Here is a 288358-nt window from a genome sequence, read left to right as displayed (position 1 = left end):
CGGTTCAGCGCTGCAATGATTGCAGCCCGACACACTGGGCGAATGGCTCAGAGAGAGACGTTTGAGTCACAGACAGGAAAACAGGCGGTGGGGAATGCAAATGGGTGGGGGCTCCTTTGAACACTTTCAACAGGTGGCCCTTAACACCATGAAACCTATTGTGTTTGCGGCCAGCAATTTGAACACGTAATACAGGAAGGGACTCAGATTGCACCTATGTCTCAGGCAACAGTTTTAGACATTTAGGCTGAAATAAAACTCCACCCACATAAAACCCAAGAGGGTGGAATGAAGAGGGACTGGGGAAATTAAAACCCATCCCGTGAGATGGCCCAGGCTGCACAGCTGCTGCACAGGCTATTCACTCAGAGCTGCTCATTCAGACCATGGATGGAAAAACCCAGTCACCACCTCTCTGCACCAGCTGGGGCCACTGCAAAGTCCTAAAAACAGGCTATGTGTGTCAGGACTCAGGGCTGGGAATTCAGCTCTACAGCTGCACTGGGAAGTCAATCCCAGTCAAATGTCGGGAGGCAAACCCAGGGCCGGGAACCAGCAAGGACTGAGACTGCAGAGGCCAGTGCTATTGAATCGTGTCCATTGGCTATTTCTTTTACTGCTCAGAGCAAGGCAGGGTGGGCTGGTGGGAACTGAGACCTGCCCTGGGTTTGTTAGGGCTGCAGGTCTTTTGCTGCTTCTGTTGGGACCAGAGGCTGCATCAGGGTAGAGTATAATGCTTATGCTGTAGGTCTTGTCTACCACCATTGCAAGGCTTTGTACCAGCCTTTAAGCAGGAATACAGGCACCTAAAGCAGCCTGTTCCTCCATGCACCTTGCAAATGGGGCCTGACTGATAAGGAGCTTCCTATGGAGCACCTCCTCCAAGAGGTAAGCTCTCTCCCAAAGACTTTGATCTGCTCACCGTTCTCCACTATTCCCATTCCTGAGTGTTTGGTGATGAACATACAAGATTTAGAAATGTTTGCATTCTTTTCCTAGAGGTCTCTTTGCATTGAAACATTGCAGTGTCATCCACAGCAACGAAATGCACACTGTGACAAAAATAATAATATAACGCAAGACTGATAGCATTGTAAACGAACAGTTACTATATAAAAGTTATACCCATGTCTGATCTTTTCACACATATGGTGATTTATTCAGAGAACAAATATTTTAGCATTTGGAAAGAGCCCCAGCTTTGAATAACATCTCAAATCCAACTAAAGAGAAAAGAATGTCAAATAGGCCATATAAATCCCATTGAACTAATGTTTTCATAATCTATATTGAAAAAAATCTGAGAATAGAAGGTTTTTTTTTTTTAAAGTGGCTGAGGGTTAGTTATTGAGCTCGTTTGGAGAAATGAAATTTTCACAGGTCTAGAAATGACAAAATATAATTGATATCCATGAAGATTAAATGAGATTTGGAGCCAAGTATTGTTCATATTTAAAAGTTAAATAATAATTTGGCCTCCACATCATTAACAATAAGTTTCATCTCTATCTGATTTTATTGTTGGCTACATAGGTCATTCTCTATTGAATGAAATGGGGAAGATACTCATTGGAAACTGGGGGAATAGAACAGAAGGAGATGTGCAGATGAATGAGAGAGATTGTGTTGTTTTGGATATGTTTGTGAGCATAATTTCTCCCTGAAATCCTCATGGAAGTGATTTTGGGCAAGAACTCAATCAGGGGTGCCATGGTCCACCTAAGCTGCAGAACCCCCTCTACTTGTTTGCATTCAGTACTTCATCTGTGCTTTTGAAAATACATTTGTGTTCGTTGTGTACTCAATTTTGAGCATTGTTGTTCCTCATTTTTCCCTTTGATTGAACTCCTTGGAAATCTTCTTCATGAAAACCGAGCAAAAGCCCCCACCAGGTGCCTCAAGGAGTAGCTCTGTTCCTGCCAAATGATGAGGGCCTCCATGCAGTATCTGCTTCTAACACATAGTTTCCTGCCTCTCACACTTCCATATCTAGAGATGGAGCTTTATTTAGCCACAGGGGTTCTTAGATAGAGAAAAGTCTTTGATGGAAAGTTTTTCCTACTGATTGTCCATTCTTTCTCATGCTGCAGACTTAGGCACATGCTGGACTGAGGTCAGATGCTGGAATTGCTGCTTAACAAAACATCCTGTTCAAAATACTTGCTGGACTGGGTATTATTTAAACCACTATGTGAACATACATATATGCATACGCAGAGTAATTGGGCAGTTCTTCGGAGGTGCTGGACACCCAAGACCCTTGGTCTCATGTAACCTTCCCTCCCCTCCAGTTTCCAGGGGATCAGTGGGTGGTGATGGTAACATTTGATGCTTTGACTGTGATTTCTTTCCATATGTACTCAGGATTCTTGCTGAGGGACTCAGGAAAAAATATGCAAAAGATCTTTAATTCTACTCTTAAAGGGAAAAAGGATGACAGAAATTACTACTAGTCAACTAAATGAGGGAGCTCCTCAACCATGCTAATTGTGTTCATTTAAAGCTCTTTTGGTGAAATTCTGACCAGGAGTCAGTGAGAATTGCCAGTGAAATCAGTACAACCAGGATTTAACCTCTAATGTCATCCTCATTTCCCAAACTCATAGGTTGTGTGTCGTATCTCCCAGGTCTGTGAGGATGTCTCAGAGATCCAAGGCTTTGAGCAGCATATAAATCCTAGCGAGGGTCTGTATCTCTTTTCTGTCCTGCAACAATGTAAAAATCTCTAAGCAAAAGAAATTATTGATTATAGCTGATTACTAGAGACAAAGGGAAATGTCCTTAGTATTCTTAAAATAAGTAGGACATGAGTCAAACTACTTATTTTTCTGTAAGATCATATATTCATATTCAGTTAAATAGATATATTTTAAGAAATGGTATCCTGGTTACAAAACCCTATCTCCCAAAAGGTAGAAGATCTCAAACTTTCTCCCACCTTTTCTATTTCTTCCTTGAATGCAATCCCAAATGGGAAGGAGGGCACTCAGCTTACTAGTTCTCATAACTGGTTGATATTTTTGCCAAACACACACAACTTTAAACAGTGGGGCTTTCATTCTTCATTAGTCCTGCTGTGAATGTTTTAATATTCCTCTCACCAGATGTACTGTAGGCAGCAGGATAATGCTTCTGGTTTTAAGGCACACAGGCAGGCAGGTGTATTGGGGATTCAGGCTGAGAGGTAACTACTCTCCTTACAGTCTGGAGTTCAAAGTGGGCTGAGATGCTCTGGGTACCTGAGAACTCCACAGAGAGCAGCCACTTCATCACCTATAGGAGATCGCTGCCCTTCTGGACTCCTATCTGGAGCCCTCACACTGCCAGGCATCCCAAATGGTACCAAGTGCCCTGATTAACTCAGTCGAGCCCATAGCATGCCTGTAGCACTCTTCATATAAACACTGAGGTGTAGGTGTCTTAATCGTGAGGTCTCAGATAAAAAGGCAACTAAAGACATCCAGGTCTCTATGTGGTTGCAGACACCATGTTCCTCCCCCGGCCCACACTCACACTCATGGTCCATGACCTGGGTTTCCTGTTATTTTAATTCCTCCCTTGTTTTCTGGGCAGTTAGTGAGCACAGTCCTCAGGTGGTGTGAATTGGATTAGCTCCAATATTTTAAGCCATCATTTAATTTGCAAATGAATATTTAATTGACTACTGAATGATCAGAGGGACATGGGAAGCTTCATATGGATGGTACATAGGGCTAATTCCATGAAGACAGAGGCTAGGATGGCACACTGGGACCCGCCTGACCTCTGAGCTGAGCTATCGGGCTATTTGCGAGTATTCATGTATTTATATTTATGTTTACTTGCATTTTAGAACCTTGTTATTGGTAAGGGAAGTTGAAGAAACTTTGCATTTTACTAGCTTGGATGAAATCTGCTCTGAAAACTACAAAAATACTGAGCTACCCATACCCATGTCGAAACTGGGCTGGGTAGTTGTGAATCATCATGTTCCCATTTCCACGTGGGAGCAAATCTTCTGGTCTGGGAGGCGAAGTCGTATTATACACAGATCATTGCAAAGTAATAGAGATTTTAACATCACTCCCTATCAGGATGCGTGCTCACTACTTATCAGAAAACAGCAGGTATTTGCTATTTGACAGGTCAGAAAAATGTGTGACAATCCACAAGGAAAATAATTTCCCTTGATTACGTCTTTTCTGACTGCTGAGTCTGAGATTATTCTGTTTATCTATATCCAGGTACAGATTTGAAGAATTCTATATTTCCCTATACATTTTTTTCTGTCATGTGATCTATATTGATACTGCATAGGGTTGCTCTAGCTCATTCATTTGTTAGATGACCTGTCATGAATAGGTAATACTTTTATACTTCTAAGCAGCAAAACATTTTGACCTTCTGTACATCTTCAGCGACATACATGCATATGTGACTGAGGTCATGGGGATGTGAAGGGCATTGGGTGAGCACACACATCAGAGCAATCTCACCTGCTCCAGAGGAGAAGACCTCCTGGAGTCTTCCTGCCCTGGGAGGAGGAGACAGGCCAAGCCAAAGCAGACAGGACTGATAACAGGAGGGAAACAAACCAGGCAAAGAAACAACACAAGGAAGAAGGGATTTTGTTTCCTAGTGTTTACTTTCTGACTGGTACTAAACCTATTTTGACTTCCTGTCAAGATGCCTCCTGATCTGCAGCTAGATCTTTTTTGGGGGGGAAAGATGCTGACATTTCCACTGGGTGATCACATTCATTTGAAGTGGAAGTAGGCAGGACACTGGCGTCGTTGTTTTACCAGGCAGTGCATGTGGGTGGGGGCGGGGGGAATTATGTTCCAGTCTACTTGCCATCTGCCAAGCACAGCTTTCTGCAATGCAGCTCCACACAGGGATGTTTATTCCACAGGATACAATACATATAATATCTTCTGGTGTATGTGTGCCATCGTTTCAGATTCTTTTTAACACGTTTAGTCCCTAGTCCCATAAGCACTTCAGCCTGTGCATAGGTCTACTCATATAAATTGCATTACTACAGAAGAAAGTGGTTTTTTCCAACTCTAAATATATATTTGTTTGGAGGATCAGGGTTTCTCAAACTATTACTTTTATCAAAAATTAAAATCTAGAGAGATTGTGATAGATAAATGACTAGCTGATTTTTTTTGTTCAGGGGTTTAGATTTGTATATTTTAATGGTTATTTATTATTCCAAGATTCTATTCAAAGTTATTAACACTTAAAAACATAATGAGAGAGACCCAGCTGCAAGATATTTAAACTATTTCTCTGCTAATAGCTGAAGGATGAGTGCAAGCATTATATATACTTCTCAGCACTCTGAGAGACAGCATTCCTGTTGTTATCTCATTTTCTGTTGCTGGAGAAGCTCCTTTGCGGAGCGTTGCTCACTCATTAGCACGGCTCCACAGGCAACACCAGTCGCTGTTCGAGGTTACGTGGCAGTGCCCTCGGATCCGCGTGTTGCTCTGCTGACACCAGTCTCCCTCCGTGTGCAGCCCAGCCAGTGCTGTATCATAGCACGGCTTATTTCACAGGACGTGCGGCTTACTGCACCTAGCCCTGACCATCGGCGTCAGAGGCGTTCTTGTAATGCGAATGGCCTGGCGTGCCTATGCACGCTGCTGGGGACATGGTGGCGGTTGCCTCTTGCTACATGTTGCTACCCAATTACAGCTGACAAGGGTGCTGTGGGAAAGCCAGGGATCACAATCTCTTCTCTGTGTAATGAAGCTCAGATTTTACTCTGGGATTTGCTGTATATCACTTGAGTAGCCATGTCAAATTGTGCATATTATAGGAAGCAGTCACTGGCATGTAGAAAGGCCCATCAAAACATGTTTATGAAACTATCAACATCATATTGTTTTTTTTGAAACTTCCAAAGGAGGATTTTAATTTTTTAATGAAAGATGGGAAAAAGTCTTTTTTATCAGTCATCCTGATAGCCCTTTCCCCTGAGACCATCCTGGTGAAGGCACACTTGCCATCTACTGTGTAGCCCATCCCAGCGTCTTCCAGTGCATCCAACAAGCTTGATAACCACATGTGTGCTTCTGCTGAAGTTACCAGCAATGGTATACCTAACAATGAAGACACAAGTTATCACTGATGGATTTATTTATTTAAATAGCTCACACTTCCATTATGGACATTTTCCATGGACTTAGATATCACAACAGTGCCAATGCTACATTCACAGTTTGAAGTCCTGAGAGATTTTTCTCCTCGAAGGTGTCCCAGATTTGGATTTGCAAAGTAGATAATAGTCTTTTCACCTGCCTCAGGTTTGCAGGTTGTTGTTTTTAACTTGAGAGGATACATCCCTAAAAACAAGATTGCTTCCCAAGGAAGTGAAATAGCTTGTTTCTATATTCAGTCTTGCAGGAGATTTTGGTCATCTATGCACTTCCTAGCAAATTATTCTGATCAGCAGGAAGAGTTGTCCAGAGAATTTACCCCTTGTTAGGAGCTATTGGGCAGGAAAATGACCTTTCTTTCCTGCAATCTATAAATTACCTTTTAATGTCATTTGCAATAACCATTAAAGAACAGAAGCAGTTACAGGAGAGGTATATAGGAAGGAAGGTAACTCAGAAGACGAGCCATCAGTAGACACCGGCCACAGTGCATTCTAAATCCTCTTTGTGTCAGCGGGAAATGAAATCTTTCTGCATAGGAAATAAAAGGAAAGGTAAGTTATGATTAAGAAAATAAAAATCTGTTTAATTAGCTTTACTCATCTTTAGTGATCACCGGAAATGGGAAGGTGGTGAGAGCAGGAGAGATGAAAACTGCTAATTCTTCAAATGGAAGTGAGGAGTTGTGATAAAACCCAACTTTGTGGTAAGCATTTAAAGGGCCCTTTAATTAGCTTTTCTGGAAAGTTCACTGATGATATGCTGGAATAATGATCCCATATGTTCGAAAATGTCTAGTCATTAGCCAGCATGGTGGCTGAACATACTAATGCATTTGCCTTTTAGACATTTCAAGAGCGGCTGGTGCTGCTGCTGCCGATGCTGGCGAGGTCAGCCCTTTGTTTCACTAAATCACATGGCAGCTTTCGGGACTGAATCATTTTCTTAGTCACACTGTGAACATCAGTTCCCAGCAAAGAGAGGAGCATGATCGTGTTTGGAGTGGAAAGGGCAGGGGGTTCAAGAGGGATGGGGTTTGTTCTATTCTTTTTTGTTTTCTGTCCTGGCCCTGGTCCACCAAAACGTGCAAGGATCTGGAGCAAATTAGCAGAACAAGTGTGAGACTGGCAGCCAACTGTCAATAAATTATTGATAGGATGAAAAACATTTTTATTAACACTCAGTCACTAAAGGACCTTAGATTTTCAGACAGCTGCTCAGGTGTATTCTAAAATAAATGTCCTCACCCCATCTTTTTGTAATGGTGATAAACCAGTATCCTGTCTAACAGAGATGGAGACTGGGATCCTGAGACTATGACTTGCTGAGGATAAGAAATCTTCTGCCTGACACATCAGCTGTGAAGTTACTGACTTCACTCACTAAGTCCATGTGCTAGACGACTTGAATAATCTTCTCTAAAGTTTTTGGTGCAAATTTACCTGGTCCAGCTCAAGTCAAAGCAAAGACTTCTCATTGACTTCATTAGGATTCTATTAAGCTCAAGTTAAAAATAAGAAGCAAGGGTAGAGCTAAGCTAAGAAAAATTAACAGCAGAGGCATTTCTGCAGACAGTATTACAGAGAGGTAGGTTTGAAGGCAGAGAAACAGAGCAAGGCTGTTCCAGTTGGTGTGACTGCAAAAAAGACCTTGTGTCAGTAGCGATGAGACCACATGAAAATACGGAGAATAAGTGAGTTTTGGACCAATAGAAGACGTGGAGGGAGGAATAGCACAAGTAATTCCCACATTTTCAAAACGACCAAGAGATCTTCAACAGACCTGATTTTCATGAGGCAAGAAAAAAAATTGAAAAGAAGATATATTAAAAAGACTCTCAAGTTTAATATCCCAGAAATAAGCATCTCAAATCAGATGTAAGCTATGTCCACTGGGGTGGTTTTTTTTCCTTCTTACAATTTCTTACAATTTCCCTTTTAAAGTCAGAGGAAAATACAGAATCAATAAACATACATTGATGTCTTTTTATTGGTGTCTGTTACAGTATTTAATGCCATTACAGGAAAAAAAGAAAGGTGTTTCTTAGGACAAAGTCTAACACATTCGTCTTTTTAATCATATTTCCAAGTTAAGGCACAGAGATTAGCTATTCTCTTTGTCACATGGCTCCCTGGAACAAAGAGTCCGGGCTCTAAGGGACGTTTGCCTCCACTTATGGTAGAAGAACCCACATAAAGTTCATTTTTTATGACTTCCATAGTCATATGTGGATTGTGACAGTGTGGGAGCTGGAGTTAATTTTAACTGAATTGTGGCCTAGAAAATATAGTTTCTTAATAAGCCTGAAGTATACATCAGATCAGAATTTCCATTTTCAAAATTTGGAATGAGTTACTCATCTGTGAAGCTGACAACAGCTTCCATGTTTAAGTGCTAAACAGCTTTTATTGAGCCAACTTTTAGAAGGTGCTAATATCTAGATCCACATGTCTTCTATGTTTGCAATGGCGGATACTCAAAAAGAAGCATAATTTGGCTCAAAATGAGTTGATATAACAAAAAAGTTCACATTCTTCCTATGTCACTGCTGCCTGAAACAGATAGAGAGGCAATTTATTCAGAATAAATTATTGCCAGCCTTAGCTAAAATAACTTGCTCTGTGAAGCTTCTTCATGTACGTAACCAAAGGGAGCTGTCTGGTTACATCTGTTTTTGCACATCTTTCAGATATGTCACATACAAAATCCAGCATTTGGGAATACTGTGTCATCAGTGACACTCTCTAGGGAACTCTGGGTTCATAAACCAATGAACAGATTACATCCATCTATATATGTAGTTTTTTCATCTATGACAGATGCAGTATTGATAATATTCTTCATTGTAATATTTAATGACAATCTTCATTTAATAATTGATGGCAGTATAATTTAATGCAAAAAGTTCCTTATACATGGGAGGTTGGAAAATGTTCTTCATTTTGCTTAACTCTTTAAGGACATCTTGAAGGAAGACACAAGTGAAATGGCTTGTGAAAACATGAAGAATATGGATTAGTTAGCTGAAGTGTAATGTGGCATTTGGACATGCCAGTTAGGGGCAGATGCAGGAAATCCAGTGTATCTGGATTGAAGTTCCTTTGCCTTTAGGTCATTTATCAGTCCACCAGTTTTCTGAGGCATAAATGCACTAATCTTCTTCACTCTCCCACATCTCAGAAGCATGTCCTCTTCTTAAATATCTCTCCAAGACTGTTGTTGCTCCTCTGGTGCCTCCTGGCTAAGCAACCCCACTGCAAGACCTCCAGTAATGACCTATGTTGTCTTGCCTTACCTGCTCTGCTCCTCCTCTCACGGCTGTGGAGGATGATGTGCGCAGGTTTACTTGTGCAGGAAGAGGAGAAGATATGTGAGATTGGGGATCTCCAGGCTCCTCATAAGCTTTACGTCATTGTCTTTTTTCCTTTTATTTTTCTTGGAGGTGGCTTGTGTAGAAAATTGTCTGAGCTATGCTGAAGGGCCAGGGATAGAAAGAGCTATGTTTTTCCACTTTTCACCTAGCCAGCTGCGGCTTTGCTCAGATTTCTGTCTAGTTTTGCAACAACACAAGCTGGGTTTCCCTTTCTATTGCCCATGTCCTTGTGCAGTGCTCACACTAATGTCAACCCAGCAGACTGCCAGCATGGGGCACCTTGCAGAGCGCAGGCTGTAAGGATGTGCGGGTGTTTTGAGAAATAAGTTTGTGTGTCTTCTTTCTTTCTGATAGTCTATCACATACGTCTGACAGAGGTAGAAGAATTTGTATCAGTCATCAAGTCTTTTCTCTTTTGGAAACATCAGGCTTTTCAGACGTGGCCTTCTGCTGAGCCCACATGTGTTAGAGTCGGGGAATGCAACCGAGGCATTCCTAGTGCATGCTGATGTAAATACCTGGTGAATGGGGTCTGCAGATTTTCAAGGCTTATTTGCAAGACAGACCACAGCGGAGTAGTTTCCAGCAGGCAAGGTGTAGACTTTCAAAGTCTTAGGTTGCAGAGTCCAAAAATGACACCTTGTGTTTCTGTACTGTGCTTTGCTAAATGAAAGATGATCTCAGATTCATCCTCAGCAGATGTATGCTGAGCCAGTGCTGGCTTTTGTAAGGAGACTGTTACTCAATTAATTTTCTATGTTTCATCAGAAAAGAACTGTGGGAAACATCACATGAAAGTAATACAGCATATAAAAGATATTAAAAAGGTGAAAAATATACCTGTGGGAATTGTCTCATAATTTTATTATCCAAACCTCAAGAATTTGCCAAACTGGGCTGGAAATCTCAGAGGACTGGCTAGCTCACAAAATATCCGCTGCTTTGCTAAGGAGAAAATAGGGCAAATGCACATTTTAATTCCAAGTACTTTGTTGCTTCTGTTTCTAGTCTGTAACTGAGCAAAGGAAGTGCAGAGATATATAAAAATGAAACCGAAGAAGAAAAGGATCTGCTTTTCTGACCATCTTGGCACTTGGCCAGGTATTTCAGGTATTTCAGGTGATGTAAATTGGTAAAGCTGTGTGGCAAGCTAAGGAGCCACTTCAGTTTACACCACATGAGAATCTGGAATGTAACATTTGACAGGATTTTGGAATTTAGATTTTTCAGGAGAGACAATGTAAGGCTTTTATTTAAGTACTCAGGTGCAAATATAACCTGAGTTCTTCTTAGTTGTCTCAAAATATCTAGCTCTTTACAAGCACGCTCAGAGAATTAACACACAAACTAGTCGGAGGCCCTTCTGTATCAACATTATAGCATCACTTTTGCATAGTCACGCCTATCATAGTTGTTCAATGACTGCCCCCATAGCCCCCTTTTTAAGCTAAATTCAGCTATAACTGACTAATTAAGCAACTTTGAGATGTATTTCAGAACCTATTGACTAAAAAGTTATATTCTTTCAAAGCTGAAAGTATTGCCTTAGGGGAATTAAGTCAACCCTTTAAATTTTTTAGTAGCATAGCTTTCTGCTCAATAGATTTTGAAATACATCTCTAACTCACTTAATTAGTTATAGTGCATTTTAGCCCTAGAAAGTGGTTAGTTTTCTCCAGGTATGGACACTAACTAGTAAGGCTTGCTGCAGATATGCCACCTGCACACCAGGCTGAGTATGCCAGTGCTGCCGCATGTGCGGTGAGGCAGATGACAGTGGGGTGCAAGAAGCTGGCTGTTACTAATGGGGACAGGGTGTAAGAGACTGAGCTTCTGGTTGAGGCACATTGTGCAAGGGTTTACATATGTGCTAGGTGTCTAAGGACCCCTCCCTAGCTCTCTTGGATATCTTGACTAGCTCACCGTCAGCAATGACGGAAGCCAAGGGAGCGCTGATGAGATCCCATTGCTGCAGTGGATGTCTAAGGTAATTTTAGGCTTTGTGGGCTATTCTACTTGAGAATTGTGCAGGACCTCTGCAGGTCCTGTATCGTCTCTGACAGCCCTGTACAGATGTCTCAAATACTCTAGGACAGCTCAAATAGCCAGACACCTACGTTTAGGCAACTTAATTGTTTGTCTGGCATGCCTGTACACACCTAAATTTAGTTTTTTTTTTTTTTTAATCTGGAGCTGAATATTACGTGGCAAGCCTGCACTGTGGTGTGCCTAAGCATGCTGAGCTCCTTGAGCCATCCTAGGCTCAGGAAAGTGCTCTGCCTGTGCCTGGTCTGCATGGCGGGGCAGCAGAGAGTGTTCTACTGCTTCTGGGCTTATAAATCTTCCTTCCTTCCAAGCAGAAGCAAAAGTGCTCTGCTAGACTCCCGGTCGCTTCTCTCTGTGTTCACTGGCCTGAACCCGCAGTGGTGTTCTCCTTCATCTTCACGGAGGAGAGCATTTGGACTAGTATTAATGAGCTGTGCGCTTAAATACCTATAGATGCTACTTGAAACTTACTGTTTTTACACTAGAAAGGTGAATTCATATAATTCAGCAGCATCCTGTGCCACAAAAAATACTTAGAACAAATGTCGATAGATATCACATTGCCTTTCAAAATCATATATCATTCTCTCTGCTTTTATCAGCACACATAATTCATTAATACATTAGCCAGTTCTCTCGCTGAAGACTATTATTAGTCAATAACATGCTCATTTTCTAGTATCGTAAATACAAACTTAACCTGTCTACTAGATTTATAGGTACTATTTTTTTCTGAGTCTTGTCTACTGTCTTTTTTTCTTCAGAGCTGTTTTTAATTTTCTAAAACCATGCAGAGACATATTTTGAGAAAGACTTCGACTAACACCTGTTTGACCTGCAGGTTGGAAATCTTTTCTACTAGTTCTACGCCAGACTGAAACTGTACAAAAATACACATGGACTCGGATGATTACTTCTGAGTATTGACTGTAAGTTTTTTTGGGCAGAATTTTAAATTCACCTTCTGAACCTAGGGCTAAAGCAGGGACATAATTGATCTGCGAACTTGCCAGAAATTGTTGTCTTTTCTGTCACTGTTTCTGTTCTTTATTTTCCCCCAAAGTTCTTTATTACCTTTCTGAGTGCTTTTGAAGCAAATCTGTGTTTGAGATTGTCCAGGTACTGTGCATCTACTGTAATACAAGGAATAAATCAAGTAAAATAAAAATTATTCTAAACTTCCCTTCAAATTCAAGCAAAGCCTGCTTTAAATAATTCCAGATAATTTCAATGCTCAGCAGTTTTTGAACTCTTTAGGATATGTGCAAAGTCATAGTGAGAGAGGAAGGCCACTCCACCCTCCCCCATTAATAAGGAAAATGACCTTGAAGAAAGATAAATTTCACAAAGTTATTATTTCCGTTACCCCAAACTAAACAAATACCAGTCTAATAGGTATACCTGGAACAAAGCCAACATTAACAAAAACTATATAATACTATATGAACCTTAGTCAGTACTGAAGGCCATAATTGGTCATGAGGATGAAGTCAGAAAAAAACCCCATTCCTTCTTTTATGAAGACTTGATAGAGGAGTAGATAGGAAGTTATTGATGAGTAAGACAGTGACTGTTCAAGAGCCAGTGACACTGACTGGTGTGTCTATGCTAGGACATATTTAAATATGAGCGTGCCTGGAGTATCCAAAGGCATAGGCAGCCTCTGATTGCCATGAGCGCTAACATGGACGTACATGTGCTACAGCATCATTCTCAACAAATCTGACCCCTGAGCAGAGCTGCCTGAATTGTACTTGCCAGGACTGGTTTTGTTTGATGAACTTATTTTTTTCTGCTTACAGCTTATCCACAAATGGCTTTGAGATCTGTTTAGATTTGTTAATATTTTTGTGGGCATAAATAAACTATTAATGAAATAAATAGCTGCTATGCTGAGCTGATGGTATATATTTGTGGCACAGGAATAGTCTCTGAACTCTGGTGATACTGTCCCTGCTCCATAACTGGGCAGTCTGCAGTTTATATGCAGTGATCTGTATTGTATTTTTCTGTACTTCTTGTGAAATCAGACCACTTATGAGAGGATACTAGTCATCAAAGAAACAGAGACAATAAAGATAGGGTTGGGTGTTCCCTATAGCTCTAGGAAGAAGTACTATTTATGGGTGGAAACCTTTACTATTTTAAAGTATCTGTAACGTGCATACGCCTAGTAGGTCTTTGTTGTCTTCAACCAGAGGCTGGCAGTCACAGAGTATTATGAGGACTGAATGAACTATTCCAAGATAAAACATAGTTTACATTGACCTTTTGTTATTTTTTTTCCCCAGAAAGCCTGTTTTCATCAAGAAAGGAGTCTTCTTTTGGTTTTGTTTTCAGAAAACAAGGATTGATAATATTTCATTTTACCAATTTTTTTCCCCCTTTTCTTTCAGGTTTGCTTAGGAAAATATATTTGTATACATTTTTAATTCCTTTCATAATTTTCCTTGGACAAACAACAACACCCTTTTCTTACTTATGCTAATAAGTGGAACTCAGTTGTAATGAGGAAAAGCAATATTTGTGTTGCAGCAGAGCAAAATTCTAACCTTTTAAAATGATCTGGAAGGTCCAATAAAATCAAATGGACTTCCTTTTATTAATGAATACTTTCAAATGAGCAGATCAGTTATCATGTGCAAATAGTTCTATTGGGCTGTTTTGACTTCTTTGATTTCTTCTGCCTGGTCTATGCAGTACATATTTCTTTATCTTCTGGTTGCTGAAATAATGTTCCAGAACATGAGCTGGATTTTGTAAACAAGACTGGGAGGGTTTTTCAATTTTATCAAACAGTGTTCTGGGCACAAAAATGTGTTCAGACTGGCTGGATCTTGCCTTACTTCCTTGGAAGCAGTACAGCGGGAAACCGGGGTATCATTGCAGTCTTTCCCCTCTACCTCTTTCTTTCCAGGAACGGTAGCGAGTGGAATTGCAACTATCCCACCACACACAAACCACTTGCCCTGAGTCAAGACATACGTACCCGGTATCTGGCTTCAACATAACACGAAGGTATCTCTTGCCATTGTTTTAGCTTGTTGAGATAGCGGTGGGTTTTTTTTGCGTTGGTTGTAATAACTAAACAATTGTGGCAAAATACAAATGTGGGAAACCTTTAGCTCAGTTGGTTAGAGCATGGTGCTAATAACACCAAGTTCACAGGTTCAATCCCTGCTCACTGCAGGGGGGGTTGGGCTCGATGATCTCTCAAGGTCCCTTCCAACCCAAAGCATTCTATGATTCTATGATTCTATGATTCTATGTCAGCTTGTTGTGGGATCTCCAGTTCTTCCCAGTTCACCAAATTCTCCTGCACCCTGCCCTTTTTACGCTCATCAAGCAGCCCACCCACTTATCCAGCACTCCAGGGAGGAGTGGCACCAGGTTGTTGACAGCCTCCAGCAAATGGAAAATCACAGCCCTGCGTCTGCGGCACTGGCCGTGCCCTGCTAAGGGGGTGGCCGCAGCCAGCCGGTGCGGGGGCATGGCTCTGGCAGGGCAGCCCGGGGGGGAGCTGCCTCTGCCACAGGTGGCCCTGGGGAGGTTGGCCACCATGCGCTACCCCTCATGGTGGCAGGGGAGCCACCAGTGCTGGAGCGGGGCTGCCCCCAGCCCTGAGACTCTGCCAGGGCACCAGCCGCTCCTCTGGTCTCTGGGCTGTTTCCCCATCACATCTCCAGGTCTAGATCATGAACAGCATGAGTGTTCAACTACTTATGCTCTTAATGACGTCGTTTTTAACCTACCGCAAGTCCTATATAAACAAACCTAATTACCTTTTTTCACCTTGTTTTACCTAAAGGTCTTTTACCTTTATACATCTGAATGATGTGTCAAATTTTCCTTTTGCTTTTCTTTTCCAGACAAAGGGAAAAGTGTGTACAAATTTTACAAGTTAGTACTACATAACTAAAGTAGACATAATTGGGAGCTGGGAACCTCTTTGGACTAATTATAGGACACACTGTTTCGCTTCCATCTAACTTGTTTAAATCCAGCCCGGATCAGTGGTAACAAAGAGCTGGGGATGGTGCCCAGCCAGTGTTATGGAGTGTAAAATTAGGGGGCTGTTCCTTGTCCCTATTCCTCCTAATGGACGGATGTTCATACAAACACCCTCACCATCCTCACTGGCACCCGCTGGCACCCTCAGCCAAGGCACTGCCAGCCATGAGGGATGGCGACTCCCCTGATCTCCCCTTCCCCTCCCAGGCTGATCTCTCCCCTGTAGCCCTGTGGCTGAGTTCCAGGTTAGGAGAAGCGTTTCCTGTGTAGGCTGCAGCCCCAGAAGTGACTTTGCAAAGGATCAAAATGCACTGCACTGGGATGTTAAATGCACTGAATAAAGTCCCCAGTCAGCACGATGCCTAAGGGTATGCCTGCTTTTAAATAAAGTTGTCCAGCAGACATCAAATTAAGCTTGCTCTTTAGTACTGTGCTGCTTTCAGGGTGGAAGGAGCAGTTTTAAGTAGTAGACATCTCAGTTATGTGGGGAAGGAGATCTTTTTTTTGTTCTTGTGGGTTTTATTTCCCTTTTGTAAAAGAAATAAGTAAATATCTTGTTTGTTTGGAAAGGTAATACTCTGGTTAGGTAATCTGTTGTTTTGAAGGATCTTGCTTTTATTAGGGAAAACACTATCTGTATCTATCCAGCTTAGCTATTTGCAGGACACTTATCTCTGCAGTGTCTGAGAGCCAAGCATGATCATTAAGACTTGTGTGGAATGCTAACATCTTTAAATACTAAATGAGAACTGCATTACGGGATAAGTTCAATTTCATGTCATAGTGGGAAAACTGGAGCCTTGCTGAAGATGAGCTGGGTATTGAATCTAAGCTGTATTAAGTTTGTGTGCGGGGATTTTTTTTTTCCCCTTTTAACTTTCTGTTTATTAGAGACTTTAGACCTTGATAGGTTATAAAGCTTGAGGAGGGGGGAAAATGATATAATAAAACCAAGCAGCATCAATAGAGTGGAGAGCAAGAACCACCTGCCACTCCATGAGCTGCAGCCGATGAAGGGCACAAAAAGAAATGATTGACGCTGCCATACAAACACACGCCCTGACTAGACACAGCAATATAGCTCAATAGCAAAGTTATAGCCTGTGACGAGATGAAAGAATACAGGCTTTAAAAGTAAAACACTTTGTGAACATAAACTCCCCATATATTGCAGCGAGTCCCTGAGGAGCAACAGTGTGCTCCGTGCCCCTCCTTTGCTCCTGCTCGCTACAGATCCCACTCTGCAGGCAGCAGGCAGGTTCAAACAAGGTCAGAGTGTCTGGCTTCTTGGCAGGAGCTGTCCTTTCTACAAACTTAATAAATGGAGTCCAGGTGCAGAAGATATTCTTTGCAAGTATGTCCTCCATCGCGCCTGTAATGTTTTCCATTGCCTGGGCTGTAGCTCCCAGGTTGTATTAGTCCCCTGCTGATCAGAAAGTGGTCTGACAATGACCAGTTGCCAAGAGAAGGAACTTAATCAAATTAGAATGCATAAAAATTAACACATTTTCGAAAAAGATACTGAGAATTCAGAACTGCCTGCAGCTGCCTAGAGCAGAGGTCTTGAACACCCTGCCCATAGGCTGGAGTTTTAATTCTTTGTGGGCCATATGGCACACGAAGCTTGAAAACATGCTTACTTTAGAAATAAAATGGTGCTCACCCACCTGGCTACAAAGCCAACCTTTAAAAGCAAGATAAACATAACAGATAAAGAGTTGGCTTCCTTATGTGAAATGAGAGCTCTGGAAAAAATAAATTCCTTCCTACTTTTTCCTCCTTTGCACTACACTGCACTGGGGTGTTCACTCGGAAGCCTAATAATGATACAAATCTCTGTCAAAATGACCAGTTTTTGTCCAAAAAACTAGGAAACAAGAAAGAAATACAAGACTGGAAGAGACCTCCTAAATCAACAAATACTGTTCTCTGCTGTCACTGATAATAACCTTACTCTAATATGACCGGTCAAGCCTAGCTTGATAATGAGTTGAGAAAGAAATGAAGCTGCCAAAGGAAAAAGTGGGACTTGTTGATGGGAAGAAAATTCAGAAGCAAGAAAGTTAGGGCTGGAAGGAAGAAACAAACAAGGAAAAGTGAAAGGGGAAGGAAAAAAGTAAAAAAATAGAGAAACAGTGGGGGAAAGTAAGAGGGTACCAGAAAAATGGGAACAAATGGCCAAAGTACTTAAGAGGCATGCTTTCTTGCTGGTGGTAATCAGTATGACTTAAATGACTGTTGATGACAGCTATGAGCCTTGTTACTGCATATGAGACATATGCCAGTTCTGATTGTAGTATAACTTCCTCCATAATATCACTGCTATTGTATAACAGATATCACTGTTATTACATACTTAAGGTAGCGCAGGGACATAAATTTCTGCTTCAGAGTTAAATTAACGTCCCTATTAGTATAAGTATTTGTAGTCATGTTACACACGAGTTTTCATTTGATGGTGTTTGCTTCCTGGAAACACGTGAGTTTTACTTGTGGAATTACAGAGAAGTGGTGTTTTATCCTGAGTTTTACTGAAAGCAATTTTCAACTGTACATTCAGAAACACAAATAGTGTGTTTGCACAATTATTCACATGCAGGTTATGTCTAGTTGTGGACCATGAGTCTGTAAGTGGCATTATTTCTCTTCCTGACTGGATGTATCATGCAGCTAGTCAACATGGGTCAAATTCTGAATTGTAACATGCTGCATTACTTTGTCTCTGTGTTGCCCAGTCAAAGACACAAAAACCCACCATGGGATTTAGATGGCTAGCCCACTCTATATTCAGTTGAGAGGTTTGCAAGATACAATTTAATTTGATTTTCATACCGTTTGCAGCTTAAAATCAAACTTTATTATTGGCTCACTCAAATGGCAAATATATGGAAAGGTGTGAGCAACTTTGGATGAGATAAATTGACCTAACAAATTAGTCATGCAGCTGTGTTTTGAAAACAGTTTTTGCTGGAATGTTTGCTTTCAACGTGCCAAGCGACACTTCAGCTTTCTATGGTTTTGGGGCAATTTTGAGCAGAGCCTGGCAAGAATACCTAACTCACTGATATCTTTGTCATATGCAGAGTGGCTGGTAGGCTGGCCCCAGCAAGCTGACTTCCCTTTGCAAATTGCTCAGGACTTGAAACTGTCTCCTGTCACTGCCCCTCATTTCACTTTAACCTTAACTGATGCCCAGAAGGACCTAACTGCAGGGCACTGGAAACAAATGTACCAGAAATCCATCCTTCCACAGTTTTACCACCAGGCATTAGACATATCAGAGATCATTCTATTTAATTTATGAGGTGTGAGAATCAAATAACCTATATAAAAATTTATGTTGTGTCTCAAGATGTCCAATCGAGATTGAAATATGTCTGGTTAACTTCCAAATAAATTGACTCCTCCAGAGTTTTCTCTGAATTTTTCTCCCAGGCTAGAGTATGATTGAGTTTTATAGGTTTAACATTGTGAACTAGCACCTTAGAGAGAGTAGAGTTGAGACATTTGCCCATACCATAGGCCTATGCTATTGTTTCAGTACCAGTGAGGGGGACTCACTTTAGAGAGCGTTTATGACTCTGCTTTGTGTGTAATTACTGATTAAAATGATACCATAGCAATATTTAAAAAGAATCAAGCCTGGTCTACAGAGGGATAGACCAGTGTTGTGGGAAGCATTTGTGGACAAACCTAAGCTTTTCAGCCAGCAGAAATTCAGCTGCCATCTTCAGGTTAACTGGGATGGGAGGAGACGTAATTATACTTTTGAGTTACATTCTCCTAAAGATGTGAACATGGGATGCCAACACTTGTGAATCATCCATCCATCCAGAGACCCCCCTCCTCAAAAACATAAGCAAAACACCCATGAAGACAAAGGGGCTGGCACCGAGCACCCTCCTCCAGTGTGCCCCTTGCAGGGAATCCTGCAAGCTGCTGGGCCACACACCAAGGAAATGGTGAGATCTGTGGGTCTTTCCTTGTGGCCGGGGTTGGTGTGTCAGTGTATTGGGTGTGGCTGAGATGAATTTTCCCTGTAGCAGCCCTCATAGTGCTGTGCTTTGGATTGGTAGCAAGAAAGGTGTTGATAACACACCAGTGTTTTGGCTACGGCTGAGCAGTGCTTGCACAGCATCAAGGTTGTCTCTCCAACATGGCCTCCTCACCCAGTAAGCTGAGGGTGGACAAGGTCTTGGGAGGGTACATAGACAGGACAGCTGACCCAAACTGACCAAAGGGATATGCCATACTATATGACATCTGCTCAGCAATAAAACCTAAGAGAAAGGAGGAGGAGGGGGGGCATTCGTTATTATGATGTTTGTCTCCTGGAGCAACTGGTACATGTACTGAAGCCCTACTTCCCGGGAAGTGGCTGGACATTGCCTGCTGATGGGAAGTAGAGACTAAATCTTTTGTTTTCCTTTGCTTCCGTGTGTGGCCTTTGCTTTTGCTTTGCTTTATTAAACTGCCTTTATCTTAACCCATGAGGCTTTTTTCCATCTTCTTTTCTTCCCCCCTGTCCTGCTGAGGAGGGGAGTGATAGAGCAGCTTGGTGGGCACCTGACATCCAGCCAAGGTCAACCCAGCACAGTCAGGCTGTACCGAGCTTTCATTCCTCTCGCCTGCAGCGCTAGTGGCAGAGCTGAACACAAGACAACTTTGTCCAGCTTGTGGAGGCATGTGCACGTAGTGGAAACCAACAGCCCTTCTGGACATCGGTGTATGTTCTTGATCTGGTGCCTCTTTTTTTGTTACTGATATATCACCATGCCTTGAAATGTATATGGTAGCTCTGTTTATGGGTGGAAAGCTGGGTTTTTGCCTTGATGTGCATTTAATGTAGTTGAGATAAGGACAATATGGATGAGAGTAGATCCAACACAAACAATGCTTTGGTAGCAATGAGGAGAGCAGTTGTGTTCATAAGAGGACAGCTTCAGCAAATAGTTGGTTGTGTGTACCCTGATTGGGAGGTTAGAGGCCATGAGGAGATTAAGCAGAAGTCTGTTGCAAATTCTTCAGTATTGCTGAGCCTAAAGCTGGCATTTTTAATGCTCTTCATCCTTCCCTAGCAACCACTTGGGGTAATGTTAATCACACCTTACTAGTTGGCAAAGGAATTTATGCAGACTGCACCATCTTCTCAATTGCTTTTTCTTCTGGAAATGGCAAAAGCAAGATTGGAGAATTGGCAGAAGAAATGTGGTCTCACGACCCATTAGTTTTTACCCTGAAATCCTTCCTTTACTCTTGGGTAAATTTGCGGCAGAAGTTGTGTTTTACACTGCTGGGAAGGGGAGCAGGGGAGAAGCTTTGCCTTACCTTTTACGTTGCGTACCATTTCAGGCTTTGGCTTGATGGTTTTAATGAATTTTGTAGGGTGTACAAAACAGCAAAACAAGAACATCTAGATTTCAGGTTTTTTTGTGAAATTTTACAACTGGCACAATGATTACACTTCCTCAGGGCTGCTAAATCCTGTGGGTGCTCTTGAAAATTATAACAGGTTTCATTGACTGTGTGTAGTAAAGTTGACCTATGATTTCACCTTTTTTTTCCTTTAGTTTGTTTTAATTCCTGCACCTCCACTTTGCTCCTTTCATCAGGTCTTGTTCAACTTTGTCCTGCCCTTGATTTTTTGCTGGAATAATGTAGCTCCCACCAGCTCGGTCTTCATTAGAAAGGAAAAAAAAATTACCTAACATGTCTTATCTAACGGCCCTGTTTTTTTCCAGTAAAGGTGAGAAAGGTGGGGTTTTTTTCAGGCCTGCCAATTCTTGTCCTTTCTTCTGAGATTGCTCGCCAGCATGGAGATGGCTTTGTGTTGCGAATTCCTCTTTCATAGCTCTGCTCAGAACTGGGTTACGACCACCTTGTACCTAGGTTGCTGCACAGCTATCCATTCAGAAAGATTTCCAGTGACAACCAGCAATGTTTTTTGCTTTGAAGTGTTGATAACAGCTATTGTTGGGTTCTTTCTGTCCCGGGTGAGTTTACATAAATGATTGTGTATGTGTGTGAGATAGCAAAGAGGGAAGAAAACAGATGGAAGAGAAGTATAATAGTACTGGGGAGTGGATGAGTCCACAGCACATGGGTAAGGGAAATGCTGGGAGAAATAATTAGTGCTGTAATCTGATTTGCTAATAATCCATTTATAAAACAGTTATGATATATACTTGTAGGAATGTGACTGATCATAACGACAAATGATATTACTTCCTCCCCTCCCACTCTGTATTAAGGAACCTTAATTACTTGATGGCTCAAGACTTTGTGGGTGACTCATGCTACAAAGAGTCAGATGCTCACAGCACATAATGGAGCTCTTGAAAAGCTTTCATAACGACAGCGGGCTCGTGCTACCTCCCTCCCATACATCCCTCTTTGCCAAAGAGTTATTAGGTAATTTAAAATAATTAAAAAGGAAATAATTAAAAGATTTTACACACACAGAAATAGCACTTGCAGCTAATTATGTAAGTCTATCACTTCTAACACTGGAACACTATTACCATTATCAGAGAATTGCGTTTGAATTGTGACGGATAATCCTCTAGTCCCATGTTACACTCTTGCAAGTAGGAGCTGGTTGTCTAGGTTTTTACAGGAGGAAAGAGGTGTATGGAGCCCATGCTCTAGCCACAGCTCTGCCATAAGAGGTTTCTGGTCAGTTTTGTTCCCCAAAGATTTTCAACTAATTAAAACATAGCAGGGAATGAAAACTCCTTCATCTAATCTGAATGTGTTTGCACAGGATGTTTTGCTAAATACGCAGGAGTTCCTGCCTGTTTGCAGCTCCTTGTAGGCTTGGGATGTTAGACTTAACTTCCTGACAGGGGGACTGTAGGCATGGGTCATGTTAAATGAAGTAAATAGACAAAAATATCCTATGGTCTTGCTATCAGTAGCATGGACACTGCCTCCATAAATATGGTGAAGAGGGTATGAGGTAATAATTTATTTCATTGATCAGCAACACAGAGCTACCTTTCATGTGGATAATGGCAGCTGTTTAACAGTGCAAAAATTATTACATTGTAGTTTTATGGCAAGAAGCTAATATCTTACCCAAACAAAGCCCTTGACACTTTAGGCATTCAGAATCTAATTATTCAGAGTGAAATTTGACCAAAAAAAGTGAGGTAAACATCCTTCCACCTTTGAAAAATACCTGTATTGCATTGCTGCTGCTAATCAGAATGCTCCTAACACTGGACAGTCAATAATAGCTTAATGCTAATCCAAAGTGTATGGCCGAACTGTGAAATAGCAGCAGAAAGTAACAGTGGTCACTGGATTTTTGGATCTATCTATTTATTTATTTATTTAAACTGGAAAGCTGTTGAAAATATTGTCCTACTATTTGTTCCATCTTAAGTGAAGAAGATACCAAATAGGCATTGACCACCAGAGGATACTTCTGATTCAAACAAATGCATCTTTCCATGTATTTTTTTCCTGTCTGAGACAGTGTCCCCAAAACTATGAGTGAAACACAGTGCTCAGGAGAAGAACTTTTAGGCTGTGACTTTCAAGAATGGTTTTCTTATTTTGGCTGTCTTCAGCTCTGATTGCCCCCCATAACACCCTTTTGGAGGCAGTCAGCCCAGCTGAATTTCAGTGGGAGCTGCAGGCACATGGTACCTCTGAAAATATCCAGTGCTCAGAACAAAACGTTGTTTGAAATGGTGGGATTAGTTCACAGATTAGCAAACCACCTTCATGTCGAGGGGCAGAGGCAAGATGGGGCTGCACAGCTATTTGTGTGCCCTAGCCAGGCACGAAGCCTCAGGGGGAGCGAAAGCCAGCTGTGCCCCTGCACCTGGCAAGGGTAGCAGCGGGGGACAGAAAAGCACTTGGTCACAAGGCAGCAGCAGACGTGTCCTTCCATGTTTCCAGCTAGACTGAGTAGCTGCTCCAGGGCTGCAACTAATATTCACATGGTTGCTGCCAGGCAGCTAAGTAATGGTTCAGGATATTCCGGATTTGAGAGAGGGCTGAGGAGGTCCAGTGGCAGTGGCCTGTAAATTTCTTAGGACGCAGTAAAGGCGCTTTACATCCTAAGAGAGACATTCACCTAAGCAGCTAATGGGCATGTGGGAGAGAAATCCAGCAACTGTGATCTACATGCATTCATTTTGATTTGTTTTTGACCTCTCCTCCTCAGTTTCCAGTGGTAGGTACTGGAGTCAAAGGTGGCTTTTTATGTCTGCAAAGTCCTAGTTCTGACAGGTGTGTGGGAGTGCCTGGCTGGGGCTGCAGAGCTGGGAAGGCTGGGTAACGCCAGTTTTGGTGCCTTTTTCCTCCTACCTGTCCATTCTTCGTCCACAGCGTGTCATATATAAAACCGCTGTGCTGTGGGCCAGATACTGTCTGAGAGACCGGTGCACCGCAGAGGCTTAACAGGAGGTTGTGTGGAAGAAGGAGACTGGAAGGGCTGAGAAATTTGGTGTCCCTCTGAAACAGATGATACCAGCCTTTGGAGTACTGGGTGGGGATGGGGTTTCTCTGAACGCTGCCACAAACTGACTAGATCACAAAAACCATCAGTTTCTGTCTGTGCTTCCCAGGCTGTGGCCAATGGGCCACTAGTGGTCCAGGAAGCCACAGCCAGTGCTCTGTGGAGGCACATTAAACAGGGTCTTTCACATCACAATTATACAGCTTTTTATTGAAAACTGGGAAGTGAAAGTTTCAGTTTTTCATCTGGGAAAAATACTGAGCATTTACTCAAAACTTAACTGGGGAATTAATTCCTTCTTGTCCATACATAAGTTTCCCAACACAGAAAATTGCCCATGTGCCAAGCAGGGACGGAGACCTGCAGTATGCTCCACTTGGCGAAGGGCGGACCGAGCTTGGTTCGGGTCCCAGCTCTCCTTTGCCAAGGTCACTTCCCCATGGGTATTTGCCAGAGTCTTCCTGACTCCCTATAGAGGTGTTGGGGTTTCCCTAAAGGGCTGCTCAAAGTAGAAAGCTCATTTAGCCACTCCAAACTGGGCTCTGGAGAAGTTTGTATCTCTCTGTCCCTTGACTGTAGATGAAGCACAGGGAAAGGAAACCAGCTTTTGTGAGTGCCTGAATCATTTGCATCTTTGGTTGTAATATGGGGTAACAGCATTTACCTGACATATGAAATGCTTTGTGACTTATGGATAGATTGTGCTTTCTAAAAGCTAAGCATTATTATGATCATGCAGTACTTTAGGAGTGGTGTAAAGAGAGGCTGTATTAAATACTGTCATTAATGATCTAAAAGAAAAAAGTGTGAAGAGCATGATTACAAAATTCAGAGGATATTGAATTAGGAGGACTAGAGAGAAAATGAGATAATAAAAAGAGACCTAAAGAGATTATAAAGGTAGGCAGCGGTTTTTATAGAAACGGAGATTCATCCCGGAAAACTGCAGGATAATAAATCTGCGGGAAAATAATCTGAAACACATATCTCCAAGAGGAAGAAGAAACCTGGGAAGCAGTAATTCTGAAAGAAGTAAGATGATAATGGATAGCCAACCAAGCCTGAATTTGCAATATCATAAAGCTGCAAAATGTCCAATGTAATTTTAAGTTGCAAATGCCAAACTATCATGTCACAAGACCGATAATCTTTTCTGCAAACTGTTTATTACGACTGAATGCAGAACAGCTCAAGCAGTTTTCGACTCTGAGCAGTGAGTTTTGATCTATTTAATCACTGCACAGGGTCCTTACTACAACCAAAATCCATTTTATGTGTTTCAAGATATTTGAGTAAAACTGGTGAGATGCTATTTTGTTCATGCCACTCTGCATGTCACACAGACCCACCATGGTCTTCAGTTGCCATCCACTCAGTTGTGTGAAGCAATGTTGATAGCAACCATCACACACTTTCTGTTTTGCTTTTCCTCTTGAGGGAATGGTTTGTGTGTGTGGATGGAGGCTGAAGGGGAAGATGCTTGCATGACGTTTTACTGAAATGTGCAAAGAGCTGTAACCGGCAAAGGGTAGGTTGAAAATCTGCCCTTCACTTGTAATGGGCAGTGGGGAACAAGTGGTGTGATTCATGGAGGTTTAAATTAAAAAGTTTCAGTCTGCAACTGAGATGGGCTCAGAGCACGCAGGCAGGCTATTACTACAGCTCGTCTGAGGGGTGAAAACTCATAAATTTGCAGTAGCTGATGACTTTTGCATTGCCTTCATCATACCCTCAGTTCCTCGGCCGTGGACCAGCAGTTCTCTGTGCTATTTCCATTGAGCCAAGGCAGAGGAGAAGACAGCAAAACTTGTTCATGTAAAGTAATGTGTTCCTTTACATATCCTGGGCTGGGACTACTGGGCATTTTGCAGATGAATAATGACATAATGAACCTGCTGCAATAGGCAGTGAGAAGTCAGCAGAGTAAGCAGAGGACAATTTTGATATGTTCCTAGTAATGAATATTGCTGAAGAGGAACTCAGTGGATCAGCTGAGGAACTGTGTTGCTGCATTTGGTTCCCATTGTATTTTTTTTAACCACTGAAGTTTTCAGACCCAGGTAGATTATATTTACAATCTTCCTATTAAATCATCATAAACTTTTAATGCTGGGAATATGACCTGTTCACAAAACCAAATGTAAATAGCAAAGGTTTGGAGTGGTTATTGAAATTGCTGTCACTGTGAATCATACTGTCTTACCCAAGAAATAAGCTGCTGGATTTAATAAGGCAGAAGTTGTGAAAATGAATATCTCCTCCAAATAAAGCAAAACTAACATTTTACCATCTTCTGACAGTTGAAATTTATGGTGGCAGCTAAGATATGAATGAAAGTTAAATAGTCCTATTAATTTGATTACTTGTTTCCAGAGCCATCAGACATGTGGAAAGTAATATCATGTGGAAGTGGTGTAAGATTTACACTCGCCTGAGAGAAATCACTGCTCCGTCTATCAGATTTGATAGGTGTCAGAGGGCCTTTTGAAAATGAATAATAAGAGAGCTGAATAATAAGAAAGACGCTTAGCTGTTTAAAACTTTTAAACATTTGGATGAATTTTTAAACTAATTAAAACAAAAGTTTAAGTGCAAGTTTTGACATATATCTGGAATATGGTAGAACTGCTCAGCTGAATGTATGAATTATCTCACACTCACTGGCATTTGTGAGGGGGATTTTTAAGGTACAAAAGATTTTAGGGCTGTTCAAATCAGAGGAAATTTGGTTTGAGTTTGTGCCTGTATCCTGTTATGCTTTCACAGGACAAGAAAACTCAACTACGTCAGGACCCTGCTGTCCAAGCCTTCATACAGACTCAAGCCATTTTGCGTATGCAACAACCCTCATAAATGATGTCCCTTCAATTTATTTTATGGTAAAATTTGCTAAGTAATTAAATTTAATAAAGTTCTTTTGGCCAGTGCAGTGCAATGCGCCCCAACTGCTGTAGTGATGGCCACAAAACCATGCTGATGAAGGGCCCATTTCTTGCCTCACTAATGCAGATGGCAGAACTCCTCGTTGACTTCAGTGGGACTGGTGCTAGTTCGTAAAGGAGGCTTAAAAAAAAATGACTGTCCTGGACTGGTGAGTGGGCATTTGTTGCTTTTCATCTTTGTGCCTTCTTCTTTTAAACTAAAGAAGAATAGACTTAGACTAGACATTAGAAAGAAGTTTTTTACAATGAGGGTGGTGAAGCACTGGAACAGGTTGCCCAGAGAGGCAGTGGAGGCCCCATCCCTGGAAACATTGAAGGTCAGGTTGGATGGGGCTCTGAGCACCCTGATCTGGTTAAAGCTGTCCCTGCTCACTGCAGGGGGGTTGGGCTGGATGACCTCTAAAGGTCCCTTCCAACCCAAAGCATTCTATGATTCTATGATTCTATGATTCTATGATTCTATGATTCTATGATTCTATGATTCTGCTGGGGGGAATCCTTTTGCCAACCAGCCCAGGGAAGTCACGTCTTGCAATGAAGAGCTCCAGGGCACTGTGGTGCGAGAGCTGCCTGGGAAGCAGAGCGATGTAAACCAAAGCCCCGTTCAGAGCCCGCGCTTCCCATGAAACAGCAGCAGTTGCTGTTCAGCCTGGCACAGAACAGGGCTGGATTAATCTCTTATTCTTCTTTTGAAAGGCTCTGTATTAAAAGACTAAGGTTTAAGATTTTACATCCATTTAACACCTGGCTAAGAATTGGGGGTATGTGTTCAGATATTAATGTGACTAAAAAGATATATGCTCGGGTTAAGGTTATTTCAAAAAAAGAAGCTCTGTCATCAATAATTTTTGGTCAGGAGCTCTGCCCGTCATCAGGAGATAAATCAGCTTGCAGCAGCTGTGACAGCTCTTTAAGTCTGAGGCCCGAACAGCTTAATTGGGGAAATGATCAATTCTAAGATGCATAGTCAAGATGACATCCTCGGTGCAGTAAATTCTTTCAGGAATGAACATGAATAAAATGAATATATTTATGGAACAGTGATGTAATTCAGAATCTTGGCTGTTAGGGAGCCTATGCATCTTCATTCCTTCTCTGCCCTGTAGCAATTTTCCAAGGCTCCAACATCAGATAACTGTGAATGGTCTGAAAACTGCCCTAGGTGAATGCGGATTTTATAAGAATGAAGAGTCTTTCCAAATACTATGAATGAATAAAAAGTCCGTATTTCCCAGTGAGTATTATGAGTCAACTGTACTTATTTTTTCTACATATAGGGTAAACATAAGTGCTCATAAACTCCTACCTGTGAGTTGCTGGAAAATATTGCGACTTTACAGTGACAATTATGTACACTGTCCCCACCTGTGGTAATATAGATCCTATAAGCAGACACAGGCATTTCTGTACTTCACGTGCATGAGCAGCATTTGCAAATCCCATGGCTTAGTCTTTGCACTTTTCTTGAATTAATGATTTACTCAGCTGAGGTCACTTCGAAAAAGAAATACTGATTCACCTTTTGGGAAAAACATACTTGCTGCAAGGCTCTACCAGCCAGCTCTCCCTCCCTGCTTGTCTTCCCACCAAGGAGAGCATCCTGCGGTATGTATTGCTGCCGCCTGTGAGTACCTCGCACGGCAAGGTAAATTCACGGGGCCGGTCATGTTGAGGCAGAACTGAGTGAATAATGAAAACAATTTCACCACATGATTTATTTAAAGGGTGCATGGAAATCCTCACTGGAAGATTTGAATGAGCGTCTTGGGCATCTTCATGGATGGTCTGGAGGCCCCAGGACTGGGCTCTGGTTAGGAGCCTCTCCCTGGTGGCTGGGGGACTGGGGAGGGTGGCGGAGGCAACGTGAGAGGGATGGTGCTTGGCAGCAGATCCGGCAAGTCCTGAGGTGGTCAACAGGCGCAGAAGGATCCTGCCTGTGCAGAAATGGCATGATAAAGAGACTTGCATGTGGTGCTGAGGATGTTGAAAAAGAAAAATATTTGCATGGAGTGCTGTCCCAGGGGCCTCGCTGGGACTTCTGCAGTTTGTACGGTGCCCTGCAATGGCACCCAGGGAGTTTCAAAAGGGTGTGATTTGTTACATGGAACAACTAACAATCTGGCAGGTTTTCCTCTGGACACTGTCATTACATTCTTCAGACTCCGGTAGCACTGGCTGCTGGCTGGAATTTACTTTGCAAGGGAGGATGGCTCCCATCTGCTTAAGTATATTGCTGTAATTTCAAATCCTGCGTGCACCGGGTGCTTTTTTCCCCTGACAAGAGCTATCAGGCATGAGACACACCAGCAGCCCTGGAGGGGAGCTGTGGCTGTGCCTCGCTGCCTGATTGCAGAGACAGGGCTCACACAAGGAGGGAACCAGAGCAGGGGCAGGACACAGGGGGAACTGCTGCTGCCCAGGGAGGCTGTGGGTGGGCTGGAGGTGGTTGCCCACCGTTCAGTTCTGCTGCTGGTGCTGCTGCTGGTGCTCTAGAAGACCAGGTGCTTTGCAAGCTGTCAGTGTTGCTTTTGGTATGGGAGAGTGATGGGTACCCACTGCAGAAATGGGCTCTGGAGCCTGCTAGGTGTGTACAAAACAATTTTGGTTTCAAATTAGGTTATTTTCATTCTTCCAATGTGCCATGTGCCTGCACATGTTCCCAGGGATGACAAAACGCTACAGCAGCCATTCCTAAATTATGATTGGTGACTTTATGCAGAAGAAATGGCTTCAGGTTATGTGAAGAGCATCCATTCATACACAGGTTCTTGATCAACCTTGCAGGTTCCTACTGAGCTGTTACAGTGAATAAAGCAAGAGGCCACATGCAAAGCACTTTCATATTGACATAAAGTAGAGCAGACCAAGTGCTCTTACCGTGTATTTTGTCAAAATAATTTTCATGCTGAAGTTTGAGCCACATAGCATAAATATTTCCCTGCTAGCAGGCAGTGATCATGAAGCACATACTGGAGTGCGTGACTCAGGCCATCAAAAGAAAAGCTTTAACCATGAACTGTGTGAACTCCAAGGAAACCTCCAGTTGAGCTAATATAATGTATTGGAAGTGACTTGGATACCTTCCCATCTGTGGTGCACTTTAATGAAATCTGTCCTTTCCCACTCTGAATGTGTGTGTGTATGTGAGTGTGTACTTAATAGATACAGGGCAGTGAACTCCCCAGGATTAGCTAATGAAAATAACACTGTAAAATGAATTGAGCAAATCGATACAGCTGGAATTCCGAGCAATGTGACAAATGCACCAACTTGAAACTCCTCTCTCCCATTGCAGCCAATATTTTATGTGCAAGTATGTGTTACAAACTTCTAAAATGAGACCGCTATTTGTAAATTAAAATTGACTGGGGCCAGATGTGCGTGCTTAGGGAAGCAAAGGAGAAGGAGGACCTCTTCAAGTAGTGGAAGATGGGGCTGCCCTTGGGAGCTCTGGGTCATGCTCACCATTAGAAGGAAGCCCAAAGAGACCCTCCTGAGTGATGCTGGTGTGAGGAACTAGGTTCAAATGTGTGAAATAACACAGGGACTGAAGGAGCTGGGGAATTTTTCCAGGATCCTTATTGCCTTTCTGACCCCTCTGAGGCTTCCAGCCCATTTGTGAGAGCACTGGGGCAGGAAGAAAAGTTACCTGCAAAAAGAAAAGGCTGTGGATGGGCAAAAAAAAAAAAAAAAAAAGCCTGGGCGCCTTATGTAGTCTCACCTTCTGGGGCTTCATAAACACATCCCCCTGTTCCCTCCAACACTGCAGGAATCCTCCCTTTGGGGAATACAGAGGAAGTTTAAACTTGCTCCATTTCAGGAGGAATTTTTCATCTTTCACAGAGGATAAGTGAAACATAATTTGAAATGTGAATGTCATAATTAAGTCTAATTATTTTACCATACTTTTGCCTTCATTAGACATTGTGTTTATAATAATTGCTGTCATCAACCATATGGTTGGTATTAACTCCTTAACTACATGAGGGCAGATGATCCTGCAGGAGGAATAGATGACTTCCAGGTCTGGAGGTGTCATGCTGAGTGCTGTCACCCCAGTGAGCAGCAGGGGTTTGGCTCTCCTTCACCTCACAAATGACCAGGAGGGCAAGGTTTCAGATGCTTCACATAGCTGAGGGGGTTCAGAGGACATGTAAGCCCCAAACCTGTGTTTTGGGCATATCTGGCTGTTACCTCTGCAGTGCCACAAAATGCATGTGTGTAGGTGCTCCTCGTTCCCAAGGAGCAAGGCTGGGGAGCTGGCTGATTTGGGGCAGCCTCACTGGGCAGCTCCCTCTGGTCCAAAGCTGGGCACTTTTGGTAGGCAGACTGTCATGGTTTAACAGAAGTATGAAATGAGTCTGTAGAAAACCAACTCCTCTGTGCATTAGTACTTATGTTTATCCACAGCGCCATCTTCAACCTTGTGCCATCAGCTGTAATTTCAAGGAGTTGCTACTAGCATCTGAGTACATAATGATGGTATCTACCAACTAATTCTCTTTTCCCTAGCTTGCTAATAGTTCTGTCGTCTTGTTGCTAATGATTCCACTCTCAAATTATTTTTTACAGTTATATTATAAAAAAAATCCAGATTAAGTATGCTGTAATTGCTGAGGATTGTAGGATATATGTTAATTTTTCTTTTGTAGTGTGCCAGGCTGCCAGAATCAGTTAATCAAGTGTTTTATCTTTCTGTATAACATGTGCAATGTACAATACTTACTGAGTAACATCTCACCTGACCCACTATTAGGTGCCTTGTATTTTCACTGATCTCACCATAAGTGGACTTTGGTTGGCTGTAGGGCAAACCACGGGGCAAAATCTATTCTTATGGCTATTTTCCACCCAAACATTTAACCCATATGTTGGTTTCTTCATTCAGTTTCCTTTCTTCTGTTTCCAAGAAAGCAAAGAAAGAAATGTATTCACTCATAGAGCCATTATAGTGATGATGATCAGAGCTAATCCATGACCTCTTCAAAAGCTTCTTTAGTGGAGAGGCAGCAGGTTTGTTCAAAAGCTTTCTCAGCTTCATGGTGGAATTGGTTGTCAAAGCCAGAAAGAGAGGGGGTGCAAAATGATCCCAGTCCCGACTGACCTTAGCTGAAGTTTGGTCAGGTCCAGCCTGAGACCCCTTACCCCGAGCAGCCAATGCCTGCTGGGTACCCCTCTCACCAGTGGCAAGGGGACAAGGATGATGTCCTTGTGCTGAGGAACACATAACTGTCATGTGCATTTGGCTGGTGCTAATAAGGAATGATTTTAAGCTTTGCATGTCAAACCTGGACTTCAGACATATATCAGATGTGGAATGATGGGCCCTTTGTTACAAGGGAGGGATCTTTGTCTCCCTTGTGATTTGTTTCCTTCCCTTATACAACAGCATCCTTTTGATGCAGGCGGGGGAAGGTTTCAAAATCCTGGCAAGCGAAAATTGCCTCCTGCTTGCCTCTTGTCCCTGTGGCACAATCTGAGACTGCCCTGAGCTGCAGGAGGTGACAACGCATGATCCCGTCAAACGATGCTCTGTTTGTGCCAATGGAAAGGGCTTGCAGTGGGGGGATTCAGCTTATCACAAAGATGAGCTGGGATGTTAACTTTACAACAGGTTAACTATTTGCTTCCTTGGTGGCCCTGTTCCTTTCCAAGCTTGGGGAGGCAGGGGGTCTAGCACAGAGAGGGATACCTATCTGAAAGGTGTCTACATGCATCCTGTCCTTCAGTTAATGACAGTGACACCAGCATTTGGGGCAGAGGAATTAATTATTTAATTTTTTATTTTTTATTTAATTATTATTTATTTGATTATTTAATTATTTAAATAAGCTTTGACAGATCTTCTGCAGAATTAAAATCGGTGATTTCCAAGACTTGGAATGGACACATGCTAGTTTTCCCTGGACACATGCTAGTTTTTCCTTCTGGATAATTCCTTGAGTAAAAGGAAGGTGAAGAGGGTTTTTTGGTGTCTGTTGTAAATATGCCGCTTCCCAAATCCCTTCTTTGTGATTTATTGTGCTTTGTAAGGAGAGTAAGTGGGACCTGTATCCACCATGGGAAGAAAAATGGAGGAATTTGTTTTGTAGTGGATATAATATAGAGGATATATTATTACTCCTAATTGCAAAGGTAGTGAGTGGAATGGAGACACCTTTTCATGGGGACACAAATGGGGAAGGTGCTTTTTCAGGTGTGTTGAGATAAAACCTCAAACACAGACAATCTGAAAGGCAGCAGAAAATCTGTGGCTGAATGCTCACAGGGCTTGTGTAACCTTTGGAAGGAGGCTTGTGTCTTACAAAACATACAAAGCCCTACCAAGCATGGAATAACCACTTCATCATTTTAAATGAGGGCTATAAAAAATTACAGTCAGCACATAATAGGTGTTTTGCACCCATGCTAAGTACTGCCAAGAAAATAGTTACCTAAGTAAATCAATAAAGTATCATTCCCTCCCAAGGTCTTCCTGTCCCAGTCCCTGAACCTCTCATTTTGGAGGAGTACTGAAACCTGTTCAAGATTTATTTTGATGAAAGTAAGTATCTCTGCATTATCAGGCAGTAAAGAAGTTGTTTACTACTACTCCAGGAGTGTTGAAAAATCCCTCTGAATACATACTTGCATTGTAGCTATCATAAAAATGTCTACCAGCTATTGGAGCCCCCAGATTGAATTTTTTTTCTTTCCAGAAAACAAAAGGTTCAGCGTGAGACCTAGAAATTGCTTCATAAGAAAACCATCTGTGTTGAGAGAGATGGACTGAGGTATCCTGCCACATACACTGTGTAGTATAAAATATTTCTATTCATATTCTGTTAGCAAATAAACCTGGGCTGAGGTAGCAGCACCTGTTCTGGGTTCGTTTCCTATAAATCAGTCTAGATGTTTAATATGTTCCTCATTACCGGAGTGTTTGAAAACCAGCAATACACCTGAAAACCAATTTGCTGGCATAAATGTTCCAACAAAGCGGTGAATTTCAGCTCATACTGTCAATTATTGGCAGGAAGCAAATTTTGACTTGGCCCTTGTCAAGGTTAATACAATTCACAGTTATACCGCTCCAATCGAGCTATGAAAATGCAGTGTGCAGGATATGCCATTGCAAGAGCTGGAATTCCAAATTTTTAACACATGCAACAAAATCTTTGCACAGACACTGCATATATAAAGTAATTTTGTGAAAAGTTTCAAATAGCAAAGACGTGGAAGAAAATCTTCATCTGTTTGCGAAACGTGTGAATGGGAGAAAAGCTGACTCAGCTCCTGTCTGTGAAAGGCTTGCCCTGCTCCGAGTAATATTACGCCAAGTAGTTGGCAGAGCAATACTGCAAAGGGAAAAATGCCTCGCACTCTGGGGGTTTGCCCCATAAAGAAAACAGAGTGACATTCCCTGCTCTGCTCTTGGGCTCAAAACGGTTTGGGGGAATAAGAAGGCAAAGATGAGGAGTGCTGACCTGCTTGGTGTAGAGGAGTGGCAGACAGGTTTCTCATCCCTGTCTCACCTTCTGGGAGCCATGAGCTCCTGAGGGGAGAGGCCAAGTGACCAGGCTTAGTGGACCTCCTAGCACCTTAATAGATCTCCAGGGACTGCAGGAATCTTCCTGTTGAGGGACTGAGCATTTAGAATGAGGTTCAGCTTTGTTTTAGTCATCTAAAAGTTACGTGTCTGAAGCTACTCATTTAGGCTTCCTGCAGACAGCAACTTCTTAAGCCTTGACTTGAAGCCTTGACTTGATCTGGATGAGTTTTTTCAAGATCTCCATCAAGAAATGTGATTTTGTGGGGATGTGTAGAAGACCAGACTTCTGCAAGTCTGAAATCATTACTATTTTAGCTTGCATGGACACCATTGGGCAAGGGGCCAAACTTGCAGCACTTGATGGAGCTATGATGAATGAAGGAGTAGAAAAGTCATGCTCGTCATTGGAAGGAGACAAGCACTGTTTCTGTGTGCCTTGTACCTGTAAGTAGGATGGGTGAGGTTTTAGCATCAGATGCTGTGAGCAGCAGGTAGTGGGGGCAGTTCAAAAGATCCAGGGCAGCTTTTGTGTCTGTGTCTGGGAGGTCCTGCTACTAGAGAGAGGAGGGTAAAAGGGAAGTGAAAGAGCCAGGAAAGAGCAGATTTGCTGTAGGAATTGAGAGTGGCTGATATATGGGCTTTCACTCATACAGCTGGTGATGCTCTTTTCCAGACCTGGCACAACACTGACTCTTTGCCATTATCCTTCTTCTCCCAGATGGAAAACATCATTATCAATATTCCTGCATTGCCTGAGCATGGTGTCTTTTTTAGTAAACTGACATACTGGGTTCAGAGCAAGTTAGTTAGGATTTTTATGTTTTATGTCCCTGGTTTAACTCCAAATTTCTCCTTTTTTGCTAAACTTACAAATAAACCCAGCATTTTTTGGTTAAGTTCTTCATTTTTACATCTTGCATCAGCTTCTCTTATTGATGTCTGCCTTTATGTTTCTATGTACAAATCTATCAAGACCATCAAGAAATGGTTTCCCAAACAGAATTTATTGCAAAGCTGATTATGTATTAATATATACAAATGACAAATCTAAAACACAATGTCAAAAAGCAAGAAAATGCAATCAAGAATTTATTATTCTCCCATTACTATTCAGCTGGGAAAATAGCTGCTCTACTTTACCAGAATAACTTCCCCCTCCCAAACCTCACACCCAACCTGAGTTTTCTAAGTGCGTGCCACGGAATTATTTGTAATAAAATACTTTAATATATAATAATATCAGAAGTTCACTGTAATTTATCCACCTATTTTTCTCACTTCTATATTCCACGTAGGCTTATTATAAAAATTTATTGTCACACATACACATTGTGTACGTGCGTGTGTGTGTCTCTAAGCTTACTGGTCCATTTTACAGATGGAATAAGCATCTTCTGCATTTCATAACCTTGCATCTTGTTCTCTTTCGTACCTGTTTTTCAAACATTGTAGATAAGGTCTCTTCTAGAAATTATTCACACAAGTGCTTCTCCCCAGGAATTGCCTTATTCCAAGCCCCAATTTAAGATTTTTTTTGGTAATTAAAAACCAGTTTTTTGAATAAAATGCATTTGAGAAAAAAATTTAATGCTTTGCTTTTCCCCTTGGAAAGTGATGTTGTGACAATGCCTCATCTACCATACAGTCCCATTTTATACCTCAGGGAATAACAGTTCATCAGGCCTTTTTCAACTGAAGGACTCATCATGCTGACCATTTTGTTACCCCTCATATTGTGAGATATGAGGAGGTATGGGAAAAGAATTATGTCTTGCAAGGTTTTTGGTTAGCAACATCACTGCATGTTATATTGACACCATTATATTTGCTTGCCGGTATTGCTGATTATGGATATATTTTGGATCCGGCAACGCCTACATGCCCACATAGCAAGTGATGAAAAGTACCTCATTTGCAGTGGAAAAATCTTTATTTTTGGGAAGTCCATGGCAGCTGTAGCCCTGTTTTTGTCACCAGAAGCTGGTTCACTGCCACATTGTCTGAGGGAATATAGTGATTCTGGACAAAAGGAACAGCGGGAGCAAAATGGTTGATACACACATGCATGCAGGTGCACACACATACACATATACAGATTGTATAGCATACATCATAGACTATACATGTATTTGTATATAGTACTATCTATTAGTTACATACATGTGTGCGTGTGCATGTGTATTTGTGCACATACATGCATACACTCACGACCGAACTTTGTGGAGCATCCTGGGCATAATACAGAAATAATCTCCCTGTGTTTCACACAGAGGCAATCACTCTACAAGCACATACAAGAAGTCATTATAATAGTTATGCTATTTATGGAGAAATGTGTAGCTAAAATGTAGGAAAATTATTGTTCTCCATATTCTCACTTTTTTATTGAAGAAACAAATCACACAGTAAATTACATCTGATTTGCATGAAATGTTGCATGCACCTAGAGCTCAGCATGAGCCTGAGAAAAGACATTGTTTTAATTCCATAACCTTTGTAGTGTTTTGTTTGTTTCTTTTTTTTAATATAAATTTCTGAGCTATAATTCTTATTTGGCTTCTCTTATATTTGATAGGCCCTCCTGGGTATAATTTAACATCTGCAAATTGCCATGGTGGGTGAGGAAAGAGTAATGCCCACTGCCCAAGAGGATGTGGAGGAGAAGCAGGAAGGAGTATGTGCCTGCCCTGTGGCACTGATGGATGCTCTCCATGCTGGGAGCTGCTGCCACTTGCTGTGGAGACGCTCAGAGGGAAGGGAGGCTTGCAACAACTGGGTTGCTGTTTTCCCCAGGCCAGCCCAACATGCTGAGGGTTTTGGCTTCTCCTTTTCCTGCAGTTTTTCCCCCTTCGTCTCTCTGGATGTCACCAGTGAGCTGAAGAGCACTTATTTCCCCGTCACAGGTCCCCTGGGGTGCCCAGAAGATGCAGAGCAGCCCCTACATGTACACTGGCTGGAGGGCACACCTGGGCTAGGTCCAGAGGAGGGTGAAGGGGTAGGTGTGGTGGTGCACTGACACTCTTTGACTCCACAGGGTAAACAGAGTCCTTGCATATACAACCTGAAGGAATTTGCCAAAAGCCGAGTCTGAGAGCTGTCAACAAGACCTGAGTAGGTCTGAGTGAGAATTTGCCATCTAATAGAAAATTGGATTTTTGATAAAGTACACCTTTATTTTTTGCAATGAGTGTGTACTTTCCATAGAAATCCCAGTGTTTCCTCTAAGGAGCGTATCCTTGAATATAGAAACATTTTTGATGGAGGTACTCTGCCCTGTTCACCCAGTCATAAGTGAACAGGATGGTTTAGTCTTGCTTACTCCTCTCTACTGGGACATGCCCTTTGCCTTGAGTCATGCAATAGGGGGTGGCCCCGTGTCACTGGCATCCGAGGTGGAAAGATGTGGTATGTCAGACATACATACGTGCACATGCGCACATTGACACAAACTCTTTTGCAGAGCTGTTGCATTGTGCTCAACTTTGCTGGCTAGAGGTGCCAATGAGTGGCTGTAAAGGTGTACAACAACAAGGGGGTGTGAGACATCAGCATGAGGATGGACCAGGAGGTGGTCGGGGAAGGGCAGGAGAGGGCAAAGGCAGAAGCCAGTAGGGTGGTAAAAACCCTTTAGCCTCTATTAGTGTCTTTGTCTCCTTCCTCCCCCTTAAGTCCACATTTGACAGTACTTCCTGGGAGGTTCAGGTCAGTTGATTTTTATTTTCTCCTGCCAGCTAAGCTGTATCCTGGCTCTGCCTAAGGTTGCTGTGATTCACCATTCATTCTCTCGAGAAAAGCCCAATACCTCAGGAATCTCCCACCATCTGAGGCACAACCTGATGAGAGAACTCAAGTTATAGAAGAGAAGAGGAGCGTGTGGTATTAGGCCTGTGCTCCAAATTAAAGTATTTTGGGTCTGAGTCATGGTTCTGCCATAGTTAATTGTTGCTACAAGATCCCAGTTTTCTAGACAACACGTTCTTCAGAAAAAATGCTTGAAGGAGTGCAGCAAGAAACCAAAAGTGGACAAAAGTATTTCAGCTAAGCTGGTTAAATAAGCAGTGGTATGAAGGGCAAATTGGGAGGATGTAAATACAAGAGAAGGAGGATTTTGTTTTCTAATTCAGAGAAGTACTTAAATGAAAGTCTCAAATGATATCCTGGATGAGAGTTGTGGTAAGGTATATAAGGCATACAGTTGTAGGATAAAACTGAATAAATAAATAGCTTCTCAAAGAGTCTTTCTCTTGGGGTTTTCAAAAAAGGACTGCTTGTATCATAACCCTTACAAAAACACAAAAGCAGCTTGTACAAGTTAATAATTATGCTTCAGGTTTCTGTTTTTTTCTGGGGGTGGTCCATGGAGAGTGCAAGTTGCCCTGGCTTAGCAAGTGAACACTTGCTTTCTGATCTGAACTCTGCCTGGCAGCGGGCTCCAGCCCTTGTGCAACTGTCAGCAAAGTTTGTGTGCTTCAGCCCTCCTGATGGTGACAGGCCACTGCAGCGCCGGTGCTCTGGCTGTTTCTCTGTGTACCATTGTGTCAGGAGGCCAAATCTGTCCCATGTCCAGCTTGGTGATGAAATGGAGGTACAGTGGCCAATGCCTTACAGTCAGCAATATTATAAACAAATAACACATTTTTCTTTCATATGGATTTTATCTGAGGGAACTTAATACTTGGTTTGCGTGTGAAAGTGTTAAGCTCATTTTCATGTTTGTGTGTGTGCATGTGTGTAAGAGAGAGAGAATACCTCCCCATCTAACCTTAAAAGTTTTTAACCAGGTATTCTATACTTCCTTCTTTAATGTTACTGAAAGCATACCGTATCTTGCTAGAAAAACTGTTTAGTATGCTTAAGGACTCAGAAACTAATCTCAAAGTCTAGCCTTGAAGGGTGTGATCTATTGCAATTAGAAATGTATTGCTTTGCAATTACTGTTACCGCTTGCTTTTACCTGCAGGCATAGAAATAAATACCTGTTGCCTGTGGATATTTATACCCTCTAAATTCCTGCAAAGAAGCCAGTCCTAATTTCAGCAGCTCTTCTGGGGTGAAGCTGATGCCTCTAACTATCCCTTGCATCTGCTGAAAAGTGCCGCAAGCAACCACATCTGGGTTGTAACTATGATCATGCAATTATTGTCACCTGTCTTTAGTGAAAAGTTAGAAAATAAGCATATTTAGAACACCAGTCTGATCTGGAAAGTCTAGGGATTGCTGCAATAACCTGGTTTTGGACATACTATGTGGTTTCTTCACCTGGAGAATATTAATACTTAGACATCTTTTTCATCATTCACACTTTAGCCTTTCTGGAGAAGGATGTCAGAGTTACTATGTATGTATCATCCCTTGCTCTTGCATATGATAGCCAACTATCATCAGTACTGTAGTTGTGGATATATCAGAAATTAATAAATATAAATTAATTAATAGATAAGTATGATGACACCAGTGTTCAGGCGCATGCTGGCTCAGGAGTGGTGAATCATTCAGATCTCTCCTCTGTTGGACACTCTTTGAGTGGCATGTCCAGGGGGTGGTTTAACAAGGCTGCAACGGTGGCTCCTTCGCCATATGTCTGTCCTGATCCAGCAGAAAGAAAGGCTGCAGGAACAAGGCGTAGCCGGTGCCCAGCTCTGCCCTACTTAGCAGCTTGGTTGGAAGAAGTCTGAGGAGGTGATTAAAGCCAGGTCTACTGTCGATAGGCTGACATGGGGGGACAAAACTGATCTAGGTCAAAAATATTCCCTGCTTCGCCTCATTCCTTGCATTTTTTGCAAACTTGGGCAAGCTCATAATCCCAGGTCACCATGTGCTCTCTCACACTGTCAGTGCAATTTAGGGGACAAGGGTCTGTCCTTGTGGATGGGAGTGCAGAAGGAGCATTGGCTCCCAAGCCCTCCTGAAGAAAACCACTGTGGATCAGACTCTTCCCTCTCCCACTCGTGTAAGTCTAGAGCACATCTATCACAGTTGGCAAAGGCTGGCCTAGCAGACAGCTGAAATTATCCCATGTCAGAAGCTGCAGGATTTAACAGGAATTTTCAGTCCCGATACAGGTGTTGTTTAACAACCTAAAAGCAGATGGTGGCATTCCCCGAGAACCGTGTGTAAGTGAAACGACTCTCTCAGCCCCTGCCTGGACTGACTGCTGCCAGAAGAGACTGGAAACAGTGCAGTAGCACTTGTTGGGATTTGTTTGTGGGAACGAAACTTGGCATTATTCAGTGCATGTTGGGAGTACATGCTGGGGATCAAAGTGTCTTGTGAGCAGTTAGTTTGTGTGGAGATGCAGGAGTTCGCCTTTAAAACAAGATATAAATGGGGGAGAATTTGCTTTGCTACTTACGGTGAGTTAAGGGGGATGGCATTTTCTGACTATTGCTTGCTAACCAGAAACCACAAGGAAATCAAATTGAGCAATAAGGGACTGCTGTGTGTACCATATACTTGTCAGGTTAGCGTGCGATGCTGGATTGAGGAGCGGCTGGATACAGATTCTTGCCACAGAAGCATTTTGAAGGAGTGACTCAATGAATTTCAGTGCCTCATCTAGTCATTCTCTCTTTCAGTTACAAACTCTCAAACAAAACGGCTAAGAGTGGCAACATATTTTTTATAAAAAAGACAAATTAATAGGATTTTTAAAGTAAAAATTAATACTGTATCTTTTGCAAACCTATTCCTTGAGTGGGCTGTAGGTCTTACTGGAACCCTGTTCAGCTTTTACTTTCTATGTGTTTAGGATGCTCACTGGTAACAAGGGATAGAAACAGGTGCTTCTCAAATTGTGCCTTATAAATCCCAGAGATACAAAAATATGTATCTGTTCCTATCAGACTTCACAGATATACATATGCCTCCATCACGGTGCTGCTTAGATCCTATATAGCAATAGAGTTTAGGAGAGTTTATGTCATTGTTTGAGGAAGGATTATAGTGCTGTGAGTCGTACACACCACAAAGCAGACTGAAATTTCTTGTGCACAGTAGCAAGAGAGATTTCCTGCTGATAGGTGAATATAGGAGATATGAACACAAGAGGAAGGTTAACGCTAGTGATACACATGCTTTCACCCTTCTTGCTCAGTTAATCAGATCCTGCTGGCTTTTCCAAGGGGGCTGAAGCTTTCCGTGGGCCATCCCTTGAAGTGTCCTGCTGTACTGTGGGTTCCCAGGGCCCCCACACATGGAGAGAGAGGGAAAATCCCTGCTTGACTTGAGAGATGGGAGCACCACGGGAAGGTAAAGTCCATCTTCTTCTTGCTCTGCTCTTCACTTTCTCCTATTTTTCTTCTCTTTTCTGAATGACACAAAATTACCTCCTGCCCCATGTAAGGGGGAGATCACTACACATTGCTGCAACCACCCATCACTTCCAGCAGTGCTGTTTACTTGACACATACATATACAATATAGCTGTAGGGAATGCAGCTTTGCTTGGCTTGCAGCATTCCTCATCACCAAAGAGAAAAACTTGCCACATGTCCTACAATGCTGAAATCTGCTCCTCGGTTTTGTGTAAACAATTCTCACATTATTGCATCTTTTCACACATGATTGTCTGAAGCGCTTAAGTAATATGAAATTATCATCAATATAGCTGTCACAGGTGAAAAAAACCTATGGTGCGTTTATGATGCAGTTCAAGCTAGTCATTGATTTCTGGACTTGCTATAGCCCTTCAGGGCATATCTCAAAGCCAAGCAATGTATGTCCTTGAGAGCTGGCTTTTGTAGCTGGATTTCTGAATGAGGTGGAAGAAGTGCTTTAAAACCTTTGCATGACCTGACTCACAAGTCTGACTTTTCCCACTGAAGGTAGCATGTATGTGTCCTGCAAACAGGTGATTCTGATATACTGGGAGTTTGGGTATCTGAAGACCATATAAATAGGTTGGATATCAGGAACTGTCTTAGATATTATGTGTGATGCATGCTCTAGGCGTGTTCTACCCTCCCCCAGTTTGCCAGAACACTTATTTCTCTGAAGTTATTTCTCTCTAGGCAGAGGAGCTCAGTAGAGTTGCGGAGTCACACATTTTGGAAAAACGGTAGTGTATTGGCACTACTGCTTGATCTTGGACTTCGAGACACATGAAGTTAGTCTGCCAGGTGGTGCCAGTAATACCTGGCTCTCCTGCTGGGCTCAGTCTGGAGAAATTGCAAAGTATTTTTCACTAACAGGACAATTATTATTGCCCCCAACTTTTTGGTGTGGAACTGGAGCTGCAAGATGTGAATTGGCATGCCAAAGTCACCCAACCCCACCCGAGAAAATAATTTTAGATTATAGGCCTGTCCTATAGCTCTTGGGCAAAACTGCACCTCTCCTTATTTGGGGATCTGAATACAGCACTGAGGTCCTGGTAGATGAACACTGGGACTTGTCATGTACTCCTAGTGCTGGCAAATGTTACCCAAGACTGGAGCAATGTTGGGTTTGTTGACTGTTCTTGTTCTGGCTGAAGATCCCAATCATATTTCTGTTCCAACAACCTTCCAACTTGGAAAGGCTTCTTCCAGTGGAAGCAGTTTCCAGGAGACATAACTTCACACCTGGCCTAGTAGGGAAAATGCCAAAGGATGCTTCTTTCACCCACACCTGAACACCCTGTCTGTAGATGAGGTTTTATGGATAGCAAATAATGTCAGGAATTAAGAAGCATGGGTAGTATTCCCTGCTCTGTTGCTGACTCCAGTGCACTGCTTTTCTTCTCTGTGATTCAACAGCCTCATTTGGGGAGGGGACCAAATTATTCAGACCCACTTCTGTAAAGTACTTTGAGATCCTTAGCTGCATTGTATGTTCTATTATTTTTTTGCTGTTCCTAATCCTCTGACGCTAAATTATGAAAGGGAAATGAAATGAGGAAATAATATATGGATTTATTTTCCTTGACTACACAAAGATACATACATTTTCAGTGGACATATGGACTTCATCTTTTTGTTCAGAATGGAAAAAACAAATTTTCTCAATGGGTTTTCTAGGAAACATACAGCTCACACTCTGTCCTCAGTTACAGGCTTTATAGTGAAAGTCTGGTTTAATGCTTTTCTAGTTTGGAGAACACATACTATAAACAGAGCTGCCAAAAAAGAGGTAATGTGTATAAAAATACATCAGCTTCTTAAAATTATTTACAAAGAAAATTAAAACTGGCTTGTTTCAGCTTTTGGATGTTCATTAGTTATTTTTCTCACCACCTTTTAAGCATTTTAAAATGTTAGTTTTATCCGCTTGTTTTCCTTGCTCCTATGGATGAAAAGTGGAGAGGAAAAAGGAAGAGAGAAGCTGAAAAACCTGGAAAAGTGAAAAATTGTTTTACTTGACAAACCCAAAAAATTGTAACATGAAAAATGTACAAGAAATAATTTATTTCTGGGGAAAGGGTCATTTTTCATGTTAAAAAGTTTCAGATAAAACTTTGGCTTGCTCTAATGATGTCTAAAGCACTGAAACCCATCCCCCAAGTCGCAGCACAGCATTCACAGGGCCTTGCAGTATCATTTCTGCAGGATAATTAGCATTCTGCATAACAGAAGCCAGTGCAGTGAGGTCAGGTTTCAAAGTGGGAAGCAAGGGTAGGCCCCTGAAATTGTGTATATGGGTTAGCTGTAACCAGCTTAGCAAGCTATATGGTTCTGTTATTCCTTTAACCCTTTACTGATGAATGTATTGAGCTCATTGCAGAGGTAGAGGCACCATTTCTGAACAGAGTGTAATACTCACCTGCCTTTCCCATTTCCACTGTTTTCAACAGAGATGTTGTGTTGGCTCTGCTGGTAGTGGTCAAGTAGACATAAATGAACAGTACTGTACTCCGTGTATATATATGTATTTGTAGATGTCTGTATTTATTTTAAGATGATGTGGTTTTTTTCTCCCCTTTTAACTCTTAAGAAGTACATGTCTTTTTAGATGGGTTCGCTTTTGCTGCAAAAACAGGGGCTTGTTCCCTGTGTCTCTCTGCTGCTATTATATTCTCATGCTCCTCCCTGGGAGAAGGTTTGTAGTAATCGGTATCACCATTAGAAAAGAAGGATGTTTTAATGTTAACCCATTAATTTGCTCTTCTGGCAAGAGGTATTCCATTTCTCATTCCACCACAGATTTCGTGTGTGACCATGAGTAAGAATTTTGGTCCAGACTCACACAAGTTTACTGAAGCAGCTAACACCTGTAAAGGTTTGTCTTCATCTCTCAGTTCCTCTTAGGCTAAGCAGTATGTAAGCACATGGAGGATTTTTATTAAAATGTATGTGTTATGAGCAGCAAGGCCTTCAGATAATGCTGTGTTGGGGACTCAGAGAAGCTGAAATTTGTCCTTCTGAGCTCTGATGTCAGGGTGCAGGTTTGTGCGAGCATTTTCATCTTTCTCAGTGCTTCCAGATGGTGAAATTGTGTGGAGCGCAGCTGGGAAGAGGGGTTAGTTTCCTGATGTCATGTTTGTTATGCATTCTCCTGGCCACTTCCTAACTGGTCAGCAGTTTCGGTTTGGACTGCAAAAGCTTGTAGTTAGTAGAGAAATTCCGCTGATAATCATCACACTTTCAAGAGATATATTCCTAGAGGAAGCAATGACGGGGGAGGACGTGTGGGGCAAGTTACAAATGAAGATCAGTGGCTCTGTTAGAGTTGCACAAAATTAACAGAAATTAGTTCTCTAGTTACTGAAGAGAATCTTCTGTACTGAGATAGCTATTAAAATAAAACAATCAGAGATTATGGTACATGAGAGCCTTTTTAATTGTTAATTTGCCCACTTCAAAATGACCATACAGTGAAATCTCTGTCTTTTTAAATAACATTGTTTTTCTTAAAATTGGTTTCCTTTTTCAGCGTTATCTTTCTGAGAGCACTGTGGTGATATTGTTGGGAATTATCTATCCCACACTGAGGGGAGCCTATCTGAAGCTAACACAGTCCTTGCAAAGTGCAAGGTAATTAACCATTCTCCTCCCCCTATTTATCTTGATTTTTGCTTCCATCTAGTTGTTTTTCACGCTTGTAAAGTATAATTTGCATAGAGTTTTAGCACTTTCTTCCTACACAACCCCTCACTCTCCGTTCTCTCCCTCCATAACATTGCAGTGATCTGAGCGCGAATTATCTCAGAGTAAGGGTGGGTGAACTGTTCTGCCTGAGCACAGCAACACTGAAGACAATGGAGCACAGCATCAGCGATTGACACAATTCTTTCTTATAGAGACATTTTGTATGCTAATGAACCTCTGATGGCAAGACCAGACTTTTTTGCTGCTAATTCTGGCAATATCTATCTCTGATGGGAACCTAATTTCCACCCACAAGGTTCTTCAGAGTAAAGGAGTGAGCAAAGAATGATGCTGAGTACTGATGTGACTCTCCTCTTGGCTTCGCTCCTATGTTTTACCCACAGCCAGGAAAATAGAGCCTCTAGACCAAAGCACTTGGCACCTGGTATTTCCTTTCAAGTGCTTCTATGAGCCAAGCTCCTTTCACCACTGGATTCCTCACAGGAACTTCTCTTTCAAGCAGTCACTGCTTCCTTTGTAATTAACCCACAAGGCACATCAGCGTAGCCAGGAAACATTGACCTAATAGGTCTAAGTGGTGATGGTCAAGACCAAGCAGCTACCATGAAATGGTAATGTTTGAGATCAGTAAGAAGGGGCTTTGTTGCATTTTTTGCGCTTTATGTGATGTAAAATGAAGGAAACACAGAGATACAGTGAGACTCAGATAATTGTATTTACACACTCAGTGTCACATGCAAGGCATGACTTTGCTGAGTAGCTTTGCAGAAGGTTGAACACTCAGAGCAATTGTTCTCAGCCTGCTCTTAGCTTGAAATCTGTGGCTTTCATTTCAGACCCAATGAAGGGTTTAAGAGAGCCATAGTTTGTCTGTTTTTCCCAACTAGGTCAGCTGGTTTAATTAGAGACTCTGTCTCCCTCCATGGCCTACTTCCCTAGGCTACTCAACTGTTTGAGTAGATAATCCCAATTCCTAATAATTACAGTTGCAATATTATATATTTTGCAGAGGTAACTCTTTCAACTGAAAATTTAGAGCTGCCAGTTACATCGTCTTGTATTAGTCCTGCATTGCTAGGCGTAGCCTGACTTTTATTTTTTTCCTTTCCTGTGTGCCATGCACAGGTTTTCTTAGTACTGCCAAAGTGTTGGTCTACAGAGGTGTGATTCTACACCAAGCCAACCGGGCTGGTGGGACTGCTGTGGGGATTTGTGTATTTTTGTTTAAAAACAGGTTATGGCAGTTTGACTGGTGGGTCTACATTTGCAGGTGCAAGTTAATCTGATATTAGCCAGGTTTCAACGGATTTAATAATGTTCACACCCAAAGCTGGTTTAATTAACTTGAATTTAGACCAGGGCGTAAGAGGGGACATGTTGGTTTGGTTATTAATCACAGGAGTAGGAGCCAGCAGATCTACCTCTCCTCCATTTCAAGCTCTCCAACAGATTAACAATGTGACCTTGGGCAGATCTCCTGGCATGTTTTTGCCTTGCTCTCCTTGGCCTGGATATAATCAATTTCTCAGAATAGATGCAATACTGAACACACAGGCATCTGTGAAACTTAATTCCCTGCATGCGTAAAGGGTTTTGGCAGCTGTTAGGGAGCGCAGCTCTGTGGGGAAGGGGCAGGGCTTGCCTGCTGCCTGATTCAGCTCCTTGCAGAGAGATCACTGCCAGGAGTCGTAGGTGCTGCCATCCTTCACAGCAATGGTACCTTGCTCTAATCCTAAACGGGAAAGTGCATGGAAGTGCGTTTGGGATGGCTGGGATGGTTCTGACCAGGAGTTTGCTCTCCATTTGCCAATATGGATGGGAAGTCCATCCAATGGATTTTTTTTTTTTTTTTTTGGATGGGGGAAAAAAGACCCTCTTCAGGAAAGCAATCTTTTCATGTGTGTGGAACTACTGTAACAATATGCCTGGCCCTTGCAGGGAGCAAAGGGTGGAGAAACCACCGCTTTGCTAAATTACAGCAAGTGCTGCTCTCATGCAAGCACAGATAGGGCTGCTCCTATGCTCCAGCCATCTGCCTCCCTGCTGCCCATGCCTCTGCTGGGAGAGTATCTCCTGCTGAAGGCCTGTTCCCACACACCACTCTGTGTGGGAAGTATAGTCTCGTTGACTTCTTGGCCAACACCGTTTAGCCATCTGCTGCTGTTGTTGACTGATCCAGCCTTGCTGTCTTCCCTTTTCCCAGTCAACCCATCATGAAAGTGTAAAAGTCCTCAGTAGCTATCTGTTCATCTGTGTCCTGGTGTGGCTTTGCTGGGTGTTTCTGCTTCACGTTTCCATTTCTGCTATTGTTATTCTGGTTTATGCTCTGTCGTTTGTTTCTCTCAGACAAACCATGGCTTTAAAAGTAAGGGAAGGGACTTACAGGCTCATGGTAATTAGCATGGTTTCGTTAGGGTCATATTTTGGTGCACACAAGCACTGTGTTATCAGTCTTGCTTTGAAACATCAGAAGGAATCTAGGGAGAAGAATTGCAGTGCCTTTCTTTTTTTTCCCCTCAGAACTGCTAGTGAGAAGAGATTCACATTTCTTAATTGTCCTCACCAGTCCAGCATGAGCTTCTTGATCAGAACCCCTTGATATATCAGATACTCTAGCCTCATGCAGGGGTGCTCCAAAAGACATGGGAAGTGAGAAAACTAAGATATGACTCTCTGCTCAGAGCCCACTTATGGGTTTATTTAATAGATGGGAGTTTGCACACAATTAACTAATTATGAGCAAAAGTCAGTACTTGGGGTGAAGAGCAGGCCTTCAAAAATAAGTACTCAGCCTCATTTGAAGGGCAAACACTTGACACTCAACATGAACTTAAGCAGGAACCGACTTTCAAAGGGAAAAATGTCTGTCACATTTAAGTCTACACACATATTCTTTTCAATATTTGGGATTCTAAACTCTTTGAAGGTAGTCTCTTCACTTCCCCACAAAGCACTTTTTTGTTCACCTTTGCAGTAATTTTCTCTCTTCCCTCTCCCCCCTTGCCCCCAATCCCCTTAATGTTACAAAAGAATTTGCTTCTGGGATGAGATTTTGCTTGCTGAGTTTCAGCCCCAAATTATATTTTACAGATGACTTTGAAATTCCCTGTAAGTGTGCTCTCATTATTGGATATCTTTGATACAACTTTAAATACAACTGTGCAGACATAGCTGCTATTAGTGCTAGGAAAATATAAAACCTGCACAGAGAAAGCAATAGTCAGAGCCAAAAACGCCTGTGATTGATAAAAGTAGGGGTATGATTCAGATATGGGACCCTGGCCTTGTAAACATTGTGAAGCTCTCTGAATTAGTCACTTCACACAATATTCTTAGGGGAGTTTTAATCAGACCGTGTTGTGCAGGGGCTCATCCTGAATGTATTTAGCCTGGGGAAATTACCCTACTCTGGTGTGCCTTTTTTTTTTTTTTTTTTTTTGATATTCCTTTCTCCTGGAGATCAGTACAGCAAAAGAAGAGAAGATACCAAGCAAAAGCAGACCAATCAAAGCCATATTGTGCTCAATAAGAGACACACTTGAAGCATGTTGACTATAAGCTACTGCAAACCACATATGTTTTTCAAGAGACTGGAAGACCAGTTTGCAGTTGGAGAGAAATACTGGGCATGCAAAGAGAATGTGGCACATTGCAATTGAGAGTAGAAACTCCCCATCACTAACGTTTCTTCCAGCAAGTCAAGGCCTTTTTGTATTTTTCAGATGGCTCAAACACCTCTTCCCAGGAGTGAAAGTAAACAGGCTAAATTCACTCAAGGGCAAAATCTACTGCCCCAAGAGTTACACCAGGATGGAACATGACTCATCATTGCTCACCTTTACAGATGGCAGCCCTATGCATCTGGAAGTGTGCACAGGTTTCCTGTGCACCTGGGGCATAAGGGCACAGCAGAAACCACCCATGCCTCCATGTGCCCTGCCACAACTCGTGACAAACTCTGCTCTACCCGGGACTGTGGGGGCTCTTCTGGGAGAGGCTGTTGATGTGGTGGATGAACAGTCTCACAAGACCAAGAGAGCAGCTCCAGAGCTTTTGTCTGTCGACCCAGTTTTGCTCCAGAATGGAAATGGGAGTGTTTTGTTTCTGCCTTGTTTCGCGTGCTATAAAACATTCTTTGTACTGTATGGGAATGTGTATCGTATCCCTCACCATTTCAAAGTATCCTCATATAAGAAGTTCTTTGAGCTCATGCTCCCAGCATGGAGCAGAAGAAAAGTAAAAAACTTCGAAAGTGGTTTCTTACAGGGTTTCATGAATAGGGATTTATGAGTGGCAAATACTTCCAGTAGGCTGGAAGTTTCTCTGGCGTGCATGTGCAAAAGGACCTGTCAAAAATTCAGAGTTCCTTTACATGAAGCTCTTCTTGGCTGATTTGCTCTATCAACAGGATATGTTGTACTGATCCTCAAGGAGCAGGAGGAGCTAAGTGTTTCTGAAATCCTCCTGCTGTGCCATTTTGAAAAGTGGTATTCATGTAATGTGTACGCTGGATTTCTTATCGTCAAGCCATTGTTCTGAATATTTCTGAAATCCTCATGCTGTGTTGTTTTGAGAAGAGGTATTCACGTACCATAGATCGCTTAGTGCTGAGCCATTGCTTTGCCATGTCAGAGATGACAGAAAGAAGCAGACGACAATATGGCTAGCACTAGTGGAGAAAATGTTATTAAAACTCACCAGAAGCAGGATCGAGGGGCCCTTACTGAGATATTATTTGATCAATTGGGATGCACATGGATTAACGGAGAGATGATCCTATCTTAATAAGCTGATAATATTTTTATTTTAAGGCAAAGAACTGGCAAGAGGAAGATAGAGATATAATTTACACAGGTTTCATGATGTTTTTGTGACAGCAACAAACACAAAAATGCTAATGTGTGGGGCCAGCAGTATGGCACAGGGCGGGATGTGTTTGAGTGGATTAAGGGGTGGTCTCAATATAGACTACAGAGAGATCATACTGCTTTGGTGTGACCTGAATGGAGGGGCAGAGAATTTCATGGATGAGAACTGGACTAGATTTGTTCCCCTTATTCATACTATTTGTCTGAGGCCTGAGGAAGATGAAAATACTATAAAGCAAAAAAATTTGCAGATAATGCAGGAATAGGGAGCGCTGCCAGAACAAAGAAGCTGCATGTGTGTATGGGAAGATGAATGACCTAGATAAAAATAAAGTAATGAGGAGCTGGACAAAACAGAGGACCAGACACTAAAAGATCATACTATGCAGAAATGCAGTTCAGGAAAACACAGTTCATGGGTAGCAGAAGAAATTTGAAGCAGCAGGATTAAAACATGTGCATACACATGCAGAAATTTACAGAGATCTTTGCAAATTTTACATAAATAGTGGATTTAAGTATGAAGAAATTGCCCCCCTTTAGTACTGCAGAGGCCATATTTGTACTATCATCCTCATTTCTGACCACCTGATTTTAAAGAATTATTATAGTGATAGACAAAAATATAGCAAGAGCAAGCAGAATAATGCAGAGATTGGGGGACACCAGTTGTCCCAAACAAGCCAAAGAAATTAGGGCTGTACTCTGTGAAAGAGGAGACTGAGAGGCGAGATCATTTTGCTCCATGATGTTCTTGAGGGAATAGGAAGAATGGTTGATGCAAGACAGTTTGAATTTGTGTCAAATACAAGAAGCAGAGGGCACAAATTAAAGTTTTGCATTATATGGAGGGAGTTCCCGCAAGGAATGTAGTTTAGAATTCCTTTATGCAGGGAGCAGATAATATACAAGATGCTGAAAAGTGCACTCTTCTATACAAAAAGGCCAATGGGAATACAAATTTTTACTGCTATGTTCCCCAAAGCCACATCTTTGTCTGAAGAGTGCTTTAAAGATGGCACTATTCTTCTAGAGAATACAGGAGAGGGCTATAAGAAAAAATAACCTATCTCATCCTCGTGAGAATACTCGAAGTGTTTCTCCTGGATTATTGGTAGCATTTTCAGAGAATCTCAATGTCTGAACCCTTTCAAAAATTTCAGCTGTGAAGGAATTGTTTCCTGGAAGAATCAGTGAAGTAGCTTTGAAATTAGATGGGACTGGAGGTGAAATTATGAGACCGCTTTGGGATGTAGGGTGGAGAAGACTGAACTTCTGCTTTGATGCAGTTTTTGCAAGTTTTAAAGGATTAATAATACTGCAGAAGTGGAGATAAAAGGCACATGGCAAAGTCTGTAAGACACAAATGAAATGTGGCATTATTTGAATGAGTCTAAAAAAATTATTTGGATGATACATAAGAAAAATATTTATTGGGGACAGACCTGATGGTGCAGTGGATGCAGATGAATTTACCTCTCCCTCTGGCATGCAGCTGAAGGGTGGATGAAAATCTGAAGTTTAATAAGAGGAAAGTCCTGAGTACCCCCACCTGCCCTTTTCCTTCCCTCTCTCTCCAATCAGTTACGTGAAATAAATCTACAGAGTATTGGCTTATTGAAAATAAACAGATTCTTAACTTTTTTCTCACTAAATTGTGTCAAGAATTTTGTATGCGAAGCAAACACTTGTAAAGGCTCTGACTCAAAGAAATGTGTTTGGCTTCTCTTCTGCCCCTTTTCATTAGGGGCTTCGTGGGCTTCCAGCATCTGAAGGACTCCTTGACCTATCAGTGACATCTGCTAGCATATTACATCTCAGCCTTGCACACAAACTGCTTGCAAGACAGTCTGAATTCAAACCTCTGAAGCAGAGCAGCAGTTGTAAATGAGTCTTTCATACAAAATAGAAAAGAACTAACCCTATTACTGTACACATCCAAAAAATATAGGCTGTAACCCTTTGATGTCTGCAACTTGATTTTCCCTTTCTTCCCTCAGTGAATGCACCATTGAGCATCACTTGCTGACACTGAGATTTAAATACACACAGAAAGACAAACAGAAAGGCATCTGATCCAGTCATTTACAGCATAGAGTGTATACTGCTCTACAGTGAATTATTTTTACATAGGTAATTAATAACAGAGAAACAATGTAGTGACAGTGTTGAGTCCCAAGGGAGAAAATTGTCAGCCTATTTATTCATTTATTCTTTTCTAACTAAATTGATGGGATAGTCTGATGCCTTTCTGGATTCCACATGGATGATGAAACTGCAAACAAGTTTCATTTAAATAACAGGCAAATCTTCCAATTAGTCATAGCCTAATTCTTATGCCTTGAAATGATGAACTGCAGGTACTGTGGCCTCTGTCAGTCAGAAGGGGAAAAAGCTGCCCACCGAAAACCCAAAGACATTGATCTGAACATTTTAGGCACTGATTCAAATATATTAATCTAGTGTTATTTGCCAAGATTCTGCAACTGTCTTCTGGATTCCTAGGTTCATGTTAAATGGAATATCACTAATTCTTTGCTATAAACTCATCTTTTAGCTATTGGGGAGTTTAAGGGAACTAAAGCACAGTTCTTAGGGGTATGTGGAGGATAGCACTGGATTCTGCTCTCTAATGTATCGCTGTGTCCAGTCTTCTGTGTGGTTTATGCTTTCAGAAATTACACCCTGCACAGTGGCTGGAATCCCAGTTTCAGTAGGGGAAGGATTTTATAATAACAAAATGCTACTAATCTGAAAAGAAGCTAACGGCCAAAGAACCCAAACACAAAACAAATATCCCATGGCTGTTTCTGTCATGAGGCAGGTATTCCTGCAGATAAAAAGTAAGCTCCCTAAATGCATTTTTTTAAAGTGAAAAAGGTTGTATATTTTTTTCTGGTTTAACCTTTCTCTCAGATTTTATATCTCTACTTTGGCACCTATTTATTTTCCCATCTTTGTAAGTTAAGGATCACCTCTACTTCAATGTTCTTGCATTTTTTAAATGCAAGCTGTTGGCTAGCATACGTGTGGAGCAAGACTCCCCAGAGCACAGTGAGTAAAGAATGATCTTTGCAGTAACTAGCTACAGCTGAATCATGATAAATCATACTATTTCATTGAATTTATCTTCTGAATATTAAATTTAAGAAGCTCTGTCATGTTGAAATATTGAAATATCTCCAATGTAATCCATTGTAATCCATTGGTGGGAGTTTTGAGGGGGAAAGGGCAGTGAGAGAAAAGGTTGGCTGGCATTAGTTAGCCAATAATCTGCACAAGCTCTCGGAGCTGGCAGCAGAGCCGCAGTCTCAACACTAGTTTCAGCCTGGGAGCGATTGACACTCCCTGTACCAGCTATTTGGCTGGAACTTAAATATGTCACTTGGCACTGAGAGTTGATAAAAGCCCTGTTATTTTCCAGGCTGAGAGCTAAACAAGACTGCAGCCTTCCTAAACCATTACACAGTGCTTATAAGGAATTGTTGGTTTATGTGAAGCAATTTAATCAACCTGATCATTAGATGAATTTGCTACTTCCACACTTTATTCTAATTGTGTTTGTTTATATGCATATTACACTTTTGCCCAGTTATTTAGTTCTAATTAATAAATTGGAAACAAGCATGCTGTGAATGCTTCCCAAAGAGCACCTTCCTGAAATGGAGGAGCCTGCAGCAAAAATGAGCAGGACGGTGAGACCAGAGGGCGTTCTCCAGAGCCATCCTTGCAGACCGCCGAGATCTGGGGCCCCAGCTGGAAAAGCCACTGTCTGTTGAAGGCCTGGCATCTAAAGCTAATGCATTTCCTCTCATAAGTCTGTGTGTACTGCATCACTTACCTCTGCAGTATTTGTAGGGAGATTGTTAACATTTGGGATATAAGGACTGTTGAGAACAGTAAAACACTTACTCTTAATCTAAAAGAATATGTGCACAACGTGCTCCTTTGCTGTCTTTGTTCTCAGGGTCCTTTTCTTTCCTTGTTCCCCTGTTGCAGGACTCTCTGGCTGCACTGTCCATCACATCTCACTTCATTACAAGCTGGTGGATAAAGTTAGCCCCTCCTGCAGAGCAGCACTAGAGCTCATGGTATAAAGGTTTCACTGTGAGAGCTGCAAACTCACCGGGTTTTTTGAGGAAAAAGCATTTTTTCTAGACTAGTTCTTTTCAGGCTGAAATAAATAATAATTTTTTTTTTTTTTCTATTCATGTACCTTTTATATGCATACATCTTTTGTCGTCTTCCTGAGTAGGGAGATATCCTGTAACTGAGAGACGAACTGAGTGTTGTCATCTCTCTCTATTGCCAAGCCAGTAGCATTTCATAAGCCATGTATTGAAGTAAGACTCCTGCTTGGCACAGCTTTGCAGTGCAGTGGTCTTCTCTAGCTGCTGTCAGTAGGAAGGTGCTGACTTTGAAGGAAGCCAGACTGGGGCTTAAATGTACAAGAGGAGGAGCTTCACAGTGCAGGGATACATTACTAAGCATGACCAAGAAAAGATTTCTTCAGAGTTTTCGAGAGTATGTACTTCCCTTCACCTTCTTTTGTATTGGGATGAAGTAAAAATCTTTTGAAACAAAAATCTGAGATACTGCACATAGACACAGTCTTCAGAAACAGCATCTAGTCCTTGAGATGCTCCCCCAGAAAGCACCTAAGAGAGGTGCACGTGGGAACCCCTTCCTGTTTAGGGTGACCCACCATGCAGCATGTAAAGACCAGGATGCCTGGATCAGAATAAGGACCTCAGCCTCACTGGCTGATAGGAAAGGCCAGGGCCTGAGCTAGGCTATTGGTGCATGGTTGTCCATGCTGTTGGATTATGAGTGTGGTCCTGGCCCTGTTTTGGCCTATGTCCTCTACTGCTCTTAAGTTACACTCAGGTGAGGTTTGGAGGATGGCACAGGTGAGGATCTGCACCCATAAGCAATAGAGATGAGGCTATGTAAAATCTGGGGGAGAAGAAGAGGCTGGAGACCTGTGGGAACCAGTCATGCTGTGCTGCTGCTTCTGCCCCCTCAGGGCCAGAGAAGTCCCAGAGAAGTGCCCAAAAAGTCATGGTGTTGGCTGTGCCCCACTACGTCTCATATTGGGTCTCAGCCTCTTCTGCAGCACTGTTGCAACCTGTACGGGTCCTGAGTTGCTGGGGCAGGGTTGTGAGCTGTGTTATCTTACACAGATATGCGTCCCCTAATGCTGTGCTGGTGGCTCTTCTGAGGAGGAAACTTTGTTGTCCTTCTCTCTTGATTTGATTAAAAATCCCATGCTGCTTGAAACTTGTGCATTTATTCCCATTAAAAAAATTTAACATTGAATTTGTAGAAAAAATTTCTACCAGAAAAATTCCTGATCAGGTCAAATATTAGTTTAAGTCTTACTAATTCTACAAGCCTTCCCTGTTTTAGTAGATGTTGGGGTTTTAAAGGCCCCTGGGTACAATGTATTTTAAGCTTATTTAATTTGGAGAAAAAGGTGACTGTGGCAGGGAATGGTGTCAGTCATAGAGGGAGAGGTTATATGGAAGCTGGAGCGGTAAAGTTCTCTCAGAAGAACAAGAAAAGAAAGGCAACATGTAGTTCAAGAGGTCTGAAAAAGAAAGGGAAGATGAGTTCATGAAAAATTGTCCATGCATTCAAAATAGTTGAACTAAAATATACTCTGCACTAGAGCATAAACTGTACACCATCTCTGGTGCACAATCTCTGGATTTTAGTGACTTGAGAGCTTAAGGAGTTAAATTTTTTTCTGCATTGTTTACTGTTTTTCTGCCCCACTGTGGGTTATTTTTTTAATGTCAGATCTACATTGACACTCATATCAAAAAGACTGTGATTTAACTTGATAGATCAGCTACTGTGAGGGGTAAGGGTGGGTAGCTGACCCTACTATTGAGATATATGATGCTTATTTAGAGAAATGACATATATTCTTGATGAGATGCACAGGCGTAAGCTGCACACTTCTCATTCAAGGTTACTTACAAAAAAGGAGGAAAAGAATCTGTGTTTATTCTTCTGCCCTCCTTTCTTTTAAGACAGAAAATGCAGCATTTTCTGCATTGGAAATAATATGTAGAATAGAATCATAGAATCATAGAATCATCTAGGTTGGAAAAGACCTTTAAGATCATCCAGTCCAACCATTAACCTACACTACCAAGCCCACTCTAGACTAATCAAGGGTAGACCAGACTAAACCATATCCCGAAGTGCCACATCTACCCGTTTTTTAAACGCCTCCAGGGATGGGGACTCCACCACCTCTCTGGGCAGCCTGTTCCAATGCCTGACCACCCTTTCCGTAAAGAAATTTTTCCTAATTTCCAGTCGAAACCTCCCCTGGCGCAGCTTAAGCCCATTTCCTCTTGTCCTATCGCTACCTACTTGGGAGAAGAGACCAACACCCACCTCACTACAACCTCCTTTCAGGTAGTTGTAGAGAGCGATAAGGTCTCCCCTCAGCCTCCTCTTTTCCAGGCTAAACAACCCCAGTTCCCTCAGCCGCTCCTCATAAGGCCTGTGCTCCAGACCCTTCACCAGCTTCGTTGCCCGCCTCTGAACACGCTCCAGCACCTCAATGAAATGAAATGTACTGTGGGTGAGTGAGAGAACAGATGAACTGTGATACCACTTGACATTTATATGGGAACAGTTCAGCAGGGATAATAGTTTTAGTTAGCTGCTGGTGGAATTTGGGGTTCTTTTTTTCATCTGCAAAAATACAACCTCAGTTCATACATTCAGAGGATAAGATGTCACTCCTGTAATTAGGAGATTCCCCATTACTTTTTGCAATATTTTGAAAAGGTGGTTTGTGGGAAATAATACTCTCCTGATGTGTTTGGATCATTCTAACTATTTGAAAGAAAGTCAAGAAAGAGATCCATAAGCTCCAATAATATCTTAGGCAGGTGGAAAGTCAATGGAAGGGCTTCCTAAGCCATGCCTGAAGATAAATTGTAGGTGATAAAAATCTGCAGAGGGACATTCTTCAGTGTGGTTAGATAGGAATTCTTCATTGTCTATTTCAATGAAAATTGCTGATTTGCTAAAAGAATTTCAGAAAATGAGCTGTTTCATTTCAGTGAATTATTAATAAATCACATGTGCAATAAGAAATATCTACTTTACTATTTACAAAAATGATAAACATTGAATTTTTTCAGTCAGAAACAACTTTTTCTTTTAAAATATAATTTAATTTGCATAGAAAAGAGAAACTATGTCAAATGAAACATTTCAGTTGAACAAACCCCCTTTTTTTGGCTGTTTCATTTTGCAGAAAGAGGTTCTTTGCAATCTACACTATTCTGTGATTCTATGAGATTTCATTTTTGAGGCTGGAAAAATAATTGAAATATCAAATCTTTATGGATACGAAAACTATTTGCTGCCTAGCCCTGCTCTCTAATAATGTCTTGATAGCTCTCTCAGAAAGCTTACAAATAAGCAAATTTCTCTGCATGTCTTTATGACAGAGAGAAACTTGGTAACCTGACTAAAGATATATAACTTCTTTGCTGTTTGCCCCCCCCCCCCAGCTCCTTTGTGAAGAACTGTGTCATGATGTTTAAGTTACAGTTTTCAGTAGCAAAGAAAAGCATAAATGCTGGAAATATGCATTAAAACTCTCCATGACAGCTGAAAAAGAGTCTGAAAAAATTATAGCCCAGTCTGCTTTCCATTTGTGACTATTTTGTATATTATTTTTTCTTTTTGTCTATTTATGACAGTTTTTAAATGGCTCACATGAAAAGTCTTCTTTAAATCCCTTGCCTTTTACTAGACCAAAGCCTCCACACCATCACAAAACAGATTATTTTGGGAGGAGTTCTTAATGAACTGAAAATTGAAAACTAGGACATTAATCCTTAACATTAGGTGGAAATACTTCACATTACTCTTTATTGTCTTAGTGTCATTGGAAATTAAGGTAGGAGAATATTTAACGAAAAGCACCAAAGACACCCATAGCAGAAAAAAATGAAACTAAGAAAAGATCCTTGGGTACCAGAAAGCTGGACTGACGAGCAATCTTCATCAAGGTCTGGGGTTTGGGTGAAAGTACCTATATAAATCATGTACTAAGAAAGATTTTTTTTTTTTTTCCCCAGAAAGAACAGACTGTAATAGCAGGATTTTGGTCTCCAGTTAGTCCTTCACACTTATCCAAGCTGAGCGAAGGGATTTTGGCTATTTCTGGTAGAAACTGAATTGACTGCTCCTAGTTGATGACCATCTCAGAAACTTCAAGAAAGCTACTCAGGGAGTAGAAATCTAAAGAAGCTTCTAGAGGAGGTGGACAGTTGCGTTTTGTGGTTTTGTTTTGGGTTTTTTTTGTTTATTAATTTTGTTTTGGTTTTCCCCCCTTGCTATTAAGATGGTACATTCAACCCCATTGTTTAGCTAGAAACAGTTGATTTCCATCAAAGAATGACATGCTAATACTTTATTAGTGAATTACCCAGCCATCACACCAGGCCATTGGAGGGAGTAACTCTGACTTCAGTGCAGCTTGGCAGTGTGACTAAATGAAGCAAGGGGATTTAGAACAGGTTGATGTGTCCTCTTCTAAAATTACTCATGCCGTTTGCAAGTCCATTGCAGTTCCCACTGCAGTCCACTACCTATGGTTAATTCATTAATCAGTTACTTGTAAATATGCAAGAAATGGAGAAAAAGCTTCAATCTGTAAGCAACCCATCTGTAAGAACCTACCACATTTCTGAAAGATGTCACACCTGCTGAGCATGTGTACCTCAGGTGGATGTGTTTTAGACTTACCAGATGACTGCAAACCCTAGGCAAATATAGAAAAATCTTGAAATATGTCCAGAACAAACAGAGCATGTCTGGGAAAACCTGTTTATGTATAGTGGCCCTAACAATGATGCTTCATGTCAGGGCATTACAGGCAAAACCCAAGAGTATTGTCATGAGAAGATACATGGGGTTTCATTCTGCATACGAGACTGACCAAATGGCTGGGTCTATCCATGAGAAGCTGAGATTTTTTGAGTCCCACCATTTCTTGCAGCAAGACTTGTGAAGGAGGACTTGTGAATCACTTGAGGCACTGTTGTCATGTGTGAATTCAAATTGGTCACATTAGCCACTGAAGGCAGTCACCTGGGTTAACAGAAAAGCATGTGGTAAATTCCAGGAGAATGATGGAACTTGTACCTAGGCAGTGGGGGCATAGAAATGCCTTCAATTCTGTTTTGAATTTTTTATTTGTAAAAGTGAAAATGATTCTTCAGAACTTGATACTAGCTTTTAATGTTCATTTCACTCCCAAACTCTGTTAATTTTGACTGTTTAGGAGGTTTATGTTAACATTAATTTAATGCTTCTGAACTTGCATTTGAATGTCTGTATTGTAGAGGATGTTGAATAGGTTGTATCTTGGTTTTGGTATTTAAGTCTCCTTTCTGATTCTTCAGCAGAATAGAAATTGGGCTTGTGGTCTCTTCCACAGCACTTCTGCAATACAGTTGTTATTACAAATGATGCCACTTTAGGCAGGATAGACACAAGCAAACTGTAAGCTCAGAATTGCCCATTGTAATCAAATTGGCTATTTTCCAAACAATTCACCGTCTCTCTCCTAGTGTGACCTTTCAGAGCCCTGCACTCAGCAAAATAGGGCTATATTACCTTTCATGCACTACTGTTCATTTTCAGGAGAAAGCCAGGATTATTGTTCAAATTCTGTTCAATTACACCTGAGCACCTCATTGTTTTCAGGGGGAGGGCACAAACGAGTCAGGTCAGCATTTGGTAGAGATGTGTCTAGCATTACACACAGCAGGGCAGAAACAGAAAGGGTTAAAAGCACACTCTAATAAATGACAAACTGAATGCCTAGAGAGAGAATGGATACTATTGCCCAGTTAGTCCAGTTATTCTCACCTAGCCTTGGTGATGGGCTCAGTTTTGGGGCCAGCCTTGTTTAATATCTTTATCGATGATCTGGATGAGGGGATTGAGTGCACCCTCAGTAAGTTTGCAGATGACACCAAACTGGGTGGGAGTGTCGATCTGCTGGAGGGTAGGATGGCCCTGCAGAGGGACCTGGACAGGCTGGATTGATGGGCTGAGGCCAGCTGTATGAGGTTCAACAAGGCCAAGTGCCGGGTCCTGTGCTTCGGTCACAACAACCCCATGCAACGCTACAGGCTTGGGGAAGAGTGGCTGGAAAGCTGCCCAGCCGAAAAGGACCTGGGGGTGTTGGTTGACAGCCGGCTGAACATGAGCCAGCAGTGTGCCCAGGTGGCCAAGAAGGCCAACAGCATCCTGGCTTGTATCAGGAATAGTGTGGCCAGCAGGAGCCGGGAGGTGATTGTTCCCCTGTACTCGGCGCTGGTGAGGCCACACCTGGAATACTGTGTCCAGTTTTGGGCCCCTCAATACAAGAAAGACATTGAGGTGCTGGAGCATGTCCAGAGAAGGGCAACAAGGCTGGTGAAGGGTCTGGAGCACAGGCCTTATGAGGAGCGGCTGAGGGAACTGGGGTTGTTTAGCTTAGAGAAGAGGAGGCTGAGGGGAGACCTTATCGCTCTCTACAACTACCTGAAAGGAGGTTGTAGCGAGGTGGGTGTTGGTCTCTTCTCCCATGTAGTTAGCGATAGGACGAGAGGAAATGGGCTCAATTTGCTCCAGGGGAGGTTTAGGTTGGAAATTAGGAAAAATTTCTTTACGGAAAGGGTGGTCAAGCATTGGAACAGGCTGCCCAGAGAGGTGGTGGAGTCACCATCCCTGGAAATGTTCAAAAAACGGGTAGATGTGGCACTTCGGGACATGGTTTAGTCTAGTCTACCCTTGACTGGTTTAGTGTGGACTTGGTAGTGTAGGTTAATGGTTGGACTTGATGATCTTAAAGGTCTTTTCCAACCTAAACGATTCTATGATTCTGTGATTCTATGGTTTCCAGGGTGTAATTGGACATAATGTACATGTTGGGCAGCAGTTGGGGGCAGCGGGGACAGAGAAGATAACTTATTTAACATGTTTACCTGTTACCTAAACAGGTAAAAGAGCAAATGGGATCTGGAGTTAGGGATCCTTTAAGTTGGAGTACCTGGGCTCTAGGCTGTTTTCACTTTCCTGTTTTCTCCCCCAGCATTATAGCTGCTCTTAGAAATCTTTCGGTTTATATAGATACTTACAAAAAATCCAAACTACCATAGATTGCCCAGCAGAAAATTATTTACATGAAAACTCCTGCCTAAGCATAATTTTTCTTGAGATGACATCTGCTTTGAAAATACAACACAATTTCATCTCAGATGTAAAAGTAACACCCTCCCCCTTATTTTTTTTATTTTTTTGCTGACACCAAGAGATACATAACTTGCTGATGGTACATGGCTGATAGCTGTATCAGTCAATCCTAAATAGTCTATAAATCCATGTATAGTGTAAATTATAATTGATTTATGTAATTGGGAATTTTTAGCAATACAATTTTGTGTAATTATGTCTGTTTTTCCCTATCCAGAACCATCTTCCCTGGTGAATCTGGAAGCAGTCTCTCGTTGTACAGAGCCGCTATTTATTCCGCCCTCGTGCTTCCCTTGAGTATAAGTTATGATATATCAGCATTGTCTTTGAGGTCTACCGAATCTGTGGATATGCAATACACCGAAGAGTGGAGACGGAATGAAGTTGAAAGGATTCATGAATAAAATGTAAGTGGATGATACTTCAAACTAAAGCACAAATACTGCATTGCCTAAATGGAGAGAAATTGCTCCTTTTGCTCAAGTAGGAGCAGTAGCAGTAACAATAAGCTAGGATTATTGTGGCCTTTGGTCTCAGGCTCAGTTGTTATCTGAGAGTGGCACACAGCAGCTACTGGAATACTTTCTTTCCACATGACGGTCGCAGCTGAACTCTGGTGAGGAAAATAAATACCCTACTGGGTACAGAGTCTTATAGATCTGCGAGAGAAACTTTGCCAACTCTGAGTGATCCCCGACAACCTGCAGCACCTACAAAAATAAATAAGGTTTTCAATCCAAAATTCTTGATAAATGGAAAGCACCGTTCTGCCCCTGGCATTGTCAATTTTCTCTCCTTTTTCAGGGAACCTGATTATTCACACTCAGTATATGAACATACTGCATGAGGTAAATAGGTACCAAGGCTAGTGCTGTTTTTGAACATAGATCATCATTTTACTTACTCCCTTACATCATTTAACTCTGTTCTGATGACCCTGGGACCTGGTAATACACACTGCAACCAATAACCATAACTCCATGATCCGAACAGAATACGTGAAGGATGGTGGCAAGTATATAATTTATTACCTTCTGTAGTGCTGTGTTATTATTATGTGACTGTTATAGCATTCATAGTTTGACAGATTCCTATTAGCCATTCAGTCAGAGTATGTAGTGTATTATTTTACCAATACCTGATGCATATCAATAAAGTGGGTGAACACTGCTATAAAAGAACAGCTGAATTGGCTTGGATGGCCTTATCTCCCATCCTGAGTTCTCACCTGAAACATCAGTTTAAGCTGACTGATACTTTTGCAAGTATGAGAAAAGTCTGGGTAATTTTCTTCCCTCCTTGCCCTGAATCCCTGAAAGGAAGTGTCAAAATAGTACAATACGTTATTTTCATCGTACTCCCATTCCAACAGCAGAAGCAAAAATTACGAGAACACTTGTACTGTGAGACAACCTGTTCTCACAAGATTTCCAGCCCATTAACTCAAGAATCAGATTGTTTGGATTAGGTTTGCACAAACACTCAAGCTTTTCAGGTGCTTATCCAAAGGCATTGAACCAAATCTTTTGAGGTTTCCCCACATACTTAATATATTATGCAAATATTGACTATATGTGGAGACAAGAGCAAAACAGGAAAAATCTCCTTGTCCAGGACAAGCAGAATTAGTTCTTGCTGGACAAGTAAAGCTGTCATGCTTTCTGCTGGCTGGACAAAACAGCAAGAGGGAGTGGAGGCACAGACAGTGTTGCGGGACTGAGGGTGACCAAGGGGCTGAAGAGGCCTGGAACTAGAAAGCAGTGAGCTGCTGGAGTGTGGGAAGAGGAGACGAAGCTGCATATAGCCATGAAACGGTCTGTCGAGTTATGGGAAATACAGAGCTTACATAAAAAAAGGATATGACCAGGGATAGCTGCGATGCTGCTGAGGGGAGCTGGGTAATATAACCACTAGGCCAGCATGTGGCCAGAGCTCAGCTCACAGCTAGTGGCCTCGGTGGGGGTCACAGTGGAGCTGAGCATGGGGGTTTCTGCATTTCTGCTGCATTTCTTCTGGGGGAAAAATAGCTGGCTGGAGCCTGTTAGGTCCCTGTTTGTACACTTCATCCTCCTGCATTTCTAAGAGAGAAAGAGTAGATCAGCCTGTAATGTTTATTTCAGGATTGTGAGGTATAATATTCTGATTAGGTGAAATACATTTAAGGAGTGTCAATCAAAATTTAAGAAACTGCATAGGGAAAAATGTAAGTTATCCAGATTTTTTTCTGTAATTTCCATTGCACAGGCAACCTGACACAACACGTTGCATGTAATTCGACTGTGCTGTCAGTTTTTACTAGGAATGTAATCAATATGATCAAACAAATTTTAATCAAGGGGTCTGAAACAAAGTATTCAATATTATATAGATTCTTATGTAATGTATTACAACGGTATGTTAACAAGCTGATATGAAGTGTAAATCTTTAAGGTGAAACAGCCTCACTGTTAAAAGACCACGAGTCTTGCCTTACCCAATGTATGATTGGCAGTAGCAGAGAGAGACGGGCTTGTATATAAGGTAGTCCTATTGGTCCTGCTTCTGAGTGGTAATATAATGACAAAGTACCGTCACGGCTGTGCCCATGATTTCATGAATGGTCAAGCAAATAAAGCATGATACTTTATTGTATGTCATGATGAACTGCTAAGCAAAGATGTAATCGTCAAGGGCTATAGAGAGGCTCTTTTTTGACTTGACTAAAGTAAATTTCTGCAGACACTCAAAGAGCTGGTGAAAAGAGAACAGAGTTGTATGAAGTCATGCTATAAGGGAATTGAAGTGCTACTTGCAATTCTGGTTAGCTGACCTGAGATAAGACAGAGGGTCTCTCCACCTAGCTTTAGCCATTTATGCGGTAAGTATTTAGGGATTACAGTCACTGTAGGATCCCTTTATACTCTATGGAGAGAAATAGGCACTTTTAGGAAGAGATCCTTTTGTCTGGTTTGAGGTCTCTTCTTTAGGATAAGATGATTTATGACCTCATAGTTATTATTCTTATCAATGACTATAAGGTTCAGCAAAAGTGGTGATGTTCGGTCAGAAGAATATCTCCCTCACTGCAGATGTTAACATGTTTTTCATTGTATCTTGCATCAGCTATGGCATCACAAGGTGTTTTGCATGAAGGTACTAAATTTTTTGATATAAACTTATAAGAGATGCTTTGTTTTCTCAGTGTACAATGAGAAGCATGGCCAACTATTTCACATCTTCCCCAAGGAAAAAAGGGTCATTTTTTGATAAGCTCTGCCAAGCTGGGGTGGCTAGCAGAAATTATGCAAGTTATCCTGTCTTCTTCTACAGGTTTAAATACCTGTTTGAGAGGAATGTGAGTGGGATGCTCCTCTGCATAACTCTCTTCCACATCTTTGATGCCAATTAAAACCTTGTTATTCAGTGGCACACCACTGGTTTTGCATTTTGATATCCCACCAGAAAGACTGAGGGGATATGTAGACAGAAGAGTGGAAGATCATTATCACAGTGTCTCCAGTGATTCCCTGGGGGAGATGAGGCACTGTTGGGTGGGACAGTGCTGTCGGTGGGATCAGTAGTGCCACTCCAGAGTGGCTGCCCTACCTCTGCCAGAGACATAGTAACTCACAGATGTTACTTTCAGAAGGGATTTCAGCACAGACTACCTACTGGAGTAGATATTCAGAGTCCCTGGAAGATCTGTAGAATGAGTAGCTTCAGTGATAACTCTGCTACTTACATGCAGCTTGCTGGGTTCTAGCTGTCTTTTCTGCAGCTGCACCTCCAAAGACAGCCAAGGCATACCCTGCAACAGTGAAGCTGAGCTTGATAGCTCATATGGGTGTTGTGCTCTTGAATAAGTAGGTGGAGAGATTTTAAAGTAGTGATGTTCGTCCCCGTGATGTGCTGTTAATATTAAGCTAAGTGTGTCTCAGAAAGCACAATCCCACGGTAAATAAGAAGAGAGCCTGCTGCGTCACTGAACACAGTCCTCTGAAATTTCAGAAAACACATCTTATAATCCTTCCATCAGAAGAACCAGCTCTGTCTTAAAAGTATGTTCTCCCACTCCTTTCTGCTCTTTTTGTGCATGAAAGGTACAGGTGCCTGTAAAGAGTCATCATAAAGTGCAAGGTACTCATGAGATTTCCCACTTCCAGCTCATGATCCCTAAATCTCACCACTGCTGAGTGCTTAGAGGAGCCCTTCAGGTCCGGGTTCACACTACGTGGAAACACATAATTGAAGCAGCCTTAAATCGAACACAAAATGTCCTCAAACAAACAGCAGATACTCCCCCTCTTATTGTTTCTTACTGACCCCTTTATGCAACTTCCCACTAGGCTTCTGAGCCTTTCTTTGGAGATGCCCAAAATTCTTCACTGACTGTATAGGGATGGCAATTTTTGATTGATTAATTAATTAATTAATTATGCAATTAATGCTGGGGATAAGTATCTATTTGTAGGTGCTGTAATATTTAACACAGACGTCTAGAGTAGGCACTCCGGTTTTGCTCTTTTTCATTTAGTGCTCTTCACAAATGTTGTGGAAACTAAGGGTAGAGAAATTAAGTCTAGATTTTTCAGTCTTCATCATAAAGATTAAAAGCTTGCCAGGAATTTTCCAATATCATGTTTATCTGTATGGAAAGATGTTACTCAAAAGTGAAAACTAAAAAATTTAGTTTTCTTCAAAATAGTTCTTTTCTTTTTTTCCACAAGGAAGTTTTTGTGTAGATTGATTCATCTAAAACTGAAACTTTACATTTGCTGAACGAGCTAGCAATATTTATTCTGAGTCACTACAACTGCTCTTCTCTCATGGGAAGGATTCAGGGCCAAATGTCATGTCCATGATACGACGCTGAGCAGGAATTACAGGGCTGTGGCTCACATAACAACTCCTTTCCACCAACCAAAATGAAACATGTCAGTGTAGGAAGGATAAATGGCAATCTTTGGCTGTCATGCACTAGGATCTTATTATAGAAAAAGAGATAATGAAACTAATGTATCCTGAGGCAGTGTTACTTAAAAGACTATCAGAACAGGAGAATGTGCACTGAATTTCATTTACTAAGACTTTTTTCTGGTGTGTTTGGGGCTAAGTTTCAGCAAACAATACAGAGACTTGGTCCTTCAGAAGTGAAGTGATGTTTAGACAGCTGGCAACCGGATAAGGCTGCACAGAACCCTATTTGTGAAACTTTTTTTGTCAGGAAATGTATGCATACTTATGTGACCCTTTTTATCACTCAATCAATCCTTCACTGAGATAAACAAAGTAGAAGGTAGGCTGGGAAGAACTGAACCCCGTACAAGTTTTCCATAAAACGTTTGTCTCTGTTAAGCAAATGGTAGAGAGGATGGGAACAACTGATCTGGAAACTAATAAGGTCAACTGATGCAATTTTTGAAGATGATCAGATATGACAGAAATGAAGATCCTCTTATAACTTATTGAGAGTATATATGTTTGGTTTTAGGTATGTGCTTGAATATGAGATATTGCCTCGTGCCTATTCCCTCCCGATAGACTAGCGTTTTCACAGGGCCGGTTAGGATGCCTGCATTTATTTCATGACTCCATGTATAAGCAATCTGTAGGCTGCACTTTAATGTCTGAGTGGGTACACCATCTCTCTCCAGCAGCTGACATAACGTATTGTTATGTACAGGAAGCATGTTAATCCTCATAATTAGCACAATTCTGGGGTCAATACAGGTGAAGAGATTTAAACACCTTTTAAGTTTACTCATGATATTTTCTTCATCTTCTGCCCACCTTTATTTTATTTCCTCTCACAATAGCTACTTGGCATAACTTCTTCCTTATGCCTCAAATGCTATGCTGTCACTGGCAGTTATAAAGGGAACAAAACAATCTGAAAGGGAAATTTCCGTATGGGAAACCTTTCTTAGCAGGGTATGTATTTATTTGATTGGATCCAGGAAAGTAGCTTGAGACATTTAGAAGTAGACCCACCTTATTCTGTTGAAGCTTTGAAGCTTTGATGATCCCAAGAGTTAAAAAAAGCTGTGTAAAGTCCCACACACACTGGTCTATGTGACATTTGCTATCTGTATTAAACTGCTACTCAGAAACTTCAGCAAGGACTGAGTTCTGTTATGCTGGGCACACTTCAAAATATATGATAAAAGGTGACTCCTGTCTCCAGAGTTTAAGCTTTCAATCTGACTGTCTTACTAGCATGTTATAATAGTCCTGTCTATGGCATGCTGATTTGTGGCCTTGATCAAATCACTTAGCCTTTTACTTGCTTAAAAAACATTACTCCTGCACTTGAATGCATGATAAGTTAATAGAACCAGTCACACATACAGAGGAGGTGTGTAGGACTGAAATCTTATGCCATACAAACAACATTGTCTTTTTGAGGAGCCTCGTGCTCCCAGCTGGACCACTCTGTCCCTCTGTCAGGCATGCCTATTCTACTTTATCTTCTGGCTGAGCTCCTTGGGTAAGAGTTTCCTGCTCCATTTTAATCAAAATAAGTCATGCTGAAAATTGCTCCACCTCTGAACTCTAGTATTTAAGCTACCTAGTTTATTTGGGCTGATTCAGGTTTGGGAGAAAGCACAAAGTGAATTCAGTTAGCAGATCTGACTGCGTGACAAACTTGATCAGGTGGCATGGATGACAGCCAGGTTGGTGCAGAGTGAGATGCAAACCTCTGAAGTTGGCCTATCCGTACCTAGGGAGACCATGAACATACCGCCTTCATCCTTTTATTTCTGGAGCTTGAGCTAAACACTTGGCACTGAAAACTAAAGGGTGCTGGTTCTTGTCTCTACAGACCAATACCCTTCAAAATTTAAGAGATGTGTAATTTAAACACATTGAGTCTTCCAGATGAAAGGTCAAAACTGGCCTACTGCAGTCATCTCTATGTTGCTAAAAATTATCTGAAGAAAGGAGGATATTTGGGTAAAGGTGAGGAGCAGAGTAGTGGGTGCAGAAGGAAGAATTGGGAATGTAAGGAGCAAAGGCAAAAAGTATTTGGTTTGAGTAGCAAATGCTCACCTAGAATGAGCAGCAGTGGAAATGATAACTGTGAAAGACACTCTTAAATTTATTGAGGAAGGAATGTACATATTGGGAAGATGTGGGCCATGGAGCAAGATGGATGACTGCAGTAACTGAGCTGTGAATAAGGTGGAGTGGAGGAAGAGTGCTGCCAGGAATCCTGGGTGGAAGAAAAGGTTGTAGTGTCAGAACTCTGAACAAACCTCTGGGTAGGAATGCATAAACATTTAGAAATGGGAGAAGGAAAGACGGAATATGAGTCACTGAGTGCTCAGTGTTGAAGAGAGTAAGAACACCACAATAAGGACAAAAAAACCTGGTTTGTTAGGAAAGGCTTCTCAAAAATATGCCTGTCCAGAGAGTTGATAACTACCCATATACTTCATCTCTGTGTTTTTCAGTGTCTGCCAGGTAACCCGTTTTTCTTCACAACCCACAGAAGACCTGACTTCTGCAACAGTTCAACATGGTTTGAAAGAGGCCTCTGAGGACATTGGCTAAAAGCATCTCCTATAAACTTCAGCACAATATGTACCTGTAGGCACCACTCATCCTTACACAGATATTTGTCTAATTGCACTTATTTACTAATCTGAAATGTAAAGTGTCCAAGAAGACATTGGACATCCCTACTTTAAGCTGTTCTCTCAACCTTCCCTAAAGGTCCACCCAAAGGAGACACTGAATGTTTGTCATTTGTCAAGGATTCAATAATTGTCAGGAAAGGATGGCTTTGGGCACATATGTCCCTTCCCTCCCTCCCTCTCCCAAATATTGTGATCTTGTTTAGCTTTGTACTGTCATGTCAGCTTCTTCTGTACTCACTAGGGTTCAACTTGTACCTTGTGATGGCGCTGCAGAAGGTATTCTTGCCACCTTGAGCACTTTCCACTCTTTCCTCATGCTGACTACTGTTTCCATGGAAGTCTGTGATGTGTTTTGTTCAAAGTATAATTTGTAGAATGTTTGCTTAGAATGGAGGAAGGGAAAAATAACTTCTTGAAGGCAGAGTGAAATAAGATATACTCTAAATTTTAAAAACATCAACCCCCCTCTCAACCTTAATTCCTGGCTCTACCGAATCCCCAATTAGTACCAGTTCTGTTTAGGAGGACAGAAGTGTTCAATAACAACACGAAGGAAGACATGTCAGGTCACAAACGCAGAACATGAAATATCTCCACTCTTCTTAATTATGACCCAGCCTTACCAAAAAACAGATGGAACTGCTTTCAAAGCTTTGTGTGTGCGCCCGTGTGTGTGTGCATATGTATGTCTGTCTTACAAATGGCTAATTCAAATCAAACTTGGGATTCTAGTCAAGACAACAGCTTCACTGCCTGAACCAGCTTGTTTCTGTACTTTTATCATTACCAAAAAGAAGGAAAACTGCAATCAAGTCTCATTCAACTCCAAAGAAAAAGAATAAATCCCACACTTTCCAATAACAGCCCACTATGCAATACTTGCCTGTATGACAAACATATGGAGAAGCACATACTCTGGGTTTTGATTCTGCTTGAAATTTCACAACTAACTATAGCATCTGTAGCTCAAGTAATGCAGCTAAAGCCCCAATCAACCTCTCCCCTTTCCCCTTCTCCTTGTTACAGGGCTACAGGGTCAAACTTTATTTATGCATAATAGGCAGAGATCCATCTGCTTATGCAGGGATGTGCAGCACTAGCTATGTGTGCTCAGGAGTACCATCGTACTCCACAGCCTCATCAGCTATAGTGGATTATCCAAAAGACAGTGGTGCCTACACACATTCCTTCAGCTCAGCCATGCCTGAGAGTGTTTTAAGTATTGTAGGAACAAAATTCATAAGTCAAACCAACTCTTTTGCAAGACGTTGCAGTGTAGTTCATTACTATGAAGTGTCAGGAATTCAAAGGGAGGAACACCTGAGAACAGAAGTAGGTGCTTCCAGACTGTAGCGGCAGTGCTGCTAATTGGGATACTTGCAAAACAATGTCATATGTGTCATTGCTTTTTACTATCCCCCAGAAACACCTCCAGAAATACATAAAATACCCATCTGATTTTTTTCCCAGCTTACAGCTGTTTTACAGGAGGCTACCTCTCTTGTCCCTCAGAATGGATGTTGTTCAGAAGTATTTACAGACAAAACCTATTTTCTAGGACCACTGACACTGGGACGCAGACATTAAGCAAAAATAAAACAAAGCAGTCCTAGATGCAATGGAATGAACAGTTAAAAGGCAGGAAGGTAACATATGTGCTTCTCTGCCTTGCCCCAACAGGGTGACACTCTAATAGGTTTCTTATTCTGCTTTCTTCTGCTAAGAGACTGGAAGACATATGTCACTTTTCCACCTTAACTGTGCATTTTCTAGTTTGTTTGGATTTATGTCATAACCTTAATGGGATTTAAATGGAATTTTTATATGTGAATAATATTCTGCATTAATGCAAGAACTTTAGGTTGCTGTGCTACCAGCCTGATTTGCATAAAGGTTTTTAAATATGAAAGAAGAATAGCCAGGCTATTGTAGATGGCAATGGGAAAAAAAAAACGTTGGCATAATAGTAAGAGGAGGAGGCAACGCCCCCAAAACATTGGCTTGTGAAAGGGTTAATTCTCTGACTTTTAGGTACAACTGGGTGTGAGAGAAAAGCCTGGAGGTCATGCTAGTCATGAATATTTAGTTGCTGGAGGGTCAAGGCTGGATTAAATAAATGGTGAAGCAGCCAGGTCAGTGTCATGGGTTAATACTTTATCATGAAACATTTTCTGTCCTAGTGTACTGTCTGTGATCTGTAAATATAAATTGTCTGTGTCAGTGTGTAGCTCACATGACACACACAACCCTCACACATTGGTGTGCAGAAGTGTCTGTTTCCTCTAAGTATATACTATATTGTAGATTTTTGGAGATTATCTATAAATAATAAAGCCAATAAGGTGTCCGTGTCTTACATTGAAAAATGTGCTATTGTGCAATTACATATTACTTATATTTAATAAACAATATGCTGTCCCTCTATTTTTAAGTCCTTGTTTACTCTTGAGTATATCAAGTAGGAGTAGGAGAATACTTACCCCTTTTGTATTATTTTTTCAGAAGGGGAATTTGGGGCACAGAGAGTTCCGAAGATTTGTCTTGACAAATTTTTTGTGGCAGCACTGGGAGTAGCACTGCAGCTCTTCTGCCTTTTGGTCCTTTGCCTTAAACAAAATATCATCCTTTTGGTTTTCCAAGCCTGAATTGTGTGTGAGCAGCTCTGGGTTACTGATGATAGTGCAGTCAGTGAACTTTCCTGCTGGCATGTTTTTCATTCCTAGTGTACCATTATTGTTTTAAAATGAATTATGTATATAACACGCTTGGTGTACAGACTACTCTGCATGTGAATAATAAAGCACAGTCTCTGCTCTGAGGAGCTGACAGTCTAAGGGCTTGATCCAGTAAACACTTATTCCTGGGTGATTTGCTTAGCCTACTATCATGAGTAATCTGTTGATCTGGCCCCAAACTAATTAGATAACTTGACAAATAAGAACAATAGGACACTCTGGGTAGTGAAGGAGGGAAGGGATGAGACACAACAGTACATAAAGATTTAGGAAGAAAGAAGATAAACACAAGCTGGTTTGGATTTGATTCACTTCTCCATGGCCGTGTCTGCATGGATGCTGTAAAAGATGGAGCTTGGCCCTGGAATGAAGTGCGTCAGGTTTCATCCAAGCCTTACGTCTCGCTGTGTGTTCAGCCTGTTCTCATGGCAGGTTATAGCCTCGTCTTGACCTGATTATTTTCCTTTATGACCCATCTCTGCAGTCAGTTCCAGAGGAGTCTTCTTGGCAGTCTTTTAAAAGTAGGCAAGATTGAATATACACGCATAGGTCTGAAGAGCGTTGGAGTGGGCTGAGTTAGACCGTGCTGTTTGCACACAATTAGCTGACAGTCCAGGATGGTCCCATGCTCAAGGAGAGGGAGGCTTATGCTTCTTGCAAATGAGTTAGCTCTCAGACCGTGGGGAACACAACTGCAGCAGCCAGGTGTATGTATGACCTTCATGTGAAAAAAGCTTGATCAGGGGATGATACTACTTTGGAGTCAAGTCATGTCTCTTTTTGTCTCCTGCAGAAGCAGATTATGCAGTGCTAGGGTGTCAGGACACTGGTCTTGTGCTCTGGCCTGGGAGTCCTGCAGGGCGAGGGGCCAAGCACTGAATTTGAGTTCTAAGGTTACATGTGTTGGTACAAATGAGCTTAAAGCACTTTTTCGGGGTTGAGGCCTGGGTAAGCACTGTTTGAGCATGGTTAGTTTCTGTGAAATAGTAATATTTAGTTTATGCTTAAAGATCCTGTTTGTACTGCCATAAGCGATGCTTGGACTTGCAGAGGCCACCGCTGACCTTGTTTGCATGGGTTCTGCATTTAAAGGCTGCAGTAAGGTATCAAGACCTTGGCAGAAAAAATCCCTATACGTTTTAATATGGGAGATGACCCAGAGCAGATTACTAGCGGAGATGGGGCTGTGAAGGGCAGAATAGAAGTTCCTGTAACTGGCTTTGGAAGACCGTGACTGATGGACTTAGTAACATACTGCTTATAGGAACCCTTGAAGCAGTTTCCTGGTACCTAGCTTCTGTTTGCATTTTCCACGTGATCTAGGCTAAGGGATCTTGAAAAGAATCATAGAATCATAGAAAGAAAAAAGAAAAGTCTACTTATGAGCATGGACAAAAATATTGTCTCGAATGATTATCCAAGGCACTCATTTCACCAACTGATGCTGTTTGCAGTGTGGAAAGGGTCACAGGTGGCTCAGCAATAACAAAGTGGTATTTATGCAGCTGACCACTGTGTTGGCAAAGGGATACATATATTTCACTAACTTGGTTGCAGAGGGAAAACTTTTCTTTAATGCAGAGGCAGGTCAATTCTATTCTTACTCTAATGTAGAAGTAAGTGGGAAAACAAAACAAAGTGTGGAAAAAATATCAAGTTGTTAGGCAAAATAAAACTTTGATTGTAAAAATCTTAACACAAAGCTTGCTTGCCATCTTAATTTTTTTCTTTCTCATGTCTAGTACTTGGACTAAAATATTTCTTCATGTTCTTACATCAAACAAAACTAAAACATCCCACTATGTGTGTCTATTTTGTTTCCTTTTTTTTTAAAAAAAAAAAAAAGGGAAATATATATCTCTCAAAATCTGCAGGGATGAAAGTTTAATTATGTCTTAGTTGCTTGCTGTGATTTTGAAATCAGTGCTTTAGTCTGAATAAGCAGTTGGTGGGTTATAAAATGACATGATGAATATTTCTATTTCTCATGTTAAAATCTAGTTTTTGTAAGGTAATTGGCAATAATGGACTTGACACTGGATTAACAGAGGTGACCTGAAGGTGGTATCAAGACAGGGATTTTTTTTAAAGAAGTGAATGAAATGAAAGAAAAAGGGACCATACTGTGGAAGAAAATATACTTGCAGCAGTAAGGATTCATCCACTCATGCTTTGCATGCCAATAGAGCTGCAAATAAAGATATGTGAATAAGCTAAAACCCACATAAGCATTTTTTATCCTGGTAGAATTTTATGAAGACTAGGTTGTTGGACTCCGTAGAAATATTGGTTTCTATGAAAAAATAAACTGATACAGAAGTAGTAGTTTAGACACTGTTCATGTGAATAGATCAGTCCTAAGAACAATAGTTTTCACTCCCTGATGAAAATAACAGATAAAGTGGAGGTCAACACAGAAATGCTGGGGAGTTTCTGGACCACGGCAGACATGGGGACAGAAAGCAGGGACAGCTCTGAGGAGAGACAGTGATATTGCTAATGGGTGGTAGCTGGACAGATAAAATGGGGCCTGATGCCCAACTGGCTCAGGGAGACTTACTCTCTGGTAGACAAAGGTTGGATGGCAGGGTCTACCTCTGGAAATGTTCTTGTTTTGTGGCCTCCCGGTTGGGACCGACATGGTCTGTTGTTTAGACTGTACATATGTGTTCCTGCCATATCATACGTTTGTATTGTTCCATGGTGCACCCAAATCCCACAGAGTGCCTCCACTTCTACTGCCAAATCCTCAATTAATAGGTTTGAATGTGATTTTTTTTAAGGATGCTTCTGGGCTTGTGAATAGGCTGCTTACATTGCCTCCCTTGCAGATACACTCCTCAGAAAGACAGAAATAGGAATGAACATGTTCAGAAAGATTTCTTCACCCTGAGAGATGGTACTTCCATGTCAGGAATCAGACAAGCTTTTTTCCCAATGAGTTCCCAACCCACTTCCAGCCCTGGACATAACTAAAATGTAATTTAAAGATGGAAATAATCTCTACGACTCCAGAGTCTGAAAACTAGAGTCTCTAGGAACCAGACTAGGAACCACTGCCCAGAAAGGATGAGAATTATCTGTACCACGCACTGCAAGTCTTGTCCCAGCTCCAGACAAAAACTGGGGAAATGCACAGGCTTCATATACACTGGCATAGCCATTTGCTTTGTCTCTGATTCTCCATCAGAGTAACTGGCATTTGGCACATCTCTGTTAGTGCGTTCCTTCCTATTATACAGGTTGACTCAGATAGACTGGGAAATGCAAAGATTGAAGGCTGTGAGACTTGCTTCTGACCAGAAAGCTTTTAGAGTTTAGCTTCCTGCTGAGTAATCCTGATATATGAAGAATCAATTGTGCTAACTGCTTTAGGGGAAAATATATAATCACTACCTCAAAACATTTCCCTCTTGACTGGGGTAGAGTCTTTCTTGTAAAAACTGAGGGAGAAGATGGAGGGGGAGCAAGATAGTAACACTAAAAAACATTTTAAAGAGAAGAGTTGTTTGCTAGTCGTGGTAAGTACTGTAATACTTTTCTCAGATCTCTGTAACTCTTCTGTAACACAAAAAAATTCAACTTCAAATCTGTCTCCGCTAGATGGAAACCAGTTTTCTTGTAATGTCCTGTGTGTCTGATCTCCAGTTTATTTATATAAACAGATTTTTATCTTGCATCTTCTGTTTTGATCTTTAGGATTCACTGACAATCATTTACTTAATGAGCGTGTATGAGCCATGTAGCACAACATTCATGGCGGGCTGATAAGAGTGGCAGTCAGAATGGCGTGTGCATACCCATCCTACCACCCCATACAACATAATAGGTGACAAAGTGAATATCCCAGGTGCTCTTTTGTTAAGACATTTTAATTAAGTTATTAAGTAGTGTTTTACAATAACGATAACAGCTTCTTTTTGGAAGGTTTTGGTGAAGATATGATAGCGATGAAATGAGTAGAAATAGGAAAGAGTGTTGTGGGATTCCAGGACCACTTGACTACTAGAGTAGAAATATCGAGTTGGCTCATCCACCAGTGCAAAGTGACTTCAGTCAAGCAATGATAATTTGTGCCAGCTGAGGATTTCTTACTTCTGGTAGACCTTTGTTTTTGGTTGTGCATTTACATACTTGGCTTTTGTGTGTTTACTGAATTGTGTATGGGAAGATGTGTAAACTGGGCAAAGAAGAAGAGAAATGTCTTGATAAGGGCCATGGGAGGGAGCATCACAGAGGGTCACAGAGCAGTTTTCAGCTCTGCTTGCTTCTTCTCGCAGCATTGTCTTGCAGTTCTTTGCTTCCTTGCTGATTTCTCTAGTTGAGCTGCAGGTTTATAATGTCTATTTTAGGGCTGATTAAGTGCTAGCAACAAGAAGTTTTGTGTGCTTGTGGACTTTGAATGAATCTTGGGATTTGGTTCAGAATTACTATAACAACCATAAAGAAGAAATATCATAAATATATTCAGCACAGTTCATGGGTCACTCTAAAAAAATATGATTCTCTTTTTCATCAGTTGCTCTAGCTGTTGTTAGAAAGGCCTTAAGGTAGAAAGAAACTCTTTCCAGTTGACCAGTAGGTTATGGCCAGATTTCTTTCTCATTTAGTATTTCAGTGCTGTTCAAAATGGTAGCATTATTGTTAACTAGTTCACATTGACTCCTCTTACTTCATCTCCTCTGTGTCTGTGTTTCTGGCATGTTACATGGTCTCCTGTCTAACACATTGGTCAAGCTGCAGACATGTACTGGAATTTTGAATAGTTTTTATGAGCTCAGTGATTACATTATGATCTTAGAAATGGGTATATTGAGAATATAGAAATAAAAATAGATGCATCAAGAAAGTAAAGGCAAGCATAAAAGGAAGAGCAGAGCCACTTTGACACTGAGGAATGGAGAGATATAGTTTCTGGGGTATATTTGATAGTTTGATTTGAGCATGGATTCCTTGAACACAGGATTTTCCTACCTGACTACTCTGAATTTGTGCTGAAATAAGTGGCATAAACTGTTTTCCCTTAGGATGGTGAATCTGGTGGTGTTTAAAGAACTTTTGATAAGGATGCAATTCAGGCCTCACTGGGTGCATAGATAAGAAGTGAGGTATGCTGAGTGTTAATCTGTTTGACCCTTCTAATGAGGTCAGGTTAGCTGAAGTTCTTGTGCCTCTCAAAGGAACTTTGGGCCAAATGGTGTGCACTGACACACACCATTTTGGTATAGCTTGGATCAAGTGATTCCTATGGTTTACAATCAATTTTAGTTCTGATAGTTGCTTTTTTTTTTTTTTTTATAGTATGTCATTCTTGCATTTGATGTTTTTGTGAAATTCTAAATGGGAAAAAAACATTCTGACAAAATCTCTGAGTTTGAGGAAAGTTTTGGACAGCTTTAGTTAAAACCTCATAGCATGTAAACTATAAAGTTAAATCAAGAATGCTCTGGTCAAGGCATTTTTTTGTCAACATAACCAATAGGAAAAACATGCTTTTGTAACTGAAATAGCAGTTAAATGGGTAGTGAAAGAAGTCATAGTTTATGTTTGAATTCTGGTAACCACATATCAAAAGGATAGGTCTTATGTTGCTGATCAAGATTATTCAAGGAATATATCTTTTCTTCAAATTCCTAGAAGTCAATTATGTGATTTCTTACAATGATGTCAGGTACTGTTACAGAAAGCTGAGCTCTTGTGACTATTCCAGACCTGTTTGATGTTACTGGGCAACCTGCCAAAGTCTCCTTTCTGTATGCCAAGATGGTAATTATTGACACTTCATAGGGAAAGGGTTTCAAGGAACTCACATCAATATTTCTTCCACAGTCAGAAACTGGAAATGCTGCTATAGCAAAAAGATCCTGAAATCCTTGGGGATTATATTCCTGGACTGAACGAAGACTAGAAAGCACTAAGAAAGTTAACCTCAGGCAGACAAAACAAGGCTAGCGTGCAGATGCCTGGAGTGGATCTTGGGCAGAACTATTTGAAATCTGGTGAGGAGGAGTGGGAGTGGGTGAGAAAACTTTGTGTGTGCAACATGTTGTCTTTTAGGATTGGAGGTGTATTATGAATCAAAACTAGTGCTCAGGAAGGGACTGAGAGGCTCAGCTCTGCATCTCAGGAGTAAGTCACAGAGCTGAGGGGAGGTGGCAACATGCACTAGGAAGGTTGAAACGGTCACTTTCTGTGCTTTCAAGGTTTTATACCACTTCTGTAGTGGCATTTGACTGCTTATCTTGGGTTTTCCTCACAGTCTCAGGAGCCAAATTAATTTGGTTTTGTAGATGAGGTTTTTAGGGTGAAGGAGGGATGTCTCACAGAGTGAGCAGATTTTAGACCAGGATGTGAAGTTTCTGGTCATTCTGATCCCTTTCAGATGTGAATTTTAGCACTGGCACTAGCTGTTATCCTGGGCTTCTCTCCTGCTTGTGTGAAAAGTGTGCTTCACTACTGAGAATGACAGCTTCACAGAGGGGTGTGGAAGTTTATTTAGATTGCCATTCAGAGTTCATACTTGGCCAGCCACAAGCCACAGTGATTATGATTTCTCTCCTGCACTGTTATTTGAATGCTTTAGATACTTGCATGTAGTTATCACATCCTGCCCCCTGCTTGCTGCTTTGTCAAGATCCATGTGCTTAACAAGATGCTTAACTCTTTTTAATCTTTCCTCACATATCCCAATGTGTGTCACTTGTAATGCTAGCAAGTAATTCCATAAAAAGCAGAAGATGCAATGTTTGAATTGGTACTGATTTTTGTTTTGCACTTGGGTCCGCTGGTTTCTATTAAAAATTGAACTCTTATTTCAGTCTCTTTCTTGGTTAGGACTTCAAGAAGATCTCTTAACTTGCCTGCCAAGTCCCAAAGACATTTATGCAATTTTCAAATTTGTTTGAAGTTGCTCAGTATGTCTAAAAGGTATTGAGGAGGGGAAACAGACTGACAGACAGGAGGCTGAAGAGAGCCAGTGAGTTGTGTAAGTCTTACTTCTTTAAGAAACCCATAAAAAAAAGTTAGAAGGAAAAATTTATATGGTAACTGTTACAGAGTTACGTTTATATGAGAGCTGTTACACTCTCCTTCTCTGTGCAAAACATTTCAAGTTTTGCCATAGGTTCATCATCATTGCAGTGCTAGCTTGAGTAGACGCACTGAAGCTGTACTGTTTCAAGACAGTTTAGCTCAAAGCTCAGACCAAGGAATAAGAACGACTTAATATAAATAATTAACTACTCCATGTTTTAAGACAAGCTAAAGCTGGTGATGATTTAGCCCAGAAAATGCACCTTTACCTGCAGTGGCTCAGGAGCTGACTGCTGTGCAGCTCAGATGCCTGCGCAGCGTGATGGGGTGGGTCAGCCAGGCACAGGGACCCTGTCAGCACCCCAAGCCAAGCCATCCCCTGCCTCTGCAGCCATACGCCAGCAGCTCTGGTTGTGTGCTGTCAGCAGGAGTGTTTGTATTAGCACAGGATAGTCAAGTCTTCACTGCTTTATGAGCTGGAAGGTCAGCTACACTTGAGCTTCAATCTACCATCCCCTGCCCTCCATTAAGTTAGCTGCCTGGAGCTTAAAGCACAGTTTAATCTGTGATAGAAACTTATGGGAGTCTGCTCAGGGGCAACACTCGAGCTATACCTCAAACTAATTCGACAATCCCCGTGAGACAGCGGGGCTTTCTTAAGGAAGATACCAGATGCCAAGAATGTATCTATGCAGCCCAGAATAGCTCTTTATGGTGCCACAGTAGGAGGCTGAAAAATTCATAGGACTAGCCCAGGGATGTCTGTAACGGGAGGAAACTGGTTTACTGAAAGGGACCATGCATGTTGTTATTTGAATGTAACAAATAAGCATCTAGTAATTGTTCTTATTATATACCAACAGCAACTATATTGCTGTAGTTTAAAAGCCTCGCTGACCAGCTCTGTGAAGAACTCCTACAAAAAAGTAGGCAAGCAGGAGAGAAAGGTGGTGATGCTGTTACTGCAGAAATGGTGCCCAAGGGGACAAAATCCTATGATGTCCATAATGCATGTCTGGCTTGATACTGAGCCCTGAGATTGACTGGACTAGCTGCTTGGCTCACCTCTGGCCCAGGCTGAAGAGCAGACAGTCGCCTCTTCAGTGAGGAGGCAGTAAGGAAGGGCTCCTTAAGCCACCCCTCAGCTGTTACTTACAATCTCTCACTCCCCTTTATTCAGCCTGACATCTTAACAGGCTGGTTTAGGTCCTTGGTGATGGTCTAACGATCCTGCTTGACTTCGCACCAAAATGAGAGAAGGGCTAGCACCCAGTCTGGTGAGGCGGAGAAACTATTTCAGAAGGTGCTTTCTGCTCAGCTCTTGGCCTGCCCTGGGCCATTTGCTCACGTTGCAGCAGGGCCTCAGCTTTGCCCTGCTGTCCTGGGAGCTCCTGCAGCTGCAACTCTGGGGACAGGGTGCCAACTCCCAGACAGAGGAGTTTTGGTGTTCTAGACCCAGTCCCTGCCCCAGGTGGCATGGGACATGTCTCACTCTGTGCCATGCCTCCTGCTCCTCCCTCCTTCTGTTTTTTCCCCGTGTCCTTTAAAATACACCAGCTGGATTTTCCAAGCAGAGTAGCAAAGTATTTCTGCTCTTAAGTCCTTCTTAGACTCCTGACTTTACACTGAGTTTAGCGGGAGCTTCATAGCCTAACGAAGAGACAGAGGCCTAAATATTTAATTTGATTTGGAACTTCATGTTTGTGAGTTACTATGAACCACAGTAAAATCTAGTGCGGTTACATGCTGTATGTTACATTTCCATGCTGTTCTCGTTAAAGTAATTAAAAGTGTTTGCACACTAAACAAACAAACAGATTAAAAAAAAGGTGCTAATCAGCTGTATTTCAAAAAAAGTTGAAAGAAAAATGATGCTGTCTAAATGGTTTGGAATAGTCAGGCCTATTCTATTATATGTCTGTAGCAGCAGGATATAACAAAGGTAAAGATTTAAGGCAATTTTGACACCTTAAAGCAGAACTGTTAGCACTGCATAGACTTTCAAATCCAAAGAGGATTCAGCCTGCTCACTTACTGCCTTCTACATCTTCAAAGGACCATGGCTCTTTTTTAATCTTTCTGCTTTGCTGTGAAGCCACAGGAAGTTATTGACTTTACAGGCAGTTTTAGTACACAATCAAGCAAGAAAAAAACGCTGGTATACTCTGAGGCTGTGAGTTCAAATCCTCATCTCTTTGTGTCACTCCCCTCTCTGTGCTGAGGCAGAATTTAAAAGTACAGAAGAAATGGTGAACTGTTATACAAGGTTTTGGTTTTTGACCCCCTTGTTGCGCCAAAATTCTCTGAAGACTTTCAGGGAGGCTTTGGCTACCTCGTAAATCTTCCAAATGTGGTTGGAATAAGCTTTCCACAATAATGTTGCTTGATTAGAATTAGATATAGTTTGAACTCTGGATCTGAGCTCTGACATCGGTCTTCTTGGAACAGCTCTGGGGTAAGTGGAGGCTGGAGGGCTTCCAGGGAGCGCGTGTTTGCTCGCTGGTCAGTGTCTGGACGGAATGCTGCCTGCTTTCCTTTCAGGCCAAGTGTAAGACCACTTAAATTTCCCTTTGCTTAATGCCAGAAGGTGTTATTAGAACTGATGCTTAAACCACCGACAAGTTTGGCAAAACTGGAAGAGGAGCTGAGACCACGTGTTTAAATGGCTTTTCCCTGAGCTCTGGGAGCATAGACCTCTTCCCAGTTTCACTGGACTGAAGAGCTCAAGTTTCTCTGGCCACCAAGAAAGAGGTAGAAGGTAAATAGGAACCGAAAACCAAGAAGCCAGGAAGGGAACTGCTGGGACTGTGGCCCCAAGTGAGTGGGCCTTGAGCTGAGGCTGAAGTTGGCCTCTACCATGTGATCCCCAGTGTGTAGAGGGAGGGAGGACTTTGTGTCTATCCCTCACAATTACATCTGTATGAAACAAGCTGTCACCAATGTCCCTTCCTCAGAAAGCCTGAATATTAGCAAACACTTTGGGCTAATGTCCAAATAACGGACATTATAAAATAATGTAAAATAAGTGTGATGAAGAGCCTTGAAAGTCCTACACAAAACTATATAAAAATCAGGAATTCCATCTTGCATCCTGATCCTGACTGTACGTCAGCAATATAACAAATCAGCTTGCCTGTGTCCTGCAGCTTCTAGGGTGGCATTGGACTAACTTTCCTCCCAAGACCACACATGGCCTTATTTTCTTCAACTGTACAAGATGCCACAAGATCATAGAATCGTAGAATCATAGAATTCTTTGGGTTGGAAAGGACCTTTAGAAGTCATCTAGTCCAACGCCCCTGCAGTGAGCAGGGACAGCTTTAACCAGATCAGGTTGCTCAGAGCCCCGTCCAACCTGACCTTGAATGTTCCTAGGGATGGGGCCTCCACTAACTCTCTGCTTCACCACCCCCAGTGTAAAAAATTTCTTCCTTATATTCAGTCTAGATCTACCCTCCTTTAGTTTAAATCCATTACTCCGTGTCCTGTCACAACAGGCTTTGCTAAAAAGATTGTCCCCATCTTTCCTATATAAGATAAATATAAGATACCCAGAGGAAGGAGTTCAATTGGACATTTTGTTTTCTCACTCTTTTATTTGTTTTCTCCTACTCTTAGCTCCTGAATGGTTCCTTGCAGAAAGCCTTAAAAACCTTGGAATGCTATTCCTAAATGGATAGAACTGCTGCCCTTTAGCAGAATCTCTTGATGAATAAGATAATAATAATAAGATATAAATGTACATTAACTTAATTTGAAGGTATAATAAGGTCCTAAAAATATAGCAGTGATGACAAATAGTTTTGGATGTCCCCATTTTGGGACATCTAACCTGAAACCTTTAGAAAAGTCTTGATTTTATAGATGAGCTAGGTGCTCTTGTAAAATTTATGTAGTGAGAAGCTTAGGAGTGAAAATATTTTAAGCCCCTCATTATTTGGAAAGTCTTGAACTACAGCTTTAAGGAATTTATGAACTACACACTGAATAACTGAGAAGCAAGGGTTCTGTGCTATCTAGGTCTTATTTAGCATTTGTCTTCTCTGTTTAGAAGTAAGGACAAACATCATTAATTACATTTCCAAATGCTTCTAAATTTGGAAAACTTGTGTATTCTGGTTGAAAAAAAAATGAATGAAGGACTGAAAGCCTGTCTAAACATGTTCAAGGATAAAAGTGCTAGTATCTACCTGAGCATTAGTTAATGTAGGAGAAAAATCATGGTGAAATCTAAGAATGTCTTCCTTTCTAATGGAAAGGAGACACTTGGAAAGCACATATACTTAATGAATCTAGTGGTGATAGCTCTATTTTCATGGCCTGAAATTATACTCTGCCCTCTATAAAAATGAAGAATGCCCTAATACTGTAACAAGAAGACAGAACATTTTTTCTGCTATCTTGAGAGCTAGGCACTGCAATGGAGAAGTTTTAAGGAGAAAGTTTAATACACAGCTGAACTGGGCCAAAGGACTTGCTGTCCTCTCAAGGGCCTTTGCAATCTCACTTTCTGGGATTCTCTGACATGCCATGAGAAACTTGGAGGAAGGAGTTCAGTTAGACCTTTTGTTTTCCCTCTCTTGTAATTTTTCACCTGTTAAATGTGTGAGCCTCAAAGGATTGAATTCGTAAGGAGGATTTGAATGAGAACAGAATAGTTCTTGGCTTCATAAGGTTAAAGGTTTGCATTTAGTGAGCTGCAAATTAAACAGTGTGCCATTGAGATGGTAATCAAAAATATTGTGTTAAATGTCATCAGGATGGATGCAGGCTCAGTTTGAATGAGGTAGGAAGCTGTATGGCTGTGCTATTGCCACCATATTGTGGACAGGGAGCACACGTGAAAGATAGCGGACACTGCTAAATGGAGGTGAGAGTACGTCTCATTTGTCCCACAATAAATATTTATTTGTTTACTTGTATTTTCATAGTTTCCTTATAGACCAGGACATGATTTCTTCCAACTTAATGATCCTCTGCATCACATCTTTAGATATCTGGGATTTCCAAAAAATTAAATAACTTTTTCCCCTTCATTGGAGGCAACAGAAGTTAGGAATCTAATACAATATGCTCACGTTTGGATTTCTGGTAATTCAATTTAGGATGTCAAAACTTGATCCGCCTTTGTCATCCTGTGAAGGAAGGGCACCAGCTGAGGGCTTCTGCTCTCTTCACTGTCAGCATTGCATCCTAGTGCTCTTCTTGCTTGCATCCATGCCATCATCCTCCTGCATGACCCACTCTGGGGCGAGCTGGTCAAATTTTGCATTTATCGCTAGAATTCTAGTTTGTGTCTCTAACTTTTCAGAGGGAGGCCTGGGGAGAATTCATTTATTTCAGCTGAGGTGTTAGCAGCCTCATCTCTGACAGCCATTACACTGTCATGACCTGTCCTGTGCGTCTAACACTGATCTATTCATAGTTTTCATATTGGCATGCTGGGCAGGTTTTTATGCTAAATCGTCTTTCTTCACTTGTCCCTACTTACACTGCAGCAAATAAAAAAGCTTAGATTAGTGCAACGGGCAAATGGGTCTCTTTATGTTCTACCTTCTCAATGTAATTTTCTGAGTGAATTAAATGGATGGACTAGCAAAGCTGGCCCTGAGACAGACACATGCTGTGGGGAAGCTATCCCACAGAGGGGATCTTATTCTGCCAAATTGTTCGGCGTTTTGTGATATTGACTAAGTGAGGTCAATGAAATAACTTCCACCAGTGATGGTAAGCAATGTTTGAACATAAGGCACCAGAGATTAAAGATCACTTAAGCCAGCAGTCAGCCTGAGAGCAGCCTGACTGAAACCCTCAGTACGGCAGGTAGGAGGATCCTCAGTGAGGCATGGGCCTGGTTATCGTGTGCAGTCTGTGGGAGTAGAGCAACTATGGGCATGAGCCTTGGCTGGGGACCCCAGGCTGCAGCCGCTGCACAAGCAGGGAGCAGCGAGTTGGTCCCTCCTCTAAGCAGCTTACAAGGATAAGCAAGGAAACACCAGATGGAGACAGGCAGATGGAGGAACACCAGGAAACACAGAAAATATTAGTCAGCATCATAGGCAGTGACCTCAGCATACCAGAAGTCTAAATGTTGTCAAGTCTTTTGTAGGCATCCCAGAAAAGGAGGGCTTTAAAGAGAGTGTTAAAGGAAGATAATGAATTGTTTTGTAGATATTTACAGAGAATGGCTCCTGAGCATCTGGGAGAGTGGAAAGCAAAGCATGAATGTGTTTGAAAATTCATTCTGAGAACCTTTCAAGCTGCCTAGTGGAAGATTTTATGGGTGGGAGCCTCTTAAGAGGCTTACTCTCAGTGCAGAGTAAGAGATGGTAGAAGACCAGGGGATAATCCATGAAGAATCTTCCTCTAAAAATGAAAGAGATGACCTTTAAAGCATCAGTCTGGATAGATATGTGTGAGGGCTAGAGAAAAAGAAGATACACTTTTTGTAAATACTGCAAGAAAAGGGAAGGGAAAGGAAGGGAAAGGAAGGGAAGGGAAGGGAAGGGAAGGGAAGGGAAGGGAAAGGAAGGGAAGGGAAGGGAAGGGAAGGGAAGGGAAGGGAAGGGAAGGGAAGGGAAGGGAAGGGAAGGGAAGGGAAGGGAAGGGAAGGGAAGGGAAGGGAAGGGAAGGGAAGGGAAGGGAAGGGAAGGGAAGGCAAGGCAAGGCAAGGCAAGGCAAGGCAAGGCAAGGCAAGGCAAGGCAAGGCAAGGCAAGGCAAGGCAAGGGAAGGCAAGGGAAGGCAAGGGAAGGCAAGGCAAGGCAAGGCAAGGCAAGGCCAGGCCAAAGAGATGAGGGGGAAGGAGGGGGGAAAGAAAGGGGAGGGAAGGGGAGGGAGGGGAAGGCAAGGCAAGGCAAAGTGTCATAGGACTTATTGGTGAAAAAGCATGGGGGGCTGCTGTGTAGACAGACAGAAGGTACTACCTGAGCAGCCCAGTGTACCTTCTGGCACAACTAGTTCAGATAACAAACCTGCTCTGTTGTTTTAATGAGAAGAGAAAGCAAGGAAGATGATTGCCTTGTAGCTATATACAACCCATCCAGATTTAATGTCCTGTCTGAGTGAAAGAAAGAGAAAAAGAGCTCAGTGATACTGTCACAGCTGACAATTTTCATCACTGGCTGAAAAAAGAGTTGAAAGTCCTGGAAAAAGTGGGTGGCAGCATGCATTTCTGAGGGACTGTTGTACGATGTTGAAAGAGACCTGGAAATAACAGAGAACAAGAGCAGAATTTGGGGAATCTTGGGTGAAGATGGAAAACTGATGTAGGCAATAGAAACATAGAAGGAGACAAGTAAAAATAACTCATTGGCAGCCCCATTCAAAGGAGGAAGAGTGGGAAAAGAGGAACAGCTAGAAATGGAAGCAGAGAAGATCTCAGTGAGGATCAAAGTAGGAGAGGCTGTTGGCAGAAGCAGCATTAGACATGGAGACATCCCTGTCTGTGTGAGAGTCACGGTCTAGAGGGACTGAAACGTGGAAGATAAGGAAGAGGTGCACTCCAGAGACAGTAGTGGCTGGGGGTAAAGAGGAAGAAGAGCAACAGATATGAGATGAGGGATGACGGAATAGCAAAAAATAATAGCAGTGATGGCATGTAAGAGTGAGGACTGAGGGTAGGCAAGCATTGTGGATGTGTATGTGGGCAAGCAATTAAACTAGTGCATCTTTTGGTTCAGTTCAGTTTGGATTCCGTGACAACTGAAAACATTCTGGTTTGATACTGTTTTGAGCTCAATAGCGTTTCAAAATAGTTATGTAGGCTCAGCTCCTATTCAAGAAAAATGAAATATTCAAACCAATTTATTTCTAGTTTTAGTTCAGCTTCCTGGAGATAAAATTGATGTGTTGCACCAAGAAGCTGGTGTTTGAGAAGGGTGGTGATAATACAAATGGGGTATTGGAGGCAATAGAGGGAGAGGGATAAAAATGGAAAGGAGAGGAGGAGGCTGCTGAGGTGACATCCCTGTGTGGTAGCAAATAGATTGGGTTTAAAAAGAAGGATGATGAAAAAGCCTTAAAAATCAATGTTGGGAAGACCCAAAATAAATAATCTTTGGAAAAAATCCCATTCACAATGAGTGTAAGGGATGTATGCACCTTTTATGCAGCCAAGCAAAATGCAAAACAATGGAGCTGAAAATCAAGTCTGAGAAAAAAGAAAAGCAACTCCTGGAAGAATTGTTAAATAGAAGAGCACAAAAAAGCAAATGTCATCACAGATAAAGTCACAAAGGTAAAAGTGGCAGAGTTGCTAGTTCAAGCAAGCACAGGTTCTTATTTTTACATATTTTGTAATTTAATATAACCTAATGATGTCTCAAACTCAAAACAACTCAGGTAATTCAAAGCTAATCCTTTGAAGACTGCAGGAATACAGTATATACATACATTCTCCCAAGCATTCATTTGGCAGGGAGCCTAGAAAACGCTGGTGTTCTGCGAATGCTCACATGTAGCAGTGCACTGCCAAAATTTCAACAAGATGGTCTGTCATGAATTTGCCATTGAATTGATGGCACACCTAGTTGGCAGGGAGGATTGGTTGGAAAATAAAATTTATTTCAACAGGGAATTCTGAACCCCCTCCCCAAAACTCTCATACCCAACACCTTTTATTGACATTTTCTCACAATTTAAGCAAGCAAACAAATGAAACCTTGAAATAAGAACTAAAATGTTTGCAGATTTTGAAAAACAAATTTTATTTATGTTCCCAGCTTTTTATTAGTGTAGGTGTGAGTGGTGTTCCTCTTCTCCTGAAACATGTGATGAAGGAAAGTCAAAGTGCATGGCCTGATGTCTTAAATCTGGAAACCAGATGAGCTTTTGATGTTTCAGTTTTTTGACTTATTTCTATTCTTTTTACTTACTGTCTTGAAAATTTTTATTTAAGAGTTCAGGCATTCAGCTGAATTTTGGCCAGTGAACAAGTTCTGCAAGTCCTGTACTTCAGAGGCAGGGTAGGGGGTGGATGACAAAGGCAGGAGAGGGTTTTATGGGGTTAGAGAGAAGCTGGCTCTTGGAGGGTGGGCAGGACAGCTTGTGGAGGAGCTGCTGTAAATTGTTTTCAATTTGAAATCTATAGCATTTGATCTTCTTCTGAGCCATTTTGAGCCAGCAGCTAGGTTTGACATGTCAGAAATCTTCATTAGACAAGACAGAGATTTATGAGTTCAGCTGGATACTGACATATATTAGGAAAAAAATACTATGTAGGGTTGTTTGACTGGGCTATCACAGTTGAATAAAAGGTACGTTTCCCCTACTGGCTTTAGAAAGGCAAGAAAATTGTGTCGCTCTCTTTCCTAATTCCCTCACTTTGTTTACTTCCTTAATTTGTCCAAAAATGTTGCATGCTCAGGAGACACCTGCATGCCCTCGGTGCAAGGCAGATGCCTGTCAGTTGGTTCTTCTGGAGAAAAGGAAGGAAGTGTCAGAAAAACACCACCTGGGACAGCCCAGCAGGAGGACCATCCGATGGTCATACCAGGGTCTGTGCAGGTGGCTCTAAAGGCAATGTCATGGAGGAGAGAGCTGATGGACATCTCTCTCTGGTAAATCGGAGGTGGGGAGGTAGCAAGCTAGAGGCTGCAGTTTTGAAATACTGGTAAGAGCTGTGTTCAACCTCCAAACCAAAGTGTTATCACTTCTGAAGGGTAATGTAAATACTTTGAGGAGACTCTGTAGAGCTTAGTGGATTCAAGAGTGAGGAGCTATTCATATTTTCGTACTATAAATAATGTAGAATATTTAACAACTCCTTAATATTGATGTTGGTGGCACACTAGTAAGCAATACTTAGCAAGTCAATGAGAATAGTGTCAGACAAAGAGGTAGAAATCTTTTATCACAGATGTATAATAATATTTTACTATCACTATTGAGGGCTCTTGCTAGCCTCTAGAAGGCAAGTTATCTTCCATGCTGATTTCCTCAGGATTAGTGTCAAGTATTGTTATTTTCTTGTATCTCTACATCTACATCTGCAAGTAGATGTGTTAATACGGTATTACATTGTACTGTTTAAAAATGTATAGAGATGCCATCTGGTCCAGCTTCTGTGTGGGCCAGTAACTGTTGTATTGCTTTATTTATATAATTTTGGGACATACTTGCTGTTAGAACTTGGGGCTAATCACGTGTTTGAGAATGGAAAGGTTTAGCTGGCTAGAAATGTTCTCTTGCATAGGAACTGGGTGATGAAATTTGGAAATGTTCATTTTCTATATTGACGTCATGTTCTGTTTACCACCTTGGGCTTGAAAACTCCCCCAGGTGTTCTGTGTTTGTGTATGATTTTGATAATATTTTCTTCAATTTAGTTCTAATCTGATTAGCCTTTACCTTTTAAGATATTTGACTAGACTGCCATATTAAGAGAAATGTTGAATTCCTCTATAGTCCAAATATTTTTGGGATTGTGGGTACATGTTTCAGAACTATAAGTGTATACACATTTGCTCATGTAACATACTTTACTGACTTGGTTATGTACAGATGCTTGTGGATGTATCCATCCTGACAGTCTGTCCCTTCTTGCAGTGCAAAGGCAATGGCGGCCAAAGAGTAGCAGCTGAAAGAGGAATCAAGGGAGCTGGGTCCTGATTACTGTAGAGCTACTGAGCAGGGTCAAATCATTTAATCTATTCCCATTCTCATTTGCTGCCACCCTGATCAGCTAGACTGTAAACTGAGGTAACTGTCTCCTACCATGTGTTTCTACAAATATATCACAACAAGATCCTTATCTCAGTTAGAGACTCTGGGCACTATCATATTACAGATAATTAAATATACCTCATGTTTTAAAATTGTTTCCAATCAAATTTTGTGTTAAAGAATTTTGTTCTGTATTCAGACTGTGTGGGGGATAATAGTTACTTATAATTATACTTGATACTATTCCTACAGAAGACAGGGGTTTATGTTGGTGTCACAGAGCTCATGAAGTTGTTTTGTATTAGTATTTTATGAGCATTTTAAAGAAAGGGCAATTCAGAAAGCAAATAAGAAAACTCCATTTTAAGGCAGGAGATTTTGACACTAGGTCAGCTATGCTGCATGGGCAGGGATGTAACTGAAACTCCAGTGATACCTATTACAGATGAGATGAGCTATCTCTATCAACAAACCATCTTCCTATCAAAACCTTCTCTACTCCAGAGTAGAATGGAATTCGAACTTCAGAAAGGACCATGGTGATTTCTCATCTCTCTCCACTGGTGTGGGTCATATCTGTAAGAATAAAAAGAACCTTCATTAACAGATACAAGCACTGCCAAATATCAGCAGCTTGTGATAATTTTTATAGGACAGTAGCAATCAAGTACTTCCCCTGCACAGCCACAATGGTGACCTGAGATAGACCAAATACTCTGGCATTTGGCTAAGGTGCTTTTTGTGTTAGTAGTTCTTCTGAGACCTGAAGGCCCTTCTGAACGTGCCCAGATATTGCAACATGTCCTGTGCAGGGCGGTCGCTTGGACAACTAGGGTTGGCTGCTGTGAAGACGGCTACAGTCCTGCACAGACAAACACAGTTGAGAAGGGCTGTGCAGCAATTAAAATGCAAGATTTTTCACCCACATATCATAGAAGTGAGCCAGTTATGTTGCACCATTGTCTACCTACAGGTAGAAAAAATCTTCCACATTTGCACTCTACTGAGTGAATTTAGAGCTTCTTTCTCAGTTTTGCAGTGCTGTTGTTTTCTTTACTTTAACAATAAATTGTAAATTGTTCCTACTGCAAAGTGACTCCAACTTTACCAGGCACATTTTGTCTAAAGCTTGTATAATAGAGCGTCTCATTTTTGAAAACCAGATCAGCTTATCTCAACTTATTCTGTGGGAGTAGAAATGTGTTCTCTCCAGACAGTTGATAGGCAAAGTCCTGATTCAATGGGGCCTCGGAAGATGATTATGGAAGAAGAGTATATGGATCACATGTACTCAGTAGAAGACAAATTGACTGCAAACTAAGGCTGATGGAATAGGCTTGCAATTCAGGTTTTCTGAAGGAGGGTATTCAGACTCAGATGGAAACAGAAAAGAACTGAGATGTTTATTATCCACTGTTCCTCTCATGGAAACATGGTCAATGGAATGTAATGAATGTTACTAACCTTCAGGTGAAGTCGTTGGAGAAGACTCTTCCTCTGTGGATTTTTTGCCTGCATGAAACCAAAAGCCAGGGTTGTATTCTTCTCTGTTAATGTGAAAGGGATTGTTGTAGAAAAAAAGGTGCAATGCTCTCAAGTGCAAGGTACACAGCCCCAGCATGGAGCAGGATTCAGCTCTGTGAATCTCACACTTCGTGTGCACGGCATAACAGCTCTGAATTAAGGAGCAAATAAACAGTGCTTCAGCCCAGTGCAGAAAAAAGACAGATATAACCTTGGACAATAGTATGTGAGAATCTGCTAGGAAATGAGGAACAGAAATAAGAAAGTAATTTTCATTCAACTGCAAATAATAAAATCTATACCCTCACAATCTAGCCCAGCTGGTGTTAGAGTCCTTAGTGCAGTCTGTTTTGGGTGCAGGGGCAGGAAGAGAAAGAGAATGGAAAAAAACCCCACATACCTAAAGGCTGTGGAAACTTTGGAAATGCCTGAACAGACAAGCAAATTGTCCTGAGATATTGCTGGGTGTGCAATAGCTGATGAAAACTTTACTTCATTAGTTTTAAAAAACTACAGATATTATTTTTTCCAATCCAAACATCTACAAGAAAGACTCATGGAACTTTCAATGTCATACTCAATTACTAGACAGAAGAAGAGAGAAGTACCTTATTCTGAGCTAACGTCCTCAGCCCCTTTGTATCTCTCCTCATTTCAAGCACTTTACCTAGCAATGAAAGTGCCACTTATATCTGAATCAGAGAGTTGCAGAAGAGCCCTCTGGAAAGCAATGAACTCAGACTTAAGATGATCGGACACCGGCCCTGCATTCCCCATCCTTAGACTTCAGGCTAGTAGGAATGATTGCATTTTCCAACAGTTTGGGTTTTTTTGGGTGGAGACGGAAGGAGATGACAATGTTAGTAGACCCATGGCTTGTAGGAGTGGAAAAATTCCAGTGTTTTCTTGACATATTTTTATTTTTTAAGAAAAATTCACTCTACAATGTGTATGGATTTTTAGTGGAGACCCAATTCTTACAGTTTTCTTTTTATTTTGTGCTTGAGGAACATGCCCTTTAGTGTGATTAAGGAATAATTGGATTCATTTTGAATTGTGGTAAATGGCATGGCATTCTTTTCATGGAGTTTCTGGTTCTGCAATTACATTTCTGCAGCACTGTCTAGCAGTCACGAAAGATTAGCTGTGTTTTCTTCTTCTGCCACGCAGTTCTCTAATCTGTCTGGAACAAAAATAGATCAAGAAGTGCAGCTTTGTAGATTGTATCAAATGCTTCTGTGTGTTGCCTTGTGACTGTTGGGTCATTCTTGGATACATAGGGTTGACATGTATCTCTATAAGAATTATTTCCAGAAAATATGTACTGTGCACTGTCAGAGGGGTGTTCTCTTTCTTCCTTTTAAGTTCAAATTTCATAATTAGAACAAGATGAACAATAGCATCCTCTCACAGAAGAATAAAGATATTCTCAACTCCCTTTCTCCTGCCTTTGAAAGATGAATAAATGAGTATTTTCTGCAGCCTTGCTTAATCTTCTGTTCCTCTTCACACCTTGCTCCATTTTTGATTATGTCAATAGGGATACATGAACTGCTTAGATAAGAGCCAACTCCAGAAAGAACTTCAAAAGAAAAAAGATGAGGCTAGGCAGCCCAGAGAATTCCTCTGGAACACAAAATGCAGGTGTGTTTGGTACAAGGTATTGGTGGTGACTTTTGGTTTTTTATAATTTTACTTTTCCTGTGTAACCATCTTTCTTCCTTGCTTCCCTGTTTTCTCCCTTCTCCTTGCCCTTCCCTCCTTCCTCTCTTTTCCATCATAGAATCATAGAATGCTTTGGGTGGGAAGGGACCATTAGAGATCATCTAGCTCAATCCCCCTGCAGTGAAGGGCTTATGGCACTTACCCCAACCGTCCTTTCCCTCCTTCTCTTCCTTTCCCTCCCTTCCCTCCAGAAGGGTACATGACACTATAAGATGACCATGCATCTGTGACAGAAGCACCTGTCTCTCTTTTATCTCACACCTATACATTTTCAGAGTACAAACTTGCACATTACTTATGCAGTTGTTTCTGTTCTGGGGCATGGAGGATTTAGCAGAGTGACTCTCATTGCTGTTAATGGGATTTGTTCAGCTAAAATCTTGTGCAAGCCAAGCCTTTTCAAAAGAGAGAATTTCTTTAGAAGTACAGATATACCTGGTTAAAGATTCTTTTGATGAGATATAAGGCAAGATCTTAGAGCATATCTAACAATTAAAGAATATGGACAACTTTTCACCAGTTAAAACTGTTAATCTCACCATTATAGCCATATTTCCATTTGGCTAATTACTTCCTGCTGTGTAAAATTCTTCCCATAATTTCACTTAAAGGTATTTTTTATGGTTGTCTAGAATGACTATGGAATGGTATTGCATGATTTTTAAAGCTGAGCCCCTCAATTATCAGAAAAAATATTTGCCAAGTAAATGTTTCTATGAAAATCGTCATTATCCATCAAGTGATTTATTCCATGAGCAGTATTTGCAGAGCGATGCAGCTGGTTGATTACTACAAAAAGAAAAATTACTCTAATAAATTAGTTGAGAAAAAAGGTAAAAATTAATTAAGATAATGTATATGTTGGATAATATTTGTCCAGCTGTTGTTTGAAGGCTATCACCTTTCATTTTGGTGGGCTTACATACTGGCAAGCAATCCCTATATAAATAGTTCTGAGTTTATCCTGTGATCTGCCATCCTTACTTGAAAAATGCTATATAAATGATTATTATTATGATTGTAAATCAAACCCTATTTTCATTTGGAATAAAATATAATGGCTTTTGAACAAGCAAGGCAGTAGGGCTGTAGATGAGTGGAGTGCCATGTGGTCTGATGTGTGCACTTTGAGATAAAGCCTAGGTTGTTCGGAGTCTGGGAATAAGTGCCTGGCCTGCTGGAGGCAATTGTTTGCTTGTTCTTTTTGTAAAGCCCCTAAGTTTTTCTAAAATTAGAGATATAATACAAATGATTACATGGAATTCAGCAAGTTCAGTGAACAATATTTTCAAACATCACATCCCTCAAGACTTATTTTTTTGAGATGTTTCATTACATTGGCCACAATAAAAAACAGATTACAAGACTTTTGTGTATCCTGTCCTAAAACGTACTATATAACTTATTTTATCACAATTAAATAGTCCAGTTTGCAAGCCAAACAAGAGGAAAGATTTTGCTGTAAGTCTTCAGTAGTATTTCCAATTACAAATGAGTAAGAATTGGAATGTAACTGGACATTCTTTAATGTAAATTTAAACATATGGTTGGTTTTGTTTTTTTTTTTTAATCACATTCAAAGTACTCGGCACCTTCAGGGCTTATGGCACTACCACAACTTCGCAAATACTGCAGACATATAAGCTGAAAGGGGAAACATTTTTAAATTGTTGGAAAATGCTGAGTTTATTTACTACAGAGACAAGTGTTTCCTGTTCAGTGATCTTGAATCTTCTCTTCCTTGAGCCTTTTGAAGGCGAGCAGTGAAACACTTGGGAAAACTTTTTTTAAGCCTAAATGGGCAAAGGTGAAAGGAAGGTAAAGGTCGAAGAAAAAAGAACTAGTGGAGAGAAGAACAAAAAGAGTAATTGCACACACAAATTTCAGGCTGGTTTTTTTTTGTTTTTTAGAAAATTGTTTGAAACAATTGACCTGAAACGATGGTGAGGAGATTAAATTGAGAGATGCCACAGACATTAATGTCTGTTTGTATTAAAGGGGAATGATTCAGAGACCTTACAAATATGCAGGTAATCAGAAGAGAAACAGCTGAATTTCAGGGTTGATAAATGCAAGATAGTGCACATTCAAATGCTCACAGACAGTGTTGGATTCACAACCATCACTTGGATAAAAGAGCAGGGAATCACGATAGACAGCCCAGTAAAACATCTGCTTAGTATGATGTGATAGCTGCAAATGCAGCTAAAACATTGGAGTAATACAGAAAAATGTAAACCCATTGTTTATATCAGTGGTATGTTCTCAGCTAGGCTATTACATTCATTTCTTCTTGTCCCATCTGAGAAAGGTAACTGAAGAAGCTTAGACACAGGAAATACAGGCAAAGCAAATTTACAACAAATTAACAAATGAACAGAAAGGGCAAAAATACAAAAATGTTTTTAAAGGAACACAAATCTTTGAAACTGCACCTTGTGATGATACTTTTGGAATGAAATGTGTGTTAAAAGAAAACCAAACAGCTAACCAGCCAGCTGACGACGGCAGCGGTCATGGAAGTGGAGTGTCTGAATAACTAAATACTTTGTCAAGTGGGAGTATGAGGGCTGTTAGCAGTCCTCAGGTATTGATGAAGCCTCTGGTTTTTCTTTTCAAAACAACATGAAAGCAACAAAGAATAAAGGACCTCTACTGCAAATATAATTCACTTGCTGTTTCCCCCTATGCGTTCTGCAGTGTTTTACAGGAGATTGTTCTAAAATACGGTAACATTCAGCTTGCTGGAGGCTGGGGCACAACCACAGCAAGACATACTCTTTCCCCTTCAGACTGATGAAAACCTGATGAAGAACATTTTCCATAAAGCTCCCACTATCCCTCATCCCTTATGTGCACATGTCAGGAAAACTAGGGGCTGAAATATCTTCCTATGACAATAGAGAATAGCAAAATTTTGTTTCCCTCTGCTTATGCTTGGACTTGATCCCACTCCAACTGATTGCAGTTATGTGCTTGCAGATGACTGAAATAGGAATAAATTCTCTCTGTTGAACAAAACTTTTCCATCAGTGTGAAATTCTCTAATGACAGAACTTCACAGAATTATATGGGAGTTATACTGGCAGAAAATTTGACTCCAAATCTATGAATTCATCAGCCTGTTGTTTGCCTCTCTTTGTCTTCTGATAGTAAAGGGCTGAAGGATTTTTATGTGCTATTTAGTCTTGCATTTGGTAACTCATTTTCTTTCTGTAAGGAAATTAACTGTAATGGTTTGTGTGTTTATTTGTCTCACAGCTAACATACTAACAATTGCCTCAGCATCTCTAAATTTTTATAGGGGAGACAATATCTTCTCAAGCATTGAAATATTAATTCATGGGTAATACCAGGTACTAATATGAAATAGAATTGAGGTGTAGAATTTTCTGCCACCCTTGTTCCTGCCTGGAGTTACAGACTCTTGCTCCAAAGGCCTGACATAGCAATGCAGCTGGGAATATTTCAAAATTTTCGTCATGAAATATGAAACTTCTGTATTTGAACGATGTCTCCCAAGGATTCAAGTCTGGCGACATGAAAGGTTATCTCCCAAAAGTTAGGGCATGTACTAAATATAATTGTACCAAGCAGCCATTCAAAATTTATTAGGAATAATTGTTTAGAGATTAAATGTTTTTTGAAAGGTTTGTTCTGGAATTATTGTTCTCTCTCCCATCACTCACCCTTGAAACATTCAAAGCCATCAGATCCTGGTGAAGGGTATAAAATAAGATAGCTCAATTCAAACTGGAATGGGTATGAAAAGGATGGGAGGAACCAGGATGTGGGAAGTGTGGGGGTTTTTTTTGGTTTGGGTTGGGTTTTTATTTTTTTGGGAGTGTTTTCATTTGGGTTCTTTTTGGTTTTTTTGTGTGTATGTGTTTGTGTGTGTGGTTGGTTGGTTGGTTGGTTTTGGTTGGTTTTTGTTTGGTTTTTTTTACCCTCCATTTTGGGCATATATTTGGCAGGATAAACTCAGTTTACCAAACACAAAGACAGAAGAACTGCTTGTGCACCAGCCATTCTAATATTGCACAGTTCTCAAAAATAGGTTTCTAGTAGAGGATATCTTTTTATACAGTTTGATTTTCTATGGCACAACTACAGTATCATTGTGTCTCTAGGCTACTGCTTTATCACTAGCACATTAATCCTACAAAATGTCTGTTATATATTGTGCCATGGAAACTCTGATGAGAGAAAATACACCGAGCACAACTTTTTGCATCCTTTTTCCAAGCTCTTGACCCCGGTAGCCTGTGAGTTAGTTGAAATGATTGAAACATACAGGTAAAGGAAATCAAGATTCTGAGCACCTCCTGAGGGCTGGCGGTGAGACACACAACCTTTTATTTTCAGTTAAAATCCAGCCTATTGTAGAAGTTTTCTTGTAAGCTACTAAATAAGTGGTGATATATGAAAGACACAAAACCCATTTAATAGGATTCATGCACATAATTTCCTTGAAAACTGCTAAACTAGCCTCTGGATGAGGAGGGAAGCCTTCTGCTCCCTGTCCATAAAGAGCCTGGTGATGGCATGGTCAAGGAGAGGGTGATGGAGTCACCAGACAAGGGGATGCACCTCAGATGCCATTCTTTGGGTTCCAGTTTCTTCTCTCAGTCAGATGTATGACAATGGTTATTTTGTCCCCCTCCATATTTCCTTCTTACTATATTTAGTGGAGCTGCAGTCATGGTGGGTAGCGCACGCGCTGCTGGGCAGCTGTGTGCCACAGTGGGCATGCCCTTGAGTAGGTGGGACTCTCCTTGGGCCACAGTCACAGCTGCGTGGCACTGCCAGTAACGAAGAGAATGTCTGCTCCCCACCCCAGGACTCAGCCCCGTACATGAAATGCTACAGGTTGACAAAGCAAGCTGCTGTTGCTTGTTTGCTATGGTGACAAAAATTCTTGAATTTATTTTACACACACAGACACACAGACAGGGACACAAAGGCTCTTCAGTAAGGAGGTGCTTGAGGAAACAGCTGCGGGGCTGTCAGGAGTCCCTTACAGCCAAACTGAAAGATGGGTAGGTATTTTCTCTGCTTCTGAGGGTGCTTGCTCTCCTTTCTGAATCCTGCTAAATCTTCCTGTCTTATAAAGAATATTCTCCCTGGAGACCATAAAGACACTTCAGAAGAGAGTGCTTCCCCCCCGCACCACCCCCCCTTTATGAATGCAGAAGACTTCACCAAGGATGAGAATTTTCTAAAGACCTTCTCTCTTTTTACATTCAAATTACATGGGGGTTGAACCGTGCGCTATGCTAGCAATATAGCCAGCATGTTTTGCTTTTGGATAGAAAGTGTAGCTTTCCAGCAAGAACATTCTGTTTATTTGTCAAGTGGAATTGCTCCTTCCTAGCCTAGGGTTATGAGAAAACATTTTTGTTTAAATGGGGAAACAAATGAATAGTTTCCATAGCCCTTAACTCACAGAATCCCAGTTTAAGGTTTAGCACAAACGTATAGGGAAAGTGGTGTTTGCTGAATGCCCCTTGTTAAAACATTGGCAGCTCATCACAAATTCAGGAAGATGCCAGATGTCTCACTTAGCGTAAAAACACAGTGAGTCTGAGAACTATGGATAATTTCCAGCATGAGATGTTAGATACTGAGAGATTATGTTGTTGTTGTTATTATTATTATTATTATTATTATTATTATTATTATTATTCAGTTGGTCATGCTTTATTTTTTACTAAAGCATAACTTTAAGACATCAGACATAAAGGTACAGAGAGAAGCCTGAAACTGAGATTATCTTCCTCTATTGGTTATCTTCCCTTTTAAAAACAGCACACACTGATTTTTAGGCCCCTTTAGAAGTCAGTGATGCACTTCGCACTTCTGGGAAGTGGCATTCCCATTCATATACGATCTGAAAGGCAGATCTCAATTCAGACCCTTGTTTTGTGTGCAATGAAGCTTTCCACAAGTACAACTTCATATTCCTACCGCATGAGAAAACTCATGTTTTGGTAAAACTGACCCTGTAACAACCATCATGGTTGATACCCGCTGACCAAGGCACTGGGCATTAACCCAAGGATGAAAGAAAGGCAAAGTGCAATTACACTCTTGGTGATTTTTTGTTCAGTTATTGCCTGTCGAAGTGGTTGTAACCAATGTAAGCTCAAGCAATCTCAGGACTGACAGGTTTTTCAGAGATCAAGGTGATGTTATTCTACCATTGACTCTTTGATAAGGGTCTGGTACTACTGAACTTCAACCTGACTCAAGGGAATATGCAAACATTTCGGTACTGAACCCGAGTGTGGTCAGGAAAACAGATCTTGCAAATTGATGTGTACATCTATATCTGCACTGAGAATACAAAAGAGTATATCTGATGTAAAAGATAAATTTGGGGACTTTTCAATAGTAGAAATGCTATAAAATAACACATGAAATTGGAAGCATTTTGAAGTGAGCTGATACGAGCTACTTAATGTCACAGATCTGTCTGGGTTATTCTGGACAAAATTCTTTCGTCTCATATTTACAGAACCCAGATCTGAAGAGAAATAATTTCAGTAATTTATTATAGATTTTATTATTCCTCTTCTTTTTAGTGGATATTACCCTTTTGGCTGCAGGCTAGGTAACTGAGAGCTAATAGTTTGGATACTGCCTAGTTAAGCCATTCTGCCTGTTAATGTGCTTATTCTATTAATGTGGGTTCAGTGAACAGACAGCCAAACACCTGCAGCTTTAGGGGACTTACTAGTTTTCCTTTGGAGAAGGAAAAGGGACTCTGGTAATGTCATTAATGAGATTTCCACTGAATTCTTTTACACTATGATTTTAAATGTTCTATATCTGGCTTTTGAGAGAGGTTCCACATTGTGCAGCAAGCATATGAAAACTGTGCACAGTAAGTTATTTGACATTACTGTTGCCTACTCATACCTCAGAAGGTTGTGGTTTTTTTCTAGCTCAGTATTTCCAGACCTGTCTTTGGAAAAGTCTCAGATGCTTTTGTGTGGTGCAATGGTCACACCCAGTGGCCAGTTGGGTTAATCACATATGTGTATTCCCTATGGATATCTGAGGCAGTTTGTTCCAGGAATTTCTTCTTATATACTATGACAGCTTGGAATCTAACTCAATAGCAGGAAAGCAATGTATGCCCACCTTCACCTCAAGGTTTGTTCCCAAAAGTCCCTGGCTGATCAAAACGAAGGTCCGGACCATTCATGAAATGAATAGCAAAGAGCTGATGAAACCCCCATGGAGTCTGACATTCTTAAAATTAGGACCTTTGACTATAATGAGCTGGTGTTTTAAAAGAATGATTCAAGGACAGGCTGAAACAAAAAAAACCTGTACTTTGCCTTAGTTTAAATTCAGCTTTCTTTTAACTGTGGAAAGCCCAATACATTTGAACATATGCCTGATTCTTCTTTTTTGGCATTATCAAGGTGATTTGAAAAAAAGACCATTTTTCTTTCCTATAAATGAAAAATGTATGGCAGTACCATGGGTAAATCAAAAGAGGTGCACACATATAACCCCCCTCCCTTTCCTCCCAGTCTAACTATAGCATCCTCTATTAGCATCACAATGACACTAATGTTTTCTTTCTCTCAATGTAGACCATTTTGTCAAGGTCCCTGTTTTCAATTAGTGTCAGCAGATGACACATGGGTGGGAATACTACAGGCATGTTCAGTGGAGGTAGCATTGCGGATGCTGATTTTGGGGTGGGGGATGGGAGAACCAAGTTTCAATGGGGAAAAAAGGGAGGCGCTGCTCTCCATATAAACCCTTGCTTTAATGTTCCCAAGGACACAGATGGTAGTTCCCTTCTCTACATCACACATGTGAAAGTGGTCTCCTCTAAAGTCCTGCGTGGCATGGTAGGGTTCATTTACACAGAGTGTCAACCCACTTAACAATCAAATAGCTAAATATGCATTACCTAACTTTGTCGGTCTTGCTCCAAATGTTTTAAAACATTACCTTAAAGCCATAAATGAGTGGGGTTTTTTTCAGCCTCTTACCAATTCCTTCACCTTCTTTGGAACAGGCAATACCTGTCAACATCTACATATTTCTCTTCTACCTACAGCATCTGCTACTCAATTCTGCTTGCGTTTTTTCCCCCAGGAACTGGAGAATTTGCTCCACTCTGATATGAAAAGCTCTGCTCCAGCTTCAGCATTGATGACTGGGTGCTGGGTGCTGGCACCTGCAGGAACCGGACCAAGGTTTTTATGATCTTTTTCTGCTGAGAACTTCTATACATTTCCTCATTGAGATGCAGACTTTGGATACTGGATTTGAATGTACTGACAATAGTCTCACTTTATTCACTTCTCCCTCACACACCTGTCACATATAGTCCACGGTCTCCCAGGTCTCCCCAGGCTACATGTTAGACAAAGCAGAAAAGGCATTCATCACAGGTATTTTTTGAAGAACTCTGAATTCCTTTTCCTTGGTGAAATTTCCTTTTGTGCTTAGTTCACTGGAAAAAATCCCAGCATGTGACACTGTGGACATTCAGAGAGTGACTCCACAAATTCTCATTTCAACTGAGATAGTCAATCTGGAGTCAACGCAGGATGAATTCTGGGGTCTCTGCAGTGAGTTGGGAGGTTTTATGCCAAGAACCTCCCCCACAAAACCCATGCACTAAAATATTACAACTGTTTCTGTACTGGGCTTTCTTGCACCCCACAGCCTGGAGATACTCAGTGCAGAAGTTTGTGCTTGCTTTTCATTTTTGCTTTGCAGGTCACATTTAAATGACACTTCCACACTGGATCAAGCTGAACAAAAAAGAACAGTTATATCTCAAGAAAAAAGGTTGGCCTACTTTTTGTCTCAGTTCTCTTGTTGGTTGTTTGAAGATGTAGGCAATATAAAGGGACTCAGTCAGGTCCTCTTTGCCCCCAAATTCAGATTGCATTCAAGAGTAAACAAAATATTTAGGAAAAAAAGCCCCTAAATTTAGTGAAAGTTTTTGTGATTTAATAAAAATAAGAAAATTTAAGTCAAAATACTTCAGATGCAAATCCTTTCCTGTGCTGCAAAATAGCACTGATGCATGGGAATCACATAGGAAAACTTTGTATAAACAAAATAGAACTATTGATGCTACTTTCTCTGACTAAACTGAGGGAAATTTAAAAAATGTTTCCCTACTTCCACTGTATCAATATAAACCCATTTAAAGCTCCAGTTGATATGTAGGTCTATTTATGTAAAGTGCCAACTCTTATTTAATGATTAATAAGCAATGGTGAAAAATGAAACGATTTGTAAAGTTCTTGCTAGTTTCAATGACCTCATGTAGGAGTAAATAAATAAAAAAAAGAGTAAATAGAAGACATGCCTGTATGTGTTGCACTGTTAAATAAAGTCTCCTTCACTTTATGTTCCCAAAATAGATACGGTATGTCATTTTGAAGGGGGCTGGCCCATTCCTATTGCAAGTGTGAAATCAGATTTAGTGGAGAAATATCCAGCTACCCGAGGCCCCATGCTTTGTGATGGAGGCAGAACAAGGAGTCCCTCTGAGCTGCCCCTGTTTTCAGCTACAACAAGGTCCAGCAGGTGAGGAAGGAATGAGTGAAGCCCAGCACTTCCTCTGTTGTCAGAGAAGCATGTTTGCTGCACATGCTATAATATCTAGGGTCAGGCCATGGAGCTGTGCCTATCCCTACTTCTCATCTCCTTTCCCTGTGCCCATCCTAAAATAATTCTTCCTTTTAGGGAGGAGACGCTGGACCAGAAGTCCTACAGCAAACAGTATTTGTCTCATGTTTCCCCAGGAGTGTCAGTGAGCACAAGGAGTTACTGTCCATGCAGAGATTCCCCAGCATAGACTTTCTGCATGTGCAGTGACAGGATCGATGCTGTTACGGTCTGTGAAGCTGAAGGTCCACCAGTAATGAGAGTGTATTACTTCTGCTGAGAGCACAGCCATCGTGATTGCAGGGGGGATTAAAATCCTGTCAGGTCTGAATCCAAAATTAGGTCAGTGGGAGATTTCTGAGGCATACCCTTCGATCCATGCTTCAAGGTCTGTCGAGGGTGCACTCAGGTGTGCCGAGGTTTGATGCACTCTGGTGCCTCCAGAAGTAGCTATGCCATCGCAGAGGAAGGACCGCTGTGATGGTATTAAATATCCCATCTGGAAGCGATTCTGCCACCTTGTCCCCAGAATTATACAGGGTGTGAAGGATGCAGCACAGGGGTTGTTGCAGGCTATAAGAAGACAAGACCTTTATATAAGCATTGAGTCTAACTTAAATGTCACTGGGAAAGCCTGGGCAATTTACTTTAGGCCTGTCTGCCACTCAGACCAGGCTCATCATTTTTGTGCTAAGGGCATGACAGTGCATCACTGGCATTAGTGGTGTCAAATGTGCGACGTGATGCATAAACATGATTGCATGAAATAATGAAATGGCATTTTCCTGAACTCATTTAGCTTTTTTCTCTGCAATACATTAGGAAATAAATGTTGCACTTACTGCATGCAGAACCTTCAGCTGAGGATCCAAACCAAACCAGACCAAGTGACCTTCCTCCTCCAAAATGGTAATTAAGCCACACGATGCCCCTGTGCTGTTTGTTACACAGCAGCTTCTCTTACTTGGATCAAGTTTGTTCCTATCACTTTGAATGCAAAAAGCAGTTGATCATTTCATCCATGTGACTACAAGGGTGACTGTCACAGCTTGTGAAGCATATGGTAGTTCTTGCAATATCAATAATAATCTCTAAGTAATGCAACTTTGGGTTGTAGTCATCTTTTATTATCACTCCAGTCTTCCAGTAGCTTCCTCCTGTCTCTCTCTTTTAGAATTTTTGTCTTTCATTATTAGATGAAACCTTCTATACCCAGTGATTACATTATCAAGGATTACCTGCTGAAAGGGATCAAAACCGATCAAAATAAAGGCTGCATTATTCTGAATAAATTTTACTTATTTTGAGGGGCTTCATCAAATTAATTAGAGGATGAAATTAAACAATAAGCAAGTAATGTAGTAGGCATTTTGCAGATGGGGACACTGAAATTTAAAGAGGAAAAAGGGACTTGTCACAGGTTTGCTGTACAGACTGAATCAGAACTGGAATTTTCTCCTTGAAGGCTAAGTTCATCTCTTAAAGATTCCAAGAGGAGTGGAGCTTATAAAATGTTTATTTAAAATCTGTGGATGGGAATGAAATACTTTTTGGTTGCTATTTTAAGGTCAAATTCTATTAAATAAGGAATAAAATCCACTGTAACTGTAACAGGTAATTTTTCTTTAGACGTATCAAAGTATTCAGTTCCCACACAGAAGTGAATTCAGTATTGACCATATTCACAGCATTCCTTACAATTTCTGTAAGAACTATTTAAATCTTTCTTTCTTCTAATTGAGATGCCTTGCACAGTCTCTGCCTGTTATAGGGTATTGATAACATCTGTTTACTAATCTGAGAGCAACATCCAGTGACTCCAGAGAATGTGGCAGATTTGAATGGGTGTTGTTTTAAGTCAGGTGGCAGAGTGACTGCCTGGTCAGCTAATGAAAATAACATGGGTTTATAGGCAAAATGAAATGGGATGGCAGCAAATGTGGGGAACTGGCTACTCACACTGCATGTTATTCCGGGAATGAAAGAGTCAACCCAAAAGTACAGAAATCGTTGAAATGTATTAATGTTTTTGTCCAGTGACTCAGAATCTGGGTTTTTGAGTCTCTGAGTAAAGCAATTTCCTTGAGTTGTGCAAGAAAGGGACAGAGCACTGTCATATTTAATTAGTGAAGCCCTTTCCATTTGTTTCCTGGACAGTGAGTTTCATGGCCCTGTGTTTAGTTGTGCATTGTTGGTAGGGATGCAGACCTTGCATTCTGCTGCCTTACTGTGACTGTCATCAGAGCATTTTGACCACGAAAGAATGAGATTAAAACCAGCTCCAAGGGAGCTGGTTCTCTGGTCTACGCTTAAGTGTGTCCATCAATGCAAAAATCTCACTCTCAACTTGCCAGGGCAGTCCTAGCACAATGCGATGGAACAGTGGATGCTTTGGAAGGGAAATCATAGAATCATAGAATCATAGAATCATAGAATGCTTTGGGTTGGAAGGGACCTTGAGAGATCATCGAGCCCAACCCCCCTGCAGTAAGCAGGGAATGAACCTGTGAACTTGGCGTTATTAGCACCGTGTTCTAACCAAATGATATGGTTTTCTTAGGGCTAGTGAAAGTAAAGGATTTCTGCCTAATCACACTGAGTGTCTGTGTGAGCCTAGAAAAGCTGACCTTGAGGGGAGCCCACACTCTCCTTTGCAAAGGATACTGGCAGGATAAAACTGGGTAAAACTGCTAAATTTCTGGCTAAAGTAGTTTTTGAAGAAGGAGTCTGATTGTGCCGGGCTCTTGTGTGGGTACAAAATGAGGAGGGAAAGCAGAATGTACTTTCTCTGTGCTCTTCCCGCAGAATCAGACTTACCACATCTCACAGGTATCTCAAAGTGATGTCTGTCCAGGTCTGAAAAACTTATCCTGAGCTCCTTTTAGAGTCAATGGAGAGAAACTAGAAGGTGTTTTTCTCCTTCAGATAAAGCATATCATCTTAACAGGTGGTCCAAGATGGGCAAACCCTGTGAAGTTGTGTTCTTGCCATTAAGCATAAAGACTAGAGTGACTCAGTTAGATAGTTTAGAGAGCTTAGATAACTAATTATTAAGCACAAAAGTTAAATGAAATATATACCAGAAATAAGGACCAGCTCTTGCCCTCTTTCATTATTCTGGAAGATGGAGGTCTCCAGAAGGTCTCAGTTTAATGGAATCATATTTCTGAACCTGTACTGTATTTTTCTTGATAGGTACCTGGTCCACAGTCCAAGAGGTATATCTTCACTGTTGGTAGGTGAGTTGAGACATAGGTCAACAAAGTAAAATGTGTAGGTTTGCAAATGCTTGATTTCAATGGAAAATAAGCTCAGTGAGTCTGAGTCCAACTGTCACTTTGTCACAAATCCAGCTCTTGGTCATTTCTAAATTTTTCCAGTAATACCAGAGTGACTTTTAAAGCCAAACTGAGTCAGAAAACCTTCCTCATGTAGCTGAGAAGAGATAACACAACTGAATTCATACAACCCCATAATATTTGCCTACCTAGAAAAGACATATTTCTTAGTCCAACTTTAAAAATAGGTACTAAGAAAAGATACCCATCTCTTCTTTTTTTTTTCCTTGCTATTGTTCACTCGTGAATATGTAACACAGCATAACATTCTCAAACTATAATCTGCTCAACATTATCTAATTGCATCTGTCATTTTACTCCGCAATAAAATACTTCTGGGGAAAAAGAAATATGGAACTTAGCACTTGATCTACTTTTTAAAAAAATTGCTTCTGATTTTAAACATGTAGCAATGACATTTACCTGCTAAAATTTAAAAAGCAAAAACAATCTGCATGTTATCAAGCTCATATGTAGTTATCATCTGTAGCTCATATGCTACAATGGGGGTATACCTTGTTCAAGTTCAAGGGCAGAGAGGCTCTCATATGAGAATGGAGCTAGGGTCTATATCCCTATTTTTGACATATGCTTTAACCAGTCTATGGCTGCCTGTTTGGTATTGTTTAATTATTGTTCCTCTGAAAGTGCTAATTGCACTTTGGCTGTATAACTTGTATATGGGAGGGATGCCAACATATTCACTAAGTAACATCTTTGTGCTATCCATGCCAGCTTCCCAGAAAATACATCCAAGATGGTTATTGATCCTTTTTCTTGTGCTTTTACAGCTTAATCCCCCTTCATTCTTTTTCCTTTTTTTTTCTGATTCTCAAGCTGATATTCCGTGAAAGCGATTTCCTTCAGCAGATCCTATACCAGCAGCATGCCAGCTTCTTGCAGCCTTCCGTGTCACTCGCAGTCTCTACTTTCTCACCTTTCTCCTCTCTGTCCTTTCCCCTTCATATATCTCCTTCCTGCTGCAGCTGAATGAGGATAGGAAAAGTCTATTACTGCTTGATGGTTGGCATTCTCAAGTTGCACAGAAAGTATTAGGCATGAATTTGTTACTGCCTTCAAAAACCATGGGAGTCTCTACGCAGACTTGTCTCCTAAAATTCAAGTACAAAGACAGTCTTGCCTTGTATGTGCTTACATAAAAAGCAAACAGCAGGGATTAATTACTTTAGACAGCTAAATAAATATTTATTTCCCCTTAATAGTCTTCAAAAATATCTGTCACTGTTTCACTACCTAACAATGGCTGGTAGCGACAAGTGGGATCTTTTTCAATGGAAGTTGCTTTTTAATGAGTGTTTTTTGAGTAGGAGGTTTAATCTGATGCTGCTTTTGGAGCAATGCCTGGCCTATCCCAGTACAAACTCCCTCTGATTAACAAAAGGCCTCATTTTTAAACTGATCTAGCTCAGCTGATGCTAGTTGATTCTTTTATTTAATTCAGGCTTGTTTATGAGTCAATTAGCATTTAAACTGAGCTCCCAGCCTTCATATAAACTCCCAGCCACCTAAACCAAACAAAACAGCCCTTTCTCTTGCTTTTAGTGGCCACTAAGCACCTATAGAATATCCTGCTGTAGCATTCTTATGTTGCTACAGCTTAGGGAATTTATCTAGTGATTTTGGCTGGGATTCATCCAGGCCAAAATTAGATTAGGTACCTTCCTCAGAGTAGGTGCCTGCACTTCCACTCCTCTCTCAGTGTCCCTGCTGCCTTCCCTGGGAGATACTTCCTACTGGGAATGGTGGGGAAAACAGTGAGCCACAGCACACCTAAAATGGCCTGAAAATGCTGAAATCAGCCCACTCATGCACCTTTTCTCTTTCTACTGTGTTATGCAGTAAAATCCTTTTTACTTCCATTTGAAATCTCTGTCTGTGCTCTTTCACTTGGTCACTGTCCTCTGGGATGCCAGGTCTCTCTTGGCTGGGTGAAGAAGAGGGTGCAGGTGTTGCTCAGTCCTGAGCTTGCTTGAGCTGAGGAAACATTGTCCTGAAGGCTGTCCTATGGCTGCCACACATCTCCTGTCTGCTGCTACCTCTCCTAGTGCCATCCGTCAGCCTCTGCTTGGGGACATCCCTGCCTCCCATGCTACCTTCCTATTGCTTCACCTCTTCCCTTGGGGCAGGTGATCCCTCACCTCCCACAAGGCACGATGAGGACTGGGGCCATGTTGTGGAGGATGTAGCATGCCACAAAAATGGTGTTGAGCACCTCTGGGATGTGGGGTGGACACCATGCCTCCGGAGTGGTACTAGCATCATTGCTATACCTCAAAGATGCCCAGGGCCTGCTCTGCTGTGGCAGTATTGTCGTGAAGCAGCTGGCAAACATCTGAAGAAGGTGAGATGCAATCATCCAAGGAGGCAGCCACTAAGTGGAGAGGGACAAGAAGAAAGTAGAAAGCGAGGGTGTCCAGTTAAGATCCTTTGTAAAGGTTGGCTGCTGAAATCATGCAAAGATGGGCTGGTGGGGACTGTCCCTGGTCCATGGATGGAAATGGATGTGATGTGCAAGGTGAATGGATTTTAAAGTGTTTATGAAGGAACCGCTCAACTCGACTTGCGGTAAAGTACTATCTGTGCCTGGTCTGGAGTCCCACACCTGGGGTGTGGGACTTTTTGTAGAATTTATGGCTACAAAGTGGATCTCTGGCCCACAAATTGGAGCCATTACCTGTGACATTCAAGGGCCCATGTTCTGTGATGTTGTTTCTGCATAGCTTTAAGACTAGGATTAAAGATGTTATTAATTATGGGAAATGAGCTTTCAAGCAGAAACCCTATATAGTTCAATTCTGGCCCCCAGGCCATAAGCCACGTGCATGAATTGTTCTGTTTATTTTCCAGTGGCTTTGATGAACTTCTTCAGGGTGCAGCAGGCACTCCGCTGGCTCTTTCCAGGTGTTAGGATCCTCACACATACCTAGAGGATGTTGGTGACACTGCCAGCGTGTGAAAGGATGTTTCTGTCCTAGACACTATCCCAGGCTTTGACCTGGGGGCTAAATTTTGTGATGATTACTCCACTGGTGAGGCAGAGACCTGAACTGTGGACTGCTAGTCTCGGAGTGTGGTGTCTAGGTAGTACCTTCCTACTCCTTCCTCCACAGTGTATGGAAACAACACATACGGAGATCGGTGTTTCTGTTCCCAAATTTTCCTAACCAGCACTTACCTTCTTTCATTCCATTTTTTCACAGTACTTTCCTGCTCCCTTGTCTGGGCTAAGTGTTAACTGTTCTCGGGGTGCATTAAAAACAGTATAACCAGCCGGTCAAATGAGATGACTATCCCGCTGTATTCAGCATTGGTGAGGCCTCACCTTGAGTACTGTGTGCAATTCTGGGCCTCACAATTTAAGAAGGATGTGAAGATCCTTGAATGTGTCCAGAGGAGGGCAACAAAGCTGGTGAAAGGACTGGAAGGCATGTCCTATGGGGAGTGGCTAAGGACTTTGGGCTCATCTAGTTTGGAGAGAAGGAGGCTGAGGGGCGACCTCATTGCTCCCTACAGCTTCCTGAGGAGGGGAAGTGGAGATGGAGGTGCTGATCTCTTCTCCCTGGTATCCAGTGATAGGACACATGGGAATGTATCAAAGCTGTGCCATGGAAGGTTTAGACTGGACATTAGGAAGCATTTCTTTACTGACAGGGCAGTCAAACACTGGAACAAGCTTCCTAGAGAGGTTCTTGATGCCCCAAGCCTGTCAATGTTTGAGGCATTTGGACAGTGCCCTTAATAACATGCTTTAACTTGGTCAGCCCTGAAATGGTCAGGCAGTTGGCCTAGATGATTTTTGCAGGTCCCTTCCAACAGAAATTATTCTATTCTATTGATCTCAAAATCCCATCTAGTGTCCTAACTATACCTCCTAAGCCCTACCTCTGTCTCCCTCCAGTGCTTATCTAATTTATTCCATTGCCACAGTAAACTGATTTGACTTGGTGCTCCTACAGAAAATCTAATATCTCTCATTATCCCTCCTTCCTTCTGGTGTTACCTAGCAGACAGGCATTGGAAAAGTGTGCAGGTGGTGGTGTTTCACTTCCTGAAGGTGACCAGCTAGTGCAGTCATGGTCCTGGCATGGAGATGGTGAAAATGGAACTAACAACAGGAAACAAATAAAAGGTCCTACATAACTAGGCTTTCCCATACAGCTGCATGAGAGACAATATAGATGTTGTTCTGTCTGGTCATCCAACTGCAGTTGCCCGGTGAGCAAAGATGCCTCTCAAGGTTTTGAAGTTCTGTGTGAGGAGAAAGGAGAAGTAGATGAAACTGCTGACTGCCAAACACTATACATCTGAAACAGTACTATACAACTATTTCAGTTGGATGAATCACACCCTTGAAGACCTGAAAAATGTGTGAGACTTTAAAATGGTGGTAAGAAAATTATTGATTTGGTGTGTGGTTAATTAAACAGCAGATGGTACTCTTTGTTGTTTTAGAGGATTAATAAAAAGGAAGCTTTGATGACTCTGAAATATTGGGCCGTAATCAAAGAACTTAAACTAAATAAAAATTGTTTATGATATTTTACAGTGAACAAGAAGTTAACTTCTGCCTTTGTTACGAGGTCACGTGAAGCATGAGTGGTGGCCACCAGCTGCAAAGGACAGAGAAAGTAGGCTGTTCTTCCAACAGGTAATGTTCTACCTTGTACTTCATGTGTGTCTTTCAGAAATCTTTCAAACCTCTTGCTTCAAATTAGCAGTAGAGATTTGAAGAGACTTCATCTAACATTGGCATCAATCCCAGTTTCAGAGGGGGTTGGACTCAGTGACCTTCAGAGGTCCCTTCCAACCAACATCTCTTTGGCAATACAAAACAGTCAATATTTAATGCCTTGGCTTCTAGGTCACTGCAAGCATTGAAGGCCCAGCCTGCATTTGTTGGAAAAACAAGGCTTTTCTTTGGCCATGGATAAAACTGAGCTGCTGAAACGTCTGCAAAGCTTATTTGGTACAAGTTTTCTCATACATTAGTAGGAGATGCCTGTTTGAAAGCTGCATAAAAGGCATGGTGGGGAAAAACACCACAGCTCACGTCACCAGAAACAGCACCTGTTCTGCCCAGACACCTCCTGCTTCTGGCAGAGGGACTTGCCCAGAGAGGGAGGGTGCTTTGGCTTGTCCCGTGCTCTCACAACAACCCCCTGCCTTCCCAGGGGCAGGCCTGGATCATGTCCTCCTGGGACAGAGGTGGAAGATGGAGATGGAAGGAGAGAGCATGAGGGGCACATGGAGGAAACAGAGAGGCGTGGCATGGGAAAATGAGAGGAAAAGGGTCTCAGAGAGCCAATGTCAAAGGATATCTGAGGCAGGGAAGGAACTGCCATGTGGAAAGGGTGAGTAAGGAGAACAGGGAGAGTGGGAGAGGGCAGTGGTGCATCCTCCTCCCCTTGGCTTCAAGGGAGAGCATGTGCAATGGGGCGAAGGCATGCATGTGCTACAGGATGGGGCACTACACAGAGATGTGGGGCTGAGAGAGGAGACAGGAGGAGGTGTGGGGAATCCCTGAAGTAGAGAGAGGGTAGAGGGACCAGCAGGGAGCTTGTTGCATGATGCATGGTGAGCAGTGCCTCTTGCACTCAGACCTATGGAAGCAGCAAAATGTGCAGCCTACAGGGTGCTCCAGGAAAGGCAGGATGAGAGTGTGTTGTAGTGGTGCAGCCTACCACCTTTCCCAGCTTTGGGCAAGGGGCAGGGAGAGGAGACGGTTTTCAGGAGAAAGCAATGTAATTCAAGAGTCACCTCTCTTCATCTCCCTTCCCCCCATTCTTTATGTTTATTTGTGCAGTCAGGTACTTGATAGGTGGTTTAATATATTCATTTTATGTATGTCAGGGTAACTCCATCCCTGATTGAACTCCACTGAATCTAGATCATTATTAGAAAATTGCTTTATAAATAAGCCTGGACTGAGAGACACTTTCCATGTTAAATACAAAGCATCCTGCTTCTAAGCTGCTGCATGTTTTCTTGAAATGCAAACACAGGCAGCAGGCACATCATTGTTAAACTAATTAAAGTTTAAAGAGAGACCTTTATACATACTAGTCTAGCTAATTTGTTGTCACAGGATCATAATTCATTAAATGTATTTTCTATTGTTAGTTAAATTAATGATAAGCAAAACAGAGCATATGGAATGTGTCAGCTGATGAATCAAGATGGAAGGAAACATCTTTACTGAGTCTTTAAGTTGTGCCGCCTTCCACACAGTTTCCTTTCTGGATAAATGGCTAGAAGGTTGCAGTCTAAATAAATATGATGGACTTTGACTGCAGACACCCTGCTGTGCTGAGCTGCAGTACCTCCCTTCCATTTTACAAAACCACTGAAAAGCAATGTTAAAGCAACTACGGCTTAATGGAAATTCAGACCTCTGTATTGGAGACAAAATTTGGAGATGACGTAAGTAGAGGAAAAGTTGACCAGATGTCTGGGAAAGTGTCGTGTAAGTAACTTGCAGCAGTTTGATTTAAAATAGATGTGTGAAATGATTCACCCCAGGACACCATAGCTGTTTTCATCTCTACGTGTCTGCCCCATTCCTCTTGCAGGGATGGTTCAGCCACTCCAGCAGCATCAGCTAAACTCCTGTGCATTAAAACCCAGTATTAAGGGAAAAGCCAAAACTGCTGCTCCGCCTCAGATACTGCTTCGTGAGCACAGGAGCCACCTATGCACTGGCAGCTGAAATATCTAAGACAGAGGCAGGGCAGATTGCTGAAGGCAGAAGCCACAATGCAGGCTTAGGTACCCCCACAGGTGAATCAGAGTTGTCAGGCCAATGTGGCATCCTTGAGCACTAAATTCAGTTCTGGCAGTAGTTTATTAGTTGTGTTATTGGCTGTGTCATCCTGCTGCACAGGGGAAATGCTGCTTGGTGCACTGTATCTGCTAATTTTCCTGGGAACTAGGTGGGCCTCTGCCCTGGGATTGGAAGAAATTCAAATGATAATCCTGTGAGCACAGATTTTTGAAAGTGTTTTTATTCCTACACAAAGTCAAGTCCTCAATGAAAGCTACCTGATCGGTACGAGGTACCAGTACTTCAGAGAACACTGATATGGCATGGGTTTGGAGGAAGCTGAAGCTCCAGAGTTTTTTTGTATTCCTATTTCACCTCTGGCCAACCTATTGCCTTTTTCTTGGCATGAACGGTCTTCTGGATTCCTTCACAGATTCTTGCTCTTGAGTTTGAATTCCTGCCTGTAGCAGGGAAGTGAACATTCACAGTCCACATGCTCTTGGTTCCAGCCAGGACAGACTTACAATTTCCCTGTGACTCAGGCTGAATGAAGCTAATTATACTCTTCTGAGCATTTGCTTGATAAGGGGACTCTCCCTGAGCCATCATTTCAGAGCATGTAGCTGCCTATCTCACCTCCTTTCCTTATCATGTTAAAACAAGTGGCTCTGTGATTGTGGTGCTAATCAAGATGAGGGTCCTTGTGGATTTGTGCTCAACAACTCATGCTCACTCTCTCTTTGCAACAGCCCTGGCTGTCCTTCCTGTGCCCCTTCTGCCACTGTTACTGCAATCAGTGTTTTAGGTCCTCCCAGCATCTCCTAAATGCCCTTTGGCTCCTTTCCTCCCTCCCATGGTCTTAAGCAATGTCTCCCATCCAGTCATCCACATTGCCTCCATTTCTATCCTGTATTTACTCCCACACCCTTGGGACTGCAGGATTTGACAGCTCCAGTGGTTGGGCTGCAGCAGTGCGCATGGGTATTGCCTGCTGTCTGCAGGGCACTGCTGGACAAACGGGCTGCCAAACAAGACAGTTCATGGACAAGATCTGCCTATTCTCCATCAGCAGAAGGGTGGATATGACCTCTTTTCTTTCCCCAACTTCTGAATTTCCCAAAGTTGTAAGAATTTAATCTGGTTTTGTTGCTGCTTCTTTGTCAAATTTGGCTGGAATCAGGAATGTCCTCTCATGTTTCTCACAGAAAGATGGGCAGATAGGCAGACAGACAGCATGAGTGCTTAAGCCTCTGTTGCTCTGGACTGCCTAAGACTTTGGACTACATAGGAGCATCACTTATTTCTCATATTGGTATTTCGTATGTCCTACTGGTGTTTTGCCAGTGTCCAGAAATCCTGATCAAGTCACAGAGGACTCAGTGCTATATTCCTGGGGTGTCTGAGAATGTGTGTTTTCCTCCTAATTCATCTTTCTGATAATTTTCTGCTGAAATGAGCTTGACCAAATTGCGTCGTTCTATATGGCAAAAACGTGTGGAAAATTTACAAAATAAAATAATTTATAAGGCCACCAAATAGAGCCTTGTTTTCTCAGCCTGAATCATATTTTCTCAGCTCAGTGAATGGGTCTTTGTATTTTAACTGAGACTAGACATTGGTCCCAATATATCTATCTAGTAACTGTTGGCATTTCGTGCTAAATAAAAGAAGTTGTTTAAAGGGCTGGCAAGTAGTAGAACAAGTAAATCAATGAGTTCATTGTGTTGCAGTTTAGTTTCTCAAGTATGGTTAGAAATACAACATGCTTATTAATAGCCAAAATTGTGGGTTGTAAAAGTTGGAATAGAAGTGATGACTCCTCTTCAAGGATCTGGGAGAGTGTACTATCAGAGCTGGAAGCTGTCAGTGAAAAGAACATTTTTTTTACTAAAAAGATGTAAAAGGTATACTAAAGAGAGTGTCTGATTCCCGATACTGATAGCACTGTCACAAGTGTACATGATGGATGTGATTAGTACTGTCAAATATAGACACTGGTTAATGCTTTCTTTAATTAGCATTGAAGTGTGCCTCACATTAGCATGAATGAGAGCTATGCCTTGTAGAGGGAGAGGAGCAGAAGATGGCCAAATGGAGACTGTAAATGTGTGTCCAGCAGTAGAAGAACCATCTCACTGCTTTTAAGATACCCGAGCAATAAAATACCATGGGAACAACTGTGGCATGTGGATCCTAGTAAGATGGGAGAAAGGAGAAAAAGAGCTCTGGTCAGAGGAAGGATACTATTACATTGCATTGGTAAATTAGTCACCTCATGTTGTAGGAACAGGACAGGCAAGGAGACTTGAATTTTAGCTTTACCTTGAAGAAGCAGGGATGAATGTAAATTGTTAAAAGAGATTATAATCCAAGTTTCAGAGTTTTTGTTCTTTTGTCTGCATTAAGTATAGCAATTTAGCCAACCAGAGCAACTTCATCAGGTGATGTCTCGGCATAACACCAGTGCTGCCCATGGTGCTGGCTTGACTATGCTGGAGAGCACTCACAGCACCTCTGTGCCATGAACACAGCTGTGGTGGGTTGACCCTGGCTGGATGCCAGGTGCCTGCCAAAGTCACTCTATCACTCCCCTCCTCAGCTGGACAGGGGAGAGAAAATATAATGAAAGGCTCATGGGTTGAGATAAGGACAGGGAGGGATCATTCACCAATTACTGTCACAGGCAAAACAGACTCAACTTGGGGAAATTAGCTTAATTTATTACCAATCAAATCAGAGTAGGGTAGCGAGAAATAAAACCAAATCTTAAAACACCTTCCCCTCACCCCTCCCTTCTTCCCAGGCTCAACTTCATTCCCAGTTTTCTGTACGTCCTCCCTCCAAGCAATGCAGAGGGATGGGAAATGGGGGTTGCGGTCAGTTCATCACACATTGTCTCTGCTGCTCCTTCCTCCTCAAGGGACGACTCCTCACACTCTTCCCCTGCTCCAGCTTGGGGTCCTCCCCGGGCTGCAGGTGGATATCTGCTCCACCGTGAACCTCTTGTGGGCTGCAGGGGGACAGCCTGCCTCACCATGGTCTTCACCATGGGCTGCAGGGAATCTCTGCTCCGGTGCCTGGAGCACCTCCTCCCCTCCTTCTTCACAGACCTTGGTGTCTGCAGCGTTGTTCCTCTCACATATTCTCAATCCTTTCTCTGGCTGCAGTTGCACAGCTTTTTTCCCCCCTCCTCAAATATGTTACTACAGAGGTGCTACCAGTGTCGCTGATGGGCTCGGCCTTGGCCAGTGGCGGGTCCATCTTGGAGCCGGCTGGCATTGGCTCTATCGGACATACGGGAAGCTTCTAGCAGCTTCTCACAGAAGCCACCCCTGTAACCCTCCCACTACCAAAACCTTGCCATGCAACCCAAGACAACAGCTTACTGCTCTACTATTGTCACAGGGATTTTGTCTACCTGAGGGTTGCTGTCTGCCTTTTTCTAAGAGACAGTGCCTTCTCCTGGGCATGCAGCAGTCATCTACCCCATCTGTCTCATGGGTTCCGGTTTAAAGTCACCATTCATTGGAGCTAAAGCAACCATTCAATGGGAGCACGGTTTGAATAGAGCTAAAGACTCTCTGCCACTGCCATCCTCACAACACCTCTTACTTTTTAGATAAAATTGGTTGAAAAATGTTGTACAAACTATTTTGCATGACTTTTAAAAGTAAACAAACACAGTTTGAATTTAAAGCTGAAGCAAAACAAGAAATGTAAATTGAAACTTAACTTACTTTCCTTGTAGGCTGTGCCACTGAAAACTGAAAAGAAAATTAATTGTTATATTTTCCCATGAAAAAGCATTTTCTGACAAAACCTCATTCTTTAGAGAAAATTATTTTTCACCCAACATTTTTGACCAGCTGAAGTTTCAAAATAAAAAGCAAAATATATGGACTTCCAGGGGTTTTTTTACTGCCCAGTAATATATACTTCAAATGAAAAAGTAAAAGTAACCCGCAGCATATAGAGTAAAGGGATGGAAGGAAAACCAGAACAAACTGACAGTCACAAGTTGAAGAATAATTCATCATTCAGCAATATAAGCTGACAGATTTGCTCTGTAGCTTACTAGCATCCAAAGCCTTTTGTATCTCCATTTTCACCCATAGTCTTTCATTCTGGATGTTGCAAATCGGTACTTTAAAATTATTGCTCTGCCTATTTTGAAATATTTGCTACCAGAAATTATTGTTCCTGGTACTTGTGAGAGACTTGGAAGGTCGCAGAATGATTTCATGGTCCCCCATGAGTCATAGTACAGTAACAGAGGTGTTTTACAAATTCAAATCAATAAGGTTATGTTTCATTATAGAGGGGCAATCAAAAAAGGTTGTAACCCTGAAAAAGAGTACCATTTATTAATAGAGTTGTTCCTTAAGTCAACAAATACTTCTTTTTTATCTTCTGGACTTATATTACAGTTAAAGACATCTACTTCAATATTAAAATTAATTTTCATTAGGTTATTAGGTACATGAATATCATTGGCTTGGAATAAAGGAGAGAAACTCTTTTTGCCTGTTCCTCTCCAAAATATAGGCTCTGCTGTACCACCAGGACTAAAGGGACAACACACATACAAATGCAAACTCAGAAGCAGAAGACAAAAAATACTGCAGCTAGCTGTGTCTTCTCAGAAATTCAGAGCAGTGCAGAAGAATCTCCAGGCAACTATTTCATTAAAAGAGCAAACCCTGAAGCTGCTTCTGTATGTAAGGCTGAAATGTCACATCTGTTGTTCGTTGATTAGCAGCCAAAGATGCAGAGCTATCTCTTTTTCCTTTTCCTTCAGTATAATGGTTGCTCACCTACCATATGAGTAGCTTGTATTTTATAAGTTCTCTCACAGAGTCCTTTATGAATCATCATCTCAGAACAGAATACGGAACAAGAGATGGAAGGAGGAGAAAAAGGAGGATGAGAAGGAAATGGCGAAGAAGGAGCAGGAGACAAGGTAGCGAAAGGCTGATATGTAACTAAGAACTCCCAAACTGCTTAAGCTCTCAGAAACAGCACAGAAGAGGTCCAAAAAAGATATATCTCTTTCATGATGGTAGATGGAAGAGAAAGGTGAGCAAAATGTTGCTATGTGTTCAATACAGCGAAGTGAGAGAGCTGAGATTTGTTTAAAAACCCACAGCTGATTTAGGAATTGCAACCTGCTGAAGGAGGTTAACCCCTAGGAAGCATAAGGCTTCTGAGAGATCAGCTACATGTAAATAAAAAGAGTAATACTTCTGAAGTGTTCACAACAGAGTTGAGACTGAGTCAGAAATAGCGTTTTGGAGGCCCGTGCTATCCTTGCTTTGAGACAAGACTACAGTGGATTTCACAGGCCTCAGGCTAGAGAATCTCAACATGAAGCCAGAGAAATTGTTTGCATTTTACTTAACAGTGGAAAAGAACCAGACCAGACTTCAGAATATGAAAACGAGCAAAATGTTTTTGGAAACCATGGGTCCGTAGCAACATGCAGATGTAGAGAAAAATGAAAACACAGGAAGAATACTCCACAAAATTCTAATGGAGTGAGTTTGGGAGAAGTCATACAAATAAGTGCAAATAATGTGAAAGAAAACATAAATTTAAGCGTTGTTTTGTGCTAAGACAGAGCTGCTCTATGTCCATAAAGCAGAACCTTTTAGGAAAAAATAACCTGTGCCTACAAAAAAATACACATATCTTCCACGTAAGTAACAATCTCTTCCAGTGATCTGTACAAGAGACAGCTTCCTCTTAACACAAGAATATTGTCTTGATCGGAAATCGACTTCTCACTACTCTTAAACTAGAGAGATGTAAAACTCCTAAACTAGATAGGAAAGGCAATATCCAAAGCTTCAAGAAACTGTTTGAAAATAAGTGTTAGCTGTGTGGAGCAGACACATATAACTTCTATTGTATAAATGAGGAAATTGTGCTTTTTCACTGTGGGTTTGTTGTAAACAGCAGCTTTAGCAGATTTACTTTATAACTGCTGTCACAAATGGAGTACCTACTGTTGTGCTGCAAACATCTCCAACCTACTGACTGTTGACGGAGTACATTCCTTGGAAGGACAGCAGCTCGTGAGCCTGGAGATTGTTTTCCAGATGTTTTTAATGTTGTCAAAGAAATCCAACAGAAACATAAAGTAAGAATGACTGAATCGGTTGTCCTGTCATAGATGTTCCTAGAAATCTCTCTCTGGAGCTGAAATGAAAACTTGGAAGAGTTATTCTGGCCAAGTTAGATACAATGGAAACTATCAGAGAGCTTCCAAAATTAGTTTATTCCACAATAATTATGAAAAAGAAAGATGAGTACCTCCCTGTGCCTGGCAGTCTGAGCAGCTAACAAAGCATGTAAAAAGGGGAAAAAATCCCTAGCCAGGGAATGGTTTCTGGAGGCCACTGGATGCTTCAGCTGTGTTCTGATGGAGTCCTCTAGAAAAAAAAAGGCTCAGACCTGTGCAATTTTAATGCACCATTTAGAAGGCCCCAGTTTACCATATTATTTGGAAAATGCTTTTTAAAATCTCAAGTACTTCCCACAAATACACAATAAATGACGTGAAACTATGAGGAGAAGATGAGGAGAAAAATAATAGAAAAATGTTGCAATCTGAGACTCTGGTAAGATCCTGGAAGGGATTCAAATTAGGAGGTTGAAATGCAGAAGGCAAAAATGTGAGTTCAAGGTTAAAGAAATAACCAATCTTGGAAAATGTAGGGTGGGGGTGTGAAGCTTAGTAGAGGATGCAAATAAGTCTGATTACTAATATGTCCCTGTACATACATAAAGAAGACATACAGAAGCTTAAAGAAAAGGCAGATTTTGGGGGGGATTTTATATTCAAACAGCTCTAAACCATTTAAACTGCTATCTGAAGGTCTTTAGTTTGTAAAAGTGCATAATGGGCATGGACTAGTAATCACAACAGGGACTTTCTGAATCTTGAATACTTGATAAAGAAGGAACCTGTCCTCAGAGTGTATGATAATAAGCACCAAACAAAGCTGCCAGTTGATGCTTCTAAGCAAGGCCTTGGGGCAACACTTTTAACAAGGAACGGTGATCACTGGAGACCCATGGCATATGCTTCTGGAGACCTGACTGGAACAGCATGTCAGCATGCACAAAAAGAGTTGGAGGCTTTGTCTTTAGTCCATGCATGCAAAAAAAAAAAAAAAGTTTCATTTTTTTTATATGGAATACCAGTGCTAGCAGGAACTGATCACAAGCCATTAGTGACAATTGCTGAAAAGGGCTTTGCAGGCAGATCTCCTAGATTGCAAAGTCTGGTATGATTTACAGCTCAAATATAAATCTGGAAAAGACTTACATAGAGCAGGCATTTCGTCCAGTGCTTTCAACAGAACTGAAGTAGTACAGACATAGAGTCTCACGTGCATACAAAAATTGTTAAGAAATTTTTTTCTTCTCAGACAGGATGTCACTGTGGAGACCTGTCACTGCAGAAAGCCAAAATACTAGATAAAACGTTGCAGAAGGTAATAAAAGCTATGCATCTGACTAACTGGACAGCACTTACTGGTCCTTAAACAATTTTGAAAGATTACTTTATATAATATTGAGAATATTTCCTCAGCATGCTAAACCACTTCCCAAAACTTTGAATCCAGTGCTGGTAAAGAGAATGCGTGCATGATATCTGTGTATGAAGAAAGTGCAAAATATATTATATTATATTTACAAATATTAACTATGGATCAGTGTGGGCAAAATAGCCACAGAATGAAAAAAACATTTAATTTCAGAAATATTGGTAAATGTAAAAAACCAGCAATGATGGTAATTCCAGAAACTTAAGATTTGTGCTCCACAGCTGAAAGAAGTTCATTTATGTTTGCTGTAAAAAAATTTCATTTTTTTTCAGATCACTATTCCTGGTATCTAGAAATAATATTGTTGCAGAATTCATCTGTTGAACGTGTGATCTCACATATAAAGATGGTATTTGTCTGCCATAGCACACAACCCATGGTTATGTCAGATAATGGAACATAATTTGATTATTAGGAATTTAAAAATTTTCTAAAAGAGTTTTAAACATGTTACTTCTGTTTCAGGATATCCAGAGTCTGATAGCAGTGTGGGAAGACCGGTTAAACAATTTGTTAAATTCTACTCACATCCTATTTAAGAATTGTTTAATTCCAGAGCAGTGCTCTGGGTCCTGAAACATGGTCAACAGCAAGCTTAGATTAAGACTGTCCAGTGGTGTATTCAATGACATTAAAGTGAGGGATGTCAACTGCTGTGAAAAAATTAAATCAAGAATGTACTGTATTAACGAATGGCACTAACGAAATCTTTGCAATCCAAGACAGCTAGACTGCATTTAATGGAAATATATTTAATGACACAAAAGACTGCTGTCATGAGAAGTTGCTCCTCGCTCTGATGAGGCAATTACTGAGCAAGCACGGATCTGTTGGACAAAGAGGAGGCATTGTGTCTTCTTCCCTTGGTGGGAAGAGATGGACGCCAAATCTTAAAAGCAAGTTAAAAGGAGCCCGTGAGCCAGACAGCATCAACGGAAAGGACCCAACAAAGACACAGAGAAGGTAAAACCATGGAATGTCTCAAAGAGGCATGAACTAAAGGAAGCCAGCTCAGATACTGATTGATAACTGTGGATGTATGTGTTGCACTTTAAGTAGCCACTTTCTTTTTTTTTTTTTTTTTTTTCCTTTGGAAGGGAGAAAAAATGCAGGTAACTGATCCTTGATGAGTTTGGAGTGTAACATGCCCTGGAGGTCTGTGATTGGGAGTAGCAGTTGTTATCTGCCTACGAGTTTGAGAGAGAAAGTGAAAGAGGCAGAGACAGACCTATTTTCATAGTCTTAGAAAAGACTCGTTACAGGATAAGCTCTGACACAGAGTGGCTATGCACATACTGCTATAATTATGCCTGCTAATCTGCAATGAGAGTATTAATAGTAGGAAGAACTAGCACTAGTAATGTGTTTTTCAGGAATACACTGGACAGAAGGGTATCAAAACAACATTGATCTTCTTGGTGGTAGAAGATAAAAAGCTCCCCTGGACTTCAGCTGATGTGTGATCAGAAAATCTGAAGTGAGCAGATTTGCAAGAATGAGCTTGATGATCTGAGAGAAGAGAGAGGGGGTAGCACAAAGAGATTAAAATATACTTCAAGAAAGGGCAGTTTTGAGGCAAACTTTGAGAGACATGGTGGGGATTTTTATGTTGATCTGTGCTGGGCTGAAATACAGCGAAGTTAAACTCCAGGTCCTTGAGAAACGGCAAGGACATAACTAAAAGCAACTCAGGTGGCCTTTTGTGTTTTTGGAGCAACTGTTGTGAGGTGGGAAGGCATTAGTAATCCGTACCCATAGCTTTCTTTTTATCTTTGGGAAACTTGTAGAAGGCAGCAGTCTGGATGCATCTCTAGAGACAGTTTAACTTTCACAATGAACAGTTTAACAGAAGTGACAGCTTAGGTAAAATAGTGGGGGAAAATAAACCCAGAAAGGAAAGTGTCTGCATTTTGTGGGTGGGAGAGAGCACAGAACTTTCACAGTGTCTGTGAATGTCTCTTTTAGCCAAGAAATGTCTGCAGTCATTGGTGTTTTGCCTTCAAATCAATGGATTTTGCTCTTTTGTCAGGAAGGTTTTAACCTCCCGGTTTTAGTGGCATTGCTTCTGATTTACAGAGATGTAGGAAGACAGAGGAGGCACTTTCCTGACTCACTCCTGATTGATAATGTAGAAAAGCACTCTATATCATGGCCACCAAACAGAAGAAGAATTTTTTAGTAATATTGCTTTTTCTCTAAATTACAGCAAATAAGAATAGCCACAGCTTTTCATATAGGTATTGCACATTTATTTATTCAATTTTTTTTAAAGTAGATATTTTATGCCTTGGGTTGCAATTTGTAATTTCTAATCAGAGAAAGGAAAAATCAGTGAACTTATAAGGTGCTTGTTGGAGCTAAGAACACTTTTCATATGGAGGTGATATAGCAGTGCTGGGAAACGTTCAGTAACTCAACAGAAATCCTGGACTGTTGTGCATGGAGCTTTCTGTATGAGTGATTTAGTGTGTGCATGCATATACATATATAGAGGTGTGTCTGTGTGTACCTATTTATCTTACTTTACCTATATTGCTCTTCTGTTTTTTATAATTAAATAGAAGTAGCACACCCGCTGTGATATTTCCTGATAACATCTACAAACAATGGTAGGCAAATTCCAGGGCTATCATGTTGCAAGAGACGGGTCAATTTCCATTTCATTCTGCCATAGTTTTCAGTTTCTTCATGTGTTTTAATGACATCCTACCCTTTAAAAATAAAGTTTCACCTACATGAAGTGCTAGATTAAGCCTCAACGCTTGCAGTCATGCTCCTTTGACCAAAGTGGATCTCCTCATCATAATGAAATACTTCGCATGTCTTTTTCCAGGAGAGAGAAGTGGACACATCTGTTCCTCACACACAAAAATACTACTATTTCTTGCTCCGATACTGGGATCTCTGAAAAGCAACTCTCACTGTAAAAATTAGTGCAGTGATAAAATGGTTCATTGTCTCTTAATTTCTGTGCCCAAATAAGATATAAAGGTACCACAAAGCAAAGAGAACATGACAACACACAGCTCCATTCTCTTTTCTTTTGAATGTGGCAGACAAACGTTGTAACTCTCATCTACAATTCAAGAAGGAGATATTCCTGCCCCTATCTGAAAAGTCAAAAAGCATAATCCAGTGATGGAAGGGGGCAGGAGCACACCTGTGTCCTTGCTGCTAAAAAATATATGAAAAGGCTGTATTTAGCATCTTCCTGCCTACTGTGAGGTACCTTGCAGGCTCTAAACAGTAATTTTGGAAGAGGAAAGCAGAAGCCTTCTCTTGGAGTCTTTATGTGCCTCTTTCTCCTGTCCACAGAGCAGCTCTCTGCATGCTAACTAATGCCACGAAGGAGGTGGGGGCTCTGTAAAGATCATTCTGGTTTCTATTGTTCTCCGTAGTCACAGGAAAATGAACACAGCCTCTCAAAAAGTTCCCTCCCACGGGAAGATACTCAAGGAGAGAAAATTGCTATGAATTTGCCCTCTACTTCAGACACCTACTTGCTCACACAGTTCTAAAGTTGTCAAATGTATTTATACATATAAAATAGCAAATGTTTGATAGTGCCTTTTGTCTCCTGGGACAAGATCATCTGCATATTGCCGACGGGGCTTTAGGCACTGCGTAGGCAAGAGCATTACGTGACAACAGCAGGCACATCTGCCTAGCACTGGACCCGAGCAGGTTAGTCCACATGCGATAGGATGGACTTGGACAGAGCTATGACTTCATGGCCAGCAGCCAGAGAGCTGAACTGCTCCACAGATGTTACGATCTGAGGCATTTAAGGAGTGGCTGCACCCTGCTCTGGATTCTGTGACTGGGTCCTAAAAAGCCGTCACGGCAGTGCCTGTCTTTCCAGGGGAAATAAGGGCAAAAAATCATCTTTGCATTTTGTTCCAAGTGACCAGAGAAAGGAGAGTTAATTTTCTGTCCATCATTCTTTTTTTTTTTTTTTTATTTCTCTGGGACTAACATAACTTAGAAACTGACTGGGCAAAGAAGCAACACTTAAAATTACAATTTGATGAGGTGGGAGAAATTCTGTTCCTAGATATTTGCAAAAAGCTCTGCCCCTTCCTATTTCCATTATGGCTCAACATTTCTCTGTAAAACTACAGGCAAACTCTGTTGAAGGACTCACTCTCACAGTGCTTTATGTGTCACACCTACCTGGTAGGTAGGTACCCTGCTGCCATGGGGAATGCAGAGATCTGCCTTAGGCTCCTGGTTCTGCCCATGTGCTTGAAAAGATGGGATCACCAAAGAGAACAGTTCAGGAGATAGCCCTGGCACCAATCCCATGACAGCCTAGGGGTGACTGGACAGGAACTTTCCTTTTAAACACAGCAGGATGCTGAGTGTCTCCATATGGTCTTAACAGGGACCAGAGCCCATCGCAGATCTAAGTCAACATAGTTTAATTAATTTTAGTGTTGCTACCCTGATTTTCAGCAGAAATTTTAGTCCTGAAAAGTATTTTCTTGTATTTGGATCAAGGCTAAAATAAAATATTCCTGGTGCCTCAGATCAGGCCTTGAAAAAGTATGAAGGAAATAAAGAGGAATGGCTGGATTATAGGATTCTACAAAGGATAAATTTGCACCCAACAAAAAAATGAAAACCCAGGAGTCCACAATAATGCAAACACCTGCATAACAAAAGTGTGCTGAAGAAGGATGTATTAAACAGCATTGCGTATATCACTGAAGCCCAAAAAGAGAAGCAAAAACCTCAGCCCTAACTGGCAGTAAATAAAAGGTTGTTAACCACATGGAGATCTGTCTTTGGGCACTGCCAAATTGAAAACTGAATGGAACACAATTTTGAAGATTATAACTGGAGAGATGATTAGAGGCATGGGGGAAGCTTTTTCAAGGACTTACTAAGGAAATGGGATTGTAATTAGAAAAGGAAATGGAATCAAGAGAAGATTTCTAAAAGGTGAACAGAAAAGGCTTTTGTAAATAGTAAAAACACATGGTAAGAAGCCAAATTGACAACACAATGTTGGTGTGAGTTCACTTGTAATTTTTAGCCTGAAAATGATAGAGAAGTGCATTTTAAATCTAATTACTTGAAAATTTGTTTCCCTTTTACAGCTCTCTCAGAAATGGCGTGTAAGATTCCATGCTTGCCATGAGAAAATGGAAATGATCTCTTGGCCCTGGAATGGCCTGATCCAGCCAACATTGCAGATGCACTTAGTTCCACGTGTGCTTTTCCCCACTGATTTCACTGATTTGAATATGAACACTGGCAAGACTGAACACTGAGCGAGCACTAAGCTCTCTTCTAAGTCCTGGTTTCTCCCATAAAGACAATTTGAGGAGAAGAAAACACATCTGAGACTCTGATAGAAGTATTTGTCATTAAATATTATGTACATAGTTCCTTAGACAACAGCCACCCAGAACACAAGCTGGCCCTGAAGGTCTAAATTGAGAGGTAATAAAGAGAGGTGGGGGCAAACCACAGCTCCTGAGCAGTTCAAGAGCTGGTCTTGCACAAGGACTCCACCACATGGGTAGCTCCGGGCCTCTCCTCCCTGGAGCTTGCCAGCTGAAGGGGAAAGCAGACCACAGGGGACACTGAGGCTGAAGTCCCCACTGTCATTTGGGGTGCAACAGTACCCCCAGCCAGCCCTGTCCAGTGTGAACCTTGGGTTGTTCCACTAGTCCCTGCTAGTCTGTGATAAAGACCAGCAGTTTGGGGAATCAAAAGCTGACCCTCACATTTGTCTGGGTAGCAGCTAGAAAAAAGAACAAATGGGTTTCCATGACTCTGCCCTGATGAATTTCACTTCTAAAAAGTGGCTTTAGTGGTCCATGGAGTATGTGTGGAGTGCCTGGCCTGGAATAAAAACCAGCTTCAGGGGTCTGCAAGCTGGAGAATTACTGACTTTACCCTTAAAGAAGTTGAGTGACTGCAGTCTGTGCTCTTGTGAAGGCTGGGACCAGTACTGGTCATGAGAGCATTTACTACAGGGACACCACACAGAAAGCAAGAAGTAAAGGCAGGCAAACCCCATTGACAAAATCCCCAGAGCATCTCCCATTCATACTTGGTGAAATCCCATGGCCTCATCCCAAACTTGGCTCTTCTGATAATGCTGGTGCAACATTTCTTATCAGAGAGCAAATCAGTATTATTCGCCCAGGTACATCTTGCAGAATCCTTTCCCCCAGGCAGATGTAGAAACCTGTTGTTTCATTGCACCATGAAAAGGTGGTGGGAGAAGGGGATTTTATGCTTTCTGGCTTCAGCTGACATGTCTCAGTATCAGCTCACTGCAGATTACTAAGGTACACTTGGGATAAATTAAGCGACTGAAGTGAAGTGTATAAACCCATCCACAGCAAACACATTGCCTTGTGGGGTGTATTTGCAGAGAATATGATTATTGTTTGAGTTGAAAAAAAAAAAGTGCTTTTTTATCTGCCGTATCCTGCTTTTGGGGTGGGGAAAACTTCATAATCCAGCGAATTGAACACAAGAGCAAGTGTTAGGTAGTTTAGGATCTATGCGGCCTAACCAGTGGCCTATCCTGGGCATGTCTGGCCACGAATGCTGACCTTGGCTGGCGGTATCAGAGCAGCTCTGAACCGGCTGCGTGTCTACATCGTCTAGTGTTGTACCTTGCAGAGATACTAATTGGGTCCTGGAAGCAATTGAGGTATGGCAGCATGTTGCTGTGTCAAGCTAATTAGTGGTGCTTCTAATGAGCGCAGGTGCAGTAGCAGGTTGACACGGCTCTGGTGCTACCTGTTCAGAGCTAGCCTGGCTGCCTCTGCCCAGAGCTCTGCACAACGGCATAGCTGTCACCTTTCCCACATTGGGAAGCACTGTTAACCTCTCTGGGCAAAACTTAGGTGGATTTGAAGCGAGTGGAAGATTTTGTTATATACATATATGCAATGCCCTAGATTCTCCATCTGTGAAGTTGGGTATAATGAAACGCGTCTGCCTTTGCAAATCACTGAAATCTACAAATGAAAAGTGCTGCATGATATCTTTTAATTCTTATTCTTTTTATAATTCTTTTCCTTGCTGTACAAAATATGTGCTTGGACAGAGGTCATGAATTTCAACCTGCCAAAAAAAAAAAAAAAAAAAAGACACAAGGTAGAAAAACGTCGGAAGGAGAAGTAAAAAACCACTGAGCACTGAACAAAATATGAGCTGAGTTTGTATTATTTATACAGTTTTGTATTCTGCCTACTGCTGAGCACATGAAAGTTGAATATTCCCTGTGCTTTAAAACAGGGAGAAAGTAACAGCAGAAACTGAAGCAGGATGGTTGGAAGTGCAGGTGGGAGAACAATTTATAATGGATAATTTATTCAACAAATTTTTCCTCTTATCTCTTCACAGATTATTCTAAAACAGATTGCTGTTTTCTCAAAGTACTTGTTATGTGAAATTATTTACTGAAAAATCATTTTAAGTTGTTTGTGAATTTAATTTGTAGAAAGTTGGTATGCTTTTGATTTGACAAAAAACTCCGGAGCATGCTTCGGTGAGCTGACTGGAGGGATGCTGCCTTCCCTCTCCCCCATCTGCCTCCATGGTGCTCCACGCAGGTTTGGGTCCTTCTCCAGTGGGGCAGCTTCCCAGAAAGGAGCTAAATCAGCATTTTTGGCACCAAGTCCAATTTCCTGACCATGTTGTTTCTTAATGTTCTGCCAACCCAAGGGGAAAAATGCTCTTTTAACCTTTCATGAGAGTGACCCGAAAGCCACCTGCTTGAAAGATTGTTTGTTTTTCCAGCCATTTCATCTGCTCTGACAGAAGTGTATCCCCCCTTTCCCCAGCCTGTGCCTTCCCAAAGCCCGTCAGCCTTTGCAGCCGCAGTCATGCCATCCCTGGTCTCTCTGCTCTCCCTCATTGACCCTTTACCTTTACCATGAATAATTGTTTGGGGAGGTTTCTGAGAGCCTTGAGGACCAGATACTGGTGTGAGTTGGATACAGGAGTCACTGAAATGTGCTGGTCTGATGATCTTGGAGAAAGTGTTTGAATAAAAAGTTTTTCCTCCTTGTCAACTGAACTAAAGTCGTTCCTTCCCTTATGGTACAATATGAGGAGACGACGCTGTAGCGGAGGCACTAGCCATGTGGCTAGCCCACGTGCCAGGTGGTTATTTTGTCACCACGCCATCAGTGCTCATGTCCCCTTCCCCTTAAAATAAGAACAGTTGTGCTTCGTGCTGGCCTGAGGGCGAACCCGAATTTCAGCGGTCGCAGGGAGGGGTAGAAAGGTTTTCCTGTGTATGCGCGATTAACGATCCGTCTGCAGAACGTGCCAGTTGCTTTCCTTTGCGTAGGATGGTAAGAGATCAATTAGAGCAAGAAAGTTCACAGCTCGCTTAAGAAGCAATATTCCCCTTTTATCTCATCTCCCTCTCAGGTTTCTACCCTTTTACAGCTGTGTGGCTGGTGTGCTAAATGCTAATGTGGAAGTACTTTATCCAGTGCCAAGCAGACATTCTTGTGGAAATGAATTCTCCCTTCTCACGTTAGTCTGGTACTCTCTCACCTCCCTACCCAGTTGATTGGATCGTCCCTTGGTATTTAGGGACAATCCTCCAGGTACTTGGCCAGCCACCCATGTCTGCGGAGAGCCTGATGCTTTACCTGCTTAGTTCAGAGCAGGTTTGCTGCAGTCTCTTTATTTTTCCAGGCTGGCAAGGAATTAAATAGTCTTTCTTTTGATCACAAAAAGAGGTAAATGTTCGGTATTTGATTAGCAGCTTAAATGGCTGAATAGACTTTGCTGGATAAAATATTCAGCAGGTTTCTTTTTTTTTTTTTTTTTTTTCCCCTTTCAGTCATTCACATTTGTTTGTGATTTCCCCCTGCCCTTTTAAACTAGCTCTTCTCGGTGATTATTGGTCTAATTGTATCTAGTCTATTTAGGTTCTTATATTAAGCTCATCACTGTGGTGTCTGAACATCAGATCAATGCCATGTAATTACAGTCACACAGAGCACAATCAACAATTATCAGTGATCACTTTTCAGATCTTGCAACAAAGTAATGCTATCTGAGACGTTGCTGCAAGATTTCAGATTTCCAAATATTTGCACTTCTAATTAAGCAGATGGAAGACCTGCTGGTAATGAGAAAGCAGGTCTCAGAACTTCTTCCATAGCTAATTTCTGCCCAGACCAAAATAAATTATGCTGCAACAATTCTTTTCCAAGGTAAATAACACAACACACCACTTGGCAAAGCGCCTAACAACAACAAAAAAACCCAGAGAAGTGTTTAAAGGTATTGCACTCAGTGGGAGATTTTCACACCACAGTAATAAATGCAACACAGCAAAAACCTACAGCTAGCAGAAGGGAATGCCTTCTTATCTAACTGCTCTGGAGGATATTTGCTGATCAATCCTATGAAAGGATGATATGCTTCTGTGTGTGTCCAGGGGATGAAATAACAAGCCTGAAGGCAATAATGCTCTCATATCATGTTTGAGAATTTTACAAATACAGCATGAGGCTCTGTGACTCAGTCTGAATGGAATTTTTCTTAGCACATGAATTTTACATGATATTTCGATACTAGCTCTTTTGGGCAGTTTTCCTAACACAGTGTGATGTTAGTTTTTAGGTGCTTTTTTATCATATTGGTAAATACCGTGACACATTTTGTGAAATGTGTGAGGAAGGCTAGCAAACCTGAAAATTTGAAAATTACAAGGTTATTTGATTTGTCTCTTTTTTACTTCTGCAAACTTTCCAATGCTTTTTTTGCTTGGAAGGTAGAAATTAAAAGCACCAAAGAAAAAAGAGTTTAGTGCATTCTTCACATGTGTTTTGGTTTTTCTTCTTTTTTTTTTGTTTATCTCCCATAGTCTCTCCTTAGCCTTTAAATTCTGCCTCTGGTTAAACAAATATCTTCATGTTCCAGATTAATTAAAAAAGAATCAAACAGATAGGTAGCTTTTTAGCAACAACAAAAATCCATTTCTTTTTGTTGTTTCCAAATCTCTAAAAGCAACAATTCTTGTAATTATCAAATTTCCATATAGAAAACTGGTATGCATGTGGGGGTGTAATAGCACAATCTGATATTCTTGTAACACCACTTTTCTATAAATAGGGAAATCTGTTATTTATCATTGGAGCTATTCATTAAAATAAAAAAAAATATATACAGTATGGGCATCTGTTCCTAGATCTTTAGTTGACTGACAGTTTTTAATCCATTTAGCTAATGCTAAGTGGAACTTGCTGGAATCCCATCCTTTTCACGAGGTCTTTTCAACTTAGTCCTGATGTTTTCTTATGCCCTTTCTCATGATCTTTGGAAATTTATTTGTTTTTTAAGGTTTGACTCCTGGAGTCAGGTGAGTACAAAATTGCAGTGTTTATTAAAAAAAAAAAAAGGTTTTCATTGTACAGAAGAAAGCTGAAAATGAGATTCTCTTCAGGTTCAAAAGGACTGTAAGCAGAATATAATTTTTTTTTTTTTTTTTTTAAATAAAGACATGATTTTTAAGCTATTCCCATGACGTTAGGGGATCTGGCCAAAGGTTTTTGAGTATTTGGGGTTTGTAAGAATTTTAATAATATGTTATTTTTTATATCTGCAGTACTGTTGAAAACTTACTGACCTATGCTGTACCATTATATATTATTAGCTCTTTATGGTAGGGGCTACATTGCTTCAGCATGTTTACCACACTGTTATTTTTCAAGCGTAAAGCAACCACCTTTAGCAATGAAGGTACATAAGGTCGATGTGCATTGGACACCTATATGTTTGCATTCGTGTTTTACCTCCACATCTTAAATCCTCATATTAATATTTTGTCTGGGATTTTCATCACTGCTGTCTCAAAAGAATAACCAACCTCTCACTGGTGGAGCAGCACTTATATGGCAGCCAAATCCAGGTGAAAACTGGCAAAATGTTACAGAACATTTTTATACCCTGCAATTATTTGTCACCTCTTGATACTTCTAAGGCTTCCACCCTACATTTGTCCTTTTAGTTTCTTCAGTGAAGGTTTCTAAAACTGCCTGGACTAATGCCAGTATTCACTGGTGTGAATTTGCAGACAGACTGGGAGAGAATTTGTCCCTCCGCCTCTCTCCTGCTGATTTATGTGGATGGGGGTTTGATCGCTTTCTGTTGTCAGCATTTGTTTTCTTTTCTACTTGAGGCATATCTTATGTGTAGAGTAATAAATAACATATTTCCAGCTCTTATGGCTTCAGATGGCACAGTGCCCTCTGCTCGAACTCTTTGGAGAGGGAAATACTCCAGCTTACCGTCAGAGTTTCATTTGCAAGCTTTACTTTACCTTAGCCTTATTTTAAAAATTTCAAAGCTTTGCCTCCACAAATCAGGTTAAACTGTACATTACAAGGGAACTGCTTGACCTTGAAGCAATCCTTTTTGAGGCAGAGGTGACGAAGGGGTTGGCAGGCGGGATTTATTGCGCTCTGAGGAATGCAGAGGGAGCACATGAACATAAATATACAGAGAAACAGGAGCGGGAATCGCAGATGGATCTGGCAGATAAGACTTGGGCCTGTGTCTGTAAGTAGGTCAAAAGTGTGATGGTATCATCTCCAATGGAAATACAATTCAAAATCTTGTTTGGATAGTATATGATGCCAGGCAAGCTTCATTGGACAGATAAAACATTATCATCATTATTCTGGTAAGACTGCAGAGTAAGTAGGATACTTAACATATATTATAGGCTTGAGAGGTTTGGGGCAAAGTAACTGGAAATATTGCACAGAAAACACTCTTACTGAACAGTGCCAAAGCTATGGGGGCCTGTGGGATAAAGGACTTGAAGAGCTGCTCACTGAGGCTGGAGACAGCAAAAGGAGGCTGGTGGCAGGGTTACATGCCCATTTAAGAATATGTGGATGTGACACACCTGGGCTGACTACCCTGGTTCTTGTTCCTCAAAGCAAGAGGAAGAGAAGCAGAAAGGTTTGGATGTTGTTAGCTGGTAGCCTACCCCCAAGGAAACAAAATATGGGTCACAGTGGCCTACATTTGTAAAAAAAGGTGAGAGTCTCCTTGTTAAGGGTGAGTGGGAGATGTGTTTGCATGCACATTTAGGAAAATATCCTGTGTTTGCTGGATGTGATTTTCCAGTGCATTCCCTGGACTGATTATCTGGCATTATTGTGTTCAATTCTTTCAGTGCTCTAGCACTTTTCTTGCTACGATGAATGCAGTGAAAGTCAGAATGCTTTATTTTAATTTTTTTCTAGTAAGCCCTTGCTTCTAAATAAGTTCTTGCCAGGTAGAAACCCCAAACAAGCCCTCCCCACTTCCATCCTGATTCTACCCCCATGTGCTGGCAGCCCACCTCTGCCTTCTGCAACTCTCTGATCCCTCTTTGCTCTACAGCTTTGTCATCCTTCTTTCAAGGTCTTCAGGGCTTCAGCTGGCCTAGAGGGAAAGGGGAACAAAAAAGCATGCTGAAAACATTGAAAGAGAGGACTAGAGGAGAGAAATGAAAGGAGATGAGTAGGTGTGGGAAAAAGAGACAGAACAAGCACAGCTGAAGAGTCAGAACAGACTACATATTTATTTTCTTTAAAAAGGTAAGTCGTTATGTTTTGAAAAGCTCCTGCTGTTGTTCTCTCCAGCAGTAAATCCTTTTATTTGAGCTTTTTTCATTCTCCTGAGTCTTTTTTCCTTTCTCTCACTCTCTGTATTAAAGGTTTAGGATGTGACCTTTCAGAACATGGTTGTTGGATTTTTGGGCCCTTAGATGATAGTGGCTTATTATGTACATATTTGCATAATGAGTTAATTAGGCATAATATGTGGTTAAAATTAACTACACTGCACTCTTTTTATAGAAAGTCAGCACAGTTTTCTGCCAAAGTGTCTCCTTAGACACCCTCTTGGGGGCCTGTTAGGATTCCCTGCCCACTTTCAGATGTCACTAACTTCTGATGATTAATTTGTGAGCTCTGATATATTATATATGCAATTTACACATATAACCTCCCCCCCCCCCCCCTTCTGGAATTGTAGGATTATGTAACCATCTCAGTTTGTATTTATTAAAAAAAAGGGGAAAAGAAATTCAAGCCCCCGTGATTATAATGAAGAATTTTGATGTCATCAAAATCCATCCAACATGTACAGAAATTGAAAAAAACAAAAAAGAAAAGAAAATCTATCTTTGTTACTAATAGTGCACTGTACATAATGTCTTCTGTTCGGCTCCTGTGACAGCCACATTTCCTATCCTTCCCATTTGGAGATGCAATGCCACTGTGAGTGACAGTCAAGCTTATGAAGTAGTTTCTTACATCTATGTCCAACCTGTGATGTCTATCAACCTGTGTAGTATGGACCTGTGTTCTTCGAGGTGCTCCATGTTGACCCTCTTAGCTGTGCCCAAGCATGGTGAAGTTGATTTCTGATGCTGGGTTCATTGGATAAGACAGGATGTAACTGATTTTCTAATGTTTAATACTATCTCTGCCCTTTGAAGTTGTATCTGCTTTGACCAGAAGGCTGGGCCACAGACCTCTAGAGATGCCTTCACACCTTAATTATTCTGTAAATCTCTCATTATTTGTTCTATGGCATAACAGTGAGTATCGATGCTCCTGCCATTTCAGCAATGGTTGATAGGAAGTAGGCGACAGGTCTAGCTTCTCTGAGCCAGACCCAAAGCTCCTATATCGTAGTTCCTTGTTCCTCTTAAGCACAGTGATCTTCTTTCCCTTGGAGGACAATCTAGAACAGCAGATTTTGTTGTCTTTTAGATGTGCAGGCTTACTCTATGTTTCTAACAATATTATGCGGACATATTTCACCATCTCCCTCATGGCATTGCATTTCCAATGGTCTGTGTGCCATGACTTTATATTACATGCACCTGCTGTTATATTGCTTGCTCCAGGTGATATAAGGAGAGCTCTGAGTAAAAGGAAATAACTTTAGCTGTGTGTCCCTTCCTCTTCCTGATCATACACCTTGCTAATTTCCTACCACCCCTTTCTCCCACAGGCATGTAAAGCTCCTTTTGAAAGCAGTGGCCACTGCCTAAGACAGGATGCTAGACTAGATGGAGTGGCAACATAATATATTTAAACAAGATCTAGGTAAGAACTGAATCCAAAGTAGAATTTAGAAAGCAGCCCTAAAGGCACGCTTGCTATGTTTGCTCTATTAAAATCCAGAAAAGGAAAATCTGCTTTTAGTTAATTCTGAGTATTCGATGTTTTGCACAGCAGGAGAAATAAATGACTAATAACCAATGCCTATATGTGCCACAGAGGGACACAAACACAATTCTATATGTTTATTTATACAGCAACTGCTTTCCACAGGCCACTGTCTGGCCTCAGAACCAAAGGTGGATGAATCACATTGTTTCAACACAGTGAAATAATTGAAAAAATATAAATTGGATTATGGGTTTTCTTCAAACAATATATCCCTATAGTTATTAGCCCCAAATCTGGAACATAGGTTTTCTGAATGAAATCACACAGACAAAATCACTGCTCATTGAACAATAATTTGTAGTTGCATAAGAATGAAGTATTTTCCATTCACTTTTGTGTAAGTTACATTCTGCTAACTTTGCATCACAGGCCCTTTATGGACAGATTAAAAGGTTTGGTCATTGAGCTGTAGAGTTAGTTGTTTAGACAACCATAGAAAAAATTAATGAGTGGGACAGAAAGAGATAAAATATCAGAATATTCTGCAACAACTGTGAGTAAAATGGATGATTTTTATATGCCTGCTATGTTTAGTACAGTGTTCAAGATTTACAGATATTACTCAACAAATTCTGACTGGTGGGTTTGGTGATTAGGAAGTTCTTTCCAAAGAATGACATGGCTACTGGGTGAAGCAAAGACTTTCCACTTTTCTACATGGGAAAAAGTCCAAAGATGAAAAGGAGGTATAAGAGGTGTATAAATTGGGTAATTCCAGCAGAGTACATTGAGGAAGAGTACTCCATGGAGTTTCCATGGAAAGCACATGCACTGTTGACAGGATCAGCAAATGGTTGGAAAATTTCTGACAAAAGTGTTTTTCAATAAAATGTGTCAATGGATTGAGATGGACATTTTTTGTGGAATTGTACTGCTTCTGATTAAACTTCCACTGCATAAGATTTCCAACAACAGGGTGGATATTTTTTGTCTCTTTTTCACACTGGGGTGATAGAAATAATTCCTCCTACCCTCCTTGGTAGGTGTGCTGTTAGGGCTCTCATCTGCCTGAGGTTCTTACTCTGCCTAATTCCTACCTCAGTCATGAACTTCGGTCACCAGTTTCATACATGATTAAAAGCAAGTCTTCTGGTAGGGCAGTTCCATGTTCCACTTCAAAAAGGGGGAAAGAAAGAAGGACTATATATCATCGCTTATGCAGTTAGTGAAAGGTTTGATTCCTTAGTCTCCTGTTTCCTAGTTACTATTATTATTATAGAAACCTAGCAGATTTCTGGTTTGTCTCAGATATTTTCACTGGGCAGGAAAAGGATTTTTTTGTCCATTAACACCTGAAGAAGTTCCAAAGATGTGCTGAATGAACAGGATGTCCCAGTGTCCTTTCCTCAGCCCTCTGTATAAAAGCATAATTAAGAAAGCCTCTCTGTCCCCCTAGATAAAGGAAGGGAAAGTGAATAATTTGATAACGTGGGTTTGGGTACACACATGCCTGCCTATAGTTATTTGAAACTGTTCAGAAAATTGTGTGCTTCAGAGAAACAGAGCTGTAGTGTAGTCAACCATATCACAGGAAGACAACCCAGAAAAGACATTGATGAAGGAAAAAACTGCAAGTAAGAAAAGCAGTTTTGCAGAAATCAACCTGGAAACAGAACCTGCTATAATCATCCTGAAAGGGACAGATGTTGGTGTTCCACCCTCAGCTTGTCTGGCCTATTATGTCTCTGAATGTTGAAGCTCACAATGCTTTTTTTCATCCAATTTCAGAAGTGTCAGACAGGAGACACAGTGCCAGTGAAAAACCTTATACCGATCTCTTGTTAGCTAACTGCGGTGTTTTGTTCCATGGTTACATGTCTGCGCAAGCCGTCATTGTGTCAGTCATAATTACTACCTGTTCAGTGGCTCCCTTCAGGTTTCATCACCTTCGCAGTATTAAGCAGCCAGCTGCAGGAAGCAGAGTTGGCTGCCCTGGAGCAGCAACCGTCAGCCTCTGGATTTCAGGGTATAATTGCTGTCTGAGCACAAACATCTCCCTCCTCCCTGCATAAAACACCCAATCGGCTCCTTTCTTTGGCAGAGATCAGAACCCCATCAAATGCACTTTTTGCCCAGGATAGGAAGATAGACCCTATCTTCTGCAGGGGCAACTCAGCGTGGACTGGATGGGGGCTGTGTAGCTACGTGGCTATGCCACCATGTGCCACCACATGAAAATATGGCCCAGTACTCCTTATTGGAAAGGGGCTCCACTTTTCCTGTAAATCCTTTTTTATCTCTCTGTGAAAGATATGAGCTGCCTTTGGCATGGAAGTCTAACTATAACATCCTACACATCCCCTGGACATGGGGACTTCTGAGTAAAAATTTGGAGTACTGGCATCTAAACTTGACTCACTTTTCAAGAGCTGTGCTCTGGTGAAAGGACAGGCAAATGAATCCTTGTCTGGGCAAACCAGGCAGAAAGAAACAGAAGTGCAATACTGGGAGGCAGTTGCAGAGCATTTCTATCAGGCTGGTTCATGGTTTTGAATGCCAATTGCCTTTCCTTCCTTCCATCCTGTTTACTGTGTTTTATAAATTCAGCTTTGGCTGCATGACCCAGACCAGCAGGTCTGCCAACAATCATGTTGCATTTTGTTAACTGCTTATGACTTCGGACAGTGTGCTGCTGTGATTGTCACACTCCTTCATTTAAGCATATGGCACGTGGAGACACAGATTGCTCCAGCATGCAGCTTTCCATGATAGATTTTTACATACCAGTTGCAGATGCTATATGAGGCTGCTGAGATTGGCGTGGTCCAACCCTGGAAGCAGTGAAAATCCTCTGCTCTGAGAAGTACCTGGCATGCTGGGTTTCTTAGACTGAACTATTAAAGCCAAAGACGCTGTCAGACTTTTCTCAATCCAGTAGAAATGCTACCAAGCTGGGGTAAGTATGTGTATCATTTTGGAGAGACAAGAATGACAATAAAAGCTTTAAAGTAGTGGGAGTAAGAAGTGTTGAGAGGCTAACTGAGGAGAAAAGAAGCTATTTCATTTGTATCAGGAACAAGAAGGAATTTAGAAATTCAGAAGTCCTGCCTGATAAATGTCCCCACATTGGGATGTTTGTAGCATATTTGTCAATACTACATATTTGGGCAGGAAGTTTTCTGAGGTCTTCCTTGCATATTTCTAAATTCAAGACCAAGTCACTACAAGAAAACATAAAACTGTTGACTATTAAAACTAATATTCAACAAAACTAATATTCAAATAAGCAAACAGATAGCATAAAAAATCCCAAACACCCGCAAGTGTTCCTCCAAAGATGCACAACTCATTTGTGTGCTGAGGGACAGACATGAAGAGTGCTCTTCATTTCCTCCCTTCCCATATGTTGATTTCTCTTCAGTTTTGAGTCTGAATCAGAGGAAAAGATTTTAATCTTTTAATCTTTACATGAGTTTCTTCCCACAAAACTCTGAATTGACACCCAACATTGACATGGCTTGATGAGGAGGAACTGGATAATGATTACTGTCCCATTCTTTTGATGAGGCAGAACACAGCGCAAATTTGAAGGAGGCAAAACCTGGAGGAGAAACAGATTCTGATTTTGTGGAGACATATTGCAGTCTTCAAGCTCACATATATTCCACCAGACTTGTTGGATTTGAAAAGATGCGAGTAATAGAGTAATAAAAATATCCAACTTTATCAAATACTTTAATGAAGAAGACTTTATCATGAGTCTTCAAGTAGAAAATCTGAGCAGCTTTTACACTTCACCAACTGTTGTTTGCACTTGTAATAGTGTTTCATAGTACTAAACCGCATTGTAGTGATTTGGCTAAAGCAACATTAGTTTTGGATCCACTGGAAGCTGGGTTGTGGGAAATCTCTAAAACTTCTTGTCATTTTAAGCTTCTGAAGTGCTGTGATCCACCAGGATGTGCTGTCATATGGAAAGGGGTATGTATGTATACGGTCACCAATGGCACCACTTTTCTTCATTTTCCTTGGCCTCTTGACCTACCTTCAGGCCTGAAACTCTCTCCTTTCCTAACCTTCCTTGCTTACTACTGTAGGTTTCTCATGATCTCTTTCACAAGTCCTTTAAAACAAGTGTAGTTTCGTTTCCTAGTATGACTGCAAAGAACTGTTCCTGTCTAAATTTACCTCTTCACAGCTGGCTGGTCTCCTGCCATCCATCCCATGCAAGTACAGTGTTATCCTATTTTCCCACTTTGCACCCAACTTTGGAATAAGCTGCAAGCTTGTTCATGAGTGTTATTTCTCTTGTGAAGTTAGTGGACCAGAGTAGGAATTGACTCAGTACATTGATAGAAGTGGAATGGACTAGAAAGGAAGAAATTAGTGATTAACAATTGCTAAGATGCCCAACTGGTCTAAGTACATTTCATAGTTGAAGAGCCTTGAGCTAAGTATGGACCAGAATCTCAATTGTGAATAATCCAGAGCTGTAGGAAAGCTCAAACCTAAACCAAGACTTTGTTAGCTGTTCTTTTCTTGAAATATATCAAATCCACTCAATGAAACAACAAATACACATAAAACTTCTGTAGCTTCTGTCATGGGACAGTATGAAACTGAATATTTCCAAGGATCCTTTTACTTGGTAGTTCATCTGGAGTAGATGGGATATGTACAAAACGTTACTCTAAGCATTTTTAACTTAGTTTTACCAAGAGCTCTTTTAGAAAGTCCAGTATGGCTGTGAATGAACAGAAACTGTTTGGAAACAGCTGTTAGTGAGTCAAACCAAACCTGGACACTGTGGGCTTGACTGTGTGACATGGCTGTGTTTTCACTGAAAGCTCACCAGGATGCTGTGTCAGACAAATGTGCTCCTGGAGTACAGGTGGCAGGAAAGGCTTGGCCATATGGAGAAGTAATGCTGTTTCTGTCACTGCCAAAAACTGTACTAGATGCCCCACAAAACAGAAAGAGTATTTGCTGCAGTCTAAGGGGCTTGTTAACTCCGTTGGACATAACATAATGAAAGCAAAAATGTTTTCCTTCATTAGAAAGAGTAGAAACGGCATAGTGTTAGGAGAATGGTGGTCAGTATTAAGTGAATGACACTGTTATATAGGGAAGGAGCTATAGGAAGGCCTTGTCAGTATTGCGGCCAAGATAAAGTAAGTACTTGCCACCGAACCTCTGTCCCCTCTATCTTCTCTGAGCATATCACCAGCAAGATCGTGCCTATTGTCACTCTTACCATGAGTTATGTGATTCTCTCAGTTCTGAACTGGGCTCTGGCCTGTGGTGCCCTCTGTGTCACTCACAGTTACACAGTAACTGAGTGAATTTCTATCTGCAGGCACAGCAATGAAGACAGTGACCTGCCAGCTTTTCAATTCTACCCCCAATCAAAGATGGATTTATTTCCTGAAAGGAGTGCAAAATTTAGAGAAAATGGAGTTTAAGGCTTCAGATAGTTGCTGGACATCATCCTGACTCTAAACTTAACCACACCCCCAAAGATAGCCCAGATAGGCAGACCTGCACCAGACTTTCCTCACACGGTACCACTGCACAGCAGTTAACTTTCATCAGAGAGAGAAAGTCCATTTTTAAACCTTTCAGAACATGTGGCAGGACTTTCCTGCTCAGCCAAAGCTGTCCAGGGAGCTGAAGGGAAGGTGGGATAATCCTTCCAGAGCCCACAACTCTGCCATTTCCTTGTGCCCACCCCAGTGCCCTGAGGGGAGGTGGCTTGCCAGCAGCAGATGAGAACGCCTCACAGCATCTTCACGTAGGTGTGATGAGTCTGAGTTTTCAAATTGCCAGATGTAACCGGCTCATTGCTGCTTAGGCTTGAGACTGTCTGTGTTGATTCAGCCAAGTGAGCTGCAGTTCTTCCAAAGAAATGTGTTCACCGACACTATGACTAAACTGCTGGTGAGCTATGTTGGCACATGCACAAATACTGTGAGCTTTGGTACCAGCTGTGGTGTCCAAGAGGTTATCTAGACTGGGCTTACTACACCTAAACTACTGCTGAAAGACATTTGTGCAGCCTGTTCTTAAGAGCCACCAGAAGTTAAGATTTCACATTGCCTTCAGCAATTGATTTCTGTGCTAACCTCTCTTTCTGGTTCCCTAAGGTATTTTAAAATGCTTAATCTAAATCCTTAAGCCAATAATAGCCACATGGAGCGAATCCCAAAATAGCACTGACAATAGGTGTTAATACTAGTTCAGAAAACTTAAGCTCTGGATTGTCTGAATACAACTGTTTGGTGGTAACACCAAATTGAGCTGGTACCAGGAGACTGCAAGCAGCAACCTGCAGGCAAAATTATGCCATGGCTTTCCCAGGGAAGTACAGCTTCCCATCACTCCCATGTGTGCCTAGACACTTCTTGGGTAAGAGCATGGACAGAAAAAGTGATTTCCTCACAGCAGTCCACACAGGAAGTTTTGGATTGTGTTGCAGCCTGAGGCAAATATAAAGGGATGTCTTGGACATCCTCTGAGCTCTGCACTGAACAGCAGAGAGGAAAGACCTTGCTTGTCAGGAAGGCTAGCTGCTCTGAGGGGTAGGGTTGTCCCAAGGTAGGAGTATTGTTTCTGGTGATTGAGTTAGTTCACCTAGAGCTCACTAGTGTGTCTCCACAAGGCACTGTGTAGGACCATGTGGATGGAGGTGTTTAGTGATGTCAGTGTTTTCTGAATCAGCAACCAACCCAGTGGTTTAATCCAAGGAACCTAATTTCCTTGCTAGACATAAACACAGCCCAAACCTGGTTAGAATTAACCAGGTGAAGTCTGAGCTCTTTTCTTTGCCTCCATGGCATTTTCCTGTATTTCCCATAGAGCAGCTCCAGTGTGGTTCCTCTCCCAAGAATTTCTGGGCTGGCAGGCATGCAAGAGACTTTCATGTGCTTTGCAAAGCTTCCCTCTTCCATCTAGTTGGGAATATGAGGAAAACAGACTGTCTCAAAATAGACCTCTACTTTCCATTCTGACCAAAACCACTATGTGTTGGGAAGATGGCATTTCCCCTGCACACCTTAAAAATGGCTTTTTGAGAGCTCTGCTTCCTCAGCCATTTGGATTCAGCTTGGCTGAAGCACAGCACAGGGACAATATTTAATTCTTCCTTGCTATTTTCTCTAGCTTTGATTCACTGCAGTGTAATTTTGGAAGCTTAATCTAGTTTCATCAGCCATGACTGGAGCTAGAAAACAGAGCAAGTTATCAGAAGATACAGCAGGAAGATAACTAAAGGAAGTTTCATTTGGCACAAATTATCAGGAAATCCTCCCAAAATCAAGCCATCAAGGAAATGATGGAAGTACATGATTTCACTAAAAACGAACACATGCATATACCACGACACACACACACACACACACAAATACACAGCCCCTTTCCATCCTCTGAAAGTCAGTTTGCTTTTTTCTGGGGCTACTACAAATATTTTAATGCATCCTGGCTCCAGTCCAATCCTCTGCAATTGCTGGCAGCCATTTTATATCATCCCTGTCATAAGTTTCACTGAAGCAGTCATTTGTGCTTTGATTTTTATTATGCCCCGAGCCAAACCCGGCACTCTGGAGCAGTTCAGGGTCTGCACCCAGATCTGAGCACAGCAGCTGGCACATCTGCCCTGAATGGACCTTTATTATTTATCGCCTGTGCTGAGGGAGTCCCCAGCAGCCACCTCCTGAGGAGGGCTGTGCTCCCGGGGAGCAGTTTGTGCTGCCAGCAGCTTGCACAGCAAAAGCGAAGGCAACCCACACGTGGGGACCAACAGGAGCCGCACTCAGGGAAGTTGGGGTGTAAGGTGGCAATTACCAGTAGTAAGTTTGCAACAGGACTGCCTGTGGGCATTGAAACTGCTTAATGTTTTTCCAGCCCTCAGAGGGCTGAATGCCCCCAGCCCTCCCCACAGGAGCCAAGGTCACCTTGCAAGAGGTGCGCTGTGGGGATCGTGCCCAACAGGCTCTGACTCCATCTCCAGTTTGTCTGTGGTTTAATAGGGTATAATTTCTGGCACACCTCAGTGCATCTAATTGTTGCCACTATTAGAGCACAAGGACAAATTGCTGACAAAGAGTGCTGCGTAAAAATGCACTTGGGTGCAATAGCTGTGGCAATATTTCAAACAGCTGCCTATTGTACATCTTCAAGAGAGATGCAAGCACTTGTGCTTTATAATTGTGCAACCATATCACTGAATATGGATAGCGTTTACAAGTGCTGTGTAATGTGTTGACAACTCTGCACACATAAATATGTATTATTTTTCAGGCACCACCCAGGCAAAGAGAAAAGTGGAGTTTTTATTTTAATTTCTTTTGCAATGTCAGAGCAAACTGTTGCAAGACTTGTGAAGAAAAGTGGGAGTCCTAATGACTTAACCAGCAATTCAAGACAAATCACCTCAGATCCCTAAGTTCAGCTCCCTAAAACATTCTTATCTATTGCTCAGATCCCACCAATTATTCCTTTTTTTAACAGCTATTAGCTCTTGAACTCCCTGGTTTGTTCCCTACCTCTTTTGGGTGACTTTTCAAAATTCAGATCATTCCAAAGTAAAAGCTTTAACCGTCCTTTAAACCAAGATTCCTCTTTCTTTTTGACATCAAGACTTGTCTCTTTGATAACTTCAAATGTTTCTCCCTCTCTGCAGTGAGTACTTAATTCTCACCAATGTTTTTGCTTTTCTAGCAAACATAGCAGTAACACCCTGAATGTTGTTTATCTGCTTTGGCCATTGGTTGCTTTCTTCCCCCCCCCCTTTTTTTTTAAACTTTTCAACTAAATTGATATAAACAACACCGCTATTTGTTCAACATTGTTGTGGGGGTTTTTGGTTTTCCTAATTATGTAAAAATACACTTGCTTTTTAAACTCAATTAAAGCTTCCTTTATGTGTTAGCAGAGCTGCACGATGGAGGTTTTCATCCTGTGCACTGCTTTCTCTGACTGTGAAACAAATAAAAGCCAAGCTTTTGCATTTCATAACCTTGAAGTTCTCCGAGTAGTTTCACCTCCAGGGCTGGGTAACTGAATGTTTTCAAGCAGCTTAAAGAGAAAAATGGGGAGGGGAGGTGAGATGGAGGAGAAGTCGGCAGTAAACAAGAATATGATTTCAGATTTTCATGATTTAGACTAAACTGAATAGCAGCAGCAGCCAAAGTAGAGAGAAAGAGAGACTGTGCATATATGATGGAATAGTTTTATAATTTAAAATACATATTGTATTAGACTTTCAACATGAAAGGGCTAATGCATTTCTCATAACATCCCACATTTTTTTAGTGCTTTTCACCCCATACCGGTACAAATGGTATTTGAGTGCTGACAGACAGAAGGGAACGTGCATAGACCGTGTTATCCTTTGCCAGGGCATGGCTGGCATAATGTGGCAACTGTTCTAATAGTGTTCTGCATTGCTACACAGCACTTTCAGGATAAACCTGGGAGAGAGTTTTACTGGAAAAGCAAATGCACTAGAATGGAGGTAGTGACTCATGAGTGGTGGTGAGCTGTGCAGTACTGCTAGGATCACGGGGCAGGAAGAATGTGATTGCTCACATTAAATCATCACTGCCCCCTCTACACACCCAGGGCTTTTTTATTAGCACAAGTGGACAAAGCCCCCTTTGTTTTCCAAACAGTCTAACTACTGGGTCCTCTAGTAGTACATTGACTTTTCACACTACCCTGACTGACTTGCTTTATCAGTACCAAGTCAAAAAAGGTCTATCACATCTAGAATTACCAGTACTGCTTTCTCTACTAGGCAAGTTTACCTTAAAGGCTGTTCCTGCAACAGTTGACCTTGTCTGACCTTGCTTAGCTTGTGCTAGCTATAGGACTGCAGAAAAGTGCACACAGAAGTCAATAGGAGACAGCTTTTTAGAGAAAATTGGGAGTTATTTACACTTTCTATACAAAAACTCCAGCCGATACATGCAAATAGCCCCTGATTTGATATGAGACATATTTCTGAGTTCATAGAAGAAAGGCTGTGGATTCAGGGGAAAAAAAAAATGGACTTTGTTATATAGTGAAGCCAGGATGGTCTTTAAATATGAGGTGCTGCATGGAATGGAGAGAATGTAGGTTTTCCTGGTGACAGAATAGCGGTGTGATACTGCTTCCATGGTTGGAATAAATCCATAACATGCTGCATGATATTTACTGTCTGTGTTAAAATCTCTACTTGACACTCATAATTTGAAATAATTCTTTCAAATTCAAAACCAATTTGTTAATGACTGTCTTTGTATATTGAAGTTGGTGGAGGGCGGGTATATATTATTAATCTTGTTTCTACAAAAAATGGGTTTTTTTCCTCTTATGTGCCTACAGGATAGTGCAGTTACAGATGTAATCTGCAAAATATCAATTTGCAAGCAGAAACTTCAAACTGCACAAGGGCATGGGGCTCTGTCCATGACTCAAACACAAGCCTGCTCTTCAAAGAGCTTGAGAAGAAAGTGTGGACACTAGTAGGATGAACTGTTCATTATTCACTGCAATTGCAGATATACACACTGGAAATCACTGGCCAGTGAAATGTACCTCCAAGTCTGGAGTCCTTATTTATCTCTAGCATATTTATGCACATGAATAAACACTATTACACTAATTTACAGCTCCAGGACAAGAAGGCACTCTGAGGTTTACAGGATTTGGCTGATGTGCTGTGGCCAGTCTTCTGTTTCCTTCAGGAGTTCAGCACATCAGGACACCAAGCGAAACAAGGAATAAATTTTATAGTTAGAACTTACATGCAAACACCTGGCTTCTCATTTAACTGACCTGAAAGATGATGTCTGCTCACAGATAGGATGGGCAAATCTCCCTCACCAAAGACATTGTAAGTGTTTTCCTTTTTTTAAGTGCCATAGTCCATGACTTTTACAGGAGGAAGAATGAGGATTGGGGACCAGTCTTATTTTCATTAGTGACCTTGGCACATAAAGTAAAGGTGTGCTAATGTATTTTATTGCTGGTATAAGGCTGGGGGGCATTGTGAACACAGATAAGGTTCGGATGATAGCATAGAAGAAGCTGAAGACTTTGGTGGTCTGGCAGAAAGAGACAGGATGACATTTATAGTGCAAAAAGAAGGATCATTTACTTTAGAAGTAAGAGAGAAGATTTCTTATATAGGAGTTTATTGGTTACAAATGACAGAGTGGAAGAAAAACCTCCGTGCACTAGACAGTTTACTATGAGTATGTGATGTGATATAGCTATGGAAAGGCAAATGTTGTATGGGATGTCTTCCATAAAGTATTTATGATAAGGAAGTGCAAGGTATCCAACACTGTATCTGCTTTTCATGGATATGAATCTAAACCAGAGTCAGTACATATCTCTTAGGATGATCAGGACTTGTAGAGCCCAGTTTTTAAGAGGAACCAAGTTGGCTATGTACTCCATCAATTTGTGACGTGCTTTACATAAATGCCTCTGCTCATTACTTCAAGAAATGGGCTCAGTAAGGAAAGACACCCTTTCCACATCTTTTTTTCTTTTAATGGTACTGACCTCATGTTTGATCAAAGATCTCGGCTCGGTTCTTAATTTGTTGATTAGCTGGGGTGTCCTTTTAAATAAACTGCCAGTATTTGCTTATACCAGCTGCGGCAAAACTACTATTTCTGCAGAAGTAGCCACACATGCCTCACAACCCGGGATGGACTCGGCAGCTTGCTGCCCCATGCCCAGACCACCCCCCTCCCACAGGCTGCTCTGGCTGGTCCCTGTTCCTCCCAGTGCAGTGGGGCTCTCTCCGCTGCGCCAGCGCCAGCCAAGCATAGCCCAGCAGGGAAGCTCTTGGCTATGAGAAACTCAGGTTGCTCTGTCATATCCCTACGTCTCCAGGACCAACCCCCTAACATAGCAGGGATGAGAGCAAGCCTCAGAGGCAAATGACAAATACAGTGCTAATGACATATTCTTCCTATACTAAACCCAGAAAACCTGCACTGAACCCAATGTCCAGCACCTGCAGACTGAAGGAAGAAGAATCAAAAAGGAAAACACCATCATTAAACCACACTTCTGTGAAATGCTGTGATGCTGCAGTGATGACCTAAGAATTAAGACAGGCTAAATAGATACCTGTCCTTGAATAGTGGGTATTATGCATGACTTATGTTAAATGCAAAGCACAGTGGTACCCCTGTAAAGGTAAGAGTAGGAAGGATGATTATTATCTTCAAACCATTTAATCTGTATTTAGTGAATGATGATTATAAAGGCTGCCCATTCAGTAATGAGATTCAGACTCCCTTAGTTAATTGATATATGGCAGATAACATTGAAAGAGATCTTCTTCAGTTCAATGCCACTTTGTACTATAGTTGTGCTAAGTTAAATAAAGTTTTCTCTGAGCATTCATATGCTGTAAAAAAATTAGTTTGTTTGAATTTGCTTGTAAATTTTCAATGGGAGGAGAAACTGGGCTTGCGGAGTTTGTTGGAAGTGATGAGTTTTTTAAGACACATGTCTGTAAACCTTTATATCATGACCTATCGTGATGCTCTGGTCTCAAGGTACTTCTCTGCCAGAAAAAAAACCCAATCTTGCTGTATTTAATTCTAGCATGAAGTTCATTAGGAAGAATGAATTCTCAGACTTTCTAAGAAAACAGAGCATGTCACAGGAATAAGAAACAAAAGGAAAGAATAAGAAGACAGTTTCTTATGTAATCCTTACTTATTTGCAGGCTGAATATTTATGCTTGCTTTTTCTCTCCTTGCACGTATGAATGATGAATTTAACATGCACAAAAGCAAAGGCGATTGAGGGTACTCCATGCTGATGGCTGGTATTCATGTGCAGATGACAGCTGTTAGATACAGAGATGATATTAATATTGCTTCACTTTTCCCAGCTCCAACTCCACTCACTCACCCTCCCTCCCTCCTTTAGCCTGTGTCTGCAGTACACAGGCTGTGGTATGTTAAATGGTCCTCCACTCTCTGAAGAAAAGCTATGAATTTGCTGGGGTATGAAGGGGTACCAGAGGCTTTTTTTTTTTTTTTTTTAACATAATTGTAAAACCATGGTCCAATTTAGCTAAACAGCAGGTTTTTGAAACAGTCTTGTTTTGTTCATACCATGCAATGATTACCCAGAGATTGCCATTTGCCCCAAGCAGGCTGTATCCGGGGACCTCAGAGCAGTGGTTTGCCTAGTCCCAGCAGCTGATGCGACTTTGGACACAAAGACTGAATACAAAGAGCAGTCTCACTGCTGGGCCTCTTGCTAGTGTCCTGGCATCAAATGAGATGAAGAAATAGCCACTGTTTAATAGAGTTGGATGAGAGCTTCAGCTGTCTGGAAAGCAGAGGAACAATGCCCAGGTATCAGAGAGCAGGCTTGGGACAGACTAGAAGAGAAAGGGGCACAAGTGAGTCTGCACCCATGAGCATATATATACTCCCCAAAAACTCTGAAGCAAGCTCAAGGGTACTGCAGTCTTAGCCTTCCTCTCTTTTTAGAAAATACCTGTGAAGCTCACTGGCACCCTTATATGCCTCTTTTCCGTCCTGCACCTGTCTCACAGAGGGACAGCAGCCTACTGCTCCCAGGCACCCCACTAGCTGCTGGGACGGAGGCTAGTGTAGGGTTATTGCTTCCTTAATATGGTGCAAGAGGATGGAAATTCACTTCCTCTCCTCACCTCGCCTCTGCTCTCTAAAAAACTGCACACTGAAAATAAACTAAATTAAAAGGAACATGAAGATTGAGAAAAATCAATTACTCCAAATTAGCAAATACAGTTCTGAAGGTTGTTAAACCTTAGATCAGCCTTTTTTTGGTGCATGCTTTCCAGTGCTGTTTTCACTTATGTCATGACAAGGAATCTAAAACTGCCACCTTAGCAGCAGAAAAGGGCTTAGTGGAGCCACAGTCATATTTACATTCTTGCTGACAGTGAATCATTGGATTCAGCCAGCTGAAATCCCCAGGTTCTGTAAAAGGAACCTTTCTTGTACTTCAAACAAGGGAAAAAATGTCAGGTTGTTGTAGTTTCAGGCACAAAATTTTAACAGGGAGAACTGCATCAAATTTGTCTAAAATTCTGCTGACCTGGTCCATAGTCCTTTCCAGGAAATAAAATTGCATATAACATTTTTTTCCCCCATGAGGTTTAAAGTTGTTCAGTTAACATTTTCAGCATGAATTTTTACTTCCTTCCTGTTTCCAGCAAAGCAGGCAGAGTTAATGAAGTTCTCCATGTCCTGTGGAAAAAGCTGTCAGACATTAAGTCTTGTTTCTCATATTGTCTGGAATTACAACAATGTCCGAGGGTGCTCCGTAAGCTCACAGCCCAATGTGCTAAATGCTATGAAGACACAGCAGAGACAGCCCCTTGCTAAGGAGCGCTCATCTTCTCCACCTCATGAGCTGTGACTTCCTTCCTTACTCACAAGATACTATAAAAGGACTTCTAATATAAATAATGTATCATCCTAAACTGAAATATAATCAGCAGAAATGAATTTGAATAATAGTGCATGAGACATGTATGTTCATCTCTATTAGCTGTCTACAGCTGTCCCATTTTGCTGAGATGTCACTGGCCATACTTTCCGCTGCACCACAGAATGGGGAGGACCATCAGGGATGTATTACTGTGATCAAAGCAGTCTTAATCACAATACATACACTCCACCTGGGGAGTTATACTGGAGAACATCGAATCTGGATGCTGTCCTCCACCCCCTCCCTCAACACCTGCACTGTTTACACTCACTTTCTGTCTACAACAAAATCCCTTCCAGACTGGGGGAATTCACTCAGGTCACCATCGCTACAAAGGAAAGATCAGGCTCACTTTGTGTGATGTTGGTTGAATGAATACCAGATCCAACCACACTTACGTCACTGTCCTTATGCCAAAGAAAAAACTATGCTGCTGAAAGGCAGATCCTCCTGGGAGCCTGACCTTCATTTTTCAGAGGACATATTCTAGCTGCAGAAAGAGAGCCAAACATAACCTGTTTCGTTTGGTCGTGTGAAAAGCTGGCTTTATGTAAAAGCTATGGACAGAATACAACACAACAATTGAAAATAAAGATCCTGTTTTTAATATAGGTGTATGAACATCTCCTTCACAGACTTGCACAGCATCAGCCTTGAGTGAAAAAATCACCATGCCAGACATTTTGTGTAAACTGCCCAATCTGTTGCTCTCTTACATTCCTCACACAATCATAAAGCCTATTACCTCCCCAAGGCCATAATCGTGATGCTGCTGGACAGAATATCCTGAACAATGAAACGAAAACCCAACAGTAAAAAAAAAAAAAAGCTAAGGTTGAAGATTCATGACAATAAATCTGGGGCAAAGTCATTCAACCTGTGGTTGTAATTATTCTCTGAAAAAGCAGCACAAACTCAGCCATTCAGAGGGAAAGCCTTACAGAGCTCTAGCACTGCTATTAAAAGACCCAAACAGTATTGCCCCAAAGAGACAAAAATATCTACTAGTTTACCCTATCACTGTAGATTGATTATGTAAAAGCAGCTATCACCACTGCTGGCTAAATGCAGAAATAATACTCAGCCCTGAAAGAAAAGGAGTCACTTTGTTCAGTTTAACATGCTAGACATTTTCTAACGATGCTGAATAAGTTGAGAACACAAATCTCACTTAATTTGTGGCTAGAGGTAAACCTAAGATGGGGGTTACAGCCTGAGTCAATATTCTTCCTCTGTCTTCCTCAGTCTTCCTAGATCAGCAAAGGCAGAGACTATCAAGAACATATGGGATGCCAACCAGGACATAATCAGCAAAACATGGGACATTCTGAGCATACAAGGCAGATGATCACTCAGAAAGATGTTGATGTCCTTATGCTTATTCATTTATCTACTTGAATCAAAGGAATGGAGGAGGAGGGGGAATGAGTATTAGGAAGGGGGGAGGGAGTCTAGGCATGATTAACAATAGGTGCGAGACAGGAAGAACTAGATTAAACTGATCCATATGCAAATGATCTGAGTCTGATTGCATCAAACCATGCACAGTTTAATGAGTATGGTAAGATGCCTTTATCTCTGCTTGGATGTGTTCCGAAAAGAAGGACTGCTCCAAGATAAAAAACACAGTTTAGTAAGAAGGGTTTTCATTACGGGGTCGATCTGCATTTGCATTTCTCTCTCTGAGCCACACAGCTTTCCTCAACCTCCATTCTTTTTTAAGAGATTAGTCAGTAAGCACTTACGTATTGTTGACACACACCTTAGGGCATCGCATGCTTAACATATGTGTGAGTTTTAGCTTGGTCCTTCATGACCTGGATTAGACATTTCAAAATGAAGACTAAGTGTTAAACCTATTTTTCTGCTTATCTACTGAGCACTCTTTGCATGTCTGTTATTTTGAAGCTTTGTAAAATCTTTTTGGTATTCATACACTGATACAGAGGCAGAACTTAGCTTGGGTACTTACAGCATTGTGGGCCAGACTCAGACCTGCATCACCGCTGCAAGATGGTGATAACTCCAGTTTCTGTGGAGCTAATCTGATTTTATGCTACTGTAGCTGAGGTCTGGCCTTCTATTTCAAAAGTGTGTGTTGGTTTCTTCCAAGTGGCTGCCTTTGTACGCTGAAAAAGGTAGCTAGGCACTGCTTCAGCTTCACCTGTCTTAGGCTCTGCTTACTGTTACAGGTGCAGGTGAAATAAAATAGATGCAACCTTTTCGTCCGTGTGCAAGCAAGACAGTGGGAAATCTCCAAGGCTCTCAGGAAGATCATAGGAAAGACAGTTGGCCAGCACTGGCCGCTGCTCAGACTCCAGCAGCCATGTGGTGTAGTAAACACTAATCTTCTCATCCAGCTATGATTAAAGCTATGTTTAGCAAAAGCACGGAATCAGAGCAAGCTGGGAGTACCTTATTTTTACTCCAACGCACAGCAAGTGGTGCAAATTCCTCCATCTTGAAGAGGTCTGACCTGGCTGGCACATTTTTTAGAGGCCATCTATGGATACCATGTTCTTCCTCACTCAGGGCAAAAATTTTCCTATTTAAGTGCTGTGTTCTTCTCTGAAGCCGATCTGCACACTAACATCTGTACTCACACAATGCATATTTACACAAGTAATCACCTTGTTGCAGACAGAATGTATTTCAATCTCCAAGTGCTGATGCTGAATATTTACTTTCCAGCTAATGGAGGCAAATAAATACCAATGGCCCTCCACATGTCTTCATGAAGAAGAAATCCTTTTTCACAGCACCTATAATTTGTCTATGCAACAAGGATCTGTTGAACTAGGCTGGTTAACATTTTACCTTCTCCACCTCAGCTTCAACTGATCACCTTCATCCTTATATCATGAAGATAAGATATTTTAAGGCACTTGAACAAAACCATTTCCACTGATTTCAATAGAAGTAATCATAGGCCTAAGTGCCTTGCAGATTGGGAATCCAAACCAGTTCTTACATATTCCATCATTATTAACATGACCGCTTCTTTTCCATCACTGGGCTGCTTCGTGTCTTTAGGAATTTCTGGTATTATATTCCCTTGAAAACAGTTTATGTTTACGTCATATCTTTCAATTACTTTGATTGGAGTTTCACTTCTGCACCTTTTAGCTTTCTTGACTCTATACTGAGATGTCTGCAGCTTCTCTGCATTTCATCAATAATTCTGTCTCAGCAGCTACAAAGTCCTTTCCTATCTCAGATTATAGCTTTTCCCCCTATGTGTTCCTTTACACTTAATCCTACAGCCACATGATCTCTCCTCAGAGACCAAGGGTCCCACAACAATAGAAGGCTGAAGCTTGTTAACCCAGTCATAAAACATAGTTTTTCCAGCAGTTAGAAGAGTCCTACTTCTGTCCTAGCTTACTGTTATTTATTATCATTGATGGCACCACAATGCTGAGGGTTCCAGAGCAGTCGGGGTAACAGAACAACTTGGTTACTGGTGGTAGTCAGCTTACATCCTCATGTGCCTCGTGAGAGGGTGCACTCTCAGGGCTGGGTGTGAATGAGGTAGGTTGGAAGCAGGTACACACCTCCTTATCTCTTGGCATGGTCTAGAACCCAATAATGGTAGATGCTAAACAAATACAGGACAAAAAGATATTGCCTGTCCCAAAGAGCTAACCTTTGAAGTAAAAGTAAATACTGACAGATGAGGGATGCAAGGGGTTAATGGGGGAACGTTCATTGGGTTTAACTTTAGGGAACTAATTTACATGCCAATGTAATAAGTGCAGCTGCTTTGACAGACCTCGAAGTCAGGTTCCTATGGGGGCAGTTCAGAGCCCTCCTAATCACCCCTGAAAAGATCCTGTCTATCTCTTCATGGATTAAATAATCAGATTGCTAACATGGAGACTTAAAGTTGGATGCTTAAAATTAAGCAATGTGAATGTTGCCTTTCTTCCACTCCCACCTCCAGCGACAATGGGCATGAGTCTTCAGGTGGCAGTGCCAGAGGGCTGCCAAGCTTCATTTGAAGGGAAGCATTTTTAAGGTCAGATTTGAAGACAGAGAAGCATGTAGCTTTGTGACTGTGACAGGGAGCATAAGTCAAATCACAGAGATAGGTGTCAAGAAGTGTAGTGAGTGGCTGATGGAGACTGGCACCACCAAAGCTGTCTAAGGCAGGATATGGAGTGGCCATAAGAGATTGTGTCTACATCTCAGGCACAGTTTCAACCCTCCTTTGATCAGGTGCTATCAGATATCTCTTGGAAATCTCTGCTATTCTTAGGCTTAATCTGGATTGGTATAAACACATGGGTTCACACCGGCATCCTTACCCAGGTGTTTATTGGAAGCAACAAATTCATCAGCTTGCAGTCAAATACTTGGGGTGAAATCCTGACCTCCTTGTAAGCCCCTAGTTTACCTTTGGTTTCAGTGACATCAAGATCCAATGATTTGGTTCTAAACATTTTCACATTTTCACCTAATTGGGCATCCCAGTTTCAGTGGTGGCCTGGCATTTCCCTTCCCTCACAAGTGGGAAGGGTGAGTCTGTCTGATTTCAGTCAGGTCTCTTAGCAGCTATTGAACATGACTGCATCCTTTCAGTTTTCTAGGTTATATTTTGCCCTTATAAACAAAGGTAATGTCATTCACTATCACTCCAAAGCTGGTGTGAGTATTTAAAACCTCAGTAACTTTTTGAGTGCCTTTTGTGGAATAGGTCTGATAACTATTGTCTGGGATGAGTAAGGACTTCTTGGACTCTGCCCATGAATTGATGGTGGGAAGCAAAGCCGTCACAAACATCTGCTATAAATGCCATCAGAGTTTTGCTTCTACCTTATATGTGTAATTTTATTCTGACATTTTAGTCCCATGTTGTCATTTGTACTTTTGCCCCTAGGATCAACATTGGAATCTGTATTGAAAGTTGAGAGCAGGTATTTATGTAGGCTTTGAGCCATGCCTAAATGATATTTGATCTCAATGCCATTATCACAGCATAGCTGTCTCTTTCTTCTTTCCAATTCTCTTTCATTCATAAGGCTGAGAGACCTTTTAATCTTTATGCAATTTCCTCTGCAAGGTCTAAATCACCTTGATATTTGGCAACATTGATTCTGTCTTTCCCTTCTTGATTGCTCAATCTTAGGGAATTTCCTGAATAATAAAAATTATGTCTATATATGCAAGCATGGTCATAAGGCCTCTTTTGGCACCTTTGCTCTATTTATCATATCTAATTTCTAGAGGATTTATATTAGTCCAAATGTGTTCTTCAGAGGCCCGATCCAATTTCTGTTTAAGTCAATGGCACTTTCGTGATAGATCTTAATGGTAGTGGGATTTAGCCTGAAGCCTGGTGTATTTAAGTCAGTTTTAATCTGAAGGGCCTGTAATAAAACCAATGACTTTGATCTTCTTTCCTGGGAGTGCAACTGAGTCAGACACTTTAATTTTTCTTGTCTAACCTCAAGTAACTGCATGTTAGGTGGGTGACTGTGAGAACAGTCCTCTTCTACACAAGTTGTTATTTACATTTAGAATAGTGTGTTGGACTTTGGACTAAGAAGGGAGTTATTTTCATAAGAGGCAAGACTGGGGTAATGTTACATAGAAACCTAACTATAAAAATAATTATCTATTTCTATTAAGGCCCAGTAACCATAGGTGTGTGTGTGTATGTATATATGTATGTATATATGTATACATATACAGGGGCTGTATTAATGAATTAAGTTAAATGTTGTTTTTCTAACAGGAAAATAAAGCAGCACTTACCCTCTTCATCCTTACTGGACTCTCTCTTGTTCTGAGTCTTGATGTAGTTGTAATCTGGGCTTCTCAAATAGCAGCTGTGATGGGATTTTTTCCTGACATGTTCATCTGTCCAGGAGGAATTCAATGTAGATCACCAAACAGTTACCAAGTGGTAACAACTTTCAGATGCTGACAGCATTGCCTTGATTTGAGCTGGTGAGCTAGAGGTGAGGGCATAACTTACTAACCATTCTTTTGAGCCATATATTCCCCAGCAGTGACAATTTAACAGAATTGCCAGAAAGCTCATCCATTACAGTCACAAATCAGGTGGCCAAAAACATCAGTGTTTTAATCTTAATCTGCCTTTGCTTCTCCCCTTGTTTTCCCTTTCCCCTCTGCCCCTAACACATACAAACACAGAGACTTTCCCCTTTTATAAATACAATGGATGTTGTTGTCAGTTCAGATAAGAGCAAATGCCAGATAGGAGGGCAATATTTTCAGTCCTGGCAAATGCAATCATAAGTTCAGTTTATTAATATTGCAACAGTTGCACTAAATGAGATCACTTGGATAACAAAACATTTATCAACAAAACGCTGCCACCTACTGAAGTTTTGCAAACAGCCCAGATGATTGGATAAGATCACAAATTCACTCTGTCACAAGCTTATGGTCTTTGCTGAAATCATTCTGAAGGAAAAAAAAGCAAGAATGATAACCAGCAGAACAAGACAAGACATCTCTTTCATGCAGTCTGTTCAGCAAGTGTCAGGGTAAATCTTGGAGAGCAACCTCCAAAGAGGAAAGGAGGTTTGGCTCTTTGTGCTCAGTATGTTGTGCATTTTCAAGCACAGTGGCTAGGGAACTCTTCCTATCAACTGTTTTAGGTTGCAGCAGCCCATTATAAACTTCCAGTTTTCTTGTCATGCTGATCTTCAAAGCTTCTATTCAGCCCATAGTAGACATATTAAAACTTGCCAGCTTTTTGGGTTGCATCACCCCAGGTTATAAAGGCTTTGTAAATAAATATTAAAGAAGTCTGAGTGATAATAACAGATCTTGTGCATTTTCTGCTGCAAGATCTCAACCAATTTAAAATTTTCATTATTTCAGTATAGCTCCATCAGGCATGCCCATGAAACAAGGATAAGTCCTGCACACCATACATAGGAAGAGTTTTACCTACCCATGCTTCATTGCTTTGGTGTGGATCAACAAATGACCAGATATACAAGGCCTGACTATTTCTTTACCCTATGAATGGAAAGGAGTATTTATATTAATCAAGTAAAGCAAACTCAAAGAGTCAAGACAGCATAGTTTAGGAATGACAATCTCATTGCAATTATTTTATGCAAGGGGTGACCCATCTTTTCCCTTGCAATACTATTCAATTTCTTATTCATAAAATCACAAAATTAATACTTACCCCCGGAACATCCTCGGATGCTAAAATTATAGACAACTCACAGGATGTGAAAAAGTGACTGCTTTTTAAGGCTGGAGTACAACAGAGCATTTAAACATGTGCATAACTTTAAGCATGGGAATAATTCCATTGAAATAAATGGGACTACTCAAACATTTCTGATTTTGCATGTGCTTCTGTGCTCTGCTAGCTTAGGGGCTAAGAGTGGATATGCTTATTTAATACAGTGTTTATCTACTAAGCCTACGTTCAGCATTACTGATTCCTTCCCTTTCATCAGACAGAGACATGGAGTTCTCCATTTTTCTAGGCTCCTTCTGGGCCAGTTTCAAACTTTGTCGTGCCTTCCCATGCATTTGCATTTTATATCTGATGTAGAAAATAGCAGCTATGAAACCATACCCTAAGTCCTGAGGGAGTAAAGCGGATGACTTGAAAGGAAAGACTCAGAGGTTTGTCTAGATTAGGGGATGCAATTGATATTAGGCTGAGGCTGTCTCTTCCTGACCTAATTCTGGACCTTTTTGCTCTGGGAAGCAGGATCTCCATTCTTCTTTGGATTTAGCTGTTTGCAATTGCCCTTGGGTTCCTCTTCATGACTGTGATGACATGTATTGACTAACCCTGGCCTCATTATCTCTTCCTAATGCTGGAATTGTCCTTACTGCTGTGATGGCATGTTGATTTAGTGCGGGGCATGAATATATGCTCACTACTGTGCTCGGAAACCCTACTAGTGACAAGGCAGACCCCGAGTCTTTAACTTGAGTTGGCTACTATGCTTAACTCTTCTGCAGTAAAATCTATAATATCTTTTAGTCTTCACTGGGTTTTTAAACCTAGATTGTTTATGGTGGGTTAGTTATGCTGCTGTACCTGTTACAGGTATCCAGTGCCAACTCCACCACTTTCCTTGCTATGCAAGCAGGGCAAAACCCTAAAACCCCACTGTGGGCCACCTGGAGCTGACATTGCCAGATATTAGCCCTGACTGGTTTAGGTAGGCTTGGGTTTTAAGCTGCGCTTTGCTGCAGCTGTTCTTCAACACAAAGGAACTTCAAAGGGTTTTGACTCCACTCGGGGACACTGAAGCCAACACATCTGCTAGCTCCTATGGAGATGAAAGCGAGTGTTTAATGCACACCATTGCCCTAACCAGTGTGCAGGTGCAATTTCTGGCTGGAGCTCTTTACATTGGCCTGTCTGTAGTTAACTTTTTCTGTGAGGATTCGTGGTTATTTCTGAGCTCAGAGTTCCTGGCCTGTCTCTCAGTGACACCATTCCTCTAATAGCATCTGTAGATTTCTTCTTCCCCTGGCACCATGGTGGCAGCTGCAGGCTTTCCAGCATCAGGCTGACAGGGCAGGCTGCCCCAACCCATGGTCTCAAGTGCAAGGCCAGTGTAAACAGTGCATGCTGAGATTTACCTTTATTAACTGAACTAATAAAGTAAGATTCCTGGCTACTGAGGCAACATACTAACCTCAGCTTAAATTTTCTTTCACTTTTGTAAACTCCTAGCCTAGAATAAAGGTCTGAGAGGCTGGGGACAGGTTGCCTCTTAGAAGGTCTCTGGGCTAATATGTAGCAGTGTTCAAACACAGATAAAAAAGAAATGGCAACAAGCATGGGCAACAGCCAATGCACATGGGCTAGGTTGTCGCTTCAGATGAGGGAAAGACCTGGTGGAGGGAAGGAGAGGAAGCAAAGGTGCTTTGGTGGCCTGGAGCTTTCTCAGCTTGCTTCAGCTTTGCCTGAATTCTCATCTTCCCTCAGCTGCTCGCCTGGCGAAGGGGTGGGTGACTCCTTGCATGGAGGATGAGGTGCTGGCTGGTGAGAAAGGGCTGTCAATCCATGGCTCTCTATGTCTGTATGGTGGACGTGTGGTCTCACAGGGATCTGGAGTTTTTTCTGGTTAAAGCATATCAGAAAAGGAGGAGGACGTGTTGATTTTTGATGGCTATCTCTTGTGGTGTCATGCCTTTTGATGTGTATTATACCTTGCCTTACACATTAGTGAACTGCTGCGAGAAGGCACTTCTGTGATAGAAAATGGCCCAGAGAAGAGCCAAGAGAATACAGATTTCTGAAGAGAATCTGTTGGTAAAGCTAAGTTAATACTCAGCGATTTAGGGTCAAAGTCCCACTGCAAGCTGCTGAGGGCATGTAGAGCCATGTGAGCTGCTCCCATGAGTGTGTTGGTGGGGCTTTCCAGCTGGGCTGATCAGCCCTCCTGTGAAACACTGCTCATGGCGACTGTGCTCATTCATTAGGGGCCCTAGGGTGATGTACAGGCCCACCGTGAGGTACACATGCTCACAAATAGGTCTGGAGGCACACAAACAAGAGTGTGTGTAGATAGGCTTTCACGCGCAGCATGAAGCTGAGCAAGTTCTGCCCTTGCAGACTTGCATGTGCTGTAAGTCAGGATGGGGGGCATGGAGATTTTTGACAAATCATTTTGTGCTGGAGTCTGGGGAGGCACCATGGTAATGAAATGAGCTCCTACACCCTGGGGAGGGAGAAATCTCCCATGCTGTTAGCAGAAGTTGTGGCTCCCACACACAATTTTTTAACCTTCCTTTGATGACTACTTTGCTTTTCTAAACCACCAGTGGGGAGGAAGGAGAGCAACCTCGTGGAGCTCCTCACTGAGCAGCACTGTCCTATTTGGGTGGTGTCAAGATAAATGCTCATGTAAGCTGCCAGCTCTCAGGCTGGAGAAAATCACTGCATTGGTATTGCTGCAGCAGCAGGGCCTGATATCCTAGTTGTGTAGACATAGGCATAGTCTGGAGTAACAGCTATCATCTGTGGCCTGTTTAGGCTTCCACGAGGATTCCTGGTACCACCCTTGCTTCTAACTTGTGGGATTTATACACTCTGTAAATGAACATGTCTAGTATGTTGCTATTAATCTGGACATGAAGCTCTGCAAAACTGTTTACTCAGCCCACCCAGCTGTGAGCACACTGAGAAACTGCCTACTTGGTATCTCTTACTTGCTGGTCTGAGGTAAAGAAAACCTCTGGAAAAGTGACTACTGTCCACCTCTTGCTGTACAAACATGCAAACAAAATTTAACGTTAAAAAAAAATCGAGTTTTAGTAGGTAGTCAACAGAGTTTATATTTTAGGTGATTGTTTTACTTATCTTCAGTGGAAAGAGCTATTTAACATTTTAGTCCACCCAGATACAATTCTGAAGGCATTGCACCTACAGATTCTCTCTTGCATCTGACTTACTTGGATGTTTTACAAGTAAAACTTTCTGTACCTGTTAGATTTTCTAGTCACACCTATGAAAGGAGTTGGCCACTGTGTGATTAAATTAGCAATGCTTGTTAGTTTGCTTTTTTGTGGTCAGCAGATCTTTACCAGTGAAGAGAAGAACATGATCTTGTTTTGCATGTGGAGGTTGAGAGTGGAATGCACATGTAAATATTGTGTATATGTTTAGCATAGGACATCCTGAGTTTTTCCAGTATGAAGGTGGGGCTTGTGCTGGGGAGAGTTAGACATGAAGAGCTCGGCTGCTTGTGGCTGGTGGGTATAGCTTGTGGGTGGCTGTGACTTGACCCCTGAGCAGAACAGCTTTGAAGTGTATTCCTACGTAAGCAACTCAAGGTTCTCACAAAATTGACAAATAGGTAGAATTGTAAGAAGGTTTTGAAATCCAAGAGCACTGTGACACTGCCATGGCAACAGGCATGGCACCCAGCTTCCATGAGCCTCACTAGGGCATCATATCCTGCTGGATCCCCGGTGTCTCTATAAACTGGCTGCAGCAAATATGGCACCTACAGAGAAAATCTTCAAAAACCAGCTACCTGAGGAACCACTTGAGCTAGCTAGAAGCAAACCACAAATGACATAGGCAACACTTTGATACATAAGATGGTGTGCACCTTATATATGCAAAGGGACACACACATCCCTTTTGTGTGTCTCACTGCCAGCAACTTCCCCTGGAGGTGACTACGTCTTGAAAACTGCTTCGTTAAACCCAGACTGACTTGCTGCCTGATTTTCAGAAAAGCAGAAAAACAACACAAAACAGGCAGTCATTGTAGACTATGGCACTCACTGGGCATGTGGATGTTCAGTTCTCCTCTCCACTAGCCATTGTTTTCAGTTCCTGTTGCTCTGGGAAGCACCCGTGAAGAATGGTGTCACTGCCTCAGCATAATGGTACACATCTACTTTCAGAAATACGCACATCTTTTAAATTAGGTGGCCATGAAGCAGCAGGTTTGATTCTTAAAAGACTGAGTGGAGTGTCAAAAGAAGTAAATAAGCATATGTACTTACAGACTTAAAATTCCAATTTCTATTGCATCTTCATGAAACATAGGTCCCTAAATTGTCTAGATACTCTTACAAATCTTCCCAAATCTATCTTCCTTCCTTCCTTCCTTCCTTCCTTCCTTCCTTCCTTCCTTCCTTCCTTCCTTCCTTCCTTCCTTCCTTCCTTCCTTCCTTCCTTCCTTCCTTCCTTCCTTCCTTCCTTCCTTCCTTCCTTCCTTCCTTCCTTTTCTTCCTTCCTTCTTATTATGTTTTGCTTTTAAAAGCACACACAAGTACTTCTGAAAGTGTCTATAAATGCTAAGTCAGATTTAACTTTTTTAAAAAGCAACAAAACCCTCTTACGGTACGGTCTATCATTTACAAAGGAGATAATCATCATCTATCATAAATTTTAAGATAAAGAATAAACTACATGCCATGGATGTGACTTTTTTACTTCTCATATTATACATTTTTCAGGTCCTTTAAGATGCTTTTAGAATGTGTATAAATTAGCTCCAACTATAATAAGTACACATACTTTTTAGTTAATGCTTTGATCACGTTACTTAAAATTCCATTTTATTTGCCATCAACAAAATGAACAACATTTGTATACCTTTACTGCCCTTTGCACATTTTCATTTCTTTCTGAATGGAGAATAACAACAAACATGGATATTGATAGTCAAAAGCCATTACAGGCAAGGTGTATACCTCATTTCTGGAATCACATTACACTACTGTAAGTTAATTTCACATTTTCCCTAGAAAGAATAACCAACATTAGCCTGGTCCACACAATTGATTCAGTGTCACTCTGTAACGAAGTCATAGACATCCTTCTGCAGACTGTATCTGTTTCTGTTCATTTAGATAGTTAATCCATAGCAGGTCAAGACTGTGTCTTGCCAAGAACGTATGAAAAGTCCTAACTGTGGGGTAAAGATGCTCCTCTGTGAGTGCAGAGGTCCACGTTTAGAAGGCAGCAGTGAGGTGCAGCGGGAGGAAGGGAGGCTGGGGCCTGGCTTGCAAATCTGTGACTGCAAGACCTGCCAGCTTTTATAATGCCAGGCAATGAGTGCCTAGGAATGGCTGAACAAAGGTGGCCAGTTTGGTAATCTGTGGGGAGGGAGATGTGCCCTTCTGCTCCTCAGAGAGCGTGGCAGTGCCCACCTTGCTGTTTGAGGAGGTATGGTTTACCCATGGCTGCAGAGAAGCATCTGAGCTCCAAGCAAAGCAGCTTTGGGAGCTGACTGCAAAAGCTCTGCCTGGAGTAAGTCAGCGCAGCACCACTGGCACGACATTGATTTCCACTGACCGTCACACAGACTATTCTGTGCATAGGGTTGTGCATGTACCAGCTGCAAACCCAAACCTTTCAGCTGGATTTCCTGTCTCTTTTCACTACTGATGTGCCAACTTAACTATACCAACATTCATATTACTTTACTGAGGTTTTTTTATTTACATGGAGCCCAGTTTTCTCCACTTGGCCCCAGAAGTGTTTGTTCCCATTTCATGAAGCCAGTGCCTAAGAAATCTGTAAGCCAGGACTGTAACTTCCCTGCTCTTTGGCATGTGCTTAAAAGTCACACTACACAGATTTAATGCTGGTGGATGGTAAACAGATTAAATTTTCAAGTGCCAACTCATCACATCAGGTTGACACAACTCCCACTGTGTTGCTGAATTTACTTGAGTCCTTTTTTATGGGTGTGGGGAGAGATGGCTGAGGGGAGTTTGAGAACAATGGTTTATTTACCAAGACAGCAAATAAGGAAATACATGTTTTAAAGTGTAAACTCTCTATTCTGAAAGGTTTGGCATTGTGCCTTGTGTGCTGTCTGCCCTGTCTGAAAATTACATAACTATGAGTGTAAACTATGTATGTGTGTGTGTATTTGTGGTTTTATTATAAGCAGCTCAGAGTGATGCCTGGGAGAGCTAAACACCAGTGGAATCTGCCGGGTGGAAATAATGTTCATGCACTTTCTTGCTGATGAGTTAGTAAGCCACAAAAGTACCAGGAGCTCATTAATGTGGCATTCTCAGACTGTGGCTCATGAAGATGGGGAGAATGACGTGCAGTTCTGTAAACTTGCCCCCTTCTCAAAGTAATGGCTCATGGTACGGCACCAGCCTTGTAACAGCTCAGTTCACCGTTTCTTGGGGAACACTAGACAGTTTCAGCTGGTTTTCATACTAGAAGCTTAAGGGATAAAAAACCCAACAACCCTACCCTCCAAACTCTGCCTTCCCTGCTAACAGCTCACTGTTGGGCTGGGGACAGATGATTAAAAAGGTGGAGCTTCTCTGGTCCCCACTGGGAATACGGTGCTTAGGCAGAGGCCATGATGTAGGGCTTTGACTGAAGAAAGCTGCTAGTCAAGTCTGGGTTCATAACTTGCAGATATTGAAGACAAATGTGCTAATAGATGCTCCAGCTCATGCTATACCATTTACGGTATTTGTAAACAATGAAATATAATGCATGTATATTCTGATCCTTCATTAATCAGGAAAAAACAACATTAGAGGAAGCATCAGGGGCCCAGTTCTGCTTTCCAACATGTACGCACCATAACCCCCATTAATTTGAAATGGAGTCATGTGGGTGTATCCTGAGGGGGTGATTGCATCCTGCATCAGCTACAAGTGACCAAAAAGGGAAAATAATCGGACTGATACTGGTCATTTGGACAATGTGTATTTGATGTGTCAGAGTCGTTCCAACCTTCCAGTTACCAGATGTCCGTAAAAATTCATAGCAGGCTATTAAATTTAGCAGATCCTGTCTTAATTAGATTAGCTTCTGCTCAGCATGACAGCAGAGTATTTCACTGATGGAGGATTTATAAAGATTTCTGGTGGGAATTCTTTATGGAAGATGTAGTCTTTTATCCAGTGGGATTTACAAATGGAGAGGGGGGGAGGGAGGAGAGGAAGCCCTGATAAGGACACGCAAACATTGTCATGGCATGTTAAAACATAAATGGGAGCTTTTATTTTATGGATGTTCCCTTTTTATTTCTCTTTTGCAATATGGATAGGCGGTGTGAGCGTTTTTTGTGTCCTTGCATTATCAGGCCCAGCTAACATAATAGCATACGGTTGGTGGAAAACTACAAGCAAATTCTTGTTGTCAAATTCCCTCCTAAAACTAGCACCAAAGGAGTACTCAATGTTCAGTTGCCTGTCAGGTCATGAGTTATTTTTTCACCTACAGGAAACAGAACTGTACAGTTTGTCTTGGGCTGGTTTTATGTGCTGCAATCCAGCATCTATCCATCCATTGCCCTTCTTTCTTTAAGGTCACTGCAAAAAAAAAACCCAAACAACAATCCCACTTTCTTATTAATTCTGCCTCTGCCCCAATGCCAACAATTCTCTGTTTTTCTCTGCACAGGTTTTTATGGAAGATATATACCGTTAATGGTGACACTGGTGTCAGTAACAGAACGTGAGCAGCAGCAATGCCTGCACTCTATTCCCAGTGTGTAGATAACTTCATAAAGAAAAAAAGGTGGGTGGAGGGGAGGGGAGATCTGGATAATTTTTCTTGTCATTTGATTCACCATTGAAAAGGTCACTCCCTGTAAGAAGAGACAGTCTTCCCTCTGAGATGTCTGGGGGAGGAGCAGAAATGGCAGAGCCAAAACGGGGGGGACTCCTTGCCACTGTGTGGCTTTTGTGAGGTGGCAGAGCAGCCCTTCTGAGCACAAGGGCATGCAACGCCCAGAGTATGCATGCTGGCGGCTGATAAAAACAGAAAGGGACCATCCTTTGCTCACGCCGCGGGCTGATAGCATTCACATCATACACCGTTTGTTACTAGGCAACTGATTAAATATACGTGCCGGTCCTTCAAGCAGTGCTTGCAATTAATTAACCAAACCATTTTCATTTTGACTGTCGTCCGCCCTCCCCACCACCAACCACCTTCCCAAATGCTGACATCTGACACAAGTGCAAGTGATTTGATGCTCCTCCTGACCTATGGTGTAATAAAATAAAAACTCTTTACATAGTAGACGCGGTCCACACCCAGGCAGTGGACACCTCTGAGCGTCCCTGGTGGGTCTAGCTAGCAGCTGGCACACACAACAGACATTTTGCTTTGCTTTGCCAGGGCCAACATAAAATGAACTGTGAAAACCACAGGGCAAAGTCCAGAAGAAGTTCTCCTGGCAGATCTATTTGAAGTGCAGTTGTATTGAAGGATGGAGGGTGGGTCTTCTTTCTTGATTTTAAAATTGGGTTTCCTCACCCCTAAAGTACTCATTCTCAAATTTAAAAGCACTGTGGAGCATGTTTGCATGAGTATATATATAGGTACATATATATTGTGAAAAATATAAATATTTATATAGCTACTAATATATATGCGAGTGGTGTTAATGTCCAGGTGTCACCAACTCTAAGTGCACACTCCTCTGCGCTAGCTATTACACGGGGACCCCAAACCAGACAGTCCCTGCTCTGCTCAGCTCACAGTCTAAATAGCAATGCCAGGCAAAGCGGAAGAAGGGATCTAGACATCAAAGGTTGTTCAAGGTCATGCAGGGGGTCAGTAGCAGGACTGGGAATAGAAAATGGCTTTTGTTTTGAGATCAGATTTTATAATTAAAAAAACCGCGAGACATCTCACCCTAAATCCTCCCTTTAATTTTGTAATACAGTTGTCATATTAAACTTGTATGAAATAGACTGGAATTACACATGGAAAATGGGTAACTACAAGGATCCTGGAAGATCTGACTGTTCCTATTACACTTGATCAAATGCAACTGTCAGCTGCTTTGGCAGAGATCACCTTTGATGATTAAAAGGAGAGGACTACATTAGAATAGGGTTTGAGCACGAAACCACTCGCTGCAATCCACAATTAAACAGGAGAGGCTATTGTTCTGTTTCTGAGTGGGAACAGTTACAAATTTATTGGAGTTCACAGGCTTGCTGCAGAGCTTGTCTTTCACAAAACTGTAGCCCCATTCTGTATCAGAGCTTCCTACCCCGCTCAAAACCTCGAGTGCATTGAAGAAGCAATTTAGGGTTTATTTGAAGGGGGAAAAATAGAATGTCGAGTTGTGTTTCTTTCTTCCTTCCTCCCACTGGCTTTCTGCTGGGGAGGGAGGGATTTGAATCAGCAGATTCTCAATGGCACTGTCGCCTATCAGAGCTGCTATAGAATCACTAGAAACGGGTAAGAAGCAAATAATGAAGCACATACTGACTGGCAATTTCAGTTTTTTTTTTTTAACACACTGGCCAGCAGCTGATTTGGTGTGAACTGTCTGTGGAGCCACGCTGCTTTACACTGCCTGAGCACTGTGCCTTTGAGTCAGAACTGGAACGGTGCCTCTGAAAAAAGCCCTCTTTGGTTTGTGACTCTTTTCAATGAGCCAAGGCCATTTTCCACTCCTAATGGGACTAGGTTATCTTGGCCTGCTTTGGTTTGACTCTGGTCTGTCATTTTTGGGGCTGTACTATGGTGTGAATAAAGAAGGGTTCATGGCTTTTTACAAACCTTGCGTGAGCTGGGCAAACCTGCACCCTGGCAAAACCAGCCCCCCAGCTGCCATCCTGCCTTCCACATGTGCTCACGGCCTGTGGTGGTGACAACCTCGCTGCAGACGGAGGAGCGGATGCAGGTTGCCCCTTATGAGATATCAGATTAAGTCCCTCTTCTCCAAAGGTGGCTGGTTGCTTTCAGCAGTCCCATTAGAGCCATGCACTCCTCCTTTTTAACTTTCACCATGGCTTTGCTGACCTCTGAATGAGAAAAACATTAGTAAAGAGCAATTTTATGCCCTCATAAAGAGTTATGTGTTACTAGGCAGTAATAGAAGCACAAACCAACCCAGCCAAAAGATCTCAGCCTCCTGTCACTGCTTTTGTTAATGGTGCTGCTGCATCATTAATCTACCCTGCGCTTGTCTATGGCTGGAATTCCCACCCAGCAGACGTGAAGATTGTTCACACTGCCAGTACGGGCACTGCTCCTCAGCCCTGCTAATCTGCAGGGCGAAGGGAGAGAGTCAGAGAACACCTGTATTTCTTACAGGTTTCTGCATGTTGCTCCTTTCCTCTTATCCCTGTAATGATTTTTATTTAATTGACTTGTAATTATACCCACTTTACTTTTTTTATTTCCTTCTAGTTCATCTTGGTTGTTCCATACCCATATATGGTCTGTCACTAGCCTCAATTTTTTTTCCGCCACAATGAGGCAATAAATCCAATGGGGCTGGACAGGAAACCCAGCTTGCCAAGGAGAGACAGGATGAATATCTCCTAGAGACAGCCAGAGGTTTGATTGTGTATTGTCCATACAGCGTATTTCAAGGAGTGCCCAGGGCAAGCCTGGAAAAACTTTTATGTCTGCAACAGTATTTCTTTCTGGAAAAACAGATTTAAAAAAAACCCCACTGCGTATTTTTTATGTTTGTGGAATCCATGATATATAGAAGATGACTCGTTTCAAAATTCAGCTAGGGCCTGTTTTTTAGAGGCAGAAGATAATCACACAGAAATGTCTCCTTTAGAAAATGTGTGCTTGCTGTCACTGCTCTCCTCAGCTGACTCAACATGGACATGTGCTTATTCCTCAAGTTGGAGATGACTTCTATGATCTTACTGTTCCAAACACCTTCATTAAAAACACTGAGCAAGTTTTATTAATACTTTCTTGGGCTTCCAAGCATGTCTAGGCTCATTCATGTTTATGCTTCACTGCAAACACTGCTGAACTCACTGATCACATATTCCACCCAGCCACTCGTTCCTGTAAATGCAGCAGAGATCCTGAGACACTGGGATATTGTGTCAAAACTCAGATTAACGCAATAAAATGGTGACAGATGGCACACTAATGACACAGTGACTACTCTGCACAGTCTGTATGAAAATGCACATTCCGGATCCTTTTTTAAGGGTTCTTTTCTGTAAGACTCCTGTAGTATTTGTAGTCCAGGAAATACACGCCAGGTCTTGGAAAAATATTATCTTGCAGTAAGAACATGATGCTGTTCAGACCCAACACTATCTTACTGTGCATGCAATGACAATGGATGGCATCCTGGTACACTGGTGCAAAATCTCCATGCTTGAGAAAGAACTTCTTGTTTCAAACATTAAGGAGAGCGTACCTTCATTGCTGCTAGTGTAAGCGCAGGGAAAATACTCAGAAGCAGAATCCTTGGTACCCCATTACAGCTGGTTACATTAATCACTAAGTCTTTCAAATTAAGCCACTTACTGACACAGGGGCTGGTTTGTCAACATTAGGAAAACAGCTGAATCTTTGGTCATTGGTACATGGGCAAATAAAATTCCCAGATATACACAAGCCTGTGAGTACAGCACCACTTAACTGTGCTCTCTTGCTTGCACACATATGCAGCCATGCTCCTTCAGGGTTTGCCAATGCAATGTAGTGTTGAATTATACAGGCTAACTCTACAAGCTAGTTCTACAAGAATTAGCTTGGGGACTGGAATTAGTCTAACAGCAGTAGCAGGATACATTAGCTCGCATGGCTGAGTTAGCCTGCCTGGCTACCGCTATGATTAGATGGCTTCTGATACCTAAGCTAAGTCATGAGAGCTATCTTGGGTCTTTCAACATGATACGGTGGACCATGGCCCTCTCCTCCTCCAGCCTCCACCTAACACAGTGCACTTTGCAGACATAGGCTATACATACTTGCATTCAAGATCTGGATTCTTAATGGAATAAACTGGCCCAGCTTCACTGTGGAAGTCAGTGGCATAGCTACATTGATTTGCATTGACAGACTTCTGCCCGAGGTTTCGGTCTGTCATTTGTACTTACCATGCTCTACCAATCTGGGGGGCTAGTCATACTCTTACCCCTTTTAATGATGATTCTGCTGCAGTCCTCTTTTTTTGCTTGTTGCAGTTAAGGCCAGCAGGCACTATTATGGTCTTCTAGCCTGGTCTTGCAATGATTTTAGCTTTAAGGGGTAATTTTGAATAGGACTGCAGAAGCAGCAGCAGCTTCCTTCTGCTGCCAGCCAGCAAGGCTCAATCCCTCACTCTGCTTCCCCCATGTTTCAACCTGCAGACTGTTATGCTAATTTTGCTTGCAGCTTCAAGTCAGCTGAATTTCCGGCTGGCTTCAACTTAAGCTGTTTTTATTTCAAATAAATTACCCGCTTCAGTCCAGGGCTCAGTTTCCAAGCTTCCGTTCTGCCAGTTTTCAGGCTTCACTTCCAACAGCTCTGCATAATCCCTGTGGAAGGCATGTCCTCTGCTCCTCCTGTGCCAGGGACACACCGCTCCGCGTGGCTGCTCCTGGGGCTGGAATCCTCTTCTTCCTCCTCCCTCTTCTCTTTGGATTTTTGGTCTGAAATCAACAGAAGTTATTTTTCACCTTTTTTGAAGAGAATTGCGCTACGTGCAGCTTGCCAATCCCTAGACCCTCCTCCCTGTTTCTCTCCAGACTTTGCAGAACCTTTTGCTGCAGAAATGGAAAGTGTGCCTGTGACAGTCATCTCCATTAATGGATAGGAACAATTACGCAGTACACCTGATGGGGCTGAGAGCTCTCTAGTAGGCCAATGGTTGCCAGCTTGCCTTTCGCAAGGCTTAGGTGGCTTCTGAAAAATTCAGTAGTAACAAGGCTGTGATGGTGTGAAGGTATTCTTAATCCCAGACTGTGGGAGAAAGCAAACCCAGGAGCACCTGTGGAGGCAAACCTCAGTGGTTTGCCATGGGACCCAACTGCACACCCAGAGTCCTCTAGCCATGGAGAGACAGGACCGTGGGGAGCTCAACAGCTCTCAGACCTCCCGCCACCATAGCTCACTGCAGTACACTGCCTGTGTGTGTCTCTGCAACCATTCACTCCCTAATGTCAGAGAGGTCAGCCATCTCTCCTATAGTGCCTAAAAAACCTGAGACAGTCTGTCTCTGAAGGGATTACATCCAAAGTAATAATCCAGACAGGTGAAGGAAAGGAGGAGAAAATAAAGTACAGAGAGGTGGGGTGACTGACTTGTGGTCACACAGCAGATCATAGCTGGGACATTAGTCTGCTTTACTACACTGATCTCACTAAGTGCCATGGCCCTATGGAGCAGGGTAGCGTATGCTCCAGCTTCAAAAACTTCAGAAAGCCAAACATAAACCAAGAAATACCTACCTTTAAGAAAACTGTATGAGGCATCATATTATAGCATAAAGGAATAGCATTTCTTTGCTTGCCTTGTGGAAAGCTGACATTTTCTGTGCTGTGCATTGGCATTTCCTGTGATATTGCCACAGGCACAGGACTCAGATGGATTGCTCCAGAGCACATTAAATACTGCTTCATAGATCTAACTTTGGACAGGAATCTGTTCTATGCATGCGGGATGAATAGGCAAAGTGTCATCTGATACAGAGATCGTTAAAATCAGCAAAATATTATTGAGGTGCTCTGCAGAAATCTCCACTCAATATATGTAACCCAACCCTCATTGCTCTATGATTACTCAAAAGTAAGCATTCTGGTGCTGTTTTACTCCCATTTTTCGAGACTTACATTTGGCTTGGTTAGCCTTTCATATGTGCAGCGATTTCATTTAGGAACATAGGATAACTGCTACTGTGGTGGGTTGACCCTGTCAGGCAGCCAGAGTCCCACACAGCTGCTTACTCACCCTTGCCCCCACAGCAGGATGGGGGACAGAATAGGAACAACAAAAGCGAGAAAACTTGTTTAACTGGTGAAGGAAAGAGAAAAGGAAAGCCACAAGTACTCACTCACCATCTCCTCCACAAGCAGACCAATGCCCAGCCAGTCTCTGAGCTCTGGATGCCTTGGAAGCCAAGAAGTCCCTTCTTCTTCCTCTACCCCAGTTTTCAGTGCTGAGAGTGACACTATATGGCATGCAATATCCTTTTGGCCAATTCAGGTCAGCTGTCACGGTTGTGTGTGTCCCCCCCAAGTCCCTTGTCCACCTCTTACCTATTCACTGCAGGAAGCGGGGACAGAGTGGGAAAAAGAGAAAGCTTTGATGCTGTGCAGACACTGGTCAGCCATAGCGAAAACATTGGTGTGTTATCAACGCTGTTTTAGACTCAAATCCAAAGCACAGCACCATACAGGCTGCTATGAAGAAAGTTAACTCTATCCCAGCCAGAACCAGTACAGGTACTCCTACTACACTACACCTTGTTTAAGGTACCCTGCTTTAAAGAAGGTTGTAAGTGTCTCTGAATCAACAGACTGATGGAGGAGATTATATAGGAAACGTAAGATTCATAGGCATCTCCAGAGGATGGTCCCTTGAATGTGTGTTTGGCTCTCTCCGTTTGCTAGAGAGCCATTTCAATACCTAGCTTTTAGATAGCTGCAGTGAACTGAGTTGACCTTCATTCTTCAGTGATCAACCTTAAGTCTTTCTCCTGTTCCCTCTGTATTGGTTGTTATGTTATGCCTATCAACGTGGTCGTTATCTGTCCCATAACATGTTTGATGTAGCTTATAATTTTATCTTTAAATACAGTAACCAAAAATAATTTTAAATCTTCCTTTTCCATAATTCTCCTCAGCACTGAGTCCCAGAGGTTAGTAATGTATATTTTGTCCTTGTAGTGTATATTTTTATGGAGTAAGCCTTGATTTTGGATGCTTCCTGTACGTGGATCCTACCTTCTCAAAGGCAGAGCACAGCTTCTCTGCCTACTGTTAAAAACAACCAAAAGCCCAAGACTGAGCAAAAGCTCTAACCTGTGATAACTGTCAACCCCAAATAAATACTGATTTTAAGTGTCAATTCTTAGTAAAGATAGATGTCAAAGCCCAACAAACCCAATTACAGTGCAATAAAATATACTTCATAACTCTAGTTTAAATGTGTGCCAAAGCTTTTATAGTGTAACAAGGAAAGACAGAGAATCCACCTGGCCTTCTCAGTACAATATATCTAGAGAGATATTTATTAAATTTATCTGATATATATTGTATCAATATAGCCAAGCATGTTGTATTTCTGCCATAGTTTACTTCACTCTTCACTTTTCTGGCTGTTTTTAATGAACTTTCAGTGTTGCTTTCTTCAGCTCAGCTTCAAAACCACTGTCTCTATGCATGCGTGAGTGTACCTTTCTGCCTCCACTGTGGCCAGTAACCTTTGAACTAGTTGGCCATTTCTAACCTGTTTGGAAGCAAAAATGTCTCAAATACATTAACTTCCCAGCAGTTTAATCAAACCAGGCAGCTGTTAGTGGCCTCCTGACAGGAAACGCTGTGGTATGAGCTCATCTCTTCTAGATAACAGCAAGTCCACATACCAGAGAGCTGCCCTGGCTACCTTCGTCTCAGCAAAGACTCTGCTGGAGCCAATGCCTGTCCACCCCCCCCAAGAACCCAAGCACGAGGAGCAGAGCCAGAAGCAGCCCAGCCTCGCTGGGTCCTTCACCAGCCCGTTTCCTTGTTTCTCCTTTGTAACAAGGTGGGCTGAACTTGAATGTAATGGCCAAGGGAAAAAGTCTGCTAATAGGGTATCACAGGATTATAGTCTTTTCTTTATTGTTTTTTTTAAACTCTTTTTCATAAAGACTGATGCTTGCTTGCTTTCTCAATCACCACTGCATGGTCAGGAGCCTGTTTCCTTGAGTTGTCTCTACTGGTGCCTGATGTGTTTTGGGATGTTTAAAAGAAATTAAAAAACTATCCGTCTGGCTGCATGAGTAGTTTGCTGTGTTCTCTACACATCATTCTTCTCTTGCGTGTGTTTAATTTAATCCACTAACTCAGTTTTCTTCATTTTTTCATCCCCTGCAATTTCTCATGCTTCTCCATTTGACCCACCTACCTAATGTTGCATGACACTAACTTTGTCACCTTTGCTCTTCACCGTGGTCTTCAAATCATTAATATATATCCCAAGCACACATCTTATTTTTAATCCTTGGGGCACCCTACCTGTAACCCCTTTCCATGCTGAAATGGACCATTTGTTCCCCTTCTTTGTTTCTGCTCTGTCAATTGTGGACTTCCCCCCCTCGCCCCATCCATGCAGGACTTTACCACTCATCTTGTGGTTACTAAGTTTCCTTTATAGCCTCTTCTCAGGAACTTTATCAAAAGCCTTTTGAAAGTCTAAATGAAGTATAGCCATTGGTTGTCCTTTATCCACTGTTTTGTTAACTCTTTAAAAAGCCTTGAACAGGTTTGAGGTTTCTTCTAAGACAGAGATCATGCTGGTTTGTCCCTGTCATATCACCCTCATCTACTGCTCCTGCTTTATGACAATCTTTAATGATTTCCCTGTACCAGGAGTGTTGCTTAAGAACAGATAGCAGAGGGAGATACTTGTCTGCGGAGACTTTCCCTAACAGCCTTCTAGCTGGTTGGTTTATGTAGCCTTTAAGCCCTGAGGTAAGGAAACAGGAAAACAGATTAATAGACATAGCAATCTCCCCCAAGACACTTTTAGATAAACACAGCCTTGGGCATTTAGAAAGTCGGATTTACTACACCTTAAAAGAGGTTTCTGAAAACCATGGCTGTTTTATTTTAAAGTACGCAGCCAAAGGCATGCACTTCTTTAATCTTTGCCACTCTTCCCCGATAGACAACCAAAAGCACAGGTCCCAGGGTTTAGAAACAGTTGTGTATAAACTGGAAACAATCTCAGCAAGGCTTTATAACAATGAAGATCTCTTTGGGGGCACTGAAGTGGATTTGAACTGAGGCCAAAACACATTTCCAGTGCACAAGCTGTACAGAAACAGACACAAATGCACAATTGATATTGGTAGGGTAATATAATTGCCAACATTTTCCTGGAAAAATGAGAATGCAGACAGTGATGTTTGAAGGTAGGTGTTTTTTTATGCTCAAAATAGCACTGAAGAGCAAACCCAGGCCTCAGTGTTTGGCTCGTGCTGTAGGTCTGGGATTCCAGCTGTGACCCCTGTTGCCTGCAAAGCGGCATTACCAGCGTACTTGTCACTGGTTGTCTGTATTCCAAGGTCCCAACACCTGCTCTGTACTGTTGGTGGGTGTATTGCATGCGCCCAGCTCTGATAACTCAGTGGTATTTACTTTTAGGGGCCATTGGAATTCTTCATTCATTTTACCTGAGCTAAAAATCTTTGAAAAGGTGGTTTTGCCATTCAGTGTTCATCTCTTTCTTTACCCCCACAAAAGCAGGAGCATGTATTTGTTGATTTGCTTTTGACGTGGGAAAGAAAGATTCATATTCCTAGCCACTCTCACTTTGTAATTTTTCTTTGTCCCTGAGTGATCCTATTCACTCCCTCCCCACAGTTCCCCGCAAACAGGTAAGTACTGTAATCTGAACTTAGACCTCTGACTCCTCAAAAGGCTCCTTTCTCTTAGAGTTTGTCATCTATGGTGGTTTTTGCATACTGATGCGCCAATGTCAAGGCATTACTTTGTTACTTGGGAAAAGAAGCAGGACTAAGCTCAGCTCTCAATGTTGCTGTGGTGGTGGTAGATTTGGGGTTTTTTTTAATATTACAGTATCCTTGAGAGTGGTCTCAATTCTGCAAGGAACTGCTGGTCCCTCTGGAGATGCTGTGGGCTGCTGGAGAACTATAAAACCAGCACTGTTCACAGTCTGGATTGCTAAAATGACTTGGACTGCAGTGTTGGGCTGCAATTTACAGGATTCCCTTTTTGTAAGCTCGTTCCTGCCTCAGATACACCCACCTGCACATGTAAAGGGCACCCACACACGCAGAAACAAGCTGCTGATATTGTGTGTTAGGGACTGGGGCTAACACTTTATTTTGCCTTCCCTTCCAGTGTGTCTACACAAGCATCCCTGGGCACTCCTCGTCCCCAGCATTTGGATTTGTCTTTTTCTGTTCTGCCTGAAGCACAGTTTGCTCACACTTAGGTGATTTACTAAAGGCTGCATAACTGCTTGGAAATATGCAAGGCTGTTTTTGGCAGTGCTGGTGCAGATATTTCAGTGCCCTGCCTCAGATTGATAGTGTTACTCAAGGAAGAGAAGGCAGCTCTGGAAAATGTTTGAGTTCAAAAGGATGAAGAATCTCTTTAATCACTCAGGCTCTCAGGAAACCCAAGACCCAGTGGGACAGTCTCCTCATAGTCGAGACTGTCCCAGAAAATCAGTGGCATTTGAAAGCAAGACTACAGCCAAGGAAGGCGCTGCAGTGCTGGAGGGGGCCCCAGGCGGTGTGAGTGAAATGGCTACTGCCTCTGCTGCAGCCAAAAACGGTCAGGGAGACTTGGGGTTCAGTATTTCAGAAAGAACTGCATATTTAGCAGTGCCGCCTTTTCTGTTTGAAATATTGGGGAGGGTTTGGAGCAGATGATCAGCTTTTAAAGCCAGTGTGGCTCAAGGATCTATTTCAAGTCTCCTCAGATTATATTCAGGGCCCAATCCTGCAATTTCTTGCTTGCTTTCTTCTCTCTCTCCCCCTCTCTAAATATACATATCCTGTCTGACTCCTATGAGATTAATTCAAACAGAGCAACTGCTGGATTAGACCTTAATCCCTTTTCCATCCATTTAAATCATCCTGAATGGTGAGGGTTTGCGGTGTGTTCCAGCGCTGGCCTAAGACTCGTTTTATTCTGGCATCTTTTTGTTATTTTGCATCTGTTTTCTGTAATTTTTTTTTTTCTTTTGGCAAATTCTTTGGCTTCAGTTGTATTTGTAACTTGCAATCTTACCAATATGGTCTGGCAATGATATCTGTCTTGAGAGGATCACTTTTCCCCCCTCTTGCTCTGCAACAGCCAGTTGATTCTTATGAAACATCCTTCTCCCATCCACTTGGCTTTGCTCTGCAGCTTTGTGGGGTGTGAATTTTGAAAGAATCAGCCCAGATTATTCACATTTATAACTGTTTTTTCCAGCGGTGCCCCACCACACCAGTCATTAGCTCCCACGTACAATAAAAAGACAGCGCTGCCCAAAAAGCGGAGGGGTGGGCTGCGGTCTAGAAGAAAACTACACAGAAAACTCTTCGATATGGGAGTTTCCTCAAGAGAAGCGGAGGTCACCTCCCGGCCACCAAACCCTCTGGATGTCAGCCCTTAATCTGGGAAACAAGTTTAACAGAAAGCACCTCCCTGCATAGCCCAAACCACCGTGGTGCTGGGGATGTGCACGCACGGATGGGCAGGCACCGAGCAGCCCAACAGCGTACGTCCCCGCTTTCGGCCCAAAACATTGCGCTGGCGCCTAAACCCGGCCACCGAGGGCCGCTGTTCGGGGCCTGGTGGTGCGGGCGGCAGGCGGGCCGGGAAGGGCTGCTGTTGGGGCGAGGCACCGAGGCAGGGAGGCTCCCCCGGCCGCGGCGGGGCGGGGGCGGCGGTGCCGTGCTGCGGGGGAGGGAGCCCCGCCGGCGGCTGTGGGCGCCAACCGGGGCGAAATGCCCGAGGGAGCGGGCGGGGGCGGCAGGCCGGCCGGGGCAGGGCGGGGCGGGGCGGGCCGGGCCGGGCCGGGCCGGGCCGGGCCGGCCGCACGAACGCGGGGTCGTGACGCCCTCTGGTGGGGGCGCGGCGCGGCGCGGCCCGGCGGGGCCCGGGGTGCGGAGCCGGTGCCCGGGCGGGGGCCGGCGTGGAAGGGGTGTGGTGCGGGCCCAGCACGACGCCTTCGTGTGGGTGTGGGTGTGGGTAGAGGCTTGGGGAGGGTATGGGTTCCTGCGTGGGTGCAAGTACGGGTGTGCGAATGCCACTGCCTCGCAGCCCGGAGATCCTCTTTGTCTGCCGCATTACGGTGCAGAACTAAGGACAGTCCGTGCTGTGGTTTAGCCCTGCAGATAAACCAATGCCCCCGTCTCTCCCAGCCCCTACGGCCTCTTGAGTCCCTTTGGGGTAAGGAGTGAGGACTGATGTCATTTCAGAGGAAATGCCTTGGCAATTCAGATTCCCAGCCGGTGTGAAGCGGCGCTCAGTCAGAGCGCAAGCCCCAGCAGGGCATCCTGCGGGGGTAAGGGATGAGGACGTGACCTTCGCTGCCCCATGATCCGGGCGGACCAGGCTCTAGCGGGCCGGTCACTGCCCCATGATCCGGGCGGACCAGGCTCTAGCAGGCCGGTCACGGCATATTGCTTCATGCGCTGCCTCGGGAGGGCCTGCTCGGTGCTTCTCAGGCTTCCAGGCTGGAGTGCAACATGGCGTGAGAGCAGGGTAGGTGCCACCAATATCCAGGAACCCCCCTTAGCAGACAATTTAGTAATTAAAACTCCCAGATCATTCCAGTGAGAGGAGGTACCTTCATTTTCAGAGATACCTTCATTTTCTCTCTCCTTTTCTCACACATGACCTGCCTAGGTTTGGTGTTTGGTGTGCTTTTGTTTTGTTGTGTCCTGCTTTTGTGTCCTACTGAGGAAGTTTGGTAAAAGCTGAAAGGTTTGAAGTGCAGGTTGTTGACCTCAAAATTTTAGCTGGTTCAGGTCCACTTCTTGTGTATTACTGAGCTAGGTTCGTTCATGCTTAAACACAGTTTTGGATTAACTGGGTCATCAAGAACCACCTATATATCACTCTTTGGGATAAATATAGTGGATTTCTTTTTGCGGGGGGGGGGGGTAGGGCTGCAGAAGAGAAATGTCATGTTGGCCCTTCTAGCCACATGCGTGAGGTAATTGAGGATTTCAGAGCAGAAAGCCTTTCTAGCAATGAGCTCCTGAAGTAGGGAGGGTGCTCTTTGCTATCTGGCGTCAAACATGTTTTGAAAGTGTTGTTTGCTCATTGTCATTGGTGCCAGCCCAGATCTCCGTTTGCCAGTGCTGGTGGTTTGGCATCACTGATCTAGAGTGAGATCAAACAAGGGGGAATACGGAGCCAGAGCCTCAGTTTATTTACCCTAGTGTGAGTGAATGGAGAGATGCCAGTGTTAAATGTAGGTAAGCAAATACATAATCTGTCACTTGGACTCATTTTGACACTTAGTAAGAATAACTTACAATGCATCCTGTTGGACTACACTAAAAAAGCAAAGACTGTGTGCATCTACTTTATCCATACGCTTCTAACTAAAGAGAAGGTTTGTAATACATTAGCAAAGTGAAACATGAATGTTGCCTAACTCCATATCCCTGTCACCCAGGGTAACTTGCATCTCTATAATTTCCCTTCTGTGGAATGTGTTCTTCCCTTTGGCAGGAAGAATAACAAGTAGTATATGAAATACCTTAATTCTCTTAAATTGGTTGTAAGTGTCAAGTAGATATTGGACGTAACCAAAATAATGTCTTAAAACACATTTTAATACATCAAGTGAACCATTGAACAATATAGAAAAGCCTAAGACTATACATGCATTTTCAATATTCTTTTATTATGCATAAGGTTTGGTTGTTACATGCTGACAGTGTGCTTAGTAGCTTGGCACAACTTAATTTTTTCTGGGGAATATTCATAGAGAGTAAACAAGCAACTCAGTCCATCAGGGGAGCTGGGAGCATCAATCTTTTGTTCCTGATGAGTGTGGTCAAGGTATATGGCATCCTGTACTTCACCATTGCTGATTTATATGTGTAGATGGGCCTCTGTGTTTTACAAACCAGAACAAATTAGGTAACTGAAGTTGTTCTGTGTTCAAAATTCCAGTTTTGTTAATTTTGTTAATTTGTATGAAAGAAGTAGTAGAATTAGTTCTAGCTTGTATCTGTAAACCACTCTCTTATCTTGGATTTGAAGGTATGCCCTGTACAGTCTGCTGCAGGCAACTGGCAACTGTGTTTGCAAGTAGGCAAACATTACTTAACCCTCAGATAATGCTATGTTTAAATGATTTAAATAGTTTGTTTGATTATTCATGTTTTTTCTGCTGACTTTCACAAATAGTCTATTGAATGAATTTACTACTAGCTATTGAAACAGTAGCATTTAAGTAAATATTACACAGCATTTTCACAAGGCCATTTTCTGTTTCAAAAGCCTAAGTATTGAGGCAGAAACTTGATTCAAAATGTCTCATTTAGCTCATCAAGGAAAAGAAATATCTGATCTCTGCCTGGTGTTCTGAGTTTCAGCATTATTTTAACTAGTCTTGCAATGAATTGCTGTGGACAACAAATAACTTGGGCAATAATTCCAAATGAATAACTGAGAAACTCACAACAATGCAGATAAAAGAAGAACATTTTAATTTAATAAGTTATTCACTGTGAACTATCCACCCAGCCATAGCTGTACAGTAACTCTTGTTCGTATGGGGCTTTGGAGAACGTTAGCACCTCACTTGTTTTCCATGCTCTTTCTGCGCAGGAGCCCTGCAGGATACATGTGGCTTGTTGCGTGTCAGACTGATGGTTAGGTAAGACATCTACAGTGAATGGTTTCCAGGATTCTCCTTCTAGGCCAACAGTTTGTAAACAGCCTTTGAAATGCTGTGAGAATGGTTCCATTCCCCGTTTGCCCCTGGATAATAAATAGCAGGAGTCCTGCACCTCACTATGTCTCTTCCTCAGTTCTTCTCCTTAAGGTTGAGTCCAGGGTTAGAAGCCAGTTTCTCTTAGATTTCCTTCATGGCTGAAATTTGTTAACAAGAACTTGATTACTGCTGTGCAAGTAACTTGGAAGGTAATGGCTACTTCTGGCTATTTGCTGAAGTAATCAATTGCACTAATAGTGCAGCAGCAATCCCCTGCTACTACTTGAGGTGTTCCTCCTATTTCAATAGCATTTCCCGCCTGTAGAATGAAGGATCTGGCAACAAAAGGCATCACATGCTCCAGCCATTTTATCAGGCTGTGGTTGGGTGACAGTAGCTTTGTTACACCTCAGACAGGCTCCATGTGATATTTACAGCTTTCCTCAACTTCAGAGCTGAATTGTAGCTCCCTGCACGTATCCCTGACTCCTTGCTTGGTTTGGGCTGCCCTGTGTGTGAATGTCATGAGCATGTTGAACACAATTGAGTCACGTTGCAGCAAGTGCCTTTGGCTGTTGAAGGTAACAAATCACATTTACTATTTTTAGGAGTTGTGTTAGTGATCAGAGACCATGGCCAGAAATGGGACTGTATTGTTGTGTGAACTATGCAAATATGAAATCATAGAATCATAGAATGCTTTGGGTTGGAAGGGACCTTGAGAGATCATCCAAAGTCTTGTCCTGGTACAATCACTGTAGGCAACTAGTAGTCAGTTCAAATGAAGGGCAGGGTGGCGATAATCAAGATAATTTTTAATTTTAACTCATGTCTTCTGGTTGGCTAATCCTATGCACATTTTTTGTCCAAAATATGTTTCATATTCTACTCCTTATATTCTGTAGATATTATATAGCACAGGTTGCTACATTTCTGTCTCACCTTCCAGGTGCTGCCAAAGGCAAATGACCTTCTGTCCTGGTTTCGGCTGGGATAGAGTTAATTTTCTTCCTAGTAGCAGGCATAGTGCTGTGTTTTGGATTTAGCAGGAGAAGAATGTTGATAACATGCTGATGTTTTTAGTTGTTGCTAAGTACTGCTTATGCTAGTCAAGGACTTTTCAGCTTCCCAGCCTCTGCCAGGTACACAAGAAACTGGGAGGGGGCACAGCCAGAATAATTGATCCAAACTGACCAAAGGGCTATTCCATACCATATGACGTCATGCTCAGTATATAAACTGGGGGGGGTGTTGGCCAGGGAGCAGCGATCGCTGCTCAGGAACTGTCTGGGTATCAGTCGGCGAGTGGTGAGCAATTGCATTGTGCATCACTTGCTTCGTATATTATTATTATTATTATCATTATTATATTGTTATTATTATCATTACTATTTTACTTTATTTCAATTATTAAACTGTTCTTATCTCAACCCAGTAGTGTTTCTCACTCTTACTCCTCCAATTCTCTCCCCCATCCCATCGGCGCAGGGGGAGTGAGCGAGCGGCTGCGTGGTGCTTAGTCGCTGGCTGGGGCTAAACCACAATACCTTCATCACCAGTATTTTCCCATGGTGGGCTGTGCCTGTAATTGGAGAAAAGAAAAAAATGAAATGAACAGCTCAGTGTGACCATGCAGCTTGAGTCACTTGAACCATGTCAGATGGCAAACTATGTTCTTAGTGGTCCTCCTCTGCAGCCAACTTATCTCCCAAAGAGAAAAGAAACGCTTTTTCTCAGGTGGGTGCTTTACCTTTCACCAGAAGGTTTGCTTGGCCTCTTTTGCTCCTCTGATGCATTTGTTCCCTCATGGTTTTCATGTATTCTCTGTGCCAGCAAAAGTACTGAATCTTGCAGAATGAAGACAGTTAGGCAAACAAGGTAATCACTGAGGCTTTTATCAGTCAGTGCCTCAAAATTAAACTGAGCAACATTTATCCGGGAAAACATAGCATTGCTCTGCCTGGCGAATTTCCATTACTCTTGCATAATGTGGATACATTTGGCATAGACATACCATGAGGTTCAAGTCTCGGGAAAGGATGCCAAGTAGTCACATCTGCTGGCTTGGGTGCCAGAGCAAACACTCCGCGTTGCCTGAGTCAGGGCTTATGCTTCTCTTGGAGTTCAAAAGACTAGTGGAGGGAAAACTGTCTGCATAAAGGAATTTCAGCTGAATGTTCATATAGCTCTCAGATTTCTTTGTGCTGCTCAGGGGTCTCAGCACTGATTAGCACCCAGATAACTGTTACCCCAACACCAGGATGGCCCTTTCAAGATCAGTGAGCAATATGCTGGGAAAGCACTAGGCTGATAATTTAATGTGGCTTTTATGAGAAAAAGACGTGGAATTCTTGTATTATATCACTTGCAAGATTCTTAAGTCATGGTGCATGCAAATACTTGCTTAGACATCCACAGAAGTTAAGTTTCCTTCCTCATAGTCTCAAGAACACTGCCCTAGTGGGAGGAAATGCTGGTAGATTGCTCTCATTCACAACTGCCTTGTTAGGCTCATGTAGACTCACATCCCAACGAAAACCATCCATTTTTTTCTCTTCCTTGGGAACAAGATTCTGAGACAACCAATCATTCAACAATTAAATTCCCTATTTGATTTCATAACTCCTGGGGAATGGCTTGCCTTACAGATAATATCAACATTTTCCAAGGCTAAGTGGGGCCTCACATCTCTCCAGACTGCTGTTTAATGCATAAATGCAGTTACATTTACAATACAGTTCAGTATGATAAACTCAGTGCAGACAGTTGATGTTGAGAAAGTATCTAAATTGTTGTTTTCTTTGCCAGTGGGAGTAAAAGATATCCAGTGGGGGTGTTTAGGAGAAGGCCAATACAGAACTCTATTCCTCCCCAACTACGACAACAAAAAAATTATAAGGGGGTAAGGCTGGAGGAAAGGTAAGGCTGGGGCAGTTGTCACAGTCCAAAACAAGATTCCCCCAATTACCTCGAGGCATGTGTATTAGGGATTACTTTTAAGTTACTGAGAGCAGCTGACTTTCTGTAAGCCCTCTGAAAACATAGCCAGCTGTAGGGGAGATACCAGGTAGATCACTATCTAGCATCACTTCCATGTAAAAGGGCTGCCTTAAGATGCTAATTTTAGGAGAATGAAATAGAGCATGCACCCTACACAAAAAAGCACATCACAAGCAACATGACATCAAAGATTTTGAGGGGGAGAGTCAAGGAACATGTGAGCCGTTTTCCCTGCAGGAGACCTTCCCTAGAACATTTTCTGGATCTTAAGCTGCAGTTCTCCATTCTGCAAACCTACTTCTGCAACATTTTCTTTATCAGTTAAAGGCACTGATGTTTGAGGAGCGTAAGTTTCACAATCACAAGCACATATTTATCTGAAACAGCCTGAAATTGGTATGTCCAAGCATTCCTGGCAAAAATGGCTGGGTAGCCTTGGAACGGAAAATGAACAGTGCCATCTGAATCAGTCATACCTATCATAACTTCTGTGTGAGCTGGATTTAACACTAACAAAATCATTTTGGAAGTGACACATGGGGTTTATATCTCATTAAAAAAAAAAATTCAGATATTTGATGGTATATGTTAGTAGGAGCAAGCAGAGACTCCATCTCTGTGATACATTATTTGCTGCAAGCAATTTATGCAGATGTTATTCTTCTTTTCAAAAGGGAAGTCAGCAAGTGTCTTCTGTGGGATATACTTTATTATGACTTTCTTCAGCAGAGATCAGCACAGATCCCTGACAAAGGCATTTGCTTCTTTAATTCAGGCTTTGTCTGAGCTAAAGGAAGGGATAGATGTGGTCAGTGCTTAGAGGCAGATGCAGCCCAGTCTTGGTGAGTGTGAGGGGGAGTAATGCAGCCACACAGCTCCTATCATGGTCAGCTTGGCTGTGCTTGCAGCACTAAGCAGAACTAGTGGAGGAGGCTATGTTACTTTCCTGAATTTCTGTGCTTATTTCCAAGTAGATCTGTGGATGTTGTCAGGAGACTTCTCTGCTTGGCTGACATGTTGCAAAACTCAGGAATGTGATCTGGATTGGAAGCATTGGGAGGTTCCTCCTGAAGTGAAATACATGCTTTAAAATGCCCTGCTAAAACAGAGTGTCAGTGAATGAACTGTTTAAAGAAAAGTTTGTGTATTAGCCCCCAGTAGCCAAGTTAAGTTTGCAATGAGCTCAGACCAGGCTGCTCAGGGCTTCATCTGGTTGGGTCTTGAAAACTTCAAAAGATGGAGGCTGGACAACTTCTTCATTTCATGGAGAAATGACACTTGCAATAGCTTAGTTTGCCACCATCAAAGGTAGAAGCTCCACACACCTTCAGTCAGGCTACTGCCTCTCTGGTACAACACTTCTCCCTGCCGACTGGAGTTTCGTCTGCGTTAGTGAGGTTGTAGGTTGCCAAGCTGGTTTGTCACAGGAAACAGAGATTCAGTAGGGCAGGGCAGAGATGCAGAGGGAACTGTGGACAGTTTTAGCATCAAAATCCTAAATACAAAGCTGCACCACTGAATCATGCCGCCACACCTCTGGACAGCCAAGCCTAGTAATCCAACCACAAGAGTAATGTGGTGTTGTCTGTTATCTATTCTATCACTGTCTACTCTGAGTCATGATTTTAAAAGACTCTAGATGTTAGCATGAGGTATCATGGACTGCATTTAGAAAGTTGGAAGAACTACAGAGTTTTCTGTTCACTCCAACAATGTCCCACTTTTCCCATGTCCTGCAGAAACCCTGCAAACCCCCATACTTGCAAATCATCTTTAAAACCAAACCATTTCATTGTAATCCAGCAATAGTGAAAGTGATTTTGTATTTACTGTGCTTCATTGCATTAAATGGGATTTAAGTTATTTCTCATATTCAGAATTACTACATCTACAAGAGATCTACCAGACAGAAGCCACTTGTGGCAGGATTATTTTATCACAGGGATAGTTGTGGAGAAAGGGCAAACACAAACAACCTACAAAGCCCTATTCTCAAAATAATCTTTCAGTAAGCTACACTGTAAAAGAGCAGCCCTAAAAGCAAAAGCCCCCACAAGGACTGTCCCTCAATCATTTTGCTGCACCAGCCTCCTGAGTATGAAATGCCATCATGGCTGAGCATAGAGAAGTGATTTATAACTAAAATGAAGCCTGCAATGGCTAAAGGTCTACACAAGACTGGAGAGTTTGTTTGCTGAGTTACTATGCAAATTTAACAATTAAATCTTCTCTCAGCTCCTGAGGGAATAAGGGGGATTACTAAGGAGAAGGAATTTGACATGACTGAAAAAAAATACAGATGAAAATGGAAGGATTCTTTGCAGCTGATCAGTTTTGCCCTGCACAGTAGGCATCACAGTAGTTAGTGAGAATTACTACAGAGATTTCCGGGAAGATTTGTACAAAGCAGGGGAAATACAACAAGGAAATATAAAACCTCCACCGCATAAGTCAACTTTTATTTGTTTGTCTGTTTGCAAAACCAAAGTATGAATTTATCTTCAAGGCCTCGAGTGAACTCTACACTTCTTGCTTCTGCATCCAGCCAACTAAAAATAACTAAATAACCTCAGAAAGGAAAAAAAAAAGCCAACCAAGAAACAACAACTCTCTTTGGTTTGACTGATCTGAGCCTTTTTAATTTTTTTTTTTTTTTTTTCACTATCCCCACTTCCTAAGCTTGGTAGTTTGAACAAGAGACTTCTGTTTTGACAGCCTGTCTCCTGGGTTCCCCACTGAAAAGGCCAAAGCTCCCAGTGAAGCAGCAGTAGCTGCCTTTAAACAGGAGACGAGCACTTCTTGCTTTCCTGTACTGCATGCAAATAGAGAGGCTCAGTGCTACCCAGCTCTGCCAGGCTCCCCTCTAACATGCCTTCTGCATGGCAATGGCCAGTACAAGTGATCATCCAGCAATGTGTCTTTGAGTGTGTTAATGTCTCTGACCCTGGTCCACTGATCACCTGCTTCGGCAGGGGACTCGTCATCTGTACAAACAGCATTTACAGAGCCCGCAGCCTCCCGGATGTACGTGACGGGGAGCACTGCTTTATGCTCTGGCTGTTCAGCAGAGCTCTGTGAAGGGCAGCTGCCCCTTCCATGCTTGTAAGTAACACTTCCATGACAACACCTACAGCTCATTAGTTTTGTTTGTTTCTTTCTAGAATGGCAGTATATTTTCTAGTTTTTTAAGTGCGCTAAAGAATGGGCCATCATATCTGTTACTAAGCTACCCACGGGGTAATTCAGGAAAAGGCTGAAGGTTTTAAAAACAGAGGAGAGATGATCACACGGCAGAAACTATATTTACTCCTCCAGCCCCCACCTCACCACCTGATCCTCTGCCGTGGTGCCAGAACCAGAGCCAGATACATACATTTGTAGTCACACATGCATGAAAATGTGTTTAATAAATTGAGAAACTCTAAAACCCAAATTAACAAAACTTCAAGCAAAGGCAGTCAAGATGCTGCCCTCTCTGCCTTGCTGTTTGTTTATTTCTTTGATGGGGGAAAAAATGATGCTGCCTTCCCTCTGCCAAAGGAAAACCAGGTAGTTAGTCAACCCCAGAAGAGTTAAAGGGGCGTGGACTCTGTGGGAGTGGGGGAGCAGGTGGGTTATCAGGGCGGTGGAGAAGGTGATCTTTGAGTTGACGTGTATAGTGGTTTTCCTGAGGCCACGAAGCAGCAGCTCTGGGCTGCCAAGGCATGGGCCACCATCCACATCTCATTTTTGACCTGGCTGTGTCCCCCCAACCAGGGATCTGAAGCTGTAAAATCTGTGTCAGTATAGGATACCAGCGTCATAGCTTGGGAAAAAACCTCATAGCCAGTTGGCACCATGAAACATGGCCTAGATTTGCACCCTAGAAACAAAGAAAAGTCAGAGACAAAAATATGCAGAATACATGTAAAGTCTCCATTTAGTCATGTCAAAATTCTTTGCTGATTGCCCAACATGCATTTACACATCTTTCTTTTAAAACTAACACCAGACTGGGAATAGAAGGAGATTGTAATGTGTGGTGTAAATGTCTGGACTCTGGCAGAATTTGATAGGGAAGGCCGACACAGTCCCTCATCTGCACTAATGGGGAGAAAAGTCACAAGCAAACCATCATTTTGCTTTGTTGCTTCCTGTACAAACTGCTTCAGGTTCAGATGCACAAGATAGCATCACCCACCAGCTCAGGAAATATAGCTAGCTGGCACCACTGAATAATGCTGAGAGTCCTTTTCATACAAAGCAAGGGATTTTCCTCTCCTTGCAAGCCAACCCTGAAAGTGAAACTATAAAGGGAGGACAGTCACCGAAGAGCTTGCTGCTAACAGCTATTAAGAACTATCTATGGGCATGTTCTTGGAAAAAAAAAATTAAAAAAGGATCTCACAATTCTACATAAAAGATTATTTTCCTCCCTAAAACCCACAAAACCTGGTTAAATCTCCAAATCTCTATCCAGAGATTTTTGATAACTTTCACAACACAAATATTTCAAGGCACTGTTGTGTGGAAGATCATGCATGTGCAAGTGGATGTTCCTGTATTTCTGTTCTTACTTTGCCAAACTTGAATGGCCCTTTTTTTCTCCTGCTATAAAGACTGAACCCTAACTGGAGAATGTGGACAGCGATGAGGAACATAAACATATCTGGTTTCTATTTTCTTCTCCCCCCACAGATACCTCCCCACAGAGAATACAGGTAACTATCATTGATGTTATGAGCTGTGCACATGAACAGCAGCCGGGCAGATATGGCAGGCCAGGGATAAAGATTCATCCATCAGACAAATGCAGCAGGACTGGTGTGGGCACAAAGGAGAACAGAGGCGGCAGTGCACCTCAGCTGGCCCACAGACAGCAGAGAGGAAAGGGTGCACAACGTGCTGCTCCCTCAAAAGATAGTGAGAGTGGAAGGGAGAGAGAAAATAGGGGACTGAGCACAGGCGGTTGGCTAGAAAACCACATAGAAGAGAAAATGTCACCTTCAGGGAGGAGGTGGTTCTGTAAATGCTGACTCAGGTATAGTCTGAACTAGGGCAGGGAGATATTGAAATGAAAAGGCTTCTGTTTACTTTAACAAATTGCTGTACAATGACTATCTACTTGGGTCTCTGCCACTTTCTTCCCAGCAGTTTCTCCCTCCTGTAACCTGGCTTGTCTCATTTGCACTGGCAGTTTGGCTCGCAAGCCCTCCCTCCTTCTCTGCCAGCTCACCTGCCACCCCAGCCAGCTTTCACAGTAGCCACGAATCCTCCACTGCTCCTGCCTTTTGCTGGCAGCATTTTCTGAAGTAAGTATCTCTGGTAGCTCAACTTTAAAGCCTGTGGGCTGCGGCACGTACCAGGTCACAGTCCCTTTTGTGGGCCATTCATCAGTGTGCCCCATGTCAGGATGGGAATAAGAAGAAAAGACAAAAACTGAGACTGAGGTATGCTAAGGAGTGGAAGAAGCCTTCAATGCCTGCTTGCTGTAAGCCAGAATGCCCATCCCTTAGTTTTATGAGCATCTGCTTACCCCACAGAATTAGGGAAAGGTAAAAAAAAAATTCCACCCTGGAGCAAATTTTCTCAGTCAAGTTAAACGTTTTTCTCTTGAACAGCAGAGTCTATAAAGAAAATGCTGATACAACCTTAACCTTGACAGCACAAGCACTAGGACTGAGGCAATCAATGTAAAGAGCAGTATCCGTGCTTTGAGCATCAGTAAGAATCCTCAAGAACCTTGCACAGAGTGGTACAAACAGAACAAAAAAAGGATCACAACTCAACAAAAAGGGCTTAGAAATTTCCCTTCCTCTGCTGAGGTTCAAAGGCTTCTTTATCTTAGATATGAAAATAATACAAAAATAAAATGTCATTTACCCACAATCTTAAAGCTGAAGTTAAGTCCTATTTGCATGCAGATCTTGACAGCTTCAGGCCAGAAGAAAGTAGCCATTGTAGATCTTGAGCACACATGTTACTACATATGTAGAAGCTGTGTGCATTTGTGAGAAGAGTTGCAATAGGGACAGCCTGTTATTAGGAAGCAGATATGCTGAGTTTCAGGTTCATGTTACCAGGAGACTCGAAAAAGTTGAAACTCAGCCTAACCAGGCTGCCAATGGCCTCTAATGAAAATTTCCATTTGGAAAGGCTTGATGTTGACTTGGCATGACACCAAACAAGCAGCCTGCTGCAAAATTTTACACCAATTGTATTTCTCCTAATTAAACCCTGTCTGACCTCAGCATTAAGAAACAATTTGTTTCAGGATATAACCAGCACACATAAGCAATTACATTCTATTTGCCCTATTAGCATTATTTGGCTTCTATGCTTTCCAGTGCTTCTACTGTTGCAAATACTGCCTGGGAGCCAGAGGTATAGGAAGTGTGGAGTGCTTAAACTTTTTTTGTGGGGTAGGTAGGAAAAGGGGGGAGAGGAACGGAAGCTTAAACTGAAAATACCATCATCTTTTGGTCAAACCATAGGGACCCAGAATAAGTGATCAGATGGTGCCTTCAAGCTTATTCAGGGACAATGGAAGACAGAAATGAAGTGACTTATGCAAACCGTTGAGAATATATATCAATTTGCTACAATTTAAAAAAAAATTAAGATAATAAACTAATTATCTATTATTTCTGCTAGCTTGTTACTTTTCATCTGTTCTCTAACTTCTGCTTCTCACCAATCAGTTAGAAATATCGGAAAGGACAGACTTCGGTGTCCTGGTTGTGAAAGAGTAGAACATAACCTACCCCTAGCAGGACACAGGATGCACTTGTCTCTGCCTTTCTGACAGCCAGGGAACAGTGGGTGTGGGAAGACAAGTTGTTTGGAGGTGGGGCTGAGAGGTGGGACCATGCTGCACCTCCAACGCTGAGGGGCATCTGTGGAGACTTTTCCAGTTTGTTAGGGCAGTTCAGTACCCCTCAGGCACAGAGAGGAGAATTATTTAATACATATGGGGTGTGAGGACATAGAAATTATCTCTGCATCATGGTTTCTTCACAGGCCATTGCTCTGGAAGACCTCTGTCCCCCACAGATGGGTCGGTGCTCTTTGGGAGCACATGGACCTAGCATGATGAGGAGGCTGGAGGAAGGGGAGAAAGGAGAAGGGGGTGGCCTGTCAACCACACTTTCTGCAACATGTGCAGGGGGACTAAAATGTGAAAGGCAGTGGGAGACTGCAGAGGAAAGAGATGAGTAAAACAACCAAATGAGATGTGTCTAGCACAAGACAAATCAGTTACAGTTTGGGGATCTCAACTTCTTTAGTCCACAATGGGATAGGGGCTCATGCCTGAATTAGACCTTTCTATGTTTCTTTGCCATTGCGAGACTGAAGAAGATTTTCTAGTGTTCAGATATTCAAGGAACTGACTGGAAAGTAGCAGCAAGATGTTTTTGTGCCAAGGCCATTAACCCTCCATTCTTGCCAACATCAAATTAAACAAACTGAGAAAACAATTTGCATAACACTGTCACAGTGATATACAGTCAAGGCAACCTTTTGGAACACTGAGCTTGTGAAGAGGTACAGTCAAGTAGACGCAGTCAATGACTACGTGGTCAGACCTGCTAGTGACAGAGCTCGACCTCTGGAAACAAGCTCCGCACGTCTATGCACAGCCTTCACCTACAGTTGTGTCAGACCCCTGCCGGGCTCATACGGGCCATGAAGAACAGCCTCCCCCTTTGACCGCTGCTGCAAACTGCTGGTAAGTCTTCCTGGTGGTCTTCTAGAGGCTGACGAGATCCAGGAATGTACATAAATATGTGAACCATATGAAAGCAACAAGAGAACAGGAAAAATAGTCTGTGCTTGCTGGGGAACATGGAATCAGCTGGTGTGAAAATGTATAAAGTGATCAATTCTGTCACTGCCTGTACCTGTTCAGGCCCCAAGGAGGGAAAGAAAGGAGGCACTTGCTCTTCACAAGCAGTTGAACTGTCTATTTGAGCAGAACAGCAGCAGCCACTTCCCTGGCTTGCTTTCACACAAACTAAGCGCATCCAGGAGACACTCCTGTACCAGCTTTGAGTCCTGGCTATTTTTTACGTCCAGATGACAGCAAATGGAGTGACAGGACATGTGATACAGGATCCAAGATCTGAAACTCTGAGATGAGACACAAGACAGCGTAAGGCACATCTGGAGTCTGAAATCTTTATGCTGAACAGGCACAGCTACTTACAGTTGCTTCAGAATTGCTATGGATTAGCAAAAAAATGTATATATGGATAATTATCAAAGTATACTTTAAATTAAGAGATTCTGTCAGCTCTCAAGAAAACATTTAAGGCTGAATAAATACAAATATGTGTTTTACACATTGCCTAACTACACTCATTCTTTTCTTTGTATTTGCATATTTAAACAATTGACTGTAAAGAATGTGTTGTGCTATCCCACATATAAGCCCAAGAGAGCATGGCTAAGTCCTATGCTAACTCTTTGAAAACATAAAGCTTAATTTTCTTTAAGTACCAACTCATGTAGTTTAATTTTCTTTCTTGTTTCGATTTTGTTCCCCCATGTCAGTCTCATCAAAACCGAAACAACCACCCAAATGCAACCTACCTTAGCACCTGCAAAGTTAAGAAAAAACCCTACAAAAAGGGAAGCTCTCTTGTGAGCAGATAGAACATGTTCTTTACAGTCCATTGTGTAAATATGAAAATATGTGGAAATGGAATATATTTAGGTGAGTTTTAAAATGCATAATATTTATTCAACTCTAATAGCTTCTTATTAGGAGTCAATAGAGTCTATCAACTAAATGGGTATTTCAACCATTTTCAATAGACACATTATTTACTCAATAGACCATAATGATTCTGAAGGAGGCATTAGGGCCTATTATGCAAATCTGTGTGTATTGTAGGTGTATTCAAAAATAGTGAAATTTTGACCCTGGCTGTTCTACAGATCCTGATGCCATGGCTCTTTAGAAAGCAAATTGTGTAAACCTAGTTTGAATGAAATAGAAAGGTTAGAAGTAGCACAGTGGAAATAATAGATTTTTTTTGGTCGGGCTACTGAGCAGAAAATATAAAAATTTTTCAGTTCAACTTGAAGCAGTCTTTTTCTTCAGCAAGATTAAAAAAAAAGGAAAAAATAGTTTTGTCTCAGAAGAAACATTTCCTTTCACACACAATGTTTTCACTCCTTTTTTACCCACTAGCTACACAAATAACTTCATTGCATTTTCGGCTGGTTAGAGTATTCCCCCAAGAGACCTGCAGTGAATAACCTTCTCAACACTGGATGTGAGAGGGAGGGGTTTGAACATGAATTTGGACCTTTGCTAAGATGGCAATGCCAGTCACCCAGCACTCCTGTTGGTCAGACCTCCAATTTCTTTCCAAATATACTGCTCACAAATTGTTTCAGGCTGACTGGGAACAACTTTTTTTTAAAAATATTTTACTGCAGAAAAAAACTATAAAAATGTCCCATCTGTACTGGCATGGGGAAATCCTAATAGGACTTGGTAGGTGATCTGATTCAAAACTAATAGGTGTTAATGAAGATGCTTGATTCGATTTCAGTGGGTTTTAGCTCTGTGTTCCTTGTGGCACGCCAGTTACAAAGAGATTTCTTTAGGGAGGCTTATAAGCATCCTAGGGGAGACATATAACTAAAAAAGGTACTTTTGACATGAACCCACATGAAACTCTCTCAAGTTCAGCTGAAAGTGATGAAACAGGTGTCTTCATTCTTATCAAATATTGAAAAACCAAACATTTCTGAAAGAAAAAAAGAATATAGGTCCATACCCAACAATTTAACATACAGCAGTGAACCCTGGACATCCAAAATCAAGGACCAGAAGTAATATCATAAGAGATAGATTAAAATATTTTGCACATGTGGCTCTATAGCTTGTACAAAGTCTCCAGACACTGGGTGGATACTGCTGCCCAGTGCTTTTGGCTCTCCATGGTGTCTTTGCAGAATAGAAAATAACATAAACATGACATTAAAAAAACCCCAAATTGACTTTGCTTTAAGTTGCAGTGTGCTGGGAGGTTATTTTGACTTGAAGAGATACTTTTTCTTTCTTTTCTTTTCTTTTCTTTTCTTTTCTTTTCTTTTCTTTTCTTTTCTTTTCTTTTCTTTTCTTTTCTTTTCTTTTCTTTTCTTTTCTTTTCTTTTCTTTTCTTTTCTTTTCTTTTCTTTTCTTTTCTTTTCTTTTCTTTTCTTTTCTTTTCTTTTCTGTTCTTTTCTTTTCTTTTCTTTTCTTTTCTTCTCTTTTCTTTTCTTCTCTTTTCTTCTCTTTTCTTTTCTTCTCTTTTCTTCTCTTTTCTTTTCTTTTCTTTTCTTTTCTTTTCTTTTCTTTTCTTTTCTTTTCTTTTCTCTTCTCTTCTCTTCTCTTCTCTTCTCTTCTCTTCTCTTCTCTTCTCTTCTCTTCTCTTCTCTTCTCTTCTCTTCTCTTCTCTTCTCTTCTCTTCTTTCTCCCAAAATATTCAAAACCAAACAAATGACCAAATGACTGGGTTTGCTTGTGTCATGAACAGACACATAAAACATCTGCAGAAAAACAGTCAGCTATATGCAGCAACAACAATGACTAAGTTACATTCTTTTTCTGTGTATAACTGTGTCTAACCAGTATTTTACAGAAAGGGCAGTTGCTGGTGACGCAGGGTTTGTGGAAAGAAGTGATGTTTTGTATGAAATTGTACTGTTTGGAATAATGTACACAGACCTAATGGACATGGATTCTCAGTTGTGTACAGCTGATATATTTGGAGAAGACCAGATGGACTTCTGTGATGACCCTTCATCATGTTCTGTTCATCAGAATTTTATTTGCAGATACAGGCCGCAGGATGATCAAGATTATATGTGTGTTACATTATATAGTATACTCTTCATATCCTTCTCTGAAGACCATACGAAGAGAGTTAGCTACACTGCCACTTACAGCTTCCTTAGTTTTAGTAGTGGCACCAAGTAGGTCTTTCCAGAATAAAGTTGCTAGTGAACATCAGCGCAGGTCTCCACAAGCTGAGAGCTGCCATTGAGAGCAATGTGAGCCAAATGGCCATCCCATGACAGTGTAGCTGGGCAGTTGTTACTGCTAGTCTGGAGCTTACAGGAGTAATGTGAGGTAGGAATGGAAAATGCATAAGGATCAGCCAGGAAAGGAATGAGGGTGAAGATCTGAGTATTTGACTATCTAGACAAAAGAACCCTAATTGTTATGCTTATCTGTATTTGCACTTTATGGTCTCATACCAACACCAGAACTTCCTTTTTTCTTTTTTTTTTTTTTTTTTTTTTTTTTTTTTTTTTTTTGTCTTTGTGGGAAACAATTATTGAAATGAGTTTTGGGGCAGATGAATACCCTGGAGGCGCTTTGGCCCATTACTTTCTTTTAGACCATTTGCCTTTAACTCTCACTTGAGCTACTGTTCGACAAAGTTAATAGCTGCAAATTCTTCAGGGATGGTTTGTTAAATCATGTCCAAGAAAATAAATATAATGAACGAACAATCTCAGGAGAAAGTCCTGACATTTTAAAAAAAAAAAGTAAATGAATCTCAGTAGTATCAAGCCATGAAATAGGCAAAGTACATTAGCAAAAGTGAGATAGGTTTTGCAGCAATTAGAGGAGGAGATAAAGGCTTCTCCAGGGGACCACACCTGAGTTCTTGAAAGCTCAATCAAAAGCCAGTTGTGTATTGCATCCTGGCATCTAACAGGACAGACCTGCACGTGCTCTGTTCATATGCTCATAACTTCGCTCCCAACTCTTCCAGCATTTCAATGTGCTTTGGCTGCCACTGAATCAATGGTCTTTGATATGAGGAAGCTGGAGCATAGCTTTGAACTCCACTGAACCCAATTATATCTGGTCATTTCAGAGAGCTGTGGTGGTGCGACTCTGAACTAGGAGGCAGAGAGTTCATGACAGACTTGACTGCTGCAGCTGCAGCAGCAAATTCATCCTGTGCTGTGGTATTGCAGGTTTTAGTCTCCAGAAAAGAACTGAAATCTGAACTAAGTGCTGCACTAATTAAATAGGAAGGCATTTTGGCAACTAGCGTCTGGTATGTCCTGGAGTTAATGCCTTTTAATTGTCCTGGCACAAGTGGTAAGTTTTATCTTTGAGAGTTACCGGAGGTGTGTAGGGGATTTAAATCCTTTGCTGAAATGGGGGGAAGTCAGCTTTTTTCCCATTACCAGTATAGAGCACACCTCTTGTCTTTGACAATGACACTTGGTGTTTAATGCTCAAGAGAGGATGAGCATAGCAGGGACCTTAATTTCCTAGAGATACAGGGAATACCACATCAAAATGGTATTAGAAAGCAGACTTAGTTTTGCCCATGGCTCGTGTAATTAAATCCTAGCCTGGTGACAGGGTACTACATATAGAGAGAAAGACACCCTTGGGCAGAGGACTGCTGAAGTCTTATTCATTGCTAAAGTCCTATTTAAGCCTTTTTTGCTAGGCTTTATTAAAACCAATTTCATTCCTTGGCACTGAAAATGCACCTGTGAAATGTTTCTGTAGGCCTTCCCCAGTATTGACAGCTTTCAAATGCTCATTGCTGATTCTGTTCTCCCAGGGACAAAGCCAATGAATCAGTCCTGATCTCCACCCCATGATGCAGGAGCGGCTTCCACCTGGCTCTCATGGCTACCAGTGATTTCCCTCAAGAGGAGAGGACCAAGACGACCTGCCTTTCCAGCTTTTTCTCAGGTGGAAAAACCAAGGAACTGTGCACCTTCCACATGCACACACATACATATTTTAGTCCTCTTTCCCATTAAAAGGAAGTAAAAAGTCATGGTAATGTCTAGCCCTTCCACTCTAGAATACATTTCAGTTACAGATAAACTCTTGCTTTGGATACAGAATAGATCTTCTGAGACCTGCTCTTGCTTTGTGGTCACATAACTAGAGTTTGACACTACACAAATCTCTGCTAAACCCATATTTTTCTTGTGCTTGTAGCTACTGTATAGATGTTTGGGCTCTTTTTTATAGCCCCCTTCTGATTGTTGGAATATTTTTCACTCTTTATAAATATAACTTTAAATGCAGGAAAAATCTTCTTGGGATGGACTCTGACCAATCCTGCTGGAATTTAAACCCACTGATTTGCCATAACACATGGGCTTGCAGTTCTGATTATTCCTTGTACGCCTTATGAAAAGCTGCTGTGAAACAATACTGAAAAATGAACTTCTCCATGTTAAAATTGTGTTGAGAAATCTGTGGTAGGAATGGTGAAATTCCCAGGTTTCTAATCATTCCCTTGATCTTGAGAGGATCATTTTCAGGTAGTCAAACTGAAAGTGAGAAGGGACTGATTTAAAAAGCATAGTGTGAGAAGAAGACTGTCCAAATTTTTAAGCTGCAAAGCTAAGTCAAGTCTTGGTTATTATTAGCTGAGACAAAGTTAGTGGAAAGTAATTGTAACAGAATTAAGAGACAATAGTTCCCCCAGAAAATCTCAAAACATAGAAGTGGGAACTACTGCTTCCCAAATGGTAGCAATAGTTATAAAGGTCTCATCTAAGGACTGTATCTTGTTTGATTTTTAAGAAAACATGAAAGATACTGAATTTTTAATTATAAATGGCATTTAAGGTAGAGAGAAGCAAACAGAAAACAAAGCACAAAAAGTCCCATTATTTTACCTCCAGAATTGCCAGTAAACATCTGAGTGCTCTTCAGATACTAAGGACAATTCTTCTGCCTTAACATCACATCACTAAAAATTAGTTATTTCTAATAACTCTTAAACATTACTTTTTTAAAGACATTTTGTACATAAACAAATGGTGGTATTCATCTAAGAAAAGTGTGGAATGGCCAGAAGCAGAAGCCAACTACTAGCAATGTGAAACTGGACTTTGTTATTGTTTCATATCTCTCAAGTTACTTATGTATTAAAAGATTTCCAAGACCAAGGCCTCGTTCTTTTTTTCCAGAATACCTGAGTAAATATCATCTGCAATACTACAAAGGTGAGATGGATTTTGAAGCTGGGAAGGTATTTTATGTCTTCTGATACGAGGGAGTTAATTTGATTGTTTTAACTAAAGCAAAATACAAAACCCAACAGAGTATTAATAACCTCAACCTCAACAGAAAGTCATTTGATCACGTACAGTGGGATTTCTTCTGAAAATCATAGAGAAACCTCACTCCAGAGTAATGTCAGATGATGAATTTTTCCCTCTGTGGTGATAACGTTCAGTGTAGCAACAGATTAACTTTCAGGGAGGAGGAAACAGATCTGGTTGGTTTTATTGGCATTGTTATGCTCAAGCTGCAGATGCTCTGGTATATTCAGTAAGATTCTGAAAAGGAATTGAATTTATCTGTTCAGTTTTTTTAATATACAGGATCAGCCTCAAACATTTGAGCACATTATACTTGTATTGCCCTGTGGGTCTGGAAGAGACACATATGGTCACAGAGATGTCCACATAGTCCCAGAATGCTGTAAAGCATGACATTTTCTGATGAAGATCATCTGTGATTTTTTTATCTGTCTGTTTCTGCTGTCCAGTTGATAAAACCAATTACAACTCACTCAGTTTTCATAGAATCATAGAATCATAGAATTGTTTAGGTTGGAAAAGACCTTTAAGATCATCCAGTACAACCATTAACCTACACTACCAAGTCTACTCCAAGCCAATCAAGGGTAGACTAGACTAAACCATGTCCCGAAGTGCCACATCTACCCGTTTTTTGAACACAATTTTCCATCCACTATAGTTAGAGCTGACACAGTCAGAGGATAGAATCCCCACAGGGTGTAAATGCTCTGAAATCAGCATATTAAGGGTATCATTTCAGAATGGTTAGCACCAAGAATTCCCACGGACAACAACGAGAAAGGATGTTTGCTCATTTAAGTGTCTTCTCTGATGCCCAAACAGGCTATGGAGTCCCAAAGACTTAGGAAAACATAAGCTTCAGGGTTCTAGCCTGGGAGCATGTATTGTGGGAGATTTTGTTTTCTTCCATATGGTCATATGAGAAGGTCTTTTATTTTCCCATCTATAAGCAAGGTGTAACACTAGCTTCACTAATCTCTCATATTTCTTCTCAGTCTGTGCCTAGACTCACAAACACTGTATCTTTTGTTTGCAATAGCTAAAAAGGAAAAATATTGTGGATAGTCTTCTTCAGGTCATTACTGCAAATATAAATACAATTAATTCTGTTGCAAAACTGACAACTCTTCTCAGCATGTTGTCCTAATCACTTTCTCTTCAAATTCATCAAAATACATTGCTTATAACTTATGAATTGCTTGCCAATGACTGGTCAAAGGGCTGCTGTGGTCTTGTTTCTTTGAAACAAACTGCTATTTTTTTCTTTGTTTTCAAGAAGGGGTGAGAAGAAGGTAGCTGTTGCCCCTCTCTGCCACGGAGCTTCAGCACCATGATTGGGAGCTGCTGGTGGTGGTGATTCCCTTCCCAAGGCACCTTTCATGCTCTCGGTGGCTTTTTTTGTAGCTGCAGAGTGGTTCCAGAGCTGACTTCAGGTGTGCTGTTTGAATACCACTTTTCCAGCTGCTCTGTGGTTCAAATGAGTTCATCCATCCCTGACACTTGCATACAAGCACTCTGGAAATGTATTATTTAAAGCCTTCCTTCCTTGGTGTTGCAGAAAAAAAGGTGTAAACTTTCTTTAGAGGTCTGAGAAAAAAAATATTTCCTTTGCTCTTGCAGGAAGAAGCAAAAGGCCAGCCTTTGAGCCTCATGTACCCCAAGAGGGCTGTTGCACCAGGAGAGGTGAGAATTACTGCAGATAATATTGCCATCTCCCTCTCTGCATCTGAAGACGGTGAAGCCACCGAGGCATGCTGAGCTGACACCTTGGCACTACAGTCACCGGAGGGACAGTGTGACATTACCAGAGCAACCATGCATCCCACATCACACCTTCTGCCGGGCTAGGGAGGTAGGAACGGCCTTAAAAGTTTTAAAAGTTTTATCAGGTCTCTTAAAAATTTATGATGCTTGCCCGCTTGACCAGTTGTTCGTGGTGGAGAGCAAACAAGGAGGCTGAAAAGCACACCATATGGTAAACATATTTTGAAGGGCATTGTGAAGGGTTGGGGTCTGGACATTCAGTGTGAGGAGAGCTGGGTGGATCTTATTTGGATTTTCATCAAATGTACTTTTTCCTTCTCCCAGAAATGCTTCAGCGAGGGGTGCCCATTTGAAGGGAGGTATGAAGAGCACTTTTGAGGGCCAAGACTCCTTGTCTCTTAAGGGTGTAAAAACCTTCAGTCTTCTAAGCCAAAGTCTGGGGGTTTCCTTATTCTGCAAGTCAGGATTTTTGCAAAATATGAGCCTGTGAAGCTGTTCAAAAGATGGGCTTTTCACTCTGTTACAGAATGAAAACAAGTTTGAAAGCTTATGAACTGGAATTGCTGGTCTCCAGATAGCAGTACATTATGAGCATTTCCCTTACAAAAAAACCAGATAAATACTCCAGAATATTGGGATAACAATCCTGAGTAGAGCTGTAAAACCAATGTACAGTGGATGTGCCAGAGCAGCATGGTGACAAACTGCAGTAGTTTAAGGGAAGCATCTGTGTGCGTGGTGGTGTGGAGTACAGATCCAGTTGGATCGCAAGCAGTACCTCTCATTGGAGCCACGTCTCTGTAAAGCAATAGGAAAGAGCTGAGCTTGTTGAAGCATGGGATGTAAGAACATCTGCCCTTCAAAATGACAGTAATGCATCAGGTAAATGGAGGTGAGCTTGAGCCGCATGCTGCATCTGACATAATTAAAGGTGATGGAAAAATACTGCTGTTGTAATGGGGAGATATGGTTTAATATATCTATCACAAAGAATGCCTTTGTAAGAAGAGTGGAGCCAGAAGTAAAGATGCACCAGATTTGTACCAGCAACAGAATTTCCCAGTAAGTATTCTGCAGCTTTCATCAGACACTTGGTAGCACCTGCTACAGAATGACTTCTCTCTGGGCATGTTTGAAATGTTAAGCTACACTTCCATGGATTATGTCAGGTTACATTTTGTTGCAAGAGACAAATCACACACAATGGCTTAGCCCTCCAACTTCTGTTCTTAGATGAAACCTTTGGGTAACTGTCAGGATGGTATGAGAAGTGCCAGACAAACCTTAAATCGGTTCAGGAGACAAGGGTCTCGTGGTGTTAGACCCCCACCCTGTCCTCATACAACACCCTCCTCCCCAGACCCTATAAGAAAATGGTTTAAATAAAACAAAGCCTGTGTTAAAATTTTAAATGGAATATGCAAAATAAAAATGATAAAACAGGAGTGACCCAAGTAACAGAGTTTCATGAGGAGAATGTGAAGCATGCAGAAAAAAAAAAGGAAAAAACAAAGAAGAAATCAGGCCAGGCAAATGACTGCACAGATTGCAATTTAGACAGAATAAATGCACTAAGACCAGCAAGAAACCCATTTAAATATTCAAGCTGAGAAAGAACCAAGGCATGCACCAGAGTTTTAGTTGCCTCAGTCATTAACTAAGGACAGATTTTAAAGATGTTCAATAAATGGAATTGACAGGTCTTCACAACACAGTTAATACGCGAATGAAACGACAAATCAGAATAAAAGGTTACACCCAATTGCTGTGCTGCAGCAGAAGAAATTTTATGCGGTGATCTTACTTCAGGAAAAAGAAAGAAAAAATAAATAAATGGGAAGGAGGCAAGTTAAAAGACAGAGCCTGTATAAACTTATACGTTATCTGTGTTATTAGAAATAAAAGATTAGCAAACATCCACTGGGAGATGTCACTGAAGCAATGCAAGACATAGAATCATAGAATGGTTTGGGCTGGAAGGGACCTTAAAGATCATCTAGTTCCAAACCCCCTGACATAGGCAAGGACACCTTCCTCTAGAGCAGATTGTTCAAAACCCCATCCAACCTGGCCTTGAACACTTCCAGGGATGGGACACCCACAACTTCTCTGGGCAACCTGCTCCAGTGCCTCACCACACTCAGAGTGAAGAATTTCTTCCTTACGTCTAATATAAATCTACCCTCTTTCAGTTTAAATCCATTACCCCTTGTCCTATCACTACATGCCCTTGTAAAAAGCCCCTCTCCAGCTTTCTTGTAGGCCCCCTTCAGGTAATGGAAGGCTGGAAGTTACTGCAAGGTACATGAGGAAAAGGATCCTTGAAAGAATAAAGGGGCAGCACCAGCTGACTGGAGATTTTAATGTAAAAAGCAGCAGATCCGCTATGAACACAGACAGATCCCCAGCTCCTAGGTGAAATGCTTGGCCTGGTGCCATGGCTGACATACTATGGGACAAGCAAACCTTGGAACCTTTCTGTCCGGGAGGGAAGGACTTGATAGTACCCAGGCAAAGCCTGCAGTGAATCAGCTCTGCTGTTGGCAGCTTTTGTATCCTTCTCAAGCTAAAGACTGCTGAAGATGGCTTGCTGCGTGGTCTCTGGTCCTCCTCACTTCCCTAGACTGCAGATGCGGGTAAGCCTGCGATGTCCTTCAGACTTCCTTGGGAATTATTGTGTCCCTCCTGGTGGAAGCCCAGTGCCATGAAGAACTATGGAGTTTCAGAGCTAAGGCGATGGTGTGAGCAACTCATTGCTGCAAACACAGGGGTTTTTGGCTGAAGCCTGCTAGTGAGAGAGCAGAATTCTTGCAAGAAGAGTTGGCCGTGTGCTGTGGAGAAGGAACAGCCAGCCAGCAGGGCTTGGATGTTGAGCTCTCTAGGGTGGCAGCTCTGGGAATTCCTGAATGAGAATAACAGTCTTTGCTGATGCTTTCACTCTTATTGCATTCAGGAAAATGGGCTTTGGGTGAAATTTTTCCTCCCTTTTTGGGGGGGTAAGTAAACAAGATTATATTAAGATTATGCCAAGAGTACAATTGACTTACGCTGCTGATTTCTTATGCTAATAGAAACAAGTCTGCAAGGCTTTGAAACTTTGGCTAATCATTCAGCCAAAATTGCTACTCTATTTTAATAATAAAGACATCTATTGATGATTTTGTTCTGGATTCAGTAATCCAATCACAACTGCCTTTTCTCTGTAGTTTCTTTGTACTCATATTTCTTACTCTTTTTTTTTTTAATATAAAAATAATTGGAAAAGCCTCAATAAATAGATTACAGGAACAGAGAGGATTTCTATTACCATGCAAGTTCTTCCCCTTTCAGCATTTGCATGATGAACATTTAATAGCAGAATACAATTAGGGCAACTAGGGAAAAGTATATGGCTTTGTGTTACATGATATTGCCTTGATTTGCCAATAGTGTGAGTGCACAAATGGACCCCCAAAGCTGATTTCACTTGAAAATCCAGATTGGATGCTGGTGCAGATGTTGCATGAGGACCTTTTGTGAACAGAAATGTATGTCTTAGAACAGTTCCAGGCTCTTTTTCTCCTCAAAAGGGAAAGATGAACTGAGGTCAGCTGATTTTTTTCTTTTTCTAGTAATTTTACAGACAGGATTATTTGTAATCCAGTTTTCTGGAAAGAACTGGTTCATGCTCAGCAATTTAAAAGTTCCCTGCTTCTTTCCCTTCCAAAACTGCTGTGCTGCTTTCTGCACACAGCCCTCTGCTCTCACCTCTCCTGGTGCTGTGGGCACTGCCTTCTCCTGTTGGGGTTTCCTGGGTTCCAGCTGCTGTAGGCTTACGGATACCTTCTCCTGACCCTTTCAGCTCAGTAGAGGGGGAGATCTCACTTGAAAAGATGAAGACCTGACCAGAAAAACATGTAGGTCCAACTCTTAGTGTTCAGATACAGAGGACATCTGCAAGGTGATTCAGGATGCAATAGTAACAGTCTGGAAGCAACAGAAATAGGTTATTTGTGCTCTGATTGCTCCACCTTGTTCTCTTCTCCTGTCTTCCTTCCAAACTACCATCTATATATCTACCATGTCCCCACTGCACACAAGGTGCATCCTGGTGTTCCTGCCACCTCCACCCTCCTTTCCAGGCTCCAGGTGCAAAACACTGCTTTTGAATTTACAGAGTGCAAGACACATCTGGAGATCTTCTGGCCTTTTCCAGATAAGGGATAGACCAGCTGTGCTGTGGATGTAGAAAAGTGAATGTTGCTACAGCCTTGTCACATGCAACAGGGGAATTCAGACACAAGGAATTGTAGGGCTAATTGTCATTTTCCCTTTTCTTATTTCTGTTTTATTCACACTGCTGAAACCCCTTTTCAGGGGGATACTATTTTGCAAGAATTTCGTGTCATGAGCGGTATTTCTCAACTGGGCAAATTTCTGCTATATTCATGTGATAAGATTATTTATAAGAACTATAACAAGTACTATGCATTTCAGAGATTATGACTGCAGCATCCACACAATGGATAGTGTTGGGGTGGGAAAACTAATTCGGTCAGAAAACTCAAGAACTAATCATATTTACAGGGAACAGCTTAGTAAAGAAGTTTCTGGAAGGGTAAAGTTAACATTCTTATGTGCAGATGATATGAAGTGGTGGTGGCAGTAAGGTAGGTAGGACACGAGAAAAAAGTGTAGCTTTTTTCACTTTGCTTTTGTGGTAGTCTTGTTAACAATGTGGGACTCCTCACTTTTTAGCAAAGAAGTTTATGGTTATGTGGGAAGTAATTTCATATAAGCAATATTCTATACAAGTTGGGTTGCCAAAGAATTTGTATTCTAGCAGTCTTCCCTTTTCTCATACCTGTAGGGGAAGGTGAGCTCTGCTTTATGAAAGGGTGATTTTCAACTTCCTGCAAAGCCATCCCACATCTTCCAGTATTGTTTAAAGGTAAATACATCTAGTGAAACAAACATATGTTGCGTGCCTTCTGCTGTTCTGGAAAGCGACTTTGGTCCGTGCTCCTGTCTATAGTGACCAGAGTGTCCTTGTGATTCTGCTTCTGTCCATCTCTGCAATGCAGTAGCCCATTGCCTCTTTTCAGTCTTCGTGCTTTCCACCCTCGCTCCCTGCTGCTGTTCCTGGGAAAACCTTGGGTCCTGGGGCTGCCCTGCTGTGCCTGCTGCTCTTCTTCCCATGTGGCAGAGAGCAGAGGCAGGAATGCAGTGGGGGCACTGGCTGGGTCAGAGGTTTCCCCCTTACTCTGCTGAGCTCCCAGGGGAGCACGCAATTGCCCACACGCTTGTGTGCAAAGGAGGCAGCAAGGTAAGCTGGGGTGACTGAAGTGGTTATTCCCTGCTCTGCCACGTCCCACATCTCCCAGGCTTGCCAGCTCCAGGCTGCTGCAGGGTGCTGGGCAAGGCAGGCGAGGGACAATCTTTTCTCCTCAAACAGCATGTGAAGAGGCTGATGACAGTAGCTTCATGCTTATTATATTTTGCCTATACTGCTAAAGGTAATATTAAAAAGGAAAAAATGACTCATAATAACTTCTTGTTGCTTTCTCTAGCTCTCTTTTTTAGGGTACGTTCATGTGTGTGCCAGTTGCATCAATTAAATAGCAACCAATTCAAGTACATTTACAGTCTGCCTTTGAAATGCCAGCCCCATACTGTACTTACCAATTAAGCATGAACAGATTAATGGGATGCATTGTTCTCTTGGGTTAACTCCACCATATTGTCATTAGGTGGATACGCCCTCATGAATCCAAGTCTTCTTTCTGTGAAAGGAATAGAAAGTGCACGCTCAAAAAGTAGGGCAATTTCTACCAAGCAGAATCAGCTGAGAGGAAAAAAAGAAAAGAGAGTCTCCTCCCTCCCACTTTTTTATTTCAGTTGTTTAATTGTTTCTTCGACCCAGTGGTTTAGTGATTTCACATCTATTTAATTAACAGAGAAATGGATAGGGCACACTGAAAAACAAGAAGGGAAGATCAGATAGACAAACGGTCTCTGTAAGTTCACAGTTCTTAAAACAGATGTTCACCTCCGCTGGCTATGGTATGTCATTATCTCCAGGAACCCTGAAGAGAAAGCAAAATCCTTCATTACTTGTAGGAAAAATAGAGCAGGCTTACAGGGCTGAAGAGATGCGCCAGCCCATTGCATCAGATCCCATCTTGCTGCTGTTGTGTTACTCACAGGTCAAGAAGTGTGTGTGTCTGGGGGAGAGTGAGACTACAGATAAACATTTCAGATGTCTGTGGAATGAGAGACTATGAAGACGTGATGAAGAGGTGTGTCTAAAGCAGAAGCAACTGAATGCGTGGGAGGTTGGGACAACTCCCTTACTTATTTGGTGCAACAGCAAGGTGGCAATCATCTCTTGGACCTCTTGCTTGCTTTTTGGACAAGGTCAGCTTATTCTTGGAGCCTGTTTCTTGGTTGGCTATTCCCTGTAGCTGCCTGAGCGTCCTAACTCAAGGGTTAAGTAGTGTGTACAGTGGAAAAGCATATTGCCCATTGCTTTCTTTTCTCTTTTCTTACTATCCATTGCAGACATAAATAGGTAAAATGCCAGTCCAGTGCTAAACAGTCCTCATCCCTCCTACCTGAAAAAAATCAATAGTTGTGGGAATTCCTCCTGTCCTGGAGAGATATACAAAAACACAGGAGAAGTTTGCCTGTGCAGTCAAATCTGCATGCACAAATACATGTGCAAATGCACGCACAAACCTGTCTGTGCAGACTGGCCACTCTGTCTAACTCCCTGGACCTTGCACCTGGTTTCCCCACCTGTCAGGCATGAAATGCCATGTTCTGCTGGGTAAGCAGTTGTGATGGCAACCACAAAAGAGCCCCTTGGAAAATGTGGCCTGAACAGTTTGATTACTGGTGCCCCAGATTTAGCTCGTCTCGTGATTATGCTTTATTGCTCTTCCTGTCTCCGCTAACTTTTAATCACAGTTGAGTATTTCCAATCTGGCTGCCATTTCTGACTTCAAGTGTATTAAAGGAGTATTCAGATTCCCAGATAACAGAAGTGTGAGGATTTGCTAGGCAGGAGGCACTAGAGGGACCCTCTGCTTCTCCTCTGGTTCCCACCCTTCCTCCTTGCATCAGAGCCCTGGTAGTGGAAAAGAGATGTTGAAATCAATATAGGAATAAATTGCCACGTGGTCCTTATTGTGGAGGCAAGGTTTCTACAGAAAATCCTTGTAATCAGAAAAGAGGGAAGATGAGATTAAACTGATTAAACTGAGAAAGTCAAAAAAGGACAACTTGAAAGATTAGCTCGAGGACGACTGAAAAGCATAATCCTCCATGCATGTTAAGTAGAACAGTCCCTCTCTGTTATCAGCCCCTTCATCTGGTGACCTTCTGTTGCATTAGCACAGAGCTACTTGATCCAAGGCAAATAGTGAAAATTGAAAAACCAGAATGCCAGTGATTACAACAGGTATCAATATTACTGCAGTGATGGTTTGTTATCATTAGGGAGCTCCATCAGAGCTCATTCTGGAAGCAAAAGGAACGGAAAATAACAAGGCATTACACTTGTGGCAGGCAACAGAAGAAAAGACCTTGTATTACAATGGAAAAACCTTTTTCATCTGCTTCCACCACTTCAGAGGCAGAACAGGGAAAGAGATAGGGGAAAGTATGGGAAGCTCGTCTGTGTTCTTGTCTCAGGGAACAATTGAGCCTCAGTGGGTCGCACACAGCTGGCGTGTTACCCTTTTCTTCTGGAGTGAGAGAAAACAAAAGGCCTGTGTCAGTTTTATCGGTTCAATGATTTTTTTACCTCACACACCCAAGTTTACGGCAAATCCATTCCTGTGCAGTCCCAGCAGCAGCAGCAAGCCTGGCTCCTCTGCAGCTGGGCCAGCAGACTTACAGCTCCATCTTGCAGGGCTGCATGTCCGAGCTCAGCAAGGTGTGGTTCAGGGGCAGCATCTCCTTTCTTCTGCTTTGGAGATATAGGAAGGTCTGGAAGAAAAAAGCAAGTCTGCTCTAGCCGAGTGTTGTTGAGCCCAGATACATTACAGCTCCCATCTTAACTAGTAAAGTAAGACTTTTCCTGATAAGACTCACATTTAGTGCTTTGGAAATGCATTTAGCACCATATTGGTGTAAAAAAACATTTTTAGGTTTCATTGTATTTTCTTTTAAGTTGGCAGAGGCCACACAAGCTAGGAAATACAGAGTGGCACAGGTTTGTGACTGTGTACTTCGCCAGTTACATTTGCTGTAAGTAATGCTTCACATTTGTGCCTGTTTAGTCATTTTCTCTGTTCCCCCCCAAAGTCTGTCTTTTTTCCCCACTGATGCCCAAAATTCAGTATTCTCCAGCACTTTCTTTGTCAAAAGCCTGAAAGTCTGCTATGGTATTCATCTCTCTTGTAATGTTGCTGATGTAAAAGGAGAAGCATGACTCTGAGTCATTTAAATGTTTTGACTGAATCTTAGATTTGTCACCGAGTTGCTGTTTGATTTTGTTCAACCTGCTGCAACTCAGTGCTTCTGTTTCCCCTGCTGCCTTTTGTTGGTCTCTCTCAGTTAAGCAGCATGTTCTGCAGAGGTCAGAATTGTTTTCTTACCGGGCACTTGGCAAGGGCTTACAGGAATGTGACTGCAGTTGGAAATCGATAAAAATGCTGTGGTCAGCCCCCATTAATGGAAAAAGAAAAATATTATATATTTTAAAATAATTTTTCATAATTTTTAAAACCACAAAATACCATTTCACATTGAAAGAGCACAAAGCATTAGTTTGACAGCATCAGGCTGAAACGTTTTGAAAAATGTGGGGGAAAAAAGGCCCTGCTACTAGTGAAATTCTATCCAGCTCCAGGATCTGGAGAATAGACCCATTTCTGGCAAGACTCTTTACTATTCATTTGAAAGATCTTATCTGCATGTAACACTAACATCAGTAAGGAGAACTGATTGCTATAGTCTTACCTTACCTTTCTTTACCAGACAAGAAAGGAACCTGCAACACTTTTGCTCACAGAAAGCTTTTGGCCTTCTGTCAGTAGATTGGGTCAAACCTAATTTAGGCAGAAAGAAGCAGTACTGTTGCCTTGGGAGAGCTCCTACTTCTACCATGCCTGAATTTGTCCTCAGTTGCTTGAGTCTCAATGAAAAGAGGTTTTCAGTTCAGGAGGTAAAGGGATTCATTAGATCTCATTCCCAGAAATGTCTACCTGATTGAGAAAGAGTCCCCTCAGGGGTAATGCTCATAAGCAGGGGGAGGCCGAGGGGCTGAAAAATGACCCATTTTGAAGTTTATCTAATTAACTTCAAATGTATAAGTTAGGTGTTTTGCTAGATGGATTAGCGTAATTATCTTAGCGCACCTATTCATGCTAGGAATGTCAGAAAACGAGAGAACAGAGAGGCTCAGAAAAAAAATCACAGTGGCTTAGCCTGTTGACTGCCCTGACACACGAGTAATTGTGCTGCAGAGGGAAGAAAGAAGGCTGGAAAAGCACAAGGTGAGAGGAGCTGTTCTGAAGACAAAATATTGACAGCTGACCTACAAATAAACTGAGAGGGATCCACCTTAGCCCAAACTCCCTACCTAAAAGTACTACAGAAAAATCATCCCATGTGCATGCAGTCATTGCATAAAGGCAGTATTCTTCACACACCGACAATTAGATCTGAAGTATTCATTGTAAGCTCTATATCTTTAGTTTTGCCTCCATCACTGAGCCATACTTGAAATGAATGAAAGGATTTTTCTTTATCTTGAAAGTGTTTCTTCTGATGGAGAATGGATTACTATTGTATTGTTTGGTTACAGGTTTTTTCTGATCCGTTGATAAATTAGATCCCACACATCTCCTGAGATCAGTTGTAAACTCCCCTGGAAGACAGTAGACAGCTATGAAATAGCTTTTCCCAAGAAGGACTTCCAGTTAAAAAAGAAAAAAAAGAAAAAAAGAAAAAAAGAAAAAAAAAAGAAGAAAAAAAGAAAGAAGGAAAAAGAAAAAGGAAAAAAGAAAACCAGAAGTGGGACAGCTTCCTTATTGCTTAGCTTGCTTTTGTAAGGGGTTGTTGTCTAGGTACGCATCTGCTATGAAATATATTAGGAGATCAGAGAAAAGAACAGCTTTGCCAAGTAAACCTGAGAGCAATCAATGATCTCTCCAATCATTTCTTTTTAAACAGTGAGTGCTCCGGTTGTGCAGTTTGTTCCATTCACAGAAATTATATTGCAAAAGTGGGTCTCATGGGCAGACTGCCTCAGTGTCTGTGCATCATTCAAAATCCAGTGACAGCTTGAGTTACTCACCCACCTTGTCAAATGCCTTCTTTGCTCCTAATTCACACTGTCTCCATGCCCCCATTCTGTAGGATTAGCTGAGTTTCCAGCTAATGGCATTTCTAAGTGTATCAAGTGTGCAACGTTAATTTCCCCAGCATCTCATTGACTTTTTAGTCAATATTGCTGTGATCCTTTCAGAACAACTCTCCTGTTCGAAGTATTGTAAATGAGTTTAATCACTGGAATGACCTGGTTTCCAGCAGGGTTGTGCACCTTGGTAGCAGTGCAGACACCAGGTGATCAGCACCCACTCTGGCCGTGTGTGGCCAACACCCCGGGGCTTTGAGTCATGCCTGCAGATTTTAACCCAAGATTAAAACACTCTTGAGGGTGTTCAAATTGGCAAAATTTTTCAAATAACTTATTTCTGAGTTGGAAAAGACTGCTTCAACAAAATCTAAATTTTTCATGTGAAAAATGTCAATTATGATTTCTTTTTTTCGTGAAAGAGCATCTAAGGCCTAAGCACCAGACAGTGATCTTACTGGGACAAACCACTTTATCGGTTTGTGAAAATTATTTGATTTAATTCAATGTGTCATTTATAATAGAGCAAGTCACCTTTATCATTACAACTTCCTCTTGTGTTTCCATAATGTGAAATTGGAAGGATCAAAATCAGGACACAATATTTTCATTTTAATAAAATCGAATGGTTGTGATTTACCTGAAATAATGATTCTTTTTCTTGTATTTTTATGTCAGAAAAATCTTATTTTTTCATTTGGAATTTGGAAGGAAAACAAACCCCAGACTGTGGCAATTTCAGATAGTTTGAAACCTCCAAGTGATGGCCAGCTTTATCTGCCTGCTTGTGTCATTGTACAGGCAGATGAACTTTCTCCCTTTGTTGATTTTTTCCTGCTGCTTAAAAGGCAAACATTTGTTCCTGAGTCACAGCAGAGGGCAATTAACTGGAGACCAGCGTTTTGCCCCTAGCCTTTATATATTGCAGAGCAGTGAAGGTAGAGGGAGATATGTTCTGAAGTCTGTGGCATGTGGTGGCTGGTCAACTTTCAACTTCACGACCACGTTCCTTCCTCATATGTGGTCCTCTGCTGTCAGTTCCTCTTGGCATCCTGGAAAAGCAACTACTGGCACCCTCCAGCTGGAGAAGGAGGGCTTGTCCTGGCTACAGTGGAGGGATATTTGCTCTGAAGAAGCAGATTGGTATAAAGATTTTTGTGTACACACCGGTGAGAGAAGAACTCAGAAAGAGAGACCACAAGAGGCAAAAGGAGAAGAAAGTAGATAGCAGTTCAGTGGCTGGAAAGATAAAAAGAAGTCCATGCTCTAATTCTGTGTGCCTTTTAAGCCTGTGAGAAATTTCTGGGAGGTGGCATGAAAAAGAGTTAGAAGGTTCACACCAAAATCCAGGCTGCTTGCACTGTAAGTTCATGGCTTAGTGCCAGACTCCCACCCAGCTGTCATTGCCATTGTGCCCTGCAGGGTACCTTAACTGTTCTACATCTGGGTGGATTTTAGCACTCTTCTGGTTAAATTGTCTTTGCTTCCTCAAAGGTTCTGGTTCAGGATGTGGTCTTGATTTTGGAAGTGAATGAGAACTGTCATTTTTAGTGAACTTTCAGGCTGCCTACTTGGTGCCATCTACTTAAGACATTATAGAAATCCTTTCAGTGACCGCCTATTTGAACATGAATGTGGCATTTTAAGAGTCTTGCCTGTTGATGCACTATGTTTATGGCCGAGACATAAGCTCTTTGACTAAACACTAACAAATGTAGCCTGTAGCAATAAACAGGATATTAAAAAAAAGGTAAGTGCTGAGAAAGCAGCACTGAGTCAAGGGTAAGGTGCAGAGTTCATGTTCTGAGGAAGCCGGTGAGGAAGAGCTGTTTTCTACAGCTACGCGCTTTTTAGGACATGTGGGCACAGACAGGGTATATTTGGCATGTCCTGATGTTCTTCTTGATGCATAGACAACTCACAGAAGTCAGGACATCTCTTCATTACATGTGTTATTTCTTATAATTAGTTAGCACTGTCTGCCCTCTGAGGACTGACCTTCATAATCACACAAGCTGAATGCATATAGATTTTTGCTTGACTTGCTGGAGACAGATCATAAAAGACCTACCTTTATCATCAATCCAGTCTCCGGCTAGGGCTGCCATTCATAGCCTTTCATAAATTAATCAAGACTGCCTCTTAAGTCTTGTCCCTGCTACGCCAGCAGGAAACTTGCTTGAGAACCACTCTCCGATAATGCTCAGAAATCTGCTCATTTGCTACATACATGTCCTCATGTCTAGGCTATTTCTCTTTTAGCTGCCACTTTCCCCAGGCTACACAGGTCTGTGTTTCTCCTCTTTCCATGCATTTGCAGATTGAGTGCCTGTTTGCTCCCAGCCTTCTGAACAGACACTTGAATCTGAGGTTTTCACATTTCAGGTGAATGTCAGAAAGATGGTACTGTTAGGGGTCTGAGCTGAAGGCTATCTTTGATTTTAGCAGTTGAAACACAAACTTCAATTGTTAAACATTCAAGCATTTCAAGAACCTAGCTTTATAGTCCCATGGTTAATGCAGTCATGTGAGACATAGGAGAACCAGACTTAAGCCCCGCTGCCCTGCTTAGCATTTAGTTACCTGTAAGGTAGATGAAAATCTCTGCTAAATGGCAATAGTCTGGTGATTAGACACTGTGAAAGAGTCACATGAGTGGGTCTGAGTTTCACAAGACTTTTCCAAGTGAATCCAGTGCCACTGTTATGGGAAACCATATGTCTCTGCATCATTATGGTCTCACAATCTCTCCCTATGAATGGTTTCTTAGAAATATGCCGTTATAGCAGCGGCACTTCTTAGGACTTGCAGGGGTCACAGATGCCCTCAGCAGAGCTGATGCTTGGCTCAGGGGAAGAGATAATACAGCTGTAAAGCCCGGAGTCCTATCTTCTTCAGAAATTTTCTCTCACTTTTCCAGTTCTCAGATATTTTCTTGGAGTCTTCAGTGTGGTTGGGATGGTGAGATGAAGGCACATGAGTTTGTCTACCACAGGAAAAGATGCTTATTTGGAGGGAAACTTATTTGTTTGGAAACAAGGAAGACTCTCTGGGGTTTATCTATTAAGAAAGCTTTTAAAATTCTGTACTCTCTATTGAACTGGTTCAATTGGTTGAATTTGAATGTTGCTGCAGAGCTGCTTTGCCTCTGCCAAAGTTGGAATCTCCAAGCCATCAGCAAGAAAGTATGAGCAACTTGTTGCAGTGTCTTTCCACAAAAATGTGTCTTTTCTATTGTTTTTTTCCTTAAAAAAGATAAAAATCCCACTCTGTCAACAGCTTTTCCTTACTTTTTCAATTGTTCTATGGTTTTTATTCCTGATATATGACTGACAGACAAAACCTCATAAGCAAAGGCCACTGAAAAAAACCATTAAAATATACACTGTATGACAAAACTGTCCCTCTTCCATTTTATTTGGCCAACCATTACATTCTTCCAGGTTTTTAACTTTTTTCCCCTTTTGCAAAATCAAATGGGTCAGCCTTTCACAGTCTGCCAGGTGGTCAAGATGATCTGCAGTACCTGTGCTCTCAGGTCAACCCAAAACACTGAAAAAGAAATCAGAACAAGGTATTTGGAATTATTATTCTATTTTGGATCATATTGATATTGGCTGTAATACATCATCAAAACCCTATGAAGCAAATGCAAATAGCACAGGCTCAGTTCAATGTTATCAAAAACCTGCTTGAGCTGTAACGCCACTTCTCTTTTCTGCTTCCTACCCCTCCTCAAGACTCATTCCTGCCATGATATCTGTCAGGCAATTTCAGAAGGCTAGACTGAGGGCCAGGGGGTGTCCACTTTTTTAAATTCCAGCATTAAAGAAGTTCAGACCTGAGTAGGTATCCACCCTAAATAGGGTGGGGAGAGGACAAGCAAAAATGTTGCTTGGGATCGATACCTTGGGTCCAAAAGCAAGTCCTTGTGCTCTGTCCCTCGTGGTACAAGCTTTCTTCCCAGCAAGCAGCAGCCTGTGGGAGAATGCTGCCTCCTTCTTTGCTCCGGCCTTTGCTGGATTCAAGAAGCAGCAGTTGGGGGAGGAAACACGGGCCAGTGGTGGGAGAGACAGTACCCAGCCTTACAAAGGGGGCACCCAGCTGCCTCTCAAAGCCCACCCCATGGGGATAAGTGTGGTTTGCGGATGCTCTCCTCCCCAGCTCTCCACACCCCTGACAGGCTTGGAGCTCTGCAGTGTGGCATTACCCACAATGGGCAGCTGGCAGTGAAATGACCTGCATTTCCTACAGCAGCACCTGGGAGGGCCAGGCAGGCCCCTGCTGTCCGTGAGGGCAGAGGGCTGGTGGTGGCTGGCTGTGACCAGAGCTGGCACCCCAGGAGCTGGAGGCACCTCCTCACCTGCTCTCTACCCCCTGTAGCAGGAACAGCCAATCAGGCTTTTCAAGGTCTTTCTCCAAGTCTTAGCTCTTCTGCTCCTCCCTGTACCTCTCTCATTTCGGGAGCAGCCTGGTTTTGGTTCCATTGGCTTTGCCTGTGTTTTTGAGATGTTTTGTGTCAGCTGTCTGTGTAGCAGAAGCTGCAGGTGGATGCACCGACGCTAGCAGGAGCTGTGCCAGTCCCTTCCTAATGCAACAGCAGAGCAGTAGTACTGATTCTGTGGGAGTTAGTATTGTTGTCAGTCACTCCTTGTTTAACTCGGTTTGAAATGAGCTCAGTAAAACTGAAGAATGGCCTAATACTTAACTGCAATTTGGCTGAATGTCAGCTAGTGCCTTTGGGTCTGTAGAAATTTGCAGTGATTAAACCACCTTCTTAAGGAAGCTGTTTTGTTGAGCATTTTGAATCCATGTTTTTAATGTCACATTGGTATAGTGTATGAGTACAGGGCACAAGATGGAGTCAGTGTTGTTCTTTGAAATCAATGACCCATATACATGGAAAATATTAAATGATGGACTATTGACTCCTAGATCCATGACATGTCTAACAAAGGTGGGGCATGCAAAATACTTCTTTCCATAATTGATGAGAATGATTCCAAAATAACACACAGACAACCATACTTACCAAACCAAGTAAATTGTACTTACTCCACGTTAATGTCTGCACTGATTAGGAGTTGAGGATTAATGATCCTTTGCTACTAAACCTCCCCAAAATATTAAACAGTTGGAGCCTTGGAGGGAATGCAAACAGTAATTACTTATCTTTGGGCTGGCAGGCTTTCCCTCCTTTGTCTCTCTGTTTACTGGCCTCAGTGATGGCTTGCAGTCTGGAGGCAGATTTTTCCTGGTTGTTCCCAAACTCCTTGCAAGATATGTAGAATCTTCTGCATTTTTGAAGGAATACATGATTTGAACCACTCTGCAGGTCCCTTAGCCATTGTGTGTCAGGCACCCCCACACTTTGCAGTGATGGAGACAACATGAAGGGTCTGGCAGAACTGGCGCTGATTCACTGTCCCTTTTAACAGATCTCAATAAAATTATCCAAGTTATATCAATAAAAATCAGAGGCCTCAGTAAAATTTTCTTGCAGACCTCTGTAAAATTTACCTAAATGGCTCTAGGCTGGACCTTCATCTGGTGTAATATAAAGTAGTTCATTGGAAGTTTACAGTGACTGAAGATGTGTTCCAATGCTATAAAATGGCATTCTTCACACTGGAAGTTGCCACAGTAGTTTTCATCCCATTACTCTACAAGTAAGTCCTTGTAGTTGTTACACTGGATGGAGCTGCAACTTTACACAAAGTGCTGGCAAAACATATAAAGATCAGAAGGTATTTCCAGATGTTTACAAGTGCATAAGTGCAAGAATAATGGGGTTGCTGCTGTTGTTGTTACTGATGTGTGCAAATGTGACCAGGAACCCTAATCATGGACTGGAACCTGCTGTGTTAGCTGCAATTCAAGACCAGAACAAAAAGATGATTTGAACACTCTTTTGGATAGAGACCAAGTTTTACATTACCTGTTCTGGAGAAACATGTGAGCGTAAAGAAAGGCAAGTCATCTAATACACTATTTGCCTACAGCTACCATGTATGCCTTGCATGCTGCAGGGTGGATAAGTGTGTGCCATTTGCTGTCAGCACAGGTCTGTCTGGATTGAAAGGGGTTCTGTTGAGTGCAGATGTAGCCAGAGAGAATCTTTTGTTTGTATAAGAAGCTTACTGACACTAATTAAACATTTTCTTTATTTGGAAAGCAGACAATTCATGACTACCTATCATGCCCCCAGATTTACACAAATAGTTGATTACAAACCTCTTGTGTTCTGGAAGACTGAAAGGGAATTCCTATTTTAGCCGTGCTGAAATGACAGAGGTAGGCAATTCAAGTAATGGCCTGTTAGTTGGATATTAAATATTGCTCTTCAGCAAAATTGCTAATGATGATCGTCTTTCCATGCTACCTTTAAAAGAGTGCACGGTATATTCTGAAGAGAGATTATCTTGGATACAGAAGGCCACTAGCTTGAATACTGTCCAAATCAACCAATTATCTGTGACAATCAACCAACTCTGCCAGGCCACACAGAGATTAGTTGCTGTATGAAGTTCCATGCTTTAAATTAAATGGCTAACGGTACAAACATGAAATTACTCAGGAGACAAGACTTGATTTTTAGAGGAAGGATAAACTTTCAGTAGAGGTGGACTGCTTCCTGGGGGTATAAGAACCATTGTTCTGGGTAAGTATCTTCATCACCCTTTAAAAGCAGTTCATAAAAACTGTCCAAACATATCTAATTTGAAATCCTTCAGCCAACATCATGGTGGCCAACTATAACTAGATACTGATCTGTTCCTAACTGTTGAGCCTGTCAGTCTGAACAGACAGAGGTTTGTTCTCCATCAGAAAACCATGCAGTAGGTCATCCCAGCTACTGGAGAAATCCCTACTGATTTGGTGGCTTTTTTTCATTAGTGCAAACGCTGATACAAACACATGCGCAAACACAATGGCCATTAGTCATCAGTAAGGTTATAAATACCACTAATGTTTCCCATATCATTTTGGGGATTCACAAAGTGTCCCAGGAATGAATATGCCACAGTTGACTCCCACTCACAGGATACAGATTCAAGAACTTTTTGTGCATTAATAAAACACATACTTTCTTCCTCCACCTGGTTGCAATGAGGCAGTCTCACATTTTGTTAGTACATCTAGCACATTCATAAAAAAGTTTCCTCAAGAGAAATGGAATGACGGATGAATCTTTATCTTGAAAAATAGTGTCTTTACTGATGCCATAAAAAATTCTATAGAATGTGCTTCTGCTAAACTACTGAGTTTGTATTACAGATGAGAATTTCTGGTATAAAACCTGATCTTTGTGTTTTTATTTAAAAATGTAAAATATCCTTATCCATGTTTCTTGGCAAGCAATATTCAGACATTACTTTAGCAGATCCTCTTAGTAGAAAAGTTTTCTCAAATTCCAGGCACTGGCACTGCATGTACTTTCAGTATGGAAATGACAGATTACAAAAATCTCTTCATGTTGCTGTTTAAACAAAGGCATTTCCTCAGTCGTAGCCAAAGAAGGATGTATGGAAGGAGAAGGAGTTCCTCCATAATAAATTTGAATAATATATGCTGGAGTGAGTATATTCAACTAAACCAAAGGAAGACAAAGCAAAACAGCTAAGAAGAAGGAAAAACGGATCAAGAGAAGCTATGATCCTGTTAACATTTCAGGGTTGCTACAAGATAAGAGTAAAACCACTGCATCTGAAGAGGTTTTCCCAATAAGCAATGTGTTTTTGATAAACAGTGCAAAAGCTCAGGAACTGTGAAGGACAAATGTATTGGGCAGCCACTGAGTTGCCCACCTCTGGTTTAAGAGACTGCTTTGGGTAGCAGAGGGAACCGAGGGTGTGAAAGCAGGACAAGGGTACTGGGAAGTAAGTTTAATGAGACAGGTAAGTGTGGTGGGACAGAAGCTTGTCCTGTTAGGCAACCTAAGCAGTAGGGCTGGCACCTGAGGACACATTCAGGACAGGGATGAAGGAAAGAAGCACATTTAGCCCTGTACACATCACAGAAAACCACAGTACTGGTCAAACACATGAGCTTTAACTATGCTTGCTGGAAACCTTTATCCCCTCTCCCTGCAAACAAAGCACCATGTGCAGCTATTGGCAAAAGGAATACTTGTGCTCTGTGTGAAACTACAGAAATGTTGATTTGTGACAAGGAAAGGATTTTTGATTCACTGTATCTTCAAAGAAGTTAAAAAAAAATTCAGTGACCAGGCAGAGAGAAGTTACCATGAAGAAACAAGTCAAAGAGATACAAGGTTCCTCTCAGAGGAGCTTGCTTGCTAGGTTTCACCTGCATCAGAAAGTCATGGTTCAAGTGTCCAGCCTCTGCAGAGGACATGTGCTGTCACTCCTGCTGCTGCCTAAACTGAGAGAGAGGGAAGATACAAGCTGCAGGAAGAAGATGCTACCTTTGCTGGGAAGAGGTGCAGAAGGGAAGAAAAGGAGGAAGGGCAGGAGTAATGAGTACAAGCCATGGCCCAGCTTCTCCTGCCCCTCAGTCGGCTGGCACATGGCTCCATAAAGCCTTTGCCCTAAACCTCTTCCTCATCCTGTGCCCAGCCACCTGCAAGGCAGTAAGTTTTGCCAGGGCAATGAAATATGGGTTTAAATCACAGGGCCAAGCCCTCGTTGAATGTAAATGGGAATAACTGTGGTGTTCACTGGAGCTGGCTAAGGATCTTGCCCTCAGTTTTCAAGATGCTTTTAAGTATTGGATATAAACAACTTGCCACCATGGATACACTGTGTTTTAGAGTGGATTTTTCACTGCTCCAACATACCTATTAATTGCAGTAATGTTTTGCTGCACTCCTTTGGATTAAAATGCTATTTCTAAGTGTCAGTTAATGGGTTTTAGTGAAAGCAATTTATTAAACATTATGTACTCAGTTTAAATCTAACAGGGTAACTAAACATTAAAGTAACAGGGGGGAAAATCTATATTGCTCTAATTTGTATTGTATGTTCTTTTCACCAAGTATAATTGCTATTGACTGCCTAAAGCAGCATTCTCCAAACCATGAATAACCAGAAAAAAGAAAAATTGCAATTGTATGTAAAAAGCAATGTCATGGCTTACTAGCACAAACATAGGTTGAAGAGCCAAGAGTTATGCAGTTTGATGTTCTGCATTCCTTGTTTTTTCTTCCTCTCTAAGATAGGGACATTAATGACCATCCAGCTCCCAGTGGTGTGAGGAGATGGTGAGCATAACAGATGCGTGCACCTTTTATTGGTAATGCAAACAACTACAGGGGGGCTAAAACCAGACTGAACAAGCGCCTGTAATTGTACAAAGGACAAGGTGGTGTTGTGTCACAGAGTGGCAGGTTTTTTTCTCAGTGCTAGATGGTAAGCTCTGTTTTCTTAATTTCAGCAATGGGTCTCCCTTCTCAATGCACAGCAGGTTAGATTGCCATAGCCGTAAGAGAGTGGTGTTCACATTATTCTGTGTGAGTAAGGGAGGACCCAGTGTCCAAAGTATCACTGCTATTAAGGAGACTTTGAAGAAAAAAAATAAAGGCAAAAATCATACCTTCCTTCAAATCCACAGAATTTTACTGCTATTATTTAGAAAAAAAAAAAAAATCTTCAAAGTTGTCACTAGTAGGACATTTATTATTCTCCATAATATATCACTTGGTATTTGATATCCATCAAGAAATTGACTCGTGAGAGGAAAAGCTACGGTTTGCACATCTTACTGCATTAACCAAAACTTCATTGGAGCTCTACATCTATCCAGAATAGCCCTGCATAAATAATGTCCTGCAGCTTCAGAAAACTCATCAGCAGCCTGTAAAGATGGATGTCAAAGCTAGGGGCCTTCATCCTCAAGGGTTTTCCGCAACGTTTTTATGAAATCTTACTGACCAATTATGATGCATTCACTCCTTTGTCTTCACTAACATCATCCAAAGAACTGCTCCCCACTCTGACTTTTATTCATGGCAACTGAATGTGCACCTAAGAAATAAAACTTATTGCTAGGAGAGGAGTTATGAGCAGCTGTATAGCAGCCTTTTATTCACAAAAATGTAGACTTTAATATTTAGCTGATGTCTGTCTCTTAACTTTTGCCTTCTAAACACCAAAACCTGGTATTACTTTTAATTTTCTATAGCCAAAGAAAATCTATCATTCTTTATATGTTTAACTACTTGCTTTGAAGGTGGAAGTGCTCATGCACTAAGTGGTGAAATTTACGTGCTATGCAATGCCTTAATTTTGTGATATATATTTTGCAACCTGCCTGCTCCTTCACCTACGCCCTGTCTGCAGGTTGATTCCTGTCTGGCAGGTGCAGATTTATGGGGGATAGAAAGAGAACTTCATCTTCCTCACCCTCAGTCCTTAACTCACACTTCCCTTTCATGGCATCCACAGCACATGTTTTCCCAGAGCAATGCTGCAGATTATTTCTGAGACCCTGTGCTGCATTTCGAAGGCAGACAGAGGGGGAGAAGTTGGGGTATGCAGAGCATTTGTGTGTTGTCCCCACTGCTAGCTCTGCTCCTTTGTGCACACCCACCATGTGGAGGGGACATAGAGACAGGTCTCTCTCTTCCAGCTGACATCTGGGAGACATCTGCTCCAGCTTTAGGTCCTACTTCTAATTTGTATTACTCCTTAGCAACCAGAAACAGTCCCCAGTTCTCTCCTAAAAGTCAGCTTAACTTTTGAAGTGTTTCTTTTTTGTAGCCTGTGTGGAATCCATTTGCTGAAAATTACAGCGGTCTAAGACTCAAAATAAGTTGATTTTGGAAAAGGTAGTGCACTTCTTCTCCCAGGTTAATGTTAATATTTTTTCTCACATTGTGCGGAAACCACTTGAGCTAAATAACCTATAAAACCTCAGGCCTATCTCTTACCTTCACTACCTGTGCCTGGCCAGCTTCCCAGGGTGGGTTTTACAGCTGACTTTTGCTCTGAACAAAATGAGGAACATTCAACCAGCCTGCACCAGCAAAAGGACAGCGACAAGCAGCTGTAGGGTAATGCTGTCTCATACTGGCACAGACATTTCTGCATGAACTTGTCACCTTCTGAAGTAGAAACAGAAACATCAAGGGAGCTATAGAGGCTTAAGTTGTTTTGTGGCACCAGAGTTGGTAGATCTGAAAGCATAGCAGCTCCTTGGGGCAGGACCATGTCCGTTTTGTTTAGTATTGTATCAAGCTTGGCATTCTGTAAGTAAATAAAAATAATGACGATGCTACGGTGCATTAGTGTCTGCGCAGGGAGCCTTTGGCTGGCTGCATTATGCGTGTCAGGGCAGAGAGTGTGGAAACTCCTCTTAAGGAGCTGTGGCCAAAAAGGATTGTTCAGCCAGCAGTGTGACAGGGGTGTGCAGGATTGATTCTTACAGTGCTGTTTAAACTTTGCTAGCAGAGAAAGCAAACCAAAACAGCTTTAGACAGGAATTTCTGAGCAAATCTGGGACCATCTGTGTTTATTGCTTTGCCAGTATTGCAAAAAGTGTTCTTTAATAACTTCAGCCCATATTCAAATAGAATTAATATAAAGTTCTTAAGGTATAAGCATGCATGCATGCATTCAAAATAGGAAGAAATAAGATGGTCAAATGCATTGATTGGAAAAAGATTCTTTGCTACAAAACTACAGAATATAGAGATTCAAATAACAGGCAATAAGAGAAGCACTTGCTGTATATTTTATAGGTATTTCTAGTGAATTATGGGTATTTTCCCTTATTACCTAAACATTTAGATTTAGCTGGCCTGCTTTTACCATTTTGCATCTCTTTCCATACAGGACAGCCTCTGTTGAATATTGGATGATGGGATTATCAGCACCATTTTACTTTCATTCCACCTTCTCTGAAGTTGGTGATGAGGATGGAGGAGTTTGCTATTTGACAAATGTTATAGGTGGCAACAACTTTGGAAAAGGTCTCTGGATCTGAAATCTATGTATCAGAGTCGACTTTGTTAGTTCATTTCAGCAGTGCTTTTAAGCTGCTGATTGCCAGGAGCTGGGACAATGTAGGGAGGAGAGAATCACTCAGTCCTTTCTGTTGTGGCTTTTATATTCTTTCACCAGGCAGCAGTTACTGGCAGGTGTTGGAGACAGGATATTAAGTTAAACGAACCTCTGGTCTGACCCTGTAGGGCAGTTCTTTCAGTTTTATTTAGAGACACATCTCAGCAGTGGAAGAGTCCGTACCCTGATCCATTACCCAGTTAAAAGAACATGTTGCAACTCACTTAAAAGCAAATGCAGTCTTAAATTACACATACAGCAACTAAAAGTAGCCTCAGCTTAAATTAAAGGGCATGCTTTCCCAGAGGGGCAGCTGGCTCTGGTCGCCCAGAATGAGTCTTTTCCTGTGTGGGAGATTCTTTTTTTAAGGCCGTATCTACTTATGCCAAAATGCTTCCTGTTTCAGAGGCTGTGCTAATGCAAGGAAAAAGGAAAAGGTGAAATATTACGCAGTGCTATTACACACTATTTAAACAAATATCCTTTTTTTTGGACCTATAGTGTTTTGTTGTTGGTTTGGGTTTTTTTTTTTTTTCTTTTTAAAGACTGAGCAGGGTTTTGGCAGAAGGATAATAAGGATTCCAGAAGGAATTCAACATGACGCTTTTTTCTCATGGTGCCAGGGTTTCATGGGAAAGCCAGGGTTCTCAAAATGCTTTCAGTTGTAGTTCACAATAACACCTATCATCTGCTTGCATGTGGGGCTCCAGTGAGGAGCTACGCGAGTGCTTTGTGCCAGCCATACAAAGCAAAGGTAACTTAAAGGGAGGTTACTACTTCTGTAAGAAAATACTTAGGTAGGAGGCAGCCACCTGGACTAATGATTATTTTTGTAACAGATATTCTGAGGGGAAAAGGGTTTGTTAGATCATTTGCAGTGTATAGGAGGAGATGAGGAGAGAGGAGAGGAGAGGGCAAAAGTTAGGCGAAAGTTAGACAGCATTTTCAGGATCAGAGGTCTGAATTCAAATGCTTGCCTTTGAACAGGTATTAGGTAGCTTTTTTGGATCTGTTCCTAAAACTGCAAGACAATAACTAGAAAGATCTTGATGTGGGGAAGCCAACCTCAGATACAAAAGTGTTCCTGAGGGTGAACATGCCTGTGCAGGTCCAAATTAGCAATAATGTGACCCAAAGAAGAATGCATAGCACAGATCTGCCTGTTGCACCTTTCCCTCCTGAAAGTTAATTACACATTTTGTTTCATTTTTCTATGCAATAACTTCAGAACCTCATTCCTTACTCAGTTCACACTTCGCCTCTTGGGTGTATTTTGTTTCTGTTGTTCTCATTGTGCTGGCTAAATAATGCAGGAAGACTAATAAATTCAAATAAAATTTCTGATTGGATTAACATCAGTGTAACTACCTAGAATAATTTTGTGTTATTGGATACTTTAGATGAGTCCATGATGTTTAGACTAGAAAATAATAAAATGCACTCAATTGATTAAGCTCTTTGTAGGAGTCTAAGAATTAGCATACTGTCTAATGGCGAATAATTTATAATTATCAAGAAGACCTGATAAAAGGGTTCAGTGTTATTGACTACCTGACTTGATAACCTTGATCAGCAAGTTTCATTAAAAGAACAGTCCTAGCTTGAATGTAGCTCTGGAAAAGCCATGAGATGACTTTAACACTTTGTCTCTCGGATGGAATGCTGCTGTTTTGACAGACAGTCCCAAAGTACTGCCTTTGGAGACCAGCACATATTTCAGATTGAGGGGCATGTTGCTAGCAAAATCTCTGCAAGCAAAATCTCTGTTTTGAAATGAAGTAGTACAGGATATTTATAAAGCAGCTTACTGCAACGTTTTGGCCTGCACTTCATTAACTACACGTCAGAGTAAGAAGATGAGTTCTGCAGTGGTATTTGCTATACTCCCTAGACTGTAGTCAGAGATACAGTCTGGTTCCTTTCACACATTTCTCTGAAGTGACAGCTGTTTGAGCCAAATTTAAGGTTAGAGATAACTTGTAGAAATGTAGGAATGAGTAGATCACAGCTGCTGGGTTGGACCTGTGGCCACTTGGTCTTTACGCAACTGGAGGAAGGTGAATAAGCAGGGCTTGCATGGAGAGGGAAAGGTACTGCATGACAACCGAAAGACACTGATGTGCCAGGAGGAGAGCTCTGCCACTTAACTGGGCTCTTTAGAAGCACATTGCCTGTTACCATGGCTCAGTTATGGCTGGCAAGTTCTCATTTAGTTTAGAACTGCCCCTGCTTCTGACTGACGATAATGAAACAAATTTCTGGTTGTTCTCTTGTTCTGCTGGTGTGGGTCTGGGCACACCAGCTTCCTGCTTCACCCACACCTTCACTCTAGTGAATAGAAAGGTCTAGTTAAGTGTTTTGCACAGAGCCTGTGGCTGTCATTGGCACGTAGCAGATTTGTGACTGTCACAGATTTGGCATTTCAACTCAAAATACAACAAACTGATATGTTTTCATGCAAAGTCTTTGGCTCACAGAACAGGATAAAGATGATGAAGGAGTACAAGTCCGTGGAAAGTTGTGGAGTATAATAAATGCATCCTTTCTTCACCTATGCTTTTGCAGCTTTCTTTTAGAGTGGCATGGATAGGTATTACTGCTTTAGGAAGCTAGAAAAGCTTGGATACTTACCCTCTGTTGTTGAAATGTTGAGATATTCAGTTTCAAAATGGACCCTTCGAATGTGTCATCCCTTCTGCCCTTGTTCTGACACAACAGAACAATTGGTTTGAATGCTTGCCTCTAGCCATGCTCTCTTCAATCATCTACTCAAGGTTTCTTGCAGTCAGATCAAAGAGATGGAGCTTTGCAGAATACCTTTTACAGTTTTGAAGACACTTCTTAGGAGCAACATGCTCAGCTGACATTTATATCTGGGCACTCGGCAGACACTAATAGGAATGGGAATTGCTGGCATGCTATGCAAAGAAATGGCTGTCTTCCCCTATTTTCACAGTATTTGCTAGGTGTCGTATTAGAAAGGCTGAAGCTGTGGTGATGGACTATCTATCAAACCACTACAGCAAATCATGTAGCAGCAAAACTGTTTTGCTAAGAAACAGAACAATTCTCATTTTCAAAAATAAATTCTCATTGCGTTTAAGACTGCAATGCAATAGCTTGAATGCATCGTAAGTGTCATAAGGGCTCAGTCTGGACAAGTGAGCAGAGAGGCTGGTTATGTTTTATTCTAAGATCACAAAACTTTGCATGTTTCTGCTTATTAAAAACATGCTTCAGAGAAGACACTTTAAACTGACATTGTTACAAATGAGAAATTTGAGGTAAACTTGGAACACTGAGAATTTCAAATCTCCTTAAATTTGCCTAATTGTGTAGTGCAGTCTAACTTAAGCAGTTCAGCACATACACAGCAATTCCTTAAAATCTCTTCAAAGCAATGATGACTAGCTTGTCATAGCAGAGAAGAGTCTATGACAATAATATGTACTAATATACATAATGTACTAATAATAGTATTAGTACAAACTAATACTGTTTTGGTTGGATTCAAATACCTAAACTCATGTTGTCTGGCTGGGTTTGAAACAGAAAAAAAGTAGGAGTTCACAGGAAGAAGCTGTCTAGTAATTAAAATTCTTCCTGTTCTTGGAATGCCTGCTTTGATTTTATTTGCTCTTGCAGTTTATTTGAAGAATATCTCACTAAAGCTCACGTCGTGGATAACTTCCAAATATTTGACATTTACAATTGGAGGTTTCATTCTCATTGGTCATATCAGTCATATCGTGTATTCTATTTCCCAGATGAAATGAACTAGCAAATTTTATCTGAGATCCTTGTGATGAAATTCATCAGAGCTAGTCATGTTAGGCTCCCTTTCTACACAGATATAGACATTTCCAGAATATGAAACATGACCTCCTAAACCAGATATCTAAACTACACCAGGTTATTCACATCTAGCAGAGTCTGCTTTTCTCCTTTAGCTACAAAGAGATCATAGGGCGACTAGCTTGGATGTTGATGTCCATATTGTGGAAGTCTGAAGCTAGCTGAGAGGAATCCCACTCTTGATGGGTACAAATTTTGGTTATATTCATACTATAGAGTGCTCTAAAATTATTTTGCCAGAAACTTTACTGTTCTTAAAAGCTGAACATGATGGAAACATGAACTGGTGGATAGTAGAGGAACAACTCTCTAGTGATGGGTGATAGCCTAGCACTCAGCACAGCTGAGTTCAAGTAAATTTGTAGATTTCTTCCCTGACCTCAGGCAGGTCATATGAAGTCGGTTGCTCTGAAAGGAAGAAGTGTTTAACAGAGCTTCTCTGTCTCACAAGAGCTTTGTTGCGATTGGTACGACGGAGGCTGTGAGGGGACCTATTTATCTAACTTTCTATTTAGATGACTCAGAGCAGATTCTTTTTTAAAATTCACAGATGCTTATGGACTTAAAAAGATTTGCTTCACAAGGAAAAATGAGCTAGTCCATCTTTGTGCGGAACTTTTCAGTGTCTGAGTTAAAAAGACTGATCCATATGAGGAGAATATTTTACCCCAACTATTCATGTGACAAAAAGAACTTAGTGTGAAAATTTATATGGGGAATTGGGAAGAAACCGCAGCTGGTGTAAGATTTTTGCTTTCTGGATCACATGATAAACCAGGCTCACAGATGTGTGCTATGGAAACAGATGACCACACAGGATCTCCAACTCAGCAGGAATTCTTGAAACCACATGTCTGAGATATACTGTATGTGCCATCTCAGAACAGAGGGAAGAAAAGTGGTCCATCCCTTGGAAAAGTTAGCACCCACTGTTGCCTTTAACTTAAGATGGAAACCTCCCCTGATCACCATGATCTTTCAAAGATAATCAATACTAGCCTCACAATGACACTGGCCAGCTTCCTCAGCACTTGTGGGTGCCTCCCATCAGGTCCCAGGGACTTGCGTATGCCCTACCACCTTCACAAAGAGTAAGTTTTCCTTGCTCCACACCTTCCTCCTAGTCGCAGGTGCCTCTGATACTGAAGGCTGGTCTTACCAGTGAAAATAAAGGTGCAGAAGTCATGGTGACCTTGGTCTTCTCCATGGCTTTTTGTAAAGGTTCCCATTCCCATTTGGCGTTAGGACCACATTTTCCTTAGCCTTCCTTTTGCAGCCATTGTACCTGTGGCAGCTCTTTGTTTTTCCCTTCATGTCCTTTGCCAGATGCAGCTCCCAGTGGGCTTTGGCTTTCCTAACCTCATTGCTGCACACTCGGACAGGGTCTGTATTCCTCCTGGGTTGCCTGACCCCTGTTTTCCATCTCTTGTACACTTTCTTTTTATGTTGGAGTTTTGTCAGGAGCTCCTTGTTCAGCCATGCAAGGCTTCCTACCACCTTTGCTTGGCAGGGTAGGATGGACCATTCTAGATCTTGGAGGAGGTGATCCTTGAAAATCAGTCAGCTCTCCTGGACCTCTCTTCTCTCAGGGACTATATCCCATGGGATGCTTCCAAGTAGGTACCTGAACAAAGTCCTCTCTTCTGAAGTCCATGGTTGTGATCCTGCCATTTGCCTTGTTCCCTCCTACCAGCATCCTGAACGCTACTCCATCTCATTTTATGAACTTACAATGTTGTGTTGCCTCATTCTTTCCATCTTTTCATACAGATCTAGCTGAAGCATATTTTCTAATCCAAGACTGACCTTAACCTCCTGCTTCCTTCCACTGCCCCATTGGGACTGCACGTGAATTTACCCTGCAATAACACTGGAGTAGTTCTACAGGAGCAAATGACTTGGAATAATTCTGGCCTCAGGTGAGAATCAGGCCCCTCAGTCCTTGCAGCAGAACTAATACTGACTTCTACTACATAGTCTTCTGAAGGATTCTCTGAAATTGTTTTGTGCCTGGACTACCTTTATTTTATTAAAGTAATGAAATAATACATCTTTACCAACTCCTCAATGCCCTTTATATTAACAAAGCATGCATTATTTCATCTCTGTCTAATTAATATCCTGTTTAATAGGTATCTCACTTCATGTTAGGTTCCTGTATTCTTAAGAATTTTTACTAATTTAATTGAGAGCAGTCTCAAATTAATTGTATAATTAATCTTGTCAAATTAGGTAACATTTCATACAGCACCTTATTAAAGAAACTGGAATATTTTAAATTACCATGCTATTAGGCATTAATAAAGAAGTTCTTCCTCTGTATTGTTCTGCTTTATATCACAAAGAAGGTAATTGCAATATAAATTGCAATATAAAAGCTAAGTTCTATAGTACATTAATAATTAGATACACATTATTCCCCATTAAAGCTTTTTCTCTTATTAATTCAATCATAGAATGGATAAGCCTTTTTTAAAACTGGAATAATAAAACCCCCAAAATACTAGGAATGAACTATTGTGCTGCTGCCTGAACAACGGGATGGCTAGAACCTGAGCTGTAGTTTGACAGACGTCTCAGAGAAGCAGGTTTCTGAGAAACCTAGTGCTGTGCTTCAGACAACTTAAAAACACATGTAGCTGTGGAAAGCTTTCTTTGCATCTCATGTTTGGGAATAAGTGCGTGTCGATTTCCTGACTGAGAGTGAAGAGGTGTGCTCCCTGATAGGCTCCTGAGGATTACAGAGCGCAGCAGCCTCCTTGCAGAGGCTGAGTTACCCCCAGAGACCCCCGGAGGTGACCATAAGGCTGATGTACAGGACTGGGGAATCGGAGGTGGCGGCTGTGATGTTGGAGAGGAGGGTGGGTGGGCTGGGGAGAGGGAAATGGATAATGAGAAGCGCTATCAATTTTTTATGAGTATATGGAAATTGTACTCAAGGTCAGAAAGCCCAAATACTATATTATATCTGTAGGTGCCAAAGAGATTTTCATTTATAAAATATATTGGTCTAGTATTTTAAATCCTTAATCTTAGTGCCTGTAGTTGTGTATACTAAAAGTGCCCATTAGATTAAATACTTTAGGCACAAGAAATCATCCACGCATGAATGCTGAATGAGTAAAACAGCATTTCACATAGGGACATATGCTTGGGTATGATGTGTGGGATACAATAAATTGCAATGTCAGCCATATACGTAGAACAGCCTGTTCTGATAAATTCAAAGTTACTGCTGAGAGGGAAAACCATAAACTAGCAGTGCAAAAGCTGCTCTCACCAGACAGCCAGCGTATCGGCATCTTACAGGTTCATCACATGGGCGTTCACAAAGTTGTCTCTGTGAACACGCTTTACCACGGGGCAGTGGATTACCTGCCTTGGGCAGCCACCCATGCAAGGCAAGGCCATGAAATGCAATCTCTTTCCCCCCTTCATCTTCCTCTCTCCTTCCCCACTCTTTCCCAGGTAAATTCACCCCTGGATTACCTGGAAGTGCACTCAGCCATGATCTTAGCTCCCTTAAGCAGACCTTTGTGAATAACAGCTTGCTATTTATTTATTTATTTATTTATTTATACAATTGAACAGGAGAACTGTGTTTTAAAATAAAAAAAAGAACATTGTATCCATAACATTTAAAGTAAAGGGGGGAGAGGAAAGGGGGGGAGGAGATATTGAACTGAAACACTGCATTCAGCCTAACACCATGTTCCCATTTGCTATTTGAGGCTAGACCTTTCTCATTGTCTTTTTATTTAGCTCTATTTTTCCAAAGAATAATCCTATTTCAGAACAGCAATCCAGATTTGTTTTGAAATCTTACCAAAAAACCCCTCCTTCATTTTTCTTGGCTGAGACTAACCACCAAATGTGATCAACATTTGCAAATCGGACTTGTCTCCCCCTTCTGCCCCAAATCTGCTGTCGCTGTTTCTTGGTCTCTCTCTGTCACTCTCTTTTTCTTCTCATCTTTCTTTTCTTTTCTTTTCTTTTCTTTTCTTTTCTTTTCTTTTCTTTTCTTTTCTTTTCTTTTCTTTTCTTTTCTTTTCTTTTCTTTTCTTTTCTTTTCTTTTCTTTTCTTTTCTTTTCTTTTCTTTTCTTTTCTTTTCTTTTCCTTTCTTTTCCTTTCTTTTCCTTTCTTTTCTTTTCTTTTCTTTTCTTTTCTTTTCTTTTCTTTTCTTTTCTTTTCTTTTCTTTTCTTTTCTTTTCTTTTCTTTTCTTTTCTTTTCTTTTCTTTTCTTTTCTTTTCTTTTCTTTTCTTTTCTTTTCTTTTTCTTTTTCTTTTTCTTTTTCTTTTTCTTTTTCTTTTTCTTTTTCTTTTTCTTTTCTTGTAAAGTGACATTGAGCACTTTTCACCCAGCTCTGCTCTTGGGATCCTATTATCCCAATGGCCAGTCTACTAGACTGATTAGATACAACGTAGCTGTCCTCTGGAACAGGGATGCATGCTGACACTTCATGTTTATTTCTCAAAAAGAAGATGTTCACAGGACACAATATCAAAGAATAATTTTCCCACTTACTCTCTTTTGAGGACAGAAGCTTCCCAGATTTGTTCTTATGTGATAGCAATTACAATAAAGCACCTAGTTGGTGCAGATGATGTGCAATAGTCCAAAAAGACCATTAAAGCCTAAGAGGATAGTCAAACCTGCAAGACACAAAGTTGGGAAAGCCTTCAAGTTCTCTTTTCCCAACAAGAAGTGTGTTAGATAAGACGAACTGCTGCACAACACTGATAAAAACTACAACAAGAATTCCTCTGAATAATAGGTCTTCATAGCTCAGCAGGTGGTTCACTGCCATCCTGAAGAGTGAGCGGCATGAGGAGATGGCTTCTGAAGACAAGCAGGAGAAAAAAAAGCTTAGCACAACATGTTGCAGAGAAACATCTTCAAAGTTTTAAGCACAAATGCTGATTTTTCACCATACCAGGAAAAATGTCACATACTGTGAACATCTAATGTGCTACACATCCATGTAGCTGTTACTTGAGTGACTAGTTACTGCAGGAGTGACACTGCCTTTACCTGATAAGTCTTGGATGGTTAAACACTGAGCAGGAACTATGTGGTCACTGCAGAATGCAATACCGTGAAGGTATCATGTTGGACTGCATCCATCTCTTTCAGCCTGGGTGTAATTTTAAGGCACCAAGGCTTGTATTTTTACAAGAATATGAGCCCTTTGCAACTCTGTCTGCCCCCTTCAAGGAGTGTAAGATATAATGCATGCCTGTTGCTAGTGATATTTTTCTTTGTAATTCAGTATGGTTTAAATCCGATGGAGTTCAGTTCTTGCTGTTTTTTTGCAGAGCTGTCATTCTGATTTGTTTGTGGGTTGTTGTTCGTTTAGGGTTTATTTTTGCTGTGTGTAATGATATCTGAAGAACCCTGGTGCATCCCTTCTCCCCCACATAATCTATAATATTGGCCATTCTGCACTGCACTACTTGTCTTGGAGATTTGACTTCAGTCCTGTCAGCTGCACTGCTCAACCTGTCACTGGCCTCCTGCTGGTAAGACTGACAATGCCAGACTCGGCACATCTTACCCTCCAAAGAGGAGGGGTGGAGAAAATGTCCCAGAGATATATTTCTTCTGTTGCTTTTATTAAAATCAATCTTGCTCACCTGCAGGGTTTCTTTTTATTATTTTAAACATTTTTCCCCCCACAGTCATTCCACATTATCCTTCAATGTTAATAAAACTGGTTGCTTGCAGTGAGGAGAAAAAAATGCTTTTTATCAGGTGTGTATTAGCAGAACATGCTGAGTCCAATTGCTGCCTCTTGCAGTTAGTCATTTGTTTCTTGCAGCTCCTCTCCCTCCTCCCCAATATCCTACCTTCTAAAGCAAATGGATTTGAGGGAGAGAAGCCTGAACACAGATGTCAAGCCCTGGAGTTGTGCTCCAATTGGAGCAATTGGATCACACAGGGTGTGCCTGTTTCCTTAGGGCTTGGAGCTGACCCATTTCTATGTTGGGACCTGGACATGGGTTTGTCTTGAATCCTCCAAGTCCCTGTGCCTTTGGCCACAGAATCCACCCTCATAAATTGCCAGTGTCAGGGTCAGTTTTGAAGTGCAGGACAAGAGGCAATAAACAAGACAAGTTTATAGAAATATCTGGGCTTCCTTCAATGCTTTTGTTTGAAGCAAGATGTTTCATGAAGTATTTGGTAATACAAGAAAAACCCTCCACTGGAAATAACCCCTAAATTCATCATCTCTTTAAGACATTGACCTAGAGCAATTCTCATATTCATGTTCAAATAATTAGCATAAATGTTGCCTGGGGTTTGTGATAAACACAGGGAAAATATTTACGTTTAGGTCATTCTGGTTCTGAAACATTCAGAGAGTGTGAAAAACTGTAGGTATTTAGGGATGAATTGGACTGATGCTGGGTAGAGCCTTGGGAGCAGAGATGAGAGCAAAAACTTGAGCCTTGAGAAAGAACCTACTTATTTCTGCCATGCTCAGATTCATCCCCAGAGGCAATTCCCAGCATCTGCCAGAAAAGGAAAGGTTGCTTAGCCTCCACCCTTTTGTGAGACTCAAGTAATGATGATGAAATTCTGTTGCAAGCATCAGCAAGCACCAGCACAGAGAGCTTTTCTGACAAGCAAGTAGGAGAGCTGAAGTAGTTAGTTGCATGGTAAATGTGTGCTTGGTTAGATAACTTTATTACAGCATCATCGGATGGGCTGTGAGAAACAACATTTGTAAATCATTTTGAGGAGTTCAGGTGGAAGATTCCACAGACCAAGTGTTTTGGAGAAGGCTGATGTGGGTTCCGCTTTTTTCATAGCTACAGACTTCTTGTGGACCTTTGGACATGTGACTGATTTTACCTCTTTTGAGTGAAAATGAACCAAAAACTTCCAAAATGCATCCCAGATGCTAATTTGTCATACGTGCTTCCAGAAGGAACTTTGGCTAACTCAGCTTTCCCCCTAGAGCTCTTACTGTGGCCCAGTCCTAAAGCTGCTGTTAAGGACAAGGTCTCAGCTCTCTGCTGCTGTTCTGAGCCACTGCTGCTTTCTGAGAAAGTAGTGTTTCTGCTCTCCCCAACACCAGAAATCATTCTTTTAAACAGACCCTGAGTCAGCATGCACACCCTGCAGTCACGCAGGGTAACTTCCCTGCCCCAGAGTAAATGGCCATCCCAAATTTTGTCTTTTCCTTCCCTCTCCCCCTCATTGTTACAAACAAACTCCCTCGTGACACCAGCAACAGGACAGCCCTGGCTGCGCTTCCAGGCCCTCCCAAGGACAGGTCTGCAGGGAACATGTCTGTGGGAACAGTACAAGAAAGCCCAGCACACAGCTCTCCTCCTGGCCATTGCTGTAACTGAGAGCTGATGCTGCAGGGGAAAGAAAAGGGGTTTGGTCCTTTCCCAAATATTAGTGTCTTTCCCAAAAGACTCAACAGCAGCATACAGATTCTGCTTAGTATGGTAAAGTCTTGCACTGTACAAATGAGATACAGTGGCCATACTGAGTCTGTATGGCAACTCAGACAAAGCCTGTGTATCACTAAGGATGCATAGATCACTGAAGATGCATATACATCAGCAGGGACTTCAGAATGAGTATTTCCATTAAAGTAATTCTGCCTCTGTGAGTCTGCTTACAGTTCCTTTCAATGAGTGGCTGTAGAAATTGGTCTGGAGGATTGTCTGCATCGAAGATTTTTTGTAAAACAAATTGAGGAGAGCTTGAGGAATAATGTAATTTTCTTATTCTAGTTTCATTTCCTCCTTTGATGTCAAAAGAAAGCAACTATGAATCATTGTGCCAGCAGTGTGCCCAGGTGGCCAAGAAGGCCAACAGCATCCTGGCTTGTATCAGGAATAGTGTGGCCAGCAGGAGCAGGGAGGTGATTGTCCCCCTGTACTCGGCACTGGTGAGGCCGCACCTGGAATACTGTGTCCAGTTTTGGGCCCCTCACTACAAGAAGGACATTGAGGTGCTGGACCGTGTTCAGAAAAGGGCAACAAGGCTGGTGAAGGGTCTGGAGCACAGGCCATATGAGGAACGGCTGAGGGAACTGGGTTGTTTAGCTTAGAGAAGAGGAAGCTGAGGGGAGACCTTATCGCTCTCTACAACTACCTTCAGGTAGGAGGTTGTAGTGAGGTGGGTGTTGGTCTCTTCTCCCATGTAGTTAGCGATAGGACAAGAGGAAATGGGCTCAAGCTGTGCCAGGGGAGGTTTAGGTTGGAAATTAGGAAAAATTTCTTTACGGAAAGGGTGGTCAAGCATTGGAACAGGCTGCCCAGAGAGGTGGTGGAGTCCCCATCCCTGGAAGTGTTCAAAAAACGGGTAGATGTGGCACTTCAGGACATGGTTTAGTCTAGTCTACCCTTGATTGGCTTAGAGTAGACTTGGTAGTGTAGGTTAATGGTTGGACTTGATGATCTTAAAGGTCTTTTCCAACCTAAATGATTCTATGATTCTATGATTCTATTGTCATGGCAGAAACTGCTTCAATGAGATTTTGGAGCTGTCTGCCCAGAACAACACTAAACCAACATGGCAACAATCTAGGGTGCAATATATCCCATTAAATTCAAGTTAGCCCACTAAACTTTCATCTCAGTACTCTTAGCAACTTGCTCTCCTTCAGCAACATCCCTGGTTGATGGAAGCTCCCTTGGTCTGGCATGCATGTTCTGGGATTTGTCCCATACTGCAGGGCAGGAGATAGTCCAGTGAAGCAGAAAACATAATTTGTTTTGCTTAAAACCACCTGCTCCCAGCTGATTTTTTTTTTCCTGTGAAGATTTTATTTGGGGAGAGGGATATGAAGAAGTGAGGAGGGGGAGAATGAAAGGCAAACACCTGCCATTTCAGGAGACCTGAACATTAAAGACAACAGTCATCTTATGCATGCAAGGCTTTACAGAACCATCAGTGTTTTTCAATATGCCACTACCAATTAAGGGCAGAGCTATAACCTCTGTAGTTTGCAGTGCTATGCAGAGAGTAGGAGAATACCACCTGGACAGCTGCTGCAAGAAAATGTAGCTACTGAAAGAGGTCTAAAGGGAGAGTATTAAATGGTCAGGTTTTAGTATCTGGATTATTTATGTCGGGGTCTCACTGGCTAGGATAAAAGCATCTTCCGTTCTAAAGGTCAGGAATTGCCATCCAGCCTTAAATTAGCCCTGTTATGCTAGATAGAATATGCACATATTAGGATCCAGATGATTACATGGCCTTCCAGTATTTTTTCTGCGGGCACAGGAAATGTTCAGAGAGCAAATAAGCAAACTGATGGGTGACGAGGCAAGGTGCAAGGAAAGAAGGAGCATCCTCTCAAGGAGTTTCTATTGCAATGTGTTCCCCAGATTTGTCATTAAACATTAGACAGCAAGTTTAGTCCAAAATTTCAGAAGCCTCCCTGTCAAATGATTAAGCCTTTGTAATTTTTTGGAATAGTTAAGAATTTAGAGGGAGGTGTGTGGGTTTTTTTTGGTTTTTTTTTTTTTTTTTTAATTTCTGTCTTGATTCTAGAGAGCACCAACTACTGAAAGCAATCCTCTAGAGAAAAAAATACCAAATCCCCCCGTTCTTCATTCTGTTTGAACTCTACAACTTCCCTAATTCCCCCAGAGAACAATTCTCTTCCCTACAGAGCTACACTCAGTTTCAAAATTGACTTGAAAACAAGAAAACAAAAATCTGCCTTTCTTTTTCTTGTGTTCTAAAAGTTCTGACAAGGGCCTTTCTCCAGAGAGCCATCTTCTTCAATCTTTTTGTGTTTACTGTCACCTGCCAGCATTTTGTTCTGCATTAAGGAGACAGTAAGCTAGCTATGCTGCCTCCTTTTTGTGGCTTCTTCTACCCACAGGGCAGCTTCCTACTAGATGTATCTGAATCTGGTCTTCAGCTTGATCCCTATTGATTGCTCTGATTACTTGTCTACATCCAGAACATTCATATTATTTTGTGGATGGGTCTCTTTAATTGCCTGTATTTTTCTCTGCCTTTCTCTCTACTTTCTTTTTCAGTTTGTTCTGCGTTTGGGAAAGATTAGAGGCCATGACTGTGTGTGGGGTATCACACAGGAGCCTCCTCTAGTGAGATACTCACTATTAATCTATAGTAGGAATCCCTTATTTCTGCTGGAGTTCTGTACTAAATTACCTGGATACTTAATTAGACAGACTTAATTTGATTTTAAATATCCGCATGACTTGTGCAATTATTATTCAGTGTCTTGTAACTTCCCTCTACCTATGCTGTATTCTGTCTGATGAGGGTAGTAACACACACACACAGAGGCAAAAGATGTCTCTGTGTCATTCTAAGCATCACGTCAGTGCTGTTTTATGAAATATTTTGAGATCCTCAGACAGTAGGCGTTTTGCTGAAATAAAGAGCATTATCAAAATATTAGCTCATTTCCTCACGTATTATAGCTACATACTGGTCATGCTTCCTCACCCGGCCTGGGGCTAAAATGCTATTTGGAGCATATACCTGGGTAGCAGATCCTGTGTGTAGCATACCTTTACGAGGCCAGAGGCCTCTGTTCAGCTGCCACTGGCCTGAAAGTTGGGTTGCTTCCCTCTGTCTCCGCTTTCCTGTACTCCAGCTTCACAGGGACTCAGATGAACAGTTTGCTGCTTCTACAGCACATTATGGATGAAAGACCTAACACAAAGGCTTCAGAACAAAATTTTCTAGTCAGCAGGAAATATATATAAATCTGGGTTAAGAACATGTATGCTTTTCACCATTTTTATTTCATGACATGTTTTTCTCTGGTGCAATAATACACTTTCATGTTTGCGGTTAATCATGACTTTCCCTCTGGAACACGGCATATGTTGTCTCTTTCCCAGTCAGCTTTTTTGCCCAGTGTCAGATGGATATTCAGTTTCCAAAAAGCTGGTGTTCTTCTCCTTGGTGTTAACCCAGCTTGCTTGCTTTGTTGAAAATCCTACTCTGACAGTGGTGCCCTTATGTTTGGTTGTATAAGAATTTTCTTCTTTCCTAGGGATGACCTGGACAGGACTGTTTTCTTTCAAGACAAGCATCCTCCTTTCCATAAACACGTCACAAGTTCTGGTAGAAAGCATTCAGTAAATCTGAGAAATCACAAATAGCAAGACACAAGTACTACAACAGCCTTTTGCACAGAAATGTTCCAACTGTAGCAGGTTACAGCTGTAGAAATAATGGAGATAATTCTCCATAGAATCCATGTGGTCAGTGATTTCTTGGGTTCACTCTGACAACAGTCTGAATAATTTCTCTCTTTATTAGTTTTGCTTCTAAACCTAGAGGACACCGTGTCACTGAATAACCTCTGAGCCTATGTCCCACATTCTCTTTGAAGCTGTTGTTAAAGAAGATAGCCATCTACTAACACCTATTTCAAGGGAAAAATCCTGTCACTCTCTCATAGCAGGAGTCTAAAGCTTAGTTTTGTGTCCTCCACAGACAGAGAACGTGCACCAGTACTCAATTTTGCATTTAACAAATGTTTACATGAGACATGTCACGAAGCTAGGAGTTCTCAACTGAAGAGCTTTTAGTACCTGTTTAACTTGTAGATGGCTTAATCATGTACTATTTTAAGATTTTTCTGCTTTGGAAAATCTCATTTCAGTGTTAAAATATTAGTGGCACTGCAATGTTATTTCCATGGCGCCCTGCTCAGCTCCAGGTCACTTATATTTTGTCAATCAGTCCCACAGTGTTAGTTATTTATCTATCACTTAATAACCATGCTGCAGAGAATAATTTATCTGGCATAGCATGGTAATTTGTACTATAATTTCACCCCCGCTGCTGCAGACTTGCATTCCGTTACAGCAATGATTGAGGAAAATTAAGATTCCGAGGTCACACTTTGGGCTCTATGTTTTCTGCCTTTCATAATTTCATTTTACTTCATCATCTTTGACTGAAGAAAGGGTTCATCTAGAAATGTGAGAAGTGGCAAAAATCACCATGTTGTTCAGCCCACTAGGACACAGTTCATGAAGATAAAGGGAAGGGTACTGTGCAGTCTTGAAATTGGCTCAGGAGAATCCATACACCACCAAAGTTGGACCCATTGTAAAAGGCTCTGCAGACAACCTCAAACTACGTTTTTTGTTTCTTGCTTCTCTTAGAAATGTAAATAAAACATATACGTAACGCTGATGCACCCTTTTCCCCAAAGTCTAGCCAGCCTTAATGCCAGTCAGGTATAGAATCCAACCTTATCAGACACTAATCTGCAGTAATTTAGGAGCCATTTATCGCAATTAAGTGTCAAACAAGAAAAGGGAGTAAATAAAGTAAAGAATGCTGAAAGAGAAGGTAAAAAATGTTACTCAGAATTGATTTTACTCAGCCTCTCTTACAGAACGTAATAAACCGACATTATTATTTTTAAACCATGAATTTTAATATAATGATTAGGTGGTGGAACTTCTTGCAGTTCAAGTGGCCAGCCATCACAGAAGCATCCTATTTCAGGTATTCACTTTCAGACTGAGGAAAAAGTGGGGACTATAGCATGCACTGGGCAATGGATTTTATCCATTGTCTACTATTAAGTACTACCATTTTGGCTGTTCTTTCTGTGAAACTTCCACATTCAAATTATCTCCAGATGTTGCATCCTTCAAGAAAGGTATTAGAGATGGTCATTTTTGATACAAGCAAAACTGATGCCTGCTAAAATGAGGCTCTAGTCAGACTTTTAAGCGCTAAGGAAATATAAATAATAACAGAATCAGCAATATCAGTTTTATGGAGATTAATTCAAATGCGAGCCCTCCTCTGAGAGATTCAGGGGACTTACTACAGACCTACTTCTGCATCCCTAGAATTTATTTATTTATTTTTAGGTGGCATTATTTTTTCTAGAGAAGAGCTTCTACAGAAATTGCAGAGCAGCCAGTGAGTATCATCTGCTTATCCAGTGTTGACACCAAGTTGCTCTTTTCCCTGTTTTTTGAGTAAGATGTTCCTGTGTTTGCTGTTCTATTTACTTCAGCTCTGCTTCTCTATTGCAGAACAACCTAGTAAGGAAAGGCTATTCTCATCATCAATCATTTCTTTCTGAATTGCACTTTATCTCCATAGCACACTAAGCTTTGTTAATGGGTACTTCAACCTGGTACCTCAATTCTAATTCTCAGAAGTTACTCATATCGGACTAAGGAGTTCAGCTTGGACCTGTATTTCTTTGTTTAACAAGGAAACTGAGAGGTAGATATCTGCTAACAAATACAGATGTGGTGAGCCTACAGTCTGAATGATGTTTTTGTTATTTGCAAGTAATAAAAAACATTGTGCTGGTAAACCGGCTGACTATCTTTTTTCATTATCACAGTCTCAGACAGTCTATCTAGAAACAGTTCTGAGCACATACTGGTGAGTTGTCTACACAATAAATGAATCAATGAAAAAATATTATGTAGAAGAGGGACTCAGGAGAAACTGTTGCATTGATACCAACACATACAATTTCTTAGAGAGTAGTTAACTCCATGGTATTTTGGACTTGTATTTTGTGTTTTACCTGAACTTTTAGTGAAGGGGGAAGTATTCATGAAACATAACAGCATCTGAAAATAAGCAGGGCAGCAAGAAGTCATTGCTGCTGGTTTACCCTCTTCAGAAATTCTGATGAAATCCAAACATCAAACCATCAGTCTGAGGAGAACCACAATCAACCATCTTGATTGTGGTGCTGTTCCTCATCTTGGTTTATTTGTAAGTAGCTTCTTGCTTGCTGAACTCTCATACATGGCTCTGAGGCTAATTTATTGGAAAACATGAGTTCTCAATATAGTGTCTTGATGCCTCTTTCTGGTACTTCCTTTTCAAGGATTATTTCCCCCCCCCGCCACCTCCCTGGTCTTATTTCGCAGGTGTTCCTTCCATTTCAAGCTCATACTCTAGCAGGTGGCTAGTCAGCTTCGGCATGGCTTTGAGTAATTGAACTCATGCTCCGCTTTGGCAGGGAATCAAGCCTTACAAGTTTACATCTAAACTTGATGTCTTTTTGTGCATTTAGCCTCTCCAGGTGGTGGGTGATAAGCATCCACCCTTCCCCTCCTGCTAATCTCTACAGAAAATGCAGGCTAGGCTTCCAAATGGTCTTTTAAAAATAGTGGGGGGGGGGCAGGAAGTAGTCCATTATTAAAAAAAAAAATGTTGACTACATTATTATAGAATGTGGATTAAGGTGCTATAAAATATGCCATTTGGCAGATCTTCCTCTCATTGCCTGTGCTGGCCTTGGGCACAGACAGTATCAAAAGTTTACAATAATTGCCTTTGACTACTTTTGGAGAGAAAGTCTGGAGACAAACAGAATCAGCCCTAGAAAACTTTTGGAAGTCTGTATCATTTACAGGATTGGGCAAGGTGGGCAGAAGGACAGGTGGAGCAGTTTGTGCCTTAAAGATTGGTTTTCAGAGCTCACCTTCATGTAGTAAGAGTATGATCAGAAAAAGCTTCACCCTAGTTCAGGTCTGAGTCCATCCACATGGGATGCTTTGGAAAGCCAGGACTTTGCACCTGAGTCCTGGCCCATCTGTCAAGGAGTGCTAGGTTTCAGGCATTGCACTCAAGCTTTAAGTCAGCTAAAAAGCTTGTATGTAGCCACATGTCTTTTTAAGACCTTTTCTGAAATTTGAGAGCAGGTTAAGCCCTCCATGTAAATACAGCCCAAAATAGATACTGGCATACTGCAAGCAGTGTTTTAAATGCAGAAACATTTTAGATACCAAGATAGATATGAAAACTAAATCTTTGTATCTGCCTTGTGCTAGCTTTACACTGATGTAACAGCAGATTTTAATCTTAGAGACTTATCCATCAGCATATTGCAGTGGTATGGAAACTAGTCATAATGGAACAAATTGCCACAGCTGACCAAGTCCTTGGGGTACAGTAAATCCTGGAGGGGTTGTTCTCTTTATACTAACACCAATTTTCATTCTCAGGTGAAGAAAGATTACTCTGCATTTCTATAGCACCACATAAAGATTTTGGGCACAGAGCCTAGAAGATAATTTAGATAACAGGGCAACTGATAGGAGGGAAGTGAAGAACTCCTCTGCCTTTCTTTTTATTTTTTAAAAGTCTTAAAATGCTTTCTAGTAGTGCAGAAGAATCTGAAACCTCATATGGACTCTCCATCCTTCTCACTCTGCAAGCCAGCTGAGACAGTGGAGTGAGCAACCTTTTGTCATTGGGCAGAGGTCATCTCAGCTGAGCCAGGAATGAGAACATTTCCATGGTGTCAACCCATAAGCAAAACTGAGAAAAATACTTGGCAGTTTGCTTCTCTACTTGTAAAGGCCACTTTCAGGGGGTCTATTTTTCCCAACTGCTGTTCTTCAGTCATCTCCAAGATACTGCTGGTCTTTTACTCATTCATCTTCTCCAGCCAGCCCTTTTTCATGCCCTTTTTCTCCTCATCCATCTTTGACTGTCTCCTTTATGGATTCCCCTACCAGAAAGAAAGGGTTTCTTTGGAAGTGGTTTGTCCATGTGCCAGTGTTTTGCACAAAGGATGTGGTTCCTCCCACACCCTTTGCCTCCTGTACAAGTGTTAGCATCCTCTTTTGATGTGAGAAATCTTTTCAGGTTTGCCTCCTTTCACTTGTGTCTGTATGCGCTTATCGCCCTTTGCAAAAGAAAATAATAAGATTTCTCATCAAGTTTCCCCTTTGTCTCTATGAACATTTTAACATTGCCCTTCATAAATGCAAATAAAAAGCTGAGATGACTGGGACTTGACTTCCACTGCCTGTAAACTGCCTTGCATTGTCTTGGGAACTACTATCGTATAAATAGCAATAAAGCCAGTGATTCAGAAGCTCCGAGGAAGAGCATTTCCAGAACAGACAGAGAAAGGTAAAGTACTGGTCCTGCTGTTTTTCAGTGTCCTATTGTGACAAGTAGAACATGGTGGTCTGGCTCTGACTGGCTTACCTGAAAATCAATAGAAGATGCCTGCCTTCTCTAAGCAGCATTTTATTGCCTTTGTAACTACAGTTGTTCTGACTTTGAAATCTGCAATCTACATTATTCTCTGGCTGCATAATTTGAAGTTAATTATTTGTACATCTGCTTACAAAATCTAATGATTTTAAAAGGTTATTCCTCTCTGTACTCAATCAGTTATTTGGATCATTTGAAAGGTTATGTCACTAGCTGGTTTCTTATCCATTGGTTATCTTTGAAGATACAGTTTTTATAGTGTTGTTTGTTTAATCTGACCGCTCAGTGGTATTCACAAGTGTACACTAGGATGCAAAGCCCTTTAGCACACCACCAAAGTATCCTGCTTAAGCAAAAGTTGCAGTCTAAGGTGTGTATTCTGCAGTGATAGCTGCTGCTGCCTGCAACCCCACCAGACCCCCTCTGGAGCAGCCAGCATGAACTTTGCCTGCTGTCTTATGGATTAAGAGCAAAGAAGCATTCCCAGTTCTGACATACAGCCTAGAGGAATGCTGTAGTATTAGCAGAAGATATTAACTGCAGTCTCAGACAAAAAAAAAAAAAAAAAAAAAAAAAAAGCTATGTGAGAAACAGTGCTTTTTTGTTATTGTTGGTTTTGTGTACTGGACTGGGTGGTTTGCTTGGCTGAACTTCCAGGATGTCCCATTCCACCAGGTCCTGAAGCAAACCACTGAGAACTGAATGGAGGAAACAGGTCTATCCAGGCAGCCTCCTCCAAAGATTCAGGTCTCCCATTTCACAAGGATTAAGCTTTTGGGAGAAAGTGGTCCTCTCTTTGTGTTTATTAATATTCCTATGGAAGGAACATAGCAGCACAGACCAAATGAGTCAGGATCTATGATCCTTACACCATTCTAACAACTTTTCTTTTCATATCAATGGAAAATATCCATGTTTTGTGCCCATATAAACAGCTGCTGTGTGCATGTGCATATGTGTGTGTGTGTGCGTGTATGCATTTAGAAGGATGCTTTACTAAATGAATTGGATCTCCTAGAGAGACACCTGGGGATAATGTGTAGTTGCCTCCCACTGGTATGCCCAGTTACATCCATATTTATAAAAAACTTTATCCTCAGAACAGGAGCCATTAAATCACTATCCCTGAGGCTGCTCTGGCTGTGGTAGATAAACGTAAGTATATCTATGTATTTTTATGTCTAAGTATTGTAAGACTGCATAGAGAGTGAAAAAGGGCAAAAGTTCAAAGCAGGATATGATTGAATGGACGGATGGTAGGAAATAGGATCAGATGAAAGTACAGTGCCTTGTATGGAAGGAAGTCTGCTCATAAGCAATGCAGAGATGCTCTAGCCAAGAGCCAGGCAAGTGTCTCTGAGGAGCAACATTTGAGAACTCTACAGGCATGGGATGCCTGTGAACAGCAGGAAGATGACTGAGGGACTGTAAAAAACTCTGGAAGCTTTGAGATGTTTCAAAAGATTGCATTCTCCCCTGCATGAATGTGCTAATCTGACCTGAGTAGGGAGTGATGCAGCTTGTAAAAGTAAAATCAGGATTTTCCATCTACTTTTGCTTTTACACAATGTCCACCTTGTACTGTCTTAAAATCTTGATGTTTAGCTGATTTTTTCTAATCTTCCATTCAGCTGGGATCTGTCCTGCAGATTCAGGATTCCATGGAAGAACACTGGTTCCTACTGGGCATTGTTCATTCCCAGCATGATACAGGTATACTATATCCCTGCCTGTTTCTTTAAGTTAGTGTGGTTTTATTTCCGTTCCTCTATACTTGTGTTACCTCTCTTGCATACCTACCATATTTATGGAAGGTGTTCACTAGATAGTCTTGGAGACTGAAAGCTGCTTCAGCAGGTGAGTTGAACGTCCTGAAGCTAGATGCAATCTTCAGGATACAGTCATATGGTCTAGACGGCGTGTTCAGATACTCCAGAAGTTTCTTTTTTTTGGTTTTCTTACCACATTTCTTGTGTGTTTCTGGCTGCAGTGATAGCTTGAGGCAATCAATGTTTAACACATGGAGCAAGATCTGCCTGATGCTACAGAGCGTCATAAACAGTGATCCAGAGATAGGCATTCATCTGGTTGGATAAAGCTATTTATAGCGCCTGCTTTGAAGTCCAGTGATGACTACCTCAATGCTGCCTTCACCTTGGTCTTTACTGGTAAGACCGGCCTTCAGGATCTGAAGCCCAAGACCAGAGTGAAGGTCTGGAGCAAGGGACTTACCCTCTTGGTGGATAAAGAGCAGGTTAGGGAGCATGTGAACAAACTGGACACACACAAGTCCAGGGCCTTATAGGTTACACTCACAAGTCTCGAGGGAGCTGGCTGATATCACTGAGAGGCCACTCTATTATCTTTGAAAGGCTGTGGCAAGTGGGAAAGGTTCCTGAAGACTGAAGGAGAGCAAATGCCACTCCTGTGTTCATGAAGGGTAAGAAGCCCAAGGATCTGGGGACCTACAGGCTGGTCAGCCTCATCTCGATTCCTGGGAAGGTGGTGGAGCAACTAATCCAGGTATGTGAAGGAGAAGAAGGTGATCAGGAGTAGTCAGAATGGAATGACAAAGGGGAAGTCACTCTTAACCAACCCAATAGTCTGCTACAAAGAGCTGACTAGCTTAGTGGATGAGGGGAGAGCAGTGGATGCTGTTTAGTACAACTTTAGTAAGGCTTTTGACACTGTCTCTGATAACAACCTTATAGACTAGCTGACAAAGTATAGATTAGAGAAGTGGACAGTGAGGGGGGTCGAAAAATGGTTGGGCCAGAGGGTTGTAATCAGCAGCACAAAGTCCAGTGGGAGGCAAGTCACTTGTGGTGCATCCCAGGGGTTGACGCTGCGGCCGGTACAGTTTAACTTCTTCATTAATGATGTGGACCATAGGACAGAGTGCACCCTCAGTTAGGTTGCTGATGGTACAAAACTGAGAGAAGTTGTTGATACAGTGCGTGGCTGTGCTGCCATTCAGAGTGATCTCAACAGGCTGGAGAAATGAGCACAGAGAACCTCACAAAGTTCCACAAGGGGAAGTGCAAAGTCCTGCTTCTGGGGAGGAATAAACCCATGCACGAGCACAGGCTGGAGGCCGACTGGCTTTAAAGCAGCTCTGCAGAGAAGGACCTCAGGGTCTTGTTGGACAACAAGCGGACCAAGCGCCAGCAATGTGTCCTCGTGGTGAAGAAGGCCAACACCATCCTGGGCTGCATTAGGAAGAGCATTGCCAACAGTTTGAGAGAGGTGATTCTTCCCCTCTACGCAGCCCTGGTGAGACACATCTGGAGTGCTGGGTCCCCTCAGGTTAGCCCATAGGCTGAAGTTCTCAGATCTTACACTGCTCTTTTCTTGGTAGAGTGAGGGTTGTACTGACTCCAGCTTGGCCACAGGGTCTGTTTTATGGTGAGAAGGGTTCAGTCTTCACACCTGTTCCATACAGAACCTCTTGACTGAGCCGAGCCTCAGAGGCACCTTCTTCAGTTATACCCCTGAGTACTACAATAACTTTTTTTGGCTACAGATTTCTGATTTTTCATAGGGAGGACCTCATGCATGTGTCTGATGAAGTGGTGATTAGAAGGTGGAGATTAATAGATGGAACAGTGTCTGTGCAAGAAAACCCCTGCTATAATCTGGATGGATTTATGAAACTTTTGTTCCCCTCCTTGATATGACTGCTACATTATGGTCCTTATTCTCTGAAATGCATGAGGGAAACCTATTGTCTAATTTGCTCTAATGCAAATAATTGAAATCCATTTTTCTTAAACAGTGATGCTTATATTGATCTCTTTGACAGGACATAGAACTGAAGTATATAAAAAGTGAAAAATAAACTTAAGGGCATTGCAGACCTGTTTTGTACAGACAGTAGCCATGTCATGGCTACTTTCACATCATTCTTCTATTTTTTTAGATCACACAAAATAGCTTGTTCTTTTTAAAAATATTTATTTATTTTTAACCACGGAGAATTGGGTACAATAGCAACATGCCTGCAGGCTGCAGCCCAACTTTATTGTACTCGTTAAGGTAAACCAGCAAAGCAGTACAGGCCAAATACTGCTTTGTTATCCCTTTGTGACCTTCTTGAGTTCACGGGGGCTGTAAGGGGTAAAGAGTAGCTGTCTGACTTCGTGTAACTGGCTGAAATAGAATGTGTAAACTTAATACTTACTGTAGGGCAATCACCATTTATTTTGGATTCATGTTACTGACTACAGTTATATTCAGCCCAGGAAAGGAGAATGTTGTGCTGCCAGTGCTGTGATGAGAGAACAGTATGAGAAAAAAAATAATTAAGCTATTAAAAGAGAGTATCCTGAGATGATTTAAGAAATCAAAACCACTCGGGGCAAAGAAGATAGCTGACCCAAACCGAGACAAACACAAGAGAGGGCTTATAGGGCAAACTCACCTCTGAAACAATTCTTTTCCCTTTAGTAGAGCTACAGTAGGTATAAACTTGACCTATGTGGGTCACCTTACTATAAAATAAGGATGTCCAAAGTCTTAAAATAAATTGTTCTTCATTTTGGAACAGTTGCCTACATAGAGCAGGAACTGGCCATGTATTGTGCTGACTGGCTCATCTGGGAATGCATGCTACAAATTGTGCAAGCTAAGTTAATGGAAATAATGTGTGGGGTTTTTTTAACCTGATTTCCCAAGAAAACAAGCCTTATACAAGCACCCTAGCTGTATTGCCTCAAAGGATGATGTTTCCTGATAACTTTTGAATCTATTGACTACTTTCAAGTAAATTTAATGAATAAAAAGAGGTGAAGAAATTAGTTTATTTCTACAAATTTTGTGAAAATTGAGAGAGGCCCTTCTTACTGCCTTTACCAGTGGAAAGACTGATAATCTGACCTTTTATTAGAATAACAGATGATCTACCCAAGAAAGAGATTTGGTTCATTAATTCTGCTACTCAAAGAATTATTTGTTTCACTTCTCATCTCTCCTCCTTTTTCACATGGGAGCTCCCTACCAAAACATTGAATTACTCTTAACTATGTGTGGACATGTGTTCTACTCTTAATTAGGAGAGTCACATATAACCTTGTGTTCATAACAACTGGACATAGACTTCATCTTTGGTATATTTTGCGATACTGAGCAATCACTGTCAAAGTGAGGACAAGGCTGAGATGTGTGAGAATGGAAAACTTTATCTGTTGTCCGGTTATATGTATAGCTTCCAGGCTGGAGAACCTGGCATTAAGCATTACATAAACTCTTAATGAGTTTCTAGACTAAACAGAGAGGGAGAGAGACTGAGGTATTGGGCTTGCTCAAAGCTAGGCACAAAGCTAGTGGGGAGAACCAGGACTCAAATCCTGATCTCTGATCTGAACTGTACCTTTTAGCCCTACAAGCCTCTTCTTCTTAGCTCTAGTGTATTGCTCTTGAGAAACAGCTGATGTCAGAAGTGCATCTGTAAAGAGGCTATCTTTCCTTTCTTTCCCCCCCCCCCCCGCTGTTGAAATAATTTCCTGTCTTAGCTGGTTAACCTTTTCTACTCATTTCTATTTTCATGTAATTTCTTATTATAGTTGCAAGTTAATCACAAATCTATTGAGAGACTTCTCTTTAATCTAGCAGCCTTCGTTTACTTTCTGTGTCATTTAGAACAGTTGCGCTATGGTTAAGAGTGTCCAATTACATTCACTGCAGGAGAAAAAAAACCAAGAGATCAGCAGCCTACGATTTCAGCTGAAGATATCATCAAATGGGAAAACAAATTAGGTGCCTAAAAATAAAATTAAGGATAAGGATTCACATGCCAGATTTGCTTGTACTCAGTGACACAGAATGACTGGTCAGATAATTGTTAACCTTTTCTCCCTAAATAAGAAAAAATGGGGTGATTTGTTTTAAACAGTTCTAAACCAGAGAAGGAGAGACAGCCTTGTAGAATCTGTACGGATGATGTATTTTAGAGCATCTGCCACCCCAGTTTCTTAAATCACATTGTGCACTTGCTGTCACATAGGAAAACACCAGAGGTTTCTCTGACTCAATCAATAGATTCCGATCCTAATACAAAAATGATAAAACCAAAATCTTCTGGTGGAAAACCTGGTGAAAACGAGGATATAACACACATTGACTAGTGGGTTATGTGCACTTTTGCTTGCTTGCTTCCTTCCTCCCTCCCTCCCTCCGTCCCTCCTTTTCTTTCTTCCTCCCACTCTCCCTTCCTTCCTCCCTCCATTTCTCCTTTCCTCCCTTTCTCCCATCCCTCCCTTCCTCCTGTTCTCCCTCCCTCTTCATAGGGATCTGCTAAATAACACTTTGATATAAAGCTGATTTCTCCCATGAAGTAGTCAAAAGGTTCATATGTTAATCAGTGCTCCAAAAGCTCCTCAGTTAGGAAAAGCTTATTACCTGGACAGTCATGGTTTCAAATGCGGACTTGGATACCTAATGTTTACTCATACTTTTCTACATTTCTAGAATACACAGAAAGTAGTAAACACCAATTCTGTCATGCACACGATTGCTGCACCCTGGCACTGCCTCACATAAAACATCTGCCTCAGAACCTTCCAATAACCACACCGTGAATGATCTTTAACACCAAGGTGCCTCTTTCCTGAGCAAGTCAACAAATTATTAAAGCACTAGGCAACTAAACCAAGCAATTCTGCAGGTAGAGAGAAAGTGAATAAAAGTCTCCGTCTAGTTGTCCAAAAAATTAAATTTCTCCTAGAAAAATCAGAGATGATATCCCTCTCAAGAATGTTTGATAGAATGAATTTGACAGAACAGCAGCACTTTATAGCTGAACTTCAGATATTATTAATCTATCAAGCTCTCCAAAAAGGCCAGGAATCACATACTTCCCAGAATAACTCCATGTTCTCCAATGAGCAAACCCAGGCACGAATCTGAACCCTGTTGTCAAATATCAGTTCTTATAACTTGTCTGCCATAAATATTCTTCAAAAGTAAATATAACAGAGTAATTTTCCAGGCACCAATTGACTAAAATTGCAAACCACAATTCAGAGCTTGAAATTCAGCACATGAAACAGCCTTAGCTCAGATTCATTGCCCAAGTTACCATGGCATCTTCTGAAATCATAAAAAGCAAACAAGCCCAGCAATATAATCGAGCCTTTAAAGGGGAGATCTTTCCTCAATTCAAAAGCAATAAAAGGTCAATCTGTTTCAGGTCTGTGTGGCTTAAAATTCTCCTGGACGAACTGAAAATAGGTTGCTGGTCTGTGCATGCATGTGTGTGTATTTCTTTCTTTAACATGCCCATACCCCATTTCCTAGCTTTCAACACATAAATCAGTGTTTGCCAGCACTTATATGAAAGTGTAAATAAAAGGGGCTTGATGACTCATTGCACAATGGCAACAACTATAGTATTTCACAGGCAGGACCGCAGCTGCTATCCACCTACCCTTGAATTGGCTCAATATATCCTGTCCGGGTGGATGTTATTGACTTGCCTCATTTGTCTGTGCTAACAGGCTTTCTTTGGAGAAGGAAATGGGGGAAGTGAGACAAACCATTCTGAAACTGCCTTTGCAAGGTTCAAAGATAAGTATGCCAAATGCTCAGTCATTGCAAGTCTCTCTAAGTTACTCATCACACGATGTACGCACCTCCTGGTTTTGGAGGAGCTTGCCAATGACCTGCATGGGTGAGTCCTCTTCTGCAAACATGGTGAGGTGCTGGGGGCTGCAGAAAGGGGAATAGGAGTGGGAAGATAGAGGAGAGGCTCCAGGCAGTGCCTCCCTGATGTGGTATCTGGCTCTGGGGCACAGCAGCAGCCCTTGAACAGCTGGCTTTGCTGCACTTGTTCAGGTGCCTTGTATATATATACACACACACATATATGTGTGTATATATATACACACACATGTATATATGTATCACTGCCTACTGAAGCGTTATGAGCAATAAACAAACAGGAGCTGAACCCAAATGCAGAAAAACCCTGACTATCTGATTTCATGAAGCAGAGAAGATTTGTTCATTACCAGAGAAAGTGGAATAGGAGGAAGGTAAAATTACAGTCTTTTCAAGTTAATCTATAGGAAGCTGTTCTGTAGAACTCTGTTTCTTACCTCTTTCCACATAGAAGAAAACATAGCTCTAAATAAGAAAACTGTGCTTGGTTATCCTAAAATCCTGGAGCATTGTATTCTGGGTGTTCCACTTTTCTCTTAAAGAAGGAGTTAAATCAGAGTAATTCATGGCCAATTACACTAATATATCCTGACAATGAAGCATTTGCTTCTGGCCCCAGATTATGGCTTTCATCACCAGATCCTCGTTCCTTTGGTGTGCGTGCTTACACACATGATTAAGGTTTTTTTAACATTTTTGCATTTTTCAATACCTGGATGTTCTTACATTAATATTGGCTCTTCATCGATCCCCACAAGCTGGAACCAAAGAATTCATGATAAGACTCCTATAACTCCTGCCTGGCCTAATAAATATGGGCTATGAGGCAATGCAATCTGCTGAAACATTGGTGCACATTTTAAACAGTCGTCATGGTGTAAATATTCCTAAATAGAAGTCCATGGTAATCTAATACAATACTGTGATCTGCAATATGGTAATTACAACTGTGACTTGACTCATTAATTTTGGTAACAGTTGTTAAGCAGCTCATTAGGTGGGTATCGAACAACAGACGTCAATCTGGGGAGCCTCTCAAAGCCTTCCAATATTTTTCTTTTCACAGCAAGGAGCATGGCAGAGGAGGGGGGAGGCCGGACTTAGGGACTTCTAAGCTGTTAAGTTCTGGGCACTTCATGATCTTGGCAAATATTGTGCTAGCTCTGTGAGCCAGAATTAAGCAAAGATATGATTGTGCAGTACATCTCAACTCCTGGCCTTGAAAGGTTCCCCTCGGTTGCTCACATTGTTTGTATTCCAGCAGACACTCCACCCCCAAGTTTCTGCTGACAAACAATGGGGATAACAGAGTACACCCTTATATAGGATTACACAAAACCGGTCTGTGCTTCCACTTGCTCATTTCACGTCACACTTGTGTGTGATTTGATGTTGTAATGGGGTGATTTTTGGTGCCTACTTGTGTTAATTCAGCTATAATACACCACCTGGAAATAAACATGTATTAGTTCCTCTTCATATATCTGTATGCTGGTTATGGTGAACAAGATCACAAAATTCACAGACATGAAAATTAAAGCTGTCAATGGCAAGCACATGATGTGTAACATCTTTAACATATGCTTTAATGTCCCTGCTTCTGCATATTTCATCAATTAGCTCTTAAGCACTTAAATAAATGGCGTGACAATGTCCAAAACTGACCAAAAATGGGCAGTGCTGGCCAGATAGCCACCTTGCACAGAGGGAATTTGATTTGACTCCAGGTATTTAGCTTTTTCCCCTTGCTCTGAGGTGTTTCTTGAGCAGATTCCTCAGGGGAATTTGGAAAGACTGTTCTGAATCTGAGTGACTACAAACAGCAATGCCCATACACACATGCAGGACCAGGTTCAGCCACAGTGTCCATAGATTTGCACATAGTTTAATCTTTGAACTGAATGAAGCCTGAAAGTTGTCAGACTTGTCTCCTTCCCCCTCCCACCTGTCCTGCCAGGCAGAGAAGAGCCAAGATCACTATCAGACTCTGCAGTATGGAGGGAAAAGCTGGAGCTATTCGCAAAGCTGTTAGTAAAATCTTGCAATCCAACTCTGCAATGCTTTGGCAGGAATACAGAATTGGGAGCACAGCAGCTAAATTGTGTCTCCTGCCCTGTAGATCACAGGTAGATTTCTCTTGGTGGATTTCCCCTCCTGTCTGCAGCCATGAGTGATGCCTGAGTCTCCTGAAAACAAGGACCATCACTATGTAGTGTTGTTTCAAGGCAATGGTGTTTTGCAGCTGGCAGCCGGTTTCTGGGTTGCAAAAGCTTAACCTGTTTTCTTATTCTCAGTCTTTCCTGTGGCTCTTCCTTACACCTTTCCTTCTCCATACTGTTGGCCCAATCCATATTCTGCTTCTGACATATAAATACTTCCCTGCTAAGTAAATGACAATTTTCTGATATGTAGACCAATTAAACCAATGGTGCAATATAACTGCCTTCTGGACATGTAGGCTTTTTTTATCCTGAGTGACTGAGTATATTAAGTAGTGGTTTTCATCCACTGTTTTCCTTTCCTATCCTTTAATCATCCTCATTTCATTCCTGATAAACAGTGATGCTGAATAACACCATAGATCCTATACTACTCCGAGAAGCCCTACTAGTGGTGCGGGTGGATGGTGAGGGCAGTGCCACCATCATTACCTGCTGCCAGCCACCATTACCCCCATCGGCTGCCATCATCATCCCTGCAGCCCGGCCGGGCCTGGAGCACAGCGGGTGGCCCTGCCCGAGGCTGTGGATCAGGCTGGGCCTGGCTTCGCTGGCCAGGCTGCAGGGAGATTTAGATTGGATATTAGGAAAAATTTCTTCACGAAAAGGGTAGTCAAGCATTGGAACAGGCTGCCCAGAGAGGTGGAGTCACCATCCCTGGAGGTGTTCAAAAAATGTGCAGACGTGGCACTTGGGGACTTGGTTTAGTGGGCATGGTGGTGTTGGGTTGATGGTTGGACTGATGATCTTAGATATCCTTTCCAACCTTAGTGATTCCTAGTTTTTACTTTCATTAAAGATAATACAGGCACCAAGCCAGGAAACATGAAATTGCTACTCTACCCTTAACTGGTTTAGTGGTAGACTTGGTAGTGTTAGGTTAATGGTTGGACTGGATGATCTTAAAGGCCTTTTCCAACCTAAACGATTCTATGATTCTATGAAACACTGGTATGTTTACGTCAGACATAAGCTTCGCTTAGAGATGAGAGATGCAAACTCCCTACTGCAAATCTGTCCAAGATGTGGTTTCCTGAATCTTTGAAAGCTGGGCTTGAAAAAGGCTCCCACTACATCGCTGAGTCAGCTGGAGAGTACAGCCACATAGGGTAAAGTGTCTCCCGTCCACAGCAGCACTGCATCTCTGTCTCAATTCTCTGTTAACATCTTCCCCTCCCTCACAGCTGGTTCTTAAATAATGATATTGCAAATAACACAGTCAAAATGGCAGGGGCTTTTTTTCCTGACATGCTTCCTACTATTCAGTCACATATGGAATAAGACTTTTAAAAGCCTGTTTTTCTCTCCCAGAATACAATCTGGCTGCTGTTGAATGCAAGTGTTCTCCCCTGGGTCACCTTCAGTCTGGAACAGCATTTTTTGTCTCTGTCTTGCTAAGTATCCATGTGTTTTCAAACCTTACTGGCAAAATTCTCCTCCTTTGCTCTTTAAATTTAATTCTGTAAAAGAAGTTTTAGTAGGATACTGGTTATATGAAAGATACCACAGGTTGGTTCCACCTCGGTTCCACCTCCCCTAATGTAAGCTATCGAAAAATTGATTGTCTACTCCAAGTTAGCTGTCCAGGTTCCTTCTGTGGTTAGTGGAGAGATAAATGATTTACCCCATCCTAGATAAGTATTAGTGGACAGTGCAAGGTATACATGGGCTGGTTAGTACTGTGAAGAAGTCTTCTCCCTCTGACTTAATTATATAACCGAGATCCCAATACACCTCAAGGTCAGTCTGGATCTAAATTCTGACAGTGCACCCGGTTTCTCAGTGCACTAGCAATCTCACGTTGTGCTAAGGAAGTTTTATTTAATGCCAGACTCAGCCAGCCTTTCTTATGTGGAATAAGCAATTTATTTTCCATCTATTTGCTATTTTCCACACATCCCTGCAAAGAGGAGATGTTGGATTTTATAACCGCTTCAGCAAACAGTTGTCTAAAGTCCTGTAAGAGTCACACCACAGTTCAAGTGACAGCAAAAAGGCAAGCACTTGATTGATCCTCGAAAGTGTTACTAGCACTCACTTCTCTGCCTACCTCCTTTTGCATCACTCACTGTCACATATTTTTAGAGCAGAGCACTTTTGCTCCTCCAGCTCTGTTGTGTGCCTTCTCTTTGCTGCACTGAGCTATTTTCCAGAGGTGGGAATTGTAGAGAAAAGCCCTTTGCCAGATCTTCACTTCTTTGCCTTGTGATCTCTTACTCCCCGAGAACAAAAACCTGCACTAAATTAAAGTTCTGTTTGACTGTTAGGCAAGCATAAAACCCCCACAAATCTACAAAAGGGTACTCAACTCAGACCCTCAGAGTTTCAAACTATTTCAAGCCTGGACAAATGCAAAGCTATTGACTCCTGTTTGAAGCTGGACCCGTCTGTCATGATCTCGTACTAGTGGTACCTTTGGTGTACATGTGCACGCGCAGGAGTCGAGGATGCTGTATCAGAGGGGGCGAGCCCTAGACGTAGCTACCAGACGTCTCCTAGCATCAGAAAGGCAGATAGAAAGGCAAGAAGGAGAATGTTGCAAGTCCTTTGAAGTGTTTGTTTTGCCTCAGACCTTGCATTTAATGTTTATATTCCTCTCCAATGAGGCAGATAACTGTCTACTGAGCAAAGGAAACCGTCTAAGTAGAGCTTTTTTCTTACCACTTTTACTAAACCCAGTCCCCAAAGTATCTGTTATAGCAGTTTTTATTTTGGAATTTAGTTTTCTTCCATTCTTTTTCTTCTACAAAATCCTCCATGAGATACAGCACTTTTTCTCCCCTTCAGATTTGGTCACACCCCGGAGGCAAATTTTCTGAAAAATGTTTCTAGATATTGGTAAGTTATTGGAGAAAGTGGGTAAGGACAGAATTAGGAATAAATTCTGCTTTGAAGAAGAATATTTTGTCAGGTATCTCTTATTTTTAAATAGTTCAAAATATAGAAATTCTGGAAAGCTGCTCCTTCATATAAAGAAAAATAAATTGTTGTACACTGTAAAGCAGTTGAATTAGTTCATAAACTGGATATGCTGTCTGTGGTTACTCAGCTACAAGACACTAGATACAATCAATAATTCTGCCCTGTCATTGTACCATTACAATATTGCTTAGGCATAAAAGGCTAACAAAATCCACATCTATTATGAACTACTGCCTCAGTTTTTCTATTGCAATTCCTCACAAGCTACTTTTTTTATGTGTGTCAAGTCTCATCTGTGGGGGAAGAATAATTTAGAGGATCAGTAATGGGATGTGGAACATTTCACCTCCAGGTCACTTGTTTGAATCTAACCCTGAAGCAGTAGTGATTGAAAATCATTGCCATCTGATTGCTTTCTTTTGCTGGCCTAATGGATATGAACCATTGGTCCTAGTCTAGAGCATAAAGGACATGTGTTCACATCAAAAATATTCCTCTGGATTGCAGTTAGCCTCTTTACACTCCCAGCAGAGAGAGGACCAGGGTGGAATGGACGATAGTGAATGAATTGCATTACCCCCATGACCTGGAGGTAGCCTTTTCACATGAGTGAGATATACTGGTAGAGTTACAGAGAAACTTTTATTGCCTGCATGATACTCTGCAGAGAGATAGCAAACCAAACCTTGAAGTCAGCTGATGTCACACATTTTTTTGAGTTCTAAACTTTCTAAGAGAGTTGAAGTATTTTCGGAATGGCCCTTTAACCTGCATTACCAATCAAGAAAAACTTTTAGCAAAAATTCAAGGATCCTGAAGAAAATTAGAAACTGTGTGTGGGGAATGAAGGGAAGTGGGAGAAAATAAAGGCAAAGGTGACGGTCATACAGAAACTGAAACCATGCTGTTATTGGCCAAGAATTCGTAACTTGGCTAATGTATCACACACCACAAATTACCCAGCAAAACCAGCCCTTTTAGGATGGGTTTTTAGTGATGAATCTCAGCTTTTCTAATTGATGCAGTTTAACTAAGATCCTTCCCTTGGCTTCCATTCTCTTACTTCTTTTGAATTGAACTGCATGTTTGCCTGTTAGACACTGTCTGTAACTCAAGAGGAATGTGCCTGGAGAAGAGGGTCCATATTTACAGCAGAGGGAGGAACTGCTATTTTTAGAAGGTGTTACACAGCTGTTTGGGATCTATGGGGTTGTTCTGGGAGTAAACCATCTTCTTTACTGTTACCTGAGCTAGTTAATAGTGGTTCTCAAGGGGCATATGGGCATGCCTGAACGCAAATGGCCGTGCCTACGATGCCACCTTTCCTCTGTCTCATCAGGCATGAGGCGCTTCAAGCCCAGAAGCTGCAAAGCTGTATTTCTCAGCATTGCCACAACTCATCTCTGGTTCTCCTTTCACATGCCTGTTCGTTTTTTTCAGGACAGTAGATCAATCAGACAGTGTGAAGAATACTCTTATTATTTTATTCCACAAGACCAGACAAAGAAAAAAATCAGATTAACTCTGTGAAGCACAAATGGAGGAACAGAGGGTTCGTTATTACTCCAAATATAAAGCCCTGCCTTAATCACAGAGCTCTTCTTAATTCTTTGTCTGATCTACTTAGGTAAAATCCTTTTGGAATTAGTATGAGTAATGACAAAGCTAAAAGCTAAGGTAAGACTTCAAGATTTGGACCCATATGATTTTGGGTGTTCTGGAGGTTTTGGTTTTTTTGTTTGTTTTGTAATGCAGGTCCTCACGTTTCAGTACAAAGCAGTGTTCAATACCAATTCAGGAGGAAAAAACAATGAAAAAATAGGACTGTACTGCTGCCTTCCAGGAGCCAGTAAGAATAATGTCTTAGATTATAAGAAAGGGCAGTAGCAATATCACCAGTGCAAAGAACAAGTAGCAACTTCTGGCTGCTTTATCACTGACTTTTTTTTTTTTTTTGCCAATTTAAGATCAAGATCTTAGAAAGAATTACATTCTGTCTTAGGAGGAACTGACAGAAACACATTTTCAATTACCAGCGGGTGACAACAGAACAACAATGTTGGTACTTTTTTAAACAAGGTTATTTCTTGGTTTACAGAGGTGACTATTTATAAATGACTGAACAAGATTCTCTTACAAATGATCTTATTTTTTAAAAAAGAAATACCCTCATTGTGGGAATGGAGATGTTCAATTTATATCATACATACTGTTTCAAAGGGCAAAGGGTCTTTGTGCACAGAAAAGTTGCAGTAAAAATATTTTGAATTGATCAGTTCTTTAAAATCTGCCCATGTGATGGGGTCTCTTATGCTAGCCCTTTGCATGGACACAATCCTGCCAGGCTTCAGTGACCCATCTGAGTTCTGTCTTGTGCAAACAGGGCCTTAAAAGAGCATGGTAGGGTCTGTAAATCACCACCTCTTTGAAGGAAGAACAATGCTTTACTGTGCAGCCACACAAACCAGCAAGGACATGAACCCGCTTACAGATAACAGACATTAGTGTGGTATCGTTAAGGAGAATAAAGAAATTCTGCATTTTTTCAGTGCACTGAAATGTATGGTCATAGTCAGCTAAGCAGGAGCGGAGAAAGGTTGAGCTCTTGTTTCTATGTGATTATAATGAAGAAAGAAGTGTTGCTAAACTATTCCTGCTTAAATATTTACCTGATTTGAGCTTTGTCAATATAAAAAAACTGAATTGTACAATAAGATGACCTGGAATAAGCACCATTCTGATGGCTAAGCACAGTTCAACAGTGCTGGAAAGGAATACATTACACAGATGCACATGAGTCAGAAAATGAGCCAAGTGTAAGGCAGCATGACTCCCACCTAATGGGGCACTTTGTGAGGTTATAAAACAGATGATATATAAATTATACCAGAGTAGCAGCCTTTGGTTTGTAAAGGAGTCACATAAACGTGGCAGGCAGTGTGGTACCTGGGAGCTGGAAGCTGGATAGCAGTAAAGCAGCAAACAAGAGTCTGTGACAGATGCATCCTATTTTGACTTATGTTGATACAATCCCAAACCCGGCCGGCACCAATACTGCAGCTACATCCATTTATGTTAGGATGATGACCTTGACAAATGCTAGTCCTTTCTGGTACTAGTTTAGTGTGTTTTTACAAATCTGGCAGTGTCATGGTCATGCGTGCATGCTCTGAAGTCCAAAATGGAAGGGATGACAGACCCGTTGAAATCTCTGGGCAATGACAGAAGGTTGGAAGGAGTGATCTGATGCTGAAGTCTGCCATTGAACACCCAGCCTGGGAGATCAGGTGTGATAAAGGACTTGGTGTTCATAGAGGACTTTAAGTACCCAAGAATCTTTTGGAAAACTGGTATGGTGACAAATAGCATGTCAAGCAGATCCTACCCTACCTTCAAAGAACTTATCAGCAATTCATTGCAGAAAGGCAGCTTGTGTGGGAACACTTGTGAAATAACAGAGGGCACAATTCTGAGGAATAAAAAATGAGACAAAGCAGAATAAACCTAAAAGACTACAAAAACCCACAACCTTGGGAAAAAAATTGAAGCAAGAGTTCAAATAATCTAGAAAAGAGGGGTCTCCCTGGGGACAGTCAGCTTGACGTGCAAAAGATGTTGCTGTGAAGAAGAATAAACAGTGCTTCATATTCTCTCTGAGTAGGATAAAGGGAAATTAGTTTAAGTTGCACAAAAGATTAAAATTATAAAAAGATTAAAATTATAAAAAGATTAAAATATAGGGGGGAAATTGTAGTTATGAAGACAGTGAAGTCCTCAAATGGATTGCTTAGGGAGGATGTGGGATTTCCCTCTTGGGGTAGCTTCCAGGGACAGGTTAGACAAAGCATCATGTAGAGTTCAAGTAAAGCTGATCTTGCATGGGAGCCACGGAATGGGCAAGGCTCTCTCTGTGATGAGGGAATTCACTTAGTCTTCTAAGAAGAAAGCTGAAAGTTGGGAATAAGGGTCAAACACTAGCCTTCATGGGGAAAAAAGTTATTGACATTAAGGATTTTTTCCTTCAAAAAGTCTCCCAACTTCTTCATCATTCAGGTTGAAAATTTTACCTATACAACATTTTCCAACCTTTCATGATTTTTCTTCCTGATTCCATTAACTTAACTAATTCAAAGCCATCTAATTTGGCTTAAATAGCTTGTCTATATAAATAGTTTTTGCTTCAAAGCTTTTTGACACACCTATCATATTTTGGGCTTTTCCCAAAGAGTCATTTTTCTTTTCTGTCTTGCTCTTTCTTATCCAACAGATATGTTATAAATTGGTCTAGCAGAACAACCTTTCTAGTTTAGCTGCTTACAAATTGTCACTGCTCTTTTGGGAAGTGGGGGGAACATTTTAAATTTTGGTAACAAAGTGCTTTGCCTTCAATGAATCTGAGAAATTTAAAGAAACTGAACCTTAGACTTTTCTTAATAGGATAACAGTTAACATTTAAAATCTAAATCGATATTATGCACTATAACTGGTCTGGAGAGGTTGTCTTTTAAAGCACCTGGTTTAGGGAAAACAAACCTTGCAATTGTCAGAAACAGGAAGAATGTTAAATAAAATACGTAATGCCACAGTTCCCCTTCTTTATGAACAGCAATGCGTAATCCCAGAAAGGGTAAAAGCTCAGATTTGCTCCATGGCATTCCCAGGACTCATTCTACTGCTGGACTATGCTTGCTACACAGAAAACTCCACCTCCCAAATCTCAGATTAAATAGAAATTACCAGCAGTGGAAGGAAATCTCAATTAAAATCCATGACCTTAATACTGTCAGCAGACAAATCTGTGCCTATTATGCTTGTCTTAATTTTGCAGCAAGATCTATTCCAAAAGGGCTGAGATGTTTCATTTTCCTCTGGACTGATCATTTTCACCTCAGTTTATAGACAATGCTGTTTCATCTACGGACATAATGTTGAAAGCAATATATGTATACCCCCTCCCCACAGCATCTGTGCTTGCTGTTGATCTTGGGGGGACACAAAACACTTTTCCTGGCACCCGCAATGGTCCCAGGCTCCCTCTTTAAAGCAGAAATTATAAATTTGCAGTAGGAGGACTGGTTCAGATAATCACTGGTCCAGAGACCTGGACTGATACTTAGGCTGGAAATGCCAGAATATTTTTTTTTTCCAGTGCTGCCTCCATAATCTTATTTCTAGACCAAGATGGAAAAGGGCACACAAGAAATACTTTACCGTAAGGCAGAATAGTTTAGGAGAGAGAATGGACTATGTGCATATTCTATAAAAGGCTTTATTTGGGGGTTAGTTTTATACAATAGTGAAAAACTTTGTCTCAATAAATTTAGTTCTCTCTTTTGCAAAATTTTGGACAGTCCCACAAAATCTATTGCCAGTAACTTGTTGTGGATCATGCCCTGTGGCTAAATGTCTTCTGTAATATTTATTCAATGGATTTTACTATATGGAAGCTAAACATATGTCTACAGCACAATTTTGTGAAACAGTTTGCTAGAATGGCTAGTGCTTTTTTTGTTTCAGTTTGTTTTTTTCTGTGGAGAAAAGAGACTAAAAGAGAATAACCACTGGAGGCATCATGGCACCTTGGCTTCCTTTCAATTAAGCGATACAGTACATTATTTACGTGCTGTAGTGGTTGACCTTGGCCATCTGCCAGACACCCACTCAGCCGCTTTCTTACTCTCTCTCCTCAACAAGATGGGGGAGAAAATGATGGAAAAACTTCTGGGTTGAGATAAAGGCAGGGAGATCACTTACCAATTACCATCATGGGCTACTGCTGACTTGTGGAAAGTGTCAGTATATGAGTATTGGGTGTGGGTTGTCAAGTGTTGGCAATGGGAAACTGTATCTGACAAGGTGCAGCTCTGCAGGCCCCCCATCCTACCACTGCCCCCCACTTCCAACACCTGGCCACCTGCATCCAATACACATGTACTGACAGTGTCCCCCTAGCAGAGAAATTGGAAGTGTCTTTACATTGAAGACCCTTGAGGTCCCATTACCTTAGAATGAGGGGTCTCAGGTGAGTAGGTATAGGACATCATTGATAACACAGGGACAATTTTAAAATGCAGAAAACTAAGCAGCCAAGTCCGTATTTTGGTCTTTAAACTGCCCTGCAAATATTTTTAATCAGCACTCTACTCACCAGGCCCTGAGCTGAGTTCCTAAACACTGGTGGAGCATTTGCAGTATTGCAGTAACTATGATCTCCTCAGAGTTTGTGATTTTCCTGAATTTCACTAGAAACACTAAATTAGTCACTGCTCCATTTATAGGTGAGCCCACACTGGGCACTAGGGACCGTCCCCAGAGAAGACGGTGTTGCAAGCCTGAGTGAGGATAGCCGGCAGCAGGTTGTCCTCATGAACGCAAGGGAAGGATGCCTACAGTGGCGGCGTGAGGGCCACACAACACCATAAGATGGCTATGATTTTGGTCAGTCTGATGCTCCTTTATTGAATTTACTCTCTTGGAGTGTACGAATTTTTCGTTGTCTCTTTTCTTTTTTTTTAATCTGCCACTGAACTATGCATGAAAATATGAAGGTGAGATCACCAAATGAGCAATGGCAAAAGGTCAGTTAAGTTAACTCTGGCTGCCCTACGCTAACAAGTACAACATAGGGCAGGCATAGAAGATGGGGGAGATACAGAGGCTGGCTGGTTGCATACAGCTATGAAAAATGGAAATATACCATTTAAGTGAAATCAAGGCTTCTTCTCATGTTGTTCCTTTAGGCATAACTTCATATGATTTCTTTCAGCAGCTCAACTGGCTTAAATATCTACTTCAAACACTCTGTAACTTCAAACCTGCAGTCTGAAGTTTCCACCAGTGCAACGTGGCCACTAAATCAGGCTGTATTTTCTCCAGATGTTGAGCATCTGTCATTCTTAATTAGAAGAACAGGGTGTTGAGTCTTTGGAAAAGCATACACTTTTAAAGGTGACTTGCAGTGGGATGGAAAACTGGAATTTTGCCCTTTGTGATTCTTCATGGTGTGAAAGGAAGGCTAGAAAACTTTCTCCTTTTGAGTCTGAGTTTATTTTATTTAAGTGATGTGCTTAGAAATATCAGGAATATAAAATCAGGCATTTCCTGGTTTTCCTAGGGAACTCTTTGGAGGCTTCATCTCCACATATTATTTATTTGTACGGAGGTATGGCTGAGCAGGGATCAGCGCTGCACTATACATATGTAATTTGTACAGCAACTGGCACAATCTTTATTTGCTCTTAAAAGCTCTGTGGGTTTTAAATCTTAAACAAAGGAATGTTTTCTCACAAGGGTTTTTAGGTAGAGCTGTTGAATCAGTGTTTGATTTAAGAAGGGGAAACAAAATTCCTTTGCCATTTCATCAGTGCGGGCAGAAAATGTTTTGGCTTGGCCTCATGCTAACCTGGGAAACATTCAGTGTTTCATTGTTTATGATTGAAATATGTTTTGTATAAATGTTTTTAGAATCGTGAACATAATAGACTTTCAAATATTTGGTATATATTGGTGAGCTTTCCCTATAGAAGGTGCTACTCGTCAATGGAAAATATACTTTACTTTTCTTTAGCCTCAGTAAAACTAAGTATGTGTTTAGATGGGTTAGAATGCTTCAACCAACCAGTTTCCATTACCTTTTTGATTTTTGCTGCCATAACAAGATTGATTCTTCTCCTGGTTTTAAGTCTTCCTAGGAAAAAATGAACAAAACAAAAAACTATTACAAGAAATGTGAACTGCAACCCTAAATTCTAGAAATAAAAAATAAAGGACCAAAACAAAATATATCAATTGAAAAAATAGCAAATATTTGGGACCTTTATGAGATATGTCATAAAGAAGCAAATACAGATACAGCTTGATTTTGTTTTCATTTGTATGGTACCTCTGAAAGAAATTTCACTCAATTGTTTAAGTAGAAATCTGTCCTTTGGAGCTCCCTCTGTTTTCCCTTTCATTCTCTTGGCACTTCTGGCTACTCTGAAAGCCTTAATTGTGCAGAGACAAGCTATCTCATTCAGCTGAGTCAGAGGCACCTATAAAATCTGAGCTGTTGGAATCAGATGGGGAAAATGTAAACAGGCTCAATCATGCATGAAAGCTTTCTCACAGTACGCAAATATAGGTATAATTTGAGAGTTCCAGAAGTGCAAAAACTTGTATCATTTGCATGGTAAGATCAGGGTTAATAAAAGAGGAGCTGAAGCAGAAAGCTAGCTTCCACACAAATGAGGAGCAGAGCATGAAGGTTTTTTCACTGAACAAGGATTAATCAAGCATCTATGACAGTTTAAAAAGACACTACATGCAAGGAAATGTTAGTATCTTTTCATCTATAAGGAAAAGATGATCCACAAAATCACTAAGGCAACTTCCCTGTCCCTGTGTGCACAGCTGCTGTTGATTTCACAGGAAAACAAAAGCATGGAAGAAAATGCAGACCAAATTTTATAGATAAATGTACGGTGATGTTTTCCTTTCCCTCAGGTTTAAGAATCTAGTGGATGGGTGTAGTAGATTATCTTGTACTACATGATATTTTAAACAGTAGCCAGAACTTTTAAAACTGATTAGTGCAGTGTAGTGTTCATCTTGCAACGCTGGTCTTTCTTTAACAGACTGGAAGCCTTTGCTGAACTGAATTATTTGACTTTTTGCTTTGGCTATGGACCACATGTAATTGCAATGAGAGGTAATCCTGGTAGCTGTAGTATTAGAATGGTGTGGTGAAGTTCCAAAACACAATTTTTTTTGTATGCAGCTAATATGCTTCCTACTTATGCTGCCAATCCTGATACTTCATTCCTGTAAGCATATGTTCTGTAATTTCTTTTTAATCAGCATTTGAGTTGCAAACAGTCTGCCTAAATTGTCAGGGGTTCTTCAGCTATTGTGAGAGGATATAAAGATCTCTTTATCTCTAACTTCCCCTCAATTTGTTTGGGATGCTTTTATCTTAAAGATGTAGGACAAATGCCTGTTTTGTTAAAAAAGGTCAGACTCAGTTTTTGTATAACCTATGTTTAAAGAACATCATAGCTTTTCACATATCTTTTCACTTTAAAAAACAGGCAGGCAGGAAACCCTCTACTTTTTAGCATTATATTAGGACTTGTGGCATTCAGTCTAGTTAGGTGTGACTAAACCTCAAACTAAGATTGGGTTTTAACATGTTGTGTGTAATCTACATAAACCACCACTAAACTCTGTTGAACCTTCTTCACACTGAGGAAAAAAACAAAAAACCCCCAGCTTTGCTGAAAAAAAATACAGTGTGAACTGATAAATACAGCTTTTTTGATTTTCAAGAGGAAAACTATGAATAGGAAAATTGGCTTTTCCAAGATCTCCTCTTTGTATAAAAGGGAGCAATATTAGAGAGGCTTTAAGGGTTTCACATTCATACAGATGTGAAGCAGCTGATTCAAGGTACACCACAGTGAAACACACTGATCATTAGAGAAATGCATGGATTTTGAAAAGAACTATGGCAATGAAAACCTTCTTTGGCATTCAACAACACCCAGAAAAGCCCCACTCTGGAAGCACTGAGACAAGAAACAGTGCACACCAAGTCCTAGGAGACAGTGAGAAAGAACAAGGGACTGATGCTAGGGGTGCTGTAGGATTGCGCTCCCCTGCCTGCACACTCGTCTGCTGAGCTGTCTTTCCCAGGTTGTAATCAGGAACTTACCCTTGCCTTGCTGGAAATAACATGCTTTTTCCATTTTTAACCATGTTTATTTTTAACAAATTAATTCAATAGACCTGACAAATTGGCATGCTTTTTAATTTCCCCAGAGTTAAGGGGTTTTGCATAAGGCAGCATTGTAGGCAAAGACTTACTTTTTGATATCCAGGCAAACTTAGGGGTCCCCGTCTGCTAGAAGGGCTGTGAGAACTGGTACTACCAGCTGTCAGGATGTAGGGGACAAATATACCCTGTCAGTTGTTCCCTGGTGTCCTTGGAAAGGAGGCCTGCAGTGATGGGAGATCCTGTGGCTTCAGGAGCCGCATAGTCGTGTGCAGGTGGCCTATTTAAACAGGAACACTTAAAAATAATGGTAGCAGCTTGAATTTTTCTTCAGCTCTGGTGCCTTTTGGCACATCACTGAAGTTGTAAAGGTGGTAATTTTTTAAGGATGTCTAACCCTCTTCTGCACTCAGGTTTTCTCGAACAGAGCTCATTGAAAATCAGCGTATTTTTTTCCAGAAAACACAAAGTTGTATGCATTCATGGAACAAAAATGTAGAACTGGTGTAATTTTCTTCAGTGAAGGAGATTTGAGAAGTTAATCAGAAATGAGTTTTTTGCATTATTTGTGAAGCAGAATTGTCCCTCACCTGTCCATTCTGAGGCAACTTGCTCTGCTTTGGTCTGTCCAGCATGTGGCAGCTTTCTAGGGGAAAGGAAAGCATCCCTGCAGTAGGCAACATATGAAATGAGGCAATGGGTGCGAAAGCTTCATCCCAACTCCCTGACTAGCAATTGGTTGACCCTGCGGAGTACGGAGCTTTCTAAAACTCATACAACAGGTATGAGAATATTTGTGCGTGAGCTGTGTCCTACAAAAACCTGGTATGAATTTTGCTTCAGGAATATCTATTAGCGTTGCATTCTCAGACTAATCATGTAATGTTTCTTGAAAATGCTTCTATTTTCACAGTTTTCTAAACCAATAGGGGACTTGAACAAAAAGCCTTTAATCACTGGCTATCTCTATATACTTTAAAGAAACCTGTAATAGACAGTTTGAAACCGCATTATGCAATGTTTTACAATTCAGTGCTGGACACACTTATGAAATTTTAATCTAAAACCAATATTGACTTAAACAGACTTCATGCTGATATCTTTTTAAGTACTTTTCATTGCTGCTTTTGTTGTAATACTTAAAAGACGGGGTGAAAAATTCATTTGATTTTGGATGAAATATCATATAAATGTATCTTCTGTACAAGGGACTAAACAATTAAATCAGAGGAACAAGCAACTGAACTACACTACCTAGACAGATGTAATGAGCTGATATCACTAAAAGTCAAGCTAAATATGGGAGGGAGAGAAACAGTACAGTTTCATGTCAAACAATGGTTGCACAAACTGTCCATTAACTGCCTATGGGAATGCATTAACATTTTTCGGTTTAACCTGCATAACCTTGATAACCAGCCAGAAACAGTTAATTCCACTTCTCTTCCCTTATTATTAAAAAGACAAATGAACAAGAACACAGAACACTTTAGTCATTTTACATACCCTGAAAAGGTTTATTTTTCCATTAATGCAGAAATTCTGATCCTAGTTCTTCTTATTTGTATACCTATATAGTCTTATCCACTTCAGGAGGGCTTCTCATGAGCCTATGCTTAAACATGTAGAAAATTGTGAGCAATTTTTATACATTCTGAGGACCACAGCCTTGGGTGTAATAAGGGAAATCCTTGTCTTTTAGCTTTTTGATTAAGAAAACAGGTGATTTCCACTCTTGATGGCAGCATCCAAGGCCAAGGGTAAACAAATAAAATCATACAAGTGAAACTGCATCTGTCTTGCTTACAGTAGGAATATAATATGTTAGCTAACTTTTTTTTGTGAGAATATTCTCCCTTTGACCAGGGTGACTTTAAAACTTTTTCATTTCCTGTTCCTTACAATTGTTTTAGGGGTAGCTCCTAGTTAGCTCCACTAACTCCTGAAGGAATTTTGCCTTGAGAAAATGTGCAAAAGACAAGTCTTGAAGTTTAAAACTTGAACAGCTGAAAAAAAGCAAGGTATATTGACTTGTGGCAGATGCTTTCCCAGCACTGCTCTCACAGCAAACTCCTGCTCCTACATCATCTTGCAAGTGCAGATTTACCCTTCTTGCCCATCTATCCCTCCCCTGGGTGTTGGATTCCATGGAAATAATAAAACGAGGCTTCATTAGCATTTCTGCAAGAGCCTTTGATCAGATGTCTCATTTAGGGGAAGAAAGGAAGAGTAGAAGGAGAAGGCCACATGGTTATGCTCCTTGTTACTTCTGGCTGTTCTCTCCAGCCTTCCTGTTTCCGATGCTGACATGTCAAAAATCTCTAGAGATGTCAGTGTTTTTAAAATGAATACACAGATTAACTTTTCATGTGTGCCTTGGTTCTTTAGAAAGGAAGAAACTCCCCACTTCCATCTGTATCTAATTCTTGCTGGATGCAGCATGGATGCAGCCCTCCTTATGAGAAAGTCTAAATGACTGATAGATGTTTGATCCTGTCATGCAAATATCTACCCACCTGTTACGCATGTATGTGAATGTACACATGAACTTGGGTAGGGAGATCAGTTCCGACAAAGGCAACAGTTACCTCACCCACCATCTCAGTCTCTACTGCAACTGATCTGGGTTAGCAATAGCTGGCTACCTAAAAGGAATAAGTACAATTTTTCTTACTTCTGAGGTGAAAACTTCACCTTGATCTAAACCCTTTCCTACTGTCAAAGGACCAGACTGGTTAAAAGGAACTGAGAAAACTTTGGTTTCTGCCACCAGAGGATCATAGCAACAGGCCCTGCATAAACATCCTATAAAACTATCCCCAGAGGATCTGTTTGCAAACAGTTGTTAGGAGTAGAGTGTGGAAGGCACTGAACCCCTGCCTCAAGCTGTACTGTGGAGGTTCCAGACACTGCTTTTGCCACAGCCCCATGCTGGATCACCACTATAGCCTACGCAGCACTAGCGGTTGTTCTGGGTTCTTGGAGGAGCCAGGAACAAAGCTGGCTGACATCTACTATTGCCTGCTTTTGGGCTGTGAGTGCTATGGATTAAAGCAATGCAGTCCAGACTAAAGAAGGAATCTTCTGCTTCAAGAACCTGCTGCTGTGGCAAAATGTTGGAAAAGAAAAACAAATTGGAAGAGTCTGTTGTTAGCTGTCTTTTTGCTGCCTCACCAATTCCCCTCACTTTTCTGCAACATCTATGAGCAATGCCTTCTGAAGTTACTTTCAATGGCGTAGCACCCCTCTATTTCCCCCGTCTTCCTCTCCAAGGATATTTTAATGTATTATCATATGCAAGCTGTGCATCTTTCAAAATATCCATCCAATATTGTGTCCAGCATTGCATACAGACACTTTCCCTTCCTTATTTACCTTGTCCAATTTTTACAACAGTAAGTAGTGTCTTCCAGCATCTCTTCAGATCTGATTTCTACTCTTGTGTCTCCAATTCAAAAAGCTGTCTGCTCTTTGTTCTAACCTGACAAGTCGGTTTTTGTATGCAGACCAACCTGGCTGGAGATTTTCAGCCTGACTCTAGCTATCTGAGCATAAAAGAGACAAGGCTCATATATTCTTACAATTCCCTCTCTGCTACTATAAAACATAAATTACAGACACGACAGATTAACATTATCCTGTTACATCAATTGGGGACATAAAAAGTTCCTGCCACCGTACACATGACTTGTATGTTTGTCCCTTTCTCCAGCTCAGCAGCTCTGTTTTCCATTTGGTTAGTCTCTGCCCTGCAGAGAGTATAGCTTGCTATGCCACTATGGTCTTTAGTTACTATCATAACGATCTCAAAGTTTATTAATAAACTGCAGTGCTTTCAGACTGGAGGGAGGAGGTGATCTTACAGGATCTTAGAAATTACGGCAGACCAGGCAGCCCTTTCCTCTACATCAAAATTCCTCTGGTGGAGGAAGAGGAGGCAGGAAGCAGGAGAGAAGGCCCAGCATCAAAATCCAGGATGCAGCCCAGGGTTACTGCCTCTCCTGTGAGATCCTGTTTGGAGTCCCCTGTAACTTCACACCTTACCATTTTGTAAGTCATGAAGATGAATTACAAATATTCTGGAGACAGCAAAATCTGTAGGGGTCTTCCAGGAGGAGAGGGATAAGAAAAAGCTTCTCAGTTGAACACAGAAGGTAAAACTGACCCTACCAGAATAGTACAAATACTGGATACAACACTACAGTGCAATGTATTTTTACATATGTGTAAATGAATAACTGAAGACATACAAGTACACACAAGCCTACCACATATGCTAAATTAAGTACATTTAATATCTAAATATATGAATACACATTTACATTTAAATATGTGAAAATACACTGTATTACTACTGTGATGTACTATATCTCCAAAAATGCTCCTTTTTTCCCTCCTTTGCAAATACAAACACTCACAAAATGTGTTTTGCTGAATGCTTGGATACTATTTGGGTACAATAAAATTGTAGCTAAGGAAAATAAGAGGGTCATGGTCTTGGCTTTTTAACATCATAACACTGCAACTTGTGAATTTTTTTCCCGGAGGACTCAAGCTTTCTCAAAGCAGAGCAGCTTCCCTTCCCAGTGCTGTTTTTCTCTCCTCAAGTTATGCTTAAAATGACCCATAAGCAGAGTGAGACTGGATGAACATCTCTTTCTTCCACAGCCCTGTGAATTTTTAATGCTTGGCATTAAGGTGAAAATCATCATTTCTCTCTGTCTGCTGGGCGATGGGCCATCAATTAAATTCTCTTTTGTCCATATGTAAAATAGCTAATGGTTGCAGCTTCTTTCCATAATAGAGCCATTAGTGGTAATCTGCCCCTCTCTGCCAACCGATTTACTCAGATGGGTATAGATGAATTGGCAGTAATGTGCCATATAAACCTGGCTCTGTAGATGTCCTGAAAGCAGCAAAGGTCTCTCAATATGATAGTTCGCTCCATTGTATCTCTGTTTGATATGTAACATAATTATATACTGGTGTGGCTGTAGTTGAATTTGCAAATGGTTTTGTATTCCAGGATTTCAGTTTACACAAATCTGATTCATGATCTGACATAACGCACAGATAAAATGTCTTCAGTTTGGTAATGTGCATCTGATTCACACTGATTATACTCAGCACTGGTATTCAAAGCCCTAAATTATCTTCACTGTTTGCTAGCTTACAAATACAGCAGAAAACTGTTAGGGAATTTGAAACCCTTTGTAAATATGCCCATTTGACTGCTGCACTGTTAATATTTTACATTTTATTTAAAATTTGTAATTTCTAAAGAACTCCAGCTTCTTTGTGGGGAGTGGGGGGCGCGGTGGGGGGACACACGTTGCATTCCCTGGTAACAGAGGAAAGCAAAGTACAGACATCTTGTGAACAGTGAAGAATGTTTCAGTCATGTGTTTACCCACACCCGTGTGCAGTGGCTGAATAATCAGCAAGATAAACCATCATTTTATTTGTATTTGCTGTTTGACAAGTTTAATAAGCTAAGTAACTTATTCAGTAAAACCGGCAACGATCCAGGGGAGTGTGTTTTTATTTTTTATTTTCCCAGGGCTGAAGGGCATTAATGTATATCCAGCTGTTACCAGATTTGTCATTGTTTTGAACATATAGGAAGACTACAGCAATATGGAAAAACTCTGTAATAGTTGGGAAAGGTGTAGAGAGGATTTATAAGTGAAGTTGCCAAAAGAGGAGATACATTTCTTGCACTACTTAAATGTTCAGTGATTAAAAATGTGCTATTAAGAGAGCACTTCTGTCCTGAAAGTAATTCACCTAATGGCCAGTGTTTACTCCAGGTTATATGCAAAACGTGTGGGGTTGTTTCTCTTTTCAGCAGTGTGAGTGAGAGAGGAAAAACATTGAGAGAAAAGATACCGGGAGAGGTGTTTCAAATGCTGTCGCCAGTATTTCCACTCCATACTCATTTAAGTCTGAAGCAGAATCCCGAAGAGTTGATACTGAAACAAAGTTAGATCAATACTGAATGTTCTTGAAATTTCCACCATCCTGTGTGTTTGTGTGCACACATCTAAGTTTATGTATGTACATATGTATGTATACATTGTAATTAATGTATCTGTGTCCAATAAACACATACACACTTTTTTGCTCTCTGCTTGCTTTTCTTGACTGGCTCGCTCTCTGCAGAATGTTTCCAATTTGGGTCATTTCTGTCCTCCTGCCAGTTTTCCAGTCCAGTGTGATCCAAATTAAATAACCTTCTATTGTGCCATTCCTGATGAATGTCAGATTAATCTTAGCAGAATGTGGGACTTTGCCTGACAAGATGATTACTGCAATATTTAAACAACCCTTAGGGCCTTAATTCGCTAACAATTTATGGTCCACCCTATACATAAGTGTCGCTTCTGTCTCCTGAATGCCCAGGTGCACTCTGCTGTAAAATGTACAGTAACGTGATATTTGGTGACATGCACTCACTTTCTTTGCTACATGACAGATAGGGTCTGAGGAGGGCTTTGAAAATGCACACTTGCCCAAACCCAAAGAAGAACTATCATCCCAAAGAAAAAGAGAAGAATCCTGACAGCAGTCAGTAGAGCCCAGGTAAGGGAAATCCTCTTTGCTTGCATTTAAGCAGAGGAGCCGTGATCTGCACTGTGGTGACTGTCCCCACCAGTCACTCGGAGCAAGCGAGGAGCCCAGCCTCTGCTCGCTGCCAGAGCCAGCCGTGAGCACGGGCACTGAAGGAGCTGGGGCCAGCCAAGGAAAACCCTCGCTGGAAAGCCCAGTCCACAGTGCAGACACCAGACAAGGAGGCCAGAATAGAATCTGAGAAGTTTAGAAGGAATTTAAGAAAGAAGCCAACATTTAATGAGGCTTGGGAAGAAACTTCCCCTAAGGGCCTGTTATTGAATAGCTGCTGGCTGTAGGCTTTTTTTGTTCTCTTTTAGAGCAGCTGGTACTGGCCGTTGCTGGAGACAGAAAAGCTGACAAGGTCAGAGATGGCAATGGCTGTCTTCAAGGCTTATTCTAATTTGAGCAAATAGAGTACAGATTCTCAGCAAAGGACGTATCATGATGAGGATGTATTTACAATGGATGAGTGAAGGAAACATCCCACTTTCCCTCTCACATTTGTGTCCAGCCTGTCCCAAGATACAGGGTTATGTTTCACTTGCACAGTGTGTCTTTTTCTGGTTTATGTCTGTAGTGTCATAAAGCAACTGGTAGTGTTTAGTGGCTCTCTGCACCAGTAGCTCCGTCTTGAGGGACTGAAATTGATGTAATTTATCATGGCAGGTGAATATGCAAGCTGTGCCTCTTGCCCCATCGCACAATGTAGCAGAAGAAGCAATAGACAATGAGTGGGAAATAGCTATCTCATTTCTTTTTTTTCCAGCTTTCTGAAACAGCAACATCATATGTCTGCATGGCTAGAATATCTAGGTACAGCAGCTCCTCTTAATGGAGCTGTGTACCACCGCACGCTGTCAGAAGCGTTGGTGCTTTATTACTGAACCATTCACTGTGCATCTATTTTGCCAGATGTGGTAATGAAGAGTGCATTTGGTTTTGTAACTTTTTTCTCCAAAAGAAAGAATGCCTTTCCCTGTATTTATACCTTGTCTTGATGCTTTTGTACTGTCACTTATCACTAAAGGACCCTTATATCTTTTATTTAATAGACAAATCCCAAGCAGGACAGAGCAAATGGATGGGGCTGTCATTGCCTGGATCAGTATGTTTTCTTTGTCCACACTTACTGTTCCCTAATCACACAGTATCACCCCTGGCTTGATAGATTCATTAAAAATCATAGCTCCAGGCCTTTTGATTACATGTGCCAGTTCTTTCAGAAATTTAGGATGAAGATTACCAGGTCACCCTGACTTGACTGCAGTGAGCTCCTTGAGTTTTGGTTCCACCTCAGCTGTGTTACTTTGTGTTTCCATTAACCTTCTTGCCTGCAACTTCACTTTCAGCATGGTTTCACTAATCCATGCCAGAAAGACAGGAAACATGGGCATGAGTCATACCCACAGGGGGGCATCCAAGGGATACATAATCCTGCCCCTGCTACATCCCTCAGCATGAATATTGCAACTTGAGATCAAATACACTGCTGCTATTATTTGGGGGAGAGGGACTCTGCAGGACTGGGGGGAAAAGTGATATAGTTTTGTCTGGGCAGGGACCTGTTTCAACCACTTCTAGAATTTGTCCCAATTAGCTTGGCTCCTCACAGGTGCTGGCCCCACGCAGTCCCCAGGGTGGATGGTGGGAACTGCAGCTGCTCTGCACCTTTGCTGGCCAGGCTCCTTATGTCTGGGACTAATCGAAATGGTTCAACCATGAAAAGGTTTGTGACTTTGAGAATATTTTACATATCCCTGTTAAGAAACATCAAAATAACCCTAATCCCTTTGCAAACGTTAAGTCTTAATACAATCTTTTACTTGGCATTGTATCCATGGGCAGGCATACACACGTTAACAGGGCTAATGAGCAGAACAGTCAATAGAATAGAATAGAATAGAATAGAATAGAATAAAATAAACCCCTCCTGCTCCCAACAGTGCAGTCTTATCACAGTTGGGCTATATTTTTCTTCTGCAGAATTCAAAGTTTTGTTTTAAATTCTGCACATCACAGCCATACTAAATATCCCCTTAGACAAGACACAAAGCTGCTGAGTAAGACCCCTGCAAATCAGGGATGCTTTTTCATAAGACCAACATGCATAATTTATATCTGCATACAATTAGCCTGTTTACATTTATACATCTTCTGTTTCCTTTTATGTGAAATATTCCACAGGATACTTGGTAATGCATTCAAAGTAACCTGGGTTTTTTTTGGTTTTTTTTTTTTAAAGGCTGCAGGACTAAACAATTTATAAAACCTCACACCTAATAAATACTTTATATGAATACAAAAGTGTTTTCTTACTAGGTAGCAATGGCTTTACATTAAAAATAGTCCTGCTTTTTCCCAGCTTTGAAGCTCTCTCAAGCGGTAGTCTATAAATCCTTGACACATTTTAAAAATGTGTTTAAATTGTGGGTTTTGTGAATGCATTCAGTGTCAGAGTCATAATCGTGTCTACAGAACGGATACAGCAGACCAAAGTCCTTCCATCACCCCTGATCCGGAGGGTCACTCCTTTAAGACTGCAAGATCCTTTAGGGGGTTTGGACATGCTTCACCAGGTATATTGAGGTTTTCTTTAACCCTTCTGTGCCTGGCCACCTTGTGGTGTCTCTTGGCCCAAATGAGGTGGTGAGGCTGCATGTACATAGCAGATGATAATGCAGAGGCTCGGTGTGATCATCAGAAATGCAGCTAGCCCACAGGAAAAGCTGGTGAGTGCAGTAGTAGGGCATGCCTTTGCTGCACAGATGGGGAGAAGATGGGGAGGACTCACACTGGGACTGTTTTCACCAGCAGCTAGAGGAGGTTGGGGATGAAAAACACTGTTTGGGGCAGGGGAAACTGGTTGGAACAGGAGGTGGCATGGCGAAGCAGACCTCAGAGAAGGAAAAGTGTCTGGGTGGGAATGGGCAGAGACAGAGGCTGGGAGAGGTGCTTGGGAAAGGAGACTAAGATTTTGAAAAGAAAACTGTTTCTTGCTGAAGGGAAAGGAATCCTATTTTTCCCCGGGTAGAAAAAAACATGTGCCTTTTATACGGATAATATTTAATAGTGGAGACATACAAATTAAATCCCTTTGTAAACAACTCATTACTAGCTCTGTACTCACATACTTACAATGGAGGAAGTTGCCACTATTGTAAAAGCACCTACAGAGGTATAACAGGCATGCTCTGTTTCACAAGCACGTCATGCTCAGAGCAATGGAGCTTTGGGTTCCCGCTGCCACCTAGGCACTTACCCCTCTGCGGCTTCTGCCATACAATGATGAGTTAGGTCAGTAGTGTTTTAACTACCACTTACTGAACTTTGATTTGAGTGCCCAGGGACAGACTGGCACTGCCTCCCTCAGCACACCCTGGCACTTACTCCTGGAACAGTTGTTCTTTGGAGCAGATTTCCTTTTCATATTCCACCCCCTGTCTCCCCCTGCTTTTTTTTTTTTTTTTTTTTTTTTTTACAGTATCCCCTGAGATCTGTTTCTATTTTCTGCTATTCTCTGTCCATGAGTCAATGGTGAGAATGGTGAAGAATTTGGTATGGGATGATCCAAGAGAGGGGGAATTACTGGTATTATTTTGCACTCACCCAGCACCAACTCTCCAAAGAGCTGTTATTGTAACATAAAACACAGCTGGAACATAAGCCATTGATCCTTATGAGTTTTTTCTTCAATCAATATTTCTTTATAGGGAACTTCACTCAGGATGCAATAAAGAGGTACATCATAACTGCTATGTGCCACAGGATACAAAGGTTCATTTTAGATGCTCTGAGTCCTGCTGGTATTGAAAGGGGACTGCAGTGCCACAACAGGCCAGAAGATGATACATTTGGAGATTGTGCTCTGCAGTCCGTGATGCTGTTGGCGAGAACTAGGACCTCTCGGATGGCTCCCCAGGGCACAACCCTTGAGTCTGCCAGTGGCTGCAGCTCTTGACCTCTCCTGTGCCTTAGTCTCCAGGAAACTATTTCTCTGTTACTTTCTTACTCATCAGCTTTGAGACTCACACTTCCCTGGCTGAGGAATGGGATGACTACATACTGACCAGGACACGTCCAAATTCTCTAAATTCTTATAAAGCCTAAAGGATTGAAAACGGGCAGGGAAGAAACATCCGAAAAATCATTTACATAGAATCAAGTTGCCTGGCATAACAAGACAATTAAAACATCTGTCCCAGCAGTGCATTTTTATAAATGAGTTCTGTCAGAAGCCGAGGAAGAGCTCAGAGCCATCTCACAAGGCAATAAGGGAAGAGTGTCAGATAGGAATTAGTGTTCATACAACCAGGCAGATGGGTTGTCCCATGCAGCTCAGATGTGGGAGGGGCTTTTGCATTTTCTTTGAGACTGGAAAGCACCAAACAGCTTTTGTTATAACAGGAAAACTTCTCTGTCAGGTACTGAAATAGACCAAGATAAGTTCATAAGCTTACAGTTCTATGTTTGGTGCTAAATAGAGAGTTACTGTTAAAATAAATGGAGAAAAAATGTGAAGGAAAAAAAAATCCCAGGACAAGTTACTCTTTGGTCTGATTGTACTGCTTGCCATTATTTTGCAAACATGCCTTTTTTAATTTTACTTTCATTTTCAGGAAAGTGTTCCTATCCCTTGCCACTATCCTCTGCTGTTTATTGTGAAATTAATAACAGCCAATTAATCTTGCTGAAACTGAGCTGAACTTTTATTGCCCCATGCTGCCCAAAGATCCTGGTCAGTATGTGAGCACCCGTACTCTGCCATTTATCATTTTCTGCAAGTGACCAACAGGCATCACCCTGCCTCAAGTAGCCCAGAGATTTAGTTAAGTCTCAACAACATAAAACAAACAGCTGAGGAGAGAGAGATAGAGATTAGAGAGGTCAAAACCAAAAGCAGAATGTGATAGTTACAGATCACTTCATTGTTTTAAGATTAACAGATACTGGCAATTATCCTTTGACCCTTTACAGAGATGGCCTACGAGGCAGGAGGGGTTATGCACAGGACTAAATCTCTCTGTGTTGGCTCATTTGCAGTTACCATCTGAGGGTAGGGCTGTGGTAACCTTTGTTTGCTTCTTCTGACTTTCTGAATCTCCCCTCAGTTTGGTTCCCAACCCATGGCAGAAGAAAAGATGCTGCCTGTCCTCCCTCTTCCCAGCTCTGCCCCCGTCCCCACTTCAGCCTCAGAGGTTTTAGTGCTGAGAAGGTGCAGCCTGGGTGGATCCAGTTGTGGATGGGGATGGGATCCTCACAGACTAAGATCACTGCACTTGAAAACAGGCTGAGAGGAACTACAGATCTCACTCCATTTTGGTGAAGAAACACGTATCGTCTGTCCTGGTACAATGGTTCTAAAGAAACTGATAAAAAACCTTGTGAGTTTTTGAGCAGACACTTGTGAGTTAAGGGATTGCTGGCCTTTAAGTAGCTCGGCTCTCCTATCCCATTTTCATCTGTTTTCTCCCCAGCTGTTCCTCCCTTAGTTTAGAGGCATTGTGTGAGGGAGTCAAAGAACTGAGACAAGCAGGAATGGTAGTTGACTTGCTATATCAGAAAGAGGTCAATACTAACATATTTCTGAGCCTCTGAACTGTCCGATGAAAATGCTGGTGATTTCAGAGAGACGGCAAAGAGCATGCACAAAGCATATGCAATGACACATACGCATATACACAAGCGTATACCAGATTTATACGCACATATATAGGACACACACACACATTCACACTCACATAAACAAATACCACAGTGACCTCCAATGAAAGAATGCCTGTTTTCTCAGACAATTCCAGATAAAAAGATTGCTTGTTTGATATACTATGTTGACTGGGAAGAGAAAACAGGATGGAAGCGTAGGCAGAGGTATGAGGTGGGCAGAGAGTGTTAGAGAGTTCAGGATTATACGTCTTCATGCAAAAATTCTTTGGCAGAGCACATCAGTGTAAAAATATGAAGATAGAAACAGAGAATTCAATTTCCTCCGTTTTGAGCTTTTATTTTACTAAAAAGGTGAAAAGTTCTTAAAACATTGAAGAGAAAGGTTTATGGATTGTTTGAGCTGTGAAAAACTCATTTTAGTTCACACAAGCATTGCTGATTTTCTCACTTTCTGTTGATATGTTATGCATGGAGTTATCACACCAGTGACGTTTCTTAGGCCCCTGAAAGGTCATGGGATCAGTTGCCAACAAAGTTCTGCTACAAATCCTGATCAGACCTACAAGATTCAATGTCGGATAAGGTATGCCTTAGCATTTTTCACTTTGAGGTTCACTGAAAAGTTTAGGGAAACTACAAGCTATTTGCTACTGAGCACACTAAAACAGGACAAAGAAATCACATTCGAAACGAAGATGCTCCTCACATCTATCCAGCATGTTATGGAGCACCAGGTGGAAGTATTAGGAAAAAACATGCCCTCTGAGCAATTTGAGAATAAAGGATTTGCTACACTGTCAAAGGATAAAGATCTTCTGGTCTCTTTGAATAAATCCATTCCTCATACCCTAAAACTCCACAATGAAAAGTAAGCTATTTGCACAAAGAAAACTGAAAATCTTTTCAGATATGTAGTAATTCTGCTGTTTAATGAGCTGCATGAATGGTCATCATCTGTAAGTGTGTAAAATACTGGATTACTCACACAACAGCAAAAAGAAAGATTTTAAGAAAGCAAGAACATATCCTGGAACAAAAAACAAAATCAGCATAAAAGAATGGTCAATGAGTGAAAAATGGTCAAATGAGTTTCTGTTTCCAGCCTTAATAAATGACTCTGACAATTCCTGTCCTTTGTTGATTTGTAAAATAGTTTAACATCTCAGCGTGAACATTCTGTCAAGATCTAAGTCTATCATAGAACTGAGATACAACCATTTAGGGTTTTTTTGTTGTTCCTGGTCTGCTACATGCTCTGTCAGAGAAGATTTAGTGTAGTAATGAGCAATCAAGAAAGGGGGCTTGTATGAAATTTCCTCTGTTCTGTCATTTGATATTGATGCTGGAGCTCCAGGAGAGACATTCAGGCCAGCTGACACTCACGCGTGTGAATCTGAACTAGCCCTACAGTTCTGCTGCTATGATCCAGAGCATCTTTTTGTGCACAATCAACTCTGCATTTCCCTGGTGCTAAGTTTCCTTTGTAAATGGTCTTCACTGAGAACACTTTCACATTTCTGACGGAGGAAGGGGACCTGTGGCAGAGTTTTCCCAGAGCCCTGAGTGTGTTGAGGAGGCAAAAGTTAGCCTACTCACATAACTCCACCTGTATTGTTGCTGAGGGAGGAGTCTACTTTACATACATAGTGTAGAAGCGGCTTCGTAGTTTGCTCCATATTGATCTAATTTAAAATACTTTCTGACATGCTTATCCACAACAGCACACCAGTTTAAGGAAAAGAATAAGTGCCTGAGACATGGCCAGAGGGGTAGAGATGGTGCAAATATGACATGCTGGCCATGAGTAGGCTGAGAAGCCCATTCTGTGATTTATTGTCTAAGTCACTGTCTAGGTATGCATCTGCTGCTCCCTCTGAGCATGCCTCTTGGGGTGGTGGAGAAGAAAGAGTTATTGACTTCTCAACCACAAGAGATCAAAGACTCTGCTGACACTGTGGTGTATGATGCCTCTCAAGTGACTCCTGAAATTTAAGGCTTAGTCTTGTTAATGCCATAAACATTATTTTGCACACAGATGGGGTATGAAGGTCTTGATTTTCAGCCGGCCTGCACAATGTTGGCTTGGTTCACAAGCTGTGTGGAAGCTGGATGGGGAGGTAATCTGAAAGGGGCTGAAACATCTCTGTGATAACAGCAGTGAGAAAGTGAATTTAGTGAGGGTAGGACTGAGTATCTTCACACCCTGCCAGGTGGTGAAACAGAGGGCTTATGAACAAGCCTTAATGTTTTTATAACATTACTAGTCTTAATTATAAACAATAACAAATCTACTTGGAGGAATCTTTTGTTGGTATATTTTGTGTACAATTTTGTTTTACTATATTGTCCTTTACTCTTCAGATACTGCTCTATCAACTGATCTCACTGCTGGCATTTGGTGATGTTTATCTGTATAGATGAGGACTAGGTGAAGGAGGTTGGGATTTTCTGATACATTGAGAGATGCCTAGGTACTTTGAAATACACATATGTTACAATTTATATCAATAGCCATGCAAAGCAGGGTGACTGGGCAATGTAAAAAACATGAAAGGAAATGCTTAGAACAGCTGGTAAACCCATGATTTTGTACTGAAACGTCTTTCTGAAGAAAACTGGGATTTACAATGCTAAACCGATGGTGTTTTGGTAAAAAAGGATCTGGGCTTTTTATTGTGTGCTTTGTTCAAAGCCATTTTTAATTAGTTCTAAATAATGACATAGTTTTAAAAATATTCCTGAGTAAGGTGAAATAAACTCTTTCTTAAGGTGAGATCACTACTACCTAGATGCACATTTTGTTGCTGAGACACAAAAGAGATTCTAATGCAGGTAGCAGTCATGGGGGGCAGGGCAGAGTGTCATATTTGTATGCTGATGTGCCCTTTATGGGTTGTTCATCCCTCCAGTAACAGCTGCCCCTATCCAGCACTCATCACCCACTCTCTTCCCAGCCCCTTCTGCCTCCTTTCACTCTTTGAGGTTAGCCCCTTCTTCAGGAACTAAGGATAACTGATACAGAGGTCTCACATGGAAAAAAAACCTCACTTTGCAATTTCAGATGATGCTCTTGATCTTAACAAATCTCTTAAGCGTTTCAGTAGAGAAGAATGGTTGACTTGTTGACAGTTTCATTCATCACTATGTTGACTTTTTTCAACAAGTTGGAAGAGTGACTGGAAGGACAAATTGCATGATGAGGATTCAGAAGATGTGGTCTCTGGCTTTGGCTCTACCACAGACATATAGTCCTGCCTCATACCTGACAGTGTCTCTGCTTCATGTTACTAATGTATAAGTGGGGATAATGAATAACTTAGTGGGTGGTCTGAGATGTATTTTAATGCTGTTTGCAAGCCCAGTGAGGTTTTCTAATGATCAGTGGTTGAACAGCGACACCCATATTTTTCCTATTGATCTTTGCCATGGATTTGACTGATAGCATTGAGTTACTGGACCAAGGACCACTGATATCACTGGAGACTCTGATCCAAAAGAGCTAGTGGAGTTATCATAGGAATTTTGTTGTTGGGCTGATATGTCAGATGCCCAGTGCCTTAGCCTCAAAATTGTCCTCCTCACCTTGAATAATAAAAAAGCTAGGCTATATCAAGGGGCAAAACTTTACTTTCATTACACTGTCATAAGTTTCTCCTGGATTTCAGTGATGATGGAACTTCATACTGAAAAATATTCCATCTAGAAAAGGCATGAATCAACCCCAATAGCCAAATCAATCCTTTTTCATTGGAAAGTAAATGGCAATATGGAAAGAATTAGTGAACAGATACTGTACACAGTTTAATTCTCGTTGGGTTTTTTTTGTTGTTGTTTGTTTTCTTACTTATCAATTACTATGGGTTTGCCTGTTTTCTTGCTTATCAATGACTGTGGGGTTTTGTGTTCTGGTCTGGCAGAATTAATTTCTTGTGGCAGGTAAGCTGATTCACATAAGCTTGTGTAGCCCAGTGTAGGGTTTTTTTTTAAACAGTCTTTAGTTACTAAGGGCATTGAATTTACAGTCCTTGATTCTAAAATAAAATGCTTGAGAAGCAAATGTGTGTATTTTGAATTGATAGAATACATATCAGGGTCCTCATTTAAACTGTATATCAAAACAAGGATATGAATTCAGTGAGTGTGATCTTCAGCTGAGACACCCATTTACAAACTGGTTAATTATGTATCTTAAATATATAATTATAGCAAGGGAAAAATCTGCTTGTGTGTCAAATAACTGGGTGCTCTATTACCACAACTAAAGGAATTCTCCAATTGTTTGGGAAAGGTATTTTTTCCTCCTTTTCATTTTAAAGATCAAATAGAGCATACCCTCCATTTTTTTGTCAGGATCAGAAAGCTAAGTTAAGAAGACTTTTAGAGAGAGGGGCTATTTGCTAGCTTGCAGTTAAAATCATGTTTTCCTGTCTGTAACCACAATATTTTCAACATTGTAATGCTAGGCAGGAAGCACAAAATTACTAGTTATCATCTCTGATTTCACTGTTTCCTGTTTCATGTCTTATCTGGCCTAAAATTTCTGTAGATAAATGTAGTTTCTAAGTTAAACACAGATGTGGTGCAGTATAATTCTGGCAGGTGCTATTGTGTTTGTGCTGTAAGAGGTGTTACCTGACCCTGCTTGTCTTTAAGGCTGAGAAGTCAAGGGCACTGATTCTGCTTTCCCTCGAACATGCACAGTGATGTAAAAAAGAAAATCTCCACCAGCAGGTACTTTTGGGAGGTGAACCAGGCCCACAGTGAAGAGTTCGTTTTCCAGTCCTTCCTAGACTCTCACAAATACCTGCCCTCTGCTCCCCGGGAATCATGCTTTCCTTTGCAATTTTTGAATGTGCATTACAGCAGTTTGTGGATATGCTGATACAAAAAAAGATAAAGGTTAAGGGTGTTCTAACAGATATCACACAGAAAATAAGTAGGGGAAGAGAAATAAGCACTCTAATGTGGAAATTAAGAGACAGAATGTTGCAAGAAAGGGTGTAAAGGTGCATGCAAACAGGAGGATTAAATAGGAAAAAATAAGATAGCAGGCCATGACTGAAAATGGTTAGCATGAAAGCACAAGGCAGGCAAAAAGGGGCCAAGACAGTACTTATTGAAATTTCATTCATCAGAGGAACAAGAGAAACAGGCACCCAATTTTCATGAGCATCCTAAAGTTCAGCAGGCATAAAATCATACAGTTAAATTACAGAATACCAACACTCTAAATCATGCATACATACATACAAACAAGATGTTTTAAAAAATAAATGTAATCTTATTTTAAACAGCTTATGATCCCCTCCAGAACCAATTTAGCCATTTTTTCTCTAATACCCTGGCATGGTTCCTGTAAAAATGGGAGCAATCTGAGATTCAGCAAGTTGGTTAGCAATTTAACTGAAAAAAAAATATCCACCTGGTATATTCAAATAATGTTAAAAGGTTTTACTTAAACTCACAAATCACAGAACTCAGGCATGACTAAAGTGGTGGTACTTAACCCCCTCCACTCTGTTGAAGGCTTACAACAGCTATCCATTGTTCGCAACCTCTTTTAACACTTAAATCCAGCAGACTGAAGATAGGATTTTGAGAATTGAGTAATAGGTGAGAAGTTTGTGAGAAGAATAATGATAAAAGCAGCCATTGTCATCAAATTATTCTAATTTGATAGTGTTATTTATAGTTGTGTGCTGGATAATGCCCAGGAACTGGAAATATTTTAAAATCCTTTTTAACTTCATGTCTGTAATTTTTCTTTTTGAGTGCTATGTCTGTTGTGCCTATATGAAAGTTGCTCAGAAACTGGAGATAATACTGAAGTTTAAAAACATCTTTTTTTGTTTTAACTTCATTAGTATTGCCAACATGATTCTTCTGGTTATCAGAACACACTGATTTGTGAGAAATCAGATGCTTGGCTAATAAAAAGTACTATAAAATCTGGAAAGCATTAATAAAAAAGATTACGGAATGGCTGCTTCTAATAGAAAAGAAACAAAGTCTACATTCTTCTTATTCTCTGTCATAGACAAATATGTTTAAGGAGTTTTGACAATTGTTTTGTTTTGATTTAATCATAATATTCCTTACAGAAATATTAAGATCTACCACAAAATATCTATCATATTTAGGCATATCTATAATATTTAGGTAAGAGGAGTAGAAGTTGTAATGGCTTTGTGGTAACAACTACTACAGAACTTTGGCACAAAGCTAGGCTTTATTTCTCAAAATGGGTAGCTGTGAACTTGAGTACCAATAGATTCAATGGGATTTGATAGAGATTAATGACATATTTGAATTTCAGACAGTATGTGCTTTGTTGAACTGGGGGATAGGGTACTGCTCTATTACATTTTTAGGTAGCTGTTGTCTTGAGTAGGCACTGGATCAGCTTTTAGAACAGCTGATCATGATTCTGCACCCTTCAAAGCCCAGCAGAGCCCTCTCAGAACAACTGATTTCTTAAGTTTCTAATTTTATTTTATATCAGATCTGGTCCCAAGACAATCAGGAGGACAAGTAGAGATAGCTTATTGACAGAAGGGTTACATTAATTATTAATGGTTTTGTTGATAACAATGAACACTGATTTTCACAAATTCAATCACTAGTGCACAAAAATTAAAACAAGAACACTTTCTATATCTAATTGAAGTGTTTTTCTTGGACTGAGATCCTTCTGTTGAATGCTTTTTTCCTCCAAACTACTAACATTGCCTTGGCAGCTTGACAAGTCCATATTGGCATTACCAAAATGTTCTCACAGACTTCATGTTCCCTGACACTCCCATCATAAGAACACATACATGAGAGCTCACCTTTGAAGGCTTCATAAACCCAAGCTCAAGAGCTATAAGCAAAATAGATTAGTCTTACATGCTTTGCAATGGCATAAATATCATACTTCCCACTACACTGGTCCACCCATTCATTCAGAACGGCTGAATTCTGAGTATTTCCAAAATTTTTTATTTAAGCCATCAGAAAATTTTGTTTTGTGATCACAAGATGGTAGGTCAGTCACATAAATGCTGATAAGACCTTTCCTGCCTTGGCATACAGGCAAAGGCAGGTTGGCTGCAAGATTTCAAATGCTGTGAGACTAGAGCTAGGGTGCTGTGACTGAAGGATGAAAAATAACAGCACAGCAGAGGGGCAACCCTACCTGAGAAATGGAAGTTAAACTGTCCTGTATGTTTGTGCTTAAGGGAATGATTTCTTGCAACATGAACCAATTACTCATGTTTGTGATACTGTGCCACTTTCTTATCTGTTTATGGTACTAGTTGTTAATTTGAGTTGTAATTTAAGACTAAACATGTGAACTTTTATAGCCTTGAATTTTTTGTGTTCAGAGTAAAACGTTTAAAATATTGTGATTACAATATTCTGGGAATGTACTTTTCACCTGAATTTTTTTTATAATATTAAGTTGAATCCCACTGTGGATTATGTCAGTCTTGTCAAATTCTATCATGTCAGCCATCAGAAAGATAAATGGAACAAAGGATAGAAACAAAGAGGTAGGTTACTGAGCAGAAGACAAATCAGGATGTATATATAGTGAGAGAGAGGATAACATAAAAGGATGAACGGAGAACTGACAGTACAGCATGGAGCAGAGGAGGAGGAAAAAAGTGATGTTATAATGAAAAGGCAAGATAGCTCTATACAACAGTGAAAATCTCCATTAAGCCACCTCCAGTAAACAGTCTAAAAATACTTTAACAACCTTAACGTGCTTGAAGATAGTTTTAGGGTATCTCAGTATAATTTTGTTGGACCTTTATTTGTAGTTCTCTTCCTATCAGAAATCCCAGAGACAGATTTGTCTGGATCATACACTATTCAAAGGTTATGTCAAGAAGGCATTAAGGCATTGTTGGTGTTTATACCATCCTTGTTTTTAACATTACAGTGGCCCAACTCTTCCATAGAGTTCATGAGAGCACCTTTTAGTGTTTTTACCCACCCAAAATATATGTCTCCTATCTATAATTACATCTGTTCCCATCTATTTTTTCTTTCCACATCTGTTAATCATGAACTATGCTGTTAGTAAGTACAAAGAGAACGATAATATGAAGTATAGTCTTTCATTTATGTTAAAATATCACATGGCAGTGCAGGTGAGTTTCTTGTGATTATGGAGAACTGAGGTTTGTACCATTACAGCAGATTACTTCTTCCACTGAATGGGCATGAGGTGACTGTTACCCTGGTACCCAAGCCCCTGTGAAAACCCTGCTGCCTGTCATGAGCTGTTATTACTGCTATTCCTCAAACAGATGTTTTCAAATATTTCGATTGCTTGGATGGCATGTTAAAAGAGAATATTTCATGGATTGTCTTTTCCTTTCGTTGCTGACTGAGTAGCATCCCAGTGGTATTTACAGCGGCTGATTATATGGAAACGTAATATTAAGGAAAAGCATTTGATTTTTTTTTTTCTTTCTCTGTCATCTAATGTAGTTTAACAGCTAGAAAGAGGAAAAGCAGACTCATGTGATTTTCCACCATCCTGATGACAAGCAGCATGTATCACTGTGGTCCACAGAAACAAATTTTGGAACCACCCTCTAGGAGTGAGTACTATAAAGAGAAATGTGTTGTCTGCAGCTGCTCTTGGACATGAAGCTCCAGGAGGAATTTAGAACTTTGTTTCAGAAGCGAAGCTGGTGGTAGAGCTCTAGTGAATACCAATTCCTGCTCTCCCAGAGGTGAATGTCCTCCACACACATCTATAATCACACACATTTTGTACCACTGCCTGTCAGCTGTCATGGATCCTGATCTTACAGTATGTAAACTTTTTCCATGAAGGAAAAGTAATCCTTTTTAAACATAATCCATAAATCAGTGTTTGCTTTAGAAAGGCAGGTCTACGTTTATATGCACACAGGTGACGATAAAGCAAGCTTTTTGCCCAGCAGAAGACTAAGGCATTTCTTTTACTCACTGAGCAGCTAGAAGCACACACCTCAGAAAGGCTGTTGGAGGAGGCTGTCAGAACAAAAGCCTTCTTTACGGGGCACTGCAAGGAATCCACCACTGAAGGAAAGTGAAAAAAGAAATACACTGGAAAGCAGCACAGAAACAGTTCCCAGGATGTGGCAAGGGTATAGGAGGAAAACCAAGGCAGGAAGAGAAGTGAAAACCAGAAATATAGTCACAGCTCTTTATCTGAGATTAATTTCTGTCTCCCGCATGGGAATAAATATTATTTTCATACTTAATGGAACTTCAAAATTCCTTCAAGATTCTCTTTTTAGTTGAGGCTAATTTCAATTAACCTCCTGTTTTTTAACTCTCACATGAATTTCCCCAATAGCTGGCCTCTAGATACTGAAAGGGATGATGACATTTACAAATCCTTTGGGGAGAGGCTTCAGTAATTTATACTGCATTGATGTCAACTGTGTACAAAACAACACTTGTAGGTTAAGGGGGTCAATAACTGACCCTAGGTTAATGATAAATATATATTTTTGCTAGGAGGTCATGAAGCACCCCATAGTAGCTACCAGACATACAAGGTGTCTGATAATCCTGTCTTAGCATCTTTCAAAGTATTGAATGGTGTCATCTTTTCACCAGAAATGATGTTTTCCAAAAACCTGTTTTGTAAATTGTCATTAAGAGAAAAATCAGAAGGATCCACAGATAAAAACATAGCTTAGAAAATTGTAACATCAACTGACAAAATCCAAGATGCTGAAAGTGTGGTGTGGGTCACAGCCTGTGTTTTTCTTCGCAGTAGCACAAGAAGGCAAAGTTCCACTCCTACCATTGAATTTCCTGGCTTTTGTCATTTTTGTCATGATGTTAACATTGATAAGCATTCAGCAGTGCCAAAGGGGTGTGTGAAAATGATTGCATAAATACAGTATTACTATGCATATAATTAATATAATAACAGAAAACATGCACAAGCTGCTGCTGTACTTGACTTGTTTGACTTTCATCGGTTGAGCTAGAATCTGCACTTAGTTTCAAGTGTTAATATGAAGTGGGGATGAGGGAAATGTGCTAATTCTTGGAACCATTGCCCTTCTGAAGAGTGACAAGGTGGAATTTTCTAGGATACTTGAAATTTCAGTCCACTAGTATGATTATAGCATGTTGCAATGCAAAGTGGAATTTCCTAGTTAAGAATGTATCTCAGGTTCCTAAGCCCCAGGCCAGTGAAAGCTGAGTGTACTGTGAAGGTGAAAATGTTCAGTCTCCAAAGCAAGAGAGCCATCCACATCAATTTGCAGCAGGCTAAGTGGCATCAGCTATGGGAGGCAAGCTTACAAAGTCTACCTTAGAGAACCGTACTGCAGAAGTTACAGAGCACTGACTGAAGGAATCTGCATAAACAAGTTAGAGACTTATAGTCAAAATGCTCCAGCACCACTAAGCCTGTAGAAGCATAGTTCTGCAGGGAGGAACATGATGTAGGAGAAGTAATGTCTCCTGTATAGCATTAAATAGTGTTGGCTGTATTAACAAAGGAACTTGATTGGTTTATATTCTGCAGCAGCTGGGATTTACATCAGACCATACATTAGGGAAATCTGTGAAGTAAGCTTTACTAGTGGTATTGGAAAACTTTAAGATTTTACATTTGCAAGTACATGTACAAATATATATGTAGTCTATGTGAATGTGTATCCCACTCCTCCCCCTGAGATTCACTGAGGAGTGAGCTCTAAATCAAAAAAAAAAAAAAAAAACCCTCAGTCAGAGCAGCCAAAATTCTCCTGGTACCACCACTACTACAATGGCACTGATTAGGCACGTCAATTCAGTGCAAAGTTAAAAAGAGGCCCAGGCTGCCTCTTAAGTTTTATGGCCTCTGATGATTCTCTAAAAGCACATAGAGTATGAATTCCATATTATAGTGGCATGTGAAAGCAGCCAGATTTTCTGATTTCAGGATTCACTTTGCTTTTTTGAGACAAGCAATGAAAAAAATTGAGTTAAAATCGGCTGGCAGGAGATAATTAGGTAACATTTATGGAAGAGTGCTTGAAATTGTGATAATACTCCATTTTCAAAAGAACTTTAGAGCCTTCAAATAACACCTGTTTGTATTAATCTCATCTTATTTTCTTTCAAGATAAGGTTAATTGTAGAGACAAAATCTGAAAGCAGAAATTGCAACCTCGTACTTCAATGTATTGAATGTAAGGTATCAATTTAAGTTCCTTTTAAAAAGGTGTACAGAAGTGAAATCTGTATGGAATCAAAAAGGCAAATGGATGGCAGATGTTGTTAATGTTATTAGCTATACACAGAAGACCCAGATCCAGAGAAGCCTGTATGTGGGAGAACCTAGTATCCAGACAGTGACCTAGAACCAATTTTTATTGCCAACTTTATAGATGTTTCTGAAATTTTAGGAAGATTTTCCTCCAGCTTTAAGGAGTTTTAAACAACTCCAGCTCCAAATGTAAGTGCTTCTTCCATTCCTAACTTTTTCTAATATTTGTTGTATACTTATAACAGTTTCAGCAACTGCATACCAATAGCAAGTGTTCTAGAAAATATATTTTTCCTTATAATGAGAGCAAATAGAAACAGAGATCCTTAAAAATGCAATATAACTTTTGATGCACCATGGAATGATACCTGCTGTTCTCATCACAAATATCTGCTACGGTGGCAAAAAAAAAGCTATATTGACATAATTTAATATATTGTGTATATCCAAACACATAGCCCAGGACAGCTTTTACTCACAGATAGCTTTCAGCGAATATATGCCTTTTTTTTTTCAGCTGTAGAACTGAAATGGCATATACATATTTGAAAAGTGAACGTATTGTTACAAGAAGAAAACACAGTGGCAGAAACTGTCAACAGGAGAGCTTGATTAGTGTCCTCTGTCCTCACTAGTATCCTCAGTTGCTTCTTTACTAAAGCGGGTGTCTGAGATGCTGAACACCTGAAGGTCTGCTGTGTTCATAACTTCAGGTTCCCACACTTGAGTTTTTTGTTTAAAAGTTCAAGTTTTCTGGCTATAGATTTCAAGCGGTTTTATTTAATTGGAAGCTAGGCATCGTACGCCATTATCTTCTTATGAACAGTTTCAATAAAATGTTATATATAACCCCTTGGAAATATATGTTAAGATTGCATGTCTACTGTATTTTTCTCCTCCTTGGTGAAAGTCAAGCCCAGCACACACTATTGGATGCCAAAAGTTATGATGTTCCCTTTTTGAAGAAGTTGCTCTCATGACTTCCCTCCGCCCCAGTAGCTCTGTGAGGAAGAGGAAATAAGAAGTTCAGCAGGAGCTACATGATGAGTAAGTATTTCAAGGAACGATTTTCTGCATGACAAGTTTTGCATCTCAGATTATTAGCTTTGCATTGTGCTATTCTGTCTGGCAGAGCAGGATTGGAAAGAGATAGTAAAAAGAGAAAGGAATGAGTACTAGTCAAGTGATTTGTCTTGATTTTGATCAATTCTTGTGCAGTCTTCACGAACAACACGTAAAAGGGCTTGTTGCTATAATGCACCCTGCTTCCACTATGCTGTTGATTGTGTTCCTGCTACTGGCTTGGCTGGACAGCTAAACAGAACTCAACAAGATTCAGTGATAAACAAAACTAGTACAGACTTATCTGTCCAGAGGTCTGTTTAAGTGGTTTTCTCCTCTCATGAGCTTTAATTATTTATTTCTTTCAGGCACATGCCATCCTTTAAAATGAAACTATAGAGAAAAAAACAAAATAGTGGTAGTCCCATAAACCTTGCACTCTAAAACATGAGCAAATAGGTGGGTGACTTATACAGTGCCTAAAGGAGACCCTGGGAATGAGTTGGGAAGGGAAAGACGGCAATGGTAATAGCAAAAATGGTAATAATACTATAAAATTATTGTTGGAACCCACTTCGGAAGCAGGAATGAACCTGAGGCAAAAATCAAATCTAAAGATGATATTATGGCAAACCAACATTTGTTCCTGATGATGTGTGCGAGAGTTGGAGCATAACATTAGTTTCATCCAACACACTTCCACTTTGATAGTGAAATTTGTTATTGTGGGACAAAAACCAGGAGACTCTAAGCAAGTATGGCTGTGACTGCTGTCATTCTACATTTTTGCAAATTTCTGCATGAGTTTTACAAGGCTTTTCTTGCAAAACTGCACTTCAGTTTTGACTAACATTTTTTAACCTATTTCATCACCCAATTAAGTTTTGTTAATGGAGCAGAAATGGTGTAGAAGTCAGGGAACAATTCAACCCCCCGGGCAGTACTGACATGATGGTTTGACACGGTTTTACATCTGTTGTGTGTACTTCAAATAAACATCAGACTTCCTTACTTTTCATTTTACCTTTTCCCTTTCTGAAGTTTGACATGAATATATCTAACTGCTATGTTATGAAATACTTCCAGGTCCAGCAACACATGAAAAGCTTTGATCAAATGCCTTTCTGTTCATACAAAGACCTCTCCTTTTTGTTCCATGTTTTGAGGGAATTGAAAGGCTGCTAGGATCGTAGGACAGTCTGTTCCAGCATGGAAGAGTAGATGCTTTATATAACAATTTTGGGTTGTGGAGCACAGCATTATGATTTCCCTCTGGGAGAATTTCCCTGTGGTGATTTGGAACTAGAGTCATAAGCTCTGT

Source organism: Pelecanus crispus, chromosome 3 (genome assembly GCF_030463565.1).
Source record: "Pelecanus crispus isolate bPelCri1 chromosome 3, bPelCri1.pri, whole genome shotgun sequence".
Lineage (NCBI taxonomy): Eukaryota > Metazoa > Chordata > Aves > Pelecaniformes > Pelecanidae > Pelecanus > Pelecanus crispus.
Note: the sequence above shows the minus strand (reverse complement) of the source record.